Source organism: Pteronotus mesoamericanus, unplaced genomic scaffold (genome assembly GCF_021234165.1).
Source record: "Pteronotus mesoamericanus isolate MK-2021 breed Mesoamerican mustached bat unplaced genomic scaffold, CSHL_Meso_final scaffold_21, whole genome shotgun sequence".
In the NCBI taxonomy this organism is placed as follows: domain Eukaryota; kingdom Metazoa; phylum Chordata; class Mammalia; order Chiroptera; family Mormoopidae; genus Pteronotus; species Pteronotus mesoamericanus.
In genome coordinates, this window is record NW_026555310.1 from 5,733,297 (window position 1) to 6,018,906 (window position 285,610).

The window sequence follows — 285,610 nt, forward strand, 5'->3', positions numbered from 1 at the left end:
GCAGCTTGAGATGTCTAGGTCGTGGGACCTTAGGTAGGGAAGGGGATGCCAAGGGAGGAGGAGGTATAGGGCTGCTTGAGAGAACAGGGGCGGTCCTCAAGGGATGCCAGGCAAGCTGCCCGCTTCCCATCTCTGGAGGAATGGCATCACCTCTAACGTGTCAGACTCGGCTACGTCCCGGGAGTTAACCCTCGTCCCCTTTCTGGTCTAACCCTCAAAGGGTTAAAGCAGCTTCCACAAGATTTTCCCATCACCCAGGGAGCTTGGATTGCCCCTCCACGCTTGGAAACGTGGGATAGTAAGTCCCAAACAACTCTCAGTTCGTGCGCCCAGCAATGTACCCTCCTTCACCCCCACCCTCAGCGTGGAAGCACTACCCTTTGCGTAAAAGGTACCGGGGAGGGGCTGTGCTGGTGGCAGGTGCCGGGGAGAAGTCCCCAGAGACAGGGGAGCCCGCGGGTAGTGTGGAGAGTGTCACTTTCCTCAGTCCCCCTTCTGGGCTCTGGGTGCAGTGGGTTCACGTCGCGGCCGATGCCCCAGAGAGTTGGGGGAGGAGGAAAAAAGTGGTGCGCGGGGAAGCAGGCCGCACACACCTGGCGCCTTGTGGAATGAAATCTTAATTAATTATTAAACAGAGTTCCCGCGGGAGGGAGCAGGGCTGTAACTGGCCGGGCGGGGGTTGGCGGAGGGAGGAGGGAGGGAGGGAGGGAAAGAGGGAGGGAGGGGTGAGGAGTGGGCGCCGGGCACCGGTTCCGCCCCAGGGGTCCCGGACGGGAAGGAAGCCGACCCTTCGCATGCCGCGCCTGGGTAATCGCTGTGCGCGGGTGGAAGTGCGGGCGAGCTGGGAGACCCCAGGGGTGAAGGTGGGAGTCGAAGGCTGGAGGATGCAGCCCGGGGGAGGGAGGAAACCAGGAGCCGGCTGGACGGCCCCCTCCCCCCGGGGTCTCGATCTCAGAACAGTGGCCGCTTGTTTTCCCAGAACTGGGGGAGGAAGCGGCAGGAGGAGAGGAGGGGGAGTGCGGAGGGAGGGTCGCCTTCTTTAGTCTCCTTCAACCCTACCCGGTTCCTGGAGAGAGCATTGGGCCGCCCAGCCGGGCGTCTGGGGAGGGGGAGGGGTGCCCAGACAAAAGGAGCTTGTGCCTTTAAGGCGGGGAGTCCGAGAGCCGGCGGGGAGGGGACTTCTGGATCCGGGGTAGAGGGCGGCTGCGCTGGACAGCAGGGAGGGGGCGCGGGCGGTGCGGGCGGCGGGCGGCGGGAGGGACGGCCGGGACGCGCGGGCACGGAGCAGGACCGCGGGACGGCCGGACGGCCGGCCGGAGCCCGCAGGGGCGGCGGGGCAGGAGCCCCGGGGAGGCGCCGACCCTGGCCGGCAGGTGAGACGCGCCCTGGGGCAGGGGGCAGCGGGTGTTCGGTGAGGCTGGAGCTCTCCTGCCCGGCTCCAGGAGTTTCTCGGTGGGGCGCGGAAGCTGGGATGGGGATTCTCGAGAGTGTCTGGGGGAAGCCCGAGGCCAAAGGGGCTGGCCGATGGCGGTCGTGGCGGAGGTGGGGGCTCAAGGCTCCTGGCCCACACTTGCCGCCCCACGCGACCCTCCTTCACCCGGAGCAAAATTCCCTGCTGTCTCCGACCCCGACCCCCGGGAAAGGCGTGCACTGCAGGAGGCTCTGTCCTGAGGTTTTTGCAGTGGGGCGAGCCTCCAAATTTGGGGTGGAGTGTGATTGTGTTTCGGGGAAGGAAAGGCTCCCTGGGCGGAGGGAGGGATGCATCTGTCTGCAAGAGTCCCCTTCCTCTCCCCGCAGACCTTGGGAATGAAAGGGAGGGGTGGTGTCAGGGCCCCTGCTGGGTGAGCCGGGGAGCAGACGGAATAGCCTCCTCTGGGGCCTTAACGGCAAAGCTGGAGGTGGATGAGGCGGTGGGACTCTTTCCTCGTGCCCTCCCCTTCCAGAGTGACGCTTCCGAGGTGTAGCAGCCTAATAGGGCTTGTGTGGTTGGAGGGGACCAACGACTGGGGAACCAAGGAGAAGGCAATGCTGAACCTCCTGACAGAGACCCTGGGGAGACTCCTCTGCATCTGGAAAGGCCTGGAGTTGAGGCCTGTGTCCCAGCATGGTGGGTGGTGCTGGCACGAAGGGCCCTGCCTGGGCAGTGCCTTCTGCCATGAACTTTTCTGAAGTTGTATTAAATACCCTGGGGCCTCCTTGTTGCCAAGGAGGACAGGGGCAGTGGGGCCCTGGAGAGGGTTTGGGTAAAGCAGTGGACAGAGCCATTCCTTGGGACAGGACTTTGGGTCTCAGGCTGGGGGATCAGGGTTTGGGAGGGAGAGGAGGTATGGGAAGCCCTGGGCCTCAGTCTGCCTGGCTGAATGGACAGGGCTCTGGCTCTGGGAGCCCATGGTGCCTGGGGCAGCAGATCAGGACAGAGTGAAGATACAGGAAGCCAGGGGAGGAGGAGGTCGTTGGCACAAGCTCAGGAGCTTGTCTGTGGGGAAGAGGGAGGTGGTCTGTGGTTCATAGTGATGGGTTCCTGGGCAAGGAGGATTGGAGGACCATATAGGGAAGTTTTGTGGCATCGAACAGTGCCTTCCCCTGTTCCCTGCCATACTAGTCTGACTTGGGGTGAGTTCTCCAAGATGGACAGTGCCTGGAGTGGAGCCTGGGGTGGGATCGCTGCCGTTGGTCAGACAATTACAGAGCTGTGGAGCTATCCCTATGTGGGAGTCAGAGTGTTCTTGGGAGGGTCATGTGTTCCCCTGAACAGTGTCTGCCCTTTCCTCTGTGGGTATGAGCCAGATGCTAGGATGTGCTTCCAGGGAACTGGGAACATGGCCAGAAACAGGTCCTTTGGGAACAGAGGTCTGGGCCAGTGGTGCTGGTTGGGGTAGTAACAGGTCAGGGGACTGGTAAGTGGGAGGAGGTTAAGGCAAAATGTCATGAAGTGGGGTGGGAAACCTGCTCACTCTGGGCTCTGTCTCTAGCAGCTCTGGGGACTGACAGCCGAGGACACAGGGACTGATAGAACTAGGCGTCTGACTGGCTGGGGAGGTGGGTGTTCTTGCTCATGACTTTTCTGTCTTTCCATCTCTTGGACACCAGCAGAGTTTGGGGTTCAAAATGGCATAGGTGGGGAGAACTATTGAGTGTGTAGCATGTGACAGGTACCGTTAGAGTCTTTCCTCACAGATATTACTATTCCCAGTGTACAGATGAAGGAACGGACACAGAGAGGTTAAGTAATTTGTCTGAGGCTGTAAAGATAACAAATAATCACAGTAAGGTTTGAAACCTGGTCTCTCTCTAAAGATCATGCTTCTAATCAAGTGTTTGGAAGAGCCAAGCTTTCTTTGGTGACCTTTTTGCAAATGACAACCTGGTCAAAAGTCTTGGGTTTCTGATCATCCCCTCCAGATGGTGCTGTTTGTGATAGTAAGGAGTCTGAAGGACGCGAGCCACTGTGGGATATAGGAGAAGGGACGCCGAGAAAACTTGGCTGGGGGTGAACCAGGGTGGGGGTTTCCTCTGTGCAGAGAGATCCCAGTTTGCATTCTGCTTCGCGAGCCCCTAGGCGCCTGTTTGGAACACCGCTTGGCTGGAGCGGCTGGTCCTGTGACCACCTAGGGCAAGTGCTGGGTAGTCTCCCCTTGTCCCCTGGTGAGTACAAATGTCAGTGCTGCTAACTGCAGGTTTAAGTACAAGGAGCCCCTCAGGGTGCCCTGTGGGAATGGAGGAGTGGGGCGCCTGTGGGGACACAGGCATCGGGTGTGACGGTGCTCTCCTCCTTGCCTCTGGAGCCCGGGTGCTGGGCTTAGCTAGGAGACACGTTGAGGGTGGCGTCATGGAGTCCTCGCACCCAGTGAGGCACTTCACTCCAGGAGACTTGAGCTCTGAGGCTGATTTGGTTACTCATGATCTCTGTAACTTGGGCCAGCCATGTAACACTACAGTCGACCTCAGTTTTGTTTTGTTCTCCTGTCAAATCTGTCCCATGCTGCAGGCGCTTCATAGGGTTTTGGTGAATATCAGACAGAATTAGGCATGTGAAAGGACCTTCGAAAGTTTACAGCACAGAGAAAGTGCATTGCAGTATTATCCACCCATCCACCCATCCATCTACTTAACGAACATTTGTTTAGACCCTAGGGAGGTTGCAGACATAGCAGTGAGCCACACAGGCCAAAATCGTTGCCTTCATGAAGTTGACATTCCAGTTAGGAGAGGCAGACAATGAACAAATAAGAAAATATATAGACTGGCAATTGTTGATAAGAGCTGTGGAGAAAAATAAAGCAAAAAGCTAGGAAGAGAGATAGGAGCTCCAGGAAAGGAGGTTGCTATTTTAATAGAGTGGTCAGGGAAAACTCAACGATAAGGGGACATTTGAGCAGTGACCTGGAGGAGCCCTTGTTTCAGGCAGAGGGAACAGCAAGCAGCAAGGTCTCAGGCTGCGCATGGTGACTTGGGGACCAGCAAAGGGGCTGAGAGGACTGGAGTGCAGTGAGAGATGAAGAATCATAGGATTACCATCATTATTATTTCATGTAAGATGCTCCATACCAAAGCCCTTGAGCTTTCTATCTTTTCAACATAAATTTTTTGATTCCCTCCTATGAGCCAAGTTTAATAGTTGGTGCTGAGGATAAAGCACTGAGCCAAATAGATATAATCAGAGGGGCAGAGACACATTAAACAAAGGATGATTTAATTATAATTGTGATAATACCGTGGAGGAAATGTACAGAGGGTAAACGGGACCAAACTTAGCTGGGACATCTTTCCTGAGGAAGTTTCATGTAAGCTGTGACCTGGGGGAGAAGTTGAATTTGGCTTAGTGCAGTGCATTGTGTCAGTGTGTGTGTATGAGTGCGGTGGGGAAGGATGTGGAAAGATTCCCTTTTGTACAGAGGTCACCGACTAGCAGTTCACAGGCTTAGTCTATTCCATAGACTCGATTTATTTGGTTTGCAGTGTTGAAAAATGTGAATGACTTGCCAACAGTTAAAAATCAGGAGCTGTCTCATTGAAATCTGCATATTTGTTTTCAACTTCTGTTGAAAACTCAGATCAGGCTCCACTGGGAAGCCAGAGGCAACAGTCTACTCACGGGGCGGGTATTTGCCTCCTTGCTCAGAGTGTGCACTCTCCTGAACAAGGGTGGCTTTGCTCATTGACGCGGGCACTTGGGTTTGTAATCACCAAGAAATTATCCGTGCTTTTTAGGGAAGAGGTGAATGTGTAAGTGTACTGCTTCAGAATCAGATGGATCTGGGTTAGAATCTTGGTTCACACACTTACGTGGCTGCTTGATCTTGGGCAAGTTCACCTCCCTCTGTCTCAGTTTCCTTAACTGTTCAATGGGGATACCGTTGTCTTCCTCAGAGTCATTTTATGAGGATGATGTGTCTGAAGTGCTAAAGTTGGCAATCGGAAGTGCTCAGTTAATAATTGCTGGTGTTGGCAAACCTTGATGGCGGTATTAATACCTTTCCTTTCCTCCCTGCAGCATGTCATGGTTTAGTGGCCTTCTGGTCCCCAAAGTGGATGAACGCAAAACAGCCTGGGGCGAACGCAATGGGCAGAAGCGCCCTCGTCACAGGACTCAGACCAGTGGCTTCTGCGCGCCCCGCTATATGAGCTGCCTCCAGGATGCACAGCCACCCAGCCCCACCCCTGCCGCCCCACCTCGGTGCCCCTGGCAGGACGAGGCCTTCATCCGGAGGGGTGGCCCGGGCAAGGGCACTGAGCTGGGGCTGCGGGCCGTGGCCCTGGGCTTTGAGGACACTGAGACAACAGCAGCAGGCGGGGTAGCTGAGGTGGCACCCGACATGGCTCCCAGAAGCAGGAGATCCTGCTGGCGCCGTCTGGTGCAGGTGTTCCAGTCAAAGCAGTTCCGCTCCGCCAAGCTGGAGCGCCTGTACCAGCGGTACTTCTTCCAGATGAACCAGAGCAGCCTCACGCTGCTGATGGCGGTGCTCGTGCTGCTCACGGCCGTGCTGCTGGCCTTCCACGCTGCACCCGCCCGCCCTCAGCCTGCCTATGTGGCCCTGCTGGCCTGTGCGGCCATCCTCTTCGTGGTGCTCATGGTGGTGTGTAACCGGCACAGCTTTCGCCAGGATTCCATGTGGGTGGTGAGCTACGTGGTGCTGGGCATCCTGGCAGCTGTACAGGTTGGGGGCGCCCTGGCAGCCAACCCGCACAGTCCGTCCGCAGGCCTCTGGTGCCCTGTGTTCTTTGTCTACATCACCTATACGCTCCTACCCATCCGCATGCGGGCAGCTGTCTTCAGTGGGCTGGGCCTCTCCACCCTGCATTTGATCTTGGCCTGGCAACTCAACCGTGGTGATGCCTTCCTCTGGAAGCAGGTGGGTGGTCAGGACGGGATGTATGGGGGCACCAGGTTGAGAATGAGAAGGGCCTGGTAATTGATGATGGATGAGTCATGGGTGGATACCGAGTGCTATACCTGGGAGGATGGGCAGGTGATGGGAGACCAAGTTTTAGGGGCTGACCTCCATTTGGGATCTGGGCCAGAGGGCACTGCTGAGGGGAGGGAGGACACCAGGACTCAAGCCTGTACCTTCACCCTGAGCCACAGCCCACAGCTCTTTGGCCTGAGGCCCTTGAAATAGTGTAGTGTAGCCTGTAGTGACATAATGCAGGGCTGGAGGTGGGACTGCGATGTTTCCGCCCCAGAGGGCAGTGTAGGCTGCCATCCGGGCCTTGACATGTCTGGCCCCCAGTTGATACCTGAGACTCAGGCCTTGGGTGCCTGAAAAAGATGGTGATCTAGAGTTTTAGATGGAGTTAGCAAGGGAGAAGTGGCCTCTCTCCTGGGCCATGGCTATCTCTGAGAGGACAGAGAAGGCGAAGAGTAGAGTTGGTTCTCTCCTGGGCTGGGAGTGGTTTGAGTGGGGTTGGACTGTAGAAGAGAGGGGTGTTAAGGTCTGATCTCATCCCACCCTCTCCCGCTGGGCACCAGAGGTCTGGCAGCCCTGACTTAAGTTCCTCTGCCTGTACTGGCTGCTCCCTCCAAGGTCCGATTGGTGTATAAGCTGGGGCTTGACAGCATGGTGTTGAGTGAGAAATGAAGGCTTGGCTGCAGGAGGGCCTGGTTGTCCAGTGAGCCGTGTTCTTCCCTGTGAGATCCTAGACAACTAACCTCACCTCTCCCAGCCTTAGTTTCCCAGTCTATAACTGGGATAAAAATAGTATCTACCTCATGATGTTGCTGTTAGGGCCCTGCCCTCTCCCAGAGCATGTCTAACTGACAGGGTGGGGCGGCCTTCTCACCTGGGCATGGAGGTGGGGAACGTGTAGGGGATGATGCCCAGCGAAGGGGCGTGTGGGAAGTTCCTTTCCGAGAGACATGAGCTCGTGGCATCTGCCATTTCATGCCCTTCCCATGCCCGGGGGCAGAGACCAGGCTGTCTTGCCCAGGTGACTCTTCAGGGGCTGCTGTAGGCACAGACCCCAAGCAGCACACCTCGTGATCCTGCCATCGGCACCTTGATATAGAGGGTGCTGTCCCCTGCTGTGCTCAAGGTTTGAGGGAGCCAGCCTCTGCCTTTCCGGGGGCTTGTGGCCTGTAGCTCACCCTAGCCCTACCCACAAAGAAGTTACCTGGGGCTTCCAGAGTGAGAAGCTGGGTGTTCTGGCCTGATGCCCTTCCCTGCCTAGCCTATGCTCCAGGAACAGAATGTACCTTTTTAGAAGTAACTTTATAGCCCTTTTGTTTGTGAAGCATGTGCCTGCAGGGCACTGTCAGACTTCTTAAAGGGCCAGGTTCTTCTGCCCTGGCTAGCCCCCTACTCCACTCCACGGTAGGTGTCAAACTGGGCTTTGGACTCGGGCTGCTCTTCTGTGGAAGGAGGAGCTTGGAGGTGGTACTTCCCTTTCCCCTCACCCTCTCTGGCTGGCCAGGGGTGGGTGGGTGTCTCTTTCTTGCTCTCAGCTGGCATGGCGCCCATAGCCAGGCCCAGGGCCTCACTGGGGAGGTACAGTCCCATGGAGGCCAGGATTGTGCCAGCCTCCTGCCCCCCTAGGGATGCCTGGCTGCAGCCTCACCCAGTGGGTCCCAGCAGGCTCGTTCTTGGGATGAGTGGAGAAAGTCAGACCCGCCCCTGTGCTAGTCCCTGGGGCCAGGGCACCCATACCTCCTCTCGGAGCATACTGTCCCTGCCCCTGTGCCCAGTTGGCCTGTGGGTCCTGGGTGGCGTGGGGATGTGGCCTCCTCTCTAGGCTCATTGGGCAGCCCCTTCCCACATCCAGCCTCAGCTTATATTTACAGGAAGGAGCCTTTAGTCTCAGACCCACTCATTCAGACACACCGAGAGTTTCATTCAGTTAACTCTCCCCATCCTGGAGATTCCTACAGTGCCTTGATGTCCATTTTTTTTCTCACAGTCCGATAGGGGTCTGTGTACAGATCTATTTCAGTCTCTCATCCCCCTTCCCCTTCCCTCCACCATGACTCACATTTTCCTCTTGGGCTCCTGGGGCCAGGAAGGGAAGTTGCTTGGTTTGCCCCCCCTTTCCTTCTCCCCCACTGGGGGCTATTCTTAGAAACCCCTGAGGGAGATAGTGTACCCCCCTCTTCACCCCTGCTGCTGGGAGGGGGGCCTTGTAAGCTGGACTTGGAAGGGAGACTGGGAGGCCAACCCTAGAGGGTCAGAGCTGGATATGGCTCAGGGGTTAGCCAGACCCCTTTCCACCTTACCCAGGAAAAGTGAAACTGAGGTCCCAGAGATTAACTGACCTTCCCAGTTTGCAGGACTAGTTATGGTTGCGGGCAGAGCCCAGAACTCCTGGCTTCCAGTTGGTGCTCTTTCCCTCCCTTCTCCCCAAACCAGAGCCCTGCCCCAGCCAACTTGGGTGGAGCCTCAAATGCCAGGTTAACCCCTGGATTTCCAGAAACGCTGAGGCTGGCTCCCTTTAAACATGCTCTGCAGTTAGTGCTACTGATGATGATCGAAGGCTGAACATCCTGGGGTCAGGGTCCTAGGTCCGGGGGCGGGGCCTGCCTGGGCCACGTGTTAGGGGTGGCTGGGCGTGGTGGCACCCTATCTCAGTTAGGAAGAGTTCTTCGTGTCTGTAGAATTGATGGCTCCCAAGCCTGGGCTCCAAGACTGGGCCTCAAGAGCTTGGGTAAGTGGAGTGAGTAGGAACCTTGGACACTTGGAATGTGCAGTACAGTAGGGTTCGGACTGACACGTGGGAGCCTGACTGTCCTGGACCCAAGTCTCATACCAGTCACTGCTAGCTGTGTGATCTTGGGCAAGTTACTTAGCTTCCCTGGACCTGACTCCCTCACCTTTAAAATGAGATATAGTGTTATTTCATAGAGTTGTAAGAAATACATTTCTTAATTTATAGGAAAGAGGCATATAGAATCTAGATACATTGTAGGCAGCAAAAAAATTAGCTCCAGTATTAATAATAATAGTAATTATTATTATATCAGGGCAGAGAGGGACCTTGGAGATCTTCCTATGCTTCCTCTCCAAGTTCTATATGAGCAGACAGAGGCCCAGAGAGATGAAATGGTTTGTCCTGGCCACTCACCGGAGGATGGAGAGCTCAGGTCTCCTGGGCATTGCCCTACAATGAGAGCCACATGCAGATGCAGCAGCACTTGTCTTTTGTTTTGGGTGGGGGCAGGAAATCAGAGTGTGCTAGGCTCAAGCCCGTGACCTACCTGGCTCTGTTGGTGCTGCTGCTCCCAGGAGCTGTGAAAAGATCTCATTTCTGGCCATGCAGTGATCCAGGAAGGGGGCCGGAGTCTTGTGGGGGATACATCTATTGCAAGGGTAGGGACAGTTGGGGACCGATGGCACAGGATCTTGGCTTCCTCCCCAGAGGAGGTCATCTGCAAAATCTAGCTAGTCACACCTGTGCACGGGCAGGGTGGTCACTGGTCTGCCTCTGCCACCTCCTGCAGCTCGGTGCCAACATGCTGCTGTTTCTCTGCACCAACGTCATTGGCATCTGTACACACTACCCGGCTGAGGTGTCTCAGCGCCAGGCCTTTCAGGAGACTCGTGGTTACATCCAAGCCCGGCTGCACCTACAGCATGAGAATCGGCAGCAGGTGGGGTGTTCTCCCTGAGGTGCCCTTCCCCACCTCACCCCAAATAACTTGCAGATTGGATCTGCTGCCTCATACAACTCTGCAAAATAAGTGTGAATGGTTCCCTGACTTGAGTATCCCAGGGGCCCTGTGACAGTGGGATTTCTGTCCTGTCTGAGGGCGGGAGCACCTCTGAGGGGTGGTTGAATGGGGGTTGGTCAGAGATGACAGGGATGTCCATCTGCTGAGGGCTGTAGTGGGGGTGGGCAGGCCACAGTCCAGAAGGGAAGCTCAGATCTCCAGAAAGGTCTGGGAGGGCTCCGAGGATGTGGAGGAACCTGGAGGGATTAAAAAGTGAGGCCAAGAAAAGAGCAATGCCCTGTCAAAACCACTGGCCTAGGAGAGGCTGCTGCTGTCCGTGTTGCCCCAGCATGTTGCCATGGAGATGAAAGAAGACATAAACACAAAGAAAGAAGACATGATGTTCCACAAGATCTACATCCAGAAGCATGACAATGTCAGGTAGGGTGGGGTGGGACGAAGCCAGGAAAAGTGCATGATCTGGGAGTCTTTGAGGGCCATGTGATACCTTCCATTTTTTGCCATCGTCCACAGCATCCTGTTTGCAGACATTGAAGGCTTCACCAGCCTGGCATCCCAGTGCACCGCACAGGAGCTGGTCATGACCCTGAATGAGCTCTTTGCCCGGTTCGACAAGCTGGCTGCGGTGAGGGTGCTGGGGCTTGGGGGCAGGGTGGACTGCCGAGCACACAGCCTCACTGTGGTAGCCTGGGGGTGTGCGGGCCGATAGAGTCTTCAGTGAAGGTGGTGGGCAGGGTGGTGTGGGCAAGAGAGTAAGGTGACTCTCCCCCAACTCTTTCCTCTTCAGGAAAATCACTGCCTGAGGATCAAGATCTTGGGGGACTGTTATTACTGTGTGTCAGGATTGCCAGAGGCCAGGGCAGACCACGCCCACTGCTGTGTGGAGATGGGGGTGGACATGATTGAGGCCATCTCGTAAGCAGCGCCCCCTCCCCGGCTTCCTAGAACTGAGGGTGCCCCAGACTGCTCCTACTCTTTGCTCTATCCTCAGGGTTTTTCCTTAGTCTTGGCTGGTTTCTCTACCTTTGACATCAATCACTGGGGAGGAGGATGGATGTTTCTTCTGTCCCTGTAAAGATCCCTGTGTACCTGAGACTGCAGCCAGGAGGGTGGGGTAAGGGGAGCCGGGGTGGGTCATGGGCTGGAGAGAAGGACAGCTGAACAGGCCCATGGGGAGAACAGGCGATTCCTCCTCTCCTAGCTCAGTTCCACAGATGCTGTGGGGCCCCTGCTGGCGAACACAGTTCTCAAAACATTTGTCCTTGAGCCCCATGCAGCCTTCTGCCCACATCCAGCCAAGGCTGTGCTCCCGTTTGCTGCATCGGGTCTATCCTCGCCCACTTGGCTCCAAGGGGCGTGGAGGAGCCTGGGCTCTGGGTTGGCAACGGGGAAGACCATGCCAGGAGCTGAGCTGGGGCTGCCTCCTCCCAGGCTGGTGCGCGAGGTGACAGGTGTGAACGTGAACATGCGCGTGGGCATCCACAGCGGGCGTGTGCACTGCGGTGTCCTTGGCCTGCGGAAGTGGCAATTTGATGTGTGGTCCAATGACGTGACTCTGGCCAACCATATGGAGGCGGGGGGCCGGGCCGGGTGAGTATGGGGTCCAGGTGGTGAGGACGGGAGCAAGGTGGGAGAGCCAGGTCTCACCCTCCTGTACCCACACACAGCCGCATCCACATCACTCGGGCCACGCTGCAGTACCTGAACGGGGACTACGAGGTGGAGCCAGGCCATGGTGGTGAGCGCAACGCATACCTCAAGGAGCAGCACATTGAGACCTTCCTCATCCTGGGCACCAGCCAGAAACGGGTCAGGCCAGGGCGGGTCAGGGGAGGGACAGGCAGGGAGAAGGACAAAAGGGGGTTGCAGGAAGACGCCTTCTCTGGGCCCTTTTTCTGAGCCTGCACCTGTGCTGCCCACACAGAAAGAGGAGAAGGCCATGTTGGCCAAGCTGCAGCGGACCCGGGCCAACTCCATGGAAGGGCTGGTGCCACGCTGGGGGCCCGACCGTGCCTTCTCCCGAACCAAGGACTCCAAGGCTTTCCGCCAGATGGTGAGAGCCCACAGCACCAGGACCTGGGTCTCGCGTTCTTGTCTCCCTTAATGCTCTGTGTCCCCCTTCCCTCTTCTGCCTTCCTTGTTATGGCTGCCGTCTCTGTGAATAATTTCTGGTATTGGGGGTAGGAGGGATGATTTCATCCCCGAAGTATATAGAGGAACCCTGAGCCCAGTGCTGGGGATGGGGAAGCAGGGCAGACGACTTTTACCTCACCTGTACGCTCTGTCCCTTTCTCTAGGGCATTGATGATTCCAGCAAAGACAAGTAAGTCAGGTTACTGAGGAGGGAAAGGAGGGTGAGGGCAAGGCATTTGCAACGGGGATAGGGTTGTGCGGAGCAGAGGTCCCCCACTTCTCCTGAACCTTAGATAAGTCGTGGGAACAGGTGCCACACACTTGCTCTCCCTCTCTCTGGGTGCTGCCCATGCCCCTCCCTTTTCATTGCCTCTCACTTGACCGTGCTCATGCACCTGGTGAAGCCATGTCTTGTGCCCTCAGCCGGGGCGCGCAAGATGCCCTGAACCCTGAGGATGAGGTAGACGAGTTCCTGGGCCGTGCCATCGATGCCCGCAGCATTGATCAGCTGCGCAAGGACCACGTGCGCCGGTTCCTGCTCACCTTCCAGAGAGAGGATCTTGAAAAGAAGGTTTGAAGGATTCTGGGGCAGAAGGAAAGGGGCTGGGGAGGAGGTGGGTCCAGGCAGAGAAGTCTGAGCACCAGTAAGGGATCAGGAGAGGGTACTGGGGAACGGGAAAGTGAGCGCAGGGCATGGTGGGGATTCCTATCAATCGGGCCAACTGCTTCTCCCCTGAGGCCCCTGGTAGCTCATTGCCTCGCCAGGGCAGAGCCAAGTGCAGCTCAGCCTCCTCTCCCTCAGTACTCACGGAAGGTGGATCCACGTTTCGGAGCTTATGTGGCCTGTGCCCTGTTGGTCTTCTGCTTCATCTGCTTCATCCAGCTCCTCATCTTCCCACAGTGAGAACCCTGCTCCTCCTTGTTCAGCCTCTCTTCCCTGTAGCACTTCCAAGAACCTCCCTAAACACCCACATGAGCCCATAGTCCCTGGAGCCTGAGCCCTGCCTATCTGGGGAGCAGGGAGCGGGACAAGGACACCCAGATTTTCCAGAGTAACATTTTCTCGGGCTCTCTCCTGCCCCAGCTCAACGCTGATGCTTGGGATCTATGCTGGGATCTTCCTGTTGTTGCTGATCACAGTGCTGACCTGCGCCCTGTACTCCTGCGGCTCTGTGAGTAGGGAGCCTCCTGGTCCATGTAGGAGCGTAGGCTGGGCCAGGTGTGGTCACACGGGGCGAGGGAGGAGAAGGTCGTGTCTCTTCCATTGGGCCCCACTCCTAGGTGGACTTAGTCCCTGGCTGATGTGGTCTCTACCTCACCTTTTGCCTACCTACAGCTTTTCCCTAAGGCCCTGCAACGTTTGTCGCGCAGCATTGTTCGCTCGCGGGCACACAGCACTGCAGTTGGCATCTTTTCGGTCCTGCTTGTGTTCACCTCTGCCATTGCCAACATGGTAAAGATCCATCCTTCCTGTGTGTCAAGCCCTGCCCTGGGCATTAGGATACAGAGATGAGTAAGGCACATTTTCCTGCCCTCAGGGAGCCTGTTCTCCAAAAAAAGGGGGTGAGGTCAATTCCAGTCTTCCTGCCTCCTTGATCTCCCTACCCCTTGTCATCCCTCAGCGAGAACTTGGGCTCTGGGGTATAAGGCACCTGGGCGTGGCTCTGGTAACCCCTCCCTTCCTTGGTTACTCTGATACACCTCTCCCCATTTCTGCAGTTCACCTGTAACCACACCCCCATACGGACCTGCGCAGCCAGGATGCTGAATTTAACACCTGCCGACATCACCGCCTGCCACCTGCAGCAGCTCAATTACTCTCTGGGCCTTGATGCTCCCCTGTGTGAGGGCACCGCACCCACCTGCAGCTTCCCTGAGGTGCCCAAGCAGTGCTCAGGAAGGGCGGGGGAGAGGTTCCTCATCAGCACCAGTTACGGACCCCTCTGTGCCAGGCCTGGTGATGGGCACTGGGGACACAGGGTCTCACCAGAGTTGCCAACTCTTGGAGCAGCCGGAGCAGCCAGGGCCCTTGTGTGCTCTGGTGGCTGACTGTGGAGGGTGAAGGAGGTTCAGGTTCGAGGTCGTGGAGGGGAGCTGAGGTCAGGCAGGGGAGTGCAGGGCTCTCTGCAGGGGGGCACTTTGGCTTTTGCCTTCACCCAACACTGCCTCTGCTGTTGCCCCCAGTACTTCGTCGGGAACGTGCTGCTAAGTCTGTTGGCCAGCTCTGTCTTCTTGCACATCAGTAGCATCGGGAAGTTGGCCATGATCTTTGTCCTGGGGCTCATCTATTTGGTGCTGCTTCTGCTGGGTCCCCCAGCCACCATCTTTGACAACTATGATCTGCTGCTTGGCGTCCATGGCTTGTGAGTTCATTCTTGGACCCTTTCATCTCCCAGAAGCCTCTCTGGTGCCCAGGCCCCTTGCGCCCTTGGATTGTCACCACTTACTCCCTCACCTGTGGGAGAATGGAGGCAGTGGAGGAGCTCCCAGCATAAGACCCCAAGTTATCACCCCACGGAAACGGCAGTCCTGGGAAATCCCTGTGTCTTTAGTCTACACAATAAAATAATAATAATAATAATTCCCTTTTGAATTTGCATGATGCTTCCATATCCACTCCTGTAGGTCACACAGCTGCTTGGTGGCAGAGCCCTGGCTAGGAACCAAAACTTCTGCCTCCTCCTTGAGGGCTTTGCCTAGGATGCCACGCCAGCCCTCCCTCTGTAAAACCCCACCCCTTGTGATCCATGGCCATAGCTTGGTGTCATTGAAAAAGCCTATAGAGCCCACTGGGCTTGAGTCCCTTGCTCTGCTGCTCATTAGCTGTGTGAGCTTAGACAGGTCAATGATCTTTTCTGAGCCTGAATTTCCTCAGCTGTAAAATGACAATGCCACATATGTCCCAGGGTAGTTATAAAGATGATAGTAGCCAATACGGTTGAAGGCTTACTGCACATCAGGCGCTGTGCTAAGCCTTTTGTGTGCATTATTTAGATCTGATTCTTCTTTTATTGATGAGGAAACAGGCTTGGAGAGTTAAGCAATTTGTTCCAAGTCAACATAGCCGGTAAGTAGAGCCAGGAGTGGAACCTCTGCTCTTAGTGAATATAAGCAAAGCCCTGGCCCAATGTCTGGTTTATGGTATGTGCTCAGTTAGTGTAGTTTCTGCCTCCCCTTCTGTGCCCCCACTCAGCATTAAAACCAGTGACTCTGTCTCTTGTGTCTTCCTGCCAGGGCTTCTTCCAATGAGACCTTCGATGGGCTGGACTGGTGAGTGAGGGCTCTGAGGCAGTGAAGGGCAGGGCTGCCAGCGCCTCCCTCAGGTACTGAGCATGCCTCTGCTTACCTGCAGCCCAGCTGCGGGGAGGGTGGCGCTCAAATACATGACCCCTGTGATTCTGCTGGTGTTTGCGCTGGCGCTGTATCTGCATGCTCAGCAGGTGGAATCGACTGCCCGCCTCGACTTCCTCTGGAAACTGCAGGTGACTGGGTGGGCAGGGGAAGGGAAGCAGGATTTTGGAAGCAGAGCCTGGGCAAGCTGGAAGTGCATCTTGTTAGTTGGCCAAGGCTCTGGCCTCCCCAAGCCCACCCTCGCTCTGTACCTTTTCTTTGTCCCTGTCTGGCCCCCTTCACCACTTGGCCTGTTCTTTAGGCCTCCTCTGTCCATGCCTTTATTCTTCCACATCGTTCCCTCTGGTGCTCATCTCCAGGTGTTGGCTGCTGCACCCACCCCTTGTGAATGTTGGGCAGTGGGTGATGGTTGTGGTGTCCACAGGCAACAGGGGAGAAGGAGGAGATGGAGGAACTCCAGGCATACAACAGGCGTCTGCTGCATAACATTCTGCCCAAAGATGTGGCTGCCCACTTTCTGGCCCGGGAGCGGCGGAACGATGAGCTTTACTATCAGTCGTGTGAGTGTGTGGCTGTCATGTTTGCCTCCATTGCCAACTTCTCTGAGTTCTACGTGGAGCTGGAGGCAAACAATGAGGGTGTCGAGTGCCTGCGGCTGCTCAACGAGATCATCGCTGACTTTGATGAGGTACTTGTCCAGTCAGCTGGTGCTGGCAGAGTGGGGAGAACTTTGGCTGAGAAGGCCAGGATTGGAGGGGGTTGGTGGAGAAGGGAGGGAGGCAGCAAGGAGGTGAGCCCCAGTGGGGCTGGGTTATCATAGTTGGGGAGCAAAAGAGAACAAGAGGATCTGAAGGGGACAGGGTAGGTACCAGGTGAATGTCACTGAAGAAGGCAAGAGTCTGTGGACAGAGCCCCATGAGGCCAAGTAAGCAAGATGGTCCCCTTGAGTACAGGAAGTAGAAGCAAAATGTAAGGAAGTGTCCTGAACGTCCGGGCCAGGAATGGGCTTTCCACTGTTCCGGAGGGGAGGCACTTCCTCACGCTGGCACTCAGTTTACTAAAAGGTGAGGATTGGGCTAACTGATGCTCAATATCCCTTCTGTGGTTCTGGATTCTGTGAGTGAGCTGATGGGTTGACCTGAAGCTCTTTGCTGAGCCCTGGCCTGGCTTCTGGTGGTTGCCTGGTGAAGGAGGCCTGTTTTCCTGGCTTCTTAGTCCTGCACTGAGAGCAGCAGCTGGCGAGAGACTCCCTCACTAAAAGGAGGGGAGCTGTTGAGACAGGGCAGTGGGGAGTGGGCCAGGACATGGCAGGGATGAGCCCTGGGGTGGGGCCGGGTTTTGCCTCTTTGCCTTGACAGCGGGGTGTTCCCCCCTTCACTCCCCCCCCCCGCCTCTGCTGTCCAGATCATCAGTGAGGAGCGGTTCCGGCAGCTGGAGAAGATCAAGACGATTGGTAGCACCTACATGGCTGCCTCCGGGCTGAACGCCAGCACCTATGATCAGGCGGGCCGCTCCCACATCACTGCCCTCGCCGACTACGCCATGCGGCTCATGGAGCAGATGAAGTACATCAATGAGCACTCCTTCAACAATTTCCAGATGAAGATTGGTGAGGGGGCCTAGTTGCCTAGAGGCTTTTCCCAGGGCTGTCTCTGGAGGAAGACCAGGGAGCAGGAGGACAGCAGCACACATTCCCCATCAGGACCCGTACGGGTTTCCTTTCTCTCACTGTATTGTCTTATATGATAAGGTCAGATCATTCACTGAGGACCAGCTATGTGTTAGGCACTGTTCTAGACATTTGTGAGCACATTTTAATACTCACATTATTGTCCCCTTTTAATAAACTGACTCTCAGAGATTAAATAACTAGGAAGTGGTTCAACTGGGATTCTAAACCAGGTTTACGTCAACCACAGCACCTGTCTGCCAGTCTGGTAAGAGGCGCCGCCTCTCAGGTGAACTAAGGATGGGAGTGGTTAATAGCACGGGTTTTGGAGTCAGATTGTATGGTTTGAATTCTGGATGTTCCACTTCCTGGCTTATTTAATAAGCCACCTCACTTCTCTTAGCTTCACTTGCCTTACCTGCAAAATGGGGATAATAATACCTATCTTCTAGGGCTGTCGAGAGGATGAAATACTAATGGAAATGCTTATCAGAGTGGTTGGCTCAGAGTGTGCATTCAGTTGGTTAGCTGCTGTTACAGTAGAGCTGCCTTGACTTGGGAGCTCCTCAACTGACGACTGGACCATTCTTTACAACCAGGACACTTGTCCTTTTGCCACTTTTTTCTCTGGGTTCTTCTAAAGGTGCCAGGAGGTGGGATGACACCCCAGGCTGACTAGAACAACCGGTCGTCTCAGTGCCTTACTGCTCTCTCTACCCCAGGACTGAACATGGGCCCAGTCGTGGCAGGTGTCATTGGGGCTCGGAAGCCGCAGTACGACATCTGGGGGAACACAGTGAATGTCTCTAGCCGGATGGACAGCACGGGGGTTCCTGACCGAATCCAGGTGAGGGGAATGTAAGCAGAGGCTGGGATGGGTATGGGTCCAGAGGGCTTCTGTACGTCCCTTTCTGCATTTGTTCAGACGGGGATAGGGTGGCGATGTGCTGTGTTTGGTGGGGTGGGGATTGGGGGAGGGCAGCTAGGGGATGGGAGGACCCCTGGGCCCCTGCAAATGCAGCAGGAAGGATCCCAGGCTAAGTGGTCTCCCTTCCCACCCCCCCTAGGTGACCACGGACCTGTACCAGGTTCTAGCTGCCAAGGGCTACCAGCTGGAGTGTCGAGGGGTGGTCAAGGTGAAGGGCAAGGGGGAGATGACCACCTACTTTCTCAATGGAGGCCCTTGCAGTTAACAGGGCCCAGCTACAAATTTAGCTGAAGGGACCAAGGTGGGCATTTGAGTGGACTCTGTGCTCGCTGGGTGGAGCTGTGGTAGGGGACACTGAGCCTCAAGGCCCTATCCACAAAAGGGAACATCCCAGCAGGCTGTGCTGGGACCATGCTTGTCTCCCTCAGACTGGAGAACGAGGGGTTACCAAAAAGGGTTTTGCAAGTGACTTTCTTTTTAAGTTGGGGCAAGGCTGGCCCCTCTCTTCTTCCAGCTTTTGGGAGTGGGGAAGGGGGCAGCAGAGGCAGTGGGAGCCCTCCCGCCTGAAAGATGAGAATGGCAGCTTGCTATGCCTACCCTTCCCCTGTCTGGGCAACAGGCTCAGGGCTGGGCCCTTCCTTTCCCTTTTTCCTGGGAATATTTTGTACAAAGACTGGGGTAGGTGTGAAGAGTGCCTATTCCATGCTTGCCTTTGCTATGCCTGAATCTCCAGCATGGTCCTGGGGACCCCCAGCCCCAGCCAAGTCTCCGTCCTAGGCACAGAGCAGAGAGATGCGCTCGGGTCCCAGCTCTGTCCATATTTCAGGGGAATGTTTCCATTTGCCAAATCCTAGTCCCAGGATCTGTCCCCAAAGGGGAACAAAGGGACTTCTGACAGCTCAGACTTAGCCCCAGTTCCTGCAAAACGCCAGGGAAAGGGGCATCTGGCTTCATTGGTACTGTGAAAATGCCCAGCCAGACAGCAGGCATTTGTGTAGGGGTGTCTGATCAGGAGCTGGAAGTTCACTGGCAGGTGCCAAAGAGAGCAGGCTAGGCGGGGAGAGCGGTGGGACCAGACTCTGGTCTGAGGGGCCCGATGGTCAGGATCTGGTCACTCTGCCCCAGTGTTCTCTTGTGGTCTGCTGGCAAGGGGTATGGAGCATCTCTACCCCTTTTGTTGCCAAATTAGCAAATGGCCAGGGCATGGAGGAAGATGATCCTGATCCCAAACCTGTCCTCCCAAGCCTTTGGTACTGGGGAGGGCCTGTGTGTCTGTGCAGTGTGTGTGCATGTTGGTCTTCTTGTGTGTGTCTGTTTTCTGGGGCTGTGTGTCCTTGTGCTCCTGGTCTTCAGCTCTCCACCCCAGGCTGCCTCTCTCCTGTGGGCCTCTGTCTTCTGGGAATAAGGCAGGTTTCTGGTTTCAAGGGATGGAGAGAGATGCCCAGGTTGCACAGCAGTGGGATTCGGTGTTGTAGCAAGAGGAGGGGTCTCTGGGGAGAGAAGTCCTTTATGTGCCAAATCCCTAAGTGCCATTTGGGGGCCATGTGTGCAGCATGACTGTCTCCCTGCCTGGGCTAGGGACCAAGCCTACACTGTCTGGGGTTTGGTGGGCAGAGACTCAGGAATTTCCTGGGTTCCCCAGCTTGTGTCCTGGGATGTGGTGTGCTTTGGGACTCGGGTAGCGTGGGATCCCTCTGAGGACCCAGATACTGGTACTAAGGGGTGGGGCAGGGGAACCTGAAAGTTGGCCTTCCCCAACCTTAAGCCCGAGTCTAGCATGTTCCTCGCTCCCCAATTCCCATGAATCCTTAAAGGGCTGGCAGGAGGCTGGTCTCTAGATTCCCTTCCTGTCTTTGCCTTCTTTTTATCCTTTTCCCAGCAACCTCCTTTCCTCTGGCCCGAATTAGCTGGTGCCTTGGTTTCTCTGTCTGTACCTATTTAAGACAGAGTCATTAGCCTGAATTTTGCTTGAAGGTTGCTTTGTCTTGGAGGTGATTAGAGGCAGAGAAAAGAGGGTCCCAGAGTTGCTGGGTTGGGAGGAGAAGGTGGCACTCTTCTCTTTCCTTATGCCCTTTCTGACTGTACCTCCTGGTAGAGGCCTGGTTTCTGGTTTGAACTGCCTGCCTTGGAAATCTTCATGCATCAGCCAAACAAGCCTTTAGGCACTTCATTAGACGAGGCAGGCGGAGGGGAAAAGACTAGTTGGTCCAGACAGAAAATCAGCTTCCCTCCCACTAGCCATGTCCCTGGATAGGAAGCGACTGCTTGGAGCCATGGGGCAGGGTGAGGGTATAGAGAGACCAGAGTGGGAAGACTTCAATATGGGTGTCTTGTCTCTGCCTCTTGCTAGGTGGGAAGGGCCTGCCCACACCTGGCTTCCCACACCACAGTGCCAGCCATGCTCTTCCCCCGGGCTACCATTGTCCCCTTCCTCACTAGTTGGTGGGGAAATTAGTGGATGGGAGGCCCAGGGACTTGGTTTTATACTGTAACCACTGAGGGAATGGGGAGGGTAATGTACCATGTATTTCAGTGAAATATTTAATATATTTAAATATCAATAAAATCAAACTCTTTGTAAAATTCCCTGTTCTCTGCAGCTCTTCTGGGCCCTGGGTTTGGTCAGAATTGGCAGAGCCTGGTGTAGGAGGCAGCCTCCTGCCTGAGGGCTTGGCGGACCCCTCTCATCCGTGGTCAGAGGGCTTCCTTTGGTTTTCTCCCTGCCAAGGTGAAGCTGCAGTGTCTTCAGAGAGCTTAACTACACCAGGCCCTTCAGCATCGTGCAGATCCATCAGTGTGCCTTCCTAGATTTGTTACTCTGGCCTCTTCCACACACAAGGTTAGGAGCCCCCGTGGTGATCTTTCTGGTGCCCTGGCCCCTCCCAAAGCAAACGTCAAGTTCTGGCTGCTTCAGGAGCCTCTCACATACCTGATCTCACAGGAATTTGGGCATTGGGATAATTTCGCTCGCCCTCACTTTCAGTGCATACAAGTGACTTTTAGTCCAATCTAATGTTTACTCTGCTTTTTCAATCCCCTCCTCCCATTAGTCAGCCATCGGAACCAGCACACTTTCTTCCTCTTTCCCCTTCTTTGTCCTTCTTCCACAGCCTATCCTGTCCTTCCGCAAACACATCCTGCTCAAATACAGACGGAAGATTCTGTCATTGAGGATAGAGTGGTCCATAAGCCTGAAAAAAGAGAAGGTTTCAGATTCAGCCAGACCAGGCTGGAATGCGTGCGTGCATGTGTCTGTGTGGTGGGGATCTGTAGACATAGCTCCTGAGACTGCCTTCGGGCAGAATGGGCATGGGTAGTGTCGGGGACGTAGGGCTACTCCCATGGATGGCGGCTGGAGGGTGGGCAGGCAGCAAGGAAGGGAACACACACTCCTCGGGTCCCACAGGAATGCTATAGACATTTGTGCCTGCTGAGAAGTCATATCCACAAGGCGAAACACAGACATACAAATCTGTAACTCCTTTGAATGTGTTACCGCTGCCCAATTTCTGGGGTCAGCTTTCACTGGTAAGACCCAAACCACTTCTTCTATTCCCTAACTCTGAGTAGAGATGAAACAGTCTGTAAGAATTTAAGTGAGGGGAGGGAGTATTTCCCTTGGTCTCCCCATTTCACCCCTCCCAACCTAACCTGGTCATCGGGCTTTTAATGAGGCAGTGGCGAGGGCCCCGGATCCATGGCATGGTTTCCTCTGGGCGCACTCCTGGATCGTGGGACCTCCAGAAGCTGAAGTTCTGAGCATCAGTCAAGGGGACTCTGAAGACTTGATTGGGGACTGAAAGTTTTGGGGAAGAACAGGTTATCCAATTTCTTTTAGTTCTCTACTCCTTTTTGTGCCTCAGGGCAGCAAAAGCTCAGCCTAGCAACTGGGCCTGACCAGGTGCTGAGAAGCCCTAAGAATTTGGTCACCACACCCAGCTTTACTTCCGGATTCCAGCATCTCACACCCTTCATGGTCAAGTTGAATCAGTTTTTGTTCTTCCTGCTGCTACTAAGGCTGTCTCCAAGAGAGCTTTCCCCAAGTGCTAAGAGTGTGGAAAAGAAGTGATCAACTCAACTTGGGAAATGTGCAAGATGGGTCCACAGGTTCTTTTTCTTTTAATGCAGGCTTAATTATCCTCATTGCCATCCCTTCTCTCTGACATACTTCCCTCCTTTGTTCAGTCAAATCTCTGAAACTTAGCAAACATAACTACCTCATGTTTACGTACTGTTTATAGATATTTATCAAGTATCTATCATTTTCTAAATGAATTAGAGATGTTCTTAAAATTTTGAAAGGCTATCAGACTTATTTTTTTTGTATTTTCACTATTTGGGTAAAGTAATTATACCACTGTATAAAATTTCTATATTTAAAAAATTTAGAAATAAAGCCTAATAATCTGGGCGTATAGTCTTTATAGTCAACATTTTAAAAATCCCTAATATACCACTTTTGATTTAGTCGTTTTCCTATTAATCAATAATAAGCTTTTAAAAAGTTTTGCTATTAGAAATAACTCTTAGATACTTCTTCATGTATGTCTTCTTTATTTTATGAAAGCATTATGGTTTTTTAAATTAAACTTTAATTTTGAGATAATTATAGATTCACACACAGTTATAAGACATGATACACAGAGGTCCCATGTGCCTTCGCCCATTTCCCCCTAATGGTGACATCCTGGAAAACTACTGCACGATATTACAGCCATGGTATTAACATACTGTTAGAGAACAGCTCCATCACTACATGATCCTGGAGTTTTTTATAGCTACTTCCTCCGACCCCTAACCCCTGCACTTAGTAATCAATAATCATTTCTTCATTTCCATAATTTGTTTTCTTGAGAATGTTATAGTGCTTGCTTTGGCAGCACACATATACTCAAATTGGAACAATACAGAGATGATTAGCAAGGATGACACAAATCTGTGAAGCAGCCCATATTGAAAAAAAAAAAAAAGAATGCTATATAATCAGCACCATACAGTATGTGATCTTTTAGAGATTGGCTTTCTTTATATAGCATAATTCCTGGAGATGCCTATAAATTATCATATCAGTAGTTTGTCCTAAATGCTTTTTAAAATGTACATTTTCTCTAACTTTCATGCAATGCTAGAGTATTATTCCCATTTCCAGATGGTCCAGAGCAGGTAAGTGTTTAAAGGAACTTTCTTAAGGTCACATGACTTGTTTGAACTTAAACTCAGTTTAAATTCCTAAGCTAGTACTTGGTCTACCACTCCTCACAGGCATAGCACATAATAATACACAAGTACTTTCCTAAGTTGTCTCATTTTGGTTTGATCCTCATAACAATTCTGTAAGATTGGTAGAGCAGGCATTTTCTGTTCCTTTTTTCTTTTTTTTCTTTCTTCCCAGCATTTAAAAATTTTAGAGTCAAAGAGAGAAAGGGAGGAAAGGAGGGAGGGACGGTGAAAGAGAGAGAAACATTGATATGTTGTTCCACTTATTTAGGTATTCATTGGTTGCTGCTTGTATGTACCCTGACCAGGCATTGAATTGGCAACCTTGGCATATCTGGACGATGCTCTGACCAACTGAGCCACCAGGCCAGGGCTTGTTTTTTTTGTTTTTGTTTTTTTAATGGATGAGGAAGCAGATTAATTAAAGATAAGTAATATTTAAAAGAGGCAGAACTGGACTCAAACCTGGATTTTGTGCTTCCAAGTCTGGTTCAACTTTTATCTTGCTCACTCCACCACTCAGATCTACTTTCTCCCTTGTCTTCTCAGTCTCTTTTCTTGGCTCTTTTTTTCTGTCCCAGAACCATGCCCCACCTCATTCCAGCCATTATTTAGAACTCAGACAGAAACCCCTCAAAGATACTTACATGTCTTTAACAACATCTTCCTGACAGCTGTGTGGTACCTTGTATGGCTATTCTGGTGCACAGAATAATTCCCATCTTCTGAGTTAATTGGGGGAAGCCTCATGGACACCAGTTCCTTATGGTCTGAAATGACAGCAGACCTGAACTGAGTACTTGACAAATGGGGCTATTTGATTCTCTGAGTCTCTAGTGTTCATGCCAATCAGGCATATGGCGGGGAACTCTCCTAGCCACTCAAGTCTGATTTTTGATTCTTGGGATCTCAGGAGTCCAATCACAATGTCTGTGACAGAGGGAAGGGAGGGAGAACCCACTGATCAAGAGACCTCCTTCACCACTCCTCTTAGTCCTCCCTGACTCCTGGGTTTTGAGTGGCCTCCTGCTGGCATTAAGATATAGACAGATACTTAGGATTGGTGTAGGATTAAAAAAAAAGACGTGTTGTTAGATAGACACTCCTTTTCTGGGACTGGCATATTTGTAGAGCTTTAATTGGCCTAATAGGGGAAGTTGTGTTTGAGCTATAAGTGTTAGAGGTTAAGAAGAAGTGGAACATGGTAGTATCAGGAAGAGCAATTCAGGCAGCAAGATAGCAAGTGTTAGAAGCATGAGGGAGGACTCAGCTTGCTGTTGATTTGGAGCCTGATTAGTGCAGGGGGAAGTGGAGAGCAGTAGGGAATGGGCTTAGTGTAGTGTAGGGCAGGGCAGGGCAGGGCAGGGTGTGGTAGGGAAGAGTAGTGCAGTGTAGATCTACTATTCTTTTGAGGGTTTGGGAATCCCCTCTGAGGAAAATCCACATCTTCCTTACCCAGTGCTATGGTCTGAATGTTTATGTCCTCCCCCAAATTCATATGTTGAAAACTTAATGCCTAAGGTGATGGTATTTGGAGGTGGGGGCTTTGGGAGGTGATTAAGTCATGATGGCAGAGCCCTCATCAATGGGATTAGTGCCCTTACAAAAGAGGTCTAACCCCTGGCCCTGTGCGGCTCTGTTCGTTGAAGCAGTGACCTGTAAACTGAAAGGTGGTGGATTTGATTCCAGGTCAGGGCACGTGCCTAGTTTGCAGGTCAGTCCACAGTCCCCTGTTGGGGCACATTATAAGAGGCAATCAATTGATGTTTCTCTCCCTCCATTCCTCATGCTCTAAAATCAATAAGCATGCCCTCAGGTGAGGATTAAAATAATAAAAAAATAAAAGAGGCCTGAGACCATAAAAAAAAGGAAATTTTACACTTTGTGACAGCATGATTGGACCCACCCGGAGAGCAATATTCTAAGTGAAATAAGTCAGAGAAAGATAAGTACCATACAATTTCACTCATTTGTGGAAGCTAATGAACAAAATGAACTAACAAAATAGAAACAGACTCATAGAGAACAGACTGACAGCTGTCAGAGGAGAGGGGGAGTTGTGGGACTGGGTGAAAAAAGTGAGAGGAGTAAGAAAAAAACACAACTCATGGACAACAGCATGGTGATCACCAGAGGGGAAGGGGGGTGGGGGAATGTAGAAGAGAGTATAGGGGGGATAAATGGTGATGGAAGGAGACTTGGAATTGAGGTGGTGAACACACAATTCAATATACAGATGATGTGTTACAGGATTGTACACCTGAAACCTATATAATTTTATTAACCAATATCACCCCAATAAATTCAGTTAAGAATTAAATAAGAGGCCTGAGAGATCTCCCTTACCCCTTCCTCAATGTGAGGGCACAAAGGGAAGTCTGCGACCTAGAAGAGGGTCCTCATCCGACCATGCTGGCACCCTGATCTTGGATTTCAGCCTCCAGAACTGTGAGAGATTTCTGTTGTTTGTAAGCCACCCAGTCTACGGTATTTCGCTATAGTAGGCTAGGACAGTGATTTTCAAGTTGTATGCTGCAAGAATTTTTAAAACATGGAATACCTAACTATTTAGTCAGGGGCACTGACCTCTTTTTGCCTTAGATTATCAAATAAAAAGAATGGCAATAGCCAACACAACACTGTCTGGTGTGAATGAATCAAAATTATACCTATTTTTGTCAGATTGGCAAAAGTTTTTTTGTGTGCCACAGAACCTTTGTAATTAGTTTATGTGTGCCATGGGATGAAAAAGGTTGAAAATCGCTGGACTAAGATACTTAGCTTTTCTTGCAGCTAGGCATGGGTAAAGAATTTGGCTAGGCCAATCAAATACATCTGTTCCAGCTTTTGAATCAAAGATGAGACTGCAAAGAAGCAGGGACATGTAAAGTATTTTTCTGTTGATGGGAAGTTGCAACTGCGAAGCTATACTTGTTTCTAGAGCATTATGCAGGGCCCAGCATCCTCGGTGCCAGCAGCGCCTGCCCTCGCATTGAATGCCGTGGTGTCTCTGCCCAACCAGGTCTGCAGTATGATTCTTAACGAAGTTTCTGGTTACTATTCATGAAGCTTGTTTCTCTGTTCCTTCTACAACTAAACTACTTTATTATATAATTGACATAAAAAGTTGTACATATTTAATATGTACATGTATTTAATATGTACAACTTCATGAGTTTGGAGATAAGTGCACACCTGTGAAACCATCACTACAATCTATACCATAAACATCCATCCCTTCCAGAGATTGTCTTCCACCCTCTTTATTGTTATTATTTTGTGCTAAGAACATTTAACAAGATTTACCCTCTTAGCAAATTTTTAAGTATGTAATACAGTATTAAGTATATGCTCTATGCTGTGGAGTAAATCTCCAGACTTTCCTTGTATAACTGAAACTTGTACTCTTTGACTGCTGTCTCCACCTTCATCCTTCCCTCTTGCAACTGGCAACCACCATTCTATTCTCTGCTCCTATGAGTTCATTATTTTAGATTCCTCATATAAGTGGAATCATGTAGTATCCTTCCATGTGTGGCTTATTTCATTCAACATAATGTCTTCCAGGTTAATCCACATTGTTGCAAATGGCAGGATTTCCACTGTATACGTATACTACATTTTCTTTATCCATGCATTATGGACATTTATGTTGCTTCCATGTCTTGGGATTGTGAATAATGCAATGAAGATGGGAGTTAGATATCAATTTGAGATCCTTATTTCAATTCCTTTGGATATATATCCAGAACCAGAACTGCTGGATCTACTATTAAAAATAGTTCTATTTTTAATTCTTTGGAGGAACTTCCATACTGTTTCCCATATTGGCTGCACCAATTTACATTCCCACCAACAGTGCATGAGGGTTTCCTTTTCTCCGCGTCTTCACCAACACTTACCTTTTTCTTTCTTTTTTTAAATACACTAACCACTTTGAACATGTATGAGGTATTATCTCACCATGTTTTCAGTTTGCATTTTCCTGATGATTAATCATGTTGAGTATCATTTAATATGCCTGTTGGCCATTTGTGTGTCTTCTTTGGAGAAATGTCTTTTCAGTTCCTTTGTCCATTTTTAACCAGATTTTTTTTTTGTTTTTTTTTGTTATTGAGTTACAAGAGTTATATATTTTGGTTATCAACCCTTTATCAAATGTTCTCTTGCAAATATTCTCTCTCATCTGCAGGTTGTATTTTCATTTTGTTGCTTCATTTGCTATGCAGAAGCTTTTTAGTTCAATATAACCCCACTAATATTCTTCTAATAAATTCATGTTCTGCTGGAAGTTGGCCATTCTCTCTGGAAATTGTTGAAACCGCTGCCTCACCTCTGGTGGAGGATGGGGATTCCTCTTCCTTTCTAGAGTTATTCCCTAGCTGCCGCTTTCCCCCTTCTTCCTAGCTTGGCCCCACTCCCTCTTTCCCTCCTCCCTCCCATTTGCACTCCTATGGAGCTGTCCTTTAGTATTCTTTGAGATAATGACACTGCCAGAGTGGGACACTGTTTCAATCCCCTCAGTATACAGACAGTTGAGGACTTGGAGAGGTAGTAGAGTAGAGAGTCCTGGAAACCTGAACTGAACCAGGGGGCTGATCTGTGCCTCATCACAGGTTACAGCAATGACAGGGGCTAGTTCCTGGAGCCAGTGTCATTTGAATTTGATGGCTTGATTTTTGGGCAAGTAGTAGATGGTAGAATGTTCATGGCTATGTAGATATAAACTGAGGGCAATGGGGCCTGGACTATGAGTAACTATTGGTGTGAGTGCAGGTGACATTGGGGGATCTTCATCTGCCCTCAGACTGATTGTCTTTCAGGGTATAGTCTGATGATCTCTATTATCTCATTTTCCAAATAGTAGATTCCCAGCTTTCCATATGGATAGTTCTTGTGTGCTTGGAGGCATGCTGGGCAATACTATCCACTTGGATGCCTTCCTTCTGTTTCGAGCCCTAGTTGACATACTTCCCACATCAGTTTTTGGCAGGCTGGAAGATAATTTTTGGTAATCGTAGCTTCCCCAAACTTCCAGGATTAGAAGCTACCTAGGGTGAAGTGTGGTGAGGGGGAGGTAAGAATCATGCCATAGACACTGTGAAAGAGTATGTTTTGGGTAGAGGAATGCACTGAGCCCTTTATAAGCAAGCTCTGCAGGGCAAGGTAGTAGAATCCATCATTTCGGTGGTAGATGGTATAACAAACATTTTTCATCCACTCAGCTGATACCATGACATGCTTCATACAGTTTTGGGGGCTAATAGATATGGAGTACCCTAAACCGTTTCTTCTAGTATTGGGCCATGAAATGGGAGTTGCTGTAAGACCACACTTAATGCTTTGAATGGACTGTAAAGGACACCTGAGAATGGTGCAAAAGTACTTGAGTGGATTTTCACTCATCCTAAATAATGTTGCAGATTTGTCAATATTATAGGCTTCCCAGGGCCGCTGACATCATCACAAAATCTTAGTTATCTGCTACTTTGCTCATTGCCTCTGTTATTTGGAACTGGCGCTGATTGGCCACAATATTGACAGGTTGAAGAATTTTTAAAATGTGTGTACCTTAGTTGCTCCCAGAATTCTGACTTCCAGGTTAGGGTACTTGCCTGCCTGTTCGGATGTTTAGTACATAGTGGTGATAATATCTAACACTCATTACTTGCATTTGTCTTAAACTTGGTGTTACTGCAAACAGAATAGCACCACCCTGACTGTAAAATCATATAAGATCAGTGTGAGGGAAATGTTGTAGTATTGTACATAACAAATGAAACCTCTCCAGCAGGCCATATCCAATGCTGGGCATGAATCCCTTGAAGTTGGCTTGGACATTAAAATGGGTTGAAATTGACTGGTGTGTGTTTGGAAGGCTGTCTTGCCCTTATTGTCTTCCCTGATACAAAGAAATTGCCAGTATTTTAGGAGGAAGTGGACAGGAGCAAGAGTCCAGGGAACCAGACCAATCCGCAGGGCACATTTAACATATGGGGGAGTTCTTTGCTTCCATGTCCAAAAATATGTTCCTCAGAGTGGTGCTCTTGCTCAGTCCCAAACACAGGGAAAGTAGATGGGGGGTGAAATAACAGAGAGGCATGCTGCTGGTTACAGACTGCTGACCTAAAGTAGACTATGTGGACCTTCTAGACTCCCGAGGGTGCCCAACCCTTTGGCATCTCTGGGTTCCACTGGAAGAAGAAGAGTTGTCTTGGACCACACATTGAATACACAAAAACTAATGAAAACTGATGAGCAAAAAAAATGTTTTAAGTAAATTTACAATTTTGTGTTGGGCCACATTCATAGCCATCCTGGACCCCATGTGGCCCTTGGGCTTTGGGTTGGACACCCCTGCATGGAGAGATAACAATGAAAAAGCTAATACTTAGTGAATGTGCTCAGCACAACTATAGAAGGTAGGTACTATTATTATCTTATTTTACAAATAGGAAAACAGAGGCCCAGAGAAATTCAGTAATTTCTCCAAAGTCACATAACTAGCATATGGCAGAGACATGACTTTAACCCAAGCAGTTTGGTTCCAGAGCCCATACTCTTACCCACTGCGGCAAACTGACTAATGAAATAACCTAATCAGAGTGTCCAGGAAAGACCAAGGACTACAAGAAAACATGGACAGAAAGAACTAGCCTCTTGATGGGGTCCCTTACATACAGCTCAGTGGGGGTGTTGTTAAGGGTATCTTGCTCACCCCAGAGCAGCCCTGAATTGGCTTGGGGACATGATATCATTACTTTGATCTAGAGGCAGAACCCTGGCTTCCTGAGCTCCACTGAAATGTGCAATATCATTTCCTATGGCCAGCATCAGGGACCAGAGATGACAGGAACCTGGTGGCCTCTCTGCAGTGGACTGGATCAGTTCCAGTGGGTAAGACCAGTGGGACAAGACTGAGCCAAAGGGGGAAAAGTGGCCTGTCTGCTGCATTACAGTCAGTCACCCTCCCTGAAGGTGCTCATTCTCTAGGCTTTGGATGATTGTAGTTACGAGTAGCTTGAGTCCCTCTCCCCTCCAGTTTCAGACAGATAGGGGATGCTGGTCTGCAGCAGCTACCCAACATATGGGTTGTTTCAAAGATGCGTTTCTATAGCGATAGTAGGTCTATCCATTTGGAAAGGCAGGGTGGCTCAGAGGCTTTGGCCAATTCATTCTTGGCTGATTTCCTGCTTGTGTTGGAAAAGCCAGAACTACAGTGCCCTCTGCTGGAGTCTAAGAATGGCATCCCTTGCTGTGTCCTAACAGGTGAGTCACTGAACCTGCAGCTGGAGAGGCCAGGAGACCTAGGAGACTGAGCAGAGGACATCCCAGCCAAGGTGGAGAAAACCTCCAATTACTTTCTCTGACAAGATCCAGGAAATGATAATGCAAGGTAGATGTGCTCAGTTTTTACCAGAGATTTGAGACTTAGTTATTCTTTGAAGAGATTCATTTGGAAGTGGAAGTAAGAGCAACTCTGAGGACTAGTTAGTGAATTCCTCTGGGAAGAGGAATAATAAAGGCAGCAGTAGAGGAAGATGGAGTGAGGCCCTTTGGATGTGCATAGCTTGGATGTCATTGCATCTGTGGCTAGAGGGCTGCCGCTGGAGAGTCTGGCAGGGAGAGGTCATTTGTCTCCAGACAAGAACAAGCATAATCTCTTCTATCACCTACCCCCATCAATTTGCCACTGAAACTTCTGTCAGTGAGCAATGAGTATATATTTGTGTTTGGATAAGGTCTAGCTTGACCAATGATTTTCATATAATGAGACAAGGGAGTTATCTCAGCAAAGGACCAGATAAGAATTAATTTGTCTGAAATCAAGACCAGGACACTCCTGGACCAAGAGAAGTGTCCAGGTGAAATGATAAGAGTAGACAGGAGAGCAGGGTTCAAAGCAGGTAGACGCATTCAGAAAAGGAAAGGACTAATATAGGGCCATGTTCTCCTGGGCGAGACAGAGAAGGGAAAGTTTAGATACTTAAGGGACTTGGGCATCAGGTGAATGAGCTCTGGAAGCTAGGCTGAACTTGCAGGGGCAACCAGTATGAGGATGAGGAAGGGTGAGCCTGGGAGGAGCAGGGATCCATTGATTGGTGGACATGAGAGTTCTAGTCACTGGTCAGGTGTAGCTGTAGTCAGGAGGCTCTTTAAGGGCCTGGACGAAATATCCTGTGAAGCCAGCCAGAATATTTTTCTTCTCAAGGAATCTTACAGATAAAAATGTTCCTTCCCAGGTTTATTCTGGCAAATATGTCTTGAGAAGTAGACAAAGATATTCCAGTTATAGGAAAGGTATATATATTCCACATGTACAATAAATAGTAACTTACATATTATGGTTTAGAACTTTTCTTCCAATCATTTGTTGTATAGTTCCATGTACTAGATCTTAGATGTATTACATACATTATTTTATGTACTCTCCACAGAAAATCTATAAGAAAGGCATTATTATCTCCATTTACAAGTGAGGAAACTGAGGTACTCTGAATTTGCTTACCGTGATTTAGCTCCTGAATCTGAAAAATTTTGGGTACCTGATAAAACTGAGTTTCTGAAGTTGGGGATAGACCAAAGTATGCTTCCCACACCCTGTTTTTTTCTTTCGTTTTTCTATTTTGGTTCTTTATTGGCAGGAGGAGAAAAGAAGGAGGCAGGGACTCGCCAAATATTTAGTTACATGTGGTGACTCACCTCTGAGTTTTCATTATGATTATAATAAGGGAAGCTTTGGCGGGGACTTTTTGAGTTGAATGCTAATACACTCAACATTTACTAGAAGAAAAAAAAAACCTATCTTCAAAGAGAAATTGTGAATGACTTCAAAATATCATTCTAGTTACAGTGTTAAGAATGAAAAGTGTCAATATTAACAGGCTTATTTTATGGCTGCTATTAAAGCCCTAGTTGAGGGGCCAGGTAAGAGTGTGGTTGATTTGAGCACAGAGAACAGGTTTGAAGAGCTAGCACTGGTGGACAGAAAGGATCAAACCACTTGAGTGAATGTATTAACACGGTGAAATCAGCTACAAAGAGAGTGGGGCCAGAGAATCATTCTGAAGATAAGTGTGGGTTAAAAATTAGAGTCCTGCAAGATCATTTGGGTTGTGGAACTAAGGATAAGCGTAAAGTTAGGGACTATGGGTTTCTTGAATTAATGTAGAAATTGGGATTAGAAAGATGAGCGAGTCAGGTGGATGTGGCCTTGCTAGGAGCCAAATAGAATGCTGACTTTTACCCATCATCTCCCTTCCTTCCTTATGAATTTCCCAAACTAATTCTAAAGTAATAGAAAGATATGAAACAAGTTTCCCATCATGGTGTTCCTCATTCCTATTGAACGGAATTTTCAGGCAGAAGTCTGAATGACATGGTTGAGGCCAAATTTGGCAAGGGTAGCCAGGTTGCCTGAATGTCTTTGTGGAAAGGGTAGTATGATCAGAAATATTGTTGTAAGTTTCTTTTTGTTATGAGGTCATGGATGATGGACAGAGTATATATATGTTTCAGATGTGCACAATAAAATGGCATGTCAGAAGTGCGAGATGAGTAACAGGCATCTTGCTGGGATGCAGTGAAAGCAATGAATCAAAGTGGGAGGTGGATGTGCTTTGCTATAGTTTTGGCCTTGAACTGCTCTAGATTTTGAAATTTGTTCTAGAGATGAAAATCTAGTCTAAGCTCTACACATGGCTGGCTTGTTCTGATTCTTTAGGTGTTGCTCAAATACTACCTCCGTGATCACTGTCTATAAAGTGGGCCTTCCAAAGTTATTCTCTATCATGGTTATCTGCAAACTGAGTTGCCTGAAAGAGCCAGGCAGATAATGTTTTTGAGTAAAACAAACTGAGTAAGAAACTCACCTGAAAGAGCAGGTGCTACTTTGCTCTGGCTGTTTGTGGTCATGTGGGAATTTAGGGCCAGTGTGGCTAGTTCTAATTTTTTAAAGAGAAGTTAGAAATGGAGGCTTTACATAAAATCTCCTGATTTTTAAATGTTGGTCCAAATTTTTTAAAAAAGCACTGTGCAGGCTGAGCCTGGTCCTCTGACCAGCAATTTATCACTTTGGATTTATTGCTTTCCTCCCTTATTTCCTTCCCAGCACTTGTTATGATCTGTATCTTGTTTATTTATTCATTTTCTGTGTTAGTCACTGTTGTATTTCCAGTACCTAACACGTGCCTGGTACAATCAGTTCTCAGTAAATAAATACCTGATTTTGGATGAGAAGAGGAATCTGGATTGGTGCCTTACTTACAAGCTTTTTGTATATTCTGAATATTGTTATAAATGAATTATACACATAAATATATATGTGTTTATATACGTGTGTTTATATATCCACACATCTATATATAACAAATATTTTATCTCAGTCTCTTGCCTTTTAACTTTATGATGTCTTCTGATACATAATTTATAATTTTTTTACTTAGTAAAAATTATTAATCTTTTCTATTAGGCTTCTGGGCTTTATGTTCTAATGGAAAGATTTTCCAAAATGACCCTAAGATTGTAAAAATATTCTTTGTTTTCCTCTAATACTTCTATAGTTTTATTTTATATGTTATGTTTATCTTTAATACATCTGGAATTTGTTTTTGCATATGATATAAGGTTGGGAGGTCTTTATTATGCTAAGGAGTATCCTTTTTTAATTTACAAAGTATTTTTTTAAATATCAAATTAATTTTTAGTGAGATAGTTGTATACATCTTTTTAATTTGACATATAGATGTGATGTATTATATTAATCTATGCCCTAATATTAAGTCACCATTGTATTTTTGGAATAAGTCTACTTGATGGTAGATGATTGCCTTTAATATAGTCTTAAATTTTTTTTAAACTTTTTAATTACATTTGACATTAGTATTATATATTTCAGGTGTACAGCATAGTGGTTAGACATTTATGTAACTTACAAAGTCATCCCCTTCATAAGTATACTACCCCCTTGACACCATACATAACTATTACAATATTGCTGACTATATGCTGGAGGACGCCCGCCCCCCAAAAAAAACACCTGGATTATCTTCTGGAGGGAAGTACAGGCTTCCCTCGCTAGGTGAGTGTTCTAGGAACCCATCTTTGTCAATGTACCAGCTGACATTGGTGTGAGAGTCTGCTTTTGGCTTCAGTGAATTTTTTTTTGAAGACTCTCAGCATGTTTGCCCATTTCGTGATGGGTGATTTACAAGTGCACCTGCCCACACTGAGCTGAATGTTCAGCAGTTTTTGACCAAAAATGGCATGACCCCCATGCTCCACCCTCCCTATTCACCTATTCTCGCCCTGAGTGACTTTTTTTTGTTTGTTTCCCTAGACCTAAAATGTCCTTAAAGGGGGAAACATTTTGCTGGGTGGAAGAGGTGAAACAAAATGGCAGAAACACTAAAAGGCATCAAAATTGACAAGTTCAAAAACTGTTTCGAGGAGTGAAAAAAACATCTCAGTAGGTGTATTGCATCAAATGGAGAGTACTTAGAAGGTGACTGAAGTTTAAACATGTAAGCACACACTATTTTTTTTATAAATAAATTCCATTTTGGGGGGTTTCCCCTCGTATTCCTATGCTCTGTTTTACCTCTCTCTGACTATTTTGTAACTACCAATTTGTAGTTCTTAATTCCAACACCTTTTTCACCGAGTCCCCCAAACCCTCCTCCTACCTGGCAACCATCAGTTTGTTCTCTGTATCTATGAGTTTGTTTTCTGTTTTGTTTATTTTGTTTTTTAGATTCCATATGTAAATGAAACTATATGGAGTTTGTCTTTGTCTGACTTATTTCAGTTAGCAGAATATCCTCTAGGTCCATCTGTGTTGTTGCAAATGGTAAGATTTCATTCTTTTTCACGGCTAAGTAATATTCCAACAGTCCATTGCATGTATGTATATCTTCTTTATCCAATCATCTATCTATCAATGAACACTTTGGTCTTGCTTTTTATCCATTCAGCCACTCTATGTCTTTTGATTGGAGCATTTAATCCATTTACATTTAAAGTAATAATTGATAGGTATGTAGTTATTGACATTTTATTATTCATATTTTTTCTACCTCTTCTTCCTCCTCCTCCTCCTGGTCCTTCAATATTTCTGGCAATACATTGCCGTGCCTGGTGTGGCTCAATGGTTTGAGCACTGGCCTGTGACCTGGAAGGAAAGGTCGGTGGTTTGACTTCTGGTCAAGGAACTTACCCGGGTTACAGTCCAGGTCCCCAGTTGTGGGCATGTGACAGGCAACCAATTGGTTTCTCTCCCTCTCCTTCTCCCTCCCTTACCCTCTCTTTAAAAATAAATAAGTAAAATCTTAAAATATTCTGGTAATACTGGTTTGGTAGTGATAAACTGCATTAGCTTTATCTTGTCTAGGATTTTAAAAGTATTCTTGAATCTGACCTGTTAGTAGGATTTGTCCATCTATATTTACATTGGCCGACAGGTTCTTCTTTTGTACTATGTTCTGTATTATGTTTTATTATTCAATCAGTTTTGTGTTAGTTTTATAAAATTATTTTCATTGTGTTCTGTGCCTTTTTTTATCCTCACTGGATGACACTTTTTCATTGATTTCAGATAGAGAGGAAGAGTAAGAGAGAGAGAAAAAAACATTGATGAGAGAGAGAGAAACATCAATTGGTTGCCTTGGATAAACCCACAACCTAGTATGCACCTTGACCTGGAATTGAACCTGCAACATACAGTGTGTGGTACAACACTCCAGCTGACTGAGCCACACCAGCTAGGGCTGTTTCCTGTGCTTTTAAGAATGGAATTATCTGTTTTAAAATTTTGAAAAAATTTTATCAAAATTATCTGGGCCTATAGCCTTTTTCTTTCCCTTTTTTAAAAATTTACAGATTTCTTTTTTTATGATTTTATTTCACTTTTTTATTGACTTTATTGGGGGCGACATTTGTTAATAGAATTATATAGGTTTCAGTGGTACAATTCTGCAGTACATCATCTGTATATTGTGGTGTTTACCACCCCAACTCAAGTCTCCTTCCGTCATCCTTTATCTCCTCCCTCCCTTTTACCCTTTTCTTCCTTCCCCTACACCTCTTCCTGGTAATCTCACCATACTGTTATATGCCTATGAAGGTTGTCTTTTGTGTTTTGGTTCGTTTTGTGTTAGCTTAATCCCTTCATTTTTTTCACCCAGCCTACCTCTCCCTCCCCTCTGTCAGTCTGTTCTCTGTATCTATGAGTCGCCCACAGCTTTTATTCACATAACTGTTTAACAGCTTTAATTTTCTCTCATGATTACTAACTTAATAATGGTTTATACTTTATTATTTAAAATCTGTCTTGTAATCCAAACATTTAAAAAACTTATAAAATTTTGATGAAGTCTAACTTATTTAGCTTTCATTCTATTGCTTGGTTTTGGTGTCATATCTTAGATATCATTGCTTAATCCAAGGTCTTTCAAGAATTTTAAAGTTCTAGCTCTTACATTTATGTCTATGATTTTTTAATTCATAGTTAATTTTTGCGTGTGGTATGAGGTGTGGTCAAATTTCATTATTTTAATGTCGATATCCAGTTTATGCAGCACTATTTGTTGAAAAGACTATTCTTTCCCCATTGAATTGTCTTGGTACTCTTGTTGAAAAGTTAATTGACCACATACATACATATGCAATGGAATATTACTTGGCCATAAAAGAGAATGAAATCTTACTGTTTGAGACAACATGAAAGGACCTAGAGGATATTATGCTAAGTGAAATAAGTCAGACAGAGAAAGACAAACACCATATGTTTTCACTTATATGTGGAATCTAAACAGGCCTTGCTGGCTGTAAGCCAGGCTCCTCTCAGCTCCTAAATGCCACCCACATTCCTTGGCATGTGGCCCCCTCCATTTTCAAAGGCAGCAATGATGTGTCAAATCCCACTTATGCTTCCAATCTCTGAATTCCTCTTTTGCTGCTAGTTGGGGAAAATGTTGCTTTTAAAGGGATTGTGTGATGTCAGGCCTACTCAGGTAATCTCCTTTTCTCAATATGAAGTAACAATCACCAGAGTGTCATCCATTATATTCCGAGATTCCACCTACACTCAAAGGGATAGGGATTATAAAAGAGGAAGTTTCATTGGGGGCCATTCTTAAAATTTTGCTTAATATAACTAAACTGGAAAAACAAGGGTGGGAGAGTGGAAGAGCAGGGTATGGTATAAGAAAGCTAAATTCTCAACTGTCATATCAGGAAAGCAATATACTATAACCACAAAGAGATAAATCAATACATGCATGTAAACTTTTTCCTTAGAAGTACAAAAGAAACTAAATAGGTGAAAATGACTGTCTCTGAAGGGTGGAGCTGAGAGAACTAGGGCAGAAAATTCTTATTTTTCATTATAAACCTTTTTAGCACTGTTCTTCATATTTAATACTTTGAAAATGAAGTAAAAAGATAACTTTTGCCCTGGCTGGGTGGCTCAGTTGGTTGGAGTGTTGTCTCAAACACCAGAAGATTACAGGTTAGATTTTCCAGTCAGGGTGTGTGCTGGAGGCCACCTATTGATGTTTCCCTCTCACATCGATGTTTCTCTCTCTCCCTCTCTCTCTAAAATTAACAAAAAAGCATATCCTTAGATGAGGATTGAAAAAAAGTAAAAGGTAACTTTTAAATATTTCTGTTGATTAGACATGAGAGGGACAACTAAAAGATTTGAGGAAAATCATTACAACGTAAGTTTGCTTTGCAAACCCCTGAATCCACTTTAAATAAACCCAGATGGAAATTGTGGGTGATACACAGAGTGGGAAAATACATCAGTAGACATATTTCAAAGAAAAGGGATTTGCACTGTATTAAAAAAATGGTGAATCTACAGTTATACATATTCAGTGAAACTAAAATATATAAGAAATATAATTTTCCTTGATTCCCCAATTTACATTGTAATCTCCCTTAATTTAAATGAACTAACCAACTATTTACTTGCTAAGATTCTACTGTAATTGCACCTAACTTTTATTATATAGGACTTACTAATTGATCCAAGCTTGCTACCTTGATGTCTAGGGGCTGGTTTATACCAGGGATCCCTACTTGGTGGTTAGAAGTTTAGGGGTACTGATTAGGTGAACCACACTCCAGGGTCTGATGGGCCACATTTACTTCAAGATGCCTCCTGGAAAGATGATCAGTGGTAACTAATTGCCTTGTCAAATGGTGATTTCACTAACTTCTTGTCCTAGACGTGAAAGTTTGTAGTTTTATTTGGAGATATAAGATATGGTTGAACTTCTAGCATTGAGTTTTTACTAATAAGTCCAGCAAGGTTCGAGTTTTAAGCACAGAAAACAAGTCAAACTATTGTTTTGGTACCTGCATATAATAGGTGGACCCCATAATGATGATTCTGTAGTGTGTGTGCATGTTTAAAAAAAGAAAAAGATCCGAAGGAACCTACCGGTTATTCTTTTATACTCTTGCAGAACACTACTGTAAAATTGTAGAGTGTTCTAACTCTCTTGGGAAGTTGCTCAGGGGCTCTGGGAGAAGGTTACAAGGTGTTGATTCCAATAAAGAAGTCCCAAAGTCAACAATTCTGGCCATTAGCTGAGCAAAGAGTTACATTCAGCTCCAGTGAATGGTGGGCTCCTGAAAATCTTGAGAACCATCTGTTGGGGAACAGGAAATTAAATAACTCTAGGTAAAGTCCACCTAACATTCAAACTTCAGGGTTTAGAGGTTAATAGATTTTCCTAGAAAGGCTGACCATCAATCATTTTTACAGTGGTCTGCTCACAGGTGTTTGACAGTTTGGAATAGAATTCTGGCTCTATCGCTGTGACCCTGGATAAATAAATTAACCTCTTTGAGCCTGTTTCCTTATTGGTAAAAAGGGAATAGTAATATCTACCTCACAGGAATGCTGAGAGGATTACATGAAATAATGCATGTAGAGTTCTCAGCACAATGTCTGGAACACAGTACATGCTAAATAAATAGTTATTATTAAATATCTGAATCAACAAAATTAGGGATTAATTAGGAGTTAGCAAGTGGATCTCTTCTGTCCAAATCCTGAGAGGCAACCAGAGGGTATAAAATTGAAGGGGTTTGGGGAAGCAAGCAGGGGATTAGTGGAGGCAAATTTGATGTCCAGTCTTCCCTCTAACCTTACATTTTAGGCCAGCAATTTAGCCTAGAATCTGGCTTCTGATGTCTGAATGAAAAAACTTGGGTAAGCAGATGATATCAGGATACTTTCTCTTCATCCCACAGAGGACCCCAGTTTTTATAAAGTGAAGTCTTTCTGCTTACCCTAAAAGAAATCGATCAGAAATGAGACCCAGGCCATTTTGGGTTGGTACCAAGTCTTGTCCACCAGTGTTTAACTAATTGGATAGGAAAATTCCAGGCTTTATACTTAGTTCTCTCATGGTGAGAAGTCCTATGTAGTAGGGGCAAATAGGGTTGCAGCAGCCAGCACAGGCCTACTCTTGGCCTGGAATAAGGGAAATTAGTGGGTTGGGCCAAGTGTGTTTCTCTGAGAAGGGATGAAGAACTCCTTATTCGGAGACAATAGTAATCCCATGGCATAATGCTGGGACCCAGATAAATGGGGGCAAATGAGGAGGGCTGGTGTAGGGCTATTAAGGGATCCCTAGGGCCCACCAGTGGGACTCTTTTTATAAGTCTCACCTGGAAGCTGAATATGTAAAACAGAGCTTCTACAATGGAACTAGGAAGAGGACAGAGAATGCCCAATGGAGGCTTATACAAGATCAGTCCTTCACAATCTTAACTTTGTCCTTTATACTTTTCCAGTAACCCCCATCCCTCATCCCAATATAACTTTTGCTTTAGTACCTGCCTATACTTAATTTCCTTCATGAGCTCTCTATTATGCCCAGAAAATCCTTTCTTCTCCATTTCTGTGCTTTCAAAGGAGTCATCTTTTGAGACCTTAATCAATTGTCGCATCTCCTGCAAATCCTTCCCTAACTTGTTTTGGTTAGTCATTCTATATTATTTACTCATTCATTTACTGTATGGGGTGGACAAAAGTTTACAGTTGTGAGTACGTGAAACACAGCTTACTCTTATATTATACATTTTTCCATACTAACAACTACTAATTTTAACTACTGTAGTTGTTAATCTTGGGAGATAAATCTCTAACCCAAGGTAGGAAAAATAAACCTACTTTTGTCCAACCCTGTATTTATTGAACCTCTATTATGTATGAGGCGCTACTAGGCATTGTGGATATAATACAAATCTGATACTTACTGCCAACTAAAAATCCTTCAACAGCTCCCTATAAAGTTAAAGTGCTTAGCATGATTAACAGCATTTTCAATTATCTGGCTCTGCCTAGTTTTTTCAAAAAAGATTTTAGTTATTTTTAGAGAGGGGAAGAGAGGCAGAGAAATATCGATGTGAGATAGAAACATGATCAGTTGCCTCTTGTATGCACCGTGACCCGGGGACCGAACCTGCAACGCAGGTATGTGCCCAGAATGGGAATCAAACTGGTGACCTTTTGCTTTGTGGGATGATGCCCAACTACCTGAGCCACACCTGTTGGGGCTGGCCCTGCGTAGTTTTCAAGGCCTGTCCCCAGCATCTGCTTACTTAGCCATTTATCTGTACCCAAGGACTTGAGTGTTTACATAACGTAACTCAAGTTTTTGTTCCTTCATCTGTGCCATATTCCTTTCTTTTCTACTCGAACTCTAATCACTCAGTTCTAGTAGCAGTTGTGTGTGAGGTCTTCTCTAAAGGATCCCCCCTTCTCACTTCAAATCTAACAGTATCAGGTATTTCCTTTTTGTGTCTCCATAGCGTTCCATATTTAATTTAATCCCACACAATAATGCAAAATTTCTCATTGCATACTTATCTTCATTTGATAGTCAGGCACTTTATGGCAGAGGCCTTATCCTATCCATCTTTGTAATCCCAGTCACCAACATAAAGCCTTGCACAAAGTTGATGTTTAATCAATGTTGGCTAAATGAGCAAAGGAATACATTTATTTGGTTGAACAAATTGGGTATCTTAATAAGGAAATTAAGTGACAGGAAAGGGAGCCTGAATGGATACTCTGTCTGTTCCATAATTTTAACTAATGTAGTTGTTAATCTTGGGAGATAAATCTCTAACCCAAAGTAGGAAAAGAAATGGCCAAGAAGTGGGCCTTCTAGCCCTTTACTATATATATTCCCCTTACTTGTTTTTTCACTTGTGTCCCTTTTCTTGTGACGAAAGGAATTTTGATATCCCAGTAGATATAAGTTGAAGAAGGCCATCTCAGCTTCTCTCTGTCCTCTTCTGGAAGGTCCAGGCTGGAGCACTGAACTCTGTGTTTTGGTAACCATGGTAATGTTCTGATGAATTATTGTAATTGACATTCCCTTTGTCTAAAGAGTCTCTTGATTTATGGGTTCATAATGAAGCTGGAGTGGGAGTGGGCTAAATAACTTCAGGAAAATGGAGTTATCAACTGCCAGTCATCTTTTTACTTGCCCCCAGTTTTATTATACTGTAAGCTCCAGAAGGCAGTGAGTAGAAAGAGCACTGACCTGGGCTCAAATCTTAGTTTCAACTTATTCTAGTTGCCTCACTTTGAATAGAGTAATCCTCATTTTTCTTTTCATTAAAAAAAAAAAAAATGGAGATGGTATCTATTTCATGGAGGTGTGTGTGATAATTAAAGGAAATAACGTATGCAAATTTCCTCAGCATAGTGCTCAGCATATAACGGAACCTTAGCAAACAGTATTTAAATCATATTGTGGTACTTCTAATGAGTCTTTATTTCAAGTGCTGAGCCAGTTTGTATCTACTTTTGAGAGCCACTTGCTTAACTTTCAGAAATTTTTCGAGCTGATTTTTAAACAACCATTATTCTAAAAATTAGAATTGAACAAATTACATTAAAGTAGTAAAACCTAAAAACTCTTCTCTTCCTAATTATTTTACATTTTATTATCTATACTCATGAGGTTATTTACAGCTATTGTATCCGGATATTCTGTTCTGTTTTTTTTATTCCTTTTTTTCTCTTTGCTTTTCAGTTTGGGAAGTTTTTATTGGCATATCTTCAAATTCACTGATTCTTCCCTTGGTTGTGTTCAGTCTACTAAGCCCATCAAAGGCATTCTTCATTTCTGTTACAGTGTTTTTGATTTGTAGCATTTTCTTTTAATTTTTGGAATTTTCATTTCTTTGCTTACATTACTCATCTGTTCTTGCACGTTGTGCACTTTTCTCATTAGAGTCCTTAACATATTAGTCATAAGTGATTTTAAATTCTTGGTTTGATAATTCAAAAATTTCTGCCATATATGAATCCGGTTCTAATGCTTGCCTTGTCTCTTTAGACTGTATTTTTTTGTTTTTTAGCATGCCTTGTAATTTTTTGGTAGAAAGTCAGGCATTATATACTGGGTATCAGGCTGGAAGTTAGGCTGTTTCCTGTTTGCTATAGCTGTGCATGTCAGAAGCTAAAATCTCCTTGTCTTTGGGTTTCCCTAGAGACTCCTTAAATAGTCTGAGTTTATAGTTCTCCCAGCTGTAATGATCTGTTATTACATAGGAATTGTACTGATGTGTTGGTAAAACGGGGGGGGGGGCGGGGGTGGCGGCAGGGGTTGGGGGGGGGGGGGGTAGAGAAGTGTTCTTTAATCCTATTAGGACTCAGTCTTTCAGTGAGCTTGTGTTCCTGGACTGCGACCTTCACAAAAGTTTCTTGTCTTTTTTATTCCGGAAGGTGAAATAAGAAAGCTACAGGTGGCTAGAGTTGGTTGTTTTCCTTCTTTCACATTGGTTAAGCCTTAAATAGTTTGCCTTGGGGGCAGGCCTTTGTTAAGAACTGAATGCTCTGGGTGTATTTTAAAATGGTTACTTTCCCTGTCTCCTTGCTGGAAAGATGAGAATTTTTCCCAAAAATATCTTAATGATGATAGTAATACCTGTGGGATTCCTGAATGTAAAAAAAGAATGTGGGGGATTCCTTAAGGCTGAGCCCCAGGAGTTTTCTTAATCTTTGGGTATAGTCCAATTTCAAGTTACCAGCAATTAGTCAATTGCCCTTTAAGTATTCTTATCAGTTCTTGGTTCCAGTAGTGATTTTTGCTTCCAGTGAGCCACAAATCTCTGTTCTGATTTCACCTTTCTCTTGCTTTTTGTGGTAGAGGTTGCCCTGTCACCTCAGTTCTCTGATGCATTTAAGAAGGTTTGTTGATTTTCAATTTGTTCACTCTTTTTATGATAGTGAGAACAGGGGTGATGACTTTCATTCTCTTTACACGGCCTACTGGAAACCAGAAGTCCCTCTCTATTTGGGTATACTATGTGATTGTGTATTCATCTCTTCCCAATTTCTTGATCAGTCATGTCACATTGTTAGCTTGAAATTCCTGATTCAAGAGTTTGGTAAAACTAAATGAAAGCATTCTGTGAGAATCACTTGCCTGTAAAAACTTTACAATAAATAAAATTGCATATTTCACTTTTAGTAAATTGTGTGCTGCACATCCTTTATATCTGTAAATTTTATAATAAACTTTATGGACATATACATACACATAGTTATTTTTCTAGATAGCGAGTTGTTAATTACCAAAACACATGCACCGCGGCCAATTTCACAAACTGTCATGTCGCATCGCTGAATGTGGAATTAGGGATAGTTTGGAAGAGCACAACATCTTTTCATGTTTTAATTTGGAAACTATAAGAATGTTGGGGAAAATTGTTTTAACAGTAGTAAGTGGTAATGTCTGACAAGATTTAAATGACATTCCAAAGCACAATGCAAAATAAAATTAAACCATGAAATATGGTATAATCCTGTACTGATTAGTCTAGTAAATAAGAAGAGTAGCCTTATAGGTGTGATTTACAGAAAATGAAGCCCTATTTAAATTAACAACAACAAAATTCTTCTGGCTTGAGATTTTGTCAGTTCTTTAAGGGCAGAAGGTTAACATTATTATTATTATTATTTTGATTTTAGAGAGAGGGAAGGGGAGGGAGAAGGAGAGGGAGACAAACATCAATGTGAAAGAAACATTGACTCGCTGCCTTCTGCACGCTCCCCAACTGGGGACTGAACCTGTAACTCAGGTATGTGCCCTGACCAGGGAATCAAACCCTTTCAGTTTGTGGGATGGTGTCCAACCAACTGAGCCACACTGGCTGGGGCTTAACATTATTTTGACAATAAACATGTATTGAACTACAATGTGCCAGATGGTGTTCTGTTAGGATGCAGAGATGACATTTAAGTCACAGTTAATAAAAGAATAGAATTTTTGGAATTTTGAGAACATTATACTAAGTGATATAAGCTAATCACAGAAAGATAAGTGCTATATGATTCCACTTGTATGAGGTATCTATAGTAGTCAAACTCATAGGAACACCAAGTAGAATAGGGGTTGTCAGGACTGGGGGAATGGGGGAAAAGGGGACTTGTTCAGTGGGAAGAGAATTTCAGTTCTACAAAATGAAAAAGTTGTAGAGACCTGTTGCATAATAATATGAATGTAGTAGACATTATTGATGTGTACACTTAAAAATGGTTAAGATGGTTTAAAAAAAAAAAAGGAATAGCTGGAATTTGAATCCAGGAGACTCAAAAACTCGTATCAGTTATGTTGTAATTGCTGCCTACTTTCAAGTAATTTCATTTTCAGTCAAAGAATATTTTCTTTCTCTGATTTACACAGGTCCTCCTCTTCTGTATTGCAGGGTAATAAGCCATTGATTAGCAGGTCCAGTGCCTGAAGCCATACAGATACCAGAACTTTTTCTTGGAAGACTGGCATACTCAGCCAGAATAGTAAATTCAAAATGAAGTCATCAATCCTAGACAGGGATTGTCAATCTTTTTCATCTCATGATGAAAAAGGCATACATAAACTGGTTGAAATTCCGCAGCACATCAAAAAAAATTATTATTTTTTGCTGATCTGACAAAAAACAGGCATAATTTTGATTCACCCGATGGCTATTGTTGTGTCAATGGTTGTCATTTTTTTAATTTGACAGTCTAAGGGGAAAGAGGTCAGTGCCCATGACTAAACAGTCAGGTATTTCATGTTTTAAAAATTCTATGGCTCATCAATTGAAAATCACTGATCTAAGATATTAAGTGGAGAAACAAACACATGCCAGAGAAATAAGCAAAAGGGATCTGGGAGAAATAAATTTGACTTTTAAAAGACAATATACATGATTGAAAAAGTGCTTAGTTTGTTTAAAAGTCTGCGATGAAAAAAGTGTAAAGTCATTAGTTTTTTCAATGTTATAACCTGATGTGAGTAACTTAAATCTTCCTGAACATCAATTTCTTCCAACCCACTGAGCCACACCAGCCAGGGCTTTTTATTTTTTTCCAGAGTAAATGGAGCTAAGACTAACTGGAGGCAGTATATGGCAAAGCAGGGCCTGAAATGGAAAGAAATACTACTGAGAATGAATTAATGAATGGAGGGAGGAATGAGAGGGGTTTCAAACTCAGTCACAAGGTTCCTATAAATCATTGTTTCTGTACATACCTCCCATATCTCCTTGGGAAGGTGCTTTCAAGCAGGAAATGTTTCAGTAATTTCTTGGCTACAGGTTAGATTACTTTAATGATAAGCAGATCTATCTGCAGGACTAAGCAGAAGTAGCTAAATGACAGGTCAGGCAGGAGCCAGATGGAGTCAAAAAGCCCTGGCCAGGTGGCTAGGCTGGTTGGAGGTACACCAAAAGGTTGCAGGTTCCATTCCTGGTCAGGGAACATACACCCAGGTTGTGGGTTTGATCCCTGATCTAGGAACATTGGAGGTAACTGATCAATGTTTTCTCTCTTACCCTTCCTAAGATTAAAAAAAAAAAAAATCCTACAGTGAGGATTAAAAAATAAAAAAAATGGAGTCAGAAAGATTGATTATTTTATTCTATTAATTCTATTATATTATAAAAGACAAATGACTCTGCTATTGCTCAAAATTTAATCAAGATGAGTATTCCAAAAACGCAAGGATACAGTTTGCTAAAATGTAAAGAACAATAAAATTAGACTTGCATTTAAAATCTATACAGATAGCCCTGGCTGGTATGGCTCAGTGGATTGAGTGCTGGCCTGCCAGCTGAAAGGTCACTGGTTCCATTCCCAGTCAGGGCACAGGCCTGGGTTGCCAGCCAGGTCCCCAGTTGTGGGTATGTAAGAGGCAACCTATTTCTCACACATGGATGTTTCTCTCCCTCTTTCTTCCTCCCTTCCCCTTCTCACTAAAAATAGATAAATAAAATCTTAAAATCTACACATATAAGTGGTATAGATACTAGTGGGCAAGCTACTTAATCTCCCTGAGCCTCGGATTTTTTAATTGTAGGGTATTGTGAGCATTTATTTCACATTTATTAACTACGGACTGTATTAGGTAGGTGCTAAGGATACAAGAATGAAGAAGGCATTGTTGTCTTTAGTATCAATATGTGATCACTACTGTAATATCTGTCTTATATGTGCCAGCTACTATTATAAATGCTTTTAACTCATTACATCTTCATTTAAAATTCTTCTTACAACCTAAAACGAAGGCTATTATTACTACCATTCACATTTGTACAAGAGGAACAGAGAGGTTAAGTATCCTGCCCAAAAGCAAAGAGCCATAAAACACTGGAGCTGGGCTAACTCCTGACAGAGGACAGGACCTTAAAAACTTGTGTGTGTGCAGGGTGGTGGTAAAGCTTTCCACCCGTAAAACTGAAAAAGCAGTTTTAGTTCACCCGTTTGCAAAACAGGAATTAAATTATTACTACCTGTTGGGGTTGTGCCCATTAAAGAGTATATTAGAGTTAGTTTTGTGCCTGGAACATGTTACGCACTAAATGAATGTTATTTCATTTTATTCCTTTAAGTTGGGTCACTGTGGCGAAGCTGTTTATACTGTTCTCAACAACGTGAGAGCCCTCTAGCTGCTTTACGGTACGACATAAGATAGGGCAACTCTTGATTATTTTTTCAGTTTTTGACATTCTCAGCTATTTCTTGGGTCAGATTCTCTCCTGCCCCATTTTATAATGCCACCTCAGCCCCAAACCAATTCTCCGAGGAGCCGCAGAGCGGCGCGTGGGCGGTCGCTTCATCCCGCCACAAATGTTGCCTCACCCTCTGGCGCAGGGCGCGAACGCTCAACCCCGTTCTCGCGAGAGGAGACGTGCTTTTGAATGAAAATTTATAACCTCGCTCCACCTCCGAGGAGTTACAGGACTGGCGCTTGCGTCCCCGACCCAAGGTCTTTCCTGCTTGCCTACTGGCTGTTTACTCGGCTACAGGCTTTCGCGAGGTCCATTCCGGAAGTAGCTTTCAACTATACTCCTTGGCGGAAGCGTGTCACAACCTAGCCGTCCACTCTTAGCGGAAGTTCGTCACGGCGCGGTTTCCCCCGCGCAGCGGATGTGTGTCGCCGCTTAAGTGACGCTAGGAAGCGCTTGCAGCCTTCGCCGCTGCCTTCTGGTTGAAGCACTATGGAGGAAGAGAGGAAGAACAACAACAAACGGTGGTATTTTACTCGAGAACAGCTGGAAAATAGCCCATCCCGTCGTTTTGGCCTGGACCCAGATAAAGAACTTTCTTATCGTCAGCAGGCGGCCAATCTGCTCCAGGACATGGGGCAACGTCTTAACGTGTATCCTTGCGGCCTAGGCCTTCGGCCTTGGAGTCAGTCCTCTCTTGCTTTCGCGTCCAGGCCGCAGGCTGTGTCAGGGACAGAAGGGGGAAGAGGGTGGGCAGGGGCTGGATATTTAGCTGGGAGAGACTATGATGGGGCAAGCTGAAGTTAAGTGTTCGAGCGAGGGTGGCGAGGCGGAGTTAATTTCCCGCTCGCTCACCAGTGCCACCAACCTTGTCGGGAATTCGTGTGCTTCCCGGCTTTGTGTTATAACCCGCCCTTCTTATGCCTATTTCGGTGTATTCTGATCTGTTGTGGTGACTTTAAGATTCTGCTTTTCTACTATGTCCTAGAAGGTTTGGTGGAGGTTTTACCGTTGATGATTGCCTCTTGAATTACCTGAAGGTCTTACAAAGAGTGGCCTAGAATATATATGCCCAGCTTTGGTTCAAAGTCCGTTTTTCCCACTTACTAGCTGTTTAAGAAACCTGTCATTCTTGGTTTTCTCGTCTGTAAGATGAGGTGAGCCACCTCAGCCCAAATTACTATGGCCAACACAATGCGTGACACTCAAGTTCAAATAGTAGCTACTGTTAGAATTTCAAGAATCTCAGAGGGAAGGGGAATGTCAGTTAAGATCTGTAGGGTTGTAGACGTGCAGATCTAACGGCTTAAAAAAACTTAGGAAAAATGTTGCATTTTTGGAAGCATTTTTCTCAGTCTGTTAACACCTTGCTTTCCTACATATCCTCTTTTAGGTGTAGATTTTTATAAAAATTCTCCACAGTTTAAAAAAAGAGTAACATTGGATTTTAAAGATACTCAGTGTTAATGTGTATTTGTCTTTTATTTCAGAGACCAGGTAATTTAGTGATTTTTTTCCCCCCTAAGCATTTTTTCGCTTTAATGTTTATTGTCACTACTTCAACAAGTACATATCAACAGTTTTTCAAACACCAAGTGCCAGTATTTTCTAGTAAGTATCAATTTCCCAAAACAGATTAGCCAACATAACAGTTTCAGTGGGTGGTGATGCCATCAGCATAATTTGTACAAATTATGCAAATGGCAGTATTTAAAACCATACACATTATTTCACCGTTTCATAAAACTTCTTTGTAAACTTACACAAACTTTCAGTGTAAAAGTCTCTTCAGAAACATCATAACGTTAATTAACAAAATGCACTCTGAAAATGAAGGGAGTTATTTTTCAAATTTTAACCTTAAGATTTTTTTAACTTAATAAAATTTTATTTTTCAAAATATACAGCTGGTGGGTCCTGTTCATATATTTTCACGGGCAGCTGGGACATCTCCAACTTTGGTGTTTCTGGTGTAAGTTACTTGAGTTCTGTGTTTTGAAACTAATTAAGTCCTTAACTGAGGAGCTCCTGAAGGGCTGCCTTGGCCAAGGAACCTTGGATCTTCTGTCTCTCAGAGGCAACAGCTGAAGTTAAAAGCTTATAGTTGGGAACTTCCTTACAGTTTGTCATATGTTGTTTTGTCAGACACTGCTAGGTTGTTGAGCTTGTCTCGAGCTTTGCCTTTGGACCACTTTTTGCTTTGCCCCCAGATTTGTTTACTGGGTCTTTGTATTTCTGTACCAACTTTGCAGCATCTTTCTTGTCCTTGCACGGCATAGCAAAACTTGAAGAGCAGCTGCTACCATTGCAGGTTTGCTAAGATATCAGGCAAAAAGGAAGATTTATGTATTTTAATGTTAAAAAATATGGTAAGGAGTCTTGTTGAGAGAAGTGGAGAAAAAGCTTCCAGTTGATGGATTGAACATGTCTGAAAATAAATGGGTTGGCCAAATAGTTCATTTGGTTTTTTCCTTAAGATGGCTCTAGTAGGACTTAGTTGTCTTTAACTTCATTCAAAACAGTTTTGTTAGATTGTGTTGTGACAGCTGCCGTATCAGTTTGCATTTTAAAAAAACTTACCAAATGGGTGAATTTTTGTGTAGCCATTTTAATATTGAAGATGGAAGAAGATAAGCAACATTTTTGGCCTATTATACTTTATCATTTCAAGAAAGGTAAAAACGCAACTGAAATGCAAAAAAAAAAAAAAAGATTTGTGCAGTGTATAGAGAAGGTGCTGTGACTGATTGAAAGTGTCAAAAGTGGTTTATGAAGTTTCATCCTGGAGATTTCTCGCTGCACAATGCTCTAGGGTTCAGTAGACCAGTTGAAATTGATAGTGATCAAATTGTGACATTAATTGAGAATAATCAACGTTATACCATGTGGGAGATAGCCAACATACTCAAAATAGCCAAATCAATAAAGTTACTGGTGAAAATGGAAAATGTGTCTTTTATTTTATGGAAAAGAACCATATGGACTTTTTGGCCAATCCAATACTATAGTAATATAAAGAAAAACTGGCAGAGCAAGAATATAAATAGAAGTCTTTCAGCAAGGTGAACAAACTAGCAGTTCTTATGTCAGTTTCACCTATAGGAGAGAGGCCTTCTCCAAGATTGCTTGTTCACAGAATCTTCTATAAGTTAGAGTTGGCTACCCTCCATGATTTGTCTTCTACGGGAACAATATCATAAGAGTCGATGTACTTTTCTAAAAGCTCATCCATTCTTGTCATTTACTCAATTTTCAAAATGTGTTCAACATTGGCTACCCTGTCTGCCTAAAGTCTCCTTGGGAGTTTCCCAAGGAGAATTATGCTGTTGTCTTTCAGTTGATTGAAATGTTCTGCTCTTCCAGGCATCATCATGTTTGTTAAATACATGAATTAGTTTTTTAAGTCCTTTGAATACCCCATTGTCATCAAAATCTGTGAAGTTGGACACTATTCTCACACTTGGATAATAAACACCAGATTTTTTTTTTTTTTTTAAGATTTAATTTTTATTTATTTTTAAGGAGAGGAGAAAGGAAGGAGAAAGAGAGAGAAACATCAGTGTGTGGTTGCCTCTCACGTGTCCCCTACTGGGGACCTGGCCTACAACCCAGGCATGTGTCCTGACTGGGAATCGAACCAGTGACCCTTTGGTTCACATGCCTGCACTCACCTCACTGAGCCACACCAGCCAGGGCTGGATAATAAACACCAGCTTAATGAATAATCTAGTACATCACTGATACCAACGATAATACGAACACAGGGATGCTCTGTTGGAGCTTATCAGAGAAATTCTCATATTCTTAGAGCATAATGTCAGATTCTGTCACAATTTCTTTAGGTTTCGGTGAAACCTGTTCAAACAAACCATGTAATTTACCATTCTATCATATAAGGGTACTACTCATATGATAAGAATGGGATCAATTTAAATAGCATAATATTTTTCCTTCAGCTGAAGTAACCTTTTTTTTTACATTTCATCCGAAACCAGCTTATAGTTGTCAATGACATTATGGCATGTGGTTATCTTTTCCTTTGTAGGAAAGTCTACTCAGTGTCAAAGTCTGTCATCTGATGTTTGACAGCTCCTCCTTTGATAAGATCAGAGATAATTTCTACTCTTGTAGGGATCTTCATGTGAGCTGAACTCTTACGGAATTCTGGCATTCTTTTCACATGTATAGCAGAATCTTAGTCATTTCTTGGTTATCCAGTCTTCTGTAAGGTACTCTTGAGTTCTTCCCTTGAATTTGTCCTAGAACAACAGCATCTGTGGTAAACAATATCTAGAGATGCAGGGCTTGGCTATAGGCATCTCAGTGATCTTGGTCTTCTGCCCTCTTTCTTTCCTTCAAGGTGGATATATACTGGGTCAGTACCGCTCCAGCCACCAGGGTACCTACACTGGCACTAGCCACCATGACCCACTCTTGCCACGGCTGTCTGGTCCATGGATGGGGCTGAAAAGAATTTAAGCATTCAATTCATATTTTTCAGAAAATACACTCATTTTATAGCAGAGAAGGCTAAAGTAGCTTTGAAGTTCTTTTCATTATGGAAGTGAAAAATTATCCATGGGTACAGCTTCCATTTAAATGTGTTGCTGACTGTATAACATTTGTGTTTTAAGTACTTACCTCAGAAGGCGTTCTCTTTATTGCCAGTATCCAGTTTGTTTCCTAAGTACCCAGTCAGTGTAGAGTTAAACCTTTTTTTTGAAATTCTAGTGCATCCTAGCTCTTTCTTTTCTTGTTGTTATTAAGGTTGTTGCCATTACGGAACTGTCTCATCTCTGTATACCCATTGTTGTCTTCTGAGGTCTTTAGAAATAAAGCATTTAAAAGTTTTTCTTAATGAATATCAAATCATTCCACAGTGTTTCTGGTCCCAGGGATCATCATATGAGAAGGCTTGGTTGCCAGAGAGAAGTGGAACTGAAAAGTTAATTACCGGAGATTAGAAGGTGAGGTGATAATGGAAACAAATCTCTGGCTCTAGGTCAGGGAGGGCATTGTCAATCATGTGACGAGATCCTGAGCTAATGAATCACTGTTGGAGGATTTTCAGTAGGCAAGTGACAAATTTAGGCCTTATATAGTTTTGTTTGTATTCCGTCTTGATTCACATGTGCTGATAAACTTGTTTATCACATTTATATTGAATATCTGTTATGTTTAAGGTATGCTCAGTGTCAACTGGCAGTAAATAATTTGGTGGAGAGGTAAGTATGACTTTCATTTGGGAGCATCTACTATGCTCAGCTTGCATGGTCATTATGGGAGCGTATAGAGGTGGTATTTTTGGGAATTGTACTGCCTGCCTGTTTTGGGGCCTTAACTTGAACATTTTAGCTCACAATTGACTATCAACACTGCAATAGTATACATGCATCGATTCTACATGATTCAGTCCTTTACACAGTTCCATCGAAATGTAAGTATAAATTTTTTATATGATGTAATCCTTTTGTTATTGATTCCAACTTCATATTTCTTTTGTTGTTGATCTTTGCTGTTGAACTGTGATTTAAAGTTTAGAATTTAAGATTGGTTACTTATTATGTTCTAGATAAGGTTCCACACTGCTATTCTCAATCCAGCCTTCCAATTTTCCTATGAAGTGTCTAGTTGTTTCATAAATTGAGTGTATTCTTAGAATAGGTGGAGTCTTTGATAAAGAAATAGATTATTGAACACTTAAACTTAACATTTGGGTTGGGAGAGTAGCAATGTAGAGGAAACTGTGATTAATTTTAAATGCAGTTTTTGAAGTGGTAAGTAATATGGTCACAGGAAAACTAATGAATATAAGTTTTTTAGATTTAAGAGCCTTTGATAAAATTCTAATCAGTGACAGATTGGAGGGGGAAGGTAGAGGTGAATAATAAGGCTGAGGATGACTTTTTTTTTTTTAAAGATTATATTTAGAGAGAGGGGAAGGGAGGGAGAAAGAGAGGAAGAGAAACATAGATTGGTTGTGTCTCATATGCGTATCAGCTGGGAACTGAAATCACAACTTGGGCATGTCCCCGACAGGGAATTGAACTCACGACCTTTTGCTTTGCAGGATGATGCCTAACCAACCGAGTCACACTAGTAAGGGCTGGAGATGACTTTTTTTTTTTTTTTAAGATTTTATTTATTTATTTTTAGAGAGGGAGAAAGGAGGGAAACATCAGTGTGTTGTTGCCTCTTGCACGTCCCCTACTGGGGACCTGGCCCACAACCCAAGCATGTGCCCTGACTGGGAATTGAACCCCTTGAACCTTTGGTTTTCAGGCCGTCACTCAATCCACTGAGCCACACCAGCCGGGGCTGGAAATAACTTTTAAGACAGGAAAAAGAATAAATAATAAAGTAATAAAGCAATTTTTTTTTCTGGACAGAATTGTAAATGGTGCTGTTTTCAGTTTTGCTACCCAAAATGGTCCTATTTAACATTATTGTAAAGGACTTGGAAGTGAGTTCATAATAATATGCCAGTTTTAGGTAAGAATAAACTCATAGGTAATAGGGCTAAAACTGATGAACACTTCATATGGAGTTGTGTGTTAAAAACTTTTTTTTTAAAGATTGTTTTGAGAAAAAATTTTTTGGACTTAATGATGATAAATTTTTGAGCTCTTTTTTTTAATGCCATAGGGAGAGGATCTGTGAAGCTACATATTTTTGTAATATAAGACATTAGTGGACCCAGTATTGGGAGTAATTGCTCAGGAAACCCTTTGGATTTGTGGATTGATTATTCCCAATTTTTGTTGATTATCCAGTCAGCTTGTCTTTTCCTCTCCCTAGATTCCCTTCCTCCAGCCATGCTCTATCTCTGATGGCAAGGAGCATACCCTGGATAGGGAGAGAGAAGCATTTTATGAGAGTGTCTGGTAGCTGTAGAATAGAAGATAGTGGATAAAAAATGAAATTTGAAGAGTAAGTCCATAGCTGTTTTGCCAGTTCCGAAAGTTTTTTTACTTTCCTTTTATTATGGTAAAGATTTTTTTTCTTGTAACATTTATTGAGAGATAATTCTTATACCATACAATCCACCCATTTACAGTATGTAATTCAGTGGTTTTTGCAGATGAATGCAGTCATCACTGCAATGAATTCTAGAGTATTTCACCACCTCACAAGGAAACCCTGTGCCCCTTATGTCTCACCATTCCCCTATCTCACCAGCCCTAGGCTACCATTAATCTACTTTCCATCTCTATAGATTTCCCAGTTCTGGACATTTCATATAAGTAAAACCATTCAATATGTCACCCTTTTTTCTGGCTTTCATTGTGTCAACCAATGGTGGTTGATGCCAGTTCAGTGCCAACAGGAATCCCCAATTTGAGGTGCGGTGAAGAGGAAACTTTATTCAGTGCTGTTATGGGGAAGATTTGAAATCCAGGATGAAACACATCTCAAATCAGTTTGTTCACTAAATAAATGCATACATACGTACATACTGGGAAAAGTCCAGCCATTGTTAATGTGACGAGAACAGTGACATTGATGTAACCTGGCAGCCAAGGAGAGTGTCCAGGAATGCACATGCATGAATAATTATGACTTCACTGTACTAGTCAGTGGGGGCAGTAGATGCTGTAGAGTGAGCATGTGTACTGTGTGGCTGTTGCATTCAAAATTACTAGATTCATAGCAAATAGAGCTATGAATCTGCATCAGATTTTGCATTAAGCTTGAACATTCCTCTGCGGAAACTATTTGTATAATCAGAAGTCCATGGCTATGGGGTCATCATAGACAGTGCACCTGCTCATGCATCGTGTCTTGTGCAGAATTTTCTGGCAAAACATCAAATCACCTAGATGACTCAGCCCCACTACAACCCAGATTTGGTACCTTGCGATTTGTGACTTTTCCCAAAACTTTATCACCTTTGAAAGGGAAGAGATTTCAGATCATTGATGAGATTCAGGAAAATATGATAGGGCAGCCGATAGAGATTGGGAGAACTGTGTGAGGTCTCAAGGTACCTACTTTGAAGGGGTGTGAGGCGTCATTGTCCTATGTACAATGTTTCTTGTATCTTTAATAAATGCTGCTGTTTGTCATGTTATGTGGCTGGATACTTTCTGGACGGACTACACACATGCACACACACACTTTACCTACTTTTACCTTTTAAATTATTTTTCCTTATTTCCTATGTATTAAGTTTAGCAAGGACAGAGGCTCACTTTTCTGTGTATCCTCCAAAGAAAATAGAGTAAACTTGTTGAATGAATGAATGGTAATTATTCAATATGGAGAGATTCTTTGTGATGCTGTGATCTTTCTCAAATCCAGTGACTTTTAGTATGGGTTGTTGATCCTCTAGAGAACTGATTTTAGGCACATTCTGGAATTAACAGATTGAGAATATCACCCCTTTAGTAGGTTAATTCTAAGAGTTTAGCTATGATGAATCCAAATTTGAATTTGAGAGGACTTAATACATTGTTGTGGCATTGGTATGTTATATGTCCTACCAAGGTCCTATGCATTTTTCATGTTATTTTATTACAAAGGTAATAATAAATGGTCATGGTAAAAATTAAAACAACACAGAAATGTATAATGTAGATATGTAATCCCACCCTACAGAGGTAGCCATTGATAAATGTTGTGGTGTATGGTGTCCCAGACCATGTTTCTCTACATATGTTGGCATTTATGTATTTTTTAAAAATCACATCTTACTATATTACTCTTACCAACTTGCCCTTATCACTTAATAGTATATATAGGACATCTTTTCATATTGTTTTTTCATGACTTTATGTGACCATAATAGTGTTTCTTTATTTTTGCTATAATTTGTTTCACCAGCTCCCTAATGTGGTGGATATTTGGATTGTTTCTAGCTTATTTTTATTTTTTTAAATTTTATTATTTGTATTATTTTATTATTTATTATTAGAGTGAAGGGAAAGGAGGGAGAGAGGGAGAGAAACATCCACATGTGAGAGAAACATTTATCGGTTGCCTCTTGCATGCCTCCAGTTGGGGACTGGGCTCACAACCCAGAAACGTGCTCTGACCAGGAATTGAACCAGTGACCCTTCAGTTCACAGACCAGTGCTCAATCCACTGAGCAACACCAGCCAGGGCTGTTGTTTACTTTAATACATATTCCTATAAGTGAAATTGCTGTGTCAAAGGGCATGCATTTAAAAACTTTCTGCTATGTCAGTTTGCCCTACTGAAAGATTACATCAATATACATTGTCTCCAGCACTGTGGGAGGGGGTCCTTTCCTCTACATTCTAACTAACAACAAATACTTGTTTCTTCAGGAAATGCTAAGTTCTAACTACTTGTCAACAAGCAGTAGGGATACAGTGGTGAGCAAGATACAGGGAATCTTATTTTTTTAATTTATATTTTGTAATTAGTGAAGTTGAACCGCTTATGCCTGTTGGTTATTGCTCTCATGAAATTGAAAAATTAACTTAAAAATTGGTTGTCAATTAATTTTGCCCCCGTTTTATTACTCTAATTTTCTTATTTACATGACTACTTTATATATCAGATCTCTATGTCACATTATGAATACTTTTCTCATTTTGTTGGTTCTCTTCATTGATAGTGTTTTGGAGCCTTGAGTGTCTTGCCTCCTTTTTTTTCAATAAAATTTTTATTAGGGTATAACATACAGGAAAGCCCAAAGATACAGTGTCCAACTAAATTACTTTTTGCATTATTTTATATATGAAACCACCACTCAGATCAAGATACAGTGTATTTCCAGTGAAGGCAGAGAACTTGCCTTTTGATTGAAGTACATTTTATTTCTTTAGTGAGTATGATTAAATTACTGTTTTTTTCCTCCACTTAAATTCTGGCCTAACATTTACTCTTGTTTTTGAGAAGAAATTCGACCTCATTAATTGATTTTCTCTATGTATGCTTTTAAATGTTGTCAAGTGGGGGAATATAAAAGTAGTGGTGAGCAACTTCGTATGTTTATGCTGTATCTTACATGTTTTAAAATACAGGTATTTTCATAGCTATCAAATTTGGGTGTATTTTACTCTTACTAGTTGACTCTTAAGAAGTCAAACTTAGTGGTTGAGAGAATGGGCTCTAGAGTCAGACAATGTCTAGATTTGAATCCTTGGTGCACCGCTTACTAGCTATATGGCTTTGGGCAAGTTACCATAGGCCTCAGTTTTCTCATCTCTTTGGAGTCAATAATAGTGCTTACTGCATAGGGTAAGTAGTTAATAGGATTTATATGAGTTATTTTACGAAGTACCTGCCCATAGCAAACAAATACTAGCTGGCATTATTATTCTTTTAAAATGGAGAAAAATCTTATTCTCATACCTGGTTTAAGAATTTCTCTGATAAACTGCCTTTGATGGGAAAATGGCTTTGATAAGCCAGCTTGGTAGGTGATTGCATGAGGAGAAGTGAGTATTTGTGTGCCTCATTTGCACAAAAATTAGATTAAAATTTATCTTTTTCAGGCTTTCACTGACTGAGATACTATTTTGCCGCCTTAGCCATTTTTTGTATGTCATATTTTAGTTCCTTCCAAATATATTTTACCCCTTTGAAGGCAGATTTGGAGGCTTAAAATCTTAATGTTGTCTTTGAGTTGTCCTTTTCCTTTTCCTCTCTGTTCAATCAGTTTTAAAGTCCTTTTAATTGTTATACTGTTACTGATTTTTCTCTCCCTATAAATGTATAGTCATCATAAAATTAAATGAAGACAGAATAAAGGAGAAAACCATGATTTCCCTATAATCTCCCTGTTCAGAGATAATCCTGTTACCATTTTGGAGAATATCCCATTAGAATTTTTTCTCTGCAGGAAAATACATACACATGTTTAATGAAGCCCTGTTAGTTTTCCAAGTGATATTTGGAAACTTTTTTTTTTATTTCTGCTGCTAGTACCTACTCTAAATTTTATTTCCAATGCCTGGGTTATTATTGTTTCCTTTGTTAAAAATTAAGTGTATCCTATCCCTTCTTTCAGTCCCACTTATCACCAGATAAATCTTTCTAAATATTTCTTGACCTCTGAGTATTTTTCTAAAATCTTTAGTGTCACTCTTGTTAGAAATCTTTTGTGTCCCACATCTGTATCACTTAACCAACTCAGTTTAGTGCTGAAAATGTGCTTCATGCCCTGATTCCCCATACATTTGTTCATGCCCATTTTCCTCTGGTTCTTTCCTTAATCCTAAACTCTAGGAATGTATATGTAGCAAGCTCCATATACAACAGCAGAAGATAAGAAGGAAGAGAATTGTGACTATGAATTGAATTGTGAAGAAAAATTGGTTCTATCAAAGTGTAATAGAGAACAGCAAAGATGCAACTGTAGTCCCTCTTTGTGCTTTTGCTTTCAGCTGTTTCAGTTGCTTATGGTCAGCCACATGTGGTTAGCCATGGTTGAAAATATTAAATGGAAAATTACTGAAATAAACAATTTACAAGTTTTAAATTGATTACTGTTCTTCTGAGTAATGTGATGAAATCTTTTGCAGTTCTCCTTGGTAGCCATCTTAATTGGGAGGAGGTAGGGGGCAGGCCACATTTATGTAACTTTCATTATGGTATATTATTTTGTTACGTTATTGTTGTTCATCTCTTACTGTGCCTAATTTATAAATTAAACTTTATTATAGGTACGTATGTATAGGGAAAAAACACTGTCTGTGTACGGTTTGGTACTATTTGAAGTTTCAGGCATCCTTTGGGGGCCTTGGAATGTATCCCCAGAGTGTAATTGGAGACTTCCATATTAGAATGCATGTCAGTTCTGTTCATTAAAGTAAAATAGGTACTTCAGTTTTATAAAATTTCTTTTATTCCTGGTGCATTCCAGCTCTTGTTGTTGCCATCTGTGATTCATTGAAATATTAAGATTCAAGAGAAGTTCTACTTCCTGAGTTTCCCCAGATCACTAGGCTACATATACAAGGCCTGTCCAGAAAATATCCAGCCATGTACTATGGAAAAAAACAGGCATTTACTGAATAAGATACAAGATACAAGAAACATTATACGTAGGACAATGACCCCTCATCCTCTTCAAAGTAGGCACCTTGGGACCTCACACTTTTTTCCCAATCGCCATCAGCAGCCTTGTTGTATTTTCTTGAATCTCATGGATGGCCTGAAATCTTTTCCCTTTCAAAGATGATTTTAGTTTTGGGAAAAGCCTAAGTCCCAGGGTGCCAAAACTGGATTGTAGTGGGGCTCAGTCACTTGGGTGATTTGATGTTTTGCCAAAAAACTCTGCATGAGAGGTGATGCATGAGCGGGTGCATTGTCATGATGAAGCTGCCAGTCACTAGTTGCCCATATCTGGGGCCCATCTGAATAGTTTATGAGGAAGGATGTTCATGCTTAAAGTGAAATTTGATGCAGATTCGTTTTGCTAATGAATGCAAAGCTTGATGTAAAATTTGATGCTCTGCTTGCTCACTTAATTTGAATGCGACGGCCACATAGTACACATGCTCACTCTATGGCATCTACCACCCCCACTGACCAGTATAGTGAAGTTGTTATTATTCACGTGTGCGCTTTCCAGTTCCACTCTCCTTGGATGCCAGGTTACATTGATGTTGCGCAAACCCTTCTCATTATGTTAACAGTGGTTGAACTTTTTCTGGACAGACCTTGTATGTTTTACTGCTCTACTTTTTTACATTTTTTAGTATTTGAGTTTGGTATCTACTTGTGTATTGGCTTGCATTTTTTTCCCCTGTAAGTACCTTCCACGTAGAACCTCTTGAATATACTACTATACTTTGAATTCCTTTTTTAAAGATTTCACTGGTTTTTAGTGTATTCACAGAGTTGTGCTGCCACCACCATGATCTAATTCCAGAACATTTATGTCACCCCAGAAAAAGAAACTCCTCACACTTAGGCAGTCACTCTCATTCCCCTCTCCTCCTAGTCCCTAGCAACCATTAATCTACTTGTCTGTGTGGATTTGCCTTTTTTGGACATTTCAGTTTACTCTTTTAAAAAAGTTTGTAGCCCTGACTGGTGTGGCTCATTTGGTTGGGCATCATTCCGCCATGCAAAAGGTCACCGGTTGGATTCCTGGTCAGGGCACGTGTCTGGGTTACAGATTTGGTTCCTGGTGAGCATGCAAGAGCAACTGATTGATGTTTCTTTCCTACAACAATGTTTTTCTTCCCTTCTCCCTCCCTTCCCCTCTCTCTAAAAATAAATAAAATCTTTAAAAAAAAAAGTATGTAAAGTTTTGATACAAACTTAATAATTTCATTTATGGAAAGCTGTCTATTTATATCTAGTGGCTTCTTCAGTAGGTAGCCTTTTTTTTTAATCCTCATCCAAGGATATGTTTATTGATTTTAGAGAGAGAGGAAGGGGGCAGAGAGAGAATGGAAACATCAATCAGTTGTTTCCCATATGTGCCCTGACCAGGAATCAGACCCAAAACCTAGGTATGTGTCCTGACTGGGAATTGAACCTGCAGTCTTTTGGTGCATGGGATGATGCTCCAACCAACTGAGCCAACTGGCCAGGGCTTAAATAGGTAGCTTTTAATGAGAGTTTGTTGAAGAAAGTGGATATAGTTAATTGATTGGGGTGGGGGGCAGGAAGGACATGTTAAGTACAGGAAAAAGCATAAACTAGGTGATGAAAGTAAGAAGGAAACTGGTTTGAGAGTTAGTTCTTTTTTATATCTAGCTTGAGCTAGAAATAAACAAATAATAAATGTGATTTTCTCTCCATACAGTCTGTGGCTCCAGCGGCCTTATTTCTAGCAGCCAAAGTAGAGGAGCAGCCCAAAAAATTGGAGCATGTCATCAAGGTAGCACATGCTTGTCTCCATCCGCAGGAATCACTTCCCGATACTAGGAGTGAGGTAGGGGATTAAATACCCATATCTGTTTTTCTTAATTTATTTTGATTGTAACTTAGTTTTGCAAATTTGATTTATTGAAGTCTAAATGGGAGCTGTTAAAGAAACCTTTTTAGTGTTAGCTTTTTTTCCTTAACAAAAACATCATAAAAATTTTGTGGCAGAAATTAATTGTGTTCATTGTAGTAAAATAGGGAAATGCAGAAAAACAAAGAAAAATATGACCTAGATATAATTTGGACTGTAGATACAGTATAAGTGAAGCATTATTATTTCCAGCTTTTTTTGTATGAATAGCTACACATGTATATATTTTGTATATTTTCACTTACTATATCCCAAATATTTTCCCATTATATTAATTTTCCTCTTGCTTTAAATATGGAGATACTATTTCATCTATTTTATGTAAGATATATGTTTTATATTTTACATGTATTTAACCATTTTCTGCCTCTAAGAGAACTTTTTAAGAAATTACAAGTTATATGTACTCACTATAAAAGAATCCAAACACTTAAGAATCATTTAAAGTAAAAGTTAAAGCATTTCCCTTCCTCTTTCTAGGAGGATACTGCTGATTACGGTTCTAGTATACTATATTCTTCCAGACCTTTATCCTATGCATATACATATAGCTATTTTTTTTCCTTCCATCTTAACTTTCTTAAAGAAGGGAAAAGCTTTCCTAGCTTTATTAAGTCAGTGATTGGGGAGTGGTGAGTTGTCAGAAATCAAGACGTCTGACATTTGTAAGTGCTTGGAGAAAAATTAATAGATTAAGTCTCTTATAGTGGATGCATGAGTCATCATCCGTTGTCAAAGAGATAAACAGAATTGTGTGTTCTACTGATCAAATGAGAGAAGATGGGTTTTTTGTCGGGAGGTTATTTGTGTGTGTGCGCACGCATTGATAATTATGTGAATTAAGTGTTTTGTATGGCATTGTCTTGACTTCCTTCACTTTATGGGCTGCACCAGTAGCTCTTTTTGAAAAGAATCACTGCTCTGGGCTTTTATTTAGGTTTGAGACTGATTACTGAATGTCATTGGTCTGTAGAATTGGCCAAATAAAACAATTTTATTTTAACAAAAGAAACAAGTTTCCTGCTTTTTTTCCTTCTCTGAAGAATATTTACATAATTTCTCACCTGAGTCTCAATTCCTTATGAGGTGACTAGGGGAAGATATTGTCTTTACAATATGGAACAAAGAACAAGCATAGTTGAAATCTTTATTGGACTTACTAAAGATCATAAAAGTTAAGTGGCGTGGTAACTAACAAAGTCTCTTCCTAACTCCTGACCTAAGTCTCATTCTCCTAGAGTTCTAGGCCAGTGCTGTCCAATGGAAATATAAGGGGAGTCATGTGTAATTTAAAAAAAAAAAATTTTTTTTTAAGTTCCTTCATATTCTTTTTTTTAAGGTTTTATTTATTTATTTTTAGAGAGAAGGAAAGGGAGAGAAACATCAGTGTGTGGCTGCATCTCACGCACCCCCCACTGGGGACCTGGCCCACAACCCAGGCATGTGCCCTACACTGGGATTTGAACCAGCAACCCTCTGGTTTGCAGGGCGGCGCTCAATCCACTGAGCCATATCAGCCAGAGCTGCTAAAAAAAAATTTTTTTTTAAAGATTTTATTTATATTTAGAGAATGGGGAAGGGATGGAGACAGAGGGAAACATTGATATTTGAGGGAAACATTGATTGGTTGCCCTTTGCATGCCCCCATTGGGGGACCTGGCCTGCAACCCAGGCATGTGCCCTGTCAGAGAATCTAACCAGCAACCTTTAAGTTCATGGGACGGTGCGTAACCCACTGGCCCACACCAGTCAGGCATAATTAAAAAATTTTAACTTTATTGATAATCTTTTAAAAAGTGAAATTAATTTCTATAATATGTTTTATTTAATCACAAATATTATTCAGCATATAATCAATATTAAAACATTATTAATGAGGTAGTTTACAGTATTATTGTTCCCTTTTCTTTGAACTCTCCTATAAATTTTTAAGAAATCTAGCATTATCCTGAAGGGGAAGTTTTAATGGGAGTCAAATGTTTGAGACTGTCTACATTACCTGTAGGAGGGCTCCGCAAATGTTTTTTCATGATGTTTAAGAAGATGTATTTTTTAATTTTCTTGTATCTATATCAAATGAAGTTTAAAACCTAAAATGTCATTCTGAAAATGAACGACATCTCAGGTGCTTTTTCTGTAGCTATTCATGAGTAAAGTGTTTTCTCTCAGTATACCACATTTTTTTCCTCTTACAAGGAGAATCTGTACTAAATAGGGATAAAGATTAATTTCAGTTTCTATTCTACCTTATAATTCCACTCCTGCCTTTTGTGGCTTTTGTTTCTCTGGAAAGGGTTGCTAGAATTGCTTGTACTTTATATATTGTACCTCCTCTGTCTTCTCACCTGCAGGCTTACCTGCAACAAGTTCAAGATCTGGTGATACTAGAAAGCATAATTCTGCAGACTTTAGGTAAGTGTATTTCCCTTTAAAACATTAAAGAAATATACAATGGAGTATGATACAGTTTTTAAAATTTGCAAAATAGGAAGCAGGAGGAAAATCTCTTGGAAGGGTTTTGCAAATTTAGAGGTTATAGAGCTCAGTTTTACCCTGGCCTATACCAAAGAAAAAAATGAAGGCACAGCTGACCTTAGGAATAGCAGTTAGCAGTCTTTTTTTCCACTCTGGGATTTATAATTTGCTTTTTAGGGTTTGGCAGTTTCTAATTTTAATACAACTAATGGCAGAAATTATTTAAAGAACTCTTTTCCTTCCATGGATTTTTGTAGTCTGTCATTATATTTAGATAATAGCATTTATTTTTAAATTGGTAATCAGTTTAGCACAGCAGAGTGTAGGTGGGAGAATTCAAACTATATGTAAGTCCTCACTTAACTTCATTGATAGGTTCTTGAAACTGGTTTTAAGTGAAGCAATATATAACAAAACTAATTTTATCATAGGCTAATTGATTAAATAAGAGTTAAGCTCATATAGCATATTTCTGGTCACAAAAACATCACCAAGCTTGTAAATAAAGATCCAAAATACTTCTGATTGATTGATTGATTTGAGAGAGGGTGTGGGGAGAGAAACACCAGTTCGCTGTTCCACCAATTTATGCTCTTATTTATTCATTGGTTGATTCTTGTATGTGCCCTGACCAAGGATCGAACCCACAACCTTGGCATATTGGACCAACGCTCTGAGCAACTGAGCTACCTGGCCAGGGCCTAGGGTTTTCTTATGTAGAAAATTTTATTTACATATACAAAAGGAAACTAAAAAAATTTTATAGAAACACTGATCCTTCTAAAATAATTTTGGTAAAGACCATTTGGGGTTGAATAAAATGATCAGTACCTATTACACTTAGGCTGATGAAAAGCAACAAAACTCAGGTGAGAGAAGAATAGGTTTTAAAGTGTTTTCTCAAGGTTAAATTGTGCAAGATAGTCATCACTTGATTAAAACTGCTCCATCCAGCCGTATATTATTATATTCCGTTGTCCTTAAAATGTGTTTTGTGTTTAGAAGTTACTAGTTTTCAGGGATCTTGAGACTCCATTCATTAGCTTTATTATCTTAGTGGTACCTTCTAGCTCAAAATATTATAAGCAGCTTTGGAGATACTGTTTCTTAGAAAAGAGCATGCTGCATACTTTGTGTGACTCAGCCTCTGAATAACAATTTTGGGATAGGAAAATGAGGGAGGCCTTTAATGATGACTCAGATAAAAGATACATAAAATGTCTCAAGTATTTTGCTTTTTAACCAGTTACTTTTTTTTAGGCTTTGAACTAACAATTGATCACCCACATACACATGTGGTAAAGTGCACTCAACTTGTTCGAGGTAAGAAATCCCAGCTTGCGATGGTGCTCTTGAATTGTTTTACTACTTAGAGGCTACGATTGCTGTGGATAAATACATAACACATCTGCTAATTAATTAATGTGTTTAGGTGATCTCCATTTAAAGAGAGCAACCCTCTTGAGGATGTTTGGCAAAGCTGGGGGCAGATTTTGAAAAGTCACTAAATTATAAGTAATTAACAGCAATTTTAAGGATATCTTGGGAGGGGGTGATCTAAATTTCATTCTAGGGTTGATTGTTCTAGTCATTCTTAAAGACCACCCAGAGGATCATTTAGATAATATTTGAACTTGTTTTCATGATTGACAATCCTTTGGCAGAACTTTCCTTTTATTTTAATTTAACTTTAGTAGTGATAATTGCATGAAACCTAGTTTCTCTTACTCAGTTTAAATAGTAGTTATCGAGAATATCAACACACCATCGTGCATTTCAGTGCCCTTTGTAGAACAAACTGATAATTGGCCTTATTTTGAATTTTGATTATGTGTGTTTTATCTGAAAATTCCAAAAGTTTTCTGAGTTCTTTATATTTTGAAAGCATTGAGTGGTTGACATTGAGCAAGGACAGGCTTAAACAGAGATGGATATATACTGATATTTAATCGAAGGGAGATTAAGATTTGCTCTGTCATTTGTTTTGTTTTGGAAGAAGGAGCTTTCTTTTGGTAATATATTAAATATTTTGTTATTTGATTATTTCAGGATTAAGTCACAGGTTGCTCAATTTAAAACTTAAAAAAAAACCCCACAAATCACTTTTTTCAAACATATCAAGGTTTTTTGGATTCTGATCTTGCCTCCAAATTAGTTTGTTCCCTAGTTTAGTGTTTCTTAGTGAACCCTTGCATCAGAATGTCTGGGTTACTTGTTAAAAAGGCTTACATCCTTCTCCAAACATTCTGCATCAAACTCTAAGGAGAATGCCCATGAATTGCATTTTAAACAAGTGTCAGATGCTGGGTATACAGGATAAAGCTTGAGTTGCTCGGTCTATAATCAGTCCATTTATTAATAATTAAACATTGCTAATCTTTCTTTGGTAGAATGTAAACTTCAGGTGGTCAGGGACCATGCTGGCCTCATCACTATATTTTTTACCTTGCAAATATTAAATGCTTATTAATTTATTGTTGAAAATAAATGGAACTAGTAATTTTTCCCTCCCCCTCATCCTTTTTTTTTTTTTTTCCAGCAAGCAAGGACTTAGCACAGACTTCTTACTTCATGGCAACCAACAGGTTTATATTTTAATATTTTTCCTTTATATTTTTGGGATAGGACTTTACTTGGGTTGGGATTGTCACTTTTCGAGAGGCATATGGAACTGTGTCTGGCGTTTAGTAAACTAGATCTCAAAGACCCAGGGATGGATCTTTGATACAGTATCTTATAGAAAATTCTATGGAAAATGCCGAATTTTATGCAGCTTTATGTTGTGCCTTAAGTTTCCATGGTGCTTCTTAATTTGTTAAGGTGATATAATCATTTACTATGAATTGATAACCTATTTAATTCTGCATGTTACTTAGCTTTAAAATATCAAAGGGCATGGTTCTGAAAGTTGGTAAACTTGGAATTCATTGACAGTGACTGAAAACCTGATTTGGAGGATTCTGCAATATTTAGGATATTTTAAAATATTTCAGTTACTTATTTTTAGAGGGGGAGAAGGGGAGGATAAGGAGAGGGAGAGAGACATTGATGTGCAATGATCAGTTGCTTCTCACATGCTCCCAACTGGGGACCTGGCCCACAACCCAGGCATGTGCCCTGACTGGGAATTGAACCAGCAGCCTTTCAGTTCACAGACTGGTACTCAGTCCATTGAGCCACACTAGCCAGGGCATTATTTAGGATATTTTAAAAGACTCCTTGTTCTTCTGATACTCCCAGATAAATGAGCATGTATATGTATAAAGAGTTGTAACACTTTTTCTTCACTTTTTAAAAAAAAAATTTATACATAACTTGTATTACCAAGTGACTTGCTCATTCTCATCTACAATCTGTTGGTTGTTCTTGGAAACCACAGATATTCCTAATGACTGTCAGGGCTAAGAAGTTCCTTTTAATAGACTGGTAGGAGAAATTTTAAAAATAAACCATCAGTAAGGCATATTCACACTTGAGAGAGTGATTTATCTATTTATTATTTCAGATAGTCCAGACTTATGATTGGTAAGAGACAAGATAATTTCTAGGGTATTTCCTTAAGTATTTGATTTAGGGATTATACATATCAAAAATTTTAATCATTTTCCTCAAGTTCTGAGCTTAGTCTCAGAATAATTGATCCTTGTTTTAAAAAAACTGAGTACCCAGTTTGTTTTAGTTTTTTATTTTTGTTTTTTGTTTGTTTTTTATTGGTCAGTTATGTGGATTGAATGATGTGTAGTTATAAAATTTATAAATTTTACATGGACAGGTGGGTTAATGGAAAGTAATGTTTAGTGCTGGATCAGAGCACTGGATATTTCTTACTCTTCTAGCTTGCCAGTGTATTTTTTTACTTTTTTTTTTTTTTAAATAATGGAGAGTTCTAACTTTGGGTTCAGAATTGAGAGCTCATGATACTCTCTTGTTTCCTTTCCTCTGATGTTAGCCTGCATTTGACCACATTTAGCCTGCAGTACACACCTCCTGTAGTGGCCTGTGTCTGCATTCATCTGGCTTGCAAGTGGTCCAACTGGGAGATCCCAGTCTCAACTGATGGGAAGCACTGGTGGGAGTATGTTGACGCCACTGTGACCTTGGAACTTTTAGATGGTAAGTTTTAGAGTAAGGGTCCTTGAAAAGCACTTGATCTGTCACTATCTGGCCAAAGGTGATTTGATTCAGATGAAAATAGTTAGTTGAGGTTATTCTTGTTTCATTACTTTAGCCTCTCTGTGAGTTTTTCTTAAATGTTCTATTTCATTTGTAGAACTGACACATGAATTTCTACAAATTCTGGAGAAAACCCCCAACAGGCTCAAACGAATTCGGAATTGGAGGGTAAGAATTGTTGCTTTCAGTTTGTGAACAAACCGTTTTCTTTTTTTGACTGTACCACTGAATAAACCAGAACTGGATATGTACCCTAGGTTTGGAATTTCCCTTTTGTAGTTATGTAGTAATCATGACTTCAGCTTCATGTCTTGAATACTGGCCCAGACTCAGTGGCTGTAGGTGATAGCCGAATTTGTTTTGTGTTTTGCAACTCTTGTGATACAGCCATTTGGTCAGCAGTGTTGGTTGAGTTACATTCTGTGTGGAGGCTGTTAAGGAAAAAATGTGGGTTCTTTGAGTCTTAGACTGTTGGGTTCTGGTGGAGGAAAGGTACAGAGTTACAAGGTTAGAACTGATGCCATACTTTTGTCTTTGACATAACCTACTTTTGAAATGGATTTTAGAATTTTGTTTTTATGTAGATTGAGGTCTAAAATTGTCTTTCAAATATTTTACAAGGTCTTTTCTGAATAATGGGACCATTCCATTTCTTTTCTCATGTCAGAAACTTTGTTTAAAAACATTTACTGCATTTCTCAGAAATCCAGACTGATAAGCATAATTTTCTTCTGAGCTGAATGTGTTGTGGAAAATGAGATTGCCTGAGGTTGAGTGGAAACTCGAGCACATAGGTCAATTTCACATAAAACCTTACTAAAATTTGTATAATTTGCTTTGGACTAAAAGCAGTCACAAACAATCATAAGGCATAGATGTTCAGAAATGAATTTAGATATGCACACCATTTTTTAAATTGCATTGTAGCATTGGTATAGATTGCTGTGACCCTTTTTGGTGACAGAACACTTAAGTAAATTTTATTTTATTTTTTAAAGTATACTTTGTTAATTATGCTATTAGAGTTGTACCATTTTTTCTCCCCTTTATTCCACTCTGCCCTGTACCCCCTCCCACTAGCATTCCTCCTGCCCTTAGTTATGTCCATGGGTCGTACATATAAGTTCTTTGGCTTCTCCATTTTCTATACTATTTTTAACTTCCCTTTGTCTATTTTTTAAAAAATATTTATTTTTAGACAGAGGGGAAGGGAGGGAGAAAGGGGGAGAGAAACATCAATGTGTGGTTGCGTCTTGCACGCTCCCTACTCGGGACCTGGCCCACAACGCAGGCGTGTGCCCTGACTGGGAATTGAACTGGTGATCCTTTGGTTCGCAGGCCGGCGCTCAGTCCACTCAGCCACACCAGCCAGGGCCCCCCCTTCTCTATTTTGTACCTACCATTTATGCTTCTTATTCTCTGTACCCTTTCCTCCATTCTCCCCCCCGCCCCCCGCCACTGTTAACCCTCCATGCTATCTCCATTTCTGTGATTCTGTTCCTGTTCTAGTTGTTTGCTTAGTTGATTTTTGTTTTTAGGTTCAGTTGTTGAAAGTTGTGAGCTTGTCTTTACTGTTCATAGTTTTGATCTTCTTTTTCTTAGATAAGTCTCTTCAACATTTCATATAATAAAGGCTTGGTGATGATGAGCTCCTTTACCTTCTCTGGGAAGCAGTTCATCTGCCCTTCCATTTTAAATGATAGCTTTGCTAGATAGTGTAATCTTGGATGTAGGTCCTTGCCTTTCATGACTTTGAATGCTTCTTGCCAGCCCCTTCTTGCCTGCAGAGTTTCTTTTGAGAAATCAACCAATAATCTTATGGGGACTCCTTTGTAGGTAACTGTCTCCTTTTCTCTTGCTGCTTTTAAGATTCTCTCCTTATCTTTTATCTTGGGTAATGTAATTATGATGTGCCCTGGTGTGTACTTCCTTGGGTCCAACTTCTTTGGGACTCTCTGAGCTTCCTGGACTTCCTGGAAGTCTATTTCCTTGGCCAGATTGGGGAAGTTCTTCATTATTTGTTCAAATAAGTTTTCAATTTCTCGCTCTTCCTCTTCTCCTTCTGGCACCCCTAAGATTTGGCTGTTGGAAAGTTTAAAGTTGTCTCAGAGCTTCCTAAGTTTCTCCTCATTTTTTTGAATTCTGTTTCTTCATTTTGTTCTGGTTGAATGTTTATTTCTTCCTTCTGCTCCAAATCATTGGTTTGAGTCCTGGTTTCCTTCCCTTCACTGTTGGTTCCCTGTATACTTGTCTTTATTTCACTTTTCATGGCCTTCACTTTTCCTTCCTTTTTGTGACCATACTCAACCATTTCTGTGAGCATCCTGATTACCAGTGCTTTGAACTCTATGTCTGATACGTTGGCTATCTCTTTGTCATTTAGTTCTTTTTATGGAGTTTTGATCTCTTCTTTCATTTGGGCCATATTTCTTTGTCTTGGTGCTCCTGTTATGTTGTAAGGGGTGGAGCCTTAGGTATTCACCAGGGCAGGGCAACTCACATCGATGCATTGTGGTGCTGTATGTTGGGGAGGGGTCAAAGAGGGAACTGTGCTGCTTGCTGGGCTCTCTGCTGGCTTTCAGTCATGTCCCCTGCTACCCACAATCAAATTGGGCCCTTCTGGTGCTGATTCTCAGGTAGGTGCATTTGTGTACATTTTAGGACCCTATGGGTCTGTCCAACAAACTCTCCTGTGAGGCTGGGAATTTCTCCCACCACCTCAATCCCCACAGATTTTTGTATCCAAAGGTTTTGAGGCTTTCTTTTCCTATGCGGGAACCCTGGGTTGTGCTGTCTGTCTCGCTCCACTGTTGTTCTTCCCAGTTTATCTGCACACAAATGTGGGACTGCCAGCTGCGATCTTGCCTGCCCAGTCCTCCAGCAGCTGCCTTGCCGCTTGTCCTTTGTGCTCAGGCTGCCCATCTCCGCCCCTCCTGCTGGTCTGGATGAATGTTTCTTTAACTCCTTGGTTGTTGGACTTCCATACAGTTCGATTTTCTGGCAGTTCTGGTTGTTTTTTGTTTTTAATTTGTTGTCCTTTTTTTGGTTGTGTGAGGAGGCAAAGTGTATCTACCTATGCCTCCATCTTGGCTGGAAGTTAGAACTCTTAAGTTTTAAGTATACAGTACTGTATCGTGAACTATAGATACTGTGCTGGGTAGTAGGTCTCTAGGATTTATTCATCTTATATAACTGAAATTATATCCTTTGACTAATACATCCTTGTTTCCCTCTCTCCCTAGACCCTAGCAGCCAGTATTCTACTCCGCCTCTCTGAGTTTGACTATCCTAGATTGCTCAATAAGTAAGATCATGCAGTGTTTGTTTTTCTGTGTCTGGCTTATTTCACTTAGCCAAAGGTCCTGCACGTTCATCTATGTTGTTGCAAATGGCAGGATTTCCTTCCGTTTTTTTTTTTTTTTTTATTATGTCAAAATACAAATAAGATAAAATTTACCATCTTAACTATTAAGTATACAGTTCATTTGTATTAAATACATTCATATTGTTGTGCAACCACCATTACCATCTATTCTCATAACTTTTTTCATCTTATAAAGCTGAAACTCTGTACCCATTAAACAAATAACTCTCCATTTCCTCTGATCCCAGCCCCTGGTAATGACTATCATGCTTTCTGTGGTTATGATTTTGACTACTGTTAAGTACCTCATATAAGTGGAATCATACAGTATTGGTGTTTTAGTGACTTGCTTATTTTAGTTAGCACAATGTCCTTAAGTTTCATACATTGTAGCATATTGTATAATTTTGTTCCTTTTAGAGGCTGAATAATATTCCATTGTACAATATGTATGTATGTATGTACCGCATGTTGTTTATCCATTTTTCTGTCAATAGACACTTGGGTTTCTTCCAAGTTTTAGCTATTGTGAATAATGCTGCTATGAACATGGGTATACAGATATCTCTTTTGAGACCCTGCTTTTGATTCTTTTGGGTATATACCCAGAAATGGAATTGATGGATCATATGGTAGTTCTATTTTTAAATTTTTGAGGAACCTCTATACTATTTTTTATAGCAGCTGCACCAATTTACTCTCCCACCAACAGTGCAGGAGGATTCCCTTTTCTCACATCCTTGCCAGTACTTGTAATTTGTTGACTTTTTGATTATAGCCACTCTGACAGGTGTGAGGTGATACCTTATGGTGTTGATTTGCATTTCCCTGATGCTTGGTGATATGGAGCGTCTTTTCATTTGTCGTTTGGCCATGTGTATATCTTTATAGAAATGTCTATTCAGATCCTTTGCACATTTTTAAATTGGATTGTTTGTGGGTTTTTTTGATGTTAGTTGTATCAGTTCTTTATTATGATTTGGATATTAAACTCTTACTGAATATATCGTTTGTAAGTGTCTTTTCCTATTCAGTAGGTTGTCTTTTCATTTTGTTAATGGTTTCCTTGGTCGGCAAAAGCTTTTTAATTTGATGTAGACACATTTATTCTTTTGCTTTTTATTGCCCTTATCTGAGGAGACATACCAAAAAAATACTGCAAAGACTGATGCCAAAGATTCTAGTTCCTGTATTTGCTTCTAGGAATTTCATGGTTTCAGGTCTTACATTTAAATATTTTTGTATATGCTGTAAGAAGGAGGTTTAGTTTCATTTTTTTTCATGTTTTCTGCCCAGTTTCCCCAGCACCATATATTGAAGAGACCATCTTTTCCCCATTTAGATTCCCTGCTTCATCTGTCATAGATTGATTAACCATATGAGTGTGGTTTAATTTCTGGACTTCCTATGCTATTGCATCGAACTGAGTAATCTGTTTTTGTGCCAGTATCATACTGTTTTGATTATATAACTTGGTAGTACACCTTGAAATCAGGGATCGTAGTACCTCCAACTTTTTTTTCTTCTCAAGACTGCTTTGACTAATTTGGGGTCTTTTGTGATTTTATTTAAATTTTAGGGTTATTTGTTCTAGTTCTGTGAAGAATGCCATTGATATTTTTATAGGGATTGCATTGAATCTATAGATTGCTTTGGATAGTATGAGGACAGTATGAACATTTAAAAAACATTAAGTTCATGAGCATGGTAAATCCCATTATTTATTTGTATCATCTTCAATTTCTTTTATTAATGTCTTACAGTTTTCAGAGTACAGCAGGTCTTTTACTTCCTTGGTTAAATTTATTTCTACGTAGTTTTTTGATGTAGTTGTAAATGGGATTGTATTCTTAATCTTTTTTCCTGATAATTTGTTATTAGTGTTTTTCCAGGACATGCCACTGGTTTCTGTATATTAATTTAATTTTTTATCTTTTAACTTGACTGAGTTCATTTATTAGTCTGTTTTGTTTTTTTTTGTAGACTGTTTAGAGTTTTTTATATATAGTATCATGTCATTTGTAACAATGACAATTTTGCTTCTTTCCAATTTGGTTGCCTTTTTTTTTTTTTCTGATTGCTGTAACAAAGACTTCCAATAATGTGTTGAATAAAAGCGGTAAGAGTGGGCATCCATGTCTTGTTCCTGATCTTAGTGGAAAAGCTTTCAGCTTTTCACCATTGAGTATGATGTTAGCTGTTAGTTTGTCATATATGGCCTTTATTATATTGAAATATGTTGCCTCTAGTCCCACTTTGTTGAAAGTTTTTATCATAAACGGATGTTGTATTTTGTCAAATGCTTTTTCTGCTTCTATTGAGGTGATCATATAATTTTTATTTGTTGTTTTGGTAATATATATAATGTTGATTCATTTGCAGATATTGACACATGCTTGCATCTCTGGAGTAAATTCCACTTGATCATAGTGTCTCATTCTTTAAATGTATTGTTGAATTTGGTTTGCGAATATTTTATTGAGAAGTTTTGCATCTATGTTCATCAGGGATATTGGTCTGTAAGTTTTTATTTTTTGTACTGTCTTTGGTATTGGTATCATTTCTTCTTTTTTAAAATTTAAATGTTTCTAGCTATAAATATCTGCCTTAGCACTGCTTTTGCTGTATCCCGTAAGTTTTGGTTCATGGTTTTGTTTTCATTCATTTCTAAGTATTTTGTCATTATTCTTTTCATTTTTCCTTTGATAAATTAGTTGTTTAAAAGTGTGTTGTTCAGTTTCTACAACTTTTATCAATTTTCCTTCTGTTACTGATTTTTAACTTTATCCAGTTGTGATCAGAAAAGATGCCTTGTAGTAAATCAATGTTTTAAAATCTATGATGACTTTGTGGCCTAACATACAGTCTATCGTAGAAAATCTTCCAAATACACTTGAGGAGATTGTACATGCTATTGTTTTGGGTAGAGAGTTCTGTATATGTTTGTTAGATCTAAGTGGTTTCTTTGTTAAATCTTCTGTTTCCTGTCATCTGTCTGATTGTTCTATTCATTGTGAGTATTGAAGTCTCCAATTATTACTATTTCTCCCTTCAATTTTGTCAGGTTTTGCTTTGTATATTTTGATGGCCTTTCATTATAATTGTTATAGCTTAATTGCTGTATTGAACCTTATAAAAAATATAGAATGTCATTCTTTGTCTCTTGAAAACTTTTGATTTAAAGTCTATTTTGTCTGATAACAGTGTAGCCACCTTGCTCTCTTTTGGTTATTGTTTTGCATGGTCTGTTTTTTTCTTCTTGTTCTTATTGTTGTCTTTAATTATATTTTGTTGGTTATACTATTGTAGTTGCCCCAATTTTTCCTCCTTTGCTCCCCCTTCACTGAGCACCCCTTAACTCCCTCAGGGTACTTACCCCCACACCATTGTTCATGTCCATGGGTCAGGCCTCTTAAGTTCTTTGGCTACTCCCATTTCCTGTATCGTACTTTAACATCCCCATGGCTATTCTGTAACTACCTATTTGTATGTCTTAATCCCCTCACCTCTTCATGCATTCCTACACACTCCCCTTTACTTGGTTTGCTTGGTTTGTTTTTTAGATTCAAAACTGTTGATAGATATGTATTTTTCCCATTTTATTGTTCATAGTTTTGGTCTTCTTTTTCTTAAATAAGTCCCTCTGAAATTTCATATAATAATGGTTTGGTGATGATGAACTCATTTTTTTTTTCTTGTCTAGGAAGCCCTTTATGTGCCCTTCAATTCTAAATGATAGCTTTGCTGGGTAGAACAATATTGGCTATAGGTTCCTGCTTCTCAGGACTTTCGATATTCCTTGCCAATGCCTTCTAGCTGAAAAATTTCTTTAGAGAAATCAGTTGATAGTCTTAGGGGAACTCCCCTGTAGGTAACTAGGTAACTAACTGCTTTTCTCTTGCTACTTTTAAGATCCTCTGTCTTTAACCTTTGGCATCTTAATGATGATATGTCTTGGTGTGGTCCTCTTTGTGTCCATCTTGTTTGGGACTTCTGTGCTTTCTGGACTTGCATGTCTATTTCCTTCACCAAATCACGAAAGTTTTCTTTCATTATTTTTTCAGATAGATTTACAGTTTCTTGCTCTTTCTCTTCTCCTCTTGGCACCCCTTTGATGTGAATGTTGGAATGGTTGAAGTTGTCTTAGAGGCTATTTACACTATCTTTTTTGTTTGTTTTTTAAAGATTTTATTTATTTTTAAGGAGAGGGAAAGGGAGGGAGACAGAGAGGGGAAGAAACATCGATTGGTTGCCTCTTGCACACCCCCAACCAGAGACCAGGCCTGCAACCTAGGCATGTGCCCTGATTGGGAATCAGACTGTGAGCCTTTTGGTTCACAGACTTGCACTCAATCCATTGAGCTACACCAGCCAGGGCTATCGTCGTTTTTTAAAATTCTTTATTAATCTTGTTCTAATTGCTTCCTTATGTTTCAGATTATTGATTTGATTCTCGGTTTCATCCACTCTACTGTTGTTTGCCTGTAAATTTTTATTTCGATTAGTGAATCCTTTTTTTTTTTTAAGATGTAATTTATTTATTTTTAGAGAAAGGAAGGGAGAAAGAGAGGGAAAGAAACTTCAGTGGGTGGTTGCATCTCGTGTGTGCTCCCCTCTTGGGGACTGGCTTGCAACCCAGGCATGAGCCCTGGCAACCCAGGCATGAGCCCTGACTGGGAATCAAATCAGCAACACTTTGGTTCTCAGGCCAGCACTCAATCCACTGAGCCACAGCAGCAAGGGCTGAATCCTTCATTTCTGACTGGATCTTTTTTCTATACTGTTGAGGTCCTCACTAAGTTCCTTGGGCATCTTTATAACCAGTGGATTGTTTATCTCCCTTTTGTTTAGTTCTGTTTCTGGAGTTTTGATCTATTCTTCCCCTTTGGGCCATGTTTCTTTGTCTCCTCATTTTGGCAGTTTCCCTGTGTTTGTTTTTATGTATTAAGTAGAGCTGCTATGACCCCCTGTCTTGGTAGTGTGGCCTAATGTAGTAGGTGTCTTGTAGGGTCCAGTGGTACAGCCTCCTCTATCACCCAAGCTGGGTACTTGAGGTGCGCTCTTCCTGTGGGCTGAGTATACCCTCCACTTGTAGTTGGGCTTTGGTTGCTCTTGGCAGGTCAGTGGAAGGGCTCTACCCCAGGCCAGTCAGCTGCAAGGACAGGCTGTGACTACTCACCAACAGCCTCTGTTGTCCATGAGGATCAGCTGTGCAGGAGCAAGGTGGTAGTGCTCCAGTGTAGTCTGTAGCTGTCCACTGGGTGTGCAGGCTTTGGGGTTTCTGTGGTGGTACAGACCAAGGTGAGCCCTTGTGTTCTACCTGTGTTCTGTCCAGGGCCACCCTGCCTGGGCTAGAAAGCAATCTCAGGTGGCTGCTGCTTGTGCTGGGCTTGGAGATTACCAGGCAAAGTCAAGCTGTGAATCTAGGCTGGCTGCTGCTAGTACTGGGCCTTTGGCCACATAGCAAGAGGTACTGAGGTTAGGGGTTCACTGATGTTGGCAGTTGCTTGTTTGAGAGTATTTAGGTTTTGAAGCATGAGCCAAGACCAGCCATTCATATGGAAAAGTGTCTGTTAACAGCTTGGGTGGGCCCATAAGTTGGGTGGGGCGGAGTCTGAGGGTATCTCCAGGACAGGGCAAATAGTGTTACCCAGGTTGATAGTCTCAGATATGGCACCCACTTGCTGGCCCTATGGCTTTGTCGGGGGAGGGTTCAGAAAAGAGACAATGGCCTTTGCCTGCCTTTCTGTCTGGAAGAAAGCTGTCCCCCTGCCCTCGCCTTGATACCAGACCCTTCAGTTCCTCCCTGTATGCAACTTGTGCCTTTCAAGCTGCTACCCTGCTGTTGGAGCTCAGAGGGAGTGAGTCTGAGTAAGTATGTGTGTGGGTCCTTTAAGAGGAACTGCTTGGGACTCCAGAAATTTCTTCTACCATTTCGGTCCCCGCTGTTTTTTGCAGCCAGAAGTTATGGCACTGGAACCCTGGGCTGAGGGGCCTGGTGTGGGACTGGAACTTCTCACTCCCAGTATATCCCTTCTGAATTTTTATCTACCACAGGTGGATGTGGAACCAGCCTGTTATACATCTCTGCCTTTCCTACCAGTCTGGATGGATGTGGTTTCTTTAATTCCATAGTTGTCAGACTTACATTCAACTCGATTTCTGATGGTTCTGAATGATGGTGGTTCTATGGTTTGATTGTAATTTTGATGTGGTTGTGTGTGTAGGCGAGCTGTGTTGATCTATGCTGCCATGTTGACCGTGAGTCCTGGTATATCTGTTTTTATCCTTTCACTTTTATCCTGTTTGGGTCTTTGGATCTCGGTGCTTATAGACATCCTATAGGTGGTTCATATGTTTTTATTCATTCTGCTAATTTCTGTCTTTTCGTTAAGAATCTAATCCAGTTGTACTTTAATTATATGTAAGGAGGGACTTACGTCATTATGCTGTTTGGTTTTTATATACCTTTTAGCTTTTTTTGCCCCTCATATTCTGCATTTCTGTCCTGTGTTTAGTTGATTTTTTTATAGTGAAATTTAGAATTTTCTTAGTTCCTTTTTTGTGTATTGTACAGCTATTTTGTGTGTGTGTGCATGGTTATCATGGGCATTACATTTGACATCCTACTGAAGTTACAAATCTCTAATTTGAACTCATACCAGTTTAACATCAGTGACATACAAACTCCTTTACACTTGTTTTCCTACCCCTTTTGGTTCTTGATGTGACAAAATTACCATATATACCTCGCATTATACATGGGAATTAGTACTACCCATGTATAATGCTGCATCCTTATTTTTCCCTCAAAAATTTGGGCAAAAAAGTGCACATTATATATGGCAAAATATGGTATATCTTTGTACATTTTGTGCCCAAAAACATAAACTAATAATTCTTTAAAATCCGTTAGGCTTTTATACTATATAAAAAACAAGATTTGAAGTTATAATTAAACCAAAGTTACAGTAATGCTAGCTTTTATACTAATAAATTTTTTTCTTAAAATTTGTTAATCTCTTAAATCATGTAGAAAACAAAAGGCGCAGTTACAAACCATTGTTAAAATTATACTAGCTTTTATATTTGTCCATGTTTTTAATCTTTATTTAGATCCTTTTCCCCCATGTGCCTTCAAGCTACTGTCTCGTTTCCTTTCATTTCACCTTGGAGGACTCCCTTGAGCATTTCATGTATGACCAGTCTAGTGGTCATGAACTCCCTCACCTCTGTTTATCTGGAAATGTCTTAATTTCTCCCTCTCTTTTTTGAAGGATATTTTTGCTAGATTCTTGTTTGATAGTGTTTTTCCTTTTTAGCACTTGGAATGTATTAGCCCCCTCTCTCTGGCATCCAAAGTATCTGATGAGAAAGCATGTGACCTTAGCTTGTGATTTTGTTTGGGATGATTTGCTTCTCTTGCTGCTTTCAGGGTTCATTGTTTTTGGCTTTTGAAAGTTTGATTTTAATGTGTCTTGGTATGAGTCTAATTTTTTAGTTGGAGTTTGTTGAGTTTCTTGAATATTTATGTTTATATCTTTAATCAAATTTGGGAGGTTTTCAACCACTATTTCTTCAAATATTTTCTGTGCCTCTTTCTCTTCTTCTGAAACTTCCTCAATGCATGTGTTGGTCCTCTTGATGGTGATATCACAGGTCCTTTAGGCTCTGTTCACTTGCTTCAGTTTTTTTCTTTCTGTCCTTAGATTCAATAATTTGCATTGCTCTATCTTCATGTTTGCTGATTCTTACTTCTTCATAGTCACACCTGATTTTGAATTCTTTTAGTTATTGTACTTTTCAGCTCCAGCATTTCATTTTAGTTTCTTTTTAGGTTTTTTATCTCCTTATTGATAAGTGATTATTTCCATTTTGTCCACAAGCTGTTTTCTTGACTTGCTCCACATCTTCCTTTAGTTCCTTGAATATCTTTAAGCAAGTTACTTTAAAATCTTTGTCTAGTAGATTTGTCATCAGGTGTTTTTCAGAGACAGTTTCTATTGATTAAGCTTTTACTTTGAATGGGTCATACTTTCCTATTTTTTAATAATCTTTGTGATTTTGTTCTTGTTGAACACTGGACATTTGAACATAGTAATGGGGTAACTCTGGAAGGCAGATTTTTCACACTCTCGGTTTGTGGTTTTTCTTACTGTTTTGTTCATTCTTTGAGGGTGGAGGGGTTGATTTTGTAGGGTGTCTTTCTGCTGAGGATCAGCCTGGAGTATAAACTTAAGGTCTTTTCTGAGCCTTTTCCTGGACATGTACAGTCATTTTCTAATTTTTCCTGTATATGGAGTTGTTTTTGAATGTGCTTCTCTTTAATGTGTGGCTCCACAAAGGGGAACAAACCAAAAAAGTGATGGGGAGGAAGGGTGTTGGTCTTTTAAATCCCCAGGCAATTGCTTCAGCCAGAGGGGGAGGGGCTTGCAATAACAGAGGGAGTTGGCAACAACAATGGCTCTGTGCCTCTGTGATCAGAAGAAGCAATCAGTGATCACATCACAAATATCCAATATTTGGAGGAAAGAGTAATTTTTGCTCACCCTGGCTTCCCAAGGCTATATGCAAGCTACTCCAGAAGTTGGTACACAGCTTCTTGCTGTATAGCTGGCGGTGGGTGATGGATAGTTTCTACTGTGCTGAGAAATGAAATTAACCCCATTTTACCATTCAAGGCTTACCCCAGAAGTTGCAAGCCTTCAACAGACTCTAGAGTTCCAAAATAAAATAATAGCATCAGACACATTCTGCCAATGCACTTGTTTAGGTGGGGAGACAGATTTCTGTATCTCCCTACTCTGCCATCTTCCCAGAATCTTTCTCCCCCCCTTTTTTTTTTTAATTTTTATTTATTTTTAGAGAGGAGAAGGGAGGGACAAAGAGAGGGAAAGAAACATCAATGTGTGGTTGCATCTCACGCACCCCCTGCTGGGGACCTGGCCTGCAACCCAGGCATGTGCCCTACACTGGGAATCGAACCGGCGACCCTTAGCTTTGCAGGCCGGTGCTCGATCCATTGAGCCACACCAGCTAGGGCTCTTTCTCCTCTTTTTTACTGATAAATAATAGTTTATTTTATGTGTTCACATATACACCCCCCCCCCATTTTCTTTATCCATTCATCCATAGATGGACACTTGGGTTGCTTTTATATCTTGGTTATTGTGAATAATGCTATAATGAACAGGGGAGTGCAGATAGCTCTGTGAGATCCTGTTTGCCTGACTCTTGATTGAAAATTTTTAAAATCTTATGTCTCCTGATGGTAATAATTACCAGTGTTATTTTAGAGTAGCCTCCTGCTTATGCACAGTGAAAAACTGCAAGGTCACAGCAAGCACAGTCTACTCATTTCAGTGTTTTTTCTGTATAATAAGTAACCTGAAGTGAAGAGTTATTATTTGCTTCATTCTAGGCATGCCAAGCTGCCAGGAAAACAAAAGCGGAGGATCGAGGAGCAGATGCGAACACTTCGGAGCAGACAATCCTCAATATGATTTCCCAAAGCTCTTCAGACAAAACTATTGCAGGTTTAATGAGCATGTCAACAACTTCTACCACAAGTGCAGTGCCTTCCGTTCCAGCCACTGAAGAGTCATCCAGCAACATAAGCAGTGTGGATGTGTTGCAGGGCGAGCGTTGGCTGTCCTCCCAACCTCCTTTTAAACTAGAATCTGCTCAGGGTCATCGGACTAGTGAGAATGTAGCACTTATAGGAGTTGATCATTCCTTGCAACAGGATAATTCAAATGCATTTACTTCCCAGAAGCAGAATAGTAAGAGTGCACCATCAGCTAAAGTATCACTGAAAGAATACCGTGCAAAGCATGCAGAAGAATTGGCTGCCCAGAAGAGGCAACTGGAGAACATGGAGGCCAATGTGAAGTCACAGTATGCATATGCTGCCCAGAATCTCCTGTCTCAACACGATAGCCATTCTTCAGTCATTCTGAAAATGCCCATAGAGGGCTCAGAAAATCCTGAGCGGCCTTTTCTGGAAAAGTCTGACAAAACAGCTCTCAAAATGAGAATTCCAGTGGCAAGTGGGGATAAAGCTGCTTCTTCAAAACCAGAGGAGATCAAAATGCGCATTAAAGTCCATGCTGCAACTGACAAGCACAATTCTGTGGATGACAGTGTCACAAAGAGCCGAGAGCACAAAGAAAAGCACAAGACTCACCCATCTAATCACCATCATCATCATAATCACCACTCACACAAGCACTCTCACTCACAGCTTCCAGCTGGTACTGGGAACAAACGGCCAGGTGATCCAAAACATAGTAGCCAGACAAGCTCATTAGCACACAAAACCTATAGCTTGTCTGGTTCTTTCTCCTCTTCCAGTTCTGCTCGTAAAAGGGGTCCCCCTGAAGATACTGGAGGAGCAGTGTTTGATCATCCAGCCAAGATTGCCAAAAGTACTAAATCCTCTTCCATGAATTTCTCCTTCCCTCTTCCTACAATGACCCAGTTGCCTGGGCATAGCTCAGACACAAGTGGCCTTCATTATTCACAGCCTAGCTGTAAAACTCGAGTTCCTCATATGAAACTGGATAAAGGCCCCACTGGGGCCAATGGTCACAACACAGCCCAGACAATAGACCATCAAGATACTGTGAATATGCTTCACTCCCTTCTCATTGCCCAGGGTGTTCAGCCCACTCCACCCCCTGCATTTGAATTTGTTCATTCTTATGGTGAATATCTGAATCCTCGGGCTAGTGGAGGAATGCCCTCCAGATCTGGCAATACAGACAAACCCCGACCACCACCTCTACCTTCAGAACCTCCTCCACCACTTCCACCCCTTCCTAAGTAAAAAAGAAAAAGAAGAGGAGAAGAAAAACTTCTTTAAAAACACACTTTTTTTTTTTTTTTTTTAACTACTGATTCTGGACTAAGAACATTACTTTCCTAATGAAATATGTCTCCCTACTTGGACTAGGGAATAAATTAATATTGAGACATAGGTGGGAGGATGGTAGAGGGCCTTGGTTATTGTACCTGCTGCCTCTGAAATTTAACTATTTTATAGTTTTTACTGGTATTAGAGAGCTGAGAATGTGTTGAAGCTGTGAAAGATTGAGAATACTTTCTCTGTTCTTGGCCTCTCCACCTCCTAATTAGGTTGTTTAGAGTTGATATCCTCCCTCTTCTTGCCAGGACTGAAATATGGAGGGTTTGTTATATCAGACAGTTGTGGATCCTTTTGGTATTCAGTATGTCAGAAGAGAGGAAGTATTTAAACATCATCATCTTTTAAGAGACTTAAAAAAATAATTTAAAGAAAGTAAGTTATCTGTTTAGTTTTTTATATAATTGGGGAAGGGATAGGGATTTTGCTGTGTGTATGGGATACACAGCAGTGAGTCCTGGGGGTGGGATTGGAGGGTGGAGGGTGTGTAGGGGGGATGGGAGGGTAGGCTTGTGGCCATGAGTTCTGAGATAGTCTCTGGCCACTTGAAGTGTTGAGACCTTTAAGTGTGTATGTAAGTGTGGATATGTATGTTTTGAAGTGTGTGTGTTTAAATATCATGTTTTTTCTTTCCCTCCCTGTCCCTCACCATTTCCACTTCCCAACAGTCTACTAGTGAGAATACGGTGTGGCCTTTAGAACATAAAGGAAGGAAGAGGCATGCATTCATCTTGGTATTTCCCCCTGTCTTTATGTTGCAATTGAATGGTAGCCTTCCAAACTCTAGTTTGGGCAAGTGCAGCCCATGGCCTGATTTTGGACTCCATTATAAAACTTTTTTTTTATCCTTTGTTTCTTTTGATTCAGAATAAAGGTGGGGTTGAGGAAGGTTTGGAAAGCAAGGTTGGTTTCTGTCGTACAGAACTGGGTGTGTATTTTCCAAGTTGGGCCTTGGGGAAGTGTTCAAGTGAGAGCAATCTCGGGGTCTCAAATGGGAAAGGGTATATGCTAAACATCCTACTTGTGGAAGCCCAGACCATATGTGAAAATAGTTCTGGGAGAAGCCATGGAGCTAGAGCATCCTGAAAACAGTGAAATCGTGATTTGGAATTTTTGGGGACAATGTATTTTAAATTATATTATAAATGTGATACTTTTTTATCTGTATAGCTGAAGAGAAACAGCTGCATCCTACATTTTTGTAGCCTGTATGTCATCAGAGATTAGAGCTTGTGAATTTAATAGTACCATGCCATGAGGGTGAGCAAGCCTAGACCACATACACTGTTATGTTAGATTGTTCATTTTTGGTGGTTTTAGATACTAGGCAGAGGTTCTTCAGATTTCTAAAAATCCTTTTAAAAAGTGGATTAAGTGTCTGTTCTTATGGGTGCTTGATTATCCCAGATTTTAGGAGTGAACATTTTTGTTGAGAACAGAAATCTTTTAAGGGGCTAGAAGAATTCTAATAAACCAAGTTGTCTAACTGAAAATGCCACCTGGCTACAGATTGTTTGATACCATATTCTTTGGTCTTCATGGCAATTTTTGCTGTGGAAATATGATGCAGTTTGAATGTGTATTTTTTTTAATGCAGTTTACTTCACACCAAATAGTCTTTCTGGACAAATTGAAATTTTTGTTGGAAGTCATAGGGAGATGGAAGTTGTACATGTGCTGCTGCTTGCAAGGAACAATTTGGGGAGAACACTGAAGCAGTTGGAATTAATTATGCACTGGCCTAATACAGGAAGGAATTTGTATAGTAAACCTAATTGAAGGTGAATTAATGTCCAGCATCTTTGCATATTTGAACTGTCTACAGTGCCTGCCATTGCTGTATAAAATGAGCTCTCTGCCAACCTGTAAACTAGTATAATTTTTACTTGGAATGTCACTTTCACTATTATAGATGACATTTTCTTCTTTCTCCTTGATAGTTTGTGTTCTAATCAGTAGATGTGTGACATTTTTACTAAATATAGGCTATTTGTTTAGATTTTGTTTGGTGGAGTCTGCTCTTTCCAGAAGGTTATTTTGTTTGCATCTGTATCTTGGTGGAATTGATCACTGATTTGATTATGAAAATGTCTTTTCCAGCTTTTGATTTTTCTTACCAAACGATGCATATTTTTAATCACATGCACTCCCTCACCACAGAGACATACATATCTGCTTGGCCTCATTAGCATTGCTCCATGGCAGTGTAGTTAGTTCCTTAGAACTTTGTCAGGAGTGAACTAGAAAAATGTTCTGCCTAGAGCCTGAGAGCTGCTTTATGTCATGTAGTATGGCCTATGCACCCTACTAGATCATTGCTGGTATAATCAGTTTAGAGACTTTTCTATATTAATGCCTCCTGATACTGTTTAAATTACCTACCATATCTGTTTTTAGATCTGTGTATATGTTCTGAACCACCTTATGGGCTCTGCATGAAGCTGTTGCATTGTCTTTGGGTTAGCAGTGCACCTGTCAGCTAGCATGTATATTGTCCAAATTTGCACAAACTTAGGCTTTGAAGGGCTGTTTAGTTTCTAAACTGTGTCTTCTCTACCCTCACCCCTTCAAAGGGCGAGAAATGGCGTTTATATAGCCAAAGTTAGTCTAGTAAACATGGCTTTTTTCCTCCTCCTTTTAACCTAAACTGTTGAGGATAAGTAGTGATAAGCAGGCCTGAAGCCTCAAGTTCTGTAAATCTGATCGTAAACTGTGCTTGAATCTCATGTTGGCAAAAACAAATACCTGTGGATTGTCTTTAGGGCTTTTAATCAGTACCTGTGTTGCTCTTAGCTGAACTCTAATGAAGCATTAATCTAAAGCTAAATTGGTCTTCTGAAGTATCAGTTAAGCTTTTTGGGTTTAGAAAATACATAGGAATTAGTTTAGTCTTTTCACTCATGAATCAATGTATTTCCATATCTGAGACCCTTGGCTTGCTTTTTTTCTTTTTAATGATTTTACTGTTTTGATTTAATGTATTTTTTTTTAGTTCTTTATTATTGGCTTCACCTGTGTTGATAGAGCATTTTAAAATCTATAGTTGGAAACAGCAATGGATTAGGATACATAAATAAAATCATGGTAACATTAGTGCTGGATTTCCTTAAGCCTCTGCTACCTAAATTCCCCTCATACTTTGCTTCTTGGACAAAGGCAGTTAGAGGGGGTCTTATCCCAGTATTTTTGAATTTTAAACATATCTGTGTTTCTCACAGAAACACAGAAACTGTGGAAACTTTGGAAATTATTACTTTTTTAAAAACAATTCTTTTGTTGATGAGTTATTTTGATACTAATGCTAGGAAAAGGGAGATTTGAGAACATCTTGAAGTTGGAATACAAATACTATTCTCTTGGGTTTTGGAGAATTGAAGCAGTCTATGCAACCCTTCACAGGGTGAGAAATGAGTCCTCTGCAACCCCACTAAGCCTTCAGTGACTTTGATACCTCCCCAGATTTCTTGTGTTGCTGCTTGTTAACACCTAGCTTTTAACTGAATATTTGCTCCTGATGGTTTAAGAAATGTTCATGTGGTATCACCTTGTCAAGTTTTATTTTATTTTTTTATCCCTCTGGATGTGATTTTGAAATAAGCATGGTACTGTAATCCCACCTGATAGAATGGTCTAGAATGAGAACTATTTTTTAGTGGGAGATCCTTCTGTTTTAATGTTTCTAAAGTTTTTAATATGAACTTGGCAATGGAAAAGGGAGGAAAAGAAAATGTTTACTAAAAAGTAGTGTCTACTCTTTCCCTTTATGAGTGTATATTCATGGTTGAATGAAAGGAAGAGAAAGACTCTAGGGTTTTCTGTTCTTATGTTAAGTGTGGAGAGGGATGCTTGACAGCATGCTAATTGAAGCCAGAGCAAGTGTGTATCCATCAAGTTATCAGGAAGTCTTCATATGAAAGCTGAGGATCTGATTAGTGGTTGATCACATTGGAATTGATTACAAGATGGAGGTGCTGGCTGGGCTAAGCACCCAAAGAAAACATTGCAGCAGCCTAATTTAATGTTAACCTAGGCTTCTGGATTTGAAACTGAGCTTTTCCCTACCTTACTCCACACACCTGAAATTGTCTGTTTCCTTGTCAGACCAAAGAGCAAAAGAAGGGGAAAAAAAAAAAAAAAAAAAAAGCTAAACACTTTACCAACCCATGTCACTCAGGTACAATTTTGTGGTGATATTTTGTCTGTTTTCTTTGTATTGCTCTTAAGAGTCTTTTCTCAGCATATTACTCTGCCGTTGCCTCTGTCCTCCTTGGGGCATCTCAGTTCTGAATGCTACCCCTGGTGTATCTACTGCTGTTATGTGAATGGTAGGATGTAAGTGACCATTACAGTAAGGGCTCTTTGTAAAAAATTAAAAAAAAATTTTTTAAATTTAAAAAAGAATGTTGTATACATTTTATAGTCTGGCTATCAGTTTGATATATTGCTGTCAAGTATGTTTCTCAATCTGTATTTATCCATCCCATCAATAAATGTTAATTACAAAACATTTACCTGATTATTACTGTTTTTGCATACTGAGTCTTTAAATTAGTCTTTAACTGTCATTTTATTGATGTAATTTTAGCTTTGTTTTAGTTTTGACAGTATGTACCTTATTATGGTACAAGATCCTGTGGGAGTTGAGTCCATTGGAAAGACCTAAGATTTGGTCATTACAGTGAACCTGAAAGTATAAAGTATGATGTAATCAGAGTAGGAAAAAACCCTTCATTTAGTATTGTGTGAACACCTGGAAGAGTAATTGCTATACACACACAAAACACATAGCTCAGACAGATGATAGCAGTATGTACTGCTTATCTGGCAAGCACTATCAACATGATTCATAATTTTATACTTGGTTTTAAAAATATGAAATAATAGTATAGACAAAGTGCATTTAGAAGGAAAAAATTAATAGCATTCTTGGTACCTGGAAAAATTGATAGTGAAGAGTCACTTCCTGGGATATAATAAAACTATGCACACAAGGTAAATCTTGTAAATTACACATTTGCTTTTTTTTTTTTTTTTTTAACATTTCATTTTAATTTTAGAGAGAAAGGGAGAAGAGGGAGAGAAACATCAATGTGTGGTGTTTCCCACTGGGGTCCTGGCCTGCAACGCAGGCATGTGCCCTGACTGGCAATTGAATCAGGCATCCTTCCCTGGCTGGTGCTCAGTCCACTGAGCCACAGCAGCCAGGGTGTAAATGTAAATTACACATTTAAAGGGAAATAATTTTGATGCTAAATACTATAAAATTAGCAGTTTAAAATCTCAAAAGAAAATAGATTGAATAGAATTACATGTTTCTGAAAAAAATCCTGAGTTTTGTTCTTTGCTTTCATTTAAAAAAATACAGTTTAGGATTTTTGTTTACTATGTACCTCTCCTTAAACTTGTGGAAGTCGCTGACATTTTAGGAATTTTGATCAGGTTTGAATGAAAAATATAGAAAAGCAGTAAATGGAGAATGTGGGAATGGATGATATCACAAAATCATAAATTTAGTTGTCTTTGTTAAGAGAGTTAATATCAACTGTATCATCCTTGGGAGTAAGTGGAAACAATACAGTATAATGGTGGTGTACAATTGTATCCCCAATTGAAGGGTTTGTTTAATTGATGCAGAGCCAGGCTTCATTTTGTAATCAATGCCTAAATTACAAATTTTCCTGATACTTCTGAGTACTTACTTCTAAGTAAGATTGGCTTGATCTCTATCATTCAACTTTTCAGTAGAAAGTTTGAAGCCCTTTCTATGACTTCTGTGACTTATTTGACTTTTAAGGGAATTCTGGATTCCCTTAGAAGCTCATCCAGGGTGGTACAAAAGTAGGTCCAGTTATTCTTGTGGGAAATAATACAATAATTAGTAAGTAATAATACAAGAATAAACTTGCATACTCACAACTATAAACCTACTTTTGCCCCACTCTGCATTTACTAGCTCGGGCCTACTTCTGAATAGATTTAGTTTATGAATTGTCACATGTCCTACTTCTGCTACCTTTTTGCATTGTGGAATCAACATCATTTTATGTAATACTCAAAACCAACATAATGATAAAAACTAGCGATGAAAATAAGTTAAAATTGAAGACAGGAAGTCTCAATTTAACATTGTTGATAGAATCTTGGAAACTGACATTAAGTGAAAAGATGGATAAGGAAACCAGTTTTACCCTAGGCTAATTGATATAAACGGGAGTTATGTTCCACCCTGGCCTGGTGGCTCAGCTGGAGCCTCATCCCATGCACCAAAAGATTGCCGGTTTGATTCCCCACCAGGGCATATACCTAGGTTGTGGGTTCAATCCCTGGTTGGGGTGTATACTGGAGACAACCAACTGATGTTTCTCACATTGATGTATTTCTTTTTCTCTCTCCCCCTTTCTCTAAAATCAATTAAAACATATAATCGGGTGAGGGTTAAAAAGAAAAAAAAGCATACCTTAAAAAAATTATGTTCCTATATCTGGTAAATCACCAAACTTGTAAATAAAAACCAAAAAAACTCAAACATTGAAATACATATGAGCTATACATTCATTTAAGAAAGAATAAAAATAAGGAAGATAATGATTTTCCAAACCACCATGGACAGGATGCCCATTCACTGTGGGGCGCATCACATATCCACACTCAGGCTGGGACAATTTTAAAAATTTTTTTATTTAGTCCCAGCTGGTATGACTCGGTGGATTGAGTGCTGGCCTGGGAATCAAAGGGTCTCCGGTTTAATTTGCAGTGTATGGCACATGCCTGGGTTGCAGACCCAGGTCCCTGGTGGGGGGAGCGTGAAAGAGGCAACCACATGTTGCCTCTCCCTCTCTCCCTTCACCTCTAAAAATCAAATTGTTTTTAAATTTGAAAGTTAAAAAAATTTTTAATTGATTTTTAGAGAGAGAGCCATCGATTTGTTGTTTCACTTATTTATGCATTCATTGGTTGATTCTTTTATGTGCTCTGATGGGGATCAAACCCACAACCTTGGTATATTGGGATGATGCTCTAACCAACTGTGTTACCCAGCCAGGGCCAGGCTGGAACAACTTAGACAAGACTAACAACACCTTTGGGACATCTGGAGAAACTGAGAACCTGGAGAAAACGCAGACTTTGGGAGAATGTGCAAGCTCCACACACAGTGGTCCGTGTGGGAAAATCATCTTTTTCCCCCTCAACATTGCAGTGAAATGATGTTGAATGCAAAGAAGTCAATTGACCTGAAAATCTGAAAAAGATTTTCAGATAAATCGTTTCTGAAAAGCAGTTTCAGGCACTTTCTTGCCCTTCATTTTATTCCTTCACTAGGAAATAGTAACTACCAAGTACTATACATTGATTACTGATGGGAATACGGCAGTAAACAAAACAAGCATCCTGTCCTTGTGGAACCTACATTCTAGTTATAAGGAGACAAGTAAAACTGTGTTAGTTAATAAGTACTTTGGAGAATGTAAAGCATGGAAGGTAGGATGGGTATATGTGTGTGTGCGCCTAAGTCGAGTTGTTGAAATTGGAAATAGGATGGCTAGGGAGGAAGGCCTCATGAAATCAGTAAAGGCCTGAAAGAGGAGAAAGCAAGCCATGGGAATAGTTTGGGTAAGATCATTCCAGGAAACAAATGCAAAGGTTCTGAGGTTAACTATAGCAAGAAGGCCAGTGTAGCTAGTATGGGAATGAGTGAGGAGGGGAGAAGAGTAGTATATGTGGTTACAGGAGGAATAACGCTAGATACTGTAGGGCCTTGTAAGCCATTATAAAGACAGTGAAATAGGGCACCATTTTAAAGTTTTGTGCAGAGAAGTGACACGCTCTAGCTTAGGTTTTTAAAATGTTCATTTGGGCTTCTGTGTTGAAAACGGATTGTAGGAGTTAAGGTTAAAGAGGCTCACAATAATTAAGGTGAGATAAGAGTGGCTTGGATCAGGTTGGGAGTGCGGAAGGGATGTTACATACATGTATCTTGAGGTTGGAACAGTAACATCTGTTACAAGGTTAGGAGAAAAAGAAGTCAAGGATGACTCCCAGTGTTGGCCTGACCAGCTGGAAGAATGGAGTTGTGATACTGAGATGAGGATGACTACAGAAAGAGCCAAGAATTTGGCATTCCATTTATTCTCATTCTCTCCCTCCCTCCCTCCCTCTCTCTCCACCCCCTCCACCCGTACCTCCCCCCTTCTCTCCCCCACACACACAATTTCTAGGATTAGACCCCAAAACTCCAAATGTTTATTTCCTTCAGAATTCATCTTTCCCAACCTCTACTTACAAACACCCTCACTCAGGTCCACTTTTAACCTATTTAATAGCTAACAAAGTGTTCAGAGGATTAAAAATGGCCATCTAGTTTGCTACACAGCACAAAGAATTTGCTAATATCTTGACCCTTTAATATCTTCCCCTTCCCAGCTTAGAATGAAGTTCTAAACAATTTTTTTTTCGGCTTAGCGGGAGGACCTTTTTTTAAACTAAGACCTTCAGTAGAGCCTCTAACTAAACAAAAAACTAAAAATATCTCATTCCTAATGACTCCACTGTTCCCTTCAGTAGTTTTAATACTCCTTTTTGATATTACCATATTTGACTGCAGATTCTAAGATTTTCTGTAATGTGACTGTCTCTGGCTAGTTTTGGGGTCTCCAACCTTTTGGTGTCTCGGGGCCACACTGGAGGAAGAAGAGCTGTCTTGGGCCACACATTAAATACACAAACACTAATGAAAACTGATGAGCAAAAAAGAGGTTTTAAATAAATTTACGATTTTGTGTTGGGCTGCATGCGATCCACAGATTGGACACCCCTGTCAGGGTATTTATAACAAATATCCTCTTTGTAGCCCTTTGAAGGTTGGAGTGTTTGCTTATATTCGTACTGAGTCAACTCCAAACTGCTCTAGACTGTTTACTCCAAAAAAGCAGGGTTATCTTTCTTACTCTCTCTGTATCTTGAGTGTCTAGCACTTAAGTGCTTAGTAAGTAATTTGTTAAATGAATAAATTTTTGGAAAAGGCCTTCCAGGGCTACTTTAATCTCTGGAAACAACGCTTCATCTGTCCCACCACTCCCCTAATGATGTAATCATTTCTTGTGGCTAAACTGACTGCTGTTCTTGAGCATTGTGAATTTTCTTTGTTCATCTCGTTGGTAGTGGAGACGTCTCACACTTAAATGAAATTGACCACAGATAAGGGTGCTTGGGAAAGTTGTGGTGCAAAAAAGATCCAGAAAGGCTATGGGGAAAAAGTGTTGGTTCATTTCTACAAGAGATGAAAAAGAGATGCTTTTAACAAACAAAAAAATCCTCAAAGGATGATAAAATTGAGATTGTGTCTGCCATTTCTATATACCTGCATTATTTAGCATGGAGTTGTAGAGATTTTAGGGAATCGGGGCCTAAACCACAGCTCCATCCCGTTATTCTCAGCGCAGTGTGCTCTTTACTATGAAAGGCAAAAAGGGATAAAGAATTAAGACTGGGTTCCAATTTCCCTCTCTCCCGCATTTACTACATGTGAGCCCATTCTTTTTCTCAGTTTTCTGTAAAATGGAGATAATAGCCTTTACCTCTTAGTATTGTTCGGAAAATTAAGTTTGTTATGTAATTTCCACACTCAGTTAAAACTCAGAAAATGTTTCAGTAAATGAATTTTTCACAAAAGAAAACTAAGGTCTTTTCCTGTATACACAGTATCAAATATCTGAATTTTTTTTTTTTTTTTTTTAAACTGTGGTGTAGGTGTGCTGAGAAAGCGGCAAAGGCCGCAGAGTGTCCAACAGCAGTATGAAAACCACCTATGCTCAGTGGAGAAAACGCAGCCGTACCCGGCCGCCTGCTTTCGGACCGCCTCATTCTGCTCGGGGTGGAGTTACTGACAGATAGATAGGTCGTTTCGCCTATCCCAGCGGCACATTTTCTCAGAGCCTCGCCCCCTGGCATGATAGGTAGCGGCCTAAGCCAATGGTGGAGCACCGCCGTAGGCTCTTTAGCCAATCAGCGGTTGGCAGCCCGGAAAGGCGCGTGGTCGAGTTAGAAGCGGCTGACGGCGCCAGAAGAGCGCGCGGCGCGGCGCGGCGGTACGGGTAAGATGGCGGCTGGGGTTGCTTATCGTCTCTGCAGTGAGGCTACTGCTTTACCCCCTCTTTTTCCCCCTCCGGGCTGTTACTCTACCTCGATCACTGTCGGGGTCGCTCTTCTCCTGTAGGCTCCTGGGACCCAGATTCTCTGGTGCCTGGAGCCTTAGTACAAAATGGCGCGTGCACGGGCAGCTGAGGAACGGCTGGGCTCAGCAGTGAGCTCTGACGCGAGCCGGGACAAAGGCGGCGTGCCGGGAGGCGGAGGCGGGTGGCGGCTCTGCGGCGTTGCTGCCGCCGCGTGGGGCCGGCGCTGAAGCTTCCTGCTCGTGCTGCTTCAGTGCGAGTCCTTGAGATAGCACTTTCAGAGTGGGGGTGTTTGGGGTAGGGGATGGCCTGGAGGGAGAAATGGAGGTGAGGCAAATTCACTAATGTCTGGGGAGGCCTGGGCCAAGGAGGGATAAGGAGAGTAACTTCTGTTTGTCCTTTAGAAACTACCCGCCGTCTGCCCGGATATTACGGAGGAGGAATTTTTGGCATGGGTGAGGGCTTTTTTATCTTTTGTGTCATCCTGCAGGTTTTGGTATGAACAGGATTCGGATCCACGTCTTGCCGACCAATAGGGGGAGGATCACCCCTGTGCCCAGGTCTCAGGAGCCCCTGTCTTGTTCATTCACTCATCGCCCATGCTCGCAACCTCGTCTGGAGGGCCAGGAATTTTGCATTAAGCATATCCTTGAAGACAAGAATGCACCCTTCAAACAGTGTAGTTATATTTCGACGAAGAATGGGAAGAGATGTCCTTGTGCTGCCCCAAAGCCTGAGAAGAAAGATGGGTATATATATGTGTAGATATTTTTGTCGTTTGTACTTGGTTTTAAAGTGAGAGCGGAATAGGGTATGATGTGCGCTTGGGCGTAGCGGCCTGAGTTTTTAGCTCACGTGCTTGTAAAATTGGGATTATGAATATATTCTTGGAAGTGAAAAAAATTAAAACGGTGAAAATTGGAAGGACACGGCTTCCAGTTAGATCACTCAGCTCATTTCTTTGGATCGTTTCCCTTATCTTTAAAATAAAGGGATATTCTAGATTTTTCTTAACTCTGGCGTCCATGGCTCTTTCGGCCATCTCTGAACCTTGTTAAATAATACACAAAACGTGTATTTTTCTGGGGAAGGCTTCATAGCTTTCATTATATACAAAGGTATCCATGCCAAAACATAACTGGCCAGATAATTCTGCATATACCCTTTTGGTTTTAAAATTGTGTGCAGCATCTTATTACCTATTATGTATTAATATTGAAGTAAAAGGTAGAGTTTTCTTCCAGAACCAATTTTGAAAGAAGAAAGTGGATCTCTGATTTGTTTTGAGGTTGTCAGCATTTTATAGCTGGAATGTTCTGTTTGATGGAGGGAGCACTAGATTATGCTACCTACATTTCCATTTAGTAAAACAAAATGAGCTGACCTTGGGCCAGTTTAATTACTCTGCTTCACTGGACTTTTAAGTATTTATAAATGAAGATAATGGTCATTTTAATTTCTTAAAAATGATCTAAAGATCAGTGAGTACAAAAATCATCGAACTTTTTCAAGAAAGAATCAGGGTATAAAATGTTAATGTTTTGTCTCCATAGGGTGTCATTCTGTGCTGAACATGCCCGTAGAAATGCCCTGGCACTTCATGCTCAAATGAAGAAGAACAATCCGGGGCCTATGGGTGAAACACTCTTGTGCCAGCTGAGCTCATATGCTAAGACAGAGCTGGGGTCTCAGACTCCAGAAAGTAGTCGCAGTGAAGCCAGCCGAATTCTGGGTAAGGATCTTCTCCTAGAATGAAAAAGGAGGAAGAAAGGTAACAAAAAACTTACTTTGGTTTAGCACAGTGCCTTGAACATATGTGGTACTTGATAATATAGTATCATTAATTCATTATCACTTTGGTGAAATTCCAGGATTGCTGTGTTGTTCACCAATTCTGAAGTAGTGTGTGCTTAGGTTTACATTCCTGAGTTTATGACTATTTTCTTCATTGCTGTTTTTATATTTATCTTTGGTAGGTGAGGTAAATTCAGGAAACAAATACTTTTGAGTTGGACTTCTGTCCTTTTGAGGGCAGTTAACTCACTTAATTTTAAGATTTGGGTTGATGTGTTAAGTAATCTAGTTTTGTGTGGTGGAGTTACAGAGGTGGGAAGTCTTAATGGCTGCTCTCCCTTCCTTGCCTCAGATGAAGACAGCTGGAGTGATGGGGAGCAGGAACCCATTACTGTGGATCAGACATGGAGAGGTGACCCTGACAGTGAAGCTGATAGCATAGACAGTGATCAAGAAGATCCCTTAAAGTAAGTTGTAATTCCACATAAGGCTTTTAAGTATTTTATGTAGTTAGTATGTGGAATGTAGTATTGCATACTATTAAAAGATTAATAACCTAAGGGGGTTGAAGATAGCTTAGCTATTTGTGAGCAGAAATGGCTTCTGTAAATTAAAGCGTCATGAATCATCACCATCTTGCTTCAAGGCAGGATTTTGATTCTTTTTTTAGAAGTCTTGTAATTTGGGAAAATTTTGGATGTCACATTTTACACCTCAAAGTATGGGGAGAAAATAGGAATTTTCTTGGACGTAGGAGTGGGAGGTGGGTTAAGAAATGCTTAGATCAGTTAGATAAGAGGAATTTTTTTCTAATTTAAATGTTTATTTATTTTGAGAGGGAAACATCAATCAGTTGCCTCCCTTATGCACCACATTCTGGGGCTAAACCCTCTACCTAGGTATATGTCCTGACTGGGAATTGAACCCTAAATCTTTGGGTGAATGCTCCAACCAGCAGAGCCACCCAGCCTGGGCGAGAAGAGAAAATTGATGTGAATGCGTTCTTGGCTTAAACCTCAGGAATAATAAAGTGGTTTTTATTTTAATAACTAAACTTTTGCAAAATTACATTTTATTTTTTTAAAAGAAAAATAAAAAGATTGCCAAAAGTTTCCTTTGTTTTCATGCCTAAGAAAGAAACTGATTTAGAAACCAGGAAATAAGTAATCAGCCAAATTATATCTTACTAAGGTTCCTTTCTTCACTTAACCCATGATCATCTTAGAAGCTGCAGAAACATAACATTGCTATTCAAAAGTCTCATTTCTCTGTTTCATGGTTTGGGTGTAGTTTAGTTAGTTACTCCCTCCTCCCCCCCCCCGACTTCTGTCTCTGAACACTCTTCACTGACAGTTTAGGAAGAAGTATGTAAATAGTGGGAAAGGTAATGAATTTCTAGATTAGACTGTATTGAACTTCAGTTTTTTAGAGTTTTTTTCATTGTCTTGGATTTTGAAGTTTATAAAAAGTCATTTAGAGTTATACTTTCTGAGCAGAGTAATTTCATCTACTACTTTTCAGTAATCAGTATATTCAGCAGTTCAGGAAGTACTTTTGTGGAAAGTCCAGCTAAGTAGTTTGAGAAGGAATGTTTGTTTTGTAGAAGATTCTCTCGCAGCAGTAGCTTTATACCAAGCATCTTTAAAAAAATTCTTTTCATATGCTTCTAGAAATGACACACTTGCTGCTTTGAAAACATGTGTGCCCTGTAGGGTCACAGAGTGACTGCTGGTGTGGTAAAACACTCAGCTTTGAAAGTCTGGAAACTTCATTTTATCGGTAACCTAGAGAAGATGAGTCTTTGCGGGGACACGTTCATACTAATTTACCTTACATAAGACTGCTATATAAACCAAAATACCAGTTATTGTTAGATGTGTAAATATTAAAAGGACTAGGTACTTGATGTCAGTTTCTCCTAAAGGGAACATCCAAAGAGGAGAATAAAACCTCAAATATATGCAAATATGAGGCAATGAAATACAAGGCTTTCTTTAATTCTCTTAGATTATTCAAAAAAATGTTTGCATCTTTAGGAATGTATCCGGAGTTAAATATCTGCTCATATTTAACTTACATGGTTACATATACTGCCTTGTTATATTTAATACAAGTGTTTAATGAAATTCTTTTACTTAATATTCATCTTTGGTGCCAGTGTTTGTTATAACAGGTCACTTTTTGAATCAATGATTTACAGCATGTACATTCACTTGCTTCTTTCAGAAAGGGTACTTTTTGTATTTATGATGATGTCATTAGACATATATTCTAGCTGGAGTTACTGTTGGCATAGCCCCCTTCCCCTGTAGGTATATATCTTTATGTGATTTCCTTCAAAGTAACCATTTATTTAAATGGCTTGTAAAAAGTAATCGTTAAAAGCTCATTTACAGCAACATCCAATATTGGTGAAGTTTTAGCTTAAGAGTAATTGTTAAATATTTCTTTCACTTTTTGAAAAAATGTTTTATCATATGACTTATACAAGTGAGCAGAACTTGTTTTGGGTAAAGGTCATTTCAGGTTATTGAGTCTTCATTGTTATCAAAATAAATTTGGGAGAATGCCTAATGAAATACAAGGTGACTCCTTTTAAAAAAAAATTTCAGTTTTCAATTACAGTTGATGCATAATATATTAGTTTTAGGAGTACAATCCAATGATTTTATACATTGATTTTATACATTTATACAAATCCAATACATTTATGTATAATTTGTGAAGTGATCACTCTGATGAATCTAGTACCCATCTCATACCATACATAGTTATTACACTGTTACTGACACAATTCCTTATACTCTACTCTACATCCTCATGACTGTTCAGTAACTACCAATTTGTACTTCTTAATCCCTTCATCTTTTTCACCCATCCCCTTTCCCATTTGACAATTGTCAAAATGTTCCATGCATCTGTGATTCTGTTTCTGTTCATTCTGTTCACTTGCTTATTTTGTTTTTTTCGATCCCATATATAAGTGAAATCGTATGGCATTTTTCTTTCTCTATATGACATCACTCAGACAATACCCTCTAAGTCCATCCATGTTGCAAATAGCAAGATTTCTTTTTTATGGCTGAGTCATTTAATTGTTATGCACCACTTACCCATTCGTCTGTTGTGGACACTCTGGTTGCTTTATATCTTGGCTATTGTAAATAACGCTGCAGTGAACATATGGATATATATGTCTTTCTGATTTAGTGTTTTGGGTTTCTTCAGATAAATACCCAGAAGTGGAATTGCTGGGGCCTTCTTTATTTCTTGTTACAGCCTTTTTAAGTCTGTTTTGCTACCCCAGAAGGTTTGGGGACTTTTCTTCCTGGCACTGGATCACTGAACTGTGGGAGCTGGTGCAAGGCTAGGGCCTTCACTCCTCAGGGGAGACCTCCAAAGCAGAGATAGCCCTCCTGATTTTTAACTACTGCATGTGAGTGTGGGATCAGTGTGTTCAGCGTCTCCACTCCTACTAGTCTCTGATTTCTTCTTTAATTTTTTAAAATTTTTTATTGATTTTAGAGAGAAACATCGTTTTTTTGTTCCACTTATTTAGGCATTCATTGGTTGATTTTTGTATGTGCCTTGACCCAGGATTGAACCCCCAACCTTGGTATATTGGGATGATGTTCTAACCAACTGGAGCCACCTGGCCAGGGCCTCTATGTGGCTTCTTTATGTCCTTAGTAGGAAGACTTCTGTTAACTAGATTTTAGGTGATTCTGAATGATGGTGGTTCTGTAGTTAAGTTGTAATTTTGATGTGGTTGTGGGAGGTTCTGAGTACCACATTTACCAACTCTATCTTGACTGGAAGCTTCTTTCTTGAAGATGAGTTCTAACATAAAACCTTGACTTATATTGCCCTGGCTGGGTGGTTTGGTTGGAGTGACATCCTGTACACTAAAAGGTTGTGGGTTCAACTCCCAGTCAGGGTACATTCCTAGGTTGTGGGTTCAATCCCTTGTTGGGGCTTGTACAGGAACAGCCAGTTGATGTTTCTCCCTCACGTTGATGTGTTTCTTCCTCTCAAATCAATAAACATATCCTTGGGTGAGGATTGAAAAAAACAAAAACAGAAAACTTTGACTTATATCTGTGCATGTTGGAGCAAGAGGAGTTAGTATTGTACAACTAGCTGTGCGTGTCTGAAACATCCACATTTAAGTAAATAACCCGTTTGTCACATGAACTAGGAATTCATATTAAGGTGCTTGCCCCTCTGTTCTCCTATTTGATTTGTAGTAAATTCTAATTGTAGTGTCTTCCCATTTATAAATTCTAGTTCTCAAACTGTTGGTTAAATTCTCTTTTGATAGGGTAAAATGAAATTGATTCATTTTAATAAACTTGGCACTTAGACTAAGGCCTCTGTATTTTAAGGTTGCAGACATTAATGCACGCATAGCTCGTTTTCCTGAAGACAACTTTCTCTCCTTGTTTAGACAGTTTTAAGACCTCTTCACAGTTTCTGACAGTCTTGGGTTTTGTCATTTCTGTAATTTGCTGGCTTTATTTGTGTTTCTCTTAGTTTTTGTTTGCTTATTTTTACTTCAGAGTATTTTGTAGTTATATAGTACTTCTCTTATGCACAGCTATTATTGGCTCGTATTTATACTTAAGAAAAAATTGTGGCAGAGCTTATGCGTTCAGTTTTAAAGTTTATAATTTTATTTATGTGTTTCAGTGACTTAACAGCCAGTTTTCAAAGAAAGCATAATTTTTGGATTTAAAATTAGTCTAAGTAATTTGTGTGTATTGTCTTTTAAATAAAGGAATAATTTTCACTGAGTCATTATATGAAAATACCAAGTTAGGGCAAATAGCAAGCTTGCTTTTCCTGTTGTATAATCGCACATAGACATAGAACCAAAAAAATCTTTTAAATTTGCAGTTAATATTTTAGTTTTGAGTTTCTTTATAACCTCATTAGTCACTGGAATACTTTTTTAAACAGATCTATATATAATTAGCAGAATTTAATAAAGTTGATGTGGATGGTCTAGAATTTTGATAATTAGCTTTAACCCAGGGTACTGTATTTTGAGAATATTATCAAGAAAATGAGCTGAGGACAGTGATTAGCCACTGTGACCAGTGTTTAATATAGGAATGTTCTTATTTTCTTTAATAGTGGTGTATTTTTAAATTAGATGGTGTAATTTTTTTATCTTTTGTACTTGAATTAAAATGTTAAGGTAACATGCTACAATAAATTGAACTCTTTTAGGTTGTCCTGACTGATAAGTGACTTTTGTGTATTAGATGAAATAAGATGTAGATGAATAAAACAATTTGAGTGTACTATATCTTTATTTCTTTTTAAACATAATGCAAATCACTGGGAAAAATAATGAAACATATCCCCTTCCTCATATTGTGAGATCATACATTCATGTTCATTCTGGGAGATTTCCTGTCTTTTTTTTTAATAACAATTTGGTAAAATGTGTGAAAAGATAGCTCTTAATAAGGTGATTGCCTCAGCACTTGATTGCTTATTAAATGACTAATATTTACTCTCTTCTTTTTTGAAGCTTGGGTTTTATTATTGTGTTTTCTTATGCTTTGCTGAATTTTTCTGTTTATTCCAGACATGCTGGTGTCTATACAGCTGAAGAAGTGGCCCTGATCATGCGTGAGAAACTAATTCGTTTACAATCTTTATACATTGATCAGTTTAAACGACTTCAACATCTGCTCAAAGAAAAGAAGCGACGTTACTTACATAATCGCAAAGTGGAACATGAAGCTCTAGGTAAGTTTTATGCTAGTTCCAGCAACCTGTTGTAGGTTCAACATGTGTACCCACATGTTGGTAATGGTTAGATTTGTATCTGTGTTGGTATCTGTAGTGGAGGAGAATTTGTTTTTGAAACTGCCTGTTTCATGGCCCAAGATTTTCTGTTTACTTCTTGTTAATTTGGAGGTGAGCCCTTAAGTGGTTGCTTGGCAGATAACATCTTGACTGTTGTCTTTCCAGGTAGTAGTCTCCTGACTGGCCCAGAGGGACTTTTGGCCAAAGAACGAGAGAACCTAAAGCGTCTAAAATGTCTTCGGAGGTATCGTCAGCGCTATGGAGTGGAAGCCTTACTACACAGGCAGCTGAAGGAACGCAGAATGCTGGCCACAGATGGTGCCGCCCAACAGGTAATTTGTGTATATGCTTCTAAGGTGTATACACTTGCTTTATTTATAAAGTTAGGATAATCATAAAAGCACTGTTGTACAGTCTGGGCTCTGATATCTGACTTGCTGGATGTGGGGTGTATTGAAAAGAGCACTATCTAGACGTCTCGAGACGGGGTTCTAGTCTCAGTTCCCTTTTGACCAGTTCTGTGCCTGCACTGGTAATTTCTCTGGGCCTCTATTCTCATCTGCAAATTGAGGGGCTGCCATAGAGTTCTCAGTTCTTTGATTCAGAAATTCATTAATTCAGAAACAGGCACAGGTTAAACCCAAGTTCTTTGGGAATCTTGTTTTAGAAGGCAGAAAGATAGAATAATAGGACCAATGAATGTTGTGAAGTAAGGTTGATAGGAAGAGGAACTAGTGATCACAGTTAAATTTGTTTCTCAGGCCCTTGGTCTCTGCTTTAATAAGAGTAATTCCATTTTTATGTTTTTTGAGATTCCACATAAGATTAAAATTTGGAAAGGGTTCTGCTAAAAGATAAAATAGATATATCACATTTTTATAATATGGAGAAGTAAAATTTAAATTAGGGTTGACTCATTTGTCATTTATTTTTTAAAAAGATTTTTCTTTATTTTTTAGAGAGGGGAAGGGAGGGAGAAAGAGAGGGAGAGAAACATCTATGTGTGATTGATTGTACCTGGCCCACAATCCAGGCATGTGTCCTACACTGGGAACTGAACCTGCGACCCTTTGGTTCGCAGACTGGCGCTCAGTCTGCTGAGCCACACCAGCTGGGGTTTATTTGTCAGTTCTAAATTTTAAATTAAAAAAATTTTTTTTTCCTCTTACATAGTGTTGGTAAGTAACTTTTTTTTTCCTTTTATATCGGATTGGTGAATAAATTTAAATGCTGAATTTTCTACCTTTTAAAGGTATTCCTTTCTTACATTCTGTAGCTAAGTATTCTCATAATAATTGGTTGTATGTTCTTTTGTAGATTGGTTGGGCTTTTTTTGTGTGTGTGTGTGTGTTTGCTTGCTTGTTGTTTTGACTTGTCTGTTTTTTTCCATTTTAGGCCCATACTACTCGTTCCAGTCAGAGGTGCTTGGCCTTTGTGGATGATGTTCGTTGTTCTAATCAGTCTCTTCCAATGACCAGACACTGCCTTACCCGTATCTTTTTACTTTGTTCACTTTGCTAGCTAGACTGAAGGCTAGTGAGAAACTGATAGTTTGCTTAATTTAAGGTCTTTATAGTCCTTTGGCCCTGAATCAAGGCCAGCAGTTTGCTGAAGCTGCTGGTTTCAAGCAGGAGCCTAAAGAAATGTCTTTCTATGGTCTGTTGGCCATTTCAGAACTTAGGAAATGTAATGGTCAATTCATTAGAAAGAAACATCTGAGTTGGTAATAGATAGGGGTTAATATTTATTTGTAGGCAGTTAATACTGGGATTCTAAAATACAGAGATCCCTGATCTAGCCTATTTAATAGAATTATAATACTGTTAAATTCAATTATTACAAAAAAAATTACTGTGAGTTTTCTACCAATAATAATAGGACAACCCTGAACTATGAGCTTCCTTTAAGTATTAACCTTTTTGTATGGTCAGGGCCCTAACTTGTATTTTTAGACTTCATTCAAATTGGAAACTTTCTGTTTACAAAAATGGGATGATTGCTCCCTAGTTAATTTACCTTTGAACAATCATAGCATCTTTTGATTCTGCTATGGGACTGCATTTACTATCAGGCCACAGAAATTTTTGAACTGTTACTGTATTGTGAAAGTACATCTTTATTATGGGCATTGAGGAAGTTATTTTTCAGTGTAAAATCATTTGTTCAATATGATCTTTATTAAATGAAAGGCATACATCTTGCTGGATTTCATTTACCTGGCAAGGGATAAAACATTTGGGAAGTAAAAAGTATTTTTTTTTTTTTTTTTTTTTTTTAGATAGAGAACCTTCTCTTGGTTTTTTGAAAGAGAAACTGATTTTTTTCTATTTTTATCAAATATTTTACCAATTTATTTATTTTTGCAACAGATGTCTGGTTAAGGGATTATTGTCCTTAAGTAAAAAGCTTGTGCAAAGTAATTAAAAACTGAAGTTAAATACTCAAAATGTAATTGGGCAGAGGCTATCTTTGGGCAGATTTAACAGTAGAAGTGGCTGAGAATTGAATAGTGGTTATCATTATTTTAAATAAATAGGAAATAAAACAAGTGTTTTAATACTTACATGATACTTAATAAGTGAATTTCAGACGTTGGTGGCAGTATGGTGAAATGGGCCCTCTAAATGCTGCCAGTAGGAGTATAAAATACAGGCTTTTTATAAAGCTATTTGACAATATTCATATTCTTTGATAATAGCATCCCTGGGAATTTATTTGAAAGAGATAATTAAATGCAGACCAGTATTACATAATGTTTCTCTAATTGGAGACTGTCTTAAAATTTTTAGAGATGGGGAAGAGAGGAAAATTATGATACTGCATAACATGGAATGTTATTAAACATTTAACAAAATTTATGAATGACATGGGGAAACATTTGACAATAACAAAAATAGGATATGGAATTTTATAGAGTATGTTTTAACTACATGGAACTAAATTAGTGGGAGGGCGTATAATAGAAATGTGACTATTTTTAGATGCTGGGGTTATGAATGCTCTTCCCCCTCTGCTTTGAACTTCTCAGCTTTTCTTCAGTGAGTTTGAATTACTTTATAAGGCAAAAGAAAAAACCCAATTTACAGGTATTAAGGAGTATTTTAGACTTTTCTTACAGTACTATACTCACATAGTTTATTAGAATATTAATATTTTAAAAAGCAAAGTTGAAAATTAAATGTATTTGAAAAGAGGAGGGAAGTATTTTTTCTTTTATGCTCTTTTCTTTTCCACTTCATAGTTGCTTAAGTCACTTACCCTTCCTTAAGTCCTTATCCCAGAGGAAGATGCAGCTGCCAGTGGTGACCTGTTAACTCTTTATTGTGGTCTAATGGAGACAGCACTGGACTGAAAGTGAAGGACACAAGACTCTAGTTGTAGGTCAACCATTCCCTTCTCTTCTCTGTTGTCCCCATCTGAAAGGAAGGGGGGTGGATAGGATGAGAGGAGGGTTTTGCAAGGTATCTGGTATTAAATAAGAGACTTGTGAAAGTCCTTTAAATTCCATGAAAAAAGTTTTGATTAAAACATTTAATTTTAATGGGTTAATATTTTAAATATTAGTAAATTGGGCTTTTAAAGCACATAGAGACTGTGTTCCCATTAGATTCGTATTTGTTCATTCTATCATTTCCATTCAGCAAATATTTATTTTGTACTATTTTTTATTCTTTAAGTAGAGATTGTCAGCTGGGGCTCATTTTGTCCCATATAGCAATGTGGAGACATTTTTGCTTGTCATAACTTGAATGGGGATGCTACTGACATCTGCTGGGTAGGTGCCAGGAATGCTGCTGAACACAGTACAGTACATAGGACAGCAAATGTCATTTGTGCCGAGGTTGTGAAGCCCTGTCTTAGAGTAATGGATTGAGAGAAATAGCTTTATTCAAGAATTTCTATTTGGTTTTAAAATTAAAATATGCTAATTAGAGTTTCTTTTTTAGTTTTAAAAAATTACTTTATAATTTTATTTTTCTAAATTTATTTTTCAATTACAGGCGACATTCAATAACCCTGGATACAGTTTATAGACGATTGTGCTTTCTTACTTAAAAATAAGCCCAAATTTGAAATAGGAAGGAAAAAAACCATGCAGTTGGGATTTTTAGAAGTGATAACACTTAAGTAAAAAGTGCTTTTTGAGTAACTTGAACTGGAATTTTGTTATTTTATCTAATCATGTTTTCAATTTTGGTTCATTCTACAGAGCTTCTTTGTCAACTTGGAAATAATAGCCTTTTTCTGCTTCTAGCATTAACATTGGCTGTCGTGTTAGAGCTGGAGCGTCGTGGAGTACTTTTTTTCCATAGGCTTTCATAAGCAAAATTACCTTCCCTTTCTATTTGGGATAATAACAGGAGACTCCCCTGCACTAACTCCCCACCCTCCCCCCAAAAGAGTGTGGAAATAATATTTTTACTTTCTTTGAGGATATGATAGTTACTCACTATTACTAGAACTTTGATTTTCCCCAGTCCTCTGCTGCTTTAAACAAATTTATCATGTAAATATACTTTTTGAAAACAAGATTCAAAAATATTTTGCAAACTTTTTGCCAGTTTGCTTAGTGGAAGAGACAACTTTGTCTCTCTTGACTTTTGGAAGGAGTTGGTAGAGGACTCTGTAAACTATTTGCATTTGTCTTGCCTTGTTTCTTCTGAGTAAGTGTAGATTCCTAGGATTGCTATTGCTATTTGCTTAGCACTGTATTTTCAAATGTTTTGTGTTTGACCTTAGAAGGAGGAAAAAGATTAATATCTCCAGATGACTAGGATTTTGAAATGGAGGTTTGGGACTAGTTTTAAGTTACTGGTAGAGCTAGAATTAGAAAAATTGCTAACTGCATTTGGTTCTGTATCAAATGTAACCAGTTATCTTATGTAGTCCAGACCTTCAGTTTTACATGGCAGACACCTCAATTTTGTACCTCCCATAGATCCATTTTATTTCCCTTGACCATTTTTCAACAGATATTTGTCAGGACATGAATCAGGTTCTCTTCAAATGCTGCCAGGGGTCTGAAGAGGTACCCTGCAACAAACCAGTTCCTGTAAGCCTCTCTGAGGATCCCTGCTGCCCACTGCATTTCCAGTTGCCTCCTCAGATGTATAAGCCCGAGCAGGTACTGTCTGTGCCAGACGATCTGGAAGCCGGCCCCATGGATCTGTACTTGAGTGCTGCTGAGCTTCAGCCCACTGAGAGTTTACCTCTGGAGTTCAGTGATGTAAGTTAGAGAAGCTCTGCTCTGGTTGGCCCTTGAGGCAAGGCCTTATTTATTAATGGTGAGAATAGGTTAGTCTTTTGTGGTCGGGAGAGTTCATAAAGTTTTTGAAATATATGCATGGTTGTATCTGTATGTTAGCATATTCACTTAGAGACTGCTTAAATTTGCAGAAGTTTTTCTGAGAGAATGATAAGGGAAACTATAAACTAAGGGAAGTTGGAAAGTCAAGATTATGGTTGGATTTGGTGTAGCCAGGAAATTTGGTACCCATCAACAAGGTGAGTGGTTCACTAGAATCTTAATAATAACCAACAAGTTCTGATGTCTACTCTTGGCACGGTAAACTTGTGCTTTGGCTCTATAGTAAGTGGTTTTAAGATTAATCATTTTCAAATTAATGTGTGTCCCAATAAATTACCCTAAACTTCTGGTTATTTTTTTAAAATTTTGATATATTACATATTCCGTTGTGAATGGACTAGAACAACATTGATCTCCCTGAGTATTTACTTTTATAGCCTTCTAAGTGTGTACACTTTCTCAGTTTGTTCTTCCATTGGTGCCAGTCCATAAATCCAGCACAGATTTTGTTTCCCTAATTAGCACTACCCTGCTATTTGATTAGGGATCAATTGACATTCCATCTCTGTCTTGGCACTTAGCTTAATCTTCTGGATAAAGATCTTCATTATTCTGGAGATAAGTCTTTTACATTTCATGATAATGATATCTTACATATAACCATGACATGTTTAAGGGGACAAATCTAAATGGAAAATTTAATATAGGTTGCAAGATTGTTTGCCCAGGGTAGAAGCAAAGTTTGGGTGGCCTAAAGATATTCTAAAAAAGATACACTAGGTGAGGGTAATATCTGAAAAAAAATGGCATTAAGAATAAACTGATTGTAATTTTTTTTTCGTAGTTTCTCCTCCCTTTTGGGTGTTACATACAGTGTACAAGTATAATAAACTTAGGTTTTTTATTCATAATAAAATTTTTGTTACAATCCTGATTATAGTCACTTTTTAAAAACTTTATTTAACAAAAAGTTTCTTTCCAGCAGATTCATAGAATGTGAGAATGAGAAAAAGACCTTAGAGGTTATATACTCTAGTGTTTCCCAAACTTTTCTACTGAGATTATGTTGAAGAGAGTAAATGAATATATAACCCTAGATTGAGAAGGACAGCTTTTTTGTCTACTTACTTCATTTTGCATGTGAAGAAAACCCAGAGGAATGCCTTTATTTTTAAAACTTAGTAACACAAGAAGCTTTTTAGGGTCTAAAAAATAACTTAATAACCACTACATCACCAAATTCTCTTCAGATATTAATGTACACATGTAAAAACCAGCATGTGTTTTATATAGATATCTAGGTTGTTATTGTTTATGTCATCTGATAATTTCCAGAGCCGTTTCTGTTTTGATCACTTCTTTTCCCCTTTCACCTGTTTTTCCCATGTTTTAAATGCTGTTTTCTTCCTCAAACCTTTGATAATCTAGAGTTAAGAATATGTGACTCTTCCAATATGTTTGAAGATTGTATTATTTGCTCTTTGAAGAATATTTACATAAAATATTAGAGATTGTAAGTTGTGACTGTAGGCAAGAGCTAACATTTTAGGACTCCTAATTTTAAAAAATATTTAAAAATAAATGTCAGATTTTTTCATCTTTATTTTGGGCATGGATTTCTAACAATGCATGAGGAAAAAACCTTAAATTTGACAATCCAGTGGGTTTTTAAGATGAATCTTTGTTAGGGGTAAAAATGATACAATCAGCTACTTGTAATTGGTAATCTGTTGCGTTCATGTTAATGTGCTTTTGATGAACCATATTGGTTATTAAAAAGTAGTTTTATTCTTAATCGTTGGAGGTAAAAATTCTCCAGAAAATGTTGAAACAAAAGTCAGTTTTAGAAAACAATTTTTGTCTCCCCACAAATTCTTGATATATTAGTGTAAAATTTTGCCAGGAAAAAACAATTTCTTAATTATATGAATTTCACAAAGCAGTTTTATTATGTGTGTTCTTAGATATCATTTCTATAACTTGTTAATAACTTTCATGGGAAGACCAGTTATAAGCTACTACTATGGTTAAAAATTCAGCCTTTTATTCTGAATATTACACTTGTCTGTTTTCTGTGCTTTGATCCAAGGATGTTTGGCAAGTAACAACCTACTAACTTAATCCTATTACTTTGAGCTTGCTTTATTTGTGTGTGTGGTTTTGAAAGCAGAACAAAAACTCATTTTCTTAAAATGTTTCAATGCTTGTGTCTCTATGGTAAGCATCTCTGCTGGTTGTTTTTTCCTCTCTTATTTTAGGATCCTTTCCCCAATTTTAATTCTTGTAGTAAACAACACTGAATATGTGAGAAAAGCCTTTTCAATATGTTTTTCTTTGAAAACATTTCCATACGATTATCATCTGGCGATTTCAAAACCCCTTTTTGCCTCACCACGTAAATGTGTTCTTTTAAATTCCAAGTTATTTTACATCATAATTGTGCGTAGAAAAAGAATTGAAGAAAATAGTTCACCGTCTTAACCATTTGAGTACACTGGTTTCTGTGGATATTACAAAAGTTTCTGCACATTACTCACCTGAGATGAATGTTAGTTGTGCTGCTGACTGTATCCCTTTCCCTATGTTTCTGCTTAAATTGAGCAGCTTTAAGCCCAATATTCTTTACTTACATTCTTTTTATTTATTTTTTTAACCTTAATTATTTTGAAGATGTGATTCCTGTTTCTGGTGATTCACACACCAAAAGAAAGGAAAGGATTTCAAACTCTTAAGACTTATTTAAGAGCATAAACTAAGTGAGCTAAGGGAACTTCTTATGCAACTAGATTACTGGAAACAGAGCATCTGTAAGGTGGATTGTACATAGGGGATTACAAACTCTTGGGTAATTTTCACTCTTAGGCAGGAGAGTTTAAGAGTAGCCTCTTAGAAAGTGGTGACATGAAAAGTCTCTTTTGCACATCGCCCGAGCCTTTGCTATGCTTTAGGCCCTGAATCAAGACCAGTGGTTTATTGTAGCTATTGGTTTCAAACAGGAGCCAAGAGCAATGTCTTCCTATAGTCTGTTGGCCATTCAGGACCCCAGTGGGAATGACCAATTCAATTAGGAGAAACATAACCTGTATTAGAGTATCATTTCTTTTTTTTTTAAACAGAGCAGTTGGCCTATGTTGAGTTTAAGAATCAGGAACTTGCTCTGTGGGAATAGGGACTTAACCAAAACAGTGTTTGTAGCCATTAAGAGGAGTTGAGTGTTTTGTCCTTCCTCATTTCTCTCTTCTCTCCCTTTCCCTCTTTTGCTCGCTAGCTTGCTTTGTGGCTGTTAGGGCATTAATCAAGCAATCTTTGTGTTGTCCAGTATTTTAAGGCAATAATATTTCAGTTTAATTTGCAATTTTGCTGATTGAAAAAATATGCTTTTTAAAGCTACTGTAGTGGTTTGCTTTATACGTGGCAGCAAGAAAAAATTCTTAGTGTTCTGGATCTTACCCTATTTTTTAGACATTATAGGAAAGTCTTTTTTTGATTCAGGATAGACAAGGGGTAAGGGAAGTATGGGAAAATTGCTTTGTTGTGTGCTGAAACACATGCCAACTTTAGCTTATTGGTTCCTTTGGTATTACTGATAAGCTTTTCTCTTTCTTTTCCTAGGACTTGGATGTTGTGGGTGACAGTATGCAGTGTCCTCCTTCACCCTTGCTTTTTGATCCTTCACTAACGCTTGAAGATCATTCAGTTAAAGATACTGCTGAAGTCCCAGTGGATATTTTGGCAAGTGAAGAACAACCCCAGCCAGGCTTCCTTATGTAGTCATGCAGCCAGGCAGAAGGTTCCCTGTTGGCTGTGCTAGCGTGTACTCAAAGGGAGTGAGTGGGGTTGTCACACACTGTAAAGGTGGCCCAGATGGCAGGTCACCAGAGAGAACCCTTGGTTCTCATACCTCAAAGAGTGGGACACAAATTTATTTAGTTAACTAGATAAGGAATCTAGGTAAATTGTTCTCTAGAAGAGGGAGAATTCAGCACTGGAATTATTTGAATCGTAGGGTAAGGATAAGTAATGTGATTTGGTTTCCCTGAGCCTTAGGCGGGATTTGAATGGCCCTGACTGAAGACCAGCAGTTATACTATGGCTGTTGGTTTCAAGCAGAGGCCCAAAAGACTATCTTCCAGTGATCTCTTGGTTGTTCTGGAAACTCAGCACAGAATGGCTGTTTTCATTGGGAAGAAACAACCCACAGCTCTCCCTCCCATTGGGAGAGCTTCAGGAATGCTTCAAGTAATGACTTCTGACTTCAGGAGTCAGGGACAGTTAAGTATAGGGAAGAACAACTGCCAGAGTTATTTTATTTCTACTGAACTTGTTCTTGTTGCTGTGATATACACGGGCATCGATAAATCAGATTCATGCTTCAGACCACAACAAATGAATTTGTAACCAAAGTGACTTTCTTTTAACAGGGTCAGATGCAGATGGCTGGAGATGGGTGCAGATTACAGGGACCTCGAAATTCTGAGAAAGCCTCTGCACCATTGCTTCAAAGTGGAGTGGCTACTGCAAATGGGAAGCCAGAACACACTTCTATCAGTTGATAGTTTGTTTTGGGAACCATTTGACTTTGGAGGATTTAAAATTCTCATTCTTTAAATAAGTATTTCTGACCATCTCTCTCTAAAGGACAACCCAGACTAGTTTGTTTTTCTTCTGGGTTATTGAGTGCTGTAGTAAAACATAACACCAAATTTGGGGGAAGAGACCAACAGAGTCTAAAAGTTGTGGGTGTCTTCCCACTCTGGGCAAGGAAGAGAGAGACAGGTGAATCCTGTCAAAGCTGCTGAGATTGAGTAAATATTCGGGACTCTGGCTACAGGGAGAGCCATCTTTGTAAGAGGATTTCCCAAGTCTTGGAATAAATCTAGATAGGTGTTTAGGTGGGAGCTATGTATTCTTGGAATATTGATGGACCCAGTATCTGGTTATTGCTATCAGCCTATGTTTTAGCCTTTTCTCACCTCACCTAATTGGGTAATCTGACACCCCCCCCACCCCCCCCAGAAAATAGCTCACAGGAGTAGGCCCTCCTTAACTGTCCATCTTCCTTCTAACCTATGTAAATTTCTGTAGTGACTATTTTATGTAAAATAACAAAAAGTTATTGTATATAGTTTCTATTAAATGTTAAAATGTTATGAGAATATAAAACAATTGAATGTATGGTTTGTATTTGGGGGATCCTTAAGGGGCTGTTTCTGATGGGAAAGGGAAAATGGGGCAAGATATACTTCCATCCCAAGAAGTAAATACATTTTCAGTAACTAACTTTGGTTTTGGTTTGCAGGATAAGATAAAGACCTGTTTGAAGTAAATGGAAAAGGGTGGGACCCCCTTATTACAGCCTGCGAGTTCCAAATATCTTCCTTTTAACTCTCCTCTGTGCCCCCTACTCCTATTCCCATTCCCAGGTCTATCTTGCAGTGCCTGATTATCATTTAAAAATTCTCTAAGGCTGGGAATGTATATATATAAAAACAAAAATAAAACTCCCAGAGAAATTGGGTCTGATGCTAGATCACAGAGATAGACATAGATTGTCAAGATCATTTTGATGAATATAATGGTAGAATTAAATTAGAAATTCAGTTAGGGTTAAGTTACCAATGCCAGAAGTTGTCTATTATGATGCATTATGTAAAGGAGGCCAAAAAATATAAGAACCAAACTGAGGAACAGATAAGTTTATATACAGTTAAACCAATGGTTTTCAACCTTTTTCATCTCATGACATAAACTGATGACTAAAACTCTGCGGCACACCAAGAAATATATTTTTGGCAGGTCTAACCAAAAAAAGAAAAACCCCAAAGCAAAAAGATATAATTTTGAGTCACTGCTCAGCTATTGTGCTGGCAGTTGTCATTTTTTTGACAATCTAAGGGAAAAAATCAGTGCCCCAGAATAAATAAGTACTGCATATTTTGGAAATTCTTGGGGCATACTGGTTGAAAATGGCTAACTTACACCATCACTTTAGCTTAAGTTTGAATGTTTATTCATGGAATGGTTGAAAGTAACTCTTAAAAGGCCTATCGGATGAATTCCTGAGGTCTTGCGTAGGTCTTGGCAATTTTCAATTTGGTTTCTAATGCTTCCTTGTCTAGTACTTTTTATACTTTATACATAAGAGAAACATTTGTGCAGCTCTAAGTGACCAACAAACCAGTAGCACCCACCCATCATTCAAGATGATTGTTCTGTAAGTCAGCAGGCCTATGAGCACTTTTCTGGGATAGGGGAAGGGATGTGGAGGCCAGGGAGTTAGCACCCCAGAAACAAAAAATTTTTAATGCTCCCCTGAGGATATGTTTATTAATTTTTAGAGAGGAAGGGAGAAAAATATTTTTGTGAGAGGAACATTGATCTGTTGCCTCTGGTATGTGGCCAAACTGGGGACCAAACCTTTTGGTGTATGGGATGTTGCTTCAACCAACTAAGCCACCTGGCTAGGGCAGCACCCCAGAAACTTTGATGGTTACTCTTGCAAACCCAGCAGCAGTGGTTTTGAGAAGGCTACATACAACTGCCACTTCTCCAAGGTCTTGGCTTCTTTTAGGCACAAGAAAAACATTTGGTAGAAAGCCTCAGACTGCATTGTATCTGAGAAAGTCTGCTTACTGGAATCCCTATGAGAAGTGTCCCTCTTAACAGAAATGGCCTAGTGCTCCTTTTCAGTCACCATAGCAGCCTAAGGGAAGTGAAAACCTTGTAGATAAAAAGGAGCTGGAGGCTGTCAACTGCTCCTCCCCTCTAAGGGTGCAGTACACACCCTTGAGATTTGGGTGGCACATTCCAGTGCCCACTACATTTTATCTTGTGCCAGACAGGTTAATTTCCATGCACATTCACAATTCTTGAGGGGCCTCTTAGAAGGAAAATAGCTTAGGGGGATGAATTACAACGTTCATTGCTGCAGTTAATCTTGGGGCCACAACTTGCAGTCACCTCCCTTCACTAAACCTTCTGAATTCCCTTCATCCTTGGTTATCATGTTGGTAGGTCTTGGGAGCTTGCTTGGTGGTGTGATCCTAACTCATTCCTGAGGAGTCCTGAGCCTTTGGTAATCATACCCCTCTCAGGCCAGCGTTCCTGCACATGCCCAGCTACAGTTGAGCAGTGTAGTCCCAAGCTGCACCTGTGGTAAAGGGGATAGTTCTCCCAAGATGTGCATATCCTAATCCCTGGGTCCTGTGAATGTTACCTTACTTGGCAAATGGGACTGTATAGACCTGATTATGGTTAAGGGCTTGGAATGGGGAAAGTACCTTGAATTACTCCAGTGGGCCCAGTATAATCTCAAACCCTTCAAAGTGGAGAACCTTTCTCAGCTGTGATCAGAGAAAAACAACAGTGTGAGAAGGATTTGATGGTGGTTCTGAGATGGGCGAACTATATATGGAGTCCAGGGAGAGGTTTCTAGTTGCTAAGTAAGGTGTCCTATACGGCAGGAGACTGGATTTTGCTAATTCTTGAATGAGTAGGAAACAAACTGCCCTAAATCCTACAAGGAGGAAAGTAACCTGCTCCCAAGTCATGCTGATGCTGCTAGCCCCATGGACCATACTTTGAGATGCAAGATGAAAGGAATCTGGGTGTCTGAATGTGTGGAGCAAGAGAGCCTTACTACCCATCTTGGACTAATTTGTGGGAGCACCATATTTTGGGGGCTCTGTTAAGTAGCTTCGTCATTTATCTTAGCCAACACAATCATCATGATATTCTGCCAATTCTTGCCCATGTCTAAACCAAATCTCTCCCGCAATTTTCTTCTGTTTTATCTTGAACTTTCCTTTATGGTGAAGGAGAATAATATTAGCCAACTCTATTAAGTGAATTTCATAAGAGCTGGCATCTGGAATGCTATATTTAGCTGTCAGTTCTAGCTTAGACTGGGTAACCCTGAGAAGTTCTCAGGCAAGGATTTTCCTTAAAGTAACTTTTCAGGGGAGATAAGGGAAACTTCAGTGGTACGTTTGGGGAGAACAGGACTTCCAGCTGTCTATATCATGCAGCAAGTCTCTATCATAATCTAGCCCTTAAACATGCTATTCGAGACAGCTGAATTTGAGTAATTTTTATTTTGGAAGCAGAGATGGGGGAACATTCAGAACTTCCAAGGACCTTAAAGCATTGCCCTGCCTTCTGGGCTACCTTCTTCAGGATCCATGTTCAAGGACAATCTCACAGGTCACAGCTGGCCAGGTATTTGGACAAATCCTTGTTTTTACAGTGATTTACCCAGGCCACCCTAAGGATAAGGAAATAAAACAGATCAGAGGCAGAGTCAGAAGTCTGTAAGGGCTCAGTTGAGAGGGAATGCAGGGCCCGTGGGCTGGAGTCCATTTATGCTGTGGGAGAGTCCCAGAGAGGGAAGGCTTGCCCACCCAAGACACGTGGGTGGGAGCTGCAGTCATGCTGGTGGTGAAAACATCACAATATTATTCTGCCTCATTTTACATCAGGAGAACAGTCTCCTTACAAAGTCCTGGGAAAATCCAACAGCAAAGATGCTGCTTATAACACCAGCAACCCAGATATAGTCTGGGCCCATCCCTGGCAGAGTGGCTGGTCTCTGCCCTTTGTCTTCCCCTTACCAAGCAGACATCCCTTTAGGATCTTGCACAACCCTCTTGACACAGGCAATGTCATCATCGATGATATCATCCAGAAATTCTGAAAGGAAAAGTGGTAAGTCGGGAGGGAAAAATCCCTTTTCCTGTTTTAATAATCAGTCATTGTTTCCACTGGAGTTCGCAGAGGAAGCAAGCAGCTTGGAGATTCAGAAGCCCTTTATCTCTGGAGCCCCTCAATGGGTTTGCCTTTCATTTTGCTGGATTTTGGTGCCTTTGCTAAGAATCTGTCTTTGAGCCCTCTTCCCTCCAGATGGCATCCAGGACTTGAAGGACTAGGGAGAGCCTTTGTTTCAGGCAACTGGGTAGCGTGTCCTGAGTGCTGTGTGTGGGTTTGTGGAATGGTGATGCATTGGTGCCCATGTCAGAAACAGGATAATATATCTTGAGAGATGGGGGCCCATGACAGGAGGCTTAGTCAAGGCAAGGGTCAGTGTCTCTCTCTCCCTCCTTTTTGGCAGGAAGATCTCTGTGGGGTCCTGTTTTAGTGTGAGGTCTGCATAGGGCCCTTTTCTTCTGTATGGTCATTCCCCCCAGCACAGGCCAATGGGCCAGCGTAGGGAGTAGTGCATTCAGTTTGGCACCCATTTTACCAGCCCCTACTCCACCCACCTCCCAGAGGGGATAGCGTCCTTACTGTTGCACATTTTCTTGCAGGCATTTGCTGAGGGATACTTTTTGTCTTTGCACCACCACTTGTTGTTCAGCTGGAAGAGCCCATAATCACTACTGCCATTGTCATTATTTCCATTAAAGGCCAGGGTGTTGAAGTTACTCTCATGCTCAGCCATGCAGACCCCTGTGTCAGAGAGAGCAAAAAGTGTGTATAAAAAAGGAGCATGCTCCATAATGGGATTCAACTTGTGCTGTACCAGAACTACCAGAAATGAAAGCCCATTAAGACTGAAATGCAAAGACCATAAGATCCTTAATGTTAGAGGTCATTTATAATCCAGATGTATTCTCATGCTTAAGCAATAATTATTTTAAGTATATTTTATTGATTATGCTACTACAGTTGTCCCATTTTTTTCTCCCCTTTATTCTCCACTGCCCTATACCCCCATCCTACCAGCATTCCCCCAGCCCCCTTATGTCTGTGGGTCATACATATGAGTTCTTTGGTTTCTCCATTTCCTTTACTAATCTTAATCTCTCCCTGTCCGTGTTGTTGCTACCATTTATGTTTCTTGTTCCTGTATCTTTTCCCCCGTTCTCCCCCCCCCGCCCCCTCCCCACTGATAACCTTCCGTGTGATCTCCATATCTGTGATTCTGTTCCTGTTCTAGTTGTTTGCTTTTTTTCTCTCTTTTTTTTTAGGTTCAGTTGTTGATAGTTGTGAGTTTGTTGTCATTTTACTGTTCATAGTTTTTGATCTTCTTTTTTTTTAGATAAGTCCCTTTAACGTTTCATATAATAAAGGCTCAGTGATGATGAACTCCTTTAACTTTACTTTCTCTGGGACGCACTCTGTACTTTATTTGCCGCTTCATTCTAAATGATAGCTTTGCTGCATAGAGTAATCTTGGATGTAAGTCCTTGCCTTTCATGATCTTGAATACATTTTTCCAGCCCCTTCTTGCCTGAAAGGTTTCTTTTGAGAAATCAGCTTATAGTCTTATGGGAACTCCTTTGTAGGTAACTGTCTCTTTTTCTCTTGCTGCTTTTAAGATTCTCTCCTTATCTTTAATCTTGGGTAATGTATGATGTGCCCTGGTGTGTGTTTCCTTGTATCCAACTTCTTTGGGACTCTCTGAGCTTCCTGGACTTCCTGGAAGTCTATTTCCTTGACCAGATTGGGGAAGAAATTGAAAATAAGTTTTCAATTTCTTGCTCTTCCTCTCCTCCTTCTGGTACCCCTATGATTTGGATGTTGGCAAGTTTAAAGTTGTCCTGGAGGTTCCTAAGTCTCTCCTCATTTTTTTGAATTGTTTCTTCATTCTGTTCTGGTTGAATGTTTATTTCTTCCTTCTGCTCCAAATCATCGGTTTGAGTCCTGGTTTCCTTCCCTTCACTGTTGGTTCCCTGTATACTTGTCTTTATTTCACTTTGCATGGTCTTCACTTTTTCCTCCATTTTGTGACCATACTCAACCATTTCTGTGAGCATCCTGATTACCAGCGTTTTGAACTCTGTGTCTGATAGGTTGGCTATCTCTTTGTCGTTTAGTTCTTTTTCTGGAGTTTTGATCTCTTCTTTCATTTGGGCCATATTTCTTTGTCTTGGCACAGTTGTTAAGTTGTGAGGCGTCGAACCTTAAGTATTCACCAGGGCGGGGCAACCCACTTTGCTGCATTGTGGTGCTGTATGTAGGGGAGGGGTCAGAGAGGAACTATGCCATTGCTGGGCTCTCTGCCAGCTTTCAGTCACTTCCCCTGCTACCCACAAGCAAATTGGGCCCTTCTGGTGCTGATTCTTAGGTGGGTGGGATTGTGTACATTCTAGGACCCTGTGGGTCTCTACAACGAACTCGCCTGTGGAGCTGGGAGTTTCTACCGCCTCTTCATCCTCCACAGGTTTTTACAGCCAGAGGTTTTTAGGCTTTCTTTTCCCATGCTATAACCCTGGGTTGCGTGGTCTGCCTTGCTCCCTAGTTGTTCCTCCCTGTTTATCCACATGCAAATGTGGGACCGCCTAGTCTTCCAGCCACTGCCTTGCCACATATCCTCTCTGCCCTGGCTGCCTGTCTGCTACCCCTCCTACCAGTCTGGATGAATGTTTCTTCTTTTAACTCCTTGGTTGTCAGACTTCCATACAGTTCTAATTTCTGGCAGTTCTGGTTGTTTTTGTTTTCAAATTTTTTGTTGTCCTTTTGGTTGTGCGAGGAGGCAAAGTGTACCTACCTAGGCTTCCATCTTGGCCAGAAGTTGGCTTAAACAATAATTTGCCCATGTTAAATAAGTGCATTAGGAATGCCCAATCATCAATCAGTCACAGTCTGTTCCCTAGTCTAACCTTTCCAGTCTCATCTTCCAGCCAAATATCCAATTCTTGCCATGTATATGCACTTTTGCTCTATACCCTAAGGTATATGCAAGAGAGTGGAGTGGTAGTGGAGGAGAATCCCAGGAAGGAATTTCAGAAAAAGTATTCTTGGGGATAATAAAAAAGAGAAGGTTTGGCATGGAGAAAAATGAAGATATTCAAGATAAGTTGAAATAGTTTCATTTGTGCCAGCAATGTGATGGGTGACTCTCAGTTCTTGCACCTTTGTCACTGCCTCATCACCTGTTCTCACAATTCCCATCTAACTCCCTTGTGACACTAGTAGAACAATCTTAGACAAACTTAGCAGTGGTGGGTTAATTTTTGGCAGACAAAAGAGCAGGGGAGAGGATAGGAGGCAGCACCTATTGTGCTCCTGAGACATTGACAAGAAAGAACGCAGATGAAAGCAAATGTGATGGTAGCAAAACTAGAAGTATGCCAGTTAGTCTTTGGGTATGTTTAAGGAAATATTCCAAATATTGGTGGGAAGCTGATTTGGGGGAGAAGCAGAAGAAAATCTATTTCTTATTCTGTTATAGGTAAGATAATAGGTGGAATGAAAGAGAAGGAAAACCAGGTAGGAATTACAAGGCAGAGGAGAAAGAGATAAGAAGAACAGGCAGGGGAGTGGGAGGAAGCTGAGTTGGGGAGAGTTTTCTGGGTTGGGGAAATGGGCCTCTTTGGGCAGGGATAAAAAGGACAGATGAGCAATTCATACTCACAGTTTGCCAGGCTGTAGCCATGGAAGCCATCCATTCCATGGGCCTTCAACTTGCGGGCCAGTTCACACTTGGAGAAGATTTTGGCATTATAAGCTGCAAAGAAGCAGCTGAGGAGGAAGATGACCAGAATTGACCTCATTTTTGCAGCTAGTGGAACCGAAAGACTGGTATGTCCAGGATGCTGTTGTCTCTTATACCCTTTGGGCACAAAGGTGTCTCTGCGTGTGCAGTTGAGCTGGCATCTGTGCCAGGAAGAAGGACTTGGCTGCCCAAGGCTAATTCTCCAAACTGCCAGTGTGAATTTCAGGGAAGAGGATGTAACCAAGAATGGTACCAGGAATAATGTCTTGGGGGGAGCAGTCCTAGATTTGGGCAAATGCATGAAAAGGGGGGAGGAATGGCAAGAGAAAAGAGTTGGTAGGAGAAAGGAGTGTGATTTTCAAGGCTTGTTCTTTGCTGCAATGTCCCCCAAACAGGTTGTCTTTGTATGCTCTGCTTAACTTAGGCTCATTATCTGTGCTTGGCTAAAGGTATTTTCCCACTTGATCTAATGGGAGACCCATGATGGCCATAAATGAGTTTGGAGAGATTGAGCTTCTTGGCATCTGAAATCAGTAAACCATTGGTTGAACAGAAGACCACTAGAGATTAAGTTCATAATATTTCTGCACCTGAGAGGAGTCATTAGATCTAACCCCCTGCTATACTTGAATTCTTTTTAATATCTGTGATCACTGATATATGTGTATATATTATTACAAATACATATTTTTTAGTTTATTTATTTATTTTATTTATAAATCGTGTTTATTCTATTACAGTCTTCTCTATTTTTCCTCCTTTACGCCCTCCACTCATCCCACACTCACCCCTTGTTCCCACAGTCAACTCCCACTATGTTGTCCATGGGTCATACATACATGTTCTTTGTCTAGTCCCTTCCCCTTCTTTCCACCATTGTCCTCTTTCCCCTCCCCTCTGGTCACTTTCAATCTGCTCCATGTTTCTGTACCTGTGGTTTATTTTGTTCGTTAGTTTATTTTGTTGACTAGATTCCACTTATAGGTGAGATCATATGGTAATTTTCTTTCATCAACTGGCTTATTTCACTTAGCTTAATATTCTCCAGTTCCATCCATGTTGTCACAAAAGGTAGGAGTTCCATCTCTCTCTTTTTCTTTCTTAAATGTAGATTGATTTTATTTATTTTTTTAAATGTCAAAGTTAACTATAAAATATTTAAAAAAATTTAAAACCATGATGAAGTCTCAGCAATTAAACCAACATGACACCAGCACAGAAATAATCAAGTAGATCAATGAAATATAATGAATATTCTAGAGACAAATGTATATATTTGGTTAATATATGTATGATTAAGTTGATATTTCAAATCAATGGGTAAAATAAGGCTTATTCAACAAATAAGGTGCATGGACCATTATTACTTGAAATAAACCAAATATAGAGCCCTATTCACACATTATACAAGAAATATTCAGGTGAGTTAAAAGTCAGTATGTAGAATCTAAGGAGTTTTAGAAGAAAATGGAACTAATATTTTTCATGACCTGAGGTAAAATATTCAACCCCAGAAGCTATAAAGTAAATATTGACAATATGACTATATTAAACATTTAACCATATAGCAATATACATATAAAAAAAGTTAAAGGACAAGGAATAGAAAAGTATTTGCAACACATCTAAAACATGGGTAATAGGTTTTTTTTGTTTTTTTTTTAGGGAAATAATTCTACAAACCTTTAATCAATAAATGGATAAAGAATACCCAAAAGTCATTTAAAGCTTTTATTTAAAACAAACAAAAAAAAGAGAAATAGGCAAAAAATATACTAAAACAGGTTTAGTTTCAACAAATAGTAAAGGAACAATTAAAATAACATCATTGTCACAATCAGATTAATGAGTATTAAAATTATTGGTAATATCAAGTATTGGCAACTCTGAAAGGAACTGGGTATTCAGAGAAACTTTTTCTTTATCTTAAAGCAGTCCCTTTAGCATATTTTGCAGTGCTCGTTTGGTGGAGGTGTATTCTTTTAGCCTTCTTTTGTCTGGGAAACTCCTTATTTCACCTTCCATTTTAATCGAGAGCCTTGCTGGGTAGAGCAGTCTTGATTGCACTCCTTTGCTTTTCATGACTTGGAATATTTCTTGCCATTCCCTTCTGGCTTGTAGAGTTTCTGTTGAGAAGTCAGATGCTAGCCGTATCGGGGCTCCCTTATATGTTATTACCTTTTTCTCTCTTGCTTGCTTTAGGATTCTGTTTGTCTTTGATATTTGCCATTTTAATGATGATGTGTCTTAGAGTGGGCCTCTTTGGGTTCCTCTTGAATGGGACCCTCTGTGCTTCCTGGACTTGTGTGACTTTTTCTCTCCATCAATTAGGGAATTTTTCCATCATTACTTTTTCAAGCAGGTTCTCTGTCCCTTCCTCATCCTCTTCTTCTGGTATCCCTATTATATGGACATTATTAGGTTTCAGGTTGTCCTGCATTTCCCTCAATGCCTCTTCATTCTTTTTGAGTCTTTTTTTCATTTTCTTGCTCTTTCTCAGAGCTTTTTTCTACCTTGTCCTCCAGCTTGCTGATTCGGTCCACAGCTTCATCTAGCCTGCTTTTGATTCCTTCTACTGTGTTCTTCAACTCAGAAGTTGTATTCTTCATTTCCTCTTGTCTCTTCTTGATCGTTTCTATGTCCTTTTTCATGCTGATATAGTTTGCAGTAAGTTCCTCGTAGTTTCCCTGTAGTTTTTGGTAATTCTCTCTGAGCTCACTGAGCTCATTGAGCTTCCTTAGAACCGTTGTTTTAAACTCAATATCTGATAGTTTACTTGTCTCTATTTCATTTAGTTGTCTTTGTGGGGATTCCTCCTTTCCCTTTGAGTAGGGTGTATTTCCTTGTCTTCCCATTATTTGTGAGACTGTTGTCTTTTGCTTCTGCTTCTTAAGTTAATCTGTCTTGATTTCCTGACTTTGTGGTGTGAACTTCTATGGTTGGAGACCACTGTTTTTACTTTCTGGATCTGCTTCTGATGATGTCAGATGTTGACCCTGTCTGACCTTAGGCAGTCTGATCGAAACTTCTGGTAATCTACTGTTTCTGGCTGTCTCCTTCAGCTGTTAATCTATTCACTCTGCACTCAGCAGGGCACCTTAGACAGCTCAGGGCGGGGCGGAGTCCCTCATGGGGGTGGGGTTATTGCGTCCTTTCACGCTGCCCTAAGGGCGAGAAGTGCACACTGGGATCCCACTGGCTACTCACTCTATTCTCTCCCCAAAGCCTCCGTCCCCAGTCTCTCCTCAAGTGTCGCCTGATCTCTCTGTGCCCCCTTTAGCCAGGGATCTACTCTCTGTGGCTGCCCCTCTGCACTCAACAGGTGGCTTAGACAGCACAAGGTGGGGTGGAATACCACCTGGGGGCGGGGCTGTTGGGTTCTTTGATGCTGGTGCAGCTCAGGGTGAGTGGCCTCTTCCTGAGCAAAATGGCTGCTGCCACATGGGGGATGAGTCAGCACCGAGATCTGGTCAGCTACTCTCTCAGTTCTCTCCCCAAAGCCTCCCTCCCCAGTCTCTCCTCAGGTGTTTCTAGCCCACTTTTTCCCTGCCTTTGCCAGAGACCAGGGTAAGTGGCTGCAAATAAAAATTTTGCGTTGGCCCTATAGAAGGCTCTGTCTCTTGTAGAGAGCAACCCTGCTTCTTTTCGCAGCTGGATGTTTTCTGTGTACTTTTTGGGCTCTGGTGCTGTGGGCTAGAGATCCCCGCTTTTGGCTTAGACTCTGCTCTTCTCAGGGGGATCCCACTGGCCATTTCAATATCCTTCTGGTGCTGCCACCCATGGGTGCCCAGCCCGCCTTCTCGGGTCTCTACGCACTCCTTACCAGTTAGATTGTGCTAAAGCTGATTCTTCTGTCTCCGAGGTTACAAGGCTCCTCTCTCGCTCTTGTTCAGTTGTTTGTTCCAGGTGATTTCTCCACAATTTAGTTGTAATTCCAGGTTGGTCCTGGGAGGAGATCAGTGTGACTTCCATTCACTCCTTTGCCATCTTGATTCTCCCAGTTGACTCCACAGATACATATTTGTGTGTGTATTTATTTATTATCAGTAATTTGATCATGAGACTATGGAGGTGGAGAAGTCCAGATCCAGGAAAGCCAACTATTTAAGTTCTAGTACAAGTCTGAGTGTGAGAACAAGGAGAGCTGATGGTATAAATTCCAGTCTGAGACTGAGTTTGAAGGCAAAGAAGGACCAATATCTCAGCCTTTTATTCTATTCAGGCCTTCAGCGGATTGGCTGGGGCCCACCCACATTGGGGAGGGCAAAATGCTTTACTAAGTCTACTAAATCAAATATTGATCTCATCCTGAAACACTCTTACAGACACAACCAGAAATAATGTTTAACCGAATATCTGGGCACCTGGTGGCCCAGTCAAACTGACATAAAATGAACTTTCACACATCTGTTGAGAGGGTACAGTGACAGAAAATGTATGACATCCTGAGGCCCATCATTCCATTCTCTGAAATGTTTCTTCATTATTTTTCTTAACCATTCATTCAGTATTTATTGGGCATGAACTACATATTAGGTATGGTGTTAGTTATTAAAACATTTCATAAATTGAGCCAGAGTCTGCCTCTTCATATCCCCTCTCCACTGGTCTCAGGCTCTAAGGTACAAATTTCTATTCCACATAATTATAGTTATTAAGTACCAGCTGTGAGTCAGGTGAGCTATTAATAATAAGCACATTCCCCATTTTTAAACCATTTAACACACATACCAACACAATAAGGAGGAACTGATGTGTATTTATATATATATTGAATACATTTGTGGATGAGGAACTGAAACCCTAAGGGGTTAACTTTCTGTAGGTCAGTCAGCAAATAAATGGTGGAGTTGGAATTTGAATCAAGGAAGGCTGAGTCTAGCAGAGTAACCTCCAACATCCTTCTCCATGTTCCTAAAGATTACCACCATGCTCCCACCTGAAGTATTTATTTCATCCCCCATTTCTTGTTTGACAAAGGTTTCTTCATCCCTTGCTTATTTCCAGTCTAGGTTATCAATATTCTTAAATATAGGGCCAGGAGATAAATGAAAAATACATCAAGATCTCTATGATTCCTGATAATTTTGAGCTTTTGGGGAGAGAGTGAGATAAATTCATCCAATGCAGAAGAGATTTTAGGAAGATCTGAAATGACTCTGGGAGGGTAGAGATAAATGGCCAAAAAGAGAAATTAAACAATTTGTGTATATAGGTAGATGGCTTTTAGTTGCTTGAACCATCCTTTTATCCCAGGGATAATTTCCACTTGATCATGGTGTATGATCTTTTTAATGTACTGTTTAATTTGTTTTGCTTGTACTTACTTTGTTTAGCATTTTTACATCTATATTTATTAGGCATATTGGCCTGTAGTTTTGTTTTCTTGTAGTATTCTTATCTGGCTCTGCTACTAGGGTAATGTTGGCCTTATAAAAAGAGTTTGGGAGGATTCCCTCCTCCTTTAGGAAGAGTTTTCCTCAGTTTAGGAAGAGTTTGATAATTGGCACTTACTCTTCTTTGAATGATGGGTAGAATTTCCCTTGAATATATCTTGTCCTGGGCTTTTCTTTCTTGGGAGGTTTGTGGTTAATGATGCAATTGCTTTACTTGTTATTGGTATGTTCAGATTTTCTATGTTCTCCACCACTCAGGTTTGGCAGTTATATGTTTCTATAAATTTATCTGTTTCTTCTAGATTACCTAATTTGCTCTGTACAATTATTCATGTTAGTCCCTCATCACCCTTTATTTTTGCGGTATTGGTCTAATATCGCCTCTTTCATTTATAATTTTATTTTAGTCTTCTCTCTTTTTTCTTTGTAAGTTTAGCTAAAGATTTGTCAATTTTATCTTTAAAAACCCCCAGTTCCTACTTTAGTTGGTCTCTTCTATTGTCTTTTTAGTCTTTTATTTATTTCTGCTCTATTTTTTTTATTTCTTCCTTTCACTAAATTTGGGCTCAGCTTGTCCTTCTGTTTCTAATCCTTTGAGATGTAAAGTTAGATTGTTTATTGATTTTTTTTTCTTAATGTAGGTGTTTATCATAAAAATTTTCCTCAAGAACCTGCTTTTGCTGTATTCTATAAGTTTTGGTATGTTTTATTTCCAGTTTTATTTGTCTCAAGATATTTTCAATTTCTCTTTTGATTTCTGTCTTGACCCATTCTTCATGAGCATGTTGTTGAATCTCTACCTATTTGTGAATTTTTCACTTTCTTCTTGGTATTGATTACTTGTTTTATACCTTGTAGTCAGTAGATGCTTGATATAGCAGTCTTTTAAAATTTGTTATGGCTTGTTTTGTGGCCTCACATATGATCTGTCCTGGAGAATATTTAAGTGTGCTTGAGAAGAAGTGTATTATGCTGCTATTGGATGGTATATTCTGCATGTGTCCTGAAAATCCCATTGCCCTTCCTTTGGACATATCCTTGGGGAGAGTGACCTCTGTCCTTGAGGCCTAGTCACTTCAGGAGCTCTGGGTGTTCTGATGAGATCGAGAGAGGCCTTGTCCCTCCTTTCAACTCCTTCTCTCACTGAAGTTGTTCCACTCCTTTCCCTTCCTGTCCCCTCCCCTTCCTCCCTTTCTCCCACTTCCTCCTGGAATACTCTGGCTGGTTGAAAATCTTTTTCTTGTTCTTGGTTCATAAAGCCTCAGTGGCTTCAGTTCCTGTTGTTAGGTTTAAATATTGTAATTGTATTTTTACGGAATGGGAATAAAGGGAGGGATATGGCGAAGGGATCAGGAGATGCGATAAAGGTTCACTGGAGTAGGGAATCAGGTGAGCAACTCATGGGTCATGAATCTGTGATGTGAGGCAAGGATGGAGGCCCACTGAAGTTAAGAGGCAGTTTGGGAATGTGTAGAGGTATTTTTGATTGTCGCAATGATTAGAGGTACCTACTAGTACTTTGGGAGTGGGGTCTAGCTATCTGTCAAAGAACAGGACAATACTGACCTCTAAAGAATTTTTCTGTCCTGCCTGGGTTTTAAATGTTTTGGCAGGCGAGAATTCTACCACTGAACCACCAATGCAGATTAAATGTTTTGGGTAACCATTGATGTAGGTATAAAGTCTGTTAAGAATTAATTAAAACTAACTCCATTTTACATACAAACACAAGCATTTTTTTTTTTCATGGAATTAACATGCATTGAATTTTCTAGGAATACAGCTATTGTGTAGATCAAGGGGAGATTGTTTTTGGTTTTGTTTGGAACTTTAACAAGGATCTTTATCTTTTAAAAAATCCTATCATTCATGGCAATGCTGCTCATGATGCTTGATGTGCCAATATGACACATCTGTACCCCTGTACTTATGGCCACTATGTTCTGTATTTAGGGGTCTAATATCTAACTATTTATAGCCAAGAAAATTTTTTAAATTACGTATTATTATTATTTTCAAATAGACTTTATTTTATAGACTTTGAATTTGGACTTACAGCAAAATTGAGCAGAAATTACAGAGATTTCCCATATACCTCCTGTCCCACTCCCCAACATGCACAACTCCCCCACTATCAACTTCTCCAACAGAGTGGTACATTTATTACAATTGATGAACCAATAATGAGATATCATAATCACCCAGAGTCCATAGTTTATCTTAGGGCTCACTGTTGGTGTTTTATATTCTATGTGTTTGGACAAATGCGTAATGTTATCAAAATATAATACAGAGTATTTTAACTGCCCTAAAAATCCTCTGTGCTCCACTTATTCATCCACCCCTACCACAAACCCCTGGAAACCACTGGTCTTTTTCATATCTCCATACTTTTGTTTTTTTCCAGAATGCCATAGAGTTGGAGTCGTACAGTATGTAGCCTTATCACACTGGCTTCTTTCTCTTGGTAATATGCATTTAAGCTTTCTTCATGCCTTTTCATGGCTTTATAGCTCACTTCTAGTCAGCTCTGAATGGTTCATTTTTGGCTGTACTACAGCTTTATTTTTTAATTATATTTTCTTGTTTATGCTATTACAGTTGTCCCAGTCCTCCCCACGTCTTTCCTCCTCTGCCTAGCCTTCACCACCTCAGGCAATTCTCACACTGTTGTCCATGTCTATGGATCATGCATATACTCTCGTATGCTCTTTGGCTACTCTATTCCATATTGCTGTGCTTTATGTACTCATGACTATTCCATAACTACCAATTTGTACTTTTTAATCCCTCATCTTTTTGCCCATTGCCCTGACTCTCCTCTCATCTAGCAACCATCAAAACATTCTCTGTGTCTATGATTTTGTTTCTGTCCTGTTTGTTTATTTTGATTTTTAGAATCAATTGTTGATAGATATATATTTATTACCATTTATTGTATAATACTGGTTTGGTGATGATAAACTCCTTTAGTTTTTTCTTGTCTAGGAAGCTTTTTATCTGTCCTTTGATTCTAAATGACAGCTTTGCTGTGTAGAGTAATTTTGGTTGTAGGTCTTTGCTTTTCATTACGTTGAATATTTTTTGCCAATCTCTCTTAACCTCAAAGTTTCTTTTGAGAAATTAGCTGACAGTGTTATGGGAGCTCCCTTGTAGGTAACTAACCGCTTTTTTCTTGCTGCTTTTAAGAGTCTCTCTTTGTCTTTAACCTTTAGCATTTTAATTGTGATGTGTCTTGGTGTGGGCCTCCTTGGGTTCATCTTGTTTGGAATTCTCTGCACTTCCTGGATTTGTATGTCTATTTCCTTCACCAAGTTAAGGAAGTTTTCTGTCATTATCTTTTCAAATAAGTTTCCAAATATCTTGCTCTCTCTTTTCTCCTCCTGGCACCCCAATGATGCAAATGTCGTAATACTTGCAGTTGTCCCAGAGACTCCTTACACTAACCTCATTTTTTGGACTCTTTTTTTCTTCTTGCTGTTCTGATTGGGTGGTTTTTTTTTTTTTTTTTTGTTTCCTTGTATTTCAAATTGCTGATTTGGTTCTTGGCTTCATCTACTCTTCTCTTGAATCCCTGTAAACTGTTCTTTACTTCAATTAGTGTATCCTTCATTTCTGACTGGGATTTTTAAAAAATGTTATTGAGGTCCTTTATGTTATTAAGTTCCTTGAGCATCTTTATAACCAGTGTTTTGAACTCTGCATCCAGTAGATTGATTGTCTCATTTTGTTTAGTTTTTTTTCCTGGAGTTTTGATCTTTTCTTTCATTTGGGTCACATTTATTTGTCTCCTCATTTTGGTAAACTCCCTGTGTTTGTTTCTATTTATTAGGTAGAGCTGCTCTGACTCCCTGGCTTTGTAGAGTGGCCTAATGTAGTAGGTGTTGTGTAGAGTCCAGAGGCACAGCCTTCTCTATCACCCAAGATGGGTACTCAAGTTGTGCCCACTATGTGGACCATGTATACCCTCCCCTTGTAGTTGAGCTTTGATTCTCTTGGCACATCCAAGTTCAACCACTGACTGTGTTCTGTCCAGGGTCATACAGCAGAGACTACAAAGTGATCTGCAGTTGGCTGCTACTTGTGCTGGGCTTGGAGGTGCCCAGGTGAGGCCAAGCTGTGAACCAAGGCCAGCTGCTGCTAGTGCCACACCTGGGGAAACTTATATGAAGAGGTATAGGGCTCACCAAAGCCAGATGCTGCTTGTTTGAGAGAATTTAGGGAAATCTGAAGCATGAGCCAAGACAAGCCATTTTTATGGAAAAGCCACTGGAAACAGCTTTAGTGGGCCTGAAATTTGGGTGGGGTCAGGCCTCAGGGAATCACCAGGGAGGGGCAAAGAGTGTGAGCCAGGTTGATGGAGTCTCAGATATGGCATCTGCCTGCCAGCTCTGTGACTCTGTGGGAGGAAGGCTCAGAAAAGGAACAATGGCCTTTGCTAGCACTTCTGTTTGGGAGAAAGTTGCTCCCCAGCTATCTCCCTGAGGCTGGACAATTCAGTTTCTCCCCATATGTCTCTGATGCCTTTCAATCTGCTGCTCCTGTGCTGGAGCTTAAAAGGAGTGAGTCCAAGTAAATTATGTATGGGCCCTATAAGAGGAACTGCCTAAGACTTCAGCAGTTTCTGTCTTCCACAGCCTTAATCCCCACTGGTTTTTACAGCCAGAAGTGATGGAGACATGTTTTCCTGGCACTAGAGCCCTGGGTTCAGGGTCCTGGTTGGGGCTGAGACTTCTTGCTCCTCAGATAGCCCTCTTGATTTTTATGTGCCACATGTGGGTGTGGAACCAGCCAATTCCATGTCTTCACCCCTCCTTCCAGTCTTGATTAGGTTTCTTCTTTAATTCTGTAGTTGTAGGACTTCCACTCAGCTCAATTTCTGATGGCTTGGAATGATGGTTGTTCTATACCTTCATTATAATTTTGATGTGTTTGTACAAGGAGATGTAATTTTGGTTTGTTCTTTCATTTGGGCCATGTTTCCTCATTTTGGCGGCACCCCCTGTGCTTGTTTTTATGTATTAGGTAGAGTTGCTTTGACTCCATGTCTTGGTAGTGTGGCCTAATGTAGTAGGTGTACTGTAGATTCCAGTGGCACAGCCTCTCCCCTATCACCCAAGGCGGGTACGCAACTTGCACCATTTGTGTGACCTGAGTACACTCTCCTCTTGTAGTTGAGCCTTGGTTGCTGTTAGCAGATCAATGGTAAGGATTTACCCAGGCCAGTCAGCTGCAAGGATTGGTTGTGACCACTTACCAGCAATCTCTGCCTTCCGTGGAGGATCAGCTGTGCAGAAGCAGGGTCATTGTGTTCCTACGTGGTCTGTAGCTGTCCATTGGGTGTGTAGGTTCTGTGGTTTCCAGGGTGGTGCAGGACAAAGTCAGCCCCTACTGTGTTTTGCCCAGGGAACACTGCTTGGGCTGTAAAACAATCTGAGATGGCTGATACTTGTGTTGAGTTTGGAGGTTCCCAGGTGGAGCCAAGCTGTGACTCTAATCTGGCTGCCTCTAAGCCTCACTGAAGCCTGCTGCTGCTTGTTTGATAGGATTTAGGAGTCAAGACCAGCCATTCATATGGAAAAGCAGCTTGGGTGGGCCGACAAGTTGGGTTGGGTAGAGCCTCTCTGGATCTCCAAGGTGGGTCCCATAGTGTTAGCCAGGTTGATGGAGTCTCAGATATATCACCTGATTGCTGGATCTGCAGGAGGAGGGTTTAGAAAAGGGATAAAGGCCTCTGCTTGCCTTGTGTCAGACATTTCAGTTTCTCCCTGTTTACCTCCGGTCCCTTTCATGCTACTACCTTCATGCTGGAGCTCAGAGGGAGTGAGTTTGAGTATGTGAGTCCATGTGTGGGTTCTTTAAGAGGAACTGCTTGGGGCTTCAGCAATTTCTTCTACTGACTCCATTCCCTTATCTTCCTGGCACTGGAACCCTGGGCTCTGGGGCCTGGTGTGGGGCTGGGACTCCTCGCTCCTGAGATATCCCTCTTGAATTTTTATCCACTGCGCATGGGTGAGGCACCAGCCTGTTCCAAGTCCATGCCCCTTCTACCTTTTCTGGATGGATGTGGTTTCTTTAATTCTGTAGTTGTCAGATTTTCATTAAGCTCAATTTTTTCTTTTTTTTTTTAAAGATTTTATTTACTTATTTTCAGAGAGATGAGAATGGAGGAGAAAGAGAGGGAGAGAAACATGATGTATGAGAATTACTCTGATCAGTTGCCTCTCACATACCTCCAACTGGGGACCTGGCCCGCAACCCAAGCATGTGCCCTGACTGGGAATTGAACCAGTGACTCTGCAGCCTGCAGGCCAACACTCAATTCACTGAGCCACACCAGCCAGAGCTCAACTTGATTTTTGATGGTTCCGAGTGATGGTTATTCTATACTTTAGTTGTGATTTTGTTGAGGTTGTGGGAAGAGGTGAGCGATGTGCCTATGCTGCCCTCTTGACCAGAAGTCTTTGTCTGGATTTCTTATCTCAGATCCATCCTTACTCAGGATCTTCCTCTGGCTCTTTGTTTCCTCCACACCTTCTCTCTTCCTTTGTTCTTTACAAATCTGATTTCTTCTACTTTCATTATTCAGTCATAAAAAATAATGTCTGTGTTCATCTCTTGTCCCTTTTCTCTTCCTCCTTTATTTTATTTTTGACCCAGATTAGCAATACTAATCAGTAAAAGAGAACAACCTTTGAAATAAAAAAGATTGAAGTTTTTGAGTCTTGGATTTGCTCTTTATTGGCCTTAATGGTCTCAAATTCACCTTTGTGAATCTTATTTTCTTCAACTATATGACTGTGTCAATAAAATCTACTTCACAGTCTGTTGTGGGACACAAATGAGTTGATTTATTAAAAAGTGCTTAGAAAAAGTTGATGATGATGATGATGATGATGATTATGATTATCAGAGCGCAAGGTCTTTGCTTAGGTTAAATGGAAAGACATTGAGAAGGAAGAATTATTATTAGATCAATACTTTCTAAGAAAGTGTGCAAGAATAATAGTGGCAGTGCTAGAAGGGAGCCTCTGTGGGTCTTCTTGAAGTTCATGGTAAAGGGCATCATATGATGCTGACCTGGAGATGTGAAGGAATGAATACTAGACCTAGCTCATTTACAATATTTACATGGAGTAACTAATTAGTCTAGCTATCCATCTACTTATTATTTCATTGAATAAATTATTAACAAATCTTTATTGACTACTTTTCATGGAAGTACTAGGCAAAGTTGATAAGAAATTGTTACAGGTAGAGCAAAAAGCACATGAAAAGCTCTGAGAGATTGGTGCATTCAAGGAAATAAAAGATAATCGTTATGGCTGAAGCATAGATACAAGATTGTGAGTGGCAAGAAATATATTTGTAGCAGCATGTAGAGGCCAAGTCACACTTAGGAAGTTGAATTTGGTCTAAAGGAATCTATGAAAACATGCATTTGGGATTATTTATTTTTTTCCAGGAAAGTGTGACTGAAAGATAAGAAGGCAAGGTAATAGAAGATATTGGCAAAAGTGGTTGAGATTTTGGACTATGGAATCCTAACTGGATGAGAAGGGAAGTGAAGACAACAGAGGCTAATGCACAGAGGTATAGGGGAAGTGACTATCAAGGGAATCAAAGCAGCAGTATTGGGAGCAACTGAGCAAATGAAGGAATAAGATGTTGGTGAGAAAGTGGATGCCTGAGTTTATGGTTTCAGACATTTCATGAGGCAATCCTGGATGATAGCAAGATCCAGGATGGAACTATGGGAATGGATGACTGAAAAGGAGCGGAGTACATGCCTATCAGGTTGAGGAGGCTGGATTTTGGATGGGACACTAATGGGAATGTTTGAATCACTTGGAGTAGCAGCAGATCTCGGGATGGAGAGAAAGTCTGTGAAGCAAGTGCCAGTATCCTTGAGGAATGAAGGAGAGTTACCAAAAGGAAATGGTAGGCATATGGCCAAAACACAGAAACTTCAAGGAAATAGAGGACTTTAAAAGAAGGTGGGGCTTGTGATGGTCTCAAAGTGCAAGGAGTGAGACTGATTACATCGAGATCTGGATATACCTGGGTTTGCTGCAATAAATAGCCTCTACTTGGGTCTATTTTTACAGAGGTAATAAGGATTCTGATTTTGTATACATTATTTCTATGCAGGTCTTCATTATATATGTATGTACCCAACAAACAATATATGTATTGTTATGTGTGGTTTTAAGTTTCAAACAAATGACCTAGTAGTATGTATATTATTCTGCACCTTGCATTTTTCATTCAAGGTATTCATTGTGTTGGTTTTTTTTTTCCCCCCTGCAAAGTGCTTTATTGATTCTGTTGGGTCCCAGGGTGGTAAAAAGGATGCCCAGTGGTTTCAGGGGGAGGCTCAGGCTGAAGCCAGACACCAGCAGATGCAAGAGGGCCCCTCAAAGGCCTCTGGGCTCCAGAGGCTCCTAATCATGTTTGAGGGTGATTCTTTCAAAGAGACACTCACCTAACCCAGCCTGGGGGCTGGCAAGTGTGCAGAGGTTAGTCAGATGGTCACCCATCTTGATGAGTTTCACTTCCTCATCCAGGAAGTCACAGAGATGAAGGACTGTGCGGGCAGAGCTCAGGACTTGCAGTTCCAAGAGGGGCTGGGTCAGATTCTTCTCCATGGCCATGGCAGCTTCCATTGTGTCCTGAGTTCTATCTCGCATATCTTGGGAAGGCTTCTGCACATCCTGGACGAGGGTGCGGCCTGCTGAGCTGGCTTTGCATCTTCAAGAGTCCTTCTACACCCTCTTGCTTCTCCTCGGCCAGCTCTCAGAAGTGACCCACACCCTCCAGAGCTGCATATTTGTGGTTGAAATAGAAGGCTGGGGAGAGGTAGGTAAAGGGGGCCTACAAATGTGGTTGACCAGGTGGTTGATGGTGGCCTCCACCTCGGTGGAATAATTCTGATGAATTTGGGAGCTCATGGTTGTTGGTGAATAAGTAGTTAAACTCAAAAAATTGTGTTGGCTGCTCTTGGAGGCTGAAGATGGCTGGGATGATTCTGAAGGTGGTGACTGGAAAAGAAGTTAGAGGGCAATAGGTGGTAGGAAGAAGGGATATTTCTGGGTTTGTTCCATGCAAACACTGTTGAAGCAAGATACGGATCTGGGACCATGGAGGGCACTCAGGGGGCTGTTGTTTCTGAGGTTTGTTCATGTTGGTACTTGCTTTCATTCACATTAACTATTTTACAGTGATTTGTTTTATTGCCACCTATTTTGTATTCATTCTTCTGTTGATGAACATTTAGATTGTTTCCGGTTTTTGTTACTCTGAAAATAATGCACTGAACATAACTGTATATTCTCTACTTTCATTTTAGTGTGTCCAAGTGTAGATTTATATTTGATTTCTCTTATTTGGTATTTTGAATATATTTTAATGAGAACTTATATCTCTTTTTAAAAAATTAAAATTTATTTTTGTTACATCTCTTTTAAATTTTGAAAAATTCTCATTATCTGTTAAGTTAGTATTCTCCTTCAGTTTCTTCATTCTGTTTTTCTGGAACTCCTATCAGTAAATATTAGAGCTTCTCCACTGAAACTCCAGGTTTTTGTTCAGCTCTTTGATATTTTATCTTGTTGCCTCTCTGTGTTGTATTTGCTTTTTAAAAATTGTTGACACTATTACAGATGCCCCCTATTTCTCCACACTTTGCCCACCTCCACCCAGCCCCTGCCCTGGCCTTCTCCACACTACTGTCTGTGTCCATGGACTATGCATATATGTTCTTCACCTTCTTTTATCCAGGCTCCCCTACTCCTTCCCCTCTGAGATCTGTGTCATTCTGTTCCATGTATCCATGCCTCTGGTTCTATTTTGTTTATTTTATTCATTAGATTCCACGTACAAGTGAGATCACATGGTATTTGTCTTTCTCTGATTGGCTTATTTTGTTTAACATAATAATCTCCAGGTCCATCCATGCTGTTGCAAAATATAAGAGTTCCTTCTTTTCTTTTTTCTTACAGCTGTGGAATAGTCCATTGTATAAATGTACCACTTTTTAAAAAAATTTATAAATTATTTTATTTTATTTTATTTTTTTAAATTTTATTTTAATTTATTTTTTCAAATACATTTGTCTCTGCCTCCCCCCATCACTTTCCCTTGCCCCCTCCCTCCGCCCCTCCCTCAGCTCTTCCCCTTTGGTTTTGTCCATGAGTCCTTGCCATATGTTCCTTGACTTTCCCCTTCCCTTCCTTTCCCCCGCCCCCCCACCTCTTCCCTCTTGTCTCTGTTGATTTCTTTTCCTTTCAGTGTTGCTGGTCTTATTTTCCTTGCATCTTTGTATTGTTGGTTAGGTTCCGCTTATAGGTGAGATCATATGGTATTTGTCTTTCGCTTCCTGGCTTATTTCGCTTAGCATAATGCTTTCCAGTTCCATCCATGCTGTCGTGAAGTTTAGTAGTTCTTTTTTTATTTCTGCTGCATAGTATTCCATTGTGTATATGTACCATAACTTTTTGATCCAATCATCTACTGATGGGCATTTAGGTTGCGTCCAACACTTGGCTATTATAAATTGTGCTGTGATGAACATTGGGGTGCATAGGTTCTTTTGTATTGGTGTTTTGGTGTTCTTAGGGTATAGTCCCAGCAGGGGAATCACTGGATCAAAAGGCAGTTCCATTTTCAGCTTTTTGAGGAAATTCCACACTACTTTCCGCAGTGGCTACACCAGTCTGCATTCCCACCAACAGCGTACTAGGGTTCCCGCTTCTCCACAGCCTCACCAGCACCTGTTGTTTGTTGATCTGTTTATGATGGCCATTCTGACCGGTGTGTACCACATCTTTTTTATCCACTCATCTACTGATGGGCACTTGGGCTGTTTCCAGATCTTGACTATTGTAAACAATGCTGCTATGAACATAGAGGTGTATATATTCTTTCTGATAGGATTTTTGGTATTCTGGGTGAAGTATTCAATATTATCTTGCAATTCACTAATTCTTTACCTGTGTCAATTCTAAGTTTATTTCACTGTTGAGACTTTAAACATTTCAATGACTATATTTTTCATTTCTGATTTTCAAATGTGTTCTTTTACATATCCATATGGACTTGTAATTCTGCCAAATGCTTCATGATTTCTCTCTTGTGTTATATGTAAATTATTCATTCGCTGTCTTTTTAAGAATCTTAAACACTTATTTTAAAGTATTTCCAGAGTTTTAATATTTCAATTTTATCTAGTGTAAATTTACCTTCCACCTGTTGATTTCTGGCTACCTTTTGTAGACTTAGGGTGTTTTCAAGTGTTTGGAATGTTGGCTATCAGACTCATTTTGAGTGGGAGAGCATGCTTGCACGTATGCATGTGCACACACATTTCCTGGTTATGTAGCTATGTGCTACCTTGCTTCCCTAGACATGCTCTGTATAAGCTTTTGCCTTAGACATTGGCAGATAGTAGGGTTTTTTTTTTCATTTCTCTTTAATGAAAAAGAGGTTCTGATCCCAGCCCCTCATTTCTGGAGTGACTCTGGCTTTAGTTCCTGTTGCAGGTGGACTTTTCATCTCTGTGAACCTGCAGGAGCTGAACTTAGAGCTGCCTTTACCTGGAATTCTGCAGGCCCTTAGCTTCAGCCCTAGTGATAGACTTTACTAATAGTTTTCTTACATTAGTGGCCCATGGGGATGCTTATCTTACTTTTGAACCACTATATGCCTTTTTAATTTTCTCTTTTTGCATGTTTTCAATTATTTATGTGCTTGCTCTATGTAGGGTATCTTAAAGAATGGACTTACAATGCAATATTGAGCAGAAAGTCCTATTAATAACTTAAAATTTTTAACTCAATCCATTATAAACCTGACCTGTTTCCTTTTTATTAGGAAAATAAACATGTGGTCTAAGTGGAGAAGTCTGAGAAAGGTTTCCCAAGTCTTCTTTTTCTTTTCTTCTCCAACTGCTTTCCTTTCTTGTCTCTCCCATTTGTTACTGTTTTCTCTTCCCTTCCATTCCCCCTGCCCCCGCTTCTCCTTCTCTTTCCATTCCCTAGTACCGTGTTCCCCTTTCTTCCTGTCTCTTCCCTCCTTTTCACATCCCTTCTCTGACTCTTCCCTCCAAAATGTCTCCTCTATTTTCACTTTCTGATGGTGTCTCATTGCCCCAGTGCTGTCTGTGTGCTCTAATGCCAGGTCACAGGAAGGGGCAGATGCGCATATGGTCACAAGCGGTCAGGGCTGCACTCCAAGGAAGGGCTGGCCCTTGGTGATGTTGTGACCACAGGGAGAGAGTGTGTCCTGACTTTGAGGACAGGTAGGGTGACAGGAGAAGCTGATATTTATTAAAATATGTTATAGACCAATCAATGCACACAAAGGGATTTACTGTATATCTTTTTTAATTTTCACAACAATCCTGTTGTGAATATTATTATTAAAAAGATTTTATTTATCTATTTTTAGAGAGAGGGGAAGGGAGGGAGAGAGAGAAACATCATTGTGTGGTTGCTTCTTGAGTGCCCCCTACAGGAGACCTGGCCCACAATCCAGGCTTGTGCCCTGACTGGGAATTGAACCACTGGCCCTTTGGTTCGCAGGCTGGCACTCGATCCACTGAGCCACACCAGCCAGGGCTATTATTATTATTTTATTCCTTTCATAGTACAGATGGGGGGGTCTGAGACTCAAAGAGGTTATGTAATTTGCCTAAGCTAGTAGTATGTGGCAAAACTGGGATCAAAACATAGATAGGTCTGCTTCTTTCCTCTATACCACAGTACCATGTACATTCGACCAATGATTAAAAAGATGACACTTTAAATTGGCATTTATAGCTTTAGGAGTTGGCAGGGGACTGTAGATGGGGGTCAGGTGGTAGTGGGAGTGAGGGGAAGGGCTTGGAGCTTTCTCAAAACCCTTGAGAAAATATCATAAGGGCAGTCCCATGCTTTGTGCAGGGCTTGGGACCCATACCTGCGGCGCCTCCTGGACAGTTCGCTACCTATCTTGGGACTGTGCTCTCAATGCCAGTCACATGGCACGTAAACAAACTCCTCTGGGGGGTGAGTCATGCACCTGGAGAAGGGCGCTGGGTTCTTGTTTGGGGAATCTGATGTGCTCCGTGTTCACTCTATCCTGATCCTCTCTCCAGGACACTGTCACATACAACACAAGATTTCACTTTTGACTTTAATGCAAAGAAAAACCATCATAGGAACATTGTTAAAACTCAAATACAGCCTAAGTCGTGACGATTTCCCAAGCAATTTTCCCGATAGGGACATTTTCTGTTCTTTTATTCTTGCTCTGTGTTCCCACTCAGTCCACTTGAGGCAGTTGTCTATTCCAGATTTTCTACTTTCCTGAAGATCCTCTCACTGGCCCCTTTGGTGCAACTGTCTTATTCCCACTACGCAGGGTTACGTCTCTTTACGTCCATGAGCAACTGTATTTTCTTTTTTCTTGCTCTGTTTTCCTGTAATCATCCCTCTCACCCCCGGAAAATTTGTTCTGTTGTTTGATAGATTAATATCACATATTAACATAAAACCAGGTTAGGCCCCTTCAAGATAACGGAGGCAGACAGTGAAACATAGCTGATTGACACCTGTGAAGAAGGAAAGGTGCCACAGAAACATAGCACTCAGCTCCTTCTACGTGAAAGCAGAGAACAGATCTAGGCCAGAAGGAGGACAGCACAGGGTCGCGGCAGGGGTTCAGTTTCCTTAGTAACCGATTAGGATGGCCCTTCCTGGAAGAAACTGACATGGTTTTATCTTGACAGGTAGAAGGCCAAATGGAAAGCCTTGGAAGTAATTGGCATGTTTTCTCTGAGGGAGTGGCAGAGAATAAAACATGGCTGCCTAGGTCTTGGGTTGTGTAAAGAATTCTGAGGAAAATGCCAGGAGAGAAAGAAAAGGAATTTTTCTGTAGGTAGAAAGGAAAGCCAGTGTTTATTGACTTAGAATTTATGACAACAGTAATAAAAATGCCCAACTTGTGCTTAAAAGCTTATATAAATTTTAGTTCTTTTCCTGAGGTGTTATCTGTGAGTTTAATGGAAATGAAAAATCTACGTTTTTTTTAAGGTATTGTTATATTTTTCGTGTAACAATGTGTCACGACCTTCCTTCAAGAAGTGTTTATTGCGATTTATGATCTGTCAGATACTGTTCTAAACTCTAGCTATATTGAAGAAAAAAAAGAAAATTTGATTAGTAGAGTTATCTATATACTACTTTCAGTTATCAATCTCTTCGGTTCAAAGAGAGGGAGAGAAACATCCATGTGCGGTTGCCTCTCATGCGCCCCCTCCCTGGGACCTAACCCGCAACGCAGGCATGTACTCTGACCAGGAATTGAACCAGTGACCCCTTGGTTCTCAGGCCGGTGCTCAATCTGCTGAGCCATTCAGTTATCGATCTCTTAATGAAATGTCCATATTACCATGATTAGACAGACACCCCTTCATCCAGAGCTGGTTTCCTTGAATACAAAAATCCTGCCTGGGGTAACATTCATTGAACTGCTTCTTTGTATGCTCAAATCAACTCAGTGATATAAGCATCAAGATTGATGGGAGAGGCCCTGGCTGGCGTGGCTCAGTTGGTTGGAGCACTATCTGTAACCAAAGGGTTGTGGGTTTTATTCCCAGTCTGGGCACATACTTAAGTTGCAGGTTTTAGCCCCGGTTGGGGTCTGTATGACCCCCAGTCTGGGCACCTACAGGAGGCAACTAATCAACTTTCTCTTATTGATGTCTCTCTCTCTTTCTTTTTGACTGTCTAAAAAATAAAAGCAATGAAAAAATGTCCTCAGGTGAGGAATAAAAGGAAAAAGAAAAAAAAAAAAGAATGACTACAGAATAGAGAGAATATAAGGAAAGGATGTCCTATTATGTGCTAGGAACTCTGATAAGAGTTTTATAAAATTTTGTCAGGATGCAAGCTGGCAGAGAAGTAAGTGGAAGCTACACTAACCTCCTCCCATGACCAATCTGGAATTACAACTAAATTGCAAAGAAATCATCTTGAATAACAAAAATTATCTCATGGAAGCCTCACAAGAATCCTAGGAGGTGATTTTATATAAATATATGTATATTTATATATATGTCAACCAGAGCACAGAGAGGTCAAATACATTGTCCAGGATGATACAGTTATTAAATTGTGGAGCCAGAATTCAAATGTGACACTCCACACAATTTTGCCTTTGAATGTAAGAGAGAAGGGTAAGTAGAAGATATTAAGAAAAAGAAAATTCTGTGTAAACTTGAAAACTGTATGGTTTTGCAAACCAATGTCACCCCAATCAATTATATTAAAAATAAATAAATTAAAAATAATTATTTTTACTATCCTAAGATAACATAGGAAAAAACAGACAGAACTTCCCTTCTGCTTACCCTTGACACACCAGCTGCCTATTTGAATGAATCTCTGAGCACACCCCAAGTTGGCAAATTGTATACTGATAAGGAGTTAATATTAAAAATATAAAAGGGACTCATTACAACTCAATAGCCAAACAAAACAAAACCTCCCCTCAGAAAAAAAAAAGAAACCCAAACAAACCCAACCAAATAAGCTGATTAAAAAATGGGCAGAGGATCTGAAGAGAGATTTTTCCCAGAGAAGACATACTAATGGTCAACAGGTACATGAAAAGGTTCTCAACATCACGAATCATCATGGAAATGTAAATCAAAACCATAACGAGATATCACACACATGTGTTAGAATGGCTATTATCAAAAACATTAGAGATAACAAGCGTTGGTGAGGATGTGGACAAAAGAGAACACTTGTGCACTATTGGTAGAAAAGTAAATTGGTGCAGTTACTATGGAAAACAGTATGGAGATGCCACAAAAAGTTAAACATAGAAATACTATATGATCTAACAATCTCACTCCTGGTTATATACCCAGAGAAAATGAAATCATAATCTTGAAGAAATATGAGTCTCCATGGTTATTGAAGCATTATTCACAATAGCCAAGATATGGAAACAACATAAATGTTGCTCAATGGATGAATGGTAAAGAAAATTTAGCATTAAAAAAATAATGAACAAAATAAAACCACAGGCATGGAAACATGGAGCAGGCTGAAAGTGACCAGAAGGAAGAGGGGAGGGAGACAAAAGTGGAAAGAAGGGTAAGGGACTAGACAAAGAGCATGTGTGAATGACCCATGGACATGGACAACAATGTGAGAATTGACTGTGAGAGCAGAGAGGGGGGTGGGATGTGTGGAGGAGGGCAAAGGGGGAAAAATGGAGACAACTGCAATAGAATAACTGTAAACTATTTTTAAAAAAAAGTAAAAAAAAAGAGAAGGAAACCCTACTATTTGCAACAACGTGGATGGACTTTAAGGATATTTTTCTTAGTGAAATAAGTCAATAAAGACAGTTACTGTATGATTTCACTCACATGAAACTGAAAACATCCAACTCATAGAAACAAAGAGTAGATGGTAGTTGCCAGTGGCTGGGGGTGGGGGAAATGGAGAGATGTTGGCCAAGGGTACAGACTTCCAGTTATAAGATAAGTAAGTTCTGGGAATCTAATGTACAGCAATGTGACTATAATTAACAATACTGTATTATATTCTGCTATGAGAGTAGATCTTAAATGTTCTCATCACACATATACACACACACAACTGGTAGACATGTGAGAGGGGATGGAGGTGTTAACTAATCTGGATGTGGTAATCATTTTACAAATTTACATGTATCAAATCATCATGTTGTGCACCTTAAACTTATACAGTGTCATATGGCAATTTTATCTCAATAAAGCTAGGGAAAAATATAAGACAGAAACACAAATGTGGCAAGTTGTTGAGAGAGGGTGAATCTATACAAAGGGTATATATGAGTTTATTATAATATTGTTACAATTTTATGTGGGCTTGAATTCCTCTTGAAAATAAAGTTTTATTAATTTTCTAAAAAAGAGAGAATAAGGAGGGCTTGTCATGCCAGATATAAGAACATACCAAAAAGCCACTGCAATGAAAACAACAAGGTATTTGTGTCTGAAGAGACAAATATGACAAGTTGAGTGAAAGAAAGAAGCCAGATAGAACTTCAGATGGACTAAAGTTCTAAAAATGAACAGCAAAACAATATGTACATGTATAGATACAATAATTGATAGAACTATGGATGGGCATATGGTAGCTTGTTAATATACATTAATGGGACAATAAGGCAAGAAATGAGGGGAGAGGAAAGCCAATCCAAAACAGAAAGAAGAAAAAGTACCACATTAACAAAAAGCAGGATGTAAGATTCTATCAAAAGTATTATGTAAAATTATATAAACATATTTATTTGAGAATAGACATTTTAGCCCTTGTTGGATTTCTCAGTTGATTTTAACAGTGTCCTGTACACTAAAAAGTTTGCAGGTTCAATCCCTGGTTAAGGCACATACCTAGGTTGTGGTTTCCTCTCTGGTCAGGGCGTGTATGGGAGTCAGCCAGTAGATATTTCTTTCTCACATTGATGTTTCTCTCTATCTCTCTCTCCCTTCCTCTCTCTTTAAAATCAATAAACATATCCTTGAGTGATGATTAAAAAATAATAATAGACATTTTATAAATTGAGAATGAAAAATCTATTAAGATTTGCATATACATTTTATTGTAATTTATATGTATCCATCTGTTTTAGCTAATATAAAAACAAAGTTCATTTTAGTTAGTATATTTTAAAATAATTTGTGTGCTGTTTTTTTAAACGTTGTATTTATTTATTTTTGGAGAGAGGAGAAGGGAAGGAGAAAGGGAAAGAAATATTGACATGTGAGAGAAACATTGATGGATTGCCTCTCCATGTGCCCACATGGGGACAGAACCTGCAACCCAGGCATGTGCTCAGACCAGGAACTGAACCTGTGACCTTTTGCCTTGTGGAGCAATGCTCAAGCAACTGAACCACACTGGTCAGGGCAAAATAATTTGTGTGTTTTGATTTACATTTGTGTATTTGAATTTTTATTGATACTATTTTCAATTCAAAAATAAATCTATGGTTTATGTAAGCACAAGAGCAGTTATAGAAGTAGTAATGCAATGCAACAATTTAAAATAATTCTATACAAATTGAGAGCAGTCCTTTGGTATGGATATAGAATGTGAATCAATAGTACTAAGTTACTTTGCAAGGATGTTTGTATAAGCAACCAAAACAGAAAGTGCCAATAGAGAGCACCCCCTCTTCAAATTTTATGTGCTTTAAATAACTCTCTAATTTAATTAAGAATTTGATATTTGGGTTTCAAGTTCAAGATCTAGTTTATTCTTCTAGTGATAATTTACCTGAATGATGGGAGGAAGTAGAACAAGAGGATATTAACTATAAGAATTAATTATTAATATTATTGTGGCTTGCATGGTGTTCTTCCAAGTGGTTGCCCTTGACTGTACCTATAAACAGTACTATATACATACAAACTACAAACAAACTATACAAACTATATGTACATACAAACTATAGATTTGGATGGCCACTGCCAATGTGTTTTGAAACAGATGCTTCTGATTTCTTAATCTCTAGCAGTCCTCCAAAAAAGATAGTGGTTTGAGAAACCCTGATTTTTACCATAGCATTTGAAAGAATGAACATAGCTTCCTAGTGTATTTCCAAAAATCCAGTGTGTTATAAATGCCTCTTCCCTACCTTGATTCACATCTCAGCCTGCAAGCAGAGCACCCCAACTAAGCCTCTTTGGAAAGGGAGATTTTAGCAGGAACTTTTTCCCATTAGCTGTGTGCACCTTTTTCCATACACTCCCTCTTCCAGTGCTGTGATCATTGCTGTTCTTGCTTGGTCTTTTTCCAAGAATCTCCATCTTTCTCTGAATGTTTGTAACTGTTCTCACTAGACATCTATCTTCTTTTTCTGATGATCCCAGTTACACTATTTTATAAACATTTCTAGGAAAATAATGGTTGTTTTTGTCCGAGGCACATTTATTTTGTTTTCTGCACTTAGTTGTGATTTCTGACCTGAATACTGCTTTTTATTGCTTACAAGGAAGCACAGAGATACGACCAAGTTATAGGCAAGCAGACTACTGCCATAACATCCTCCTTCCTAGAACCAGCCCTACCAGAAACAAAAGTATAAATAAAGCCAAATAGGAAACAGGACCATGCTTGGAACTCTCTCCGGATGGAGAACAAATAATACCTGTATAGACTAGAGATTAGGAAAGGGGAAGGAAAAATGGTATGAAATTACGGAAGGAAGTTGGCAGGCTCAGTGTTTCTGTGTAGCACAGCCAGTTTCTCTTCATCCTTTTCCCAGAAGTAGGGCTTGGTACCAGGGCTCCACAAATAAAAGGAGGTGAACCTGCGTGGTGCCCGCATATCAGATTCTCGGGTGAAGCCAACATGATGTCCTTTGTCTCTCTGCTCCTAGTGAGCGTTCTATTCCCTGCTCTCCAAGCCAAGCAATTTACAAAATGTGAGCTGTCCCAGGTGCTGAAAGACATGGATGGCTATGGAGGCATCACTTTACCTGAATGTGAGTTTTCTGCTGCCTTGCTTCATCCCATTCTTCATCTGCTTCTCTCCTCCACCCTCTTTTTCCTCCCTTTTTCATTGAATTATCTAATAATCCTCTTACCTTTACTGTTTATCTGTTTACTCTTTTTAAATATATTTTTATTGATTATGTTATTACAGTTGTCCCAATTTTTTCCCTTTGCCCGCCTCCACCTGGTACCCCCATTCCCTCCAGCAATCCCCCACTTTGTTCATGTCTATGGGCCATACATATAAGTTATTTGGCTCCTCCATGACCTATACTGTTCTTATCATCTCCCTGTCTATTTTGTACCTACCAATTTGTGCTTCTTAATCCCTGCAACTTTTCCCCCATTTTCCCTCTTACCCCTCCCAAATGAAAACCCTCCTAATGATTTCCATATCTATGATTCTGTTCCTGTTCTGCTTGTTTGCTTAGTTTATTATTTGGATTCAATTATTGATAGTTGTGGATTTATTACCATTTTAATGTTCATCATTTTGATCTTCTTTTCCTATATGATTGATTCCCTTTAGCATTTCCTGTAATAATGGCTTGGCGATGATGAACTCCTTTAATTTTACCTTGTCTGGGAAGCACTTTATTTGCTCTTCAATTCTCAATGCTAGCTTCACTGGATAAAGTAATCTAGGTTGTAGCTCCTTGCTTTTCATCACTTAGAGCACTTCTTGCCAGCAAAGTTTCTTTTTGAGAAATCAGCTGACAGTCTTATGGGAACTCCTTTGTAGGTAACTCTCTGCTTTTATTTAGCTGTTTTTAAGATTCCCTCTTTGTCTTTAACCTTTGGCTTTTTAATTATGATGTGTCCTGGTGTGTTCCTCTTTGGGTCCATCTTGATTGGGACGCTCTGTGCTTCCTGAACTTGTATGTCTATTTTCTTCACCAAATTGGGGAATTTTTCTTTCATTATTTTTTCAAGTAAGTTTTCAGTTTCTTGCTCTTCCTTTTCTCCGTCTGGAACCCCTACGATTTGGATGTTGGTATGTTGAAAGTTGTGCCAGATGTTCCTAACCCTGCCCTCATTTTTTTGAATTCTTTTTTCTTCCTGTTGTTCTGATTGAATGCTTTTTTCCTTCCTTGTGTTCCAAATTGTTGATCTGATTCTCTGGTTCATCCTCTCTACCATTGGTTCCCTGTAGATTTTTCTTTATTTCACTTAATGCAAACTTCATTTATGCCTAGATCTTTTTTTTTTATGCTGATGAAGTACCCAATGAGTTCCTAGAGCATCCTGATGACCAGTGTTTTGAACTGTGCACCTGATAGGTTGCTTATCTCTGTTTCACTTAGTTCTTTTTTTTTTTTTTTTGGTGTTTCATTCTGTTCTTTCATTTGGGCCATATTTCTTTGTCTCCTTGTTTTGGAAACCTCCCTGTGTTTGTTTCTGTGTATTAGGTAGAGCTGCTTTGACTCCCTTTCTTAGCATAACTGTTAAGTTGTATGGAGCAGAGCCTTAAGTAATTGCCAGGGCTGAGCAGCCTGTGTCACTGCTGTATTGCTCTGTGTGTGGGAGGCTTGCAGAGGGGCCAATGCCACTGCCTGGCCTCTGGAGTTTTGCCTGGGAGGAAGCTGTTTGCCCACTTGCACTTCACTTTCTCCCTGTATGCTACTGGTGCCCCTCCAGCTATTGTCCTTGTGCTGAATCCTAGAAGGAGTGGGTCTGCATGAGTCCTAAGTTTATTATGGGCCCTTTAAGAAGACACAGTTTCTTCTGCCACTCCACCCCCACCACTGGTTTTTACAGCCAGAAGTTATACTGACTTATCTCCCTGGCACCTGGACCCAGGGCTCGGTGGTCCGGACTGGGGCTGGGATCCCTCACTTCTGAGGTATCCCTTCCCATTTTTTATCTACCTCATGAGAATGTGGGACTGCCCATTCCATCTCCATGCCTCCCTGTGTCTTTGCCCTTCCTACCCATCTGGATGAAAGTGGCTTCTTTAAATCTTTGGTTGTTGGACTTCCACATAGCTCAATTTCCTGACAGTTCTGTGTAAAATTTGTTTTGTAGTCTGGTTGTATTTTTTTCCTATAGCTGTGAGTGGAGGCAAGGCATGTTTACTTATGCCTCCATCTTGATGGGAAATCTGTTTACTCTTTTAATGCATTTATTCTCTTATCTTTTCTTTTTCCCATTGTCTTATCTTTTTGGAACCTTCTTTTTATCTCATCAAAATACTCTGTGCTTTGCTGTATTTGGGGATTTTCTGGAGATCCTTTTTCTCTCTAGGAACACAGGTCCTCATTTATACTGTGCCTAAACATCTCTGTGACATGTTTTTCCTCATTCCTCAGGGATCTGCACCATATTTCATATGACTGCTTATGACACACAAAGTGTAGTCCATAACAATGGCAGAACAGAATATGGACTCTTCCAGATCAATAATAAACTTTGGTGCAGGGATAAACATATACATCAGTCAAGGAACATCTGTAACATCTCTTGTGAGAGTGAGTAGTTTCTTGTACCCTGTTTCTCTGTTTTTTTTTAAAAGATTTTATTTATTTAATTTTAGAGTGGGGAAGGAAGGAAGAGAGAGGGAAAGAAATATGTGTGGTTGGATTTCACATGCCCCCTGTGGGGTACCTGGCCTGCAACCCAGGCTTGTGCCCTACACTAGGAACTGAACTGGTGACTCTTTGGTTCACAGGCTGGTGTTCAGTCCACTGAGCCACACTAGCTAGGGCATGTTTCTCTGTTTTTATGGAAGCCACCCCTGGGATACTCTCTGATTCATTTCCTTGGACTCCACATCAACTGTGGGACTTGAATTGAGAGTACTGACTAAGAGGCTACTAGAATTTATTATGATCACCAAATCCCCAAACAGTCCCCTAGAGTTCACAGGTAGATGATTTGAGCTGTCTAGGAGTCTTGAAGTCTGATACCCTGCATTTTCAGAGTAAGTCAGTTGATGAAGTTGATAATTCCTCCAGAGATGCCCTTTACCTAGGGGGAGGCATTATCATATTGGTTTTCTTATAGAGGAAGGCAACAGTTCAGAGAAGGACCAGACCTTCTAGAGAGATCTAAACAGATCAGGTAAACAGGTCTTTGAACTGTGACCTTCCTCTGTAATACTTAGCTCTCTCATTTTGTTCCCTGCCAGAGTTTTTGGATGATGACCTTACTGATGACATGATGTGTGCCAAGAAGATTCTGGATAGTGAAGGAATTGACTACTGGTAAATCCCCATTCTATTTTCTATGTTTCCCTTCCCTTCCTTCTTCTCACCTCTTTAGCTCCAGCACCACTCCCCTCCTTTCTATCTTCTGGTCATTTATCCTAGAATACAGTTCCCAAATCGACACTCATCGAGCAGACTCAGGTTTCCAAGTTTTAAGCTTCCTTTACTTCACTCCTGTTTAGCAATTGTTCTAATAAGGCTGAGACTCAGCCTCTTTTCGCCTAGACTTGGATATCTATTCTACCTGTATATTCCTAGGCCTTAAAGTGAACCCTTAGTACCACTGTACACCTTTTCTAGCCCTACTTTTTTTTTTTGAGTTTTAAAAATGGGCCCTACTACACTAGGTGGCTCATCAGGCTAGGAATGTCTTTTGGTAATTTTCATCCATACTGTTCCATCTCAGTTCAGCCCCCCTGGGGATAAAGCTAAATGGAAGTGTGAGCTAAGATCTTGTCAGCCAACTTTGCTTGTCTCCTTTCCATTATCAGGTTGGCCCATAAACCACTCTGCTCTGAGAAGCTGGAACAGTGGCTCTGTGAGAAGTTGTGAGCGCCCACTGGCTGTCCTTGCTGCTTCGGCCCTTTTTATGCTCCTGGAACTCCTCTTCCCCAAAGATACCTCAGTCTGTATCTTTCTACTCTCTTGAAGCTAATTTGCCTTTGAGTCTTGGGTCCTATAGTAACACCATTGGACACTTGAGGACTGTTCTCCTGGCGGTGCCTGACTGGTGCACTGAACTTTTGTCCCATCCTCAGTGCCCCTGATGGCACTATCACTACAACAATGGATTCTACCTCTGGTCTAAATAAAGGGCCTGATTTTGAGTAACTGGCTGTATTTTCTTCCTGGAGGGAGAGGGGGGAAGTAGGGTGAGTGGGTAGACGCTGAAACCATAGGTCATAGCCACCTCTCATCTCTACTGAAGAGGAAATAGGCTGAACCTGTAACAGAATGATGGTTTTTACTTTCTGTACCAATTTATTCAGCACACTTCTTTGGGTCACCTCATATATTCAAAGAACTATAGAGGGGATCCAAAATTGGCTAAAAGGACTAGTAAGAGAGAAGAGATAAACATTAATAAACAATTATAAAAGGAATAGTATCATAAACATCATGAGGGAGGTTAGAAATACACCCTGAGCATCCATAAGAGGAAAAGCAATTTATATTTGGGGGTGTGTGTGGGAGAAGGGATCAAAGAAGAATTCATGAAAGGAGTGGGATTTGAGTTGGTTTGGAGTGCGGATGGGATTTTGACACATGAAGTTGCGGTGTTGGAAAAAGACAGTCAGGGCAGGGGCTCCAAGAATCTGAAATGGGTGACTTGAGGGGTTTGAGGGATTTCTTTACCTGTGAGATAAGGAAATATTCTTCTCAAAGAGCCATGAGAGGAACTCTGGAGACCAGAGATAAGAACAGGGGACCCTTACAGTCAGCTCAGTAATTGAAGAATCTGGACACCTGGGACCTTTTGGTTTGGTCCCTGTTCTCCATTACTCTTCCTTGCTGCTTCACTTATTTTCAAGGAGAATTTTCACAGAACTTTATTCAAATGATTATGAGAAATGTGAAAGAAGGAAAACTGGGAGATTTGAGTCTGTTACCAAACAGCAAGTTGGGGTCCTGCTGCCTGCCGCCACCCTCTAGACAAAATTCCAGAGGCACAGGTTTGGTGATAAAGGAGTCTTTATTCAAAAGCTTCACAATTTTGGAATAATAACTTTCCACAGGCATTAGTCACTTAAGCCGATCAATTAAGGCCAAACTAATGTTAGTTACAGCTTTAATCACTTAAACCTATCAATTAAGGCTAAACTCTAACCACCTGAGTTCTCCTAGCATTTCCACCTGTTGGTTTTAATTATCTTATTTTTATAGTTAGTTTACAAACTAAAACAACATAAGATGCAAAAGCTACACAATTTTGGAAGAATGGCAGGCTTCTGCCTCAGGGCTCATCATCTCTAGAATAACCCTGCTGCCCTCTGCCAGGCCAGCCTGACTCCGACCTGTGGCTGGAGTTTCTTTCCATCCAAAAATTCACCCAAAATACCATCTGCTGGGAAATGCAGGCAGCTGCAGCACAATCATCCAGGTCTTCTTAAGAAAGAGAGCCTGAGAGGGAGAGAGATCGAGAGAGACAGACAGACAGACAGAGCATGTGAGCTTGCACCCCAGAGCCGGCTGATCCTGGAGGTTGAGAACCCTTCCTTTATTTAAAATCTTCTAGCCCATAATTCCATGCGCTCTGGGGGCATTCACTTCTTAGCCAATCCCATTTTTCTGTATCAAGTCTTAACGTCTGTTTCTGCTACTCATTGGGTAGAAATCTGGGCAGGTTATCTCCATTCTCTGTACCTCCATTTTCTCTTCAAATGAGTGTTTTAATGTAGGTGGTTTTTCAGAGATTTCTTCCTCCTTTGACAATCCAGAATTCCAAAACTCCAATTTAATTTACCGTATTTCTGAATTACCTGAGTTATATTCTAATTCTTGTCTTCTTCCTGCCTTCGTAAAATGTCTAACATAGCTAATCATACTGCTCCCACCTGCTATATCCACTGGTGCTTTAAGCAATCTGACCTCACTCCTCTTGCCTCAGAGACTAGCAGCTGCCAAATGAGGCCCCTGGCCTGTTGAGGGACCTAGAGGGCCAGTCAAATAACTTGATGTTCATCAAACGATTATAGTGTGAATTAAACGCAATGTGATGCATTCCCCAGGGGTATAGCATGCTATTCACCTCTTAATGATGGGACAAAAAGCTTTTCCCCAAGTCTGCAGTGTTTTAGGAGTAGCCCCTGTGTATCGGTGTATGGTGAGGGCGGGACTGGATGTCCATTCCTCCCATTGAGCTCACACATCTACTTCTTACTTATTATCCTGCCTTGGTTATACCCTCAGGGAGCCATATGCTCTGAAAAATATAAGGGATCAGCTCCATTAAGTGGCCAGAGCAGAAATGCTACTAAAGGTGAGGCTGTTTGGGGCTCAGCCCCCTAGCCCTGGCCTTCATCCTACAGAGAAGATCAGGAAATTTCACCTGTGGGTATACAGTTGATGAGGCCTTAATCTTCAGAGGCCTTTGCTGAAAGAAACTGACAAAACTGTAGAGAGGGTTGCAGTCTGAGGGTCAGAGGATGACGACAGATTGGTCAGGGAGCTGGCACGGAGGCAGTCTTGAATGGTGTGGTGGTCTTGGCCTTTGGGTAGAAACAGAAGGAAAAAGCTATTGTTTATTTTTTATTGTATTTTTTCCATTACCATTTATCCCCCTTAGACCTCCATTTCCCCCACAATCATCGTACTGTTGTCCATGTCCATGAACCCTTTTTCCTTTTTGCTCTATCTCTCCACCCCCAAACCACCCCTCCCATAGCTGTCATCCTGCTCTCTATGAGCCTAGCTGCTATTGTTTTCTTCCTGAGAAGTTCCTTGGGAGCTGAATGAGAGGTGGGATGGCAGTTGAGCACTTGTTCTGCTCTCTGTAACTCCTTCTTATTCCTCTAGGCCTGGGACATCTGGAACCAGGCTGGGAGCTGAAGCGGTCCAGGCTGAGGTGCGCCGTGGGGAAGCTCAGGGCACGGGCCATCACAGTGTGTGCCATTCGGAGTTCTGTGTGAGGACGACTCTGGACAGCGCTCCGAAATCTGGATTCCTTTTCTCTCTTTCTACCCTAGTTTGTCCTCCCTGCCTCTTTCCTCTGACATCTATATTGTTGTGAATGCAGGAATTTAACTGGATAAAATTAACTATTCCTTTTAATATGTTTCTTCTCTTACTCCCCCTTCTCATTAATTCATTCTTTTCACTTATCTAACGCTAGTTCAAACCAAGGCTATTCTAGACACTGGGGATTTAAAAGCTATTAGACAGGGGCTTTGCGCTCAAGACTTACATATTAGAAAAGGATATTTCTAACCTCTCATTTTCTAGGACCACCTAAGAGACAGGACTCTTCAGACTCATCATTCATTCCTTAATTTGTCAACAAATAGTTATTGAGGATTTGTTATTTGCTAGGCTTTGCTTTATCACTTCTTTAATTTACTTTTTTTATCCCTATTATTTTTTTTAACTTAAGTTATATTTTATTGTTTATGCTATTACAGTTATCCCAGTTTTCCCCCTTTGCCGTTTTCCAACCAGATCCCCTCACTCCTTCAGGCAATCCCCACAACGTTGTCCATATCCATGGGTCATGCATATATATTCTTTAACTACTGCATTTCCTAAGCTGTACATTGCATCCCCATGACTATTCTGTAACAACCAATTTGTACTTCTTAGTCTCGTCACCTTTTCCCCCCGTCACCCCAATACCCCACCCATCTGGCAATCATCAAAACATTCTCTGTACCTGTGATTCTGTTTCTGTCCTGCTTGTTTGTTTATTTTGTTTTTTAGATTATGTTAGTGATAGATATGTATTTATTGCCATTCAATTTTTAATATTTTTGATTTTATTCTTTAAAAAAATTTTTAATTAATTAATTTATTTTTCCAAATACATTTGTCTCTGCCTTCCCCCTACCACTATCCCCTGCCCCCTCCTCCCTCTCCCTCCCTCTATCCTTCCCCACTTTGGTTTTGTCCATGAGTCCTTGCTATATGTTCCTTGACTTGCCCCTTCCCTTCCTTTTCCCCTGCCCACCCCTCCCTTCTTCCCTCTTGTCTCTGTTGCTATCTTTTTCTTTCAGTGTTGCTGGTCTTATTTTCCTTGCATCTTTGTTTTGTTGATTAGGTTCCACCTATACATTTCATATAATACTGGTTTGGTGATGATGAACTCCTTTAGTTTTTTCTTGTCTGGCAAGTTTTTATCCGTTCCTTGATTCTAAATGATAGCTTGGCTGGGTAGAGTAATCTTGGTTGTGGGCCTTTGTTTTTCATAAATTTGAATATTTCTTGCCAGTCCCTTCTAGACTGCAAAGTTTCTTTTGAGAAATCAGCTGATAGTTTTATAGGAGCTCCCTTGTAGGTAACTAACAGTGGTTTTTCTTGCTGCTTTTAAGAGTCTCTCTTTGTCTTTAACCTTTGGCATTTTTATTATGATGTGTCTTGGTGTGGTCCTCTTTGGGTTCATCTTGTTTGGGATTCTCTGCACTTCCTGGACTTGTGTGTGTGTTTCCTTCACCAAGTTGAGGAAGTTTTCTTTCATTATTTTTTCAAATAAGTTTCCAATTTCTTGCTCTCTCTGTTTTCCTTCTGGTACCCCCCACCCCCACCAGGATACAAATGTTGTTAGACTTGAAGTTGTCCCAGAGGATCCTTACACTACCCTCATTTTTTTTTGTTTGGATTCTTTTTTCTTCTTGCTTTTTTGATAGTGGTGTTTTTTTTTTTTTGTTTGTTTGTTTGTTTTTTTGCTTATATTCTAAACCAGTGATTTGGCTCTTGGCTTCATCTACTCCACTATTGATTCCCTATAAATTGTCCTTTTTTTCAGTTAGTGTATCCTTCACTTTTGACTGGTTCTTTTTTATGCTTTCCATACCCTGTTATGTGCTGCTGAAGTTCTAATTTCACCTACTTTTTTCCTAAGTTCATTGAGCATCCTTATAAGCAGTGCTTTGGACTCTGCACTTAGTAAATTGCTTGTCTCTATTTTTTTCTGGCTTTTTTCTGGATTTTTGTTGTGTTCTTTCATTTGGGCCATGTTTCTTTGTCTCTTCATTTTGGCAGTCTCCCTGTGTTTGTTACTATGTATTATGTATAACTTCTATGATTGCTTGGCTTTGTAGAATGCCCTAATGTAGTTGTGTCCTGTAAGGTCCAGTGGTACAGCCTCCCCTATCACCCAAGCTGGGTACTCAAGCTATGCCCACTGTGTGGGCTGTGTATACCCTTCTCTTGTAGTTGAGCCATCATTGCTGTTGGCAGGTCAACGGGACAGTTTGCCCAGGACAAGTAGCTGCAAGGATTGGCTGTGACCTCTGACCACCCACCTCCAACCACTGCAGAGGATCACCGGGCAGGGGCCCACTCCATAGAGAAGAAGTTACTTCAGCAGGGCTCTAGTGTCCACTGAGTCTTCCCCTTGAGTGTGTTGCTTGTGGGGGTGGTTGGATGGTGGTGCTCTGATGTGATCTGTAGCTGTCCACTGGGTGCAAGCTCTGGGGCCTCCTGAGAGGTGCAGGCAAACATCAGTTACGGCCTGTGTTCTGACTGCGGCCACTGGCATAAGCTACTAAGTGATCTGCAGTTGGCTGCTACTTGTGTTGGGTTTGGAGGTGGCCAAGTGAGTTCAAGCTGTGAACAAAGGCCGGCTACTGTTAGTGCTGGGCCTGGGGCCATTTAGCAATAGGCATGGGCATGCTGAGGCCAGATGCTATGTTTCTGAGAGAATTTAGGAAAATCTGAAGCATGATCCAAGACAAGCCACTTATGGAAAAGCCACCGCAAACAGCTTGGGTAGGCCTGCAAACGGGTTGTGCAGAGACTCCGGGAATCAGCAGGGTGGAGCAAACAGCGTGAACTAGGTTGATGGAATCTCAGGTAAGGCACCAGCTTGGTCACTCTTTGGCTCTGTGGGTAGGGGGATGTTCAGAAAAGGAACAGTGGCCTCTGCCAGCACTTCTGTCTGGGAGAAAGCTGTCCCCCAGCTCTTGCTTTGATGCTGGACCCCTCAGTTTCTCCCTGTATGTCTTTGGTGCTTTTCAATCTGCTGCTCCTGTGCTGGAGCTCAGAGGGAGTGAGTCCATGTTAGTCTGCACGGGCCCTTTAAGAGGAACTTGGCAGGCTTTACTTTAGATGTTCCTTGTTAAGAAGAAAACCAGGAGGAGACAAATGGCGGAGTCTGGCCTGCGAGGTCCCCTGGTTTGCTGTGGATAGAAGAATGAGTTGTTCCAGACTCCGCTGTTTGCCCAGGAAGGAAAGGGGAAGGCGATTTTCTCTAAAGGAGAATATCCCGAGGCCTTGTGCTCAATGGCTTTTATTGAGAGGGTTATAGGCAGGGGATAGGTAGCAGGAACACATAGATAATCTAATCACATCAGTAGTTTAAGCTTCCAGAGAATAGGTGATGTTTAAGGAAGACAATGGCCAGAACACACCAAAGTCCTTTGGGTCCAAGATGAGCAAACATTAGGTGGTCAGGTGGGATTTAGGTCAGGGGCAGGAATTTTATAAATTTCTTTCCCAGCCTTGAGCTGATTATCTGGTATAGGATTAAGAGAGCTTGAAGGAGAAGCCAAGCATGCTTCAAGGAGTGTAGTTTACTTCTAAGTCTGATTTCCCCAGGAGCCCTCGGAGTTATTATTTGGTGTTGCCTGTAAACCACATTACCAGTGTTCCAGCCAAGTCTTATGGGTCCTCTCCCAGGCCCCCGCTAGCCCGGGACTACGGTTCCTGATACCACTCAAAGCGGCCCCCTACAGAGACAGACTTATTTTATTTCCTTCTAAGTTATTATGGAGCTGCAATCTTGCCAGGAATATTTTGGGAAGGGAACAAAGGAGAAGTTGGGTCTCACAGTAGCAGCATGGGGCTCTCCCAGAATGCAGTGGAGTATTTACTATTGGTCAGATAGGTTGGTTTACACTTCGTACATAGACAAAAGTAAAACAGCAAGAGAGGTAGGTGGAAGGGGAGGGGCAGAAAGGACAAGAAATGAGGGGGAAAAGCAGTAGTTGTAGAAGTGGCCAGTGAAGCTGTAACACTTTTCCTGTGTGGTGACTGGGGCCCCTGAGGATGGATGTCCTCTGGTCTGTGGGAGCTCATCTCACTTGACTGGGGTCAGAAGACCTAAGGCTTCTGTTTTGGAAAAGAATGAGTGCTGAGATAACTGCGTGGTGACAGCTCTTCTTGTCTCTTCCTTCCTCCTGGTAAGGTAGTGGAGCCTGGGTTAGAAGGTCAGCCTGGGCTTCCTGGCCAGCAGCCTCCTCAGAGCTGCCTTCACCTCCCTGTTCTTCAGACTGTAGATGAGGGGGTTTAACAGAGGGGCCACCACGCTATACTGCACAGAGAGCACTTGCTCTAGGACTGAGCCGGATGCTGGAGTCATGTACCTGGAAGGCAATTCCACAAAGGGATAAGCTGAGCTCAGGACAATGGCTACAGTGCTGTTGGCAGCTGCTGCCCATCCCGTCCTAGAGATTCTGCAAAGACGATCCTCAGAGATGAGCCAACTATTACCGGTAGCAGCACCTAGAAATGACTGTATGGTGAGTGAGAAGTCAGGCATTTCTGCCTTCAGACACCTCCAAACATGAGTGATCTTATGCAGAACATTACAGGAGCTGCCCTGGGGAAAAGTTCATCGGGCAGCAGATCAAGTGCTGCCGGTTAGAGCATAAGTAATAATAATTTCATGCATTTCCTTAGCACTTCATACTCTTACAAGCATCTTTCTTTATTAGCTGTGGTAATAATATGGGCAATTTTAGTCTGCTTTTCCCTATGTATACAACTGCATGTACTCATCCTGTGATCATTTATCCTTGCAAAACTGCTTAGTCCAATAAAGCTGTCATTGTTCCCAACATTCCAACTCTGGGAGGTACCCTCAGAATCATAGCACATTATTTTTACACTACTTAGTGGAACACACATTTGTCTCCAGGTGCATTTTTCTCTGACTTAGAAAAGAAGCCAGGCTTGGTAAATAGGTGAAGGATAAAAATGTGTTAAGCGCAATTCACCAATCCAAAATAATAAGGTTAAAATTTTGGATGCATGTTGTTAAATGCCACGGGCAGTATTTCCCAAAGAAGCAGTGCTTTTTTAGCAATGGTACCATCATCATTGAAATGTTCTTTGTGGGTTCTGGTGTGCTTGGTTTAAAAAGTTATTCATTTTACTGTGAGTTTTCATCATCTGATTTATCACTCCCAACAGTTCTGTGAGGTAGGTAGAAGAAATCTTATTGTCCCCTAACAGCATATGAGAAAACACAGATGGAGAGCTGAGGAGATGTGTTCACAACCTCGGGTGAGCTCTCTTAGACCATTCTTTCCCATCCTTTTCCACCCCTGGCTTCTCTCCAAGTCACGAGCAGGTGAGAAAAATATGGAACGATTTGTGCAATTCCACCTCCATTTTACTGATAGAGAGCAGACCATAATTATTATGCTCTTGTAAGCAAGGACTCATCAGCTGGAGCGGTTTGTGTCTGAGAGAAGCACAGTAGAGAAGAGCATGAGGTTTAAAGCCAATGAGACTCATTTTAAATTATGGCTCCATTACTTGCCTGTTCTGGGACCTTTCAGAAATTACTATTATTCCTGAAACTCAGGTTCCTTGCCCAAAAGTGGGGTTAATATTTCTCTTGTAGCATGATACGTACTGAAACTGATCATGCAAAGCAGCTGGTGTCTTGTAGGTGCCTAATAGATAGTTATAGCATAAAGAGACTTTGGAGACATCATCTTCCAGCCGGAAAGAAAGATGGGATCTGTTTCAAGAATGATATGTTTGATATGTTTCATTTTCTGGCTTGTACTGAATAAAAATGTACTGAAATCTCCCTGATTTCCTTTATGAGAACTCCCAAATCATAGGTTAGTGAAAGTAGAACATTTTTAGTCCTTGTATGAGCTCATTTTTTAGAGTAGACCACTGAAGTCTCAAAAAGAAGATGGATTTTTTTATAATTCAGAGTTAGCCTACAGTAAAGCCAAAACTACAACCCAGCCTTCTGAATTCCATCAGAATGATTCATTATCCTGCTACTTAGCAATGTCCTGTTCCCTAGACCAGGGCCACTTAGGGTGAGGAATATCCTATGTTTGCTACCAGGAGGTATAGTATGACATACCTGCAAATTCCTGAACCAAAAGAGATGGTGACCACAAAAACATGAGAGGAGCAAGTAGAAAAGATCTTGCTTCGTCCCGCGGCAGAGTTGATGCCCAGCGCTGTCATAATGATACGGGTGTAGGAACTCATCAATAGGACAAGGTTGCCACAGCCCAGGACCACCACGGTTGTCAGGATGGTGGCATTGCTAACGTAGGTGTCAGAACAGGCCAAGAGGAGCACTGGGGGAAGCTCGCAGACAAAACTATTGATGGCGTTGGGGCCACAGAAGAGCTGTTGAGCCAGGAGAAGGGTGTTTACTAGGCTGCTGCCCATTCCTATAGCCCAGGATGCTACCGCCAGGCCGATACATACCTTCCTGTTCATAACCACCACGTACAACAGTGGGTGGCACACAGCCTGGAACCGGTCATAGGCCATGACTGAAAGGAGGCAAGCTTCAGTGGCTCCAGAAAATAAAACCAGGGTAATCTGAGTGAAACACTCAAGAAGGGATACAGTCTTCCACTTGGAAAGAAGGTTCTCGAGCAGTTTAGGCACAACGACTGAGGAATAGAGAGCATCCAGGAAGGAGAGGTGACTCAGGAAGAAGTACATGGGGGTGTGGAGGTGGGAATCGGCTCTGATCACCAGCAGCAATAGCAGGTTCTCCATGAGGATCATGAGGTAAATCACCAGGAAGAGTACAAAGAGCGCTGCCTGGATCTGAGGGTTGTTGGATACTCCCAGGAGAACAAACGCAGTGACTGTGGTTATATTGCCAATTTCCATGGAGCAGTCAAGTTCTCCTTTAGAGGGACACAAATGGAAACAAATGCTCAAAAGGGTTATCAGTGTCAGAGCATGGCTGGTGATGAGGCCTTGGGAGTAAAGCTTCACAGCCGACCCAGAACAGATCATGCAGCAGAGACAGCCCTGCCGTGTCAGACCTCATCAGCCCTTCCCAGCTGAAGACAGTAACCTACTGGCCATGGTGGAGAGGTGGGAAGGAAGAGCGTGGAGTCAGGCACTCCTCCTAGGAAGGAAAGAGAAGAGAGCAGGGATTACCCAGACTGGAGAAGAAAGGGTGGGAGTGGGCAACAGGTGCCAGAGCAGTGCTAAGTGCTGTTCTCCAGTTTCTCCAGTTCCGAAAGGAACTGAGACCAACCCGTCAGGAGGGCTGACTAGCAGAGTGAGTGAGTAAGAGTGAATGTTTTGGCTGACCATCTGGCTGACAGACCAGGATGACTATCTGAATGCTTGATAGGGGTATTGTGGCACCTGATGATGGTACAAGACCTTACTCTGCTGCTGTAAATTTGTGCATTAAAAACAACAACAACAACAACAACAACAACAACAACAAAATGGATTCATTGAGGAAAAACAGTCTGGGAGAAGTAAATGGCTTCTCAAGTCCATTTCAGCTTAGAAATCCTAAAGACTGCGGGCTGATCTTCCTTGGGTATTTGTGGTACTAAGTAGAAAACTCCTCTTCCTCTGTGCCAGCACAAGCAGAAGTGGCACACAAGGGTGCTTGCTGGTTCCATGGAAGCCAGGCAGGAAGAATTCCTCAAGACGGAAGTCAGGACTGTGCACACCAGTTGCTCCAAGGCCTCCCCATCCCAGGGTCTCTGTGAATCTGTAATGTCCACTTCTTGCCCTGTAATCTCAGGTCTTAATATGAGAGTCCACGAAGACTGGGTTGGTCTCTGAGTTGCTACCAGGAGATTTGTATAAAACCAAGTCAAACTTGGACCATCTTCTCCATGTTGCAGGGATGGTATAGCCAAAAAAGAAAAAAAAAGAGAGATAAAAGATAAAAGAAGAGCGGTGAAAGGGACAGTTACAGGGTTTAGTGTTGGTCAGAGGAAGGTAAACTGGTCAGTCCTGCCTCCTTGATGCTAAATGAGGCTCTAATGTCTATTCATGGCTGCTCATTCACAGGTTCCCAGAGTGGCCAGTTTTAGGAGAAGATGCGTTTTAATGAGAAGGAGATTTCTCTTCCCCTGGGCTCCCTAGGCGAACAAGAGATGCTTTCAGCGGAAGATACCTGAACTGTATCTGTTCCAACACCGGAGCAAAAGCCACAGGCATGGTTAGAGCTGTGGCTTGCCTGACCTTGTCCTTCCTTTAGGAGACACAGGGTTGGAACTTCTGAGCAGGGAAATGTCCCTGTAGTCTTTCTGTGCCCAGGGAAGCCTTTTTGACTCTGCTGCCCAAGTAACAATGGCCGGAGGGACTTGATCCTGGCTAGTCCCGAGACAGGAGAGGTCCCTGGAGAGCCCCTTAGGCAGAGGGCCTGCTCTGAATCTGAATGGGTCTTCCGCAGCCACCTCTTCCTCCCTTGCAGCAGCCTTTTTTTTTCAGTGGGCTGCATCGTCTAAGAGGGGCCCTAGGGTGGCCGATAATTTCTAAGGCTAAAAATATAGAGTTCCGTGGTTTTCTAGCCCTGAAGGTTAAAATTCTCTCCCTCCCTCATTGCCTCCCTCCCTCCCTTTCTCTTGTCCTCCCGGCCTCTGTTCTTCTCTTTCTTCCCATTTTCTTGTGTTTTAAATTTATGTTTGTGGTTACAAAAACATGATAAGGACAAAAGACAGAAATAAGAAAATATGTTGAAGATATTTTTGAGATGAAAAAGTTATTAAACATATTTTAATGATAAAAGAAGGAAAAAAATACATCATGTCATCCAAAATTAATAAATTAATTCTTTCATTTATTGCAATTCCAAGAAAACCCAAATAAATTAAAACCTTTAAGGAAATTTCAATTGTGGTAAAAACTTTTAATATAGACAAATTTAAACACATACGGAAGTAGGAAATACGTGTAAGTGGTGTGTCTTTTCTGGACATCATATTTTCATCTGATTATCCATGTAAGTCACCAAAGCTTTCTTTCTGCACCAGAATCTATCTGCAGCATCAACAGCCAGGGAGTCATATCATTAAAGATAACTGGAGTACCACTACTACTATTCCAAAGGTTTTACTGTTGATTTGCTCTCCTTTCCTAGGCTGTGCGGATCCAACATTTATATATTGCAATATGATTGCTATTATAGTGATAACTAGTTCCTCCATCATGTTAAATAACTGTCATTTCCAAGTGGTTATGTCCATGCAAGAAACTTCCAAATCAGCCCTAGCAGGTGTGGCTCAGTGGATCGAGCACTGGCCTGTGAACAAAAGGGTTGCCATATCAGTTCCCAGAGTAGGGCACATGCCTGGGTTGCAGGCCAGGTCCCCAGCAGGGGGTGGGTGAAATGCAACCACGCACTGATGTTTCTCTCCCTCTCTTCACTCTCTGAAAAAATAAATAAAAATATTTTTAAAAAGTCCAAATCAACAGAGAGTTTTTTGGGTTTATTTGATGACAATTGCCAGGAAGCAAAATCTCAATGAATTGAGAAAAATGCTCTGGAGAATGGCACTTTTGCAGCTTCTTTTATACATTAGAATAAAAAGAGGTGATGTCAGGAGGGTAGATTCAGGGGGCAGGAGAAAGCAAAGTGGAGACCGAGTAAGAAGCAAAGTGGAGAGACACACACTTTTCTGTCGGTGGGTGCAGGATAGTTAGTAATGAACATTTTCAGTGCCCAGAGCTGGAATGTGGGGAGCAAGAGAGCAATGAGGGGCTCAGTGATCTCTGGCTCTGGTGCCTGTGGGTGTGCCTTGCGGGGTCTAGAAAAGAGATTACTCTGACATTTCAAAGGTATGCTATTTTAGATGTAAAAAAGACAATAGACACGCTCACTTGAGGCAAAGATGGACCTTTGCTAAGGAAGCTGCAGGTAGTAGGATGTGACCACCTGCTGTGACCTGCTTTTTAGTTAGAAATTTTAATGTTCAGACCATTCTGGGTGGTTACTTTTGTTCCCTGAGTCTGTGAGGCCCACCACGCAGGCCCCCTCTGAGCTTGTCAGGGTTAGTATGTGACCCCCTTTTCCTTCCACAGTTCGAATATTTAAGTTCTAGTCTTTTAGTAAGTTTTGTCATTATAACACAGTACTGCTGTGTGTATTCACTGAGCTGTGCATTAGAGCTCTTGGACTTATTTACTGCTTGTTGCAAGTTTTCACCCTTAAGCAACGCCTGTCCTATTTCCCCACGGCCCATCTTCTGGTAACCGCCATTTTAGTCTTTGTCTTTATGTGTTGGACTTTTTTAGATTCTACATATAAGTGATACCATCCATTACCTGTCTTTTGCTGACTTACCTCACAGCATAATGTGTTCAAGATCCATCGGGATGAAAGTTCAAGTTGCAGGGTATCCTTCTTTGTCATGGCTAAATAATATTCTCTTGTATACCACATTATTAATTGTGCACCACATCTTCTTTATCCATTCTTCTGCTGATGGGCACTTAGGTTATTTCCATACCATGGCTATTGTGAATAATGCCTGAATAAACATGGGAGTCCATCTATCTCTTCAATACCCTGTGTTTATTTCCTTTGGGTATAAATCCAGAAGTGGAATTGCTGGGTCATATGGTAGTTTTATTTTTACTTTTTTGAGGAACCTCCGTCATGTTTTCCATAGTGTCTGAACCAATTTATATTCCCGCAACATAAACACCCTACTTTGATAATACTATCAGCAATGGTATCATCCACCCTTTTCAAGGATAGCAGAATCTGTGATGCTATCATTGGTCACCACCAATTCCCTCCTTCCCTGGCTATATAAAACATTTGGGATTGTAACACCCAAAGCGGGGAGGCTGTTAATTTCATTGGCTTGTTGGGACTTCGGTGTTAGCGGTGGGAACCTATTTCCTTTTCTTCTCATGGAGGAGGGGATACTAGTTTCTTTTTGTAGAATCCAAGTGAATGTGATCACAAGGAAAACACACAAAAACAGGGAGTGCCTGCAAGCGGAAGAGGCAGATCTCGTTTCTCTGTTGGGCTTCCGCTTCAGCAGTGGACTTGCCGACCTTTCGTCTGTGCCTATCTGAGCCAGGGTGAGAAGACCCGGAAAAGCGGACAGGGCACAGAAGGCAGGTGCAAATGCAGCAACCTGCTTCTCCGCTGCTTTACATGACAAGAATGTGTGACTTTTGAGGGGTGGGTAGACATTGTGCATCTTGGAAGAGAGGTGGCATTGGACTCTCACGATTGTCACATCCAGTGTGGTTGTTGGGGGAGGATTCCTCTGTAGCAAGAGGCTATGGGGTGCTGCCGCTACTGGAGAAGGGCTGGGGAAGAGGGGAGTGAACAGGAGTCAAGTCTTCTAGGTCAGGGAACTGTGCAGAGAGAAGGATCAGCAGGATCTTCCAAAGAACGCCCACACCCCGCCACTGCAGCCGGTGTTGGCAGAGCTGCTGAGCGGAGGTCATTTTTTGATCAGCCATTGCTACAGAGAAGACAAGTGAAGAAGCAACAGTGAGAAAGTAACAACAGGGCTAACTACAGGGAGTCACTTGTACTGTTTGTTCTCTGTGTCTTTTTATTTTTATTTTTGTCTCCCAAATTGGAGGAACTGGGCCTTAAAGAGGTGGCAGAGGGGATGTCAAGGAGCCATATGAAACCTCTTCAAAATAGTAAGCTCCCAGCTCTAACCTGCCTTTGGGGAAGGAGAAGAGTGAGGCTTCACTTAAATCTGGAGAACAGGACTTAAATTAGAATGTAGCTTTGTTAAACAAATTGATCAAGATATTAAGGATCTGCCTAGTATCTCTTAAACAATAGGGAATGGAGGTCACACAGTCCAGCTGAATTAAGTGACTGGTAAGAAACCCCCAATCATTCCATGTACACATACTATGGAGTTGGGATTCCATTAAAATCTTTATGTACAGGAGGCATGAGAAGAAAATACACCTAAGTATGGGTGGTGAAGTTATTTTTTGATAGTCATCACCTTTTTCTTAACACTTGTGCTTTCTAACTATAAATTTAAATATCTGGCCTAGTGTGACGACCTCCCCACAACAACTTGCCTCTCGCTAAGGATCTCCTTCAGCCCTGTCCGGAAGGAGAGGAAACATGTTTACAAGAGATAAGAGATATCATGCAGATTAAAAAGTATAAGGAATGAAAGTAGGTAAATATGGAATAATAATATCATTGAATTGAAACTTTTTATTTTTAAAGTATATTTTATTAATTATGCTATTACAGTTGTCCCATTTTTTTCTCCCCTTTGTCCCCCTCTGCCCTGCACCCTCCTCCCACCAGCATCCCTCCCCCCTTAGCTCCTGTGCATGGGTCGTACATACAAGTTCTTTGGCTTCTCCGTTTCCTGTACTTTTCTCAACCCCCTCCTGTCTATTTTGTACCTACCAATTATGCTTCTTATTCCCTGTACCTTTCCCCCCATTCTCTCCCCACCCCCTTCCTGCTGATAGCCCTCCATGTGATCACCATTTCTGTGATTCTGTTCCTGTTCTTGTTGTTTGCTTGGTTTGTTTTGGTTTTTGTTTTTTAGGTTCAGTTGTTGATAGTTGTGAGTTTGTTGTCATTTTACTGTTCATATTTTTGACCTCCTTCGTTTTCTTAGATAAGTCCCTTTAATATTTCATATAATAAGGGCTCGGAGATGATGAACTCCTTTAACTTTACTTTCTCTGGGATGCACTTTATACTTTATTTGCTGCTCCATTCTAAATGATAGCCTTGCTGCACAGAGTAATCTTGGATGTAGGTCCTTGCCTTTCATGACCTTGAATACTTGTTTCCAGCCCCTTCTTGCTGGAAAGATTTCTTTTGAGAAATAAGCTGATAGTCTTATGAGAACTGCTTTGTAGGTAACTGTCTCATTTTCTCTTGCTGCTTTTAAGATTCTCTCTTTATCTTTAATCTTGGGTAATATAATTATGATGTATCTTGGTGTGTTCCTCCTTGGGCCCAACTTCTCTGGGACTCTCTTAGTTTCCTGGACTTCCTGGCAGTCTATTTCCATTGCCAGACTGGGGAAGTTTTCCTTCATTATTTTTTCAAATAAGTTGTCAATTTCTTGCTTTTCCTCTTCTCCTTCTGGAGCCCTTATGATTTGGATGTTGGAATGTTTAATGTCCCAGAGGTTCCTAATCCTCTCCTCACTTTTTTGAATTCTTTTTTCTTCATTCTGTTCCGGTTGAAAGGTTATTTCTTTCTCCTGCTCAAATCATCAATTTGAGTCCCAGTTCCCTTCTCTTCACTGTTGGTTCCATGTATACTTTTCTTTATTTGACTTTGCATGGCCTTTAGTTTTTCCTCTGTTTTGCATCCGTACTCAACCATTTCTGTGAGCATCCTGATTACCAATGTTTTGAACTTTGCATCTGATAGGTTGGCTATCTCCATGTTGCTGAGTTGTTTTTCTGGAGTTTTGATCTGTTCTTTTATGTGGGCCATATTTCTTTGTCTCAGCACAGTTGTTAAGTTGTAAGGGGCGGAGCATTAGGGACTCACCAGGGCAAGGCAACCCACTTTGCTGCGTTGTGGTGCTGTATGTGGGGGAGAGGTCAGACAGGGAACTGTGCCAGTTTTTTGGCTCTCTGCTGTCTTTCAGTCACTTCCCCTGGTACCCACAAGCAAATTGGGCCCTTCTGGCGCTGATTCGCAGGTGGGAGGTTCTGTGTACATTCAAGGACCCTGTGAATCTCTCTGATGATATCTCCTGTGAGGCTGGGAGTTTCTCCTACTGCTGCATCCCCCACAGGTTCTGACAGCCAGGGGTTTTGAGACTTTTGTTTCCCATCCTGGAGCCCTGGGCTGTGCGGTCTGTCTTGCTCCCCAGTTGTTCTTTCTGATTAATTCACATGCGAATGTGGGACCTCCTGGTCTGCCAGCTACCACCTAGACCACCCAGTCCACCACCTTGCTATGTGTCCAGTCTGCACCTTTTACCAGTCTGGATGAATGTTTCTTCTTTAATTTCTTGGTTGTCAGATTTTCTGGCAGTTCTGATTGTTTTTTCTTTATAAATTTGTTGTTGTCCTTCTTTGGTTGTGTGAGGAAGCAAAGCCTATCTATGTATGCCTCCATCTTAGGGCTGGAAGTCCTAAACTTTTTTCTTAAAATTTTCTTGGCTTCTGCCTTTCTCCCATATACTTCAGCATCTATATTAGTTTGATCAATTTTGAAGATGGAGAGAGTTGAGTAGCAGGAAAGTGAACTTTCTATGGTACATGTGATTCGGCCTTAGAAAAGACCAAAATATCACCACCTACTCTCATATACTTTTTCCGTTCCTCCCCTGACTGTTAACCTAGCTGCCGTACCTTGCATTCATTGCACTCTGAGGGCCTGGGCTGATGCAGAGTTTGAGCCCTCCATTCCTATTGTCCCATGTAGGTCACAGAGGCCAGGGAGTTTTTCCCAAGTAGCTGCTCAGAGAGGTGAACATAGATTCCACTGTATGAAAAATAGGAAAGCCTGCCTAGATTTGGGGGCTTGGTCTCCCACAAAAAAAGGTATATGAGAAGACAAGGAAGACCAGTGGTGATCTCAAAGAGTCAGAAAGAGGTCAAATGAGGAGAGGAAAAGAAATTGTCAGAACAGAGAAGGGCTTCAGAGAATCATGGGAGATATTACCGAGCTATGGGCTTTTTGTGGCTCAGAAGACTTCCTGAGAGGTCTCTGTGTTCATGAGGACCGGTAGTTTTATAACCCAATTACAGGAACTTCAAAAGACTTATTTTTCTTGCTAAGTCAGTGATTCTCAGATGCAGCTTTTCAGAAAGGCAGGTAGAGATTGGGCATTCAGTAATGTTGGCTGAGCCTGACAGCCCAGGAGGTGGAGGGGCCAATGTCCTTTATTCTCTGGAGTCACAGCTTGAAGCTCAAGTTTAGACTCAGACACACACACACACACACACACACACACACACACACACACACACACAACTAGAATTTTTTAAAAGCTCAGGGGATTCTATTTAATGTGAGCATTGGGAAATTCTGTGTTGAAGCTCTGACTTTGAATAAAACTTTCAGGGGTCTGGTGTAATCTGAAGGGAGACAAAATGGGGTGGCAACATCCTTCATATGCTTAATCTCAGTTCACCACATTCGGAAAGCAAAGGGAAGCTGTGCACTGATTAACTGACCTTCAGGTTACTTTCCTTTGCCCACGCAATTTGAATTCAGAAACATCTCTCAGATGAATATTTTAGTGATCATTTGTGTCAACAATCACAGAGGTTTTCAGGGCACGGTTGAATGCTGGTCACGAAAGCCAAGGGAAGAGATGGTGTTGAGGACGGATAAACAGTGACAAATGCGGCAGTGTGATTTTGCAGTGTGGGTAATGCAAGATACCCACTGGAATTTAGACTTGTGACTTATTGGTGGAATGGTGAGAGCATTAGCCAGATTGCAGGAGACTTAGATGTGCATTAATGCTAAAAACTGGTATGTTTTCAAAATTTTGGAAGAGAATGAGACCAGAGCAATAATAACGTAAAAGTCAATGTTTATTAATCTTACCAAATTTCAGGTATAGTTTTACATGGTTTAGACATGATGACTAATATCCCATGACAACTCTATGAGCTGGAACCTCTTATTACCCTTGTTTTACAGATGTAAATGTAAAGCACAGAATGTGAAGCACAGTGGAATGTTTGGTTCAAGTTTACAAAGTTATTAAATGGTGGAGTCAGAATTCAAATTTATATAAGAATTCAAAATCTTTTTGTCACTATGCTAAATAGCCTCAAATTGGGAAATTGAGCAAAAGGTTTGTGGTATATACATATTTATAGACTGAAAAGGAGCTGTATATGCAGAAGAAATAGAGGTAACTGATAATCAAAGTCTAGTGCTCTGATAGAAGGCTGTGCCTGCTCTAGAGAATGACATTGGTTGAGCAGGCAGGACACGTTCCACATCAAGGTCTCAATCCTGAATTTAAACCATAATAAACAGTTAGGCAGCATTTCTTTTTCTTTTTTGGTATTTAGATACCCGAGTTTGGACATATCTGGAATTTATACAATGAATTTTAAAGATATTTAAAAGTAATATTAATGCAAAGTTGCAAACATAGTTTTAATTTTTGACTTTGGGTAGTGAACATACGATGCAATATACAGATGATGTATTGTAGAGTTGTACACTTGAAGCCTATGCAATTGTATTAACCAATGCCACTCTAATAAATTTAATAAAAAATAGAAATCAAAGCAAGAAACAAATGTAAAAAATTAAAAAGTCAAGAAAGAGAGAGAAAAAGTAAGAGAGAGCAAAAGAAAGAAAAGAGACAGAAAAAAGGAGGGAAGAAGAGGGGAAAAGTCTCTGGAAAACTTGCTAGATAAATGATTGAATGCAATGGGGAAACATTGCAAATGTTTAATAGTAGGGGAATTGTTAAATAAACAATGGCTTTTTTTCTTGATAAAATATAATACAGACTAAAATATTATTGAAAATGCAGAATGTTTATTTTATGATAAGAAAAATTACAGAAACAAAACTGCTTATAAATTATAATCCCAACTACGTATAAGATGCACCATAAAGACATTTCTCATGGAAAAATTAGACTGAGGTATACCTAAATGTTCATAGTGGCTTTCGCTGTGTAATATAACAATGTTTCTGTATTTTAATAATTTCTAATTTAAAATATTTAAAGAAAAATATTAGTATTTTACATGAATCAATAATTCTTATGATTTCAACATAGTCCAAAGTAATGTAAAAAATAATTTAAACTGCATAACAGTATCCATGAAATATTTTCATTCTTTCTGTGTGTAATATGAAAAATAACAAAGAGCTGTTGGCTTGCTTCATAAATCTATGTATTATAAAAAATGCAAATATGAGAAAATATCTAAAAGCAGTTATGAGTTCTTACACTCTGTGACTTTAATGAATTAGATACTAAGAATTAAATATTTGATAAATGCTCCTTTTAAAATGCCATTAAATGAAGAAGGCAAGTTGGCTGAAAACTTTTGAAATTTCCCAAGTAGAAAACAGATCCAAAGGAGGGCAAAATATTGGAAGGGGCTGAAAGCAGATTATCTTGTATGAAATTTTGAAATTAGGTTAACAATTGATATTTTGTAAATGTTTTGTTAGTACAGATGATTATAAGACAAAATTGCTTTAGCCAAATTTCCTTTAAAAAAATAATAAAAACAAAGAGCAAAACCTTAGGTGAAATTGCTGGATCAACGAAAGAGCCAGGGCGGGGTCTACAGAAGGCAGTGCTGTTGTGGGGACATGACCACCACGCGTGAGAGGGGCGAAAAAAGGAGGAGAGGGCCTTAAGCAGCTTCTTTCTGAAGGCTTCCTGGTAATTTCCAAAATTTTCAGAGTTTGGAGGAAAAAATCCCACAGGCCTCTTAGAGCCCCGAATTGCACTAGGCTGCCTTAGAGTTGAATTACAAATTACGTGTGTCCCTTCCTGCATTCCTATGCTCGGGCAGTAAATATCTCAGCCAGTCGCTCTGTGGGGCAGGTACGGACCCAGGTTTTCTGTTCCTGTCCTTCCAAGTTGTCTCCTTTCTAATCTTTTCTGGCCCAGGAATGTCACATTTATAAGCTCTACACTCATCCTCATATTCTTGACTTTACCTTGTTTTGACTGGAAGCCTGCATAGGACATTTATTTCCCTGATTCTCTTGTTAATAGTCTTCTAGTTACATTTAGCCAATTGGCGGCAGTGGTCTGTTTAAAAAAAAATATATAATGAAGAAGAAGAAGGAGAAGGAGGAGGAGGAGGAGAAGGAGAAAAAGAGGAAGAAGAAGCAGAGGACTGAGGATGAGAAAGATAAGGATGAGGAGACACCACTGCAGCCACACCCTGATTCTGGCAGGTGCAGCACAGTCCTTCTTCAGTAGACGAGCGTCATCTGCAGTTCCTCTCCTAAGTGGTCCTGGCTCTCGTGCCCCCAGCAGCACAGCAGCCAATGTAGAATCATCAGCGTCAGTCTAGGGTTGGTGCAGCTTCATTCTTTTTTGCTTCTCTAGGATCCTCTCCATTCTAACAACTTAGTATTAAATGCATCTTCATTTCAGATATTCAGAATAAATAACAGTGTCTGTATGGCTTTACATTTGGATTTCTAAGACGCTTTAGCAAGCAGTTTTATGTAGATGTCTATGATGCTTTGGTAGGTGACTTTATGCAGTTTTTCTGATTGGTATTCCCTATGACCATCATTTTGTCTCTCAGGAAACTCATACCTAGGATCCTCTCTACTCAATGCACTTCCGTTCTAAACCTCATTACTTTCCCCAGAACAAGCTTTACGAGACTTCTTCCTTGCCACTAGTACAACCTAGAAGGGGAAATAAGCAGGGCTTCTATACTGCCCTAGAATGAATAGAATTCTCTACATTTGCCACGTAGCAGATAATGCTTCACAGGGCTTGTGGACGGTGTCTGTCAGCCTGGACTGTGGCCCAACAAGCTGACTTCCTCTCTCAGACTCCTACCATGCACCTGCCTCGCCTCTAGGACCCTTTTCAGGCAGAGTTCATCTTAAACCCACCTTCTACTTACTCCTCCAAGAATCTCAAGCCTATGTCTTTCTTCCTTCAGAGACCTTGGTTTTTCACTTTGAAGCGAGGCTTTAACTCTTAAGTTCATACCTATAGGAATCCAGGTAAACATTCAGGATGTAAACAGTTTTCCCAGTGCTAAGGATTTTGTTAATATTCACACACAAAAGGAATATTATATCTCTAGGTCTGCAACCAAATTATTTGGATTGAAATAATTCTCTGATATATATTTTTCTCTGATTAATAGAAGAAAATACAAATCAAAGCAAGCAAGTAATTTGCTGCAATTTTTGGTGTGCCTTTCCGAGAAAGGAGGCTTTACAAGATAGTCTGTCATGTCTGACATTATGAGGGAAAAAATTTTTTTGTTTGTGTCTATTACTTGGGTATCTTGCTGTAATTATGCCCTGTTTCGCAACTATCCTCTACCTGTTCTCTGCTACCTAAGAAGTAAACTTTTTGCAACATGTTTACCAGACCTGCTTTTACTTCTTTGTTTTTTAAGCTATAGACAAAAGGATTCACTAGGGGAGTGACCACACTGTACTGCATGGAAAAAACCAACTCCCATGGAGAACCTGAGGTGGGCATAAGATAGCGAAGTAAGCCTGAACCGTAAAATAAGGTCACTGTTGTGAGGTGGGAGGAGCAGGTGGAGAAGGCCTTGCTTCTGCCTGACGTGGAGGTGATGCTCAGGATGGTGGAGACAATGCGGGCATAAGAGTAGAAAACCAGGAGGAAGGTACTACAGGCATGCAGGAGGGCACAGCAGAGCAGCACAGCAAAGTTATTGGAGCTATTGGAACAGGAGAGAGGGAACAGAGAAGGGATCTCACAAAGGAAGTCGGAGATGACTCGAGCCTCACAGAAGTCTAAATTCCAAGCTAGGAGGGTGTTGATGAGAGCATCCAAAAAAGCCAGGCCCCAAGATCCCCACACCAGCCCCACACATAGCTCGTCACTCATCATCTGACCGTAGCGTAGAGGGTGACATATGGCAGCGTAGCGGTCATAGGCCATCACTGCAAGGAGGCAGATCTCTGTTCCCCCAGAATCAAACACAAAGAAGGCCTGGGTCAAACAGTCCACTACGGAGATGGTTTTCTTCTCAGACAGGAGATTCTCTAACATCTTGGGCACAGTGACTGAAGAGTAACAGAGGTCTAGGAAGGAGAGGTGACTCAAGAAGAAGTACATGGGGGTGTGAAGCTGAGAGCTGGCCCTGATCACCAGGATCATCAATAGGTTTCCTGACAGAGTCAGGAGGTAAATTACCAGGAAAAGCACAAAGAGTAGGGCGCGGCTGTGATGATCAGCAGGCAGCCCGTGGAGGAGGAACTCCGTGATGGTGCTCTGGTTCCTCAAGGCCATTGAAAGATGATAACCCTTTGGAAGAAAACAGAAAAATGAATGAAGCGTTAACTGCCTCCTCTGGCAACCCAGAGTTTCCATCCATTCTATGTGTACATCCTTTTTTTCTTCAACTGCTCATTATTGCTATAGTTGTCTAATAACTCTCATGGTGTCCCTTGAAGTATGCCCTTCCCTTTGTTGATATCCTGGTGCAGAAGTCCTCAACTTACCACACTCTTTCCATTTGTTGCTCTCCTTTGACAAGCAGCACTAGAGAAATTTACATTTTTTTTCAGATCTGATCCTTGAATAATTTTTTATCTCCTTAAACTGAGCCTTTGATTTTGTTCTATAACATTCTGGTCAAGAGGTAACTTTCTGTAGAATATGTTCTAAGCCTTCTTGTTCTTAGTTTCAGTCTTTCACTTCCAAGTCAAAAACTCCATGATAGTTCCTTTCTACGAAATTATGTATTATCTGTGTTATTTTTTTCTCATTGTCTTTCATACATTTGAAATGTTTAATCTTAAAATCAACTTTGAAAGCTGTGTGTGTGTGTTGGAGAGTTGATACAGGGAGGAAATTGTGAAACCTTTTTTTTTTTAAATAAAAAATAAAGTTAAAAGATAACAAAGGTAAAACAAAACTGAATTACTCATCAAAAGAAACCATTAAGAGAATAGGCAAGTTAGAGCCTGGGAGAAAATATTGAAAAAAGTACACATATATGTAACATATACCTATAAATCAATAGTAAATATGTCAATTACAGTAAATATTATAATAATTAAAAAGACAAATATCCAATACAAAAAAGGGACCAAAGATGAGAAAAGGCTTTTGGAAAAACACGCATCTGAATGTCCAGGAGGCTTATAAAGAGTTGCTCAACATAGTCATCAGGGAAATGTAAAATAAGACCATAACAAGGTAACTCTAAACACTCACCAGAATGGCTAACATTGCCAAGCATTGGCAAAAAGTGTGGAGCAACTGGACCTTTTCTTGTAGAAATGTAAGATAGCATAATCACTTTGGAAAGTTGGGCGGTTTCTTACAAAGCTAGACATATACCTATTCTGTGACTCAGCGATTTTACTCTTTAAAACAATGAATGATACGTGACCAAAACACTTACACAAAAATATTCATAACTTGTACAAAAATATTCATATGATGTCTATTGTTTACCCTAACTGACATAAACTGGGGGGAAAAATACCCCAAATGAGCATCAAGGACAATGGATTAAACAATGGGTTAAAAAAATGTGGTGGTTTATTTATACAAAGGAATTCTGTTTAGCCAGAAATAAATAATCTAGTGAAACATGAAACAACATGGGTAAATAATAATAAAAACCATTGTGCATGTACATTCTTTTAAATGCAAAAATTTTACATGTGTACTTTTTTAAAAATTAAAAAATTGAAAAATCTATACACCACTGTAGCCATTATACTGATGAAGATACAGAGCTCTTTCTTTCTTTCTTTCTTTCTTTCTTTTTTTAAGGTTTTATCTATTTATTTTTGGAGAAATGGGAAGGGAAGGAGAAAAAGGAGGAGAGAAACATCAGCTGGGGACCTGGCCTGCAACCCAAGCATGTGCCCTGACTGGGAATCAAACTGGTGACCTTTAGGTTCGCAGGCCAGAGATTAATCCACTGAACCACACCAGCCAGGGTGCAGATTATTTTCATCATGTCAGACAGAGCTCTGTGTGTTCCTTTTTAGTCATTTCCCCATCAGACCAAACGACTATTCTGATTTTTTTCATACATTTGTTTTTCTTATTCTGGAAATCCATAAACATGGAATCATACACTTCTTTAGTGCCATTTATATTCCAGGTATTGTTAAATATTATACTCTCCCCCTATTTATTTATCACAACAAAAACAAGAGGGCTGCATTATCTTAATTTTTACAATGAGGAAACTGAACAAAAATGTTGTCAGTACCGACAGAATAAAAGGGTAGATGTGCCTTACATCTGTACATAACTACAATATATGTGATTTTTTTAACACCTTGGCTACCTGACTCCCATTTTCTTAAGCATATCTGCTCCCCTTCACTGTCTGTCCTCTCTCAACAATGCATGCTCTGAGGTCTGTGTGTGTATGTGTGTGTGTGTGTGTGTGTATGTGTGTGTGTGTGTGTGTGTGTATGCCTTCATTTGGATGTTTATTTTGTTTTGAAATATTGTAAAAGGTATTTTTCTTTTCTCTTCTTTTTAAGTTAAGCTACATGTTCCTTGAAGGTAGGAATTAAGCTCTATATTATTTTGAATACTGAATACACATTGCAGTATGAGGCATGTGATGAGTCCTTAATCAAGATTTGTTAAATGTAGAAAGAATGGGAAGGCTATGTACGGCCTCTCCTTGAGAAATTTCCCCAACTTGAATTCCAGCTTCAAAAGCAAACTAACCTAGAAGGAGACTGGAAAGAAAAATAAATGCAGAGGAGTGTGGAGCTCATCTTCTCATTGTAAAGGACTGGAAGAAGACTTATCTGAAAAATAACAGTGCCTACAGAACCCTGATCCACAGCGAGCATATCACATATACTAACTCATTTTTGTCCATATCAGGAAGGTTACTTAAAACCACAAGACTCAGTCATCTCTATATTTACTCTTTCATCCTTATGTCCACTAATTATCCATCTGAGTTTTCATTTATCCACTTCAGCATTCAGTCATCTATCATCTACTCATCCATCTATTCACCTATACTTACCTTCCTTCCTCCCTCCCCTAAACTACTTATGTATTTCTTCAATAATCAACAGATATTTATAAATTGCACTGTGTAGGGTGTTGCATTTAAAATAGATTGACAGCCTGGCATAATCTTCTCATGAACTATTGTATGAATGCACTTATTTGACTTAGATTTCAAATAAAATGCTCCCCATATCCAAAGCTGAATTCCCTTTTTAGCCTTTTCTTTATATCAAACTTGAAATCTGACCCATCATTATATACTCAAACTGTTCCCCTTCAAGAACCCTCTTGCCGGGAATGGTAACTTCTTACAATAAGCCCAACCTTCCCACTGACACTCTGAATCATCTGCGAATCCTTTGACTTTCACCTGACATGAAATGGTTTGATGTCGGTATCGCACATAGGACTCAAGTTCTATTTCTGTTGGGCCAGCCCATGAATTAGTCCTTGCTCTTCCTGGCTTTCTTCACTCATGCTATGCAACATTTAGGCGTCTTCCCATATTTCAAGTCCTTCTCAGATATCACATCCAGGTTACCTCTCAGTTGTGTCCAGTGGGTAATGTGTGGTTTAGGGTGGTGGCCCAAGTTAATTTAGACTCTGTGGTAAAGAAGAAAATCAAATGGAAAAGTCAATGTAAGTGTTTTTCCCATCTTTGTACTTGTAGAATCCTGTTGAAATAAACATTCTGTCTTTTACTTTAGCAAATTAAATCCATTCAATTCAATTGAAAAATTTCTAGGCACTTTCAATTCACTAACTTTGAACTGATAATTGCTTTGCCTCTACCATATATACATATTGTGTATAGCCGGCCCACATAACCTATCAGGAAGGTAGGTAGAAGCCCATAGTGTAGGATTCCAGATTTTCTTACCCTAGTCCTCAACACAGATCCTTCAGTGACAAAATAAGGGTAGGCTTATTTTAACTGCATAGTGAAAGCACAAATTCCAAATTCTGCTCACTAGCCTTTAAAGAGGGATCGGTGGATTCTGTTCACACGAAATGTCTTAATGACTGTTTTTAAAATTCAGGAAAGGGAGAAGAGGGAGAAGCTTCTTTGTTTACAGAGGGAAGAGCGGTAGGTCTAAAATCGGAACCCAGTACTCTCCTATTAACATGATGCTTATTTCCCCAATCTGCCAGGGATAGTTTTTCCTGAGCACTTCTCAGATGGCCACTTATTATCTTGCCTACATTTTTTCCCCTGATTCTATCTTAAAGAAAAGTGGAACAGGAGGTTGATTTTTTTTTTGAGATATTTTAAGAAAAATACTTAATTCATTTTAAGAAAAAAAAAATCAGATGATTTATGGTTGGAATTTCACTATCGTGAATTCACATTGAAAAATAATTTGTGTCTAAATTTAAAATTCAATCAGCTCTGGGAGACATAAAACATTATTTTATTTATAAATTAATAAATCCTTTATGTCCAATAATCTTATCCTATTATTTCCAAAGATATAGGTAGCTGAGGACAATTCTACGTTTAACATTTTGTCTGCTCAGTGTAATTACACAGAAAATGTTTAATTTCAAGAAATGTCTGGGAGGATGAGTAATGAGGATAGGAGGAATGGCAGGTCTAGTGCTGGAAGCCAGAACTCCTTTGCCCCGTTACCTTGGAGGGGAGAGGACTTCTGGAATGGGGAGAAATAGTCCCTGTGCATGAAAGGTACACTCTACATACCTTAGTATTTCCCGCTGAAACTCTTCGGTCCTTTCCTCTTTCTCCTTTCACCACCTACCTTATTTGCAGCTAGAACTGATAGGGAAGTAAATAAGAACAGAAAATTGAACTCTCTTTAGCAGATGTGATTAGACTTTTGGAAGAGGAGGGGGATTCTAGGCCCCCAGGGACCCCTGGCCTGCTCTGATATGTTTCCCTGCACCTAGGAGCCTCTCAGCTGCTTGGCCCAGCTTCTCTTAAACCTGAAATTTACAATTAATGCAAAATTTGTAGCAAGAATTCAAGAAATCAACAAAACCAATTTCTAACAATACTTTGCAAGCAGTAGAGAGACATTATTGAGTAGCTAGTAAGAAAAACTGATGACAAAATCCTTGGTGGAGAAAAAAATCCTTAAAGCCCTGATGTTTTTGGCACTCAGAGTCCAGAGCTGGGTTCTAGCACAAAGAAAGGATGACGAGAAGGCCCAGATGAGGAGAGTGGCCTCAACATAACCTGTAAGTCTCGGGGTAGGGGTGGGGGTGGCCTTAGTGAAGACCATTACAGAAATCAGAAGGACATTACCCAGCTCTTGACACTTCTTGGCACAGAAGACATCGTTTTGCTTTGGTCTTTCCATGCAGTAAGGAGTCATCTATAGTCAAGTGCTCTTTTTACACACAAGAATCAATACTTCTAGAGCTCATTTATTGAACCAGTAGACAATTTTCTTTTTCTTAGTTGGAAGTCTCAATGACGGCAGGAAAATGGACTCTCTCTGATGAAGGAGCTTTGAATAACTTATGTGGTTAGGTCTTTCTAACTAACTAAGCACAGCAGAATAACTCTCAGATTCTTACAGGAGGTATTGGCGAAACTTCCCTCATATGATCCGGATCAAATCACATGGGCCTCTGTTCTTTTATTTGCCTTTGTGGGTCTAAATACTGGGCTAAAGTATCAGTGAAGCCAACAGAAAGGCAATCAGTAAATTGGCCAACTGAGATTGGTGGCTCGGGAGACAGATGGGCCCATTTTTTAAATTCCCTGAAGTTACCACCAAATGCCAAATGTTAATTAACTAGAAGAGCTGGAATTTGTAAGAATCATCAGGCATTCTCCTCAGGAAAGCATGTTCAAAACTCTTGGATCAAAGCAAGGGCCTTCGCACTTAGGTGGATGTTCAGGGACTTTGAAAGGTGGCAGGCTGGGTAGCAGTTTCCTGTGGATCTGTAAGGAGCTGGATGCTTCATTTAGGAAACCACAGGGAAGTTATGCAGGGCCCCACAGTTCTCTTCTAAATTATTTTCCTCCATCACATAAATTGGGGAATATAAACACCAGGGTTACAAATTGTGATGATCAAAGGAGCCAGTCAACAGAGAAGATTTTTTAATTTATTTAACACTTCACTTTTAGACAGAGTGGAAGGGAGGGAGAAAGAGAGGGAGTGAAACATCTATGTATGGTTGCTTCTTGAGCGCCTCCCTACTGGGGACCTGGCTTGCAGCCCAGGCATGTGCCATAATTGGGAATCAAACCGGCAACCCTTTGGTTTGCAGGTTGGTGCTCAATCCACTGAGCCACACCAGCCAGGGCAAGAAGATGTTTTTATATGACTAATTTGTTTTGCCCATCCCAGATTGGTAAAGCTATAATGCTTCAGCCCACTTGTGGCATGGCAGTCTAAGGCCCATGTAGTTACAGCAGTGAACATCCCCACTACCAGTGGCATAGGATTCTTATTGTTTCATACTCTCAACAACACTTGTGGTTTCAGTCTTTTAAATTTCTAACAATAGATGGATACATATATGGTTTTTTGCCCTGTTCTTCTGTTTCTATCTGATCCTAAGTAGTCAAGCCCCACGAATTCCCCCAGTTACCCCTGTGAGGTGAGGCCTGAGTGGGCCTCCCAGGAAGTGTGCCTCAACCGCGGGTGAGCTAGATGTCTACTGTGGCCTCTCTTTTTCCTACTGGAGAAACTCTAGTCCCAGGAACTAGAACTAGTCTAGAGTCTAGTGTAGTTCCTACTGGAAACTCTAGTCCCAGGAGACACTCTTGGTGTAGCATGTGCTGGCCTGGCAGAGGGCAGTGTGGTCAAAGGGTAATAGCTCCTCTTACCTTTCTAATGTGGTCCTTCTCAGTCTTTGAGGTCCCGAGCAGGGGGTGTTCTGGGATTTTCACGATGCTGTCTTGTGTATGGACAGTTGCTATTTGGTCTTTTTCTGAGTGGATCTGAAGTCAGAACGACCTATGTTGCCATCTTGATGACACCATTCTTGCTTTCACTTTTATTCTTTCTAATTGCTTACTTTGGATTTAATTTGTTCTTCTTTTTCTTGTTCCTTAAGATTGAAGCTTAGATGTTCTTTGTATTCTAGTACAAACATTTAGTGCTATAGATTTCTCTGTACGCATAGCTTTAGCTTCTCTCCACATATTTTTATATGCTACGTTTCAATTTCCTTCCATTGAAAACATTTGCTAATTTTTCTTCGTAATTTCTTCTGTTACCCATTTTTTTAAATTTATAAGAGGGTGGTCCAATTAGTAAATATTTGGGGGATTTTTATAGATAGCTTTCTGTTGATGATGTTCAGTTTGTATATAGAATAAACTATAATTTCTGGTTGTGGTCGGAAAACATACTTTATATGACTTCAATTCTTTTACATTTGTTGAGTTTGGTTTCCTCCTTGAATAAAATATCTTGGTGAATGTTCCATGTGCTTGAAAAGAATGTGTGTTGTGCAGTTTTTGGTGTACTGTTCTCTAAATGTCAATCAGATCAATTTATTTTATAGTGCTCTTCAGAATCTTTCCATAGATATAACCTGTAGTCAAATTATGAATTGTTTTTCTACTTTTACTATTGATTATTGAGAGAAGAGTGTTGTAATCCCCAATTACAATGGTGAATTTGTCTCTTTATATTTCAGCTCTTTCAGTTTTTGCTTTATTATTTTGCAGCTTTGTTATTATGCACATACATTAAAAAATACAATTCCAAGTGCAGCAATGCTTCAGAGTAACTGAGCCCTTCATACATTTTTGGTGGGAATGTAAACTTGTACAACCATTCTGGAAAGCAGCTTGGAAATTTGTCTTTATTAACTTAAACTGACACCATAACTATAGCCATCCACACCAGCCAGGGCTATTCATATCAGCCTTAAGTACAATAGATAGAAACTGGAAACAACCTAAATGTTCTTAACCTGGTAATAGATAAACGAACCATGAAATAGCCACTCAGTGGAATATTACTCAGCATAAAAAGAAATATTCCCTTCTTTCATTCTTGATATTGGTCTCTTGGTCAGCTGGCTAGCTCTATGAACTTCTAAGAACCTTCCCTGCTTCCACTATCTGAAGCCATCAGGAAATTCTCTTATTGTCAAGTAATTCTCCATCATCCTTTGACTATGGTCAGCTACCTGAAATATTGGAAATATTTTCTAAAGGTCCTTCTCACAGTTGCTTTCCCCTCATTGTTTGTCAAACCGTAGATGAGGAGGTTTACTAAGGGAGTGACTACACTATACTGTACAAAGGCGATCAACTCCAGCGGTGACCCTGAGTTTGGTACGAAGTATCAAAAGGAAGCTGAATCATAAAACAGAAGCACTGCCGTGAGGGGGAGGAGCATATGGAGAAGATCTCTCTTCTACCTGAGGAAAAGCTGGTGCTTGGGATGATGGAGACAATGAGAGTGTAGGAATGAACAGTTTGGACACAGGTACCAAGCCCATTCAGGAGTCTGGGACAGAGAAGAACAGTAAAGTTGGTGGAGACATCAGAGCAGGACAGAGGAAAGAGGGCAGCTCATAGCTGTAGGAAGGGATGAACTGATCCCCACAGAATTCCAAGCTCATAGCTGGTGGCAGATTGAAGAATGCGTCCAGAAACACTGGGCCCCATGAGTCCCACGCTAGCCCTGTACAGGGCTTGACATTGCATGTGATATTTAGTAGCTGGGTGCCTCATGGGTAAATGCCCTGGGAGTTGTGCTGTGTATTAGTCCTCTTTTCTGTATTATTTTTCTGTGTTCATGTGAACTGCATTTCTGAACATAAATAATTTGATGATAAAATGAGCGAAGCAACTGGAAAAACAAAATTCTAATATGGATATCTTAGGGGAGGAGTGTGTGACCCCTCAGCCTTCCCTTTAGCTAACACTCCTCCTTTTCAGGGCAAGCTTGATCTCTGGGAATGAATTGTCCTAAAAAATGCATTTACATGGCAACATAAAATACATTTCAAGAATTTTGTTAACATTATTGTTTTTATGGCAGAAATGTCAAGATGTATTTTATATGATCCATACATACATTATACATAATGACACACACAAGACTAGGTGGCTGCCATTACTGAAGGGAGCCAATAGAAGATTAATTTTTAAAATGTTAACTTAAGAAACATTTATTTCCTTTCTGATAAATTTAAAGTACTGAGGAATAAATTGTAGATTCTCAATACAATAAGATGTGATTCTTCTGGATCCTGAAAAATCTATAATCTAAGCAGGGACCTTAACTACATCTCTAAAATGTTATTCTTCAGGAGTATAAAGTCAGTCCAAATCAGCTGTCTTAATATCTGACTTTTCTCATAGCGCTGAGTGAATGAATTAGCTCAAAATTTTTTCTATAACATCTTTAAAAAAATTCTACCTTGCTGTGAGTTTTACATTATTTGGTGAATATTAAGCTTTGGAGATGGTACTGCCTCCGTAAAATGTGCTATGCAAAAATGTCTATTCTTCTCTAATGATTTTGGAACTTTAAAATGATTGAGCTTGGTGATAAAATTGGCCCAGTTCAGCTGAGCCTGTCCAGTGAAGAACTGGCTCATTAGAACGTGTAGAGGATAGTTGGAATATTGGTGTAATCATCATCAGAGATAATCTTGTCCAACACCCTGTTCAAGTCATTCAAGTATATGAGGTCTGTGCAGAGTATATCCAGCCATGTAATATGCAAAATAGAGACATTTATTGAAGAAGATAGAAGATACAGGAAACACCGTACCTGGGTCAGTGATGTCTCGATCCCCTTCAAAGTAGGCACCTTGGGGCTTCACACAGTTCTCCCAGCCACCATCAGCTTCCCCATCATATTTTTCTAAATCTCATTGATGGTCTGAAATCTCTTCCCTTTCAAAAAGTTTTGGGAAAAGCCAGAAGTCACAGGGAGCCAAATCTGGGCTGTAATTGGGTGAGTCACCTGGGTGATTTGATGTTTCACAAAAAAAACTCTGCATGAATCGTAATGCATGAGTGGGTACGTTGTTACAATGAAGCTGCCAGTCGCCAGTTGCTCAGGGCTGCAGCCTTCTGAATCATCAGAATAGTTTCCGCAAAGGAATGTTCAAGCGTAATACAAAATTTGATGCAGATTCCTTGTTCTACTCACTTAGTCATTTTGAATGTGACGGCCACACAGTACACATGCTCACTTAATGGTGTCTACCACCCCCACGGACTAGTTCAATGAAGCTATCATTGTTCACACATACACAATCCAATCCCCTCTCCTTGGCTGCCAGGTTAAATGGATGTCACGAAAACCGTTCTCATTACATTAACAGTGACTGGACTTTTTCTGGACAGGCTTTATAAATATCTTGGATCAAGAGAGAAGAAATGACTGGCCCTAAGTTATATAGTAATTTATAATAGAGCTTGGACAACATTTTCTTACGTGTTTTTCTAATTTCATTATGCTCATTATATGCAAACATCCAGGTACAATATTTAGCTACCTCCAGGTATTTAAATATATAAAGTGTGATACATTTGGATGTATAAGACTAGTTGTCAAAAATTTATGACACATTTTATTGTGATTGGTAAATATCACACTGATAGACACCAGAGGAAAGAGGTAAGTACTATTCATATATATACAACACATATATGCACACACACATATATTCCAAGTGCATGAAAATAGCAGCACAAAATATTGGAGGAGGTAAAAGCATTAAAATTATGCTACAATCCTTATATTACCCAGAAAATGGTAAAGGTACTAATTTATAGGATGCGTGTGGTAATATCCAGGGTAACAACTAAAACAGGAGTGAAAGACTGTCTCCTAATAAAAGGAAAGAATGGAATGATTTGAAAAAATGGTTAATCCAAAATAAGACAAAGAAGAAAAGAAAGGACTATATAATAGGTGTGACAAGTAGAAAACAAATGGCGAGATGGGAAGTTAAATCCAGGTACATCAGTAATTATATTAAATGTAAACGATCTAAGTACTCTGACTTTCCAATACTTTCAAACAAATGCTTTTTGCATTTTATTTATCTTTTTCTAGTTCTTAAAAGAATGTTGATGAGATATAAGATGGTCCTACATGATCAGAAGTGAGGTGTATACATTCTTTATAACTTTCTAGAATGATGGCCTAACTTTGTAGGTAAAGCTTAGACTTCCCAAAAAGCCTTCCTTTGGTCTGTCTCAAAACATTTCTCTATCATTTGGCCCTGAATGCCTTTCTCTTGATGCCTCACTTTCATCTCTAAGATAATCAGGGAGCATGAGGCAACTCAGAGAGAGACTCTAAATCTTTTCATTTTTCAAATGCTTGTGGGGAGGGAGAAAGAAAAGGGGGATTCTGGCTTGGTAAAAGCTGGCGAACCATTCCCTTGTCCACCTCTGCACTTTTCTCTTATACCCAGAACAACTGTGTGCATCGATAGTGCTCCCAATATTCCTACCCCAGGTTTCTAAATCTTCTTTCAATAACATCCTTTAGCAATATTAGGATCTGTACCATTTCCTACGCAGACATGACGTTTGAGTGATTGCTTCTATGAGTTTCTCTCATAAATAATCAACTCTCTGAGTATATATAGCTAAGGCTTGTTCAGCAAAAGACGGAGAGTGGCCTAAGGCATTTGTTACAGCCGTGGTCAGGTACCACACCACTGCTGCCAAAATACATTCGTTGGACAGTGGCTATTTGGATCCTGTATCTTTTTTTTTTTTTAAGGGTACTTTCCTCTTCTTTTTGCTTTAATGCCTATTCAAAAAAATTTTACTCTGAAAATATGAGTATATTTTTTGTACCCCAATATGAGTATATTCTTTTTGTTGTTGTTTTTACTGCAAATTTAGGATATTTTAAATATTTTCTATTAATACTGACAACACATTCCCAGCTTCTCCAATTTCTGGCTTGAAAACTGGCCCGAGGATCGCCATGATCTTCCTGTCAAGTGCAGCCTATGGAACACCGCTGTAGAAAATCCATGTTCTGGGATTTACTGGACTTCTGTTACAGGTTTTAAAAACATTTCCCAAAACATCACATATTTAGAAACTTGCTAAAAATAATAAATACAAAAAGATTTTATGCAGGAAAAAAAGGTGGGGGCATGGGAAATCACTGTTATTGTTTCTTTTTCTTTTACTAATGAAAATGACAGTATCTTCCCTTTTCTATATTGAATATCTATGTGTACAATGACTGCTTAGCCAAAGAGTACTGCATTCAACTTAGTTCCATTTTTAAAATAGTGGCTAGAAAAAGAAAATTATTTTCCCATTCAACCCCAGTCTTGCAACCAAGAACTGCTATTTAAATGTCCTTGGGTGTAATTTTACCCAACACACTCATTTTATACTAGAGCATTATTCTAATAACATAAAAAAAATCCCTAAACACAATCTATTAAAAACATTGAATTTGAAGAAACCATAGGTGGTGCTGAGTGCTTTGAAATGACTAAACTGTTTTATAGTAGTCTCAGGGTCCCAGAAAGTATTTATGTCTACATTTATAGACGTTAAAGTAGAATAGCATTAGTTTATGAACAATATTGATCATATATTACATACACATATTTGTATTCAATTCTCTCAAAAACTATGAGGAGTATAATAATTATTCCTATTTTCCAGATAAGCAAGCTTCAGTCCCAAAATGCCAAGCTAACTTGCACAAAATTACGCTATTAAGTAACAAAGCTCAATTTCAAATCAAGGCAGCCTAATCCAGAACCTATTGAGTTAATCACTACAAAACATGATTTCATAAAAAACCTGTCAGTGTGAGTATGGTGTGTTTTGAGAATTGTATTCTAACTTAGAAGATAAGAAATGTTTTCTTGAGAGTGATATGTGAGATGAAAGGATGAAAAAGAGTTATGCAAAGGTTTGGGAGATTGAATTAAGACCAGTTCCAAGTGAGGACAGAACACAGCAATGTGCTCATTACCCAAGATGAAAAATGTGACTTATTCCAAGAACAGGCAGTCACCTGGTGAGCCTACGGTGGGAATAATTTTTGATAGAGTGGTGTGGGAAATAATGAGAGTGGAAAGTTACAATGGACTAGAAGGTAATCAAGTGTTCTTTATTCCATGTAAAGGACTTTGGACTTTTTATGCAGGTGATGAAACATCACCGAAATGCTTTAAGCTGTGAAATTATTTAAATGTATTTAATTTTAGAAAGATTAGTGAGTTATATTTTTTATAGTTTTGGTGGTGGTGTTGTTTCAGGTCAGGCAGAGCATTTCGTTATTGCAAAATTCTTTCTAATACTGAGCCCAAATAGGATTCCTCAAGCTTTCCACATTAGTCTTATTTCTACTCTAATTAATATAGAATACAATCTATGTTATTTATAATTTGATATACCTACTGTATATAATTTAAACATCATGGTAGAATTAATACAATTATGGGAGAAAAATATTTGCATAACATAAAGATAAGATACAAACATAATCTATGTACCAGTTATGTTTATTTTTTACCTTAGTTTTCACAACTTGAAATCAACTTTGTTAATTCATTTCAGGCACCTAAATGTATTGACTCTTTTTTTTTCTTTAAGATGTCTTCAAGGTATTGACTCATTTTTTTCTTGTTTGTTTTTAAAAAGTTTTATTGTAAATTAAAAAACAAAAAATATAAATTTTATGGAAGTATAAAATATATGAGCATTACATATATATTACGTATTATGTTATACCTATTATATATGTTTGTGACTGAAAAAATACTTAACATGGTGTCCACCAAGTTTTTTCACTGTATTTTTCCTTTTGTATTAATAATTTGGGGAGAGATTGTTTGAAACCGTGCAAATATCTTAATTCTTTATTAAACTTTTATCCTATAGCTTTAGCATTCTTTGCTAATTTCCCAACCCCTTCATTCCTTCATTACTTCACATCCTCAAGCAAGTAAGGACTTCTCTCAGAATGAACAAATGAATGCTTATTTTATTCTATAGGTTAAGTTACATTTAATTACTATCATTATTTATTGTTATGCTCAAATTATCTCAGAGATATCCAGTGGAATACTCTCCCAGTTGGCTGCTATTCCCTTTTACTATGTCTCATCATTCTTTGATCACTTCCCTTCATAGCACAAAAAGTCTCATCTTGCCCTTTGCTTGCCCTAGCTTTGAATCAATCTTTGTTCCAAGATACTGTCATTCCTTAAGTGGAAAATAATATTTAGAAAATAAGATCTGGTGCTAAGTGAGCTTAATGATACAGTTGTGTTATTACCTTTAGAACCTCTTACGAGACAGAACTAGAAAAAAATGTGTCTGTGTGGGTATAATTATAAATACATTCATAGAAATATATAGATGTATGTATGTTGGCACTTTCTTAATTTCTGATGCTATAACATGCTCCAAGCTCATCTTTTATATTCCCTGCCCTAGCTCTAGAATCAGCCATTTCTCCAAGGATCCCTGGTTCCTTTTACTGGAAAATGGTGTTAGAAACCAAAATTTGGGTCATAGATGTAACTGTTGCTATTTGATGTGTTGTTGCTTCAGGCCCTCTCAAATGATAGCAAAAAAATATGTGTGCATACTGAGTCTGCCCATATCTACACATGTATCTGTATGTAAACATCTATAGCTATATTAAGCTGAACATGAGTTTATATTGATATTTCCAGCTCTAATCTGTTATTACACAAATCATTCTAGTCTTCTTCCCTTGCTTATCTGCAAAATCAACAGTGAGAATCATGGCTCCTATCATCTGACATTTATTTACTTATTTAGGTATAAATGTATAGCAGTATCTGAATTGTTAACCCATTCCCCCTGTGGGAAACAAGTTTATTAATTAGAGCACGGCACTCATGTACAATGGTTTTTGTCTTTAATCTTACAGATTCTGCTAGTTTTCAAGGTTATTTAATTTTTTTAAAATTCTATTTTATTGAATATGCTATTAGAGTTGTCCTGATTTGTACCCCTTTACCCTCCTCCACCCAGCACCCCCACTCCTTCAGGCAATCCCCCCACCCCTGTTCATGTCTGTGGGTCATGCATGTAAGTTCTTTGGCTACTCCATTTCCTACACTGTACTTTACATCCCCCCATGGCTATTCTGTACCTACCTATTTGCACTTCTTAATCCTCTCACCTCTTCACCCATTCTTCCCTTCCCCCTCGCATCTCGCAACCCTAACCTTCTGGTAACTACCTTCTTTTCTCTAGCTTTTAAGAGTCTTTCTTTATCTTTAAACTTTGGCCTTTAAATAATGCTGTGTCTTGGAGTGGACTTCTTTGTATCCATTGTAATCCTTTGTATCCTCTGTCCTTCCTGGGCTTGCATGTCTATTTCTTTCACCAAATTAGGAAGGTTTTCTTTCACTATTTTTGAGATAGATTTCCATTTTCTTGTTCTCTCTCTTCTCCTTCTGGCACCCCTATGACGTGAGTGTTGGACCTCTTAAAGTTTTCCAGAGGCTGTTTATACTATCCTCATTTTTTCTGGATTTTTTTTTTTTTTAAACAAAAATAGGTTTAGTTTCAACAGGATTTTTCTTTCTTCTCGTTGTTCTGTGTGGGGTTTTTTTTTTTTTTGGTTCCTTATGTTCCAAATCATTGATTAGATCCTCGGCTTCATCTATTCTACTGTTGTTTCCCTGTAAATTGTTCTTTATTTCAATTAGTGTATTCTTTATTTCTGAGTAGGTCTTTTTTTATGCTGCTGAGGTCCTCACTAAATTCCTTGAGTATCTTTATAAACAGTGTTTTGAACTCTGTATCTGACAGATTGTTTATCTCCATTTTGTTTAGCTGTTCTTCTGGAATTTTTATCTGTCCTTTCTTTTGGGCCATGTTTATCTCCTTGTTTTGGCAGCCTCCCTGTGTTCATTTCTATGTATTAGGTAGAGCTGCTTTGACTCTGTCTTGGTAGTGTGGCCTAATGTAGTAGGTGTCCTGCAGGGTCTAGTAGCACAGCCTCCTCTGTCACCCAAACTGGGTACTGGAGGTGCGTCCTTCTTGTGGGCTGAGTACACTCCCCTCTTGTAGTTGAGCCTTAGTTGCTGTCAATGGGATCAATGGGAGGGATTTACCCAGGCCAGTCAGCTGCAAGGACTGGCGGTGACCACTGACCACCAACCTCTGATCTACATGGAGGATCCGCTGTTGCAGGGGCAGGGTGATGGTGTTCCTCCATAGCCTGTAGCTGTCTACTGGGTTTTCTGGCCCTGGGGTTTTCTGAGGGGTGGTGCAGGACAAAATCAGCCTCCACCTGTGTTTTGCCTGGGGCACCCTGCCTGAGCAGTAAAGCAGTCTGAGGTGGCTGCTACTTATGTGGGGCTTGGAGGTTCCTAGGTGAAGCCAAACTGTGACTCTAATCTGGCTGCCCCTCGGGCTCATTGAAGCCTGCTGTTGCTTGTTTGATAGGATTTAGGAGCCAAGACTAGCCATTCTTATGGAAAAGCAGTTTGGGTGGGCCTGTAAATTGGGTGGGGTAGAGCCTCTGTGGATCTCCAAGGTGGATCACACAGTGTTAGCCAGGTTGACAGAGCCTCAGATAAGTCACCAGACTACCAGCTCTGTGGGAAGAGCTCAGCAAAAGGACGATGGCCTCTGCTCACCCTGATGTCAGACACTTCAGTCTCTCCCTATGTTACGGAAAGCCAGACTCAAGACACGATTCAGGGAACGGAGTAAGCCTTTATTCACACGCGCGGGCTCAGAGGAGGCAGTCTCCAAATTCTGAGCCCCGAATCGGGGTTAGATAGGGGTTTATAAGCCCTAGCATTCCGGCGGGAAACGGATGGGCGGAAGGGATTAGCATTCAGGTGGGAGATTGATGTGCTACCCCAGGCGGGGGAAGGGATGTGAAAACGGGCTACAGAAGCAGATAAGCAATGATTAACAGTTAACCTGGGAGGGGTCTCTGGCTAGGCTGTTCCTCTTAAATCATCTTGCCCTTATCACCTATATACCACTGGTGCCCTTCAAGCGGCCATCCCAGTGCTGGAGTTCAGAGGAAGCGACCCCGAGTGGGTGAATCTGTGTGTGGGTTCTTTAAGAGGAACTGCTTGGGGCTCCAGGGGCCTCCTCCACTGACTCAATCCCTGCTGGTTTTCCCAGCCAGAAATTGTGGGGACTTATCTTTCTGGCACTAGAATCCTGGGCTGGGGGACCTGGTGTGGATTTGGGACTACTTGCTTCTGAGATATCCCTCCGAATTTTTATTTACATGGGCATGGGGCCAGCCCGTTCCTCGTCCATGCCCCTCCTACCAGTCTGGATGGATGTGGTTTCTTCAATTCCATAGTTGTCAGACCTCCATTCACTTGATTTTTGACATTCCTGAGTGATGGTTATTCTATATTTAAGTTGTAATTTTGATGTGGTTGTGTGACGAGGTGAGCTAGGTCTGCCTATGCTGCCAGCTTGACTGGAAGTCTAAAGTTTTAGAGAATCACTTTTCTCACTAACCACTGCAGTGAGGTTGTTTTATACATTTGTAATAAAGTTAGATTGCCTCATGACATTCTGCATTCCAACCTGGGATTCCCCCAGTCTCTTAATGATATATTTTTAATCTCTGTCTGTTAAGGTTCACTCTTTTTTGCTGTAAAATTCAATGAGCTTTGATAGATGCATAGCACTTTGTATCTACAATTATAATATTATACAAAATAGTTTTACTGCTCTAAAAATCCTGGATTTCACCTGTTCATCCCTCCTCCTCTTCCTCTTGAACAGGCAGCTACTAATATTTTACTCCTTGTATAGTTTTGCCTTTTTCAGAAGATCATCTGAGTGGAATAATATAGGTTGTAGCCTTTTTTATACTGGCTTCTTTTACTTACCAATAAGCATTTAAAATTTGTCCCTGTTTTTTCATGGCTTGATAGTTAATTTCTTTTTATCACCGAATAATGTTCCATTGTATGAATGTACCAGTTTGTTTATCCATCCACCTACTGAAGAACATCATGGTTGGTTCCAATTTTGGACAATTAGAAATTCAGCCAATTTTAATTATCCGTGGTACTTATGCTCTATAAGTGAATTTGCTCCTAGGGAAAATATAGTATCAGGTTCCTGTGAGCCTCTAGTCACAACATTGTCATCAATGGATCAATATGTAACCTTGTTTTATGTGTGTTTATGTTTAAAGACCTCTCTCTCTCATATATGTATATATGATCTACTTTTGCCCATCCCTGTGTATGTGTATATATATGTATATGTGTGTGTGTATATATATATATATTTTTTACAAATAATTGCATAGTCTTTGAATAATTTAAAACCAGGGACTTTGAAGGCCATTTGCATTATATAGGTTCATTTGCCTATGTCCCTTGAAAACAAGCCAATGTCATCAGTGCTAAAATCCTGCTCTTCCATATAATTCCTTTCCTGTGTAACAGTTAATAGGTATTTAAAAAGTTCTTTCATAACCTCCTGATCTTAAGAATCTGTATCACCTGCAAATTTAATATATTTTTTAAATATTTTATTTTTATTTTTATTTTTAGAGAGGAGAAGGGAGGGAGAGAAACATCAATGTGTGGTTGCATCTCGCGTGCCCCCTACAGGGACCTGGCCTGCAATCCAGGCATGTGCCCTGCACTGGGAATTGAACCGGTGAAACTTTGGTTCACAGTCTGGCACTCAGACCACTGAAACACACCAGCCTGGGCTAATATTTTTGATGTATTGCCTTTTGAAACATGTGAGCCAGCAGAGCACTAGCCAAGAGGATTTAGCATTTTTCTCACCTTGGGTAACATGAGCATACCTTTCTTTGGGTTTTGGCTTCACGACAATGTACTTCACTATGGTTTTTTAAAAAAAATATATCTTAGACTAGTTTTAGGTTCAAAGCACAACTGAGTAGAAAGTGCAGGCCCATGTACGCCTGCTTCCATGCTACAGCAATCTTTTTACTGTCTAAATAGTTTTGCCTTTTCTGGAATGCATATTCTTAGAATAGTACAGTACACAGCCTTTATAGATTGGCTCTTTCACTTAGTAATATGCATTTAGGTTTCCTCTTTGTCCCTCCATGAGTTGATACCACATGAGTGCTGAATAATTCATTGTATGGATGTAGCACAGGTTATTTTTTTCATTAACTTAATGAAAGGCATCTTGTTTGTTTCCAAGTTTGGGGAATTACAAATAAAGCTACTATAAACATGTGTATACACATTTTTTGTGTGGATGTGTTTTCAACTCTTTTGGGGAAATACCAAGAGGCATGACTGCTGGATTTTATGATAAAAGTATGCTCAGTTTTGTAAAAAACCACCAAATTGTCTTCCAAAGTGGCCATGCCATTTTGCACTCTCACCAGTAATGAATACGAGCTCCAGTGAATGAGCACTCCACATCCTCATCTGCATTTGGTATTGTCAGTGGTTTGGATTTTGGCCATTTTAGGTGTGTACTTGTATCTCATTTAATTTGTAGTTCCCTAATGACATTGATGTTAAGTGTCTTTATATGGTTATTTGCTATCTGTATCTCTTCTTTAGTGAGAGATTTGTTCTTTGCCCATTTTAAAATTGTATTGTTCATTTTTTTTTGGTTGAGTTTTAAGAGTTCTTTTTTCATTTTTGGTTTATGTGTCTTTTGAAAATATTTTTTCCCAGCCTGTGACTTGTCTTCTCATCTTTTTTGACGTTGAAAAGCAAAATATTGAATGTAAGTCCATCAACACTTTTTTGGGGCATGAGGGCGTTTTGCCTGTTTTTCTGGCTTAATTTTGCTATACATTTGTCAACCTATATAAAATGTCTTACTGGAATTTTTATATTAAATTTAACTGTTTTTGGAAAATCATTGAAAGCATTTTTAATACTGTTGAATTAGCATGAAACTATCAATAGAAGGCATCTCTGTGTAGTTTCTTTATTCAATGAACCCCCAAATTATGGGGTCTCTATAATGTGGAAAAAAGTCTTCATTAGTTTTGTGAAGTCTTAATTTAAAAAACAAACATTTGTATTTTTAACAAATGCCAAGTCAGCATCTAGTGAGGTGATGATTTTTAAAAATTTATTTTGTTGCTATAATGCATGGTTTATTATTTTTACTGGTGTTGTGACAAATTTTACTCCTGGGGTTAAATTTTATGTTGTATAATTTTTAATATGTTATGTTCATTTAGAAAGGAGTTAAAACTACCTTCTTGGTCATGTAATATGTGCATTTATATGTGCAAGAGTCACCATCTTTGACAAATAATCCTAAATTGTCCTTTCTTGTAGGAAATATTTTTGGACTTGGTGGCTTTTTCACAGTCTGGGCGATAGCTATGTTGGTTTTGTAGACAGTGAGACCATCTAGACCACAGGATATTAGAAATAAAAGGAGACTTCAGCATTCTCCAGTTATGCCTCCTCCTTTACTGGGGGAGGAAACAGGCCCATAAAGCAGAATAACTTGGGCAAAGTCAATATGGGCTTGTGATCTTATAATTGTGGGGGAGGAAAAAACTTTCCTCTACCCTCAAGTTTCTTTTGTTTTTCTAATAATCAGATAGACATGAGACGGATTAGTAAGAGAAAATGACCACATTACATACATATGTATGGGCAACTCACCTACATGAAAGAGTCAGAGACCCCACATGCAGGAGAGGTTCATAGAGAGAGAACATGGGGATGTAAGATATCCTGAGCTAGGGATGAGGTACAAGTGCATGGAGGGCTTCAAAAAGTCATTATAGGATAATAGGAAGAGCAGATTTTAGTAAATATAAGTTTTCCCTACCCTATAAATGGTCAAAAGAAGTTATCTCTGATAATCTCTTATGGGCAAGGCCTCCATTTCACATTCTTCTAGGTAGTTAAGGCGAGTTGAGCTGAAGTTCCTCATGAGAGTGTGGCTAAAGTTTCCTTTAGCTCAAAACAATCTGCAAATTACAGAGTGATGTCTTAGGGTCACTCATTATGGGCCCCCACATAATCCAGATCTTCTCATAATGCAGTGCTGTTCACTGAACCAAATGCAATACCATACTGGGACATTCTATCACTGCATTCCGCCACCCAGTATGAACCAATAGGGTAAATGTCTTTCACATTACATTTATTTTATCAGTTGTTTGCTTGCTGGCTTCTTTGTTTGGCAATTGTGATGTTCTTGGGACTCACTCAGTTTCCAAGTTCCCTGTTGCAGCCATAGACCCTGGCATTTCTGCCCATGAGAATCACTCCCTCTTCTGGGTCAGTGATGAAGTCTGCATAATAACTTCTCTTTTTCAGGCACCAAAGCTGTGCCCTAGATGTCACAGTCACATGGATGAAAATAAAAGAAATTTAGTTTACTAGGCAGGTGACACTGAAAGGATAAGCTGTCCTTGTGGTGATGCTTCTACCCTCATGCCCCTTTCCCAAGATATCCAAAACAAACTGAGGGAGCAGGTCCACTGATTGTATAACATCTATTTTTTCTATGTAGTCTTCACTCTTTGGTATCCTATACTTACTATTTACGTTGTACTGAAGAAGAAGGAAGCCTTAATTTCTGAACCAAATCAGTTTTGAGTGATTATGAGGTTTTGTGAGTACATGTGTTTTTTTCCAAAAGATGTAAACTTGTTGCAAAAATATTGGAACATTTTGTGTATTTCATTGATATATGGGTAAAATGGGATAAAATATTTGAAAAGTGGCTATTCAAGAAAATACACACTCACTATGCTTTGACATATGCAGATAAGCCTAATCTCCATCACCCATCACTCAGACTCTGTCTTAAGAATTCCTGGCAAGCCCTAGTTAGGGCCAGATAGAATATGGTCTATGCCACAGGTCAGCATATGAGCATCTTCCTCTCCATGGGGGATTGGGTATGATATGAAATGAGGGAATGTGGGAGTTGAAAAAGTTAAAGAAATGGATCGTGACTTGAACAGTGCCTTTGAGGGCATCACATCCAAGTACTTTGTTAATGAAAATTCTGACAATGAAGTTTATTATGGACCTACTGTGATTGATTTGTGATTCTGAATTAAACCCCAAAGGTAATATAAGTTTCCAGAAGGGAATAAGGGGCTGTACATTTCTTAGTATGTTTTTAAAATTTCTACCTTTTCATCTTTCTATCCCATAATTGTCTCTCTTTGATTCCGGAACACTTCTCCCTATACAGAACTATCCACACCTGACACACTCTCATTTGGCTTTTTGTCTTGATCACAGAGACCAAAAGATCCTGGCTTGGCCCTGCCCTCAGCCTTCTACCTTCTTGCTCCTTGTATTGGACCCTACCTGCTTGGTGGGGTGCTGTTCTGCCATGTTGGAGTGAAGACCCATGGAGCCTGGGTTCCTGACTATAGTAAGGTGGGCAGGGTGGAGCTCAGGGGACAGGTTATCTGGGTGAAACACCTGGCAGAAGCCAAGGAGGCCTTCCTCCTTGATTGTATGGTTAGCGTCCAGAGTAGCAAGCTGATTAATCAGAGTGCTGGCTTTTCAGGCTGTGGGCCTGGGCCTGTGAAGGCTGCTCCCCAGTGCTTGACAGAGAACTTCCCAAATTTTGAGTCATCCAGGAATCTGGAGGCCTGGTGCTTCTGTACCAAATAAGAGAAGGTTGTGAATGGATGAGGGGGAGAGATCCCATCCCTGGGCTCTGCTCCCTTGCCTCCACTGTCCTTAGGGATCTTGCAATCGCTATCCATCAGGAATGGGCCTCACTGGTTCTGGGAGATGCAGTTGCCTGATGATCACGTGACGCAAAGGAAAGAGCTCTTGCTGAGTGTTGGGAGACATAGTGTCAGAGCTTATGGGAGCCTGTGTGTTCATTAGGAAAGTCAGGAAAACTACTTATGCTGGCTTCAGAGGAATGTTAAAATTAAGTCAAAGCATAAAGCCAATATGGTTTTGACCAATCAAAAATGCTCCTCACATGTAAAAGTTTATAATTACATTTGAAATTTATGTACATATGATATTACCTGTCAGTTATTCTTTTTCACGATTTCAGCACTTATCAACCTAAAGTGTAAAGATCTGTTTCTTTAAGAGGAATGGATTTTATTTCAATAGGGACAGCTCTCTAAGATAGGATCAAATTTGGTACCAACAGGGATCTAGGGAGTTCACCTTCTCCATTTCCTCATTGAGGTAGGACCATATCTGAAACACATCAAACTGAATTTTTAAAAAGTGTTTTGGAAGTCTTCTGCAGACCATGGTGCTGCTGTCTTTCTTGACTACCCAGACCTCTGTTGCTCAGTTGTCACTAATTGGAAAGTCATTTCTAATGTCTAAATGAAATCTTTGGTGTTGTAGCCTGACCATTTTTCTTTTAGTCTTTTTCTTGTAGTAAAGAAACTGACATATCCTTATGTTAGGGCACTGGACTCAAACTTTTATTAATTTTCTTGACTAAGTCCCTGATTTAAAAAAAAAAAATTTATTTTTTAGAGGGGGGGGAGGGAGGGAGAAAGAGAGGGAGAGAAGCATTAATGTGCAAAGTGTTTCCTCTTGCATACCTCCAACTGGGGACCTGGCCAGCAACCCAGGCATGTGCCATGACTGGGAATTGAACTGACAACTTTTGGTTCACAGGCCAGTGCTCAATCCACTGAGCCACAGGGCCTGCTTTTTAACTCCATTTTTTATGGCTTTCCTTTCTTATCTATCATTTAGTGTTCCCTTATTCTCTCAACTGAATGAAGAGAATCTCCTAGTATCTACCATGGTGAGGTCCAGCACTGAACCTGAGATTCCAGGGATTTCTGATGGGGAGGAGGGTGGAGAAGGCAGCCCTGGCTCCATAGTTCACTATTAGTTAAGAGCGATGGGAGGCCAACTCCTCCCTGTTTAGAAGAGACATACATTGGAAGTATAGACTTCCGAAGGCTTAAGGCTCAGACCTAGATATATTCCTAGCCATTACACCCATATCCATCTGGATGTCCTCTCCCTTGGGGACTATCAGAAAAAGGCCACTTACCCAGTACTGAATGCAGATGAGATGGGTGTCATTAAGCAGTTACTCATCCCTGAGATAGACAGAAGTCATTGTGTTATAGGGGTCTGGAAATATCTCCCTAAGATCTTTGAGCCCTGCTCACAGCCTTAGTTTGGAGTATAGCCAGTCAGAGTGGGAGACACTAGAACTTATGGGGAAGCTAAAGACCTACAGGCCTGTCAGGGAGACAGTTGCAGAACGTAGCACCAGCCACCTGGTCACTTGCAAAGCATCCGGGCATTAGGAATATGCCAAATGCCCCAGTCTTAGGGCATTGCCACTGGAGCAGGTCCTTGGCTCCTCATTTGTCTCCTTTCCTTTTGCATGGAAATTGATATGAGACTTCAATTCTTGTTTTATCATGACTTTCTCCCTCACCCCACTCCTTTAGGAAGCAGAAACACAACAGCAGCAGTTAGGATCCTAAATCTACATCCTTGATCATTAAGCAGGTGTTCCCAGGGCCCCACAGTGACCTCTTTGGAAATCAGCCTTCCTTGAATAAAGGAGAGCATCCTTCAAGCTGAGGTAAGCTGGGCTTTTTTGACTTGTTAATCCTTACGGATCAGCAGCCAAGAAAACTCTTCTCTGTATCTCATGATGGATTCTGCTTGGCCATATTTCCTTTATCGTTCTGGAGTGGAGTGGAGGTGACTGACCAGGCCTGGAGAAGGACCAGAGGGGGTTCTCTTTGGACTGGCTATATTTAAAGATCCTCAAGAAAGTTTGGACTCTTAGAAGCTCTGTTTTGTGAAGGGGCTAGAAAAGCATAGAGTAGTTCCAATTCTCACAGAGACCTCTGACTAGTCAGAGTCTTGTTTGATTTTCTCCTTCCTCTGATTCCTGTACTTACATATGAAGTCTCCTCAATCTTTCTGTGGGACTTGGGAGTTCCTGATTTAAACCTTATTTTATTCTGACATTAGAAGGTATTTCACTGGACTCAATCTTTTATATCCTTGATACTCAACGTCTTATCTGGCTGCTTTGGCATCACATTAGGAGACTGTTAGAAATATAGAATATCAGTCTCAGGCTCGCCCTAGACTTCCTGAATCAGCATCTGCTTTTAAGAATGTACCCAGGAGATTTGTATACATGCAAAAGTTTGGAAAGCCCTGATTTTCAAAAGAAGTCCTTTATGGGATGGGCGAAGGAAGGTGCTACACATATGGTTTTTATGCTCTAATTCTAGGCTCCTGTATATATTTGAGTATATTCCCCAAACACTAGAATTTGCATTTGGACATCTGGGAAATACAGATTGACCATCTTGAATAATCATTGTATTCTGACCTCTTTGCTCTTCAGTCCTTATGCCAGCTCTAAGCCCTTACAGCAGAACTGGGAAGCTGTTCACCTCTGTTTGCTGTCTCTCCTCTACTGAAAAGGGCCGTGTCTGACTCAGGGCTGAAAGTGTCTTCGGGCTCTCAACAGCCAGCTATCCCAAGGGAGAATGGGACCTTGCTGTCCCTGTCCAGATCCTGGGCTGGACAGAAGAGAGACTGGCCGTGCCATGGAAGTTCAGGGAAAGCCAATGCCAAGCGTGGCTGAAAGGGGAAAGAAGAAGTGGAGCTGGAGTCTAGCTCTCAGCCAAATGGAAGATCCAATGATGACACTTGGGGATGAACTCCTCCTTACTCCCTCCCACCACTTTTGGTTTATCCAAACCTTGGAATACTGCTTTTTTTACCTCGAATCCGAGCATCTTCCTTCATCTGAAAAATAATGAGAATTCAGAGGGGGTCAGAGACTCAGGGGCTATTTTCCTCTGGACCTTCAGTATACTGGCTATAGACTTGGTCAAAGGTAGGAATGTCTGTGTGGGAGACATGGGCTTCCTGGGAGCAAATTTAATTCTAAGTTTCCAGAAAGCAGAATTTGTGTTGTTTTGTACTTCTCACACCAAACCACTTCACATAATACCCTGCATACAGCATATGCTCAATAAATGTTTGTTGAATGGTGGGTAAATAAATGGAACAGGTCTTGGCCTCTTTAGGGGTAGGAGACACACAATTCATTACTTACAATCGTAATTACTCATACAGTGACCTCTCCTCTTTTATTTTTTCTGGACTTAAGCTCTCCCTTTTCTGGCCCTTTTTATCTTCCCCATTGAGTCTCCTCCAGTGGTTCTCTGAGGTGAACCTTGAAGTATCTGTGAAGGACCTTTAAATAAATCCTTCTTCTCATCCCAAAGTAAACAGCTGCTTGCTTATTATACACTTTGGGCCCCCAGGGCTCTCAGGAGCCTGGCTAGATGGTCATTCTGCATAACAAAGCTCTGGGGCCGGGTCTTAATGTTTGCAGGATCAGAAAGAAAATACATTCCAATTCACCTCTCCTTGCTGTCTTTTGCTTTACTTTCTTCTCTTACTCTTAAGTACAGAAATTGCCTCTCAAAAGCCTGGGTGAGGGTGTCTGTTTTGTCTGCGCCAGCCTGGAGGACCTACGCGGGCCGGGACTGTCTGATGGGCCGGGACTGTGTCTGATGGACTCCGTGAAGAAGCACCAGGAAACAGCTTCAGCACAGAGGACGTGTCAGACGGGACTTTTCATTGCTACATAGACCCTAAGAGGATAGAAATCAACAAACACAAGTCCCACTGATGCACAAGCCACCTCCTCTTACTAGTTCAAGTCCTTCTTGGAGGACACTCATGCCTCCGGGTAGGGTGGAGGCACCCTGACCCCGAGGCAAAACCTGGGGGAAACTATGAAGCTTCTGATCTCTACCCACGGCCCCCTTTTACCTGCAGCCAGTTGGAGGAAAAGGCTGCTGCCATTTTCCCTAGAGTAAGTCCCAGACACAGCAGCCAGAGACAATGACATGGCTTCTTGAACTAGAAAGGGGCGCAGTTGTAAGGCCAAGAGTGGTCCAGGTAGTGAAATAGAGGAAGTTTATTTTTAATGGCTTCTCAATCTTTTTATCCATCCCTTCTTACCAAGCAGGAAGAGAGAGCTACTACTTTTAAAACCAAGGGAGGCTTATGTTATATTTACATTTATATTTACAAGGGAAGCTTTATCTTTATTCAGAGGAACAAAAGTTAAGAAATCTGTGCAGACATCTCCCATTTGCCCTGGTTTTATAATATGAGTACTTGTCCTAAGTTTTGTGGGTGTTTGCCTGTGTAATGCAGGCACATTGTATAGATAGTGCCTGTTGCTCTCCACTGCAACAGACAGGAAAACAGACAGACAGACAAACAAACAAACAAACCAACAAACCAAAAGCAAGGTGGGACAGCAGGCTTGGTAGGACCACTACGGCAACACTGGAAGCAAGCTAATGTATATACTCAGTGTCTGGGGCAGGCCAATAATCTAGCATATGTTTGACTATATTTTTAAATATTTTATCAGGATTTCTATAGGAGAAAGACTGAAATCTGCACGGAGAAAGAGCAGAGGGGGAGGGTTGTTTCTGTTTAGCAAAGAAGTTTAGCTCTGGCCTCTAATTTGCACTTCCCTGCAGTTAATAGATATACTCTCCTAATAAGGCAATTCAGCATGCGACTTGGGGACTCCTCCTGACGTAGTCACTTATCAGCATTTCATATAACTGCATAGAGTATTCTTGCCGAGAGAATTTCTGGTAGACACAATTTTCTCTCTAGCTGCTCTTTAAAGGGAGAAATTATGAAATAAAGAAATGAAAGAAAAGAAAGAAAAGAAAATGAAAAGGTATGGAAAAAACAAACAAACAAACAAACAAACAAACAAACAAAAGAGAGCAAAGGAAAGTGATGTGGCCAGGGAATTTAGGACATTGAAATTTAATCTCACCTCCTTTCGTATATCATTAAAAGCCATTAGCACCTGGCGGAAGACAAAAAAAATTATGGAAAAATTAATATTATAGACTTTATTATAAAGAGATTTTATATATAGAATCTCCCAGTCATTAGGCTATAGAGTGTGAATGCCAAGAGACTATGGCTTCCCAGCAATAAATCCCATTGACTTTCACTCTCCATATATTTCTGGGCCACCATTTCTCCATATGGGAAATGGGTGAGATACAGGAAGTTATTTAAGAACGCTGAGTTGTGAAAGGAAAAATGGGAGTCATTATTATATGGAAGTGTAGAATTGCATGATCACTTTGGAAAAAGCTCTGGCAGTTTCTTATAAAACTATGATCTCACCCAGCCATAGAGGATTACAATGACTATTGAAAACCTCAGCTGCCTCATTGGGGAAAGGATGAGGGCTTTAAGACAGATAGCTTTATCTTATTCTGTGGAGATAGAGTTGTTTTTGTTGATATTTAGGAGTTTTTTCATGTGTATAAAGGGTGCATGTGGAAACTGAATAGTCAATGGGGTAGACTGTGACAGTCATTAATTTATTGCCACTCTTTGTTGTATCATATTCACCCTTTGTTTTAAGTATCCAGTGATGTGCTGGTTCCCAAAAGAATGGTTTTCTGACCCTTACATAAGCAACTCACTCTTCAGCTACTATTATAATTCTAAGAACATTAAACATTTATCCTAATATAATATTTTAATTAAGAAGATTTCCTTTTGTAAAACATATAGGAAGGATCATTGAAATCACAGAAAATAAAAAAGTTGATTACTCATTTCATATACTATTGTTCAATGTGGGCTTGCAGGAGAGCCTATGGAGACTTTTTCTCATTTTTAATAAAAAAATTATAGTCATTGATTAAATAAATACTCTTTTCTTGCTTGGCTCCATATGGGAGGTTGATATTATAGTTTTAAAAGTGATCAATTTTACTCTAATTCTTGTCTCTATCCAAGGGTTATCCAAGATTCAGAAGCTGTAGCAGCTAATATTATTCGAAGGCCTCAGGAACCCTGAGTAAATGTCTGTATTATGAAAGTTCACAGCAGTTTTCTCTGTCTTATGAGCATAAATAGCTTCTACACCAATATACCATTTAAATAAAAAGTGAAATCTGGCATTTTTATGTTTGAGAATTGGCTACTTTGTCATTTTCATATAGCTGGGAAACCAAGGGCATTTTTGTCAAAATAATCAAGACATCAGTTTTTATAGGATTAAAAGAAGCTACTCTCAAACTCATTGTATTTAAGTGTATTTTAAAGCAATTTCAGAAAGCAGTGCTTAGTCATGTAGATTCTGAGACTTGCTGCTCATGGCATTGCTTCCGTTAGAAGACAACAAATTCCTGCTGGTGACCTAATGAGTATTTTTCATTTTCAACTCATCGTTTTTCAGATCCCAGAATCCTCTCCTGATAGGATTCAGTAATTTTATTCATTATCAACCATCTGATTTAACTATCTTCTACAATCAAAGAGTTTTTTTGCACTGAATTTCTTTAAACCAATTTAAGTGGTTTAATCTAATTTCCTTGAAATGAAATCAAAATAATATCTTTTTTTTTTTAATCACAGGAAGGACAATTCTTTACATCCAAAGTACAGACTCTTATTATTCTTTTTACCTTCTTCTCAAAACTTAGGACTCTCCAACAAATAGCAGGTCTGAGTCTCTCAAATCTAATAAATTACAGAACAGGAAAGCTCCAGTCATACTTTTCTAGTGTTAGCCATTATTCTCATTTAAACTATTGCCAAGAAATTCAGGAATGTGTAGGACATTTTGAAGTATTTAAAAAATTTTGTTGGTAACCTCTGATGCCACAGAGCAAATCTGGCATTTGTGCTCATTCAAATCTTCATTAAAATCCTCTGAAGAAATTCAGAACAGGTAGAAATGCCTTCACAACAAAACAATTTCCCATTATAAATAATGCAAAGCAGAATGGTTTCCCAACTATTGAAATTATGCTGGAATTATATCTGAATGACTTAATCCAATTTTTATGTCTTTTAATGTCTTGATATAGACCTTCCAGCCACAGCCAATGAGAGAAAAACAATTCTCTGTGCTTATGACAAGATCCTAATCATGTTCTGGGCAAGACCTTCAGAAGCAATGGGACCACTTGGCATCTTACTCTCAGAAACAACAGCTCACTAGCAATTATACTAAAATTAATCATTTTTATGAACTAAATTTGGCATTCAAATGTATAAAACTAAACACCTCTACTCTTCAGGTTGATTCATTTCCTTTCTGAGAGGTTTATTTTGAAGCTAACTCATTCTGGAGGGCCACATCTTTCAGGACATTATGTTTTATGATGCAGGAATCAGGAGCCACAGTCAAGTATTTGTCAGATGATTTGAATGCCTCCAGAGGTAAAATAGCTTTTCTGATCAGAAATGGAATTAAGGCCTTTACTTTTCATAATGAAAAGGTAACTTTGCCTCCTTCTCATCTGAGAGTTAAAGTAGATGGTTTTCTCAGTACTTGCCCTAGGGTACTTGCTGGTAGATTGTAAAAGGCTGGCAGAGAAAACACGTTTGAGAGGGTTTATCTAATGGACTGGTGGATGTTGAGAAGGGGCGTTGAGATGCACAGACACCAAGAGTCTCAGAATTTAGGACTGGACAAGTAATAGAACATGATCAGAGAGAGTATGGTAATTCTTTGCCATCAATCAGTGAGTTACTCAAGGAGAAAGAAAAAAATTTGCTCTTTTCTTAAGCCCTCTCTCCCTCTTCCCACCTGTCACCATGCTGTCAAGCCGGTGACAGCTGTACTCACCTGGTCCCACAGGGCTTCAGTGAGCATTACCTGTATTTCCTATTGAAATAAGAGACAGATCATGGGAACATTATCCTACCTCTTGTAGGATCTGAATTGACACAGGTGAAACTGATAGACTACAAGGTATTTTTGGAATTGAGATGGCCACTTGAGATCACCCCATTTATCAGGTAACCCCAAGTCTCCTTCAGATTTTACTGGGTCATTTTCAGCCCATATCTCCTGTCATCTCTTAAACTATCTGGTAGATGAGAGGTATAAAAAGACTCATATATTTGTCCACATTATCAACACCCACATAGCCTGCCTTCTCCTGGACTCATCTAGTGTGGCGGGGTTGTTGAAGGTATTACTAGTCTTGGTAGCCAGTGATTCACCAGCTGATCCAAAGCACTTGAACTACAGAGCCCATGTCCTTCAAGATATTGTCCTTATCAGGCAGCTTTCTTGCTCTCTTTTCACCACTTTTCCTAGGAACCAGGAGCCCCAAAGGAACCATTGTCTTTGGAAATCTTACCGACCTTTGGCTTCACTGTTTCTTCAGTGGATTTTCTGGAAACAAAGGATGATATAATTCTAATGAGGCACTTGGGGCAGGGGTGGGTGTGTGTGTGTGTGTGTGGCATGAACCACATGGCAGAATAGGAGATTTCAGCCCTCATATTCCCCATGGAAACATCAATTTTGACAATTATTCATGGACGGGAATACCTCTGTGGAAAATCAGGAGTCCAGTGAAGAGATCCAAGCACCTCATTTAAACAAAGTCCATAAATAGATGCATTGAAGAAGGTAACAAAAAACAGCTTCAGTTAACCCATGTCACCTCTCCTCAGAGGCAGCATAGCTCAGTGCCAAGAGAGAGCCTTTCAGCCTGTGATTCTCCCAAGAGGGAAAGTGAGAGTGGAAAGAGCACCCTGCTTCCCCAGCCTCTTCAGACACCACCCAAGAGGCCCACTTTTGCCTCACACTACCCGGATCCCAGAGGTGAGCAGCACAGCTGAATAGTGGTAGTCGGGGAGCTGGGAGCAGGGAAAAGGAGCTGCACTCATAGCAACCATCACATGGATCTCAAAAACCAACTGCAGATCCTCTTAGCTGGTTTGTAGACTCCACCAAGAGGCTTACCCATGAACTCCATGGGATATACAAGAGATTTATAAGAAATAAAGAGAATGGAATGCAAACACATTATAGAAAGTCAACATTACAAGAGAAGAGAGCAAGAAAATAAGAAAGGGACAGAGAGAAACTACAAAAATAATCAGAAAACAGTAAAATGGCAATAACTTACACACTTATTATGTAAATGGTTAAATGCTCCAATCAAAAGATAAACAGATAAAGAGATGTTATATAGAATGGAATATTACTCGGCTATTTAAAAAATGAAATCTTACCATTTGTGACAACATGGATAGACTGAAAGGGTATTATGTTAAGTGAAGTAAGTCAGACAGACAAATATATGACTTCACTTATATGTGGAATCTAAAAACTAAATAAGCAAACAAACAGAACAGAAACAAATTCGTAGATACAGAGAACGAACTGATGGTTTAAATTCTACATATATATGCACCCCAAATAGCATGTGTAGATTTACAGTTGTTAGTATGCAAAACAGAGTCTATTCCTGTATTATTATTGATTAATTATTGTATTATTTTCCGTAAAAACAATTGTTCATATGGAAAAAACACATCGGGAAGAGAGAGAGGGGGAAAGAGAAAAGGAGGGGTAGGAAGGAGGAGGGGTGAGAGGAGAGGAGAAGAGAGAAGAAATGCATTCAGAATTCTAGAGATTTATTCCTGGAAATTGGGACAAAGAAGATTGAATCTCCGTGAACCAGGCACTGAGGTGGTGCTTTGATCCACACTTCTTATCCTCACACAGTCCTGTGAGGGAGGTGTGGGTGGACTAGTTTACTGTGTAGACTCTGATATGCTAAATCATAATAGTGAAAAAGCTGAAATTCCAACTCAAGTCACATCTGTTTGATTCCACTCTTTGTTATGACTTCTTTAAAGGAGCTTAAGTTTTTATGTCCTCCTTGTTTTATAGCTGAGTTAGTGGAAACCTAATTCCATTGCAGTGGGGACAAATTGGAACTTGGAGAGAGAAAAGTTTGGATTCCAGCTTCACCAAGTTCCAGTTCCAGTATTTTGGCAAGTCTGTTTGCCTGTTATGAATTTGTTTCCTCACCTAAAATGTGGGAGGAATGATTTTTATTTCATAGGGCTTTTGTTGGTGGTGGGGGGGTTATATAAAAGCCTTTGTAACTGTGAAGTTTCTTTCACATATCATTGTTATTACTATTTTTACAGTGTCTTGCCCACTTCTGCTGGCAAGACATCTGTCTATCAGCAGAGAAGTCAGGTGTCTGGTGTGGTTTATGTGCTTTTCTCTGTAGAACTCTCAGAGACCCCAGTGTCTACACATGGTTATCCTCATAGTCCTGCTGCTGCCTGGAAGGGAATCCATACTCTTACAACAGGTTTCCATTTCCCTCCAAGTTTCAGACTTCTCAATTCATCACTGGCTCTCAGACTCCAGGCCCAGTTGACCATTCTGAGCACTTTAATAAGATAGGCAGCCTAGAAACCTAGAAGATAACTTTTAATCCTCTTTCTTCCTGAATTCCTATAATCTCAAAACATACCACATACTTCAAAGCTCAAGCCAAGTCCCAATTCCTTTCTGAAACTTTCCTGTCCTGTAAGCCCACAGGAAGCCCTTTTGTGCCTGACTTTATGGATAACATAGCCTGGGTCTCATATTCAGTCTCAAGCAACAGATTCTGGCCCCCTCTCCACCCAGTCCAAGGGAAGCATAATTTTGGATGGCTGGCCTTAATTTACACTAAAGAGGAAATAAGGACTGCCTAGAGAAGGTCGATCCTGGGATAAACAAATGTCCCTAGGTAGTATACCCAAGTATCGCCTAGAAGAATGTCAGATTAATGCCCACTCTCTAAATTAGAGTGGTAAATATTTTCTCTTGTGTCTTCCATTGAGGAGGAAGAGAAGAGGACACATGAAAGTCTCCACCCTCCCCAGCCAGGAAATGGGTGCAGCTGGAAGAGGGATGGGAGACAGGTGACCCTAGTTTTTCTCCCATAGAGCATATCCAAGTCTAAGGACTTCTGAAGGTCATATTAGCCCCACTTACTTAATCTGCTGCCTGGATATCCTTTCTGCCTTTTGTTCTTGATCTTGGAAGGCATGCTCTGCCATTTGTCCTTGAACAGAAACCAGAGATTCTTGAGTTGCTGATGGAGGTCATTCCAAGCCCTGGGCAGGCATAAGTGAAGAGGAAGAGACAGTGGGTGAGTAGTGAAAAGAGAAGCACCTACCCCCTGGAGAACTTCCAGGACAGATGTCTCAGTGGTTCAGGAAGCATCTGTGTTTTGAATGGGTATGTGTGTTTGTGTGTTAACATTGATACATATGTGTAAAGAAAGATAAAAGTGAGAGGAGGGAAATGTTTGCCCCAAATGAAGTCTTTGCCTTCTTTTCCAGTAAGAACAGAAATTCCAGGGAGAAAGTGAGTGGAAACAAAGAGAGAGAAGCAATCGTAAGTAAAAAATAACAGCTGGCTGAAATTGGGGCTAGAGAGTTGGTCAGAGGCTCCTTGAGGTGAAGGCAGGCTATAAAGCAAGTCTAGGAATTAGTGTATAATGAATTCAAGACTGGCAGATGCCCCATCCTGTCCCAACTCACGGTCGGCTAAGTGCAGCACTACAGGCTGGTGGTCTTTCTGTTCCAGCTTTGTGGGGAGAAGAGAAAGCACAAGGGGCTGAGAGGCCAAAACAGTGACATTTGAGAAGCTGCCTCCTGGTCTCTCCCTCCCATCCTTCCCCGCATTCAAGTCTGGGACAATTGTGCCCAGAAACTTACCCAGATGGGTGCCCCAAATCCCACTGTGCCCCAACCCCTCCCCCTATAACTTCTCTTTGAGCCCCATCTCACAATAGCCCCATTTCATTTGCTGCCTTACCCACCTCACCCTTTTCAACTCTTGTGACCTCAGCAGTGACCTCATAGATCTGAACAACTGGCTCTCCCCTCCCACCCTCAGCCCAGGCTCAATTCGATCTGAATGATAATAATAAAATAATGAGACAATGTGAAATTGTCATTTCTGGACACGTTTGCTGCCTCACTGACCTCCAGTACTTCTGAGGCACAAAAGGAATGAGCCCAGAAAAAGAGTCCATTTTTTACTTTGAATTTCAAAACAGGGTACCAAGAAATTGGCTTTATGTCTCAAAAAGTCTTATTTCCAAAGTTTTATTTTATTAAATATCAATATTTAAGTTATTCTACCTTTCTTTTTGACCATGATTTCCTCATTTTTTAGCATAGCAAGGGCTTCGAAAGTGGAAATGACTTTGGTATAATAATAAGGTGAGGCTCCATGACCTCAATATCAACTCCATGGTCAGGCCTGGGTTCATACATATTCCAAGAAAAGCCTGTCTTCTGGACTGGTTCTTGGCTGACTCCTGAGAGAGAATCTCTGAACCCTAGGAATATTCTGCCTGAAAAGAGAGATTTTATAACCTGAAGGTTTGGGCAATGCCATGCCAGTTTGACCAGATAACTTTATATTTATGGTGAATGCCTGCGTTTTGGTCTGGAGGAGACGTCCGTCTGAGTACCTGAGGCCATTCATATGGGCACTGCATGTGACTGACTCTCACTGAAAATCATGGACTTCATGGCTCAGATGAGCTGCCCTGGTTGGCCACGCTTCACACGTGTTGTCATATCGTTACCAGGCCAGGACTGGCCTGAAGAGGGTCTGCCTCAGGCTGGCCTGTAGTGTGTGGGTTCTTGATTTTGTGTAAGAAAGATTTCATGAATCCGGGTGATTTTGAGAGTACGTTTATTAAAGCTGGGGATACTGCAACAAAGAAAGGACTTAGTGTAGAAGAAGTAACAGGAGAGAGTCTAGGCAGTGCTCTGCTTTGGCTCGCTAGAAAAGTTACAGGAAAGAAGTGATAAAAAGCGGGGCTGCTTTTAGCTCACTGGGAAGTCAAGGAAAGAGGGGGTCCTGGAGACAGGGTCAGGGGTAAGCCCGGGGCCAGCTGCCACTGCCCTCATCTCCTCTGGCTGCAAGTCTCGTGGGGACGCCTAGAGTTTAGGAGGAAGTAAATAGTTCATGCCGGGGAAGGGCCATGGGTGTGCTCTAGAGGAAGCCCTTGCTGGGTCTTTGTCCTGAGGGTTTTTATCTCTCTTCTGTGGGTGAGAATCTTGGGGGAGGGTTTTAGCAGAATACTCTTCAGCTTTCCAGGTGCGTTTTTAACATACCGATGCATCAAAATGAGCGAATAAGGGAGGGCTTGGGGCTATTTTTTGGTCTGCTTTACTGTTTTACTTTTATCTTGGGCCTGTCTGGCTCCAATGGGGTTTTTGTTGTGTTCCCCTGACTTCATCTCTCCTCGGGTTTAGCTGGTGCACACGGCATTAAATGGGTCTCTTTTCTCTATTTTCCCCTGACCTGAGTGACTTAAGCTATTCATTCTCTGGTCAGGGAGGAGAGTTATAAGCCATTTGCTCTCAAGTGTCCTTGGTTAGGAGAGATAAAGTCTTATGATTTGCCAGCTGGCTGGAAGTTGTTCAAATTGTTTGGCCTTGTTTGATTTTCTTGTCTCAGTTTTCCTATTCTGCTTGCCCCCAAATTTTTCTCACTTCTTATTATCCTGTCACAACGCATCATTACTGGGAGAATTAAATGTGCCCCCATGCTACTCCATGGGGAGGGGGCACCTGGAAACTGGTACCTGGTTTCTCCTGGATTTTCCCACGTGTATCTCTTTCCTTTGGTGATTTTGATCATTATCCTAAATGATACAAGTCTCTGAAAAACTATAACCATAATTATGACAGCTTCTGGGTCCTGTGAGTCTTTCTGGTGAATCATTGAGCCTGATGGTAATCGTGGAGATGCCCCAGCCCAACCCCCCAAATCTCAGTGATTTAAAACTGGAAAGGTTTATATTCTGTTCATATTACATGCCCTTTCTGGGTGGGCTTGGGGGAAGGGCTCTGCTCTATGTCATCTTCAGGTAAGCAGGCTGAGGGAGTTTCTTTTTCGAGCTTAGAAATTTCTGAAGCAGGAAAACAGAAACACGATGAATCATGCCTGTTTTAAAAACATCTTCCTTCAACTGACACATAATTTCCACTCATATTTCATTGGCCCAAACAAGAGGCAGGAACTCTTAACTTTTTTTTTGGTGCAGTTTCCCTTGTTTATTTATCTTTTATTTTTTTAATTGTACTTTTTCCATTACCATTCATCCCCCTTGTACCTCCTCCCACCTCTACCTATCCCCCTCCCCCAACGATCACCACACCGTTGTTCATACCCATGAGTCCTTTTTATTTTTTGCTCAATCCCTCCACCCCTCCACTCCCGCCCCCAGAGCTGTCGGCCTGCTGTGAGTTTGTCTCTATTTTGCTTGTTAGTTCAGTTTGTTCATTAGATGCTACATAGGAGTGAAATCATATGGTATTTGTCTTTCTCTGGCTGGTTTATTTTACTTAGCATGATGTTCTCCAGATATGTCCATGCTGTCACAAATAGTAAAACTTTCTTCTTCTTTTTAAAAAAATTTTATTTATTTATTTTTAGACAGAGGGAAAAGGAGGGAGAAAAACATCAATATGTGGTTGCCTCTTGCACACCCCTTACTGGGAACCTGGCCAGCAACCCAGGCATGTGCCCTGGCTGGGAATTGAACCAGCAACACTTTGGTTCGCAGGCTGGCACTCAATCCACTGAGCCAGGGATTTTCTTCTTTTTTATGGTTGAATAGTATTCCATTGTGTAAATGTACCATGGTTTTATCCAGTCTACTGATGGACACTTGGGCTGCTTCCAAATCTTGGCTATTATAAATAGCATTGCAATGAACATAGAGGTATTTACATTCTTTTGAATTAGGGGTTTGGGTTTCTTGGAATAAATTCTCAGAAGTAGAACTTATGGGTGATAAACCAGTTCCATTTTTAATTCTTTGAGGTAACTCCATACTGCTTTTCACAGTGGCTGCTCCTCTGATCTGCATTCCCACCAATAGTGCAAAAGTGTTATCATTACTCCACATCCTCGCCAGCACTTGTTGCTCATTGATTTATTGATGATAGCCATTCTGACAAGTGTGAGGTGATATCTCATTGTGGTTTTAATTTGCATTTCTCTGATGATTAGTGATGTTGCACATCTTTTCATATATCTATTGGCCATCTGTATGTCCTCTTTGGAGAAGTGTCTATTTAGGTCCTTCACCCATTTTTTAATTGCATTGTATGTTCTTTGGGTGTTGAATTTTATAAGTTCTTTATAAACTTTGGATATTAACCTCTTATCAGATGTATCTGCAAATATATTCTCACTTTCTGCGGGTTGTCTTTTTATTTTGTTGATGGTTTCCTTTGCTGTGCAAAGACTCTTTAATTTGATGTAGCTCCATTTATTTATTTTTCTTTCGTTTCCTTTGCCTGAGGAGATATATCAGAAAAAAAATTGCTGTGAGCAATGCTTGAGATTTTACTGCCTATGTTTTCTTCTAGGACTCTTATGGTTTCAGGTCTAACATTTAAGTCCTTAATGCATTTTGAATTTATTCTTGTGTGTGGGGTATGAAGATGGTCTAGTTTCATTTTTCTGCACATATCTGTCCACTTCTCTCAACACCATTTGTTGAAGATACTATTTTACTCCATTGTATGCTTGTGGCCCCTTTGCCAGATATTAATTGGCCATAGAGATGTGGGTCTATTTCTAGGCTCTCTATTCTATTCCATTGATCTTTGAGTCTGTTTTTATGCTAGTATCATGATATTTTGAATACTCTGGTCCTATAGTATAGTTTGATATTAAGTAGCATGATTCCTCCAACTTTGTTTTTTTTTCTCAAGATTGCTGTTGCTATTTGGAGCCTCATGTGGTTTCATATCAATTTTTGAAGCATTTGTTCTAGTTCTGTGAAACATATCATTGATATCTTAATAGAAATTGCATTGAATTTATAGATTGCTTTGGGTAGTATAGACATTTTAATGATCTTAATTCTTCCTGTCTGTGAACATGGTATGTGCTTCCACTTATTTGTATCTTTTTCAATTATTTTCTTGAGTGTCGTATAATTTTCTGAGTACAGGTGTTTTACATGTTTGTTTATCTTTATTCCTAGGTATTTTATTTTTTTGAAGCAATTGTGAATGGGACTGTTTTCTTAATTTCTCTTCTAATAGTTCATTACTGGCACATAAGATACAATTAATTTCTGGATATTAATTTTGTATCCTGCTACTTTACTGAATTTATTTATCAGTTCTAGTAGTTTCTTGGTGGACTCTTTAGGGTTCTCCTAAACCTGTGTACTGTTTTATCATATCATCTGAAAATAATGGCAGTTCTACTTTTTCCTGTCCAATTTGGATGCCTTTTCTTTTTCTTCTCTGATTGCTATGCTTAGGACTTCCAGTACTATGGTGAATAAGAGAGGTGAAAGCAGACATCCCTGTCATGTTCCTGATTTTAAGGGGTACACTTGTAGTTTTTGGCAATGGGTTTTCATATATGGTCTTTATTATGTTTAGGTATGTTCCCTCTGTTACAAATTTGCTGAGAGTTTTTATCATAAATGGGTGCTGGATTTTATCAAATGCCTTTTCTGCATCTATTGCTATGATCATGTGGTTTTATCCTTCTTTTTTTTTTTTAATGTGGTGTATCACATTTATTGATTCACAAATGTTGCACTGACCTTGCTTTCCTGGAATAAATCCCATTTGATCATGATGTATGATATTTTTGATGTATTTCTGTATCCTGTTTGCTAATTTCTTTTGGAGGATTTTAGCCTCTATGTTCAGCACGCAGGGATATTCACCTATAATTTTTTTCTTTGTTGTGTCTTTATCCGGTTTTGGAATCAGGATAATGCTGGCCTTATAAAATGAGCTTGGGAGTCTTCCTTCCTCTTAAATTTTTTGGAATAGTTTGAGAAGAAGAGTTGTTAGTTCTTCTCAGAATGTTTGATAAAATTTACCTGTGACACCATCTGGTCCAGGGCTTTTGTTTGTTGGGAGATTTTTGATTACTGCTTCAATTTCACTAGGTGTAATCTGTCTCTTCAGAGTCTCTGATTCGTCCTGACTTAGTTTTGGAAGACTGTATGTTTTCAGGGGTTTATCCATTTCATCCAGGTTGTCCAATTTTTGGGCATATAGTTGTTTGTAATATTTTCTTATAATCCTTTGTATTTTTTTGGTGTCAGTTATTATTTCTCCTCTTTCATTTCTGATTTTATTTATTTGTGTTCTGTCTCTCCTTTTTTTTTTTTTTTTTTGATGAGTCTGTTTAAAGGTTTGCCAATCTTGTTTATCTTTTCAGAGAACCATCTCTTAGATTCATTGATCTTTTGTATTTTTTTGTACTCTATTTTGTTTATTCCTGCTCTGAATCTTTATCATTTCCTTTCTTCTACTCACTTTGGGCTTTGTTTGTTGTTCCTTTTCAAGTTTTTTTATAGTGTATAGTTAAATTGTTTATTTGGGCTTTTGCTTGTTTCTTGAGATAAGCCTGTAATGCTATGAATTTCCCTTTTAGGACTGATTTTCCTGTGTTCTGCATATTTGGTGTTGTTGTATTCTAATTTTCATTTGTTTCAAGGTATCTTTTTTTTTAATTAAGTAATTTTTTTTATTTTTTCAAATACATTTGTCTCTGCCTACCTCAAGGTATCTTTTGATTTTATCTTTGATCTCATTGTTGACCCATTAATTGTTTAATAACATGTTATTTAGCTTCCATGTCTTTGTATCTTTCAGTTTTCTTCTTGTGATTGATTTCTAGTTTCATCGCATTATAATCAGAGAAGACGCTTGATATGATTTCAATCTTCTTAAATTTATTGAGAATTGTTTTGTGTTCTAACATGTGGTGTGTCTTAGAAAATGTTCCACTTACATTTGAGGAGAATATATATTCTGCTGCTTTGGGGTAAAATGCTCTGAAGATGTCAATTAAATCCATTTGAGCTAGTGTGTCACTTAAGGCTGCTTTCTCCTTGTTGATTTTCTGTCTGGAAGGTCTATCCATTGAAGTCAATGAGGTGTTAAAGTCCCCTACTGTGACTGTATTTCAATCTCTCCATTTATGTCAGTCAAGAACAGCTTTATGTATTTATTTAGGTACTCCTATGATGGGCACATAAATGTTCACTAGGGTTGTATACTCTTGTTGGATCATTCCCTTTATCATTATGTAGTATCCTTCTTTGTCTCTTTCTATAGACTTGGTTTCATTTTTTTTCCTGGCATATCTGTTCTGTATTTCTTTTTTTTAACATATATTTTTATTGATTATATTATTACACTTTGTCCCAGTTTTTCCCCCTTTGCCTCCCTCCACCTGGTACCCCCTTTCCCTCCACCAATCCTCACCCTATTTAGCTCATGTCCATGAGTCATATGTGTAAGTTCTTTGGCTTCACATTTCCTATACTATTCTTAACATCCCCCTGACTATTTTGTACTTACCAATTTATGTTTCTTAATCTCTTCACCTTTTCCCCCATTCTCCCCCTTCCCCTTTCCAGATGATAACCTTACAAGTCATCTCCATTATCTATGATTCTGTTCCTATTCTAGTTGTTTGCTTGGTTTGGTTTTTTTAGAGTCAGTTGTTGATAGTTGTGAATTCGTTGCCTTTTTAGTGTTCATAGTTTTGATCTTCTTCTGTTTCTTAAGTCCCTTTAACATTTCATATAATAATGGCTTGGTGATGATGAACTCCTTTAGCTTTACCTTGTCTGGGAAGGACTTTATCTGCCCTTCCATTCTAAATGATAGCTTTGCTGGATAGAGTAATCTAGGTTGTAGGTCCTTGCTTTTCATCACTTTGAATACTCCTTTCTATTGCTTTCTTACCTGCAAAGGTTCTTTTGAGAAATCAGCTGACAGTCTTATGGTAACTCCTTTGTTGGTAACTCTTTTTTTCTCTTGCTGCTTTTTAAGATTCTCTCTTTATCTTTAATCTTTGGCATTTTAATTATGATGTGTCTTGATGTGGTCCTCTTTGGGTTCAACTTCTTTGGGATTCTCTGTCCTTCCTGAACTTGTGTATCTATTTCCTTTGCCAAATTGGGGAAGTTTTCTTTCATTATTTTTTTAAATAAGTTTTCAATTTCTTGCCTTCCTCTTTTCCTTCTGACATCACTATGACTCAGATGTTGTTACATTTGGAGACATCCCAGAGGGTCCTTATACTATCTTCATTTTTTAAAAAATTCTTTTTCCTTATTGCTGTTCCAGTTGAATGCTTATTTCTTCCTTATGTTCCAAATAGTTGATTTGAATCCTGGCTTCCTCACCTCCACTGATGGTTCCCTGTAGATTTTTCTTATTTCACTTAGTGTAAACTTCATTTCTTCCTTTATGTTTTTGCCATACTCAACGAGTTCTTTGAGCATCCTGAAACCAATGTTTTGAACTCTGCATCTGACGGGTTGGTCATCTCTATTCCATTTAATTTTTTTTCTGGAGTTTTGTTCAGTTCTTTCAGTTGAGCCATATTTCCTTGCCTCCTCAGTTTGGTAGCCTCCCTGTGTTTGTTTCTGAATATTAGGTAGAGCTGCTTTGACTCCCTGTCTTAGTAGAAATGCAGACCTCTAAATTGTGTGGGATGGAGACTTAGGTGATTGCCAGGGAAGGGCAACCTGTTTCACTGCTTTTGGCTCTGTGGCAAGAGGGGGGAGTTTGGAGGGGGCAGTCAGTGCTGCTGCCTCGCTCCTGGAGGTTTGCCTGGGAGGAAGCTGTCTCCTGTCACTTGCCCTCTTTCCAGTCACTTCACTTTATCCCTCTATGCCTCTTGTGCCCTTCTAACTATTGCCCTGGTCCTGAATCCCAGAGGTGATGGGTCTGTGTAAGTCCTAAGTACATGTGGGTCCTTTAAGAGGAGTCTCCTGATAATCTGGTAGTTTTTTCCGCTGAACCCAACCCCCATTGGTTTTTACAGCCAGAAGTTATGGGGATTTATCTTCCTGGCACTGGAACCCTGGGCTGCCAGGTGCTCTGGTGTGGGGCTAGGATTCCTCACTCCTGAGTATCCCTCCCAATTTTTATCCACCACACATGAAGGTGGTACCACCCATTCAGTCACCTCTCTGCACCACTCCTGTGGCTTTGTACCTTTCCATGCTTCTCTGCCTCTCTCTGCATCTTGGCCTCTCCTAACCATGTGGACTAATGTGGCTTTAAATCCTTGGTTGTTGGACTTCCATACACTCAATTTTCTGTCTGTTCTGAGTGATATTTGTTTTGTAGTGTAGCTGTAATTTTTTCTGTAGTTGTGCGAGGAGGCAAAGTGTGTTTACCTACACCTCCATTTTTACTGGTAGTCTTGACTTGGTTTTAAATTCTGTTTTGTGGTTTATAAGTATTTTTTCTTTCCATTTACCTGAAATATCTTTTTCCATCCCTTTACTTTAATCTATGTGTATCTTTCATTCTGAGGTGGGTCTCTTGGAGACAGCATATATATGGGTCTTAATTTCTTATCCATTTAGTTACCCTATGTCTTTTGATTGGAGAATTTAAACCATTTACCTTTAAAGTGATTATTGATAGATACATATTTATTGCCATTTTATTTTTTAACTATTTTCCTCTGTTTATTTTTCTTCTTCTTAAAGCAAGCCTTTAACATTTGTTGCCATACTAGTTTGGTGATATCAAACTTCGTTAGCTTTTTCTTGGCAGAGAGGCTCTTTATTTCTCCTTCCTTTTTAAATGATAGCTTTGCTGGGTAAAGTAGCCTTGGTTGTAGATCCCTTATTTTCATCACCTTGAATATTTCATGCCAATTCTTTCTGGCCTAAAATGTTTCTGTTGAGGTCAGATGACAGTCTAATGGGAGCTCCCTTGTAGGTAACTAACTGCTTTTCTCTGGTGACTTTTAAGATTCTCACGATGTCTTTAAGCCTTGTCATTTTAATTATGATGTGTCTTGGTGTGAGCCTCTTTGGGTCCATCTTGTTTGGGACTCTCTGAACTTCCTGGACTTGCGTGTCTTTTTCCTTCACCAAGTTAGGGAAGTTTTTGGTATGTATGTATGTATTTATTTATTTTGAGAGAGAGAGAGATTTGTTGTTTCACTTACTTATGCATTCATTGGTTGACTCTTGTATGTGCCCTGACTGGGGGTTGAACCTGCAACCTTGGCATGCTGGGATGACACTCTAGCCAACTGAACTACTCGTCCAGGGCTCTGGTCTTTATTTATTCAAATAGGTTCTCTATCCTTTGCTCACTCTCTTCTCCTTCTGGTATCCCCATGATGTGGATGTTGTTATGCTTCATGATGTCCCAAACGTTTCTTAAACTCTCCTCATTCTTTATAATTCTTTGTTCTTTTTGCTACTCTGGGTGTTTTTTTCTACCTTGTCTTCAAATCGCTGATTTTTCTACCTTGTCATCTAACTTACTGTTTATCTCTTGCAGTGTATTATTTATTTCAGATTGCATTCTTTATTTCTGACTGATCTTTTTTTAAGGTTTCTATGTCTTTTTTTCATGCTCTTGAGCATCTTTATAATCATCACTCTAAATTGTATCTGATAAATTGCTTGCTTTCATTTCATTTAGTTTTTCTTCTGGAAAATTCGCTTGTTCTTTCATTTGGGGCCTGTTTCTTTGTCTTCCCATTTTGGCTGGCTCTTTGTGTTTGTTTCTATGTATTAGGTAGATCTGCAAAGACTCTGGTGTAGACCCATGTAAGATGCTGCCTGTCACTGGGCCTGGGCAACCTAGCTGGAGCTGTCAGTGATCCACAGCTTGTGGCGCCCTCTGCTGGGTATAGGTGTGTGCACAAAGAACCAAGCTTCACACCAAGGGTGGCTTTTACCCACTCAGCCCCAGGGGATGGTCAGCTAGTGTCACAAAGCTCCCAGGGATCTGCATTGGCCTGCAGGTTTTCTGTTAGGCTTAACCAGTAAAAGTGCCTCCAGCTGTACTCTTCAACAGCCAGAGACAAGAGGGATTCCTGTGGGTGGGGCTATTGCTTCCTCCCAGGATGTTGCCACATGGAGGGGGAGTTTTCTCCTTAAGATAGATAGCTTCTGCAGTATAGGGGATAACTGAGCACAGTGATCCTGGAAGCTGTCCCTTTAGCTCTCTCCCCAGAGCCACCAACCCCAGAGTTTCCTCACATGGCTCTAGTCCACTCTGCCCTCCCTCTTCTGGAGCTCAGGGTAGTTGGCCACAAATACATTTTTCTGTGTTGGCCTCTTAAGAGTCTCTCTGTGTCTCTAGCCATCTCTCCCTCGTGGACAGAAACCCTGCTGCTTTTCACAGCCAGATGTTATTTGGGTTCCTTTCCTGGTCCTGGTGTTCTAGGCTGGGGAGTCCATCTTTGGGTTTAGATCACACACTTCTCAGGAGAACTCCCCGCCCCAACCCAGCTACTGAAATATCCTTCTGGAACTTCAGCTGCCACCTGTGGGAGCCCAGCCAGCCCTGTCATGCCTCTGTACTTCCTACCAGTCTTGATGTGGTGATGTGGTTTCTCTGTAAGTCCTTGGTTATAAGGCTTCTCTCCAGCTAGTGTTTAGCTGGTATTCAGTATGATTTTCCTATAATTTAGTTGTAGTTCCAGTTTGGTCCTGAGAGGAGATTAGTGTAGCTTCCACCTACCTCACCACCATCCTGGATCTCCAGCAGTCTCAGCTTTGAGGTGGCTGAGAAATTCTATCCCACCGTGTGCTCAGACAGAGAACTAGAACACTAGCAAATGGCTTTGCTAGTTACCACAGCATGTGCAAGCCCTAAGTCCTGGGTGAGATTTCCACTCTTTAGACAGCAGGACCTATTAAGCAGAGAAAATTTTGAGAAGTATGAGGAAACTAGGAAAGTAAAATTTCATAGTATTCAAGCAAGTAAATAAATCCAAGGAGGAAGAGGTAGTTAAGATTTTTCAAGAAGACATTGGTGCACAAAGAGTGTGCAGTTCCCAAAGAGGAGGTTATATGGAAGCCAGTTTGCAGGGGAAGTGGGGTTTAAGAAAAAGAATTGATGGGCAAAAAATACTATCAGTATACCCAGACATGCTTTTAAGTGCAGTAGCAGAAATAAGAGAAAATATTTGATAGATACCAAACTATTTATTTTTAAAATTATATTTTATTGATTATGCTATTACAGTTGTCCTGATTTTTCCTCCTTTGCTTCCCTCCACCCAGCACCTCCCAATACCCCAGGCAATTTCCACACCTTTGTTCATTTCCATGGGTCATGCATGTAAGTTCTTTGGCTACTCCATTTCCTACAGGGTACTTTACATCCCCAAGGCTATTCTGAAACTACCTATTTGTACTTCTTAATCCCCTCACCTCTTCATCCATTCTCCCACAACCCCCTCCCATCTCTTTATCTTTAACTTTTGGTGTTTTCATTATGACATGTCTTGGAGTGGGCCTCCATGCATCCATCTTGTTTGGGACTCTCTATGCTTCCTGGACTTGCATGTCTATTTCATTCAGCAAATTGGGGAAGTTTTCTTTCATTATTTTTTTCAAATAGATTTCCAGTTTCTTTGTCTTCTCCTTCTGGCATCCCTATGATGCGAATGTTGGAATGCTTGAAGTTGTCTGAGAGGCAGCTTATACTGTCCTTTTTTTTTTTTTTTTGGATTCTCGTTTCTTTTTTGGATCCTCTTGTTGTTCTGATTGGTTGTTTTTTGCTTCCTCATTTTCCATGTCGTTGATTTGATTCTTGGCTTCAACCATTCTACTGTTGTTTTCATGTAAATTATTCTTTATTCCAATTAGTGTATCCTTCATTTCTGACTGGATCTTTTTTATGCTGTTGAGGTCCTCACTAATTTCCTTGAGCATTCTTATAACCAGTGTTTTGAGCTCTGCAACTGATAGATTGTTTATCTCCATTTCGTTTAGCCCTTTCTCTGGAGTTTTGATCTGTTCTCTCATTTGTGCCATGTTTCTTTGTCTCCTCATTTTGGCAGACTCCCTGTGTTTGTTTCTATGTATTATGCAGAGCTGCTGTGACTCTGTGTCTTGGTAATGTGGCCTAATGTAGTAGGTGTCCTGTAGGGTCCAGTGGCACAGCCTCCCCTATCAACCAAGCTGGGTACTCAAGGTGTGCCCTCCATGTGGGCTGAGTTACACCTTTCTCTTGTAGTTGAGCCTTGGTTGCCGTTGGCAGGTCAATGGGAGGGATTTACCCAGGCAATTCACTGCAAGGACTGGCTGTGACCACTGACCACCAACCTCTGCCCTCCGTGGAGGATCATCCATGCAGGGGCAGGGTGGTGGTGCTCCAAAGTGGTCTGTAGCTGTCCACTAGGTTTTCTGGCCCTGGGGTTTCTCAGGTGGTACAGGCCAAGTTCAGCCCCCATCTGTGTTTTGCTTGGGGCCACTCTGCCTGAGCTATAATGCAATCTGAGATGGCTGCTACATGTGCTGAGCTTGGAGATTCCCAGGTGAAGCTGTGAATCTAGGCTGGTTGCTGCTAGTTCTGGGCCTGGGGGGGTTCACTCAGGTCAGCTGTTGCTTATTTGAAGGGATTTAGGAGGCTGTGAAGAATGAGACAGGATTAGCCATTCATATGGAAAGGCAGCTTGGGCAGGTCTGTAAGTGAGGCCGGGCAAAGTCTCTGGGGATTTCCAGGGTAGGTCAAACAGTGTTAGCCAGGTTGATGGAATCTCAAATATGGCACCTGCTTTCCAGCTCTGTGGGGAGAAGCTTTATAAAAGAGACAATGGCCTCTGCTTGCCTTGATGCCAGTCACTTCAGTTTCTCCTTTTATACCGCTGGTCCCTTTCAAGCTGCTACCCCAGTACTAAAGCTCAGAGGGAGTGAGTCTGAGTAGGTATGTGTGTGGGTTCTTTAAGAGGAACTGCTTGGGGCTCCAGAAGTTTCTTCCACTGACTCAATCCCCTCTGGTCTTTGCAGCCAGAAGTTGTGGAGACTTAGCTTCCTGGCACTGGAACTGTGCACTGGGGGCCTGGTGTGGGGATGGGACTCCTTGCTTCTGAGATATCTCTCTTGAATTTTTATCCACCATGCATGGGTGAGGGACCAGCCTGTTCTGCATCTGCGCCCCTCCTACCAGTCTGGATGGACGTAGTTTCTTTAATTTTGTATTTGTCAGACTTCCATTCAACTTGAGTTCTGATGGTTCTGAGTGATGGTTGTTCTATATTTTAGTTGTGATTTTGTTGTGGTTGTGTGAAGAGGTGAGCCATGTCTGCCTGTGCTGCCATCTTGACAGGAAGTCCCTGTCTGGATTTCTTACCTTAAATCTATCCTTGCTCAGGATCTTCATCTGGCTCTTCATTCCTTCCACACCTTCTCTGTTCCTTCATTCTTTACAAATCTGATTTCTTCTACTTTCATTATTCACTCATAAAAAATAATATCTGTGTTTGTCTCTCTTCCCTTTCCTTTCCTCCTCTATTTTATTTTTGAACCAGAATGGCAACACTAATAATTTAAGAGAATGGACTTTGAAATAAAAAAGATTGAAGTTTTTGAGTCTTGGACTTGCTCTCTATTGGCCTTAATGATCTCAAATTCACCTCTGTGCATCTTGTTTTCTTGAACTATAAATTGATGTCGATACAATCTACTTCACAGCCTGTTATGAGACACAAATGAGTTGATATATTAAAAAAAAGAGCTTTAAAAAAGTTCATTATTATTAGTGTTAGAGCACAAGGTCTTGGAATTGTGAGGACTTGTCTTCCTGGAACTGGAACCCTGGGTGGGGGACCTAGTGTGGGTCTGGGACTCCAGCCTCCTGAGATACCCCTTCTGAATTTTTACCCACCACATGCGGATGTGGGACCAGCCCATTCCATGTCTGTGCCCCTCCTACCAGTCTGGATGGGTGTGGCTTCTTTAATTCCATAGTTGTCAGACTTCCATTCAACTTGATTTCTGTCAGTTCTGAGCAATGGTTTTTCTATATTTTAGTTGTAGTTTTGTTGTGGTTTTGTAAAGAGGTGAGCTACATCTGCCTATGCTGCCATCTTGACCAGAAGTCCAGGTCGGTTCTACCAAACTTTAAACTCTTTGTTTGAAAACCCACATAAAAGATTTACATGTTTTGGTGAAGACTAAAGGTATATGAATTTGTGCATTCATAAGGAACCATCTCAATCTTTTTTCTAAAATAAGAAGAGAGGTATCATCAGGACAGGGGTTTTACAAGGAAAAAAAGAACAACGAAGTTACTCTTATTGGAGAGGTAGTAGGGATAAAACACTACTGACCAGATCAGGAAGTTGATGTTAACATTAGTTAATTTATTTTGTCAATGTTTATTAAACAGCTGTTGTGTCTTGAGCACTAGGCTGGGGACTGGGAGTAAAATATCTGGAGGACAATGGTTCAAGTCCATGAGTAGCTGTTTTGTACTTACATAGCAATGTTTGGGAGAGCCATGCAGTAAATGACAATGCTACTCAGGGACGGAGACCAACGGAGTGGGGGTTTTTACAACCAGAAAGCAGTAGAACGGAAATGTGAACAATGATGGAAAGAAGGAGTCTATTCTGTCTAAACACCCCAGCAATAACATGCCATGTATGCTTAATTGAGTCATGTTTTAAATGTTTATAGTTCAGTGTCTTGATGGTCTGACCCCTCCCCTATATCAGTTAAAAATTTTTTCTAAATCTAGAATATTCACCAGCTGGCTTCAGAACAATTGCAGCGAATGAGGTTGAAGGCAATTTACATAAAATTGGCTAGGGCAGGTCACACTGGAACTCACTAAGGAGTATCAAGGGCATCCTTTCTTTTGCATTTCTGATACTTTTGCGGAGATAACGCTGGAGACAAAGGAGGCATCTGGCCAATTTCTTCAGAAGTCTCTAGATGAGGGAGGCTAACATCCTTGTTTTCAAGCAATTGTTCCTGGGTTCAGACACTGGGGAGCTGCTTGCACAAACTTCCCTCAACTAAGTTTCCTGGGAACTGTTGAAAGAGACAGAAACTGCTGGAGCCTGAAGAGACAGCAGTGCCATGTGCAGTAACAAGACCCTAGGCACTTGCTAGAATCTCACTCCCCAGTCACCTTTTTCTCAGAGGACTAGTAATGCTCAAAGGGATCACAGTTGCTTCTCCCAGGACAATATTTCATCATCATTGTGGATGTAGAGAATGCCAAACAAAAAGAAGAGCCCAAGCCAGAGAAAGCAGTGGACTGGAGAGGCTCACAGCCTTCTGGGCATTGAGGCCATCCTGCTACAGAGAGGGTCCGATGAGCCAAGGGCTGTCAGAATAATGTCTCTGGCTAAGGCTCTGGAGGCGCAATTTCTTCTACTGCACTCGTTCTCAAAGTGTAGTCCTTAGGTTGGATGTATCAGGCTGCTTAGGGAATTGTTGAAAAGTCAAGTTTTCAGGCTCCATCCCTGAGTCAGAAACTCTGGGGTCAGGTTCAGCAACAGTGCAGTGTTTTAACACGCATTAAATTGCACACTAAAGTTTGATAACCACATCTGTAGTTGTTTCTTTTATAAAATTACCAAACATAATGGGAGGAGGTGAGCTGTCTATCAGCTGTAATGCTCAGGAAAAAACTGGCTTTCGTTTTTGGCACTCATTTGGCACTGACCTTGCGGCTCATTATTGAGTTCTAGATGAGACCCAATGGTTACCTCTCTCCCTAACCCACCCCCAGGTTGGTCAGATTCCATCTAATTCCATAATCTATGGAATGTCTGGTATGTGCTGAGGATTTTTTAGAAACCACATGAAACAGAAAACTAAACATTAACCTTAACGTGTGATTTAAGGAGCATAAAGAGAATGTCTATAAACCACCAAAAAAGAAAAGAACTTTAACAATAAGGTCAAACGTAAATATTAAGCATGGTATTACAGATTCTTTTCACACTGGTCCTCATAATGATGATAACATACTTTCCTTTGATTCTATAATACACATTTTTCATATATTAGTGTTTCTGAATTTCAGATATGTCTTACAGTTGACACGTGTGTATAATATGGTTTATTCTGCTTGACAAAAAAAGAAAAAAAATCTAGCAATTACTAGGTGGTTCACTCTTTTAAGAAAATGACAACTTGGAAGGAAACATATTAATAATAAGCAAGCACTAATGGGCCAGACAATGTGCTAAATGTTATGTGCACATTTCATTTAATCCTCACAACCAAGCTATGATGGCACACAATGATCAAATCCATTTTCTAGGCAAGGAATCAGGAGAAAGAAGTACCTTGCTCAAGGTCACAAGGGAGGTGAGGTGCAGAACTGGGATTCAAGTTTAACTGTGTTTAACATCAAAGTCCATGGTCTTAATCTCATATATTACACATTCACAACTCTCTCACTTTATTGAACTCTTTCTTCTGCCTGGAAGATACTTTCTCTTCTCTTCCTAAAACTTGCTTATCTAAATAAGGCAGAATCAAATAGCATCTTTCCTGTAAAAGTTTCCCTGACCATCTGAGATCTGTAATAACTCTCTCTCTGTACCAAGCCGTGGCTTCTGTGACATTGACTGTCAGAACTCTTGATTTGAAAAAAATGGTCGATAACCAGAACTTGTCATTCTGAAATTATGCCACAAGGAGGCAGTGGTGTCCTAGCCATTAGGTCTGAACTAGCTGGCATATTTACTCTCACGCCTCCATGGATTTATAAATTTCTTATACTTCATTTAAAGAAAAAAAAATATAAATGTTTGTTACAATGTTTACTCAGCGCTATTTTAAAAATATAATATTTGGAATCAGTGCTTAAAAGGAATTTAAATTTAAAAAAGGAGTTCATGTTCCAATTTTGTATTTTTCTTAATTTATCCTAATTACCTTTAATTTTAGGTTATATTGAAAACAGAAGAGCAAAAGAATTCAGAGTAGGAAGATAAAAAGTCCATAGGCTTTATTCTCAACCATCACACTTGTTCATCTAAACTCCACATCTCCCAGACCTTCCTAATCTGCCTATGGTTTGTGAGCATCTGTCTTCTTTCTACCTCAGGCAAAACTGGCTGTGCAACCTGCCAGATATACTTAATCTTATTAAAGAAACCATCTTCATTTTGTTTCCCGTAACTTAGAGCCCTGTTTTATTTCTTAACAATAACAGGAGTTGCCTGATCTTATAGTGCCATGATGCTCCAGGGTTAGAGGAGCCTCTAATTCCAATTTACTTAAACCAAAAGAAGGCATTTCTCTTTTCAGTTCAGCTAAGGAATAAGATATTACTTTCCTTGTTTTCCCAAAGTCAGAATAAATGAGCTGTAAATGATGCAAGTGTGTGAGTAGATGGATAGATGTAGATATATGACATTTCACTTACATGTTTTGTATATATAAAGGGGTGTGTGTGTATGTGTGTGTGTGTTTGGAACAGGAAACATGCAAAGTACTTTAGATTTAAATAAACTTGAGGCTAAATTCTGGCCCTTTACTACCTTTAAATTTCTAACTGCAAGGTTTGGGCAAACTACTTTATTTATTTGAAACTTAGAATATGAAAATATATTTATATTGTTAGAAGGGATTGTTTCTTCTCCACATTTCTAGTTTTAAATTGGTTGGATTTACACCATTAATGCAAGAGTTCTCTAATTCAAGCTTCAGACAATATTTTATTTAAATCCACTATTTGAAATTTTAAGTGAAAAAACATGTTATCTCAATAGATGCAAAAAGGCATTCACTAAATTCAGTCCAGTCCTTATTTATTATAAAGGTCTTAGCAAACTAGGAATAGTAGGAACCTTTCTTAACATGACAGAGTAAATACAAAGCCTACAGTAAACTTTTGCTTAAAGAATACATTTTAGAAATTTGTCTTCAATTAAAATAAGAAAGGATGGCCACTTTCCCTTTTACAAATTAATATTGTATTGAAAGCCCCAACAGATGCAATGAAACAAGGAAATAAAATAAATTAAAATTTAAGAACTGGAAAGAAAGACGTGAAAGACGATTAGTTATTATTTGAAGATAATGTGCTTATCTACATAGAAAATCCTGTAGAGTCTACTGATAAACCAAAACATATTCAAATTCATCATATGGGCTTTAATCTTCTGAAAAATGCATAAAATGTGATATATTCATGAAGTAGAATGCTATATAACAATTAAATGAATTATTTTTACACATCAACCTGGAAAACTTCTGAAACATGCGGAATGGAAATAAAGCTAATTTCAGGATGTTTCATATGACGAGAGATATTTGTCAAGTTTAAAAACATAGATATACAACGAAGTTGGTCCAGAAGATATCTAGCCATGTAACATGAAAAATAGAGAGATTTATTGAAGACAATATAAGATACAAGAAACATTGTACATAGGACAATGGTGCCTCGGTCCCCTTCAAAGTAAGCACCTCGGGACCTCACACAGTTCTCCCAATTACCATCAGCTGCCCCATCATATTTTCCTGAATCTCATTGACGGTCTGAAAACTCTTCCCTTTCAAAGGTGATTTTATTTTGGGAAAAGCCAGAAGTCCTAGGGCACCAAATCTGGGCTGTAGTGGAGCTGAATCACCTGGGTGATTTGACGTTTCACAAAAAAAAACTCTGCACAAGACATGATGTGTGAGTGGGCATATTTCCTGATGAAGCTGCCAATCACCAGTTGTCTACAGCTGCAGCCTTCTGAATCATCTGAATAGTTTCCATGGATGAATGTTGAAGCTTAATGCAAAACTTGATGCAGATTCCTTGCTCTACTCAGTCATTTTGAATGCGACAGCCACACAATACACATGGTTACTCAACAGTGTCTACCACCCCCACTGACTAGTAGAGTGAAGTCATTACCGTTCACACATGTACATTCCAGTCCACTCTCCTTGGCCGTCAAGTTACAGTGATGCCGAGCTAACTGTTGTATTAACAATGGCTGAACTTTTTCTGGACAGACCTCGTATATGTAGTAAAAATATAAAAGCATGCATGAGGAAGTGTATTAGTTTCTATTGCAGTTGTAACAAATTACCACAAATTTAACAACTTAGAACAATAAACAATACCTATTTGTTATCTCAAGGTTCTGCCGATCGATGTCCCAGTACAGCATCCTCTGCTTAGAGCCTAAGCAGGCAGAAGTCAAGGTGTCCGCAGGGCTGCACTCCTTTCTGGAGGTTCTGGGGATGAATCCACTTCCAAGCTCAGACTGATAGCAGAATTCAGTTTCTTGAAATCGTGGGACTGACACCCTGTTTCTTTGTTGGCTACCAGCTAAGGACTGGGCTTTGCTGCTAGAAGCTGGCTGCATGACTTCTCATGCTTTCTATATGTCCTGGGTCAAGTCTTCTCATATTTTGAATCTCTTTAACTTCATTTCTACCATGTCTCTCTCACACTAATGACAGGGTTCTCTGCTTTTAAGGGCTCATATGATTAAATTTGGCCCATCTGGATAATCCAAGATAATCTCCTTTTTAAAAAGTCTATAACCTTAATGACATCTACAGAGTCACTTTTGCCATGTTAAGTAACACACTCACAGGTTCCAAAGATTAGGGAGTGGACATTTTTAGGGGGCCATTCTGCCTACTGTAGGCGGCTATGTTCTGACTTTAAGATAGCGGGTATCTATGGGTAGAGAAAGAGATGGGGGAATGATATAAAGATTTCAAATGTAAATGTCCCATTTTTGAAAACTAATCTGAAGCAAATATGGTAAAAGATTAAGTATGCATGGTATAGTGGAGATTCTTTATATTTTCAAGTCTGTAGATATGTTTGAAAAATTACATAATAAAACCACTTTTAAAAATAAGCAACAAGGAACATTGGAAAATGGTGTTTTATGCATCTCAGTGTTGTGGAGCAAATTCATACTGGTTTCATAGATCATTAGTAAACTGGAGAAGCTTCAGAAAAGTGGTTGATGCAGAAATGATAGCCAGGTAATTCAATTATTACTTTACTATACTTGGGTGTGAAGAAATGAGAAAATTAAGACAGAAGCTATAAGCTATATGGGACTGAGAAAATGTTTTTAGGAAAAAAATGTTATGACACACACAAGTAGAGAAAAAATAGTTTGAATCTGCTAAGTGTTAAATGCAAAAGACAAATGGAGAAGAAAAATTCAATACCAACTAGAGAAATAACAAGTTTGAGGGAGCTAGGTCCCAGAGGAAGCAGAATGGAATAATATCTGAAGCACAGGTGGAGGTATTTTGTCTTGGATTGAGAAGGGCCATCCCAGTGCAGTATTAGCTCAGGTTGCCATAACGAAATACCATAGACTGAATGGTGAAGATTGACAGAAAGCAGCATCTCTGGTCTCTTCTTATAAGGGCACTAATCCCATCATGAGGGCCCCACCCTCATGACCTCGTAAACCTTATCTCTCAAAGGTCAAATTTCCAATTACCATCACACTGAGGGTAAAGACTGCATCATATAAATTTGTGCGTGGAGTGGGGGTGGAAGGGGGGGGGTGGGAGGAGAGCACAATTTAGGCCGTAGTATGTACCAAACTAAAGGAGGGAGTAAAAATGGTTGTTTGTATACAGAAATATCTGGTCACAGGCAGGAAGATAGGTAAAAATGTTGTTATATATTGGCTACAAAAAGTGCATACAGTGAAATATCCAAGCTCCTAATCTATATCAAAAGAAAAGACAAATAGCAAGGTAAGGGCAACAAAGAGAACTCCGGTATCCTGGCAAAGACAGTCAAAATTAGGAAGGAAAGAAACATGCCATGTGCATGGACACTGTTGCTCACCTATTTGTCATTGTACCTTTTTACTTACTAACAACTCTAATTTAATTTAGACACCTAGCACCAGGGGATAGTTCACTATTGTCTAAACCATTCGTGAAATTCTACCATCCTTTGCCAGATACTTAATGTTCCAGCCTTGCTTTCAGCTGATGGTATCTGTGAATACAGTACTAGCCAGTGAGTCTAAAGAGAACCCTCTGCTGGAATAGTCTTTGCTCTCCTCTCCAATTTGGACAGCTGTATGAGAATGTGATGAGAGGAGCTACAGAAGTCTAAATGAGACTGTTAGAGAAAGAGCAAAATATTATAATCACATTGAATCAATAACTTGACTTACCATGAAAATGCTAAAACAAACTCCAAATCCCATACCCCACCATACATACTCATAAGTCAAAATAAACATTCTTATGGGTTAAACAATGGATCTTTTGGTTTTCTCATATTTTCATCCAAATGCATCCTCACCGAAATGAAATAGAAACAAAAGGAAGAAACCAATCTAGGAGGAAAAAACGAAAAGATTTCAAATTATTTGCTTATGCTTATTTTGGTAGAAATATATAATATGAACATTTCTTTAAAAAGGGTTGGGAGGAAAGAGAAAATGATAAAAATTGGGACTAGAGAAAAATGCAGACAAAATAGTAAAGTAAACCAAACAAGGACTGAAAAAAAAATCAGCATTATCAAATATGTAAATTAGGAATACCTAATAATAATAGAATGGCCATGGACTAAAATAATATTCTCAAGGGCTTTCACATCTGGTAACTACTAACTAGGTAATTTGGACAAACACACATTTCAAAAACAAAAAGCTGAACAGCATATTTTTCTTTCTTTATTTTTTGTTTATTTTTCTTTATTGTTGGCACTATTGCAGATGTCCCCATTCTGCCCGCCTTTGCCCACTGCTACCCGGTGCCCCTCCTCCGCCATCACCACACTGTTGTCTGTGTCTGTGGGTCAGGCACAAATGTTCTTTGGCTAATCCCTTCTCTTTCTTTCATTCAGTCCCCCTCCCCTCGCCTTCTGACAGCTCTCAGTCTGTTCCATGTATCCACGCCTCCATTTTTATTTTGTTTGTCAGTTTATTTTGTTAATTAAATTTCACATATAAGTGAGATCATATGGTATTTGTCTTCCTCTGACTGACTTATTTCACTTAGCATAACAATCTCCAGGTCCATCCATTGAACAGCATATTTTTAAGATCAACTTTAAAGATATCTGAAAGCTAAAAAAGCAGTGAAGAATTATGAAGCCATCATCACGAAGAAAATCCAGAGAAGCAAGTCCAGTATTTAGGGATCTCTTTTCCCCACTGGGCATCTTTAAGAGGTGGTTGAGAATACAAAAACTTACTTTGACAGTTTCCTAAAGTTAATGTGAAAAATGGATTTCAAGGACCATGGCGGGGGGGTGGGGGTGGGTTGGAACCTCAAAGAGCAACACCTGAAGTAAAGTTGGATTGGAAGCAGGCTGGCTCTGCATTGGCTGAAACCCAGCTTTATCTCAGCTCCTGCAGTTACCCAGAGGGATCCAGAACTGCTGATGCCCCTGGCTGTCTGACAAAAGAAAGTGAAAATTTTCTCTGGAGGAAGAGACTACAATCCAGAATCTTGAGTAATTTCTGTAATTTCATAATAGTATCATGTTCCTAATTGGAAAAATTAAACAAGAATATGGAGACACAAAAACTAGAGAGTAGAAACAGATCTAGATACACTACTTTAAAGTTTAAACTATTAATGGAAATTCAAAACAAAATTGAGAATTTTGGAATAATATTCCTGGAAACTATGTAAAACTCTAAGTGAAAATTCTAGGATAAAAATCAATGGCTGAAATTAAGATCTTACTGTATAAATTTAAAGGAGATTAAACAGTGTTAAAAGTACAATAGTGACATGTAAGATAGAAAAGAAGAAAATATGTACAAGACATAGAAAGAATAAGGCAAGAAAAAGACAATAAGATATAAATAATGTATACAGTACAGACAACATATGTGTACATGCAGTTCCAAAGAAGAGAGAAAGAATGAGTAGTAGATGAGAAAATGGGACAATAGGTAAGATAATGGATGAAAATTTTCCAAACTGAAAAATACATCAACTACAAATGCTAGAAGGCCTCTAAATAAATCCCCAAGTATGATAAGTAAAAAAGTTATACATTTTCATATTGTAATAAAATTACTAAACCAAAATAAAAAATACTAAAAATGGCAGGGGGAAAAAAGGGACAAATTAACTTTAGAGAAAAAGTGAAAAAAGGTCTAAAAATATTTAGAGAATTGTAGAAGTATGATTAAACCAGTGATTTTCAACCTTTTTCATCTCATGGCACACAGAAATTAATTACTAAAATTCTGTAGCACACTAAAAATGTTATTTATTTATTTATTTATTTATTTTTGGCCTACCTGAAAAAAATAGGTATAGTTTTGATTCATTCACTCCAACTGGCTATTGTTATGTTGGCTGTTATCACTTTTTTATTTGACAATCTAAGGGAAAAGAGGTCAGTGCCCTTGACTAAATAGTCAGGTATTGCATGTTTTAAAAATTTTTGCAGCATACAGGTTGAAAATCACTGATTTAGACTAACATTTGACTTCAAGAGAAACATTAGACAAACAAGGAAACAGAGGACAATGAGATAGCTTCAAAGTACTAAATAAAATATATTTCCCTCATTAAGATTCTATGTCCAGTAAAACATCCTTTAAGAATGAAGATGAGATAAATACATCACTAGAAAACTTGCACTAAAGGAAAAATGGAGACATTTTTCATCTCTTCAAGGAGAAAGAAAATACTCACAGATGGAAGTTCTTATTTTCTTCTGACCTATCCTGATTCACTTGTACTTCTTAACATTGTCTAATTTGCGTTAAAGTCATCCACTGAAATCTAGTTTTAGCTATTGAATCTGTAATTCTAGATGTAGGAAAAAACTGAGCAAAAAAAGTCAAATATGTAGGTAAATTTAAATTACCATTGACCTGATAATGTTATCTACAATAGTAATTGTCTTTATTATCTATAACAATTAAATACATGACAACATTAGCCAGATGATCTAGAGGGAATCTGTGAGTCAGTTTCAGTTGGAATTCCCAGCAGGGTCTCCCAGTACCTATCTTTAGCTAAGTCCAACGCGGGCTTCAGGCTGATCTTTCCAGCAATGAGGATGGAACCAGACATCCCCAGGGCTTTCAGGTCATACTTTGCCATCCCATTTGCCACCTTAACCCACAAGCCCTTCTGAATGGCTAGACCCGAGCCTCCTTTGTTAGGAAGTTGCTCTTAACAATATATTAACAGTCACAGAGAGAGATTTGCGAAGAAATGATTGTGTAATTATGCTAGAGGAAATATGAAAGAAGTTGCTTTATTACTTATTAGGAGTTAGACATTTTTGAGCCTTTCTTCTCTTTGTCATTTTATAGAGCCCTTAGGGGATAAGAACAAAAATGCTGTCAAAGTTTAGGAGAGATTTCTGAAGTCTTTATTTGCAGAGGCTTTTGAGTACCGAGCTTAGGTATTTCTCTTTATGCACAAAAAACCTTAAACGCAAAGAGCATTTAAGTCAGTTCACATGACTGAACTGTTGTGGTACATTTTCTGTCTTGTGAATTTCTCCTGAGCTCTGAGGCATGCCCACCAACTCAGAAAAACAGGATGCATTCTGCACCAAGAAAAGACAGAAACGTGGTAATGCTTTTCCTCTGTTCTCTGATGGTTTTCTCTGCTCCTGTGTTCCCTGTAGGATCTTTTTACCCTCAATTCCCACCACTTTTTGTCATTCCTCACCAGGCACTTCTGTTCTCCTTGAGACCCTCTCATCTTATCTTTGTTCTTCTGGACTGGAGGTAGGAGAACATTTCTCTCTGACATAGTATTTGTTTCTGTTACCTAAAATGTTTTGGTCTTTTCCTTAAATCTCTTTCTCTTCCTCCTTTTGGGAAAATTATACATTTAGATTTGGGGTGAAGAAAAGAGAATCTAATGATTCTTTAGCACCTCAATTGTCTTCAGCACTATGCATAAGTTATTCAGTTAAGTACTTAACAACTTTCCAAAGCAATTATTTTTAGTTTTCATTTTACATGTGGGACAATTGAGAAAAGTCTGTTTCCTCTATCTTGATATACTCCCTGTTTCAGGTGCTGAAAGCCCACATTATACCAGAAACCTGGAGGTTTAGAGAGGTTAATACCTGAGAGCTGGCCGTAAGAGTTGGGAGTAGATCAGGACATCAGTGATAGACTTTGGGCACCTCGTGACTCAGAAATAACCCTCTCCAAGCACTCCAAACATATAGGGTCTAGAAATGAATTATATCTTTAGTTATAGGTATCCCCCTTGATGCACTCTGAGATATGTGGCAATTCAGAACAGAGCTCAAGACACAGCCTTGGGGCAAACCCTTCCACTCGGTGAAATATTCCTCCAGTGCACTTTCTGTATCTGGTTTCAGGTGAGTCCAGGGTGTCCAGATCGCTTACTGACTCCTAATTAGATCTGTTCTCTGTGAAAAGTAAAGCCCTAGACTATTCTCTTGAGTCTCATTCGTTCACTTACTTACTCATATGTTCATCTTTGTTTTTAAATAACACTTTTTGAGCAACTCCGTTGAGCCCATCACAATACTAAGGTTCTTTTCTAAGTCTCACTCTAACATGAGCTCCTCTCAGGCAGCTTTTCTTTGGAAATGATCTAGTCAGCTAACTCCACCTAATTGTAACAATAAATGAAAACATACAGTGGCAGCATTCTCAGAGCTGTTTCCATTCCAAATTTGGACTCACTGGTCTGAATAAATGAAGCACTGAGAATACTAAAATTGTAGTACAAGGTAAAAATGACGATTGCATTTATTTCTGTAACCCTTCAAATAGCTAATACAGTGCACCTCTACCCCTGAGGGAGTCTGACCCCTGACAGGATGCAATTTGCAGATTTGCCTTATGCAAGATTTTCATGCTTTGGAGTATATTTCTAGGAGAGGAAGTTTCTCCAAAGTTTAAAGAATTTCTAGTGCTAGTAGAAGAGCTCCATTTGGAGATGAGTAGAACACAGGGGGGCCTTTTTGCTGCCCTCCAAAGTTATAAGGGGTGATTGTCTGTATTTCATTCTTTGATTCCTTGCTTTTTTGGCATCTTCTGCCACTGATGTACTATTCTCCTGATGAATCCAGGTCACTGTAGCTACAGCTAGAGTGGTGAATAAGAGAAAAAATAAAGTAATAATAAGACAAAATGCAATCCCCACATGACTGGAAGTATTTAGGTTTTTATAAATAACATGTACAATTTACCCATTTATTTCCTCTTTTAGAAATCACGGAAGAGATCTGTATCAGCAGGGATTTTCAAACTCCCCATTAATACCAAATTCTCACACTGATATTCAAACTTATTCATCTCCTGGGCCATAGGATTTCAAAAGGTTTTTCTTTTATTCTGTGTTAGTTATTGCTCAACTAGGTAAGAAGTGCAAGTAATGGGGACTTGATTCCTCAGAATAGCTTTAATTCTGTGTATTACTTGGATAAACAATGTCTTTTGAGAACTGATTATGCTGGTCTTGCAGTATGAACACAAGATACAGAGCAGGATGTGAGGGTTAAGATGATGTAGTTAATAGTGTTGAAGGGTTATCCTGAATTTATGGCTGTAATCTGGGTGGTTGGTTCAGGGTCAGAAAAAAAAAGTCAAGCTTTAGAAAGTTAGTAGGTAGTCTATATTTACAAATGGCATGAGGGCACAGAGGAGAGTGGAATCTGAATAGGTCACACAAACTGGGATTGGAGATTATGATCAGAGTATGTTTCCATATCGGTCAACAGTTTCTTGTGATAAATTACATAGCATCTGGGCTATCTCTGTACTGCTTTTTTTTTTAATTTACTCCTTTTCTCCTCACTTGGCAAATGTCCAGCCACTACCTCTCTTCACTTTCCATTTATGATCTCATTTAAATACTTAGTGAAAAATAAAAGCCGTTAGATGACAAGTTCTTCCTTTCTAACACCAAATCTATTGACTTCATGCATGTCGGATGGGTGACGTTAACACAATCTCCCCTAAGGCCACCTATGCTTTGCTTCTGCTCTGAAACTCAACTGCTCTCAGAGACACCATTTCTGCAATTTCATCTTATTCCTCCTGGAATTTCTCTCTTTCTACTGGATTATTATCAACAGTTTACAAAATCCTTCAGGAGATTTAATAATGAAACAAGAACAAATTAACTCTAAGAAATTAAAGAAAGAACAATAAAGATGGACAGGGAATTGATGTAGGGTGGGAATTCTGTAGAAAACATAATTATGGGTTTTAGGAAATCTAGGGACTTATCATTTCAGGACATACATTTTTGAGTGGGCAAGAAACTTTGTGAATGGAGAAGAGGGTTAAAACACTGAATATTAGACATAAGAAGAGGCTTCAGCCCTGGCTGGTGTGGCTTGGTTGGTTGGATATTGTCCTGTAAAGTGAAAGGTCATGGGTTCAATTCCCGGTCAGGGCACACACGTGGGTTGTGGGTTCGGTTCCGGGAAGGGGCATCTGGGAGAGGCAACTGATTGACGTTTCTTTCTCATATCAATGTTTCTCTCCCTCTCTTTCTCCCTCCCAACCCCTCTCTCTAAAAATAAATAAATAAAACCTTAAAAAATAAAAAGAAGAAGCTTCACCCAATTTACTTCTGACATTCCAAAGAACATATTGAAGGCAATGAGGAACCACAGCATTATCTCTGAGTTCATCCTCTTGGGGCTATCTGCGGACCCCCAGATCCAAGCTCTGCTCTTTGTGCTCTTCCTCATTGTTTACCTCCTGACCCTGATGGGGAACCTGATGCTGCTCCTGCTGATCAGGGTTGATTCCCATCTTCACATCCCCATGTACTTTTTCCTGGGACATTTGTCCTTCCTGGATCTCTGCCACTCTTCTGTCACGGTGCCCAAGCTGTTGGAGAACCTCCTGTCTGAGAAGAAAACTATCTCAGTGGAGGGCTGCTTGGCTCAGGCGTTCTTTCTGTTTGCCACCGGGGGCACTGAATCCTGCCTACTCGCTGTGATGGCCTATGACCGCTATGTGGCCATCAGCTCTCCTCTGCTCTATGGCCAGGTGATGAACAGACAGTTGTGTGTGCGGCTGGTGTGGGGCTCATGGGGCTTGGCTTTTCTGGATGCTCTCATCAATATCCTTGTAGCTCTCAATTTAGACTTCTGTGAGGCTCACAATATCCACCACTTCTGCTGCGAGCTGTCCTCTCTCTACCCTTTGTCCTGCTCTGATGTGACAGCAAGTTTTACTGCCCTACTCTGCTCTTCCTTCCTGCATTTCTTTGGAAATTTTCTCCTGATAGTTTTCTCCTATGTTCGTATTTTGTCCACCATCCTGAGCATCACCTCTACTGCAGGCAGAAGCAAGGCCCTCTCTACCTGCTCCTCCCACCTCATGGCAGTGGGCTTCTTTTATGGCTCAGGATTTCTCCGCTATCTCATGCCAAATTCAGAATCCACTCGAGAGCTAATCTTCTCCTTGCAGTACAGTGTGGTCACCCCCATGCTGAATCCTCTCATCTACAGCCTGAAGAACAAGGAAGTGAAGGCAGCTCTGAAAAGGATATTGAGAAAATGTTCCTAGTATTTCAAATAATAGACTACAGCATCAGAATGATTAGGAACCTGGGTAGAATTGCAATAAGTAGTGCCTGAATATTAAGAATTCTCTGATGTCAGAATCTGCAAGATACCTTACAGATTTTCTTTCTTTTTTTCTTTTTAACCCTCACTTGAGGCATTGCTGGGTTACTTCCTGTGCTCGCCCAGACTAGAGATCAAGCCTGAGGCCTTTTGGCGTACAGGGTGATGGCTCCAACCAACTGAGCAACCTGGCCAGGGCCTTAGGGCCTTTCTTAGAAACTTACTCAGAGGTGGCGTTAATTTTCTTGGAATGATAACCAGTTCAGTCCTAGTCAGAGGAAGGTGGGTGGATGAAGCTCTTGTCTAGTAGTTTTTCTTATAAAAATATGTATTACACAGAGGTGGCAGAAATTATTACCCTCAGTCTATCTTTACCATCCTTCTAGGAGCTAACCTCCACCTGCTCAATATGATTCTGGAGAGACTGTTAATCACGCCGTCCCCAAGTCCTTCTCCTGCCCTGTTCATTATTCACTCATTCTCCCTGGCACAGTGGCTAATACAGGAAGGAGCCCATGGTCAATGTCAGACCACTCACTCTGTAAGGATTTCAATCTTGAGCGATTCAGAGAGGCAGAGGTCTTGACAGTGCTCTGACAGCCTATCCCAGTGGCCCTGCTTATAGCATCACTAGTGTTATCCCAGATTCTGCCTTTTCAAGGCAGATTTATAAATATGAATCCTAATAAGAACACATGATTAGATATTTGCATCACGTCAGGTACTGAGCTCAGCACTTTACATACTTATCCTATTTAAATATCACAAGTGTTTTAGGTAAATGCTTTAGTTATTTTAAGAAGGGGAAACTGACTTAGAGAGGTAAATGGTGGGGATGGAAGTTGGATCCAAATGGACTTACTCCTGAGTCTATTTTCTTTACCACCGTGACAAACTGACTCTCCCCTTGATGCTGTGGACTACCCAGACCCAGTTCATGAATTTCCTTTCTAATGCTTTATTTTTGTTGTTTTAATTTTCTTTGCTTAAGTAAGTCAGGATTAGATTTTGTCATTTACAAGGAAAAGACCTAAAAGATATATATTGGTACCACCATGGAATTGCAGGTAGAGACATCCAAGGACAATGGAATATTTGAAATCATTTGTTGGACCGACATGTATCCAGTAGAGATCACAAATAACACATTTGTTTATCCTGCTTCAAACAATTTACCTAATGGCCAAAGATCCCCAGCTGCAAGGGGGCCCCATGGCAAGAGAAGACTCCCCAGCTCACGCACACTGCTAGACAAGCAGCCCAGTGATACTGCAGAAATGGCAGAACATGAGAGCGTCAATAGTAGAGCACCTGCTGCACAGGGCCTGTGGCAACTCCAGAAAGAAACCAGCAGAATTTCAGTAAAGGCCCCCTAGACCATGAAATATGATTGGAGAATTAGTGAGAAGGAGATTTGGGAGAGAGATGTGTAGATTAAAATTATCATGGTTAAAAACTAATTATTTCTTTTTGCAATTACCTTTCGTTTTTTTGCTCATTTACAAACTGTCATCTGTCACCACCCCCTTTAGCAGCTGAGAATATAAACTCAAAGAGATGAAGGACATTTTTTGGCATCTTCGCTACATTTTTAAGAATACTATAATAGTTTCAAACATGGTTGTTGCATGATAAGTAAATTTTCATTGTGTAAATTATGGGCAAAAAAAATGAGTGTATGTCTAGGATGGAGCCTCACCAGGGGGGACCTCACTGCCAAAGCAGTTGGAAATAATTCTATGAGTAGAATAGTCTACCATGTGAACGCATATGTCTTTCATCTTTGTGAGCCTAGTTCTGGTCAATGGACTCACAGTTTGGCCATTGCTTGGCAAGGTGATTATGCAAGGGTTCAACAAGGTTTTCATACTTAGAGGCTGTTCTGCTGTTGCCACTGGTGAAGTTTATTTTGACAAAGGTCATATACAACTTTTGTCTGATATATACCAGGTATGTTCCATTTTTTGTTTCTACTGTGAATTAAAAATTCAATTACCTATATTATGTGGTTGTTTCTAGGATGTAGGAGTGCTGTGATGTTTTGTACACTGCTCTTGTATCTGGCAACGTTGCTAAACTATCTTCCTAGTTCTAATGTCTCATTTATAGATAGTATTGGATTTTTAAATTGTTTTAATTATTTCATCTTAAATAAAAATAATTTATTTTTCTATGCAATTTTTATATATTTCTTATTTAAAGTTGATTCAGTGGCCAGGACCTCTAGTACATACATCTTTTTTATTGGGGTTAATGAGAAAGCCTCTCATATTTGGTCATTAAGGATGATATTTGTTCTTTTTTTTTTATCAGTACCTTTGACTTAGTAAATGAATTCCCTTCTAGCCATAGAATTGATGTAAAATTTTGTCAAGTATATTCTCTATTTCTATTCGGTACCAGGATGTGTGTGTGACATAATAAGCATGTCATAAATATCTGTTGAATAAACATAAATTTATTGAAATAGTCATGTGACTTTTATTATTAGATTTTTTAAATAACAGGTTGAATAAAAATAAATTTATTGAAATAGTCATGTGATATTTATTATTAGATTTTTAAAATATCGATATCAATATCAATAGGTGTTCTGATGTCAAAGAGTTGTTGCATCCCTGAAGTCACCCTACGTAGGTAGAGTAGTAAAAATGGAATTAACTTTCATAAGTGTTTAACTTAAGAATTTCCTATTTATGCTTATAAGTGAGATAGTATAATTTTTTCTTGCATTTGTCTGGTCTTTTATTTTCAACAGCTTTAATGAAATTATGTTTCACACATCACAAAGCTCACTTATTCAACCCGCACAATGCCATGGTCTCTAGCACATTCACAGAGTTGTGTAACCAGCACCACAACTCCATCTCAAAACATTTTCATCACCTCCTACCTATGGGCAGTCACACTCCAAACTCTCCCCACAGACAGTCACCAATCTATTTTTTGCCCATATAGGTTTTCCTATTTTAGATATCTGATCTTGGCATCAATAGTATGCTTTCTTTCATCCTTGTATGTCCTTAAAATATTTTCATTAAAAAGGGGTGATCATTTCCTTGAAGATGTTATAAAACTCATTTCTAAAATTTTGAGGACTTCTTGTGTTTTTGTTGTTGTGGAGGAAAAATGTTTGGTTGCCAATTTAATTCCTTTAATGATTAGTGGTATATTGGGTTTGATATTTGTTAATGAATCAATTTTAGTAATAATGTATTAAGCTTCATTGATATTTTGTTACTTATAATTGGAAGCAACCTAAATGCCCATTAGTAGATGATTGGATCAAAAAATTATGGTACATATACACAATGGAGTACTACGCAGCAGAAGGAAAAAAAGAAGTACTAAACTTTGCGACAGCATGGATGGAACTGGAGAGCATCATGCTAAGAGAAATAAGCCAGGGGGCAAAAGACAAATACCATATGATCTCACCTATAAGCAGAACCTAACCAACAATGCAAAGATGCAAGGAAAATATGACCAGCAACACTGAAAGGAAAAGAAATCAACAGAGACAAGAGGGAAGGGGGGGGCAGGGAAAGGGAAGGGAAGGGGAAAGTGAAGGAACATATAGCAAGGACTCATGGACAAAACCAAAGGGGAAGAGCTGAGGGAGGGAAGGTGGGAGGGGGCAAGGGAAAGAGGTGGGGGGGGAGGCAGAGACAAATGTATTTAAAAAGTAAATAAATTAAAAAAAATATTCCAATTTTGTTTAATGTTTTTCAGCACTGATTTAATTTCAAACATACAGTACAATTGAAAGAATTCTACAGTGAATATCCATATAATCACATCTAAATTTTACTATTAACATTTGGTATGTGTGCCTTATCAACTACCTGACCATCTATTCATTCACCAATTACCTTTTTTAATACATTTCATAACGGTTACAGACATTTCAAAAGGTTACAAAGGTTATAGTACACTTCACCCTAAATACGTCAGCATGCATATTGTTAACTAGAATTCAAAATTTGACTACATCTTCTTTTCCTTTGCTTTTGTGGTAAAATCTACATGCTGCAATATTAACAGTGTCATTCAGTGAATTTTGATCAATGTAAACGGCTGTGTAACTCAAATGCCTATTCAGATGTAGAGAATTACCACTACCCAACCAAACTATTTGGGTTGGCCAAAAAGTTAATTTGTTTTTTTCCAGATGATGGCTCTAGTAGCGCTTATTTTTCTTTACTTTCACTTGAAACAACTTTGTTAGATTGTGTTGTGACAGCTTTCATATCAGTATGCATTAAAAAAAAAATCAAAGTTGGTGAATTTTTGTGTAGCCATTTTAATTTTGAAGATGGAAGAAATACGCAACATTTTCAGCATATTATGCTTTATTACTTCAAGAGAGGTAAAAATGCAACTGAAATATAGAAAAAGATGTGTGTAGTATATGAAAAAGGTGCTCTGACTGCCTGAATATTTCAAAAGTGGTTTGTGAAGTTTCATCCTGGAGATTTCTTGCTGGATGATGCTCCATGGTTGGGGAGACCAGTTGAAGTTGACAGCAATCAGATTGAGATATTAATTGAGAACAATCAACATTATATTATGCAGAAGATAGCCGACATACTCAAAATATCCAAATTTATAAAGTAATTGGTAAAAATGAAAAATGTGTCTTTTATTTTACAGAAAAAAACTAAGCGGACTTTTTGGCCAACCCAATATCTCATGTCCCTTTCCAGTCAATTTTATCTCCCCTTCCTCGCTTGTTAATCACTGTTCTGCTTTTTACAGCATAGATTAGTCTTGCCTCTTACAAAATATCACCTAAACAGAATAGAATAGTCTGTATGATTTTGTGTCAAATTTCTTTAATTCATCATGTTTTTGAAATTCACCTGCCAGGTTTCAGTCATTTGTCTCATTTTATTGTTAAGTAATATATCATTGCATGAATGCATCTCCATTTCTTTATCCATTCTATCAGTCTGCTTCCAATTTCACACTATTATGAAAAAAGCTGCAATGAACATTCTTATAAAAGCCTTTTTGTGCATACTTATTTTCATTTCTTTTGGGAATGATCTGGCATTGAAATTATTGGGTCATACGTAGGTATAAATTTTTATAAGAAACTGCTAGATATTTTTCCAAAGGGGTCATATTATTCTATAGTTCCACCAACAGTGTTTGCAAATTCTGGCTGCTCTACATCTCATCACCATTTGGTTTGGTTAGCCTTTTTAAATTTTTTTCGATTTTTGTGAATGTCTAGTGAAATATCCATGTGATTTTAGTTGGCATTTCCCTAATAACTAATGATCTTGAACACTATTTCAAACATTTAGTAGTCACTCATATATTTTTCTTTTCTAAAGTACTTGTTCAAGATTTTTGCTCATTTTTAAAGTTAATATTTTAAAATAAGTAGCATGAGACTCAATGGACAAAAACTACAAGCATTCCCCTTAAGCTGGAGAACACGACAGGGATGTCTGCTTTCACCTCTTGTATTCGATATAGTACTGGAAGTTCTCACCACAGCAATGAGACAAGAAGAAGAAATAAAAGGCATCCAAATTAGAAAGGAATAAGAAAAACTATATTGCAGATGACATAATAATGTACATAAAGAACCCCAAGATTCTACCAAGAAACTACTGGAACTGATAAATGAATTCAGCAAAGTATCAGAATACAAAATTAATATTCAGAAATCAGTTGCATTTTTATATGCCAATAATGAACTAACAAAAAAGGAAATTAAGAAAACAATCCCATTCACACTTGTTTCAAAAAGAATAAAATACTTAGGAATAAATCTAACTGAGGTTGTAAAAAACCTGTACATGGAAAATTATAAGACACTGAAGAAAAAAATTGAAGAAGATAAATGTATAAGTGGAAGCACATACCATGTTCATGGATAGGAAGAATTAACATCCTTAAAATGTCCATACTACCCAATATCTATATATCTATAGATTCAATGCAATTCCTACCAAGATTCCAATGACGTATTTCACAGAACTAGAACAAATATTTCAAAAATTTCAAAAATTTATATGGAACCAAAGAAGGCCCTGCATAGCAATAGTGATCCTGAAAAAGAAGGTCAAAGTTGGAGGAATCACACTACCTAATGTCAAGTTATACTATAAGACCATAGTAATCAAAACAGCATGGTACTGGCATAAAAACAGACACATAGGTCAATAGAACAGAATAGAAAGCCCAGAAATAAACCCAGACCTTTGTAGTCAATGTTTGACAGAGGAAGCAAGCACATACAATGAGCTAAAGATAGTTTATTCAATAAATGGTGTTGGGAAAATTGGACAGATACATGCAGAAAAATGAAACTAGACCACCTTCCTACACCACACACAAGAATAAATTCAAAATGGATCAAATACTTAAATGTTAGACCCCAAAACGTAAAAATATTAGAAGAAAACATAGGCAGCAAAATCTCAGACATTGCTTATAGCAATATTCTATTGGATATATCTCCTCAGGCAAGGGAAACAAAAAATAAGCAAAAAATAAGCTAAGCAAAGGAAATTGTCAACAAAACAAAAAGGCAACCCACAGAATAGGAGAACATATTTAATGATACATTTGATAAGGGGTTACTATACAAAATTTATCAAGTACTTATAAAACAACACCAAACCTCCTCCCCCCAAGCAACTCAATAGAAAATGGGCTAAGGACCTGAACAGGCACTTCTTCAAAGAGGACATATATATGAAAAGTTGCTCAACTGTCACTAATCATCAGAGAAATGCAAATTAAAACCACAATGAGATACCATCTCATACCTGTCAGAATGGCTATCATCAATAAATCAGCAAACAAGTGCTGGCAAGGATGTGGAGAAAGGCAACCTTTTGCACTCTTGGTGGGAATGCAGATTGTTGCAGCTACTGTGGAAAACAGTATGGAGGTACCTCAAAAAATTAAAAGTGAATCTGCCTTTTGATCCAGCAATTCCACTTCTGGAAATATATCCCAAGGAACCCAAAACACTAATTTGAAAGAATTTAATCTTACCTACGTTCATTGCAGTGTTATTTATAATAACCAAGGTTTGGAAGCAGCCCAAGTGTCCATCAGTCGATGAGTGGATAAAACAACTATGGGGCATTTACACAATGGAGTACTATTCAGCCATAAAAAAGAAGAAAGTTTTATCCTTTGTGATAGTATGGATGGACCTAGAGAACATTATGCGAAGTGAAATAAGCCAGTCAAAGAAAGACAAATACCATATGATTTCACTCATATGTGGAATCTAATGAACAAACTGAACTAACATGAAAAACAGAGATAGACTCATAGATGGAGAGCAGAGTGACAACTAAGAGAGGAGGGTAAGGAGTGGAGAGAAGGAGCAAAAAGGAAAAAGGACTCATGGACATGGACAGCAGTGTGGTGATTGCTGGGGGGGAAGACGGTATAAGGGGGATAAATGATAATGGGAAAAATACCATAAAGATTAAATTTAAAAAAATAAAAAGATAAAAAAAAGTAGTATGAGTTTTTACATAGCTTGGTGTCAGTCATTGTCAAGTCTGTTTTGTAAATACTTTCTCCAGTTTGGGGGTGGGGGGCGGGGTGTGTGCGTGTGCGTGTGCGTGTGTGTGTGTGTGTGTGTGTGTGTGTGTATTCTTAACAGTGTCTTATAAAGTGAAATTTTAAAAAATTTTGATGAAATGTAATTAATTTTGTTTCTATTTCCTGCTTTTTATATCCTAAGAAATCTTTGTCTAACACAGGTCAGAGAGGTCTCCTGTGATTTGTTTTAGAAGGTTTATTTAAAATTCGGGTTGAATAGGCATATAAAATTATATTAATTTCAGATATACAACATAATTATTTGATATTTGCATGCTTTGTAAAATAATCACTACAATAAGTCCAGTTAACATTTTTTACCATAGTTACAATTTTTTTGTGATGAGAACTTTCAAGATCTTTCTGAAAACTTCAAAAATGCAATACAGCATTATTAACTATAGTCACTATGTTGTACATTACATCCCATGATTTATTTATTTTATTTTAAAGGAAGTTTGTACCTTTTGACATCATTCATCCATTTTGCCCATGCCCTATCACCCACCTCTGGCAAACACCAGTCTGTTCTATATATCTATGAATTTGGGTTTTTTCTATATCAGTGAGATCATATGGTATTTGTCTTTCTCTGACTTATTTCATTTAGCATAATGCCCTCAAATTCTATTCATATTGTCACAAATGGGAAAAATTCATTCTTTTTATGGCTAAATAACATTCCACAGTATATAAGTTGTGTATATGTACACATATACCACACTTTCTTTATTCATTTATTTATTAGTGGACACTTCGGTAGTTTCTGTATCTTGCCTATTATCAATGATGCTGCAATGCCTTGCTAGCTTGGCTCAGTGGATTGAGCACCGCCCTGAGAACCAAAGGGTAGCCAGTTTCATTCCCATTCAGAGCACATGCCTGGGTTGTGGGCCAGGTCCTCCGTAGGGGGCGCACAACATGCAACAACACATTAATGTTTCTCTCCCTCTCTTTCTCCCTCTCTTCTCCTCTGTCTAAAAATAAGTAAATAAAATCTTTTTAAAAAATGAATCTGCAATGAACATGGGAGTGCATACTCATATAGCTTTTTGAGTTATGCTTTTTTAAAAAATAAATACCCAGAAGTGGAACTGCTAGATTGTATTGTAGTTCTTTCTATTTTCAATTTTCTGGGGAACATTTATACTGTTTCCCATAGTGATTGCACTAATTTACTTTCCAACCAATAGTACACAGGGGTTCCATTTTCTCCACATCTTCACCAACACATTTTTGTTTGTTTGTCTGTTTGTTTGATAGTGTGTGAAGTGAGATCTCATTGTGGTTTTAATTTACATTTCCCTAATAATTAGTGATGTTGAGCATCTTTTTCTATACCTGTTGACCATTCTTTGGAGAAATATATATTGGGTTTCTTTGTCCATTTTTAAAACCCTAAATGCAGCTTCTCAAAAGACTGAATATTCCCAACACATTGGATGAACTAGTTCTGTGATGGTCAACTAGGGGTGGAGTTGGAAATGTGGATAAGGAGTAAGGGTGAGGCGAATGATGACAGAGAAACCAAATTTTGGCCATCTCAGATTTGCAGTTTAATTAATAAAATAAATAGAAGCTTTAAATATGAGAGAGTGTTGAAAAGAGTACTTGGATGTGGTAATGGTAAAGTACAGGGGAAAATGCAGAGGACCAATGTTATTGCTCAAGATGGAGTTTATAATTTTTATTTTGAAAAAGTACAGTGTAGTGGTATAGGCTTTATGTTAGGTCAGATGGCATTTCAAGTTTAAGCTTTGGTACTCTCCACTGCTCCACACAAATGGAATTGCAGGAATTTTTATCTGTTTACTTCACTGAATACGTCCCCAGTATTGAGAACAATGCCTGGCAGGTAGTAAGCATTCAATAAATGTACGTTTAATGAATCTGCAGAAATATGTTATTTTTCAGTTTCTCTGTTAATGTAGAAGATGTTAATCAGTTTTCCCATAAACTGTTTTGGCATTCTTGCCAGCAAATAGCATTAAGTCATGGTTTATTACACTTTAATTCTGTGATGAACTTTCTTTGCTAATATTTCTGTTAGGCTCCTTAGTGTGGCCTCTACTACAATGTTGAAAAGAGGTAGTGAGAACATCTTTGTCCCATTTCCAATCTTAGGAGAAAAGCATTCAGCCTTTCACATTAACTATTATGTTTACTGTAGGCTTTTCAGAGATAAGCTTTATCAGATTGAGGAAGTTCCCTTTTATTCCTAATTTATGAAGGGGTGTTGCATTTTGTCAAAAAAAATTTTTTTTTTGCATTTGTTGAAAGCATCATAAAAGCTTTCTGTTTTATTCTGTTTATGTGGTAGATTTTCTTTGTTAAATATCAAATGGTAAAACAACTTTGCATGCCTGGGATAAAGCCCACTTGGTTATAATGTATTTTTCTTTTTATAAATTGCTGTAATCAAGTTGCTAAAGTTAGTTAAGGATTTTTGCATCTGTGTACATGAGGGATATTGGTCTGTAGCTTTATTTTCTTGTAATGTTCTTGTCAGTTTAGGCATCAAGCTTACATTTATCTTGTAACAAGTATAGAAGTGTAAAGTCTCTGGCTTTAGTATTAGGGTAATCCTGGCCACTTTAAATGAGTGAAGAAGATTTCCCTTCTCTCTTTTCTGGAAGATTTTTTAAAAGATTTTATTTATTTATTTTTAGAGAAGGGAAGGGAGGGAGAAAGAGAAGGTGAGAAACATCAATGTGTGGTTGCATCTCATGCACCCCCTACTGGAGACCTGGCCTGCAACCCAGGCATGTGCCCTACACTGATAATCAAACCAGCAACCCTTTTTTTTTTTTTCTTTCAAACCAGCAACCCTTTGTTCACAAGCCTGCGCTCAATCCGCTGAGCCACACCAGCTAGGGCTAAAAGTTTATTTTTTCTTCAAGGATTAGTATTCTTTTGTTTAAGTATCATCAAATTCACCAGTAAAACCATCTGGACCTTTAGTTTCATGATTACACATTAAGTTTATTTCAGTTGATATAGTGGTATTTAGGTTTTCTCTATTTCCTTGTAATTTAGTAGTTTATGTCTTTCAAAGAATTCATGCATTTCATCTAAACTGTCAAGTTTTTGGCATAAAATTTTTCATACTATTCTCTTATTAGCTTTTCAGTTTATGAAGGATCTCTACTCCTACACTCTTTTATTCCTGATATTGGTAATTTATCTTTTCATGTTTTCCCTTAACCAATCCAGTGAAGGTTTATTGACTTTACTGATTTACATTTTTTTAAAAAGCAGTTTCTGTTTTAATTCATTTTATTTATTGTTTGCAGTTTTCTATTTCATTGATTTCTGCTTTTCATTATTGCCTCTTCATATTTATTTTGAGTCTAAGTTGATTTTCTTTTTCTTTCTTCTTAAGGTGGAAATTTAGACCACTCATTTTAGACCTTTCTTTCTTTTTTTCTAATCTAAACATTTAACTGTAAGTATTAATTTAGCTTTATCCCACAAATGTTGATTTTTTTCATTTTCATTCAGTTAAAAACTATCTTTGTATTTTCTTTGTGGTTTCTTCTTTGACTCATGGATTATTTGAAAGTGTGTTGTTTGATATTTAAATATTTTGGATTTTCCAGATATTTTCAATTATTGATTTGTAATTTAGATGGTGATCAATTTGCTTAATGGCTTAGCAGAGCTCTACCTTGAAATAGTTCAATGTGTACTTGGAAGACACAATTGAACTGCTAGAATATTGTTTGCAATACATGTAATTTACAAAGGATTAATAAACGGAACATATATTATAAAGAACTACAAATCAATAAGAAAAACAGGCAGTTGACAGAAGAGGAAACATACATAGCTAATAACATATAAAAAATGTTCAATTTCATTAATGATGAAGGAGTTTCAAATTAAGACCACAAAGAAAAATCATTCATTTAGATATTTAACAAAACCAGGTCTTGGCAAGGATGTGGATCCATGGGAAGAAGTTCTTATGCACTTCTGGCTGCTAAAGATATACACTAGTACAACTACTTTTGCAATTTGGCATTATCCTGTAAAGATGAACATTTACATGCTCTATGGTTCAACAATTCTAACCCCTAGAGAAACTCTTGAAAATGTCCACCAGAAGTAATGTACAAAGATGTTCACAGTAACATTGTTCATGAAGGCAAAAACAAACAAACAACAGAAAACAACTCAAATTTCCATCCACAAGGAAAAAGATAAATTTAGTGCCTATGCATGTTCAGTCATTAAAGTGAAAAATGGGACACAACAATGTATTCATTCTCTTGTACTGAATGACAAATCATCATAAGTTTAGTACCTTAGAACAAGGCAAATTTTTTAAGTCGTGGTTTCTGTGGGTCAGAAGTACAGACATGCTTCAGTCTGGTCCTCTGCTCAGATTCTTATCAGGCTGAAATCAGTGTGAGCGGTGGCTGTAGGACTGAGGTCCCCACTTCCTTACCAGATGTCAGCGGGGGGCTACTTTGAGGTCCTAGGGATTGCCTTCAGTTCCTCGCCACATGGGCCCCCCACAACATGGCAGCTTCTAATCTCTCTGACTTCAGGAAGAGCCAATTTATATGGTTTCATCTGCTTAGGTCAGTGCAATACAAGATAATTACCCTTTTCATTAACTCAAAGTAAACTGATCAGTACCTCAGCTTGGACATGAAATCCCACCGTATTCACAAGTCCCACCCATATTCAAGAAGAGGATATCATACAGGACATGTATTGTAAACCAGAGGAATGTTGTGGGACATCTTAGGATTTTGCCTACCACAGCCATCTAATAGGAAAATAATCTTGGCATGATGTGGAAAACAATTTGAACCTATATTGTTCCAGCCATTATATGCTATAGGCATTTATAATCTAAAAAAACTTTTAAGCCAGCTTCTAACTCTTTCTGTCACTTTCTGGTATTAAGTGGTGCTAGGTATTTGTCTACAATGATTCAACAATCTGGTCTACTTAAAATGTAAATTAAGAATTAGAGATAACAGACTTAAAGATGATATTTTCCGTAACTTATAAATAACAAATAGCTGAATTAAGAAACTCTACTGTGTCAATGAGAAGTCTGCTTAGAGTAAGTTTTTGTACTATTTAAAAAAAAAAGACAGTTTGAGGAATTAAGATAGAGTCAGAGAGAGCAAACATTTCACTCTGTACATGAACTCTGCTTTTCCTGACTTTAAGAGTTTTGATATGATAAAATTCTCTGAGCCTGAGTTTCTGAGTGACCATGTGGATGAGATCACCACTGGACATAGAGTACTTGTCAAACCCTCACTGGACACAGAGGGTGATATAATGTAAACACCCAAGTTATTTTGAAGTTTAAATAAAAATTTATATGAGTCACCCATACAACAGCTTGTATATGGAAATTATGGGACTTCTGGTCAAGATGGAGGCATAGGTTAACATGGCTCTCCCCCTCATACAACCACAGAAAATATTAAAACTAAACTACAAAATAACTATCACCCAGAATTGTCAAAAAATCAAACTGTATGGAAATCTGAAAACCAAGGAATTAAAGAAGTCACATCACTCAGACAGGTAAGATGGATGGAGATATGGAGATACATGGAGAGATGTGAAAACATGGAGACACAGAATGGGTGGTCTAACACCCACATGTGGCAGATAAAAATTGGGAGGGATACTTCAGGAGCAAGAGATCCCAGTCCCACACCAGACCACCAGGCCCAGGTTTTCAGTGCCAGGAAAATAAGTCCCCATAACTTCTGGCTGTAGAAATCAGTGGGGGTTGGGGCGGCAGAAGAAACTGTGGGATTCTCATGTGTCTCCTCTAAAAGGCGCACAACAGACTTAGGACTTATGCAGACTCACTCCCTCTGGGCTCCAGGACTGCAGCAGCAGCTTGAAGGGCACCAGTGGCATACAGGGAAGAATTGAAGGGTCTGGCATCAGGGTGAGTGCCAGGGGACAGCCTTCTACCAGACAAAACTCCAGAGTCCAGGCAGCAGCATTGTCCTCTTTCTAAGCCCCGCCCCCACCACGAAAGAGCCACAAAGTGGCAATACCATATCAGAGATTCCATCAACCTGGTTCACACAGGTTGCCCCACCCTGGCAATTACCCAAGGCTTTACACCATCCAACTTACCAGTGCACTTTTCTACAACAAAGTACACTACTAAGACAGAGAGTCATAGCAGCTGTACCTAATACATGGAAACAAACGCAGGGAGGCTGCCAAGATGAGGAGACAAAGAAATAGGGCCCCAATGAAAGAACAGAACAAAACTCCAGAAAAAGAACTAAACAAAAGGTAGATAAGCAATCTATCAGATGTGGAGTTCAAAACACTTACTATCAGGATGCTCACAGAACTCACTGGGTACTTCAACAGCATTAAAAAAGACCCCCGTAGAAATAAAGCTTACACTAAGTAAAATGAAGAAAAATTTACAGGGAACCAACAGTGGCATGGATGAAGCTAAGAATCAAACCAATGATTTGGAACATAAGAAAGAAAAAAGCATTCAATCAGAACAGCAAAAAGAAAAAGGAATCCAAAAAGCAAGGATAAGCTAAGGAGCCTTTGGGACAACTTCAAACATACCAGCATTAGAATCATAAGGGTTCCAGAAGGAGAAGAGGAAGAGCGAGAAATTGAAAACTTATTTCAAAAAAATAATGAAAGAAAAATTCCCTAATTTGGTGAAGGAAACAGACATGCAAGTCCAGGAAGCACAGATAGTCCCAAACAAGATGGACCCAAAGAGAACCACACCAAGACACGTCATAATTGAAATGCCAAAGGTTACATATAAAAAGAGAATCTTAAAAGCAGCAAGAGCAAAGCAGCTTGTTACCTGCAAAGGAGTTCCCATAAGACTACTCTTTGCAGGCAGGAAGAGACTGGCAAGAAATATTCAAAATCATGAAAAACCGGGAAGTACTGCCAAGATTGCCCTACCCAGAAAAGCTATCATTTAGAATCAAAGGGCAGATAAAGAGCTTCCCAGGCAAGAAAAAAAGGTGTTCATCATCAACAAACCATTATTATATTAAATGTTAAAAGGATTTATTTAAGAAAAAGATCAAAACTATGAACAATAAAATGGCAAAAGAAAAACCCCCCATATCTATCAACAATTGAATATAGAAAATAAACTAAGGAAATAAGAACAGAGACAGAATCATGGATATGGAGAACATTTTGATGGGTGCCAGATGAAATGGGGGAATAGGTGAAGAGGTGAGGGGATTCAGAAGTACAAATAGGTAGTTACAGCACAGCCATGGGGATGTAAAGTGCAGTATAGGAAATGGAGTAGCCAAAGAACTTACATGTCTAACCCATGGACATGAACAATGGTGGGGGGGGATTGCCTGAAGGAGGGGGGCTGCTGGGTGGAGGGGGGCAAAGGAGGAAAAATGAGGACAACTCTAATAGCATAATCAATAAAATATATTTAAAAACAGTAAAAAAAGAAATTTCTTCCATTTGTCTATGAAATTTATTCTAAATAAATATTATACCTTTTATAAGAAAAATGAGAGTTTGAGATTACACCGCTCTGAAGCTGTCCTAGTGTAACAGAATATTTCACAAGTACTGTTTGACCCATCTTGATGTCATGACTAAAACTCTCAATTCCCCTTCACGGGCAATATGTGAACCCCCTAGCCCAACTACTTTCTTTATCAGGCTTTAGCACTCCTGGGTTACAATATACACATACCCAACTGCCAGAGGCCCCAGATACCTACACCCAGGGACAGCTTCTTCTTTCTTAGACCTGCAGAATTATTTAAAATACCCAGCTGCCAGGAAGCCTGTGAAACCTAGCTGACTTCATTCAACTAACTCCATTCTGGTTGCCACACCTAAGTACCTCCTGCAGTTCCAGCTGACTGTTACCCTGTCCTTGGGCGCAACTCCCTGTGTGTCCCTGCTTAACAGCTTTCTCTGATTTGGAGCTGTAAGTAACAGAGAGTTCTGCTTTTTATTTATCTGTCTTTGAGTTGTGTTCCATCATCAAAACGATCTTTAAATCTTATAAAATAACAAGTCCAACCCTGATTACGACACCACCTGTCATTGACAGCTGCCTGCACTCGGTCCACTCTGCACTGACTCCAAATTATTTCTGCGAAGTAATGCCCACTGCCAACATCTTGCCTTCGAATAGTATTTCACAAGTTTTACACCATATGTTTATATTTTTACTTAATTTAGTCCTCAAAACTGCTTTTCAGGAAAAGAAGAATGATGTTAATACCAATTTGATAGATGAGGTTAAGACCCTGATCTGTCACCCAGAGGCACAGCCGGAACTAAAAACCCAACTCTTTCAGTTCTTATTTTAGTGCTATTTCTAGCACACATTTGTGCCCACTATTTAACTGAGCAGTCTTTTTAATTAAAATTTTCCTACTTAAAGAGTATACAAGAAACTATTACCGTCTCGTAAGGCTTCTCCTTCTCTCCTCCTCAATATCAAGGACAGTAGGATTTAGGCATAAGCCACAAAACTTCTTAAGCCTCGACATCACCACTACCCATTGCCAAGCATGATTTCAGGGACCCTCAGAGCTCTGGCACTTTTGGAAGGGTAGCCCCTCTAGCCTTAACTCAGTCCACAATAGGACTGAAAGATCCACAGAGCTCAGCATGCTTCTAGTGAGATCATCATTCTACCACACACACCTCATCTACTCAAGTGCACCCAACCTTTACACATGACCTCCCCACTAACAAGCTAAGAAAACAGTACCAAGAAGGGGGCTATAATTAGAACTGATTATCCACCTCCCCCTGAGAGTACTAATTCCAGCATGACCTATATCTCTGCTTACAACTCACCACAAGAATCCTTGGCCTCCAGATCATCCCTCATCATAGAGATTTTTACCCTATTATATATAGTCCTATACACTGCCTAATTAGAATCAAACTCTAACTCCCCTAACAACCTCTGACTCCTTCTACTGATACCTCTGCAACTCAGGGTCTGTCATGAACACAATCCCCTTACTATAGACTGAATGTTTGTGTCCCCCTCCCCCAATTCATATGTTGAAACCTAACCCTCAAGTGAGGGTATTTGGAGGTGGGGCCTTCAGGAAGTAAACAAATCTTGAAGGCAAAGCCCAGAGGAATGGGATTCGTGCCCTCAATAAAAGATATTCCAGAGAGCTCCCTCACCCCTTCTACCACGTGAGGATACAGTGAAAAGAAAGGAGGTTCTCATCAGGCACTGAACATGTCAGTGCCTTGATCTTAGACTTCTCAGCCTCCAGAACTATGAGAACTAAATGTTAATTGTTTATACGATGACCAGTTTATGGTATTTTATTACAGCAGCCTGAACAAACTAAGACACTCCTATATCCTTTAACCTCATTTGGTAGGTGTTTCTGTCACCTTTATCTAACTGAAACCTGGCTATCACTTGAGGACCAAGCACACTCCCCTCGCAGTCCTCTCTGGGGGTGGCTATTTTTTCTCCTACAACTTATATATCAATGCTTTGCAAACATTAAATTGTAACCCATTAGTGTGTAGTAAATAGAATACTTTTAAAATAAAGCAATACAATAGAAAACATCAGCATGTACTGCATGTAGTCAAGGTGTGTACTTTTTCAGGAAAGTTTCACACCTTGAAACTATAAATGAAAAAATATATATACAAATGAAAATCACTGCTTTACAATATCTCAGAAGTAGAGTAAGCATTCCCTTTGCTCTTCATTCCTGCCTCAACTACCATTTCCTTCCTCCTTCAATAATGTCCTGCTGCTTTGAAGCACATGCCATCAAACCACTCCACACAGTTCCCTTTCCTTGTTATTATCAGCTACCATACTTCTGGTCATTCTCTGTCTTTCCCTAAAGACTCCCTCAACTCATCATTCCTGGGGACTTCACTATCCATGCGGACAACCCATCTCATGCCTTTGGTTAAATTGTACAGGTATGATGATTGAAATACTGAGATATTTCCACACTGCGGGTGCCTCCAGGACCCTGCACCAGCACTTTAACCTTCATTCCTTTTGATGGATTCATGTCCATGCTGTTACTGTTAGTTAAATACTTCTAACACTATCCCCACCGAACACCCTAGACTCTCCGATACTTGACTCTCCCTTGCCTTAAATGATCTTTTCTACCACTGCAGACACCCACTCTCATAGCCACACCATATATCTAGTTATTATCAACAATTGCAACCCCTCCCTATCTCCAGTTCAAGCACCCCACTCTGCTGCCTCCATCTTCAGCTCACTCCATTCCAACCAGTCTGTTTACCTGGAGACTCAAGAGTACACTTACCTTTCGTCCCATCTTTGCACTGTCCAGCATTCTACTAAAGTCCTCTTTTCACCCATTATCCGGTTTGAATTCCTAGGTTTTGTCATTTATTGAATTCTTACTATGTGTTAAATAGTTTGCGTGCCCACTTCATTTTTCCTCTCCCCTAGACACCCCACGACTCTGTTCTTCATCTCATTTACCTTCAAAACAACCTGACAAAGTAGGTATAATGATATTCATTTTCTTGATCAAGAAACATTTATATATATTAACCTTCCCAAGATTATAGAAGTAAAAAGTAGAGGTTCTACAATTTTAAATGTCTGAACTGCTATTTCCTTAACCTTAAACTAGGGATAAAGATAATTTATCTCCTTGAGTTGTGAAGATCACATGAGCACAAAAGCACTTTGTAAATTGTAAAGTGTTTTACAAACATTAGTTATAATTATTAACTACTGGCTCGGGGGCCCTTACCCTTTTTCTCCACAGGAGTCCTAACCTGAGACTTCCCTCAGTCTTCCTCTTCCTTGTATAGTCATGGACATAGAGGAAGCAAAAGTTTCCACTACTCTGTTGGTAGAAAATTCATCTCTGATGTCAAGCTTCAAAACTTAGAATGGAAGAAGAGCAGCATTATAAGTGGTGATTAGGTTCTAATTGGTAATTGAAGGTATGGTTTCATTATGGAGAAACAGGCTTTTATAAGCCAAGCTGATAGTGCATGACAATCAACAGACTAATAAAGGGACTTTTATAATTCAATCCCAAACTGGTGAACACCTGCATTGTACTTTCTGATCCAAATCACATCAGGAGTTCAGAAATGAAGCCGCCAAGGCAAGAGAATCAATCTCTTAAGGTGTTTGATTGTTTGTTTGTTTGTTTGTTTGTTTGTTTTGAAGTCCTGTAGAGAACTTGGAACCTTAAACGTCTGGGAGCTCTCCCTGAGCCCCAGGTAGAACACTGCTGTGTCACAAGGAACTCTGTATTCCACTTGCTAGAAAGTGGCTATGGGCCTGGTCCATCCCATTCTGTTGTTCTGAATTCTATCAACAGGGCAGCCCTGGACCAAGAATGATATAATTAGACCCATTAGGTGTATCACTTACAGCACTAAATATAGTGACTCCCTATATCTTGTCATGACAAATAAAAATCCTTGACCTACTATTTTAGTCTTTCTATCAATGTCCCCATTTCCTTTTTCTCTACTCTAGACACCCTCACAACTCTATTCTTCATCCCACAGCATGCCACGCAGCATGTCCATTTCTACCTTCTGATTCTATACAAGATGCTCTTCCTACATTTTGTCTTCAAAGCTGATCTTGAAACGATTCCACAACAAAGTCTTTTTAAAAAATGACATCATCTGCCTACTACTCATTGCATATTTAATTACTCCACCTTGTACTATTACGTACAAATTTGGACTTATCCATATATTACTGTGAAAGGTGAGGTACCACTCTGGTGACTGGTGCACATAGATTATATGTCTAGGGCCAGGGCTTAATTCCCAATTTTGCCTTTTTTGGCTCACTTAATGCCCCTGAACTCATGCTGAGATAATATCTACGCCTCACAGTTTGTTGATTGACAGCTAGAAAGATGGCTCATTAGAAGTATAATATAAAAGTATTTTACATTTTTTCCCCAATGATGTTTAATACAGGGTTCTGGCATAAAATATATGTTTATTAAATATTAATGACATACTATAGTGCCATTAGGCCAAAGTTTACTTTGCCTCAGTTTTGTTTCAGATACAATCTCACACTGGTTTATTTCCCAAAGAAGAGGAGAGGAGGATCTGTGCTGCTTTTCATATCTGTCTATCTGCCAGTTCACCCCAAATATCCCCTTCAAGTAAAGTTAGGTTTAGGTACTTCATTATGTTCGATTTAATATTGCGTGGCAGAGGCAATGCTCAGACCCCGTTTCCTTTTCTACTAGGCACACATGCTTTACTTTCCAGACACCTCTGCAGTTAGGTAGGGCCATGTGACCACACACCTGAATTCTGGCTAAGGGAATAGGGTGAAACTGATGTACACCATTTCTAGGGCTGGATCCTGCTTTCTCTAACAGTCAACCATAGCTCTCCTTCCTTATCTGAGACCTATAGATTGGATGATTCCAAGACAACAGGGGATGGTGGAGCCACAAAACAGAGCAGACTGGTCCTTGTATGATTGCGCAAAGCAGACCCCCCACCCAGTGGCCCCAACCAACCCACTACACACTGTGACTTGTACGAAGCGTAAGACTTCACTGTGTTAATCCACTGAGATACTGGTATAGTGAGCCTACCCCAGTTAACGCACCTTGTATTTATCACCACTGGTAACATAAATCAAAGAAGACTTGGATTTAGTTCCAGGACCTGAGATACAAATACTGGTTCTACCACTCCCCCAGCATATCCTATGATCTCTCTAGAATATGTTCTATACCCTTTCCCAACTGCATGTTTAGCACATTCTCTTATTTCTCATCATGGAGCCTTCCCCCACTCTCTTCTGCCTCAAGGCTTTTGTGAGGTCTTCTCTGACCTCCCTCCTACACGTATTCACTTCTTTGCTCTTAGTGCAAAGTATATTTCTCCATTTTAGCATCCATTGCATGTTATTGCAAATATTTGTTGATGTATGTCTCCACAGACTGAGTCCTTAAATTCACAGACAGTTCCTTTGGGATCTTTGGCTCTCAGCATTTAGTTGCAGTGCGTGGCACATAGGAAAAAATATACATTAAAGGAAGGATTGTCACCTATAATCTTGAGTCATGTATATTTCTAAATGTATAAGATTTTTCAGAATTGTGATGATGAAATAATGAATGTGGGTTGTAGAGTATAGACACTCTAGCGGTAATGTGTTCGTTCTCATCTTTTCCAGTCAAATTCATCTCAATGTATTTAGGTAGCTCTGTCCAACAGAAGTGTAATGCCAAGCCACATATATAAAATTTAAACATTTTAGTAGCCATATTAAAAAGTTAAAAGAAGTACATACAATTAATTTTAATAAGTTTTAACCCAATATATCCAAAATACTGCTCATTAGCTATTTTACTTTTGTTCATGAAGTCCACACATCGAGAGCTCAGCAGCCACATGTGCCTAGCGGCTCCTGCAAATTGGACAATGCAGCTGCAAGGCCTGTGGTCTCGGTGAAGTCCCCCTGACCACCCGCATTTGGAGTTATTGACTCCTCCTCAGTACTCTCTCAAGCCCTCTATCCTTCTTATCTTGAAATCTATAAGGTAAGCTCCGTGAGGAAATCCAGACTTGTGCCTCGCGAAATCGCTCTCACAGCGATTATCTGGCATACAACGAGCGGTTGGTTATTAAATGTCGAGGTAATGGATGAACCCGGGTGCGATGAACCCCGTGGGAGGCCGAGTGGCCGGGACCGAAAATGGCCAGTCAGGGAGCGAGCGCGGGCCAGAGGCCACGGCAGGCCGGGGCCGGGACCGGGACCGGGACGCCTGAGCTTGAGGCGTCCCTGGGGGGCGGTGCCCCTCGGGCGCTCGGCGCTGGGCGCCGAAGTCTGGGGCCCCCCTCCCACTCCCCGCGCCGCGGCCGCCGCGGCCGCCGAGCCCCGGAAGCGGGCGGGGATTTCCTGTGCCCGCCCCGCCCGCGCCCGCCGGGCCGCCGTCTCCGCCTGTCGCTGGCTCCGCGGCTGCCGGCTCCGACGAAGCGAAGGGCGGAGGGGAGGGGCAGGCGGCGCCCAGGAGGGAGGCACCGGGCCGTAGGCCAAGCCGACTGGGGTGAGTGGGGACGGGCCGGAGGGAGTCACGGCTGCAGGGAGGGACGCCCGGCTTCCTGGGGCGGCGGGTTGGGGGGCCCGGTCGCCCGTGGGGGCGGGGAGGAAAATCGACGCGGCCTCCGGGTCGCTGCCTTTCCCTGGGGTCGGCCCCGCTGACATGTTTGCCCGCCCCGTCTCCCTGTCTGCCTAGTCCCCGTCTTTGCTGCCAGACCTGTGGGTTCCCGCCGCTGTCACTCGCGCACAGGTTACCCCATGGCCCCTTTCTCTTCACTTGCTCATGCCCCAGTTCACGGGAAACCTGTTTTCTGACCTCACTTCCCCTGCTCCAGCTTTGCCCGTCTCGGATACTCTGAAATCTGACGCTCTCCAGGGGCACTGTGACAAGAAGGAGGGAAGAAGCAACCTTACCCCGCAGCAGGCGCCCATCCCGCCCACGCCCCACCCGGGGTAGGGGCCAGGCTTTTCTGACCGAGCGCCACCAGTCCCTGTGCCCTTGGGCTACTTATTTCAATACCATGGCCCTTTCTCTGTCCAGCAGCACTGGCTGCAAAAACTAACTTCTGCAGGTGCCGCCTCCCTAACCCCCAGATATGTAAGGAAAAGGAGGATATGAAAGCCCTAGAACCCGACTCCAGTAGGCCTGGAATCACCCTGTGACCGGGAGAAACCAGGTTAAGGGTGACACCGTAACTGCCCAGACGCAGGCTCTGAGAGAGCGAACATCTTAGGAGATGCAGTCTGAGGACAAGGACCCACCCCCTCCCTCCTGTGCTGAGATTTTCTTGCCAGCACTTCACGGGTTTTCTGTCAGTTGTCTGGAGAGGCTCACCGCTGGCCCAGGGGGCTCTGCGGAGACAGGCCTCCCATCAAGGGACTCTGCTGCGGGGGAGATGGAGAAGTGGGTTTGAGACGGGTGTCCAGATGTTTAGCTAGAGGTGAAGTCCCGAGGGGGGATTTGTGAAGGGAGTTAGAGAACAAGGAAGACCTCTGGTGAAGAGGGGGAGTTGGTGCCTTCTATTTTAAAAGTGAGGCCAATACAGAGGCCAGAATTCAGAGGAGAGAACCAAAATGAAACTTTTCCTTTCTTGCTTTATCGGGAATTTTACTTTCTCATGAGAAGTCTCTGAGAAAGAAACTTTCTAAACTGGGAATCAGTCCAGGATGCTCCCGTGGGGCACTGGGGCATCTTTGGGCTTCTGGGATGAAAGGGGAATTTTCCCTTCCTGTGCATTGGGCTTAGGGTTCCTATCTACCTCTTTCGTCAAAGAGAAATGAACAACTTTATATCTGTTATTACTCATCCTGGGCTTCTGGGTTCTTGTAACTGTTATTGGGTGAATGTGAGTGAGCCAGAATAGTTACCAAGGTTCTGCCTAGGAGAAGGGGAGTCTGGACAGTTGCAGAGACTGTTTCTCTGCCATAAGGCAGCAAGACTTATATCACAACACAAGTGGAACCTGCCTTTAAGATGTCCAGAGAAATCAATAGCTCATAAACCTGGTCCTGTGCACTGCAGATTATTATTAAGAATTTTTTTCATCAAATCAAATTTCTTCTCTTGGAATCAAAAGAAGAGATTTGTATAAAGAGAAAACATCTCTTTTTATTCATTGGTAGTGTCATTCATCAGCCTTCTTCCTTAGACAAGATGAAACTGTCCATCATTTTTAACTTTTCCACGGTGGTCATATTTCCCATCCTTTTCTTCCAAGGAAGATACAAACGTGCTCTTGACACACACACCCTTTGGCTAGGACATCTACTTATGGTAATTATTCCATTCTAAATTAATCAATGAGAATGGAAGTTGTGGCAGAAAATCTTACGTGATTACATCCATTTTCAGTGAGTGTAGTCTGAGTGCAATCCTTCCTGCATTTTTCCAGATTGCTTACTTTATTGTATTTTCAGTGGTTGGAATTAATGGATAGCTTTTGAATTTCCAGTATTGTTTCTTTTTTTAAAAAAATGAAGTTCTTCTAGCCTTCATCAATATTTGTTCCTACCATGAGGTTACCAAAGTAACCATTAGTGACTTTGCTTTGTAGCACCTGTTCATTTCTTAGCTCCTCCAAGAAGCTTGGCTCAGGCTCAGTTGGTTGGAATACATCAAGCTTTTTAAGTTCATCTTCCATCAAGCTCCTTTTATCCAGTTTCATCTTTATACCTTGGCTGTTCTCCCTAACTCCCTTAGGAATATCAGCCCTTTCCATTTTCATGGGAATAGCTAATATGAATTTGTTCCAGGTCACAATTTGGGTTCGCAGCAAAAATGCTTTCAGAACAGACAGCAGCCCTGGGGACAGGATGGGAGTCGATGAATGTCCAGTTGGATGGAGCAGAGCCCCAGCTGGAAAGGGGAAGCCAAGAAGAGGGGCCGTGGAGAACAGCACCAGGGCCACTGGAACACCTGTGCTGTGACCTTGAAGAAGAGCCACACTCACTTCAGGAAAAGGGTGAGAGCCTGGAGGGCGTGTGTGTGGGAAGCACAGTGCAGAGAGTAGTCTCCTAATCTCTGTTCAAAAAGTAGAGTCTAAAATCCCCAAATTGCTATAGACTGAACAGCATAATCAATAACAAAACTGGTCCATTATTCCTTGACCCTGGCCATAGGAATATAAGGAGGTCCTGGATTCTGCAAGCCATGTAACTGGGCTACTCCCATTTCTTGTATAATCACTACTTCTACATGATGCAAGTGCATCTTAGTTGTATTGAATATGGGAGGCCAAGGAATTGACAACAGAAATGATTACTGGTGGAGAACACACCCAGTAAGATGCTCTTTACATGATGGCAATTACATTCACATAATATAAATTCAAACCACAGCTAGTCTAGAAGACGCTTTGGTTCGCAGGCTGGCTCTCAATCCGTTGAGCCACACCAGCCAGGGCTAGTCTAGTAGAGATGGATGAAAACCTCTGCTAAAAACTGCTCAATGCCCTCACAGAACATTTTGAGTGAAGGTCTCTTTTACTATATTTCTGCGTTTGAGTTTTACCAATGGGCCTATATGGATAGGAAAAACTGTGACTCTTAAGCCCCGCTAAAATGGGGCCCAGGCTCTTATGGGTGGTACACCTCTAATGGTTCCTTCCTCCCCTCACCAGCTCAGTCGGCTCCCTGGGCTCCTGCCATTCCCCAGGAGGGGAGCACCGGAGACTGGGAGATGGCAGCTGCACTTCTTGCAGCCGGATCACAGGTGGGCTGTGTGCTTCCCTTCGCCTCTCCCAGGGTCTCATCACTGCTGCCTTTCTTAGCCTTAGCATCATCCCACTGATTTATTATTTCACATGGTCACTGATAGTGTCTTCATCCTATAACTGAACAGATTCTATCCCTTTCCAAGGAGGGCCTCATAATATTAAAAAAATGAATGGAGGCATAACAAGAAGAGGGGAATTCCTAGAAGTTAGGGGGATTTTTTTGTTTTGTTTTAAATAGATGCCTGTGCTATCCACAGGAGGATTTTGAGAACAATTCATTAATATCCTTTCAAAAATAAATCTCTAAAGATTAGGAAAAGAGAGCTTGAAGGAAGCTTGGAAGAGCATAAAGTAGACAGGATTGGGTAGATAGTGGGACATTTATGGAAAAGGGTAGGAAGAGATTAAGGCACTTGTGTAAGGCCATAATGCTAATAAATAGCAGAGCTAGGAATCATGTGGCTCCAGAATCTAGACTCCTCAACACCATACTGTGCTGCCTCAGAAGATAAGGACATAGTATGATGGCAAGGGTGGGGGAGAATGTTTTATCTATATCTTTTGTGCTGATAGAAGAGGAATGGTCACGTGGAGGGAGGAGAAGATAGCACATAACTTCTTCAATGGAAATAATAAGGCCAGTGAGGAGAGACTGGGCAGACACCTGTCATTAAACAGTGAGAGAAATTAGTTTCTGGTGTTCCTGACTTCTTCTGGTCCCACTTCTAGAAACTCTTCTAGAAACACTGTCCTCACTCAGTCACTGACCATTACCTTTACCCCTCTCCTCATTTTCCCTTCACCAAAACGGTGTGCCCTACCCAGGAATGCCTGGGCAATTCTTTTTCTAGATCTTCTCTTGCCCTCTCTCTTCTACTTCCCCAGTCTTTTATATTTGGATCACATTTTCCTTAAGGGACAGCTGGTGACAGATGATGGTATATTTTGTTTCAGGGCTTGGTAACCATCAAGGATGTGTCACTGTGCTTCTCTCAGGAGGAGTGGCGGAGCCTGGACCCTTCTCAGACAGACTTTTATGGAGAATATGTCATGCAGGAAAACTGTGGGATAGTGGTCTCTCTAAGTAAGAATGACTTTCACAAGCCACTGAAAGATTGTACTCTGGGAGGATGGAGCTGTGTGCTCTAGGGCTGTTGGATAGTGTCTGTCTAGCGTTCTTTGCTTGTCAGGGAATTTATTTATCCTTCCACCAGAGAAAGAGCACTAGGGCTAATCCAAAGAGAATGGAAGTAAGGTATCATTTTTTAAAGACAACAGCAAAATAATGCTAAATTATGAGGAAAAGAATTTTAGGCTCTTCTTGTTGGGAATTGGCAGGTTCTTTCTTACAAAGCAGAGAGAAGGACATCTGAAAGGTGGAACTGAGTCCTTGGAAACTCAGAAACCATCTAGGGAAAGATGGGAGTGCTGGAGTGGGGGTGGGGGCCAGGGGGAAGGGAGGGACCAGCTGCATTGGAGCTACTTAAATGAAGTTATGACCAGAAAGGACAGTTGGACTGGAAGTATTTGAAATATAAGTGGGAGAGAACATACACATTGGGGAAGAGGGAATGATTTTCTAGAGAAAAGAAGAGGGACTTAAGAAATGGGAGGAGATGAGGGAAAGGCTTGTATCTGGCCGCCTTTTATCTAGAGTTGTAAGGAATAATATAGGCAACAGCTTTTGTTCAGAAATATAGAATTACTGTTGTACTAACTGACATGCCTGTTTCCCTTTCCCATGACAGGATTTCCGATTCCCAAGCTGGACATGCTTTCTCAACTAGAGGGAGGGGAAGAACAATGGGTCCCTGACCCACAGGACTTAGAGGAGAGGGACATCCTCAGGGTCACATATACAGGTAAGATCCTAGAGTGGACTTTCAGCCACGGCCTTCACCCCTCTTGGAATGTCGTCATTATGTGTCCCTCTAGTCCCTCCTCTGCCTCAGAGAGTTGCAGAGCTAAAAGGTTTAGAGATCTTTTCCTTCAAAGAGCAAGCCAGTAGAGCAGAATGGTATAGAGGGGAGGCTCTAGAGCCAAACTTTGTGGATTTGAAATCAGGACCATACGTTTGGGACCTTGGAAAAGTAAGTAACCTCTCTTTGAGTTCCCCATCTGTAAATTATTGTGAGATTTAAATACCGTAACATAGCGGGATAGTACCAGATATGTGACAAGCATGCAATAAACCTTAGCTGCTGTTGTTGTTACTGTTGATGTTGTTGTTGTTCAACGCCCACCTATTGCAGAAATGCCTTCCACAGTGTCTCTAGTATTGCTGACAGGGGCCAGCCAGCACATTCCTTAACTCTCTCCATTTATGCTTAGACAGGAAGATGGTAATTAATGGTAAAAACAGAGTGGTAAATAAATGATGGTAATAAATCACAATAGCATAGACCGTTTACTAAGTGCTTACCAAATGCAGGTACTATGCTATCTATCTTATACTCACTTCCATTTTTCAGGAGAAATGAAGGCTAACAGAAACTAAGTAGGACCGCTGAGATTTAAAATTAGGCAGTCTGTCTCCTAAGCCTAGGCTTTTAACTTCTACACCCCTTGCCTTGTCTTGTACAACGTTAAAATCTCTTCTCTCAGCCCTTGCTGGGTAAGGTTTAGGCCCTAACAGACATCGTACAACCTCACCTGTGGCTTGGGTTCTGAGGTACTCTCTGGTGACTCCCCTCTTGGGGTCGGTATTTCCCCTTCTCCACAGGAGATGGAAGTGAGCATGAGGGGGATACCCCTGAACTAGAAGCAGAACCTCCCAGAATGTTATCTAGTGTGTCCGAAGATACTGTTCTCTGGAACCCGGAGCAGGAGGAGAGCTGGGATTCCGTGCCCAGAAACTCCAGAGGAATGCTCCTGGGCCCACCTTTTCTTCAGGAAGATAGCTTCTCAAGTCTTCTGTGTAGCACAGAGATGGATTCCCTGTTAAGACCACACACATGCCCCCAGTGTGGGAAACAGTTTGTGTGGGGCTCCCATCTTGCCAGACACCAGCAAACTCACACTGGGGAGAGGCCCTACAGCTGCCTCAAGTGTGAGAAGAGCTTTGGACGAAGACATCACCTAATCCGGCATCAGAAAACCCACCTACATGACAAGCCCAGCAGGTGCCCTGAATGTGGCAAGAATTTCCGATGCAATTCCCATCTGGCCAGCCACCAGAGAGTGCATGCAGAAGGCAAATCCTGCAAAGGCCAAGAGGTTGGAGAGAGCCCTGGGGCTAGGAAACGGCAGCGTGCCCCACCGGTTCCAAAGTGCCACGTGTGCACTGAGTGTGGGAAGAGCTTTGGCCGACGGCACCACCTGGTGAGACACTGGCTGACCCATACTGGGGAGAAGCCCTTCCAGTGCCCTCGCTGTGAGAAGAGCTTTGGCCGTAAACATCACCTGGACAGGCACCTGCTCACCCACCAGGGACAAAGTCCCCGGAGCAGCTGGGACAGAGGGACATCCATCTTTTGAAATCTGTTTTCTGCTGTAGCTGTGCTCACATCTATCAGCTGGTGCTACCAGGAGTCTCTGCCAGAGCTGCCCCTCTCCTGTCCCCAGTGCCAGGATCATGAGCCTTGGCCTTATCCCTAAAGATGAGGTTCCAGCATTGGCGAGAGCATTCCTCACCAGTTCTATGAGATACCACATAAAATAGAATTCTTTGGGCAAAACTTTTGGGAAACAGTGCTTAGTACATGGGCTGAAATTCAGCCTGAGCCCATTCTCAAGGGTAGTGGTACCAGTGGTTTATGGCTGAGATCCATTCTGATTGGTTGGAGCCTGTGCCATACCAGTTGTTAAATATTTTGAGTATCACCATTGTATATCATAACTGTTATATTCTCTTTATATATATGTCTATATATATGGGGAGAGAGAGAGAGAGACCATGTTGGCATATTAAAGGCTCTGAAAATTTATGCAGTAGAGCAAATTGTTAAGTCTCTTACTGCAGTGTTTCCTAACTGTATTTGACCTCATTGTTCTTTCTATCTGACATCCCACAGAACTGGTGACTCCAACGAACACTCTAGTGAACACTAGGTTAGAGTAATGAGGAAAAAAGAAAAAGCCCTCATTTTTTATCCAAATGAAAGCGGAGGGGTAGATCGCATTCCTGTGCGGGTCCATCACCTTTACCCCATCATCCAAATAGACATCCACACCTCTCACCTCACCTGCCCAAAAATAGGAACAATAACCTTTTCACCCCTTATTTCTACTCCCTTTATCCTGCACATACATATATCCAGCTAAGAGATCATACTACCATGCTACGGGATGGACCTTATATACCCCCAAGTAATCCAGACTCACACAGAAGAAAAAACTTTTCCGCTTGGACAGTCCCCTCTTCTCTTGATTGTGTCTTTATGTGTCTGTGTGTATCTGTGTACAGGGTTTTTGAAGAGAGCATGCAAAGTGCAAACTGTAAAAACTAAATTTTCTAGGGGCTGTGTTCTGGTGATGAGGGTAGTGGGGATTGTATGGGGTTTTATTTTGTTTCAAGAGAGGAAGTAAGCTGAGCAATTAAGGGAGCCTAGTGGAAAGGGTTAAGTGATGGGTCATATTGTGGGAATTGAAGTATAAAGCCTTCTTGAATGTCACTGAGATCAAGACAGCTGCACATACATGTTTAGGTCTCAATCTTTGGTCCATAGATTCTATTTCCCTGGGTAGAGAGAGCATGAAGCATCATCTGTGAGGTGAGCTGTTCTTTTTGCATTCAAGCAAAATGCATATAGAGCTCTGTGCTGAGTGATTTTTTTTGTTTTTGTATCTGGTCTTGTTGTAAGTGTTGGGAAATTAGGGCAGGAATCACAGTGTTTACAGGTTGTTGTCATTATTCTTGTTTGACTTTGATTGCCTCATCAAGGGGACAGTTATTCTTGAGGATCTCTTCTTCTCTGAAACAGAACTTCAGGGGAAATGGCTGTGGTTTAGCTTTTCAGCTGATGCAAGGTAATGAGCTTTCCATTTGATTTTCCTCACAAATCTGGAAAGGTGTGTACACTAAGAGTCTTAACTCCAGGACTTGCATAAGTATTCTAGCATCTGTTAGTTGGTGAGTTGGTCATTGTTTCTCTTTATTGATCATGTGTTAATACCGATCTTATAATTTAAAAATTATCTTGTATGCAAGAACAGTTTAGGGTTAGGGAGGGAGAGGAGTAAAGAGGGTAAAAGTGGGTATTTTCTCTTTAATGCTTAGATTCTGGTTTTTCCTTAACACACTAATTTTTTAACTGCAGTTGGTGGAATTAACCAGAGAGGAAAGAAGGAAGTGAGGTGCAACCATCTTGTTTAATAGGCATTTGCTTAGGAAAATGGGGTGAATCATGGCTCCTCAGAGTCCTGGACCCAAAAGGAGCTGGAAATAGGGCCACTTTGCTGAATGGATGTCTTAGAGTGGATATGACTTGATCAACCCAGTCCCTGCCTTCCTTCTGCACTCAGAGCAGTCGTTCCTTTGCCTGGAATGCACTTCTCTTGTTTATGTTCCTACGAATAGAGCAAAACGACCAGCCCTTTGTAAGGCAGTCCCAGGTCCTCAGAGACAGGAGTATTTTAGGATCAGTGTTAGGAAATGCCCCAAAGAATAGGAAAGTACTGCATTCCAGTGGTAAAACTGGACTATGCCATTTCTCTTACCTTCCCACTATGCCTCATTCATTCATGCAAATCAGCTATATTAAGCAATGGTTCAAAACCTGTTTTGGATCACTGAGATCAAGACAGCTGCACATGTATGTTTAGACTCTGATAAAAACCAGGAACTCATTTAAAAAACAAACAAACATTAACTATTCACTCAGTTTTTCATACTGAGTCAAAGAAAGGGAGTCAAAGAAAGGGAGCTACCCTGACCCAATATGGTCATTATATATATGTGTGAAGAATTACAAGGCAAGGGTCAGTTAATAGTTTAATGAATAAGATACCAGAGGCAGTAGGGTATAAAGATAGAGTCTGGTCTTTAATGACTAGAGGGTATTGCTTACAGTCTAGTTTATATATTTTTTCAAAAGCTATGCTGACAAACCCAGCTCCTCACAAACTTTGTTTTAAAGACTTGTAGGAGACTACTCTCCGTACTATCAGATCACACCTCTTAATAATCAGAGATTACCCTCCAGCCTTTGATCTGTTTTAGTAATTGTAAGGATAGAAAGTGAAGCCCCTGAAGTGAAGATGCAGTCATAGTGCACAACTGAAAGGCATCATGGCGTCTAATGGCCTTCTCCAGAAGGGGCATCCTTCTAGGTCATTTCTGGTGTACCATTGTCTTCTCTACCTCGGTCCAACACCATTTCCCTTGGATAAAAAAATAAAATAAACAACAGCCATTGGATGGGTGAATAGATTTGAATGATTCTTCCCACAGGAATCAGCCTCAAACTCCCATCTTTCTCCCAACTCCCTCTGCCACATGTCCATCCTACCTACATTAAATAAAAAATGTCTGTGTTCTCTCTGGGCAAAATGTAAAATAGAGAAGTCCCATAAGGAATCTGTTGCCTTTTCCCCTCCGTGCTGCCTCTGCTCTATTCAAGGCCCAAGTATGTTCCCTTTTTCATCCCATCAGAGGATCTCTGTAAAGAATCCCTTACACAGGAGAATGTGACTCAAAGTGTTAGCTTTACCCAGATCTATTTACATTTTAAGTGTTAGTTCTGATAGTCAAAGTGGGAGGAAAAGCTTTTCCCCTGTTAAAATGATGTTACGCCTTTAGAGAACTGAAAGGGTGATAAATTGGGACAAAGTCCTTCCCTTTCCAGCAATCCTGCAATTAAGTCACTGTTTCCTATTTCTATCAAGGGCAAGGTGAGCCTTGCCTCAGAACCACAGGTGCTAGAAGATAGGTTCTTTCCATCTCTGCATGGGGGTAAATGGGGCTGGGCAATAACAGAAAAGTGAAACCTATTCCCTTAGACCCCTTTGAGAACCCAAGCTGGCAAAATTTATTTCCCACGGAGCGCTCTACGGGGCCGAGCTCTCAAAATGTGTGGTCTTTGGACTAACAGCATCAACATCGCCTGGGAACTTGTTTCAGAAATGCAAATGCTCAGGCTCTACACAGACAAATTGAATCAGAAACTGTGAGGGTGAAGCCTAGCAATCAGTCTTTTAACCTGCCTTCCTGGAACTCTGAGATATGCAAATACTTGAGAACCACTGGCCTAGAGATTGAAATTCCATTTCAGTCAGTGGAACCTCACCCTCTTTAAACGGGGAGAAAGGAAATCTTTACACCTGTGATCAGGTTGATTTTCTGCAACCTTGCTAGGCTAGTAGCTTTTCGGTTCTGTTCCTCCTGAGTCCCAGGGTCTCCCCCTACTCTTCACTCAGTGAAAGGACTGGCTCAAGCACCAATTTCAGAAAACGGTGAGGCAACTACCAAGCTGCTGTGATTGGAGCTGGAGCTTCTAAAATGGGCACTGAGGATTTGTGGGTCCAGAAATCTGAAAGGACAAAAAGGAGCAGACACATCAAAGAAGGGAAATCCAGTGTAAAACTGAAAAACTGACATCCAAGGAAATGGTCCTCCTTTGCTAGTTATGTGGTCATTTTCCAGATCTAATAGTTGCCCTGGAGGTGGGCAGGGTGGGCATTTAGCACAGAGGTAGGGAGTAAGTCCGACTGTTAGAAGCCCTTAAGAACCCAAGTTTTCCAACTTCACAATGCATTGCAGAACAATAAGGTGCTGTGCAAGGAATTTCTAACCATGGTTTGGCCTACTCATGATTTGGCAGCAGGAGCACCAGGGAGTCCCCAGAACACAAGAGGGAACCAGGCTCGTTTAGTAAGATGTGATGACTCAAGTGAGATTTGAACTCAGACTCTTCACTAGGTAGAGGTTGTAACCAATTAAGGCAGCTATGTTAAAAAAAAAAAAAATGCATTCTCCAACTTTAAAGATTCTCTCCAATTCAGGCTGAGGACAAATTGAAATGAAATTTGTAAACCTGCCACCTCTGAAGAGATCTTCAAGGCCAAAACATTGGAGTGAACTCTTCAGGGGAGGTGGTCAGGACTCTCCCGTAAGGCAGAAGAGCTTGGCTACTGCTTTCTTCAGCTCCAGACCTCAGGCTCTCTCCTGCTTTCCCTTCCTGTTTCCACCTCCATTTTTCCAGTAAGAGGAGCTTTTCTTTCACTCTGAGCTCCCACTTCTCTTTTTCAGTTTGATTAGCTTGGTTTGGTATTTTGTTTTGTTTGGGAAATGCCACACCTTCCGGAGGGTGTTTGTTCTTCCCAGTCCCTGTCCTCCTCCTCTCATAGTTATTCTCTCATCTAGTTTCTTTTTGGTCAGCCTTAAGCCTACAAAGCAGGGTCTGTTCCTTATACTTCCCACTTCTTTTCTCAAATTCTTGGCTTGGCTAGAGCAGCTCAGCTGCCATCTCACCATTCTACACCTCTCTCGTATCTGGACTTGGTCACGGCTGCTGGTATTGTCATATTCAGGCCCTTTACTTTATTACCTACATGCTCCTCTTCCTTTGATACAGCTTCCAAAGTGTCTTTCTGTTTTTCACTATTTTGATTTACTCATTCCCTTCTTGCCTCTTGGGGCTCCTGAGAACTAGTCCCAATTCTACAAGCCATTTTTTGGGCGCTTACTATGTGCCCGGCACTGGCTGTTCCAAGCCTGGGATATTGTGACCATGGTTCCCATACTCAGCATGTTCCTCAGGCGAGCTCTACACTACTTTCCTGCCATGCCTCCTGACTCTGTGCGCCCAGGTGCTCTTTTCCAGGAAGTTTGGGGGGTGGGGGTGCATAATATGCCCTCTTGCCATCTAGTCCAACTATTCTGTGCCTGTCAGGTTTCTAGCAATTGCCTAACTTATTTCCCTCTGATGGACTTGAACTTCCCACAGGTTACCCTTTGAGGGACCTTCGTCTGTATCCTTAGGGATCTATAATACGCTCCTTATGGTCCCTATCTGTTGAATAAAGGATGTATTGGCTGTGTCACTGATTTCTTCTCTTGGTCCTTTACTCTGCCCTCCATTCTCAGCTCTTCAGTCCTGGTAAAAAGGCTGCAAAAGAGTGGGGACACGAGAGAGCTCTAGGGGAAGTCCTGTGGCCATGTGCAAGCCCCCTCACTGCCCCTCCTGAAACATTAACCCTTAGACACTTGGACTGCTGAGTCTGGAGCCTGAGGCGGTGGTGATGACTGCGAATTGACCTCCTAAGCAAATTCACAATAATTGGTGATTCAGGGAGAGCTGGAGGAGGTGCACACAGATGGGGTTAGGCAGGAACAGGGTCCAACAGTCGCATTCACTTTGGAGGATGAAAGATTGGGCATCTGGCAGGTTATCAAGAATATAGAGTAAGAAGTAGTGTGCATGGGAGAAACATGGAAAGCTGGCATGGAGAAACCACCAGCCTCTGACCCACTGACATGGCCTTCCAGCCCTGGAGCTTCACTGGGACAGGGAGAGGGAACGGCTTTGCAGGCCTTGAGCAGCCCAAAGGCTTTGCTCTTCCTCCGTGGGAGTTGCCTTGAAGAGCTTCACGCCTACTGCCCAGGGGTTGCTTAGCCTCTGCAGCCTTCCCAGCAGCCGCCAGACTGTTTTGTCTCCTGCCTCTGTGCTGCTTATGTTTTCCTACTTTCTTGCAGTTCACTCTCACTCACCCCTACTCACCCGGAGTAAAATTTGACAAGTCTGGTCTTTCCCCTAACTAAATGGGGGAGGAGGGAAGGAATTGATAAAAGGGGGAGGAGAGACACAGCTGTGATTTTTCATGGAGGTGCCTGTTCTCTCAGGCAGCTCCAGTGGACAGTGGGAAAGCCCGACTTCCTTCTTACCAGTGCGTTTCCCAGGCTCATCCAAGGCTTCATGCTGACCCCCCATCCCCACCCCCCACCACCTCAGTCTTCAGTTTCTCTCTTCCAACTCCTTTCCTGACATGGTGCCCCCATATTAACTTCCCAAACAATGTCTTCCTGTCTTTGCTAGGCACTTAGGTTTTGGCTGGAGTGACCTCCAGCCCAGCCAGACAGCCTTGCCATGTTAGAGTTCCCCAGAGGAGGAGAAAGAACAGGAGAGCTCTATTGTTTTGAGAATACTGACAAATGGAAATAAATGTTCACATGTTTGAAAACAACCCCCTCCCTTGTATTTGAGAACATACTCCTCTACAAGAAACCACTGCTAAATCATTAAAACATTCAGTGTAGAAATAAATTCTAAACTTCTGACCTTCACCTACGTAATAAAGATGTCTTGTGGAGTTAGAGTAGATGTTGAGGCCCCATTCAACATCTATAACTAGTGAAGAGAGCACTGGATTTACAGTTAAGTCAATTTCTAAATTGTACATTTTCTAAACATTAGCTTTTTTCACTTAAGATCTAAGAGGCTGGGGCAAAGGTGAAATGAAATAATGCATGTGAAAGTACAAACCACCTTATAAATGAAAAAGCTATAATTGAAAATTATGTGGAAATTTCTACCTTATTTTTGAGCAAGACACAATTTATAGGATTCTGAAAACAAATACAAAAAAGGTATAGTAAAGAGTTTCATTCTTATGTCTTCTCTACAGTTCCCATCATCTTCCCCTCACAATAGAGAACCAGTTTTTTGTGCATCTTTCCAGAGTTTCTTTATACAAAAGAGATACATTTTCCTTTATTGGTATATGTGTCTTGATTTTTTTTTTCACTCAATGTATCTTGTGGAGCTTGTCATAACAATACATTGAGAATCTCCCTCTTTTTATAGCTTCATGGTATTTCACCAGATGGAAGCTTCACACTTTAACCAATCTCATGATATTTAGATTATTTCCTTTTTCTTTTTGTTAATGCATTACTGTGCTAAATACATTGAACATGAGTCTTTTCACAAATGCATTAATATCTAAAAGATAAATTCCTAAGTGTGGTTCTGCAGGGTCAAAGGATATCTACATTGGCAATTTGGAAAGCCGAATTCCTTCTGTTGGGGTGGCAGATTTACACTCCCACTTAACATTGTAGGAGAGAGCCTGACTTCCCCACAGCCTCACCAATTTAGTAAGTTTTCAAACATTTTGGATTGATTAATATGCATTTCTCATGAGTATATTTCTACCTTTATCATACTTTTAAAGGCCATTTGTATTTCTCTTGATTTTTTCAACAACCATTGAATATTTGATGCTAGAGAGCATCTAGGGTTCATTGCGACATTAAAGTCCAATGATTTTCTGATCATCATTGTACTAGGCAGTTGAGATAAAAGAGAAGCAATGAACGGAGGTCATGGATGTTCCATTTGCTCTCACTACAGTTAAATAGCTAAATTTGCCACTAGAATGTGAGCAGTGAAAAGTGGGAATTATGTTTTACCCATCTTTATTCCCAGCAAAGTGCCCATTATTTTGTAGGCACTTAGTCATAGTGAACACTAGTGATGAGATTAGCTATTCTTGGGAATTCCTTTCACTGAAGTACCCAGCTAGGATTAGGATCTAGATAATCTGGATAGCCTGCCAATGAGTTAAGGTTATTTCTTCTATTTTATCAAAGTACAACCACCCTAAAGCTTATTAATGAAAAATAATCTGAAGTGACTGTTGTTAGCTATGTAAGGTCAGGGTCTGAGACTTAATTCGGTAAGCTTACTAATGAATGAAGTTTGCTTAAATGAAGAAATCATAATACAAACATCCTATCTTAGAGGAAAAGCTTTCTAATTCTAAAAGCTTTCTAGACCATTTGGTCTTTAGGTAAAAGCATCCAGCACCGTAAAGGGGCAATACATGTGGCTATAATAAGAGCATTTGATTAAGTTTGTTCTAACTGTGTTTCTCACCGCCTCTTTTCAGAAGGCTCCCTATTCTTTTTAATTTTTATGTTTCAATTACAGTTGACATTCAATATTACTTTATAATAGTTTCAGGTATATAGCGTAGTTGTTAGACATTTATATAATTTATGAAGCAATCCCCCTCCTAAATCCAGTACCAGCCTGGCACCATACATAGCTGTTACAATATTATTGACTAGATTCCCTATGCTGTATTCCACATCCCTGTGACTATTTTGTAACAACCAACTTGTACTTTTTAATTCCTTCAGATGATTCCCTATTCTGATTCTGCTTGCTTTATCCTGCCACTCACAGGCAATTTAAGAACATGATAAACCTAATTACAGCAGGAGAAAATTTCAAAGTTCAGCTAATCTACGGATGAGATACACTGCAAGCATTTTGTTATTACTCAGCTTTGCAAAGGCTTAAAGCAATGATTCTTATTTATGGGTACAAGAGGGTGAATATCAGCATCACGTAAGCTTTTTTTGTTGTCTTAAATACACATGCTCAGTTCCTCCTTATAGGAGATTTAACTTGCCTGGGAAAAGCTTGGTCAGGCGTCCTCTGCAAAAGCTCCCAACGCTGTTCTAACACTTTCCCTCCCAGCCCTGGCTTGGTGGCTCAGTTAGCTGGAGCATTGTCCTGTACACCAAAAGTTGCAGGATCCATCCCCAGGAATCATTCTTAACTCCTGCATTCAGAACTAAAAGGAATCATACATTTGCTTCATGCTTGATATATAGTGCTCAATACATATTTATTAAGCAAAAGAACTAGCTATTCATTATGTGACCTCCCCCATCTCCTTATATTTCTGATATGCATTCTGTAAATCTTAGTAGTTTACTCTCTAGGAGTTGGTACTTTCCCAGTTGATAATTCCCTTATTGAGTTTTGTCAATCAAAGTATATGTAATATTTAAATCCTCCTTATTTTACTGACGCTTAAAATAAAAAATCATCCTAGTCCAATCCCAGCTTTTTACAGAGAAGGAAACCAAGACCATGAATAGTTAAGTGCTAATTCAGCTAAGTTCAGAGTGGCAGAACTTTGATTAGAATCCTGATCTCATTAAGTACTGATCCGGTAGTTTCCCGCTATAGCACATCATCACTCCATCAAGAGTTATTTATATTCATACAACTTGCAGTGATGAGCGCCTACCCTGGGCCAATCCCTGTGCTAGATGCTTCTTCACACATTCTCATTTAACTGAAGATTAACATATAAAACATTTTTAAAATTCTCAACTCACGGTAAAAACTAGAAAGCCATTACAATCAATTCTGGGAGAAGGAACGTTTTCCCTGAAAGGAATTTAGGTAAGAATACTTTGGGTCCCTGGGACCACTCAACTTAAAGGCAGTCTATTCTTCTCTTGCCCAAATGATGCCCCTACTTCTCACCTCACATGCCCTCTCCCCTAAACTGAATTTGGATTTGCTAGGCTGTTTAACATTGATTTAACACTTCTGCCTAATCCCTTGAAATTGCTGGTTTTCTTCTACCTTTTTTTTTTTTTTTTTTTTTTTTTTTTTATGAAAGGCATTTTCCTGGGTCCGGTAGCAAGAACAGAATCTCAACTCCTTTTTCTCTTTTCTCCCCACATGCCCCTCCCTACTACAGGGCCTCACCTTAACAACCCCTCCTTCGCCACCGCCCCCAAGCGGGCAAAGAGGAAACAGACGCAATTGTGGTGATTTGAAAGGTCTTGTGAATAGTTTCTCCATTACAATGAGAGTGAAAGCTGCTCTAATTGGAGCCTTATGGGGAAAGGCATCTGTGCCTGGAGGAAGGGAAGTTGCTCCCACACTAAGGATTCCCAGCTGCATTCCGAGGGCTTTCAAATTTAGTGGAAGCCTTTGGGCGAGCAGCCCTGGAGTCAGTTTTAAGTGAGGGTGACCTCTGGATGGTCCGTTCTACCGGCTTCTCGGGGTCCTGTTTCTTCTTTTCCCTTGGCTTCTTCTTCTCTAGTGTCCTAGGCCTGCCTTCCTTCACGGTCCGTCTACTCCTTCCGGCCGTCACCTTGGTCCGGGTTTCCTTCTTGGCTCTGGAACGCACCGGGTTCTTGCCTCTTGGTCTTGACTTCCTCGCCGCGATCTCTGCCCTCGCATTCCGTCTCCATATTTCCCTGGCCTTCTTGGCCGCCTGGCGACGCACGCGGCGCTTCCGTGGAACCCGCGGCCCCGCGGGGGTCCTCCTCGGGGACCAAACGCCCTCCCCCAACCTCGGGCGTCCCGGCTTTCTCTTTGGCTTCGGAATCTTCCAGACCCTGAAGTAGCCGGAGCCGTTGTTGCTGCTGATCCTCATGAGTGTGCCCTTAAAATCAGACTTGGGCGCTTCGCCGGAGCGGCGGCAGCACTTCCTGCGCATTTGGTAGCCAGCATGTCCCATCTCCTTCTTGAGAGTGGCCAGAGTCAGCCCGTTGTGCGAGGTGATGGAGGTGATGGCTCTGAGCAACACCTCGGACACTCTAAGTACGAAGCGCGTGTCCCGCTTCGGCGGCGCCCCGAGGATTTTTTCCGTGGGCTGCTGGGTTTTAACTAAAGTGCCTTGGGATTCGCCACTGGGCTCGGCCACCTCAGCCACGGCCCTGGGCACCTCAGTCATGGTCCCGCTTCGCCTCCGCGGCGCTACTGACTTTGGGACTCACCTACCAAGGACTGAGCTAAGGCGGAGGCTGGCTGGGCCACGTCACAAAGGCAGGGCCACGTCACAAAGGCAGACCCGGCAGAAGTTCAGGTCTTAGTGAGAGGGCTAGTAGATCCCTTCTCAGTAGGGATTTTTCTTTTTTAAACGTTTGAAACTTACCACTTCCTTTCAGGCCTAAACCAATCCAGATCTTCGAGGCTGTTGAAGAATCTCCTTTATAAGCTTCTAGGTTTTGTTCCCTGCTCTTATGCTCACACTTCTCACTGACCTTGATCTTGACCACTTTTTGAAGTTCTCTAGTTTTCTGTGAAAAATAGTGCACACCATCTACCCACATTTCCCTAAGGGGAGAGATGCTGCTCTCAACTATCCCAAACAAGTCACAGGATGCCTTTGAAAAGTAAATGTGGTAGTCTGTAAAACACAACCCAGCCCAGAAACGCCTGCTTTTAGCTACCAGCAGTTAGGTATCCACAGTCCTGTCTCTCTCACTCTCCCCAAAGGAAGAAACCCCTCTGGTTCCTCTACCCTAAACAGTAACTCCCACACCTAGGAAGTTCAGATGTTTCATTCCGTTGGACTGGAACAATCAGATTCCAAATAGCTTAAGAACACTGGTCTAATCAGTATTCCTTGAATAGACTTTGTGCTCTTTTCCCTTCAATCCCTCTTGGATTGCCTATCCCCTTTCTCCGCCCAAATAAATTCTATTCACTGTTCAAAGGCCTGCTAAACCCTTTCTTCATTGAAGCCTCACCAGACTCTCAGTCAAATAATTTCTCTCCTCTTAACCACCACAATCACTGTTGCAAACCTATACTGTTTTTTCTTTATTTTAAATTAATTTGGTATTAAAAGGTGCGATGTGCCACAATATTTTTAAAAAGAAGAAAAAAACCTGGACGTGGAGATGGAAAACATGGATACATATCCTAGCTCTTTAAGAGCCATATGACATTGGTAAATCTCTTAATATCTTTGGATCTGACTTAAACAAACAAACAAGCAAACAAAAAAACAAGCCAGTAGTCCCTTCCTACCAACATCACAGAATTATTGCAAAGGTTCGGAGGGTGATGGTAGGTGACAAAAGGCAACCCAAATATAAGATATAAAATTGTTTTACTCCATTTAATGTCTTTCCAACTAAATGGAAAGGTTCCTAAGATCCAGAGAGTCTCTGAATTTCTATGTCCCATCCTGTACCTAACACTATCTTTCATTATACATAGAAGGCATTTGACTGAGTCTGCTTAACCTCTTCCCTGGTGAGGAGGCTTTCTCTGGATTCAGTAGGAGACTCCCAGAATATCAGGAGAAAGGAGCAGGATGAATTTCAAAGGGCTGGAAATGAAGAGACCAAAAAAGCTAGTTGCTCAAGGACCTCTTCTTTTGGATACAGTTTAATTGGGAATAACTCAAAGAATTATTCAAAGAATACCTCACATTACAAAGTGTGTCATACTTTTCCAGAGGATATTCACATATACTCAGCAGCCAACTGTGACATCGTTTCTTCCAGGAATCAAAGTTCTAGGAAGTAGCTTAGATCTGCATTTTTTAAACATAAAAGTGCACTTCATAAAGTACAAATTCTAATAATTATGGCTGGGATGGGGCCAGAATTTATACTTCTAACAAACTCCCAGGTAATTTTATCTGGTTAAAATGTGTGTTGGGTGGTAGGGGGGAGGGGAGACAATGAGAAGGGAAGGGACAGTAGATGAGACCGGAAAGGTAGCCCAGGGCCAGGTGTGAAGGACACATAAACATAATAATGACGTAATTGTGAGCTGGTTACACAGCAGTAATTGGTAAAGTTTAGATTCAAACCTAAGTCTATTTAATTCTAAAGCCTGAGTTCTTAATTACAGTACTGTGTGCTTGGTTTCCCTTTCTTCAAGTTTGACCCTCCCCATCTTACATATCTCTATTATAAAGCAGTGGGAAGTTTATTTCCATAATCACAGCTCAAAATCAAGAGTATCTACAAGCACTCATTGTACTTTCTCTCAGTTTTTTAAATGAAATATATCATCTTTATTATATTTTTCCATTACCATTTAGTCCCCATATACTCCTCTCCCCCGAGCAGTCACCACACTGTTGTCCATGTTCATGAGCCCTTTTTCCTTTTTGCTCAATCCCTCCACCCCCTAAACCCCCCTCGCCCCCACACTAGCTGTCATCTGTTCTCCATCTATGAGTCTGTCTTTCTTTTGCTTGTCAGTTCAGTTTGTCCGTTAGATTCCACATATGAATGAATGGTATTTGTCTTCCTCTGACTGGCTTATTTCACCTATCATAATGTTCTCCAGGTCCATCCATACTATTGCAAAGGGTAAAATTTTCTTGTTTTTTATGGCTGAGTAGAATTCAATTGCGTAAATGTCCCACAGTTGTTTTATCCGCTCATCTATTGATGGACATTTGGGCTGCTTCCATATCTTGGTGATTGTAAATAACACTGCAATGAATATAGGGGTGCTTATGTTCTCTCGAATTAGTGTTTTTGGGTTCTTTTGGCTATATTCCCAGAAGTGGGATTGCTGGGTCAAAAGGCAGATCCATTTTTAATTTTTTGACGTATCTCCATACTGCTTTCCACAGTGGCTGAACAGTCAGCATTCCCACCAACAGTGCAAAAGGGTTCTCTTTTCTCCTCGCCAGCACTTATTGTTTTTTGATTTATGGATGATGGCCATTCTGAAAGGTGTGAGATATATCTCGTTGTTGTTTTTATTTGCCTTTCTCTGATGGTTAGTGATGTTGAGCATCTTTTCATATGTCTATTGGCTATCTTTATGTCCTCTTTGGAGACATGTCTATTCAGTTCCTTTGCCCATTTTTTAATTGGTCATTTGTTTTTTGGTGTTGAGTTTTGCAAGTACTTTATAAATCTTGGGTGTCCCAGTGTTTAAATCAGGGCAGAGTATTGTGAACCTGAGGTTCTCTGAGGGCAGGGGACTTAACACGTCAGCACATGAACAGTACACCATGGAAGTGTTGCCAGATGGCAAGGCAGAGCCGCATGAAGCAGAATTTCTCCCATTTGTGTAGTTTCTTGGTGTGGCCGTACTTCCTGGTTGCATAGACCAGTGTCCACAGGATGGGACAACCTCCAGAGGAAAGAAGAGAAAAAACCTGTGTGCTTTGAGAGTAGGAGGAAAGTAAGTAAAATCTGATCTTCAAATCATCTGATTCCAGGTAAAAATAGGTTGGATGCCCACAGTGGTATCATCATGAAAGACAAGAACCAAATCAAACAAACGTGTTTATTAATACCCCTGAGATAACAAAGGAGGCCAATTAGAAACCTTTGGGAAAGCCTGAAATAAAAGGAAAAGACATACAGAGTCCAGCAGAAGTAAGACCTGCTTGAGTGTGGTTGGTAGGGTAATCATATGGGTGTAATAACTTATAGTTTTAATTTGAACATTTCACCTAAAATGTCACATGGTGTGCTCGAGTGTGCTATTGTTGTTACAGAATTAATCTTTATGATTTTGTAAAAGATTTTGTAATAAAAACGGGGCTTTGTTTGTGCACCCTGTATATAAAAAACATATCAAAAACACCTACACCAAAAAAAAAAAAAAGGCATTTTCACTTATACATAACCATTCATTTCTATATAGATTTCTGTAAAAATATGTTGTAAGTAATAGAGGAATAACAAAAATGAGAGGTAAGAAATAAATACCCACTACCACTTGGCTGGTTTAGAGGACAGGAAAACCAGCTCACGTTTTCTATAGCACCAATCCCTTAAAGTTCTTTTCTTCATCTTTGGCATAAATCTACTTGCCAGCGCTCTTCTCCTGACACCCCAAAAGGAAAAAATACTACAGAAAAACAAAACTTATTTAGTAACAGAGTCAGTACAACCAGGATTTATCCCTAATCTGGAGATACCAACCCAAGCTCCAGAAAGACAGCTATTCCTTCCAATTTGAATGACCTCTGATTATAAATCAGAAGTTATCACATAGTCAGGACATGATCACTCTGTTGTGAGAAAGAGCAACAGTCCTTACTTCTGGATGCCTCGTGGGTTAGGGATGGTGGGGGCGGGGCGGGGGATGGTGCCGGTTGAGAGGATACTAGGGAATGACGTCTAGCTTAAATCCTTCTGCTTCAAGTTCCAGAGCAAGATCCTTTTGTTCTCAGTTGGTAACAAGACTCTTCCTCTAGGCCTCTATGAAGTCTCTAGAGGAATTTGGTTGATTTAGACTTTAATTACTGTACTAAAATTTGAGAACACCAGAGATTTCAATTAATCCCACTCCCTCATACAGAGTTATACAGGTCTAACTTCACTAAGGATAATTCCATGTCAGAGAGCAGCAAAAATTGGTAGCACACTCTCTGGCCTAACCTAAGTCTGTAACTCATTGCCTCTCCCTAACCCACATGCCTGGGATTCCAAGGTGTTAGGTCTTTCTGACTCAATTATCTTGCAGTGATTCAATTTACCTTTTCCCAAACTGAATAACAGAAACATGTTCAACAATCTATTATAACTCTCCCTCTGACCTTAAACTGCTGATTAAACTTTCCTCCTCATTTTGTTTTATATTCTAAGACCCTTTCCCTCTCCTGAGCAACTATGTGCCTTCCACTTTAATGCAAATGACCCCACAGTAATTATTTGAGCAAATAAGCCCACCAGTCCATTCATGGCTTTGGGGAAGGCTACAGTGGTTCACAAAAAGGAGTGCAAAAATAAAATAACAAGATTCCTTAAAAACATGGAGACAGTCTGGCAATTGGGCATTTATCATTTTACTCTTTAGCATAATTTTTTTTAGAAATGAGTTCAGAGAATCTAGATGCAGGCGATCACCCTGGAGAACCAGACAAATCTCTCAGCAATTAGCCAGAAAATATGATGATCTGGTCCCTCTGGCCCCCACAAGATGCTCTAAACACCCTATGTAACTCACTCTCCTCTATGTCCGCCCAAAAATGCCAGCAAGAGAGAAATACGGACTTTACTGTTACCAAAATCCCACCCACATTCCTTTTCTCACCCAAACAAAGAGTGAGAAATGGTATAAATTAAAATTCTCATCCACTCATTATTAATAGTAAGTCTCCGTGAGCCCAAGAACCATTCTACTATAGTCAGTGTAATCTCAAACTGAAAACCCATTTCTCTGAGGCTTCAGGGCGTCCCAGGACAGTTAGGCTGCAGCCCCACAGTAACACTACATTCTGGACACCATTTAATTTTGTTACAGTGATTCCCAGCCACCCACCCTCCGTCAGATTTCCAGAATATCATACAAATAAAGCCCAAGCAGAAACACAGAAAACTGCAGAGTAGCAACCATTTACCATATTTATGTAACTCCTTCTGTAGTCTGAGAACTAAAACATTCCACACCTACATGCCCAATATGATACTGTGTGGTACTACAACCCCAATACAGAGAGAAACATTTATACCCTAATCTCTAAATACATAAAATTCACAAAATACAAATTCCCTAAATACATAAAATTCACAAAATACAAATTCCCTAAGTAAAAATTGCTTTCCACCAAATTAAGTGACCATGGAAGTAAATGCTCATGCTAAAGAATACAACCAGGAGTAAGCCTTATCTGCACACCCAATTCCTGGTGCACATTCTAGAATTATACTGCATGACTGTCCCCATTTTTTCCTTCAAAATTCCAGTTCTAAATATTTCAACTTAACCTACTAAATTCTTCACTTTCTGGGAAAATCATTCTTAATTTTCAATTTTAACCTAACTCCTGCTCCCATGATTTTTTTCTCAGTTTTGGATCCATCTAGGGAAGAAAAGTTACTATTTATTCAAGGCCTACAAATCTGGCATTGTATTCAAATTGCCACGAATTCTTTCAACAATACTGAAAAGTAAATAATGATACCCATATTTACAGATGAGAAGGTGAATGGTATACCAGAGGGAAAGTTCAGAAAGAGAATTCTCTACACCTCATAGGTAAACACAACAAGGGTCCTTATTTTCCATCTAGAGAAGAAAAATTGCCACACAAGCTCTTTTGAGTATTACCTCACTAATCAAAGCTTTGAGCAAGAAATTCATATTCTTCTTTCTTTACTATAGTTTCTGCCATAGTACCTATGTCTGTTACCAATTTACTGTCTCTCAGCACCAAATTCAGGCTTTGTTGCCTGATAATGTGAAAATGGATCTGGGCTTTTTAAATATTTTCCCTTTTCTGGTTGACATGATCCTAAACTTTGTCAGTAGAAGATTCTGGAAAGACATTGTAGGAGGAAAGAGTTTTCCTCTCTGGTTCTGGTGTTCCTGGGCTTCCCTTTCACCAGGTTCCTAGAGCAGAGGCTTGAAAAACTGGCCCATGGGTCAAATCCAGCCTGCTGTCGTTTTTTGTGCGACTTGTGGGCAGCACTGAATTGGGCTAGCACTTTGAACTGCACAAGACAGTATGTCCCCTCTCAAAATGTCCAGTTTATGATCCAAAATTAATCAACATGCTAAGTGGAAAACTAAAAGGCTCCCAAAGGAAAAGGCAAACAACAGACATCAATCCCAAAATGACCTAAATGTCAGAATTATCAAAGACCTTAAAGTAGCTATTATAACCATGCTCCAAAAAGTCAGAGCTGTTGAAATGAATGGGAAGATATTAGTTTCAAAAAAGAAAACAGGAGCTATGTTTAAAAAAAAATTTACAATTGAAAATTTTAATAACAGGAATTTTAAAGTTCACTGTAGAGAATCAGAATAAGCAATGATGATAGAGGATAAGGTCACTGAACTTTAAGATAGAAAATATCCAGCCCTGGCTGGTGTAGCTCAGTGGATTGAGTGCCGGACTGCGAACCAAAGGGTTGCCAGTTCTATTCCCAATGAACATGATTGGGTTGTGGGCCAGGTCCCCAGTAGGGGGCATGCAAGAGGCAACCACACATGATGTTTCTCTCCCTCTCCTTGTCCCTCCCGTCCCTTTCTCTAAAAATCTTAAAAAAAAAAAAAAAAAAAAATCCCTGGCTGGTGTGGCTAAGTGTGGTTTAAGTTTGAGTGCTGGCCTAAGAACCAAAGCGTTGCTGGTTCAATTCTCAGTCAGGGCACATGCCTGGGTTGCGGGCCAGGTCCCCAGCTTGGGGTGCGTGAGAGGCAACCACACATCGCTGTTCCTCTCCCTCACTTTCTCCTTCCTTCCCCTCTCTCTAAAAAAATAATAAATATAATCTTTAAAAATAAATAAATAAATAAATAATAGAAAGTATCCAATATAAACAAGAGAAGGGAAAAAAATGAAAAGAATTGAAAATAGTCTTAGAGACCTGTGGAACAATTTCAAAAGAACCAATATTCAAATTACAAAGTCCAGAGGAAAAGAAGAGATTGGAGTAGGGGAAAAGTACATATATTTGAAGAAAGAATAGTAGAAAAGTTCCCAAATTTGGTGAAAGGCATAAATTTACCGATCCAAGAATCAGAGCAAAACCCCAATGGGTAAATTTTAACAAAACCACTGTTACACACATCATAATCAAACTTCTTAAAACCAAAACATAAAGACAAAACTTGAAAGTGGACAGAAATACAACACCTAAGGGAACAAAAATTCAAATGATTGCATTCAGACCAGAAGTCAGTGAGATATTTTAAAATGACTAATTTTTGGTCCAGATAGCTTCTAAAATCTCTTCTGTGGATTGAAAATCAAATATAATGTTTGCATATAACTGGATGAACAATTTGTACATTGAAAAAAAAGGAAATACAGAATAATGTCCTAAATTTTAATATCTTCTCTGCATGAGAAGGATTAGAGAGAAAAAGAAAAGGTTTTACTATTCTCTAGGGCAGTGATTCTTGAAATGTCATCCTTATAGCCCTTGGGGAGCCTAGACTTTCAAGAAACTATCACGAGATCAAACTTTTCATAATAATTATAAGACATTATTTACTTGCATTGACATTTGCTTTGACAGTGCAAAACCAACAAGTGGATAAAACTGCTGGCCTCTTAGCATGAGTCAAGGCAGTGACACCAGACTCTGCTAGACGACGCCATATTCTTTACCACCACAGACTCACAGAAAAGAAGGGAAAGAAAGCAATTTTCATTTTAAATATCCTCAATGAAGCAAAAAAAATTACCATTTTATTAAATCTCAGTCCTTGAGTAGCCTTCTTTTAAACATTCTGTGTTGCAAAATGGAAAGTATACATAGAACTTCTGTGATGTGTTAAAGTTTAGTGGTTGTCTCAAAGAAAAGATTTTGTGCAATTGTTTGAGTTGCAAGGTAAACAAGCCACTTTTTCACAAAACACCATTTTTACTTGAAAGAACAACAAACACACAAATGATGGTTATTCAAAATTAGATATTTGTCAAACAGTCTCAAAAATGAAGAAAGTGACTCTATAATTTCTTTTAAAGCCACTGACAGGATTATTACCAATGGTAAAATCAGTCTTTTGAGCACAAAAATAAATTTTTTTTAGAAGACCTGTATCAGCTAAAACAGGTTTGGTATCTTCTCAAAACTTTCCATTGAGATCAGTGGTGATATTAACAATTACGACTCTGGATAGTGCAGAGAAAAATGTGTCTGTTTGTGGAAGATCTGCCTAACTCAATGAATTAATATTTTCCAAATGACTAATGCATTGCAATTTTACAATGTAAGTTTACAAAATTATGTATGGGTGAAAAGTTCACTCAAAGTACAAGAGAGGCTATTAGTTTTTAATATAATGGGGTATGAAAAATTCATTGATATGGTCTCAGAGTTCACATTGCAACTAATCTTTAAGAAACTACTGCTTGTAGTGTAAGTAAGTATCAACAAAGAATAACCACAATTATCTAAAAAGGATACTCGAATACTTCTTCCCTTTCCAAAGTTATCTGTATGAGTTTTAATTTTCTTCATATACTTTAAACACAGCAACATATTCAGCCTTTAGTAATTATCCATTCCTTAGGCTAAATATGAGAATCCATATTTATGAGAAACTAGAGTTAAATACTATGAATGAAGAATTGTTTTCAACTCTTCAGCATTATATTTGGCTTTACAGGGCATGAGAGAGTTCATAGTTGGGAAAAACTCTATAAATGTGATTAATACAAAGGCTTTCAGCATAAGTTCTACCCTTACTGAACACATAAGAATTCAAACTGGGGAGAAACCCTATGAATGTCGTGACTATGGAAAAATCTTCAGGAAGCACTCACATTTCATATGCACATGAGAACTCACATTGGACAAAACCTGTAATTGTAATCAGTAGGGAAAGTCCTTCGGAAGAAGCCTTTCCCTTACTGTACACAACAGAATAAAAAATGACATTCAGTGACTTTGGGAAAGCTGTCAGCGTTACTTCTTCCTTTAAGAAACATATGACAAACCATACCAGAAATGACCTATGAATGTAATCAGCATAGAAAATCCTTCCCTTGTAGTTCTTCATTTACTATGGATAAGAGAGTAGTCAGTAGGGAGAACCCCTATGAACGCAATGAGTGTTCTCTCATCCTTTAGGCAACAAAAGAGAATTCATACTAAACAGAAATCTTATGGATGTAATCAATGAGTATGGGGCAACTTCTCTCTCCTTAGGTAACAGGTGAGCAATCACACCAGAGAGAGATACTTTTTTTTTAATTCTATTACAGTTGTCTTACTTTTTACCCCTGTACCCCCGTCCTCCCATCCCACCTCCACCCCAACTCCCACAGTCAATTCCCACTCTGTTGTCCATGTCCATGGGTCATTCATACATGTTCTTTGTCTAGTCCCTTCTCCTTCTTTCCACCATTGTCCTCTTTCCCCATCCCCTTTGGTGACTTTCAGTCTGCTCCATGTTTCCGTGCCTGTGGTTTATTTTGCTCATTAGTTTATTTTGTTGAATGGAGTCCACTTATAGGTGAGATCATATGGTTATTTGTCTTCATCAACTCAGAGAGAGATACTTTGAATGTAACCAATGTGAATGAGCCTTCCATTTTGCACAAATCACACAGCAAGAATACGTGAGGAGTGTACATTCCTCCTCATTTACACTGGAGAAAATTTCTTTAATGTAATTAGTAGGGCCAGCTTCATTGGTATGGGACTAATGCAGTCACAGGGCTCCATACTTGAAGTTTAATACTGAGGTTTCCCATCTTAAAATTCTTAATAATCTTATTGTTGAGTTTGTGTTTTATATGTAAAGAAGCCTGTGCTCGAAGGCTGGAAGTTCATGCACTGCCTTGCCTCCTGCCACCTCACTGCCTGCTGGGGATGGGTTCTATATATCAATATATATAAATGAGAGCTCTCATATATACTATTTTATATATTATTAAATTATTTTTATAGCTAAGTGTTATACAAAAGTCTCCTCTGATACTAACATACACAAATATGCCAAAAAGAGGTACATCCTTCTCTATAAATCTGTGGACCCATGGACCTAGGCTAGAAATTTAGATTATTTACTACAACCACTACAACCACAAGCCAGGTACGCACTTAACAAATTAAAAAGCTAACTTTACAAAGCACTTAAACTGACTCAGAAGTTATATTCTTAAAAACAGAGAATTCATAAAAGAACCTTGGGTATTAAAAAACATAGAATTCTAATCATATATTATAAACTGCCACAAAATGACAGCAAGTGTTTGAAAACAATATCATGTATTTCAACCTCCACCCTCATCACTAAAGAAGCAACTTTGTCCCTCAATATGGGATTATTCTTCTAAAATAACACTAGATTCTTATTGATCTATCAGCTCCCACCTTTATTAGATTTCAGAAAAATTGAGATGTTCTTTCTTTGCCACTGATTTCCAATTTTCCTTATTGGATACTTGGTTAACATTCCCCTTCATAGTTACTGTCCCACCTTCTTAAATATTGCCTCCTTCAACTATTAAAGGAATAAATAAAAGTTATTGTTTATACTTGTTTCTAAAAAACTATTTTAAAAACCAATGGGAAAAAACCCCTCCAGGGTCTCTATCAAGCTTTAGGATGGAAGAAAGTATTTTAAACATTAGTAAAAAAGTTGAATTTCAGGATTCCAAAGGCCTTAATTATCCAGAAGAGGGTAAAATCTCCTTCACCTCATACTTAAGAATCCTACAATATGACTTTCCAGAAGAAAAGGACCAGAGTACAGGTAAAGTGCCAAGTTTGTTGAGAACTGTTATTTTGGCACTTTATAAACTTTCAGGTACACCTTTTCCCTTAATCTACTAGCTGCTTTTTCCAGCCACTCTTCAAAATGTCCTCCCTTAAATGGGTCCTTGTTCACAATCCAGTCACCTTAAGATCCTTAAGATATGGGCACCAAGTCTCCTTGTCATATGTCAGTAATAACAGCAGTGCCTGTAGATAGATAAAGTTGAAGGCACCAAGTTCTAAAAACTGAAATAATATTTGAAACTACTTCTGCCCTGTCTGCAGTTTCTGAATTTGAAGTTATTTTTCTTTCCAAATAATCTTTATATCCTAGTTTTCTGGCTCTTTATATAGGAGGTGACTTGTATATAGCGTAGGCTCGATAAATATTTTTTGAAATTTACCACTGATTACTTTCATATTTGTGCTACTGTCAATGCCTTTAAGTCACAAGAACTAATTAAACAAATTAGATCTAGTACTCATTGTAGCAAGTGAGAACACACATTACAGGGAGTTGTGGGGTATCTCAGTAAGAGGATATTAGAAAGAACTAATTCTGGGATTTGGGCTTTGGTTGGATGATTTGGGGGAGAATCTAAGGAAGCAGAGGTTCTAGTTTTGGTATTGTCAAAAAGTAGGAGCAATGGTATGATTGGTTATCTAATAAATTTTATTTATAAGGAGGGCAAACTAGAACAAAGGTTAAGCTGTAATTGCTTTAAAAAAATTGCAGTAATTCATTTAGGTGACAGGGAAATGTTTGGCACTTTTGGGATTATACAATGATCTTGTCTGAAGTGGATGTTCTTGTGAGATTTTTATGTCCAACAGGAGGACAGCATGTAGAATGGCTGTGTCAAATGAGTGCCTGGATATTAAGGATAGGTTTTTTTCCTTTCTCACTACATTCCATGGAAAGAAACCTTATGTTTGATATTTTCACTCAAGAATTGTAGCAGATAATTTTGCTTTGCTCTTGGTGTTGAACTCTTTCCCAGCTAACATGAGGGCTCGCTGCTGCTTTACCAATTGCAGCTTTATCTATTTGATTCACCCACTTCCTAGATAATAATTAAGATGACCAATCAGAATTGCTCCACTTTCTGACAGACTCTTTCCAAATCTAACACAAGTCCAAACCACAAAGCAATCCCTTCTTGCTGAGATGTCCGACGGGTTCCCCATGGTGCACAGTCTCCTCTGTTGCAACAATAGACCCGACTCTTATTTGCCTACAGATGTGTTCCCTGTTCTTTTAGCTAGTGGCACAGACATCTAGATGTTGCTTGCTCTCATGCATGAGACAGATATTCTTTCTTTGTCTTTTTTCTGGTCCCTTAACCTTCTTTATGCTACTTCTGTTACTGACAAGTTTCTAATTTTATTTTGTTAGTGTTATCAGTCTACTCCTTTGTGACTGTTTCCCTATCTTAGATCATAAAAACAGTATTCTCTACTTTCAATTTTCTTTTAATATTTTTACTTTTTTAATGTTTAGCTTTTTAATCCCTCTGGACTTTAATTTCATGCCCAGATAATGAGGACTGAAGTTCTTCGCAAATCTTCAGGATTAAAATTCACACCTATCACTGTCTCTGGGCGGTTTTCCTTGACTCTCCCTGTCTATTTCAACAGTCTGGGTTAAGAGTCCTTGTGTTTTGTTCCCATAGTACACATCACTGCCAACATCTCTTCTGTCTTAGAACAGACGGCTTAAGAGGAACCTCAGCGTTTTATTTATTGCTTTACTTTCATGTCTAGTATGTTGTCTACACAATAATTCAATAAAGACTTATCAATTGACCGACTCTCCTTACTCCATTTCCTAGAGAGCAAGAGCCAGATCTTCCTTGGTGAGCCTCGACCTGTGTTTGTTGGTTTAAAATAAAAGAAACTAAAATTTTTCTTTCTGGGTCGTTGCCATGGTAACAGGGCGGGCTTTTCACGGGGGCAATGTCAGTTCTGCACTACGATTGGCTAAGAAATTTAAGAACTTGACTGCTTATCTCACTCCCCTTGGCATTTTTGTCCTCGCCTACTGCACAAAACTAAAATTATCCAAACTGCACGAATAATTTCCGCTCAGTTTCTCTGAAGCCTCTTTCCTGGAGCCCTGGCTGCTGCTCCTTGCCCTAAAGCTGAAGGGACGCAAACAGCGGACTCGAGGGATCACGGGCATCGGGGTGCTGGAGAAAAATTGGGTGCCTCGAGTGAGTAAAAGTGGAAATTTTCTGTCTTGTTGCGCATCCCTTTCCTGTATTCTGAAGGCTACATGCGCCTGACCTACACTCCAAGGGCCTTGCCCATGCCACTCATCTTGTGCTAAAGATCAGAGGACACCCGCCCCCTAGGAGGGCCAGCCTGAGACCGGAAGTAAGGAGCGGTGGCTTGTAGGAAATGTAGTCTCTGGGATATCTGTGTTGCGAGATGGGGCTTGAGAGATCCCTCCCCCTAAAGATCCTGATGCAGTCATTTGCCTCTGAGGGAAAAGGCTGTTGTGTTCCTTGTTAATGAGATAGGGAAGAATGATAAATGGGTGAGAGGCTAGCTATGGACAATCTGGGATAGAATTTGATGGCCTCCTAAAGAACTGTTTCTACTCTCTCCTTATGTCTCCTTCCTTGAAACTGCTGAGAGTTGGAGGATCCAACTAGGACTTTTATTTTGTTCAACTAAGCTTTGGGATTGGAGAGTGGGGATTGTGTTTGGTTTTTGTTTCTTTTTCCCAGGGGGCGCTAACTGGAAA

At 40.7% G+C, this 285,610-nt stretch overlaps 12 protein-coding genes, 3 non-coding genes and 2 pseudogenes across 20 annotated transcripts; 10 read left to right on the plus strand and 7 right to left on the minus strand.

The window, feature by feature from the left end:
- Nucleotides 1-787: 787 nt before the first annotated feature.
- On the plus strand, nucleotides 788-21,005 carry ADCY6 (adenylate cyclase 6). Of its 3 annotated transcripts, XM_054591171.1 has the most exons (23): nucleotides 1,288-1,373; nucleotides 5,495-6,353; nucleotides 9,929-10,078; nucleotides 10,458-10,579; nucleotides 10,673-10,784; nucleotides 10,947-11,074; nucleotides 11,591-11,749; nucleotides 11,827-11,968; nucleotides 12,084-12,212; nucleotides 12,457-12,482; nucleotides 12,716-12,863; nucleotides 13,095-13,192; nucleotides 13,377-13,464; nucleotides 13,629-13,745; nucleotides 14,012-14,170; nucleotides 14,477-14,655; nucleotides 15,527-15,562; nucleotides 15,645-15,774; nucleotides 16,068-16,331; nucleotides 17,048-17,252; nucleotides 18,035-18,159; nucleotides 18,380-18,541; nucleotides 20,969-21,005. In XM_054591171.1, the coding sequence occupies exons 2-22, from the start codon at nucleotides 5,496-5,498 to the stop codon at nucleotides 18,503-18,505; spliced, it is 3,501 nt and encodes a 1,166-aa protein (XP_054447146.1). In that variant the 5' UTR covers nucleotides 1,288-1,373; nucleotide 5,495; the 3' UTR covers nucleotides 18,506-18,541; nucleotides 20,969-21,005. The 3 variants fall into 3 exon arrangements, with proteins under 3 accessions (XP_054447144.1, XP_054447146.1, XP_054447143.1); XM_054591169.1 differs by lacking the exons at nucleotides 1,288-1,373; nucleotides 20,969-21,005 and adding an exon at nucleotides 788-807 and having other exon boundaries at nucleotides 18,380-20,840; XM_054591168.1 differs by lacking the exon at nucleotides 20,969-21,005 and having other exon boundaries at nucleotides 18,380-20,840.
- A 281-nt stretch (nucleotides 21,006-21,286) lies between these two features.
- Nucleotides 21,287-41,753, minus strand: SPMIP11 (sperm microtubule inner protein 11). The gene is made up of 4 exons (XM_054591514.1): nucleotides 41,675-41,753; nucleotides 24,105-24,227; nucleotides 21,892-22,036; nucleotides 21,287-21,431 (listed from the first exon to the last, which is right to left on the minus strand). The coding sequence occupies exons 1-4, from the start codon at nucleotides 41,751-41,753 to the stop codon at nucleotides 21,287-21,289; spliced, it is 492 nt and encodes a 163-aa protein (XP_054447489.1).
- LOC129085165 (uncharacterized) lies at nucleotides 23,105-23,198 on the plus strand (annotated as a pseudogene).
- A 6,100-nt stretch (nucleotides 41,754-47,853) lies between the features above and the next one.
- CCNT1 (cyclin T1) lies at nucleotides 47,854-86,909 on the plus strand. 2 transcript variants are annotated; one of them, XR_008530632.1, is made up of 10 exons: nucleotides 47,854-48,137; nucleotides 52,840-52,921; nucleotides 61,217-61,345; nucleotides 63,781-63,841; nucleotides 65,165-65,227; nucleotides 66,444-66,489; nucleotides 67,854-68,017; nucleotides 68,175-68,245; nucleotides 80,863-82,740; nucleotides 83,034-86,909. XR_008530632.1 is itself a non-coding variant. In XM_054591172.1 (9 exons), the coding sequence occupies exons 1-9, from the start codon at nucleotides 47,977-47,979 to the stop codon at nucleotides 82,267-82,269; spliced, it is 2,184 nt and encodes a 727-aa protein (XP_054447147.1). In that variant the 5' UTR covers nucleotides 47,854-47,976; the 3' UTR covers nucleotides 82,270-82,776. The 2 variants fall into 2 exon arrangements, 1 of the variants encoding a protein (XP_054447147.1); XM_054591172.1 differs by lacking the exon at nucleotides 83,034-86,909 and having other exon boundaries at nucleotides 80,863-82,776.
- Nucleotides 50,615-51,940, minus strand: LOC129084883 (cytosolic 5'-nucleotidase 3A-like; annotated as a pseudogene).
- A 5,485-nt stretch (nucleotides 86,910-92,394) lies between the features above and the next one.
- Nucleotides 92,395-110,622, plus strand: KANSL2 (KAT8 regulatory NSL complex subunit 2). The gene is made up of 10 exons (XM_054591173.1): nucleotides 92,395-92,456; nucleotides 93,025-93,283; nucleotides 94,088-94,266; nucleotides 94,681-94,795; nucleotides 99,925-100,088; nucleotides 100,314-100,480; nucleotides 101,544-101,640; nucleotides 105,122-105,375; nucleotides 109,069-109,188; nucleotides 109,878-110,622. The coding sequence occupies exons 2-10, from the start codon at nucleotides 93,033-93,035 to the stop codon at nucleotides 110,007-110,009; spliced, it is 1,479 nt and encodes a 492-aa protein (XP_054447148.1). The 5' UTR covers nucleotides 92,395-92,456; nucleotides 93,025-93,032; the 3' UTR covers nucleotides 110,010-110,622.
- On the plus strand, nucleotides 101,729-101,865 carry LOC129085176 (small nucleolar RNA SNORA2/SNORA34 family). Its single transcript, XR_008530675.1, has one exon. It is a non-coding gene; the product is annotated as a small nucleolar RNA SNORA2/SNORA34 family (small nucleolar RNA).
- Nucleotides 108,402-108,535, plus strand: LOC129085178 (small nucleolar RNA SNORA2/SNORA34 family). The gene has a single exon (XR_008530677.1). It is a non-coding gene; the product is annotated as a small nucleolar RNA SNORA2/SNORA34 family (small nucleolar RNA).
- Nucleotides 109,515-109,652, plus strand: LOC129085179 (small nucleolar RNA SNORA2/SNORA34 family). The gene has a single exon (XR_008530678.1). It is a non-coding gene; the product is annotated as a small nucleolar RNA SNORA2/SNORA34 family (small nucleolar RNA).
- Nucleotides 110,623-113,652: 3,030 nt separating the features above from the next.
- Nucleotides 113,653-131,954, minus strand: LOC129085110 (lysozyme C, milk isozyme-like). The gene is made up of 5 exons (XM_054591515.1): nucleotides 131,774-131,954; nucleotides 117,812-117,904; nucleotides 114,739-114,900; nucleotides 114,066-114,144; nucleotides 113,653-113,719 (listed from the first exon to the last, which is right to left on the minus strand). Exons 1-5 carry the CDS (start codon nucleotides 131,952-131,954, stop codon nucleotides 113,653-113,655), a joined length of 582 nt encoding a protein of 193 aa, XP_054447490.1.
- A 10,731-nt stretch (nucleotides 131,955-142,685) lies between these two features.
- LALBA (lactalbumin alpha) lies at nucleotides 142,686-146,586 on the plus strand. The gene is made up of 4 exons (XM_054590872.1): nucleotides 142,686-142,818; nucleotides 145,138-145,296; nucleotides 145,956-146,031; nucleotides 146,526-146,586. The coding sequence occupies exons 1-4, from the start codon at nucleotides 142,686-142,688 to the stop codon at nucleotides 146,584-146,586; spliced, it is 429 nt and encodes a 142-aa protein (XP_054446847.1).
- A 7,283-nt stretch (nucleotides 146,587-153,869) lies between these two features.
- On the minus strand, nucleotides 153,870-156,570 carry LOC129084676 (olfactory receptor 8S1). The gene is made up of 2 exons (XM_054590873.1): nucleotides 155,798-156,570; nucleotides 153,870-154,049 (listed from the first exon to the last, which is right to left on the minus strand). Exons 1-2 carry the CDS (start codon nucleotides 156,568-156,570, stop codon nucleotides 153,887-153,889), a joined length of 936 nt encoding a protein of 311 aa, XP_054446848.1. The 3' UTR covers nucleotides 153,870-153,886.
- A 12,041-nt stretch (nucleotides 156,571-168,611) lies between these two features.
- Nucleotides 168,612-169,604, minus strand: LOC129085111 (olfactory receptor 8S1). The gene has a single exon (XM_054591516.1). The coding sequence runs from the start codon at nucleotides 169,602-169,604 to the stop codon at nucleotides 168,612-168,614; it is 993 nt and encodes a 330-aa protein (XP_054447491.1).
- Nucleotides 169,605-193,223: 23,619 nt separating this feature from the next.
- Nucleotides 193,224-200,918, minus strand: CUNH12orf54 (chromosome unknown C12orf54 homolog). The gene is made up of 6 exons (XM_054591517.1): nucleotides 200,836-200,918; nucleotides 200,388-200,418; nucleotides 199,864-199,902; nucleotides 197,038-197,070; nucleotides 194,939-194,963; nucleotides 193,224-193,276 (listed from the first exon to the last, which is right to left on the minus strand). The coding sequence occupies exons 1-6, from the start codon at nucleotides 200,916-200,918 to the stop codon at nucleotides 193,224-193,226; spliced, it is 264 nt and encodes an 87-aa protein (XP_054447492.1).
- Nucleotides 200,919-231,372: 30,454 nt separating this feature from the next.
- LOC129084677 (olfactory receptor 8S1-like) lies at nucleotides 231,373-232,314 on the plus strand. Its single transcript, XM_054590874.1, has one exon. The coding sequence runs from the start codon at nucleotides 231,397-231,399 to the stop codon at nucleotides 232,312-232,314; it is 918 nt and encodes a 305-aa protein (XP_054446849.1). The 5' UTR covers nucleotides 231,373-231,396.
- Nucleotides 232,315-253,901: 21,587 nt separating this feature from the next.
- Nucleotides 253,902-265,111, plus strand: ZNF641 (zinc finger protein 641). Of its 3 annotated transcripts, XM_054591176.1 has the most exons (6): nucleotides 253,902-254,026; nucleotides 256,273-256,481; nucleotides 257,139-257,230; nucleotides 258,189-258,318; nucleotides 258,983-259,096; nucleotides 259,957-265,111. In XM_054591176.1, exons 2-6 carry the CDS (start codon nucleotides 256,298-256,300, stop codon nucleotides 260,709-260,711), a joined length of 1,275 nt encoding a protein of 424 aa, XP_054447151.1. In that variant the 5' UTR covers nucleotides 253,902-254,026; nucleotides 256,273-256,297; the 3' UTR covers nucleotides 260,712-265,111. The 3 variants fall into 3 exon arrangements, with proteins under 3 accessions (XP_054447151.1, XP_054447150.1, XP_054447149.1); XM_054591175.1 differs by lacking the exon at nucleotides 258,189-258,318 and having other exon boundaries at nucleotides 253,942-254,026; nucleotides 257,144-257,230; XM_054591174.1 differs by lacking the exon at nucleotides 253,902-254,026 and having other exon boundaries at nucleotides 256,281-256,481; nucleotides 257,144-257,230.
- Nucleotides 265,112-270,866: 5,755 nt separating this feature from the next.
- LOC129084887 (testis-specific H1 histone) lies at nucleotides 270,867-271,664 on the minus strand. The gene has a single exon (XM_054591177.1). The coding sequence runs from the start codon at nucleotides 271,662-271,664 to the stop codon at nucleotides 270,867-270,869; it is 798 nt and encodes a 265-aa protein (XP_054447152.1).
- Nucleotides 271,665-285,610: the final 13,946 nt, after the last annotated feature.

What these genes read in the sequence shown, in the direction of transcription:
- ADCY6 (XM_054591169.1), top strand. Translation starts at nt 5,496, where the DNA reads ATGTCATGGTTTAGTGGCCTTCTGGTCCCCAAAGTGGATGAACGCAAA. An exon ending in CAGCTCCTCATCTTCCCACA is followed by an intron (nt 13,193 to 13,376) that starts GTGAGAACCCTG and finishes CTCCTGCCCCAG; the next exon opens with CTCAACGCTGATGCTTGGGA. An exon ending in CCTCTGCCATTGCCAACATG is followed by an intron (nt 13,746 to 14,011) that starts GTAAAGATCCAT and finishes CCATTTCTGCAG; the next exon opens with TTCACCTGTAACCACACCCC.
- SPMIP11 (XM_054591514.1), bottom strand. Translation starts at nt 41,753, where the DNA reads ATGGCCTTCTTCAACTTATATCTACTGGGATATCAAAATTCCTTTCGT. An exon ending in GAAGATGTTGTTAAAGACAT is followed by an intron (nt 22,037 to 24,104) that starts GTAAGTATCTTT and finishes CAAAACTTTCAG; the next exon opens with TCCCCAATCAAGTCTTCAGA. An exon ending in ATTAAAAGCCCGATGACCAG is followed by an intron (nt 21,432 to 21,891) that starts GTTAGGTTGGGA and finishes CTCTTTTTTCAG; the next exon opens with GCTTATGGACCACTCTATCC.
- CCNT1 (XM_054591172.1), top strand. Translation starts at nt 47,977, where the DNA reads ATGGAGGAAGAGAGGAAGAACAACAACAAACGGTGGTATTTTACTCGA. An exon ending in ATGGGGCAACGTCTTAACGT is followed by an intron (nt 48,138 to 52,839) that starts GTATCCTTGCGG and finishes TGAACATTTTAG; the next exon opens with CTCACAATTGACTATCAACA. An exon ending in GTGCACTCAACTTGTTCGAG is followed by an intron (nt 65,228 to 66,443) that starts GTAAGAAATCCC and finishes TTTTTTTTCCAG; the next exon opens with CAAGCAAGGACTTAGCACAG.
- KANSL2 (XM_054591173.1), top strand. Translation starts at nt 93,033, where the DNA reads ATGAACAGGATTCGGATCCACGTCTTGCCGACCAATAGGGGGAGGATC. An exon ending in GACCAGACACTGCCTTACCC is followed by an intron (nt 101,641 to 105,121) that starts GTATCTTTTTAC and finishes ATTTTTCAACAG; the next exon opens with ATATTTGTCAGGACATGAAT. An exon ending in TACCTCTGGAGTTCAGTGAT is followed by an intron (nt 105,376 to 109,068) that starts GTAAGTTAGAGA and finishes TTCTTTTCCTAG; the next exon opens with GACTTGGATGTTGTGGGTGA.
- LOC129085110 (XM_054591515.1), bottom strand. Translation starts at nt 131,954, where the DNA reads ATGGAAGCTGCCATGGCCATGGAGAAGAATCTGACCCAGCCCCTCTTG. An exon ending in CAGCCCCCAGGCTGGGTTAG is followed by an intron (nt 117,905 to 131,773) that starts GTGAGTGTCTCT and finishes GCTTCTTTGCAG; the next exon opens with CTTATAATGCCAAAATCTTC. An exon ending in CTGCAAGAAAATGTGCAACA is followed by an intron (nt 114,145 to 114,738) that starts GTAAGGACGCTA and finishes TTTTCCTTTCAG; the next exon opens with AATTTCTGGATGATATCATC.
- LALBA (XM_054590872.1), top strand. Translation starts at nt 142,686, where the DNA reads ATGATGTCCTTTGTCTCTCTGCTCCTAGTGAGCGTTCTATTCCCTGCT. An exon ending in AGGCATCACTTTACCTGAAT is followed by an intron (nt 142,819 to 145,137) that starts GTGAGTTTTCTG and finishes CTCATTCCTCAG; the next exon opens with GGATCTGCACCATATTTCAT. An exon ending in CTGTAACATCTCTTGTGAGA is followed by an intron (nt 145,297 to 145,955) that starts GTGAGTAGTTTC and finishes GTTCCCTGCCAG; the next exon opens with AGTTTTTGGATGATGACCTT.
- LOC129084676 (XM_054590873.1), bottom strand. Translation starts at nt 156,570, where the DNA reads ATGGAAATTGGCAATATAACCACAGTCACTGCGTTTGTTCTCCTGGGA. An exon ending in TTTGGTTCAGGAATTTGCAG is followed by an intron (nt 154,050 to 155,797) that starts GTATGTCATACT and finishes ATTGCCTTCCAG; the next exon opens with GTACATGACTCCAGCATCCG.
- LOC129085111 (XM_054591516.1), bottom strand. Translation starts at nt 169,604, where the DNA reads ATGGCCTTGAGGAACCAGAGCACCATCACGGAGTTCCTCCTCCACGGG.
- CUNH12orf54 (XM_054591517.1), bottom strand. Translation starts at nt 200,918, where the DNA reads ATGAGTGCAGCTCCTTTTCCCTGCTCCCAGCTCCCCGACTACCACTAT. An exon ending in ACCTCTGGGATCCGGGTAGT is followed by an intron (nt 200,419 to 200,835) that starts GTGAGGCAAAAG and finishes CTTTGTTTCCAG; the next exon opens with AAAATCCACTGAAGAAACAG. An exon ending in GGAAGATGCTCGGATTCGAG is followed by an intron (nt 193,277 to 194,938) that starts GTAAAAAAAGCA and finishes TGTCTATCTCAG; the next exon opens with GGATGAGTAACTGCTTAATG.
- LOC129084677 (XM_054590874.1), top strand. Translation starts at nt 231,397, where the DNA reads ATGAGGAACCACAGCATTATCTCTGAGTTCATCCTCTTGGGGCTATCT.
- ZNF641 (XM_054591176.1), top strand. Translation starts at nt 256,298, where the DNA reads ATGCTTTCAGAACAGACAGCAGCCCTGGGGACAGGATGGGAGTCGATG. An exon ending in ACACTCACTTCAGGAAAAGG is followed by an intron (nt 256,482 to 257,138) that starts GTGAGAGCCTGG and finishes TCCCCTCACCAG; the next exon opens with CTCAGTCGGCTCCCTGGGCT. An exon ending in TTCTTGCAGCCGGATCACAG is followed by an intron (nt 257,231 to 258,188) that starts GTGGGCTGTGTG and finishes ATTTTGTTTCAG; the next exon opens with GGCTTGGTAACCATCAAGGA.
- LOC129084887 (XM_054591177.1), bottom strand. Translation starts at nt 271,664, where the DNA reads ATGACTGAGGTGCCCAGGGCCGTGGCTGAGGTGGCCGAGCCCAGTGGC.